At 30.5% G+C, this 286,117-nt stretch overlaps 11 protein-coding genes across 30 annotated transcripts; 7 read left to right on the forward strand and 4 right to left on the reverse strand.

Moving 5' to 3' along the window:
• Positions 1-18,116: 18,116 nt before the first annotated feature.
• On the forward strand, positions 18,117-53,756 carry LOC148234428 (uncharacterized). 5 transcript variants are annotated; one of them, XM_088188154.1, is made up of 8 exons: positions 18,117-18,750; positions 45,402-45,570; positions 49,131-49,337; positions 49,422-49,610; positions 50,428-50,658; positions 50,726-50,947; positions 51,175-51,373; positions 53,106-53,756. In XM_088188154.1, the coding sequence occupies exons 1-8, from the start codon at positions 18,446-18,448 to the stop codon at positions 53,423-53,425; spliced, it is 1,842 nt and encodes a 613-aa protein (XP_088044280.1). In that variant the 5' UTR covers positions 18,117-18,445; the 3' UTR covers positions 53,426-53,756. The 5 variants fall into 5 exon arrangements, 3 of the variants coding, with proteins under 3 accessions (XP_088044280.1, XP_088044281.1, XP_088044282.1); XM_088188155.1 differs by having other exon boundaries at positions 50,744-50,947; positions 53,106-53,560; XR_015810104.1 differs by lacking the exons at positions 51,175-51,373; positions 53,106-53,756 and having other exon boundaries at positions 49,131-49,341; positions 50,726-50,904.
• Positions 53,757-55,322: 1,566 nt separating this feature from the next.
• On the forward strand, positions 55,323-61,765 carry LOC148234429 (prostamide/prostaglandin F synthase-like). Of its 2 annotated transcripts, none has more exons than XR_015810011.1 (6): positions 55,323-55,446; positions 59,112-59,207; positions 59,280-59,388; positions 59,544-59,845; positions 61,099-61,472; positions 61,547-61,765. XR_015810011.1 is itself a non-coding variant. In XM_088187843.1 (6 exons), exons 1-6 carry the CDS (start codon positions 55,393-55,395, stop codon positions 61,622-61,624), a joined length of 600 nt encoding a protein of 199 aa, XP_088043969.1. In that variant the 5' UTR covers positions 55,323-55,392; the 3' UTR covers positions 61,625-61,765. The 2 variants fall into 2 exon arrangements, 1 of the variants encoding a protein (XP_088043969.1); XM_088187843.1 differs by having other exon boundaries at positions 59,544-59,672; positions 61,339-61,472.
• Positions 61,766-64,762: 2,997 nt separating this feature from the next.
• On the forward strand, positions 64,763-75,796 carry LOC148234430 (nucleobindin-like). Of its 4 annotated transcripts, none has more exons than XM_088188520.1 (9): positions 64,763-64,862; positions 69,562-69,691; positions 70,149-70,256; positions 70,325-70,606; positions 70,681-70,803; positions 71,016-71,118; positions 73,803-74,140; positions 74,211-74,255; positions 74,439-75,796. In XM_088188520.1, the coding sequence occupies exons 2-9, from the start codon at positions 69,569-69,571 to the stop codon at positions 75,018-75,020; spliced, it is 1,704 nt and encodes a 567-aa protein (XP_088044646.1). In that variant the 5' UTR covers positions 64,763-64,862; positions 69,562-69,568; the 3' UTR covers positions 75,021-75,796. The 4 variants fall into 4 exon arrangements, with proteins under 4 accessions (XP_088044646.1, XP_088044648.1, XP_088044647.1 ...); XM_088188522.1 differs by having other exon boundaries at positions 64,763-64,856; XM_088188521.1 differs by having other exon boundaries at positions 64,763-64,847.
• Positions 75,797-77,775: 1,979 nt separating this feature from the next.
• Positions 77,776-84,809, forward strand: LOC148234431 (TBC1 domain family member 13). The gene is made up of 9 exons (XM_088188524.1): positions 77,776-77,905; positions 79,466-79,539; positions 81,337-81,462; positions 82,067-82,245; positions 82,426-82,524; positions 82,780-82,981; positions 83,043-83,244; positions 83,301-83,423; positions 83,506-84,809. Exons 1-9 carry the CDS (start codon positions 77,886-77,888, stop codon positions 83,630-83,632), a joined length of 1,152 nt encoding a protein of 383 aa, XP_088044650.1. The 5' UTR covers positions 77,776-77,885; the 3' UTR covers positions 83,633-84,809.
• A 6,358-nt stretch (positions 84,810-91,167) lies between these two features.
• On the forward strand, positions 91,168-105,253 carry LOC148234432 (protein zer-1 homolog). 2 transcript variants are annotated; one of them, XM_088188176.1, is made up of 8 exons: positions 91,168-92,183; positions 99,980-100,179; positions 100,506-100,677; positions 100,742-100,903; positions 102,508-102,690; positions 102,749-102,895; positions 102,953-103,205; positions 104,014-105,253. In XM_088188176.1, the coding sequence occupies exons 1-8, from the start codon at positions 91,203-91,205 to the stop codon at positions 104,145-104,147; spliced, it is 2,232 nt and encodes a 743-aa protein (XP_088044302.1). In that variant the 5' UTR covers positions 91,168-91,202; the 3' UTR covers positions 104,148-105,253. The 2 variants fall into 2 exon arrangements, with proteins under 2 accessions (XP_088044302.1, XP_088044303.1); XM_088188177.1 differs by having other exon boundaries at positions 91,169-92,183; positions 102,508-102,669.
• A 22,405-nt stretch (positions 105,254-127,658) lies between these two features.
• On the forward strand, positions 127,659-151,713 carry LOC148234433 (sodium-coupled monocarboxylate transporter 2). Of its 2 annotated transcripts, XM_088187873.1 has the most exons (15): positions 127,669-127,805; positions 137,962-138,259; positions 141,467-141,632; positions 141,696-141,807; positions 142,996-143,063; positions 143,216-143,370; positions 144,047-144,187; positions 144,254-144,356; positions 144,430-144,545; positions 148,643-148,742; positions 148,869-149,021; positions 149,684-149,854; positions 149,916-150,085; positions 150,151-150,326; positions 150,991-151,168. In XM_088187873.1, the coding sequence occupies exons 2-15, from the start codon at positions 137,967-137,969 to the stop codon at positions 151,035-151,037; spliced, it is 1,971 nt and encodes a 656-aa protein (XP_088043999.1). In that variant the 5' UTR covers positions 127,669-127,805; positions 137,962-137,966; the 3' UTR covers positions 151,038-151,168. The 2 variants fall into 2 exon arrangements, with proteins under 2 accessions (XP_088044000.1, XP_088043999.1); XM_088187874.1 differs by lacking the exon at positions 148,869-149,021 and having other exon boundaries at positions 127,659-127,805; positions 150,991-151,713.
• Positions 151,714-154,153: 2,440 nt separating this feature from the next.
• On the reverse strand, positions 154,154-159,295 carry LOC148234434 (uncharacterized). Of its 5 annotated transcripts, none has more exons than XM_088187878.1 (7): positions 159,249-159,295; positions 159,033-159,112; positions 157,651-157,922; positions 156,385-156,562; positions 156,200-156,320; positions 154,726-155,475; positions 154,154-154,393 (listed from the first exon to the last, which is right to left on the reverse strand). In XM_088187878.1, exons 3-7 carry the CDS (start codon positions 157,896-157,898, stop codon positions 154,218-154,220), a joined length of 1,473 nt encoding a protein of 490 aa, XP_088044004.1. In that variant the 5' UTR covers positions 157,899-157,922; positions 159,033-159,112; positions 159,249-159,295; the 3' UTR covers positions 154,154-154,217. The 5 variants fall into 5 exon arrangements, with proteins under 5 accessions (XP_088044004.1, XP_088044006.1, XP_088044003.1 ...); XM_088187880.1 differs by having other exon boundaries at positions 159,023-159,112; XM_088187877.1 differs by having other exon boundaries at positions 159,175-159,295.
• A 5,820-nt stretch (positions 159,296-165,115) lies between these two features.
• On the reverse strand, positions 165,116-173,988 carry AsnS (asparagine synthetase). The gene is made up of 12 exons (XM_088187383.1): positions 173,893-173,988; positions 167,920-168,053; positions 167,733-167,858; positions 167,429-167,669; positions 167,097-167,273; positions 166,856-167,028; positions 166,606-166,783; positions 166,229-166,373; positions 166,107-166,169; positions 165,872-166,045; positions 165,573-165,716; positions 165,116-165,494 (listed from the first exon to the last, which is right to left on the reverse strand). The coding sequence occupies exons 2-12, from the start codon at positions 168,037-168,039 to the stop codon at positions 165,362-165,364; spliced, it is 1,674 nt and encodes a 557-aa protein (XP_088043509.1). The 5' UTR covers positions 168,040-168,053; positions 173,893-173,988; the 3' UTR covers positions 165,116-165,361.
• A 17,075-nt stretch (positions 173,989-191,063) lies between these two features.
• LOC148234436 (uncharacterized) lies at positions 191,064-203,131 on the forward strand. 2 transcript variants are annotated; one of them, XM_088188310.1, is made up of 4 exons: positions 191,064-191,159; positions 194,380-194,461; positions 201,222-201,333; positions 201,404-203,131. In XM_088188310.1, the coding sequence occupies exons 3-4, from the start codon at positions 201,242-201,244 to the stop codon at positions 202,734-202,736; spliced, it is 1,425 nt and encodes a 474-aa protein (XP_088044436.1). In that variant the 5' UTR covers positions 191,064-191,159; positions 194,380-194,461; positions 201,222-201,241; the 3' UTR covers positions 202,737-203,131. The 2 variants fall into 2 exon arrangements, with proteins under 2 accessions (XP_088044436.1, XP_088044435.1); XM_088188309.1 differs by having other exon boundaries at positions 191,115-191,189.
• A 7,974-nt stretch (positions 203,132-211,105) lies between these two features.
• Positions 211,106-223,299, reverse strand: LOC148234437 (LITAF domain-containing protein). 4 transcript variants are annotated; one of them, XM_088188033.1, is made up of 4 exons: positions 222,906-223,165; positions 215,712-215,860; positions 215,488-215,641; positions 211,106-212,665 (listed from the first exon to the last, which is right to left on the reverse strand). In XM_088188033.1, the coding sequence occupies exons 2-4, from the start codon at positions 215,851-215,853 to the stop codon at positions 212,560-212,562; spliced, it is 402 nt and encodes a 133-aa protein (XP_088044159.1). In that variant the 5' UTR covers positions 215,854-215,860; positions 222,906-223,165; the 3' UTR covers positions 211,106-212,559. The 4 variants fall into 4 exon arrangements, with proteins under 4 accessions (XP_088044159.1, XP_088044158.1, XP_088044157.1 ...); XM_088188032.1 differs by lacking the exon at positions 222,906-223,165 and adding an exon at positions 223,227-223,299 and having other exon boundaries at positions 212,122-212,665; positions 215,488-215,644; XM_088188031.1 differs by having other exon boundaries at positions 212,122-212,665; positions 215,488-215,644; positions 222,906-223,044.
• Positions 223,300-227,318: 4,019 nt separating this feature from the next.
• On the reverse strand, positions 227,319-250,004 carry sl (small wing phospholipase C gamma 1). 2 transcript variants are annotated; one of them, XM_088187974.1, is made up of 13 exons: positions 249,698-250,004; positions 239,695-240,095; positions 239,475-239,613; positions 235,968-236,130; positions 235,235-235,435; positions 235,048-235,163; positions 234,037-234,976; positions 233,788-233,969; positions 233,532-233,709; positions 233,398-233,463; positions 233,139-233,330; positions 229,248-230,067; positions 227,319-229,169 (listed from the first exon to the last, which is right to left on the reverse strand). In XM_088187974.1, exons 2-13 carry the CDS (start codon positions 240,077-240,079, stop codon positions 228,910-228,912), a joined length of 3,642 nt encoding a protein of 1,213 aa, XP_088044100.1. In that variant the 5' UTR covers positions 240,080-240,095; positions 249,698-250,004; the 3' UTR covers positions 227,319-228,909. The 2 variants fall into 2 exon arrangements, with proteins under 2 accessions (XP_088044100.1, XP_088044101.1); XM_088187975.1 differs by lacking the exon at positions 249,698-250,004 and adding an exon at positions 240,866-240,977 and having other exon boundaries at positions 228,560-229,169.
• Positions 250,005-286,117: the final 36,113 nt, after the last annotated feature.

Consider the following 286,117-nt stretch of genomic DNA (forward strand, 5'->3'; position numbering starts at 1 on the left):
GCGCTATCTGGCTTCTAAAACAATTTTCAGTATTTATGTACATATAATATATCACCAGATGATGCTTAAATATATGTTTAGCGAAAAGTCGTTGAAATTCATAAATATAAAAACGACACAAAAAAATTGAATATATTTACTTTATTTTTTTTGCATTTATATATACATGTATGTATGTCATTATCTGTGTTTGTTGCTGTTTAATTCAATAACTTTTAAAAAAATGGAAGGGCTTGTGTATTGCAGCTATTTTCTTTCTCACCTCTTTTTCCGACGTTTCGATCTTCGATGTTTAGAGTCGTTATCTTGGGCGTAGTCTTGATCCTACCTTAGCCTGGATATGAAAAGTCGGTTTATGTATCAGAAATAAAGGTAAAAGATACGATATTGAATTTTATACATTAATTCAAAAACATAAATAATGGCATACAGTCGTACGTTAATTTAATACAAATTACATATATTTGTAATTGTGTACATAATGCTCGGAACAGAGTCATGTCGTATCAATATAACGTTAATACAAAGTGACAACTTCAACATAATAAATAAATACGATAAATTGTCAATCAAATAATATGCTTATTTATAATTTTTAAATCCATAGCCTTAACGTTTATATATATCAACAAATATCTACAATAATTTTTGTGTGTCAAAGTAGCGAGTTTTTGCATTTTGAATTTAAAATATGCATCTGATTTATATAAATTTAAATACCATAATTTTTAATTGCAATTACATTTCGTATATTCTGCAAATCAATAGATTACGTATTTAAAACTGAAGCGGAATTTGTTATAGATAACAATAAGTATCGCTTTTAGCTGCCACACGATAAACACTTTTATGCACATGTGTTTAAATGCTATTATCGCGAAAAACAAGTATTATGCGGTCCGCATGTCCTTATCTCTCACTCACTCTCGTCACTTAACACGCGAGCGATCAAGAGGAAAAGTAACTCACCGCCCGCATTTGTATTAATATATATGTATTTATAGATGAAACATTTTTCAATACGATAATTATTTTATCGTATTATATATAAACGTAAAGCTGTAGGGTGGTTTAGGGTTACTGTCAGTATCGCCCCGATTTTCTACAGCGACTGCGTATTGGCGCAGTGACGTAAAACAACCCTTATATGTTCTCGCTGTTAGGAAATTTTATTTTGAATAAACAACGTAGCGAAATACAATTTGCTTGTATTTTTTCGCATGAATTAATTACTATACATGTAATTGTGATATGTATAAAATTAAACATATAAAATATGTATTATATATTATGAGTCAATATATTTATTATTTATACGTTATAAATTAAATATCAAATATCAAAATCTACATAAGAACATGTCACATGCTTATTTCTCGCATGCGAAGAATTTGTACTGTATAAAAAGTATTCATAATTAGATTTTATTTTAATTAAATATTAAATAAAAAAATATTTGTTAAAGTAATTTTTAGACCTAAAGTACATAATACTGTATATACTTTTAAGATTAATTAATTTATTTTATTGATACTGATAACATTTGTTAACTTATAATTAAGTTTAGGTAATTAGTTATAATGATAATTAATAGTTTATTCATCATATCTAAATTTCGTTCAAAAATAGATAAACCTACAATACAAAATAAAATAGATTTGTAAAAAATGTTTGCCAAAAAATATAAATCATATCTATTTAGTAATTTTAACCTGAAAATTACGTATTTATTAGTTAATAATAATTTTATTTCATAATATATTACAATATAAACATTTACTAATATTGATAATATAGTATATCAAATATTTTTTACTTTTAAATACTCTGACGATAAAAGTGAACATTTATTTTGGTTTGAAACTTTGCTAACTAAAAACAATTTTTTTTACAGAAGGTATATATTATTTATATAGATAATCAATATACACAAATATGTATATATAAGAATGCGTCAATATAGATAAAAATAGAATGTTTGTTTATATCACATGTATCAATAATTAAATAATTTAAAAATACCATGTTTTAAAAATATTTTACAATTATGTATATACATATATTAGTAATAATTTACATTAATATATATATAATACACTTTATTTCCTAATTTATATAATAGAGAAGAATATATCGCAATTAGAATTAAACGTACACTATATTTGACAATCATCTATGTTTAGAATTTTCGTGTGCGCAATTTTTGTTGAAAATCTATAGAAAATAAACTTTAATAAATAATATCTTGATGTAGGAAAAAATATGATTTCAGCTAAACTCACGTTTGTTTCAAGTCAGAATTAAAGTACTAAATAAAGTTCTTTAATCGGAAGTAAGTGTAGTATGCCATGCTCGCACATATTTAATTGGCAATTATTAAAGTTAAGATTATTTGGTATTTTTTATTAAATATCTAATTATAATTACCTTAATGTTTTAATAATCATATATTTTCTATACACTTTCAGTGCATTTATTTGAATTGCCACAGACTGTTTCTTTGTTTGGATTCATATGCTGAGGGGGCGGTGTTGACAATCCTTTGATGCTCGATGATTTTCATCTGCGAGCTATAATAGAGAGCAGATTTTTTAAATATATTTACAAATTTCGTATTAATTACAATGTTTTATAATATATTTTTTTCCAAACCAATATTTGGTGTGAGCGAAATGCAATTATTAAGGCATACTTTCAACTACAAAATATTCAGTTATAAGATCTTTTGTCCGACGATGACAAATAAACATTCGATAATTCTTAATTTTAATTGTTTATTATATTTTTAATCAAAATATGCGGTCCACAGTAACCGCAAATTGAAAAGTCTAAAACAGAGCATTTTTAAAAGCTCTTATTAAAATTGACGCACTGACCGTAAAAAGATAACGTCTAATGAATTAAAAATGTGAAATTATAGGTACACAACGCCCAAATCAGAAACTATTGTTTGAGACACACAACGAACCGCTTCCCTCTTCACGTCAACCCTAATCCAGCTCGACTTCCAGAATTTACGATCTTTTAAACGCAGACACGAATAAAATAACTTTGCTTATTATATACATGAATATAATTATAAATTTTACATGAACGTGGCTAAATTTTTTGCATGAATATTAAATAACTTATTGCATCAAAATAAAAACATACCTGACACATAATAATAAAAATAATAATAATAATAAAACAAAATTAAATGATACCCTCCAGCTCCTCATAGCTAACATTAAACAGTTCAATGTGTAATGCCAGCATATTAAGGAGCCGGATGGGAACAGCCATAGTCAAGTCGGAATGTGTGGACGTCCTAGTCCCAACGGTCATCAAAAGAGGACGCGATCGTGATTCATATGTGCGTATGTATCCCAATGTATATGATTTAGTATATATTGAATGTTGAATTTTTTCCTATAAATATAAACATAATATTGAAAAATACTTAATGATGATTCGAAATATTGAGTAGCTTTTCTCATAGTTCTAGTTAGTTAGTAAGTTTGAAAATTATTTAAATATTGTCTAAGTCAACTTTTTCTTTGCTTAAATACAGATAGTATATATAAATAATATATATATATAACTAATCATAAAGAAATAGTTTATACAGAAATAAAATAATATCGCCTATGTATAATACAAAATATTGAAAACGCCAGCGAAGAAAAGGTCTTTGAAACATGCAAGAATGCTTTTAGTGACACAAGGGAGAGGTCCCAAGAGAGAAACAAGAAATGACTAATATGTGTGAAGGTGTCATTCTAGCGACATATTCCAGAGCTTAAAGATGAAATTTGGCAGGAGGAGTAAAGGATAAAACCGCCACTACTTTGGGAAGATAAGATAGATAAAGGGTGATACTGGAAGTATTTAAAATAATTAGCTTGAAAAAAAGACAGAATAGTCATATTTTTTAAAGGATTATGTAATGATGTAAAATAAAAATAATATATATAAAAACTTAAAATAAAATATATACATATTTCACATTCTACGTCTATTTTATAAATAAGATGAGTTGATGCGTTGTTTTAAGATAGTTATGTAGTGTTTTTATTATTTTATGGTTCACTGGTCCATAAATAACAACTCGATATTGCAATATTTGTAAACATATCGCGCAAAGCTTCAACAAAGTTTATCTTTCTAATCAATCGGCGAATATTAAATGAGTATCAATTTTTCGCAGCTGATAAATTAATATTTATATTAAGCTAATATTTATATTAAGCTGTTTTTAGAATTGTATATAATTACATGTAAAGAATATGTTGAAAATATCATAATTGCGATGAAATTCGCATAATAACAAAAATATTTTTAGTATTTCACAGCTATACAAGAAATAGGTTAAATTAATGATGACGAAATACTGGTATTTTAGTATTAAAAGCATTATTTGTATGTGAAGAATCATAAACCAATACCTGATTTAAAAATAGTACAAGATTAAAAATATTATTATTTCATATTCCTTAGGCAATTTTAATACTAAGTAATAATAAATATTTTTTTATCTGATATTTCTTTTTGATAAACGTGAAAATATACGCTTTTAACAATCGACACTTTTTTATTATGCATCACTTAAATTTCAACTACACAGAGTAATGAAAATCTTGAGAAAGAAACTTTGTTTGTTTTTCAGACGTTAAATCTTTCGTTTTCTTTGTGCTCTACACCAAACTCATTTTGGCTCAGAAATACTATATATTTTTTAAAAGCTTATACGTTACGTCAACTCGGGAAGCAAACATATAAAACAGTCAGGTGACACGCCGGAATTTGTTATGATCGAAGTGATATAGCGAAGAATTTGGTCCGATGTGTATAAAATATCCCTAAGTTATTTAAAACGCTACGCAGGCGCCACTACAAGGAATTTAAGAAAACACTACAGAGATTCTTCAACTTCCAATAGTAATCAAAAAAATATCTGCAATAGTTTTATACTTTATTTTCACAGCAAAAATAAAAAAAATAATGAAGCCACTTGAAGCGAAAATTTAAATCGCGAAAAAAAAATTCCATCATTAAGATATGGTAAAACCCAAACTTAATAAGATTATTATCAATTTAATAGCAAATGGAATTAACCCAAGAATACTTAGATCGAACATACAGGAAAACGACAACCAAAATTCGCATGATTTTGTTTATGTAACTATGTTCTTATCTCTGCGCAGAATACTAGACACACTCAAATGATTTGCGATTAGTTCATTATTAAACGCAAATAATTTTCCATTGCGCTGTGCTTATCGTAGGGTTATCTATATTATTGAACACAGTAAAATTAAATAAAAACACATAATAATATTATTATATAACAAACAGTAATTCATATTCATTAACTAGACATTGATTATCGTGATATATAATACAAATGTGACGTTGATTGAAAAAACTCTAATTGCTTATAAAAAAATCTGTCAATTAATAGAGAAAAAAACATTTTAAATAGCATAATTACAAAATGAAAATATATGAAAATGCACATAAAAATCCATTTACTAATTTTGAAAAACTATTTTTATACAATACATTTAATTATGTACACAGTTATACTAAATCATTATAATATTTTAATTATACAGTATTTATTAATAAATCTACTCTAGCTTTCAAAACAACATAAAATAAAATATAATGAATCGTGCAGAAACCCCAGTATTGCATAAAAGCCACCACAATCATTAAAACTCAACCATTACAAGTTTCAAGACAATATGGAACCATTTTAAATTATCAGAATAAAGGCGACTGATTCTTAATTGTCCTAATATTATATTTGCCCAAGCATCCTTTAAGTACCTGTATAAAAACAAGTCAAGCACACGACATATATCGAATTTTTATCTTTTATGCTACCTTTAAAATGATCTTTGTGATGATAATTAATGTTTATGACCCCAAGTGCAAACATATTTTTCTCAGCTTATAATTAAATTAATTAAGCAAAATATGCACAAATAGAATCAAAACATGTTCGCCAATTAACCACAAATGTATTTACTAATGTGTAAAGGTTAAACATATTTTTAAAAAATTACATAAAAAACATAATCTCATACTTTCAAATTACATAAAAAACCAACTCATACGTTTAAAATATCATGTAAAAGACATAAATACAATTTTATAACTAAAAACGTATTGCAAAAATTGTATATTTTATAGCACATTAATATATTTAAACCGCGAAAATCAAGTGATTCGTTTATATATTGTAAATATTCTGCTGCAAAATTACAGGCGTTAGCCCAATGCATTACAATAAGGTCAAAACAATGTGCTAAGTACGAAGTGAGACACCAGAATAAAATCAAAGTTAATAAATCAGTATATTTTATTATTAAAAAATTATAAACAATTAGTGTTAATTTTTGAAAATTATTCTTTGAGAATTTCACAAGAAAAATGGTAAATCAAAACTTTTCATTTCTCAATAAATTTTACTAATTTTTCGAGAACATTCATAGAGCTTTTTTTGTTATAATTTCAATTTGTAGGATTATTTAAAAATATTTTACAGCAACAGCGTACAGCTGCATAAGAAAAAGTGGATCTGTGCCAGATGTTTTAAAATATGTTCGCTTTTTTAAAAGCTTCTATTAGAGGTCCGAAGAATTTTATTATAGCCGTCGGTCACTCACTGTCGCGAGGTACCGCAGCTAGTTATATTGTACATAAGTATTGTTATTTTATAAATGAATTACGTTATATATATTAATCGACTATATTGTTAGGTCATATTCTTACAGACTTGACGCCAGTAATCACGCAAAACTCACAATAAGCAAATTCCTCACCCAATGTCAAATCGATACGATCAATAATGTTTTAACAACTTATCGCAAAAACTGTCTATTAAAAATAAATAAAACCCTATTTTTCCACGATTTAATTTTTCATGGTTTCATTACCATTTATTTCTGGCATCTGCCAAAACGATGAAAAATAATTTAAAAAAGGGGTTTTCATATTATGCAACTTAATTTTTTGCGACAGTATTTTTTTAACCAATTATTTAAATAAAACTAGCTGTCGGTCACACACTGACGCGAGGTACCGCAGCTAATTATTGTTTTTTTTAAATTCAAATATCAATTGGTTGGAATTATATTATCAAAGAGTTGATCACAGTAATAACTTTATTTGATTTATATAAATTATAAACAATATTTATGTATAAAAATAGATTTCCATTTTTGTAATTTAAAGCCAAAATAAGGCGCAAATTTTTGTGTAATTCTAGCTTTTATTTATGTATATGTATATAAAAATGTAATTCACAGCATTAGTAATTACGATTGTATAAAATATATTACTGTTGCAGGATATTGTTCAAACAAATAGAAAGCTTAGGAATATAATTTTTTTTCTATTGATTTAAAAATCATTAAACGGGTTGTGTATCCCTGGCATTGACCCTAAATTAAATCTTGACCTGACATTATTTATGTCATAATTTAGTCACAAAATTGTTGTTTATATTTTTTATGCATAATAAAGGGACTGTTCTGTGCAGACATTATTCCTTTTGATACCTCTAGGACAATAAATTCTTTCGTAATTTTTTTTGAGGTAGTTTTGGCCTTAGGATTAATTTAATAAATATTGGGTCTGTTCTGTATAGATCGTAAATCGAATAAAGCACAACTTGTTTAGTACCACTGACGATTGCAAGTTAAAAAAATAATATTTTTGTAAATGTAGATAAAATATTGATGGATAAGAAATTATGATTTTTTTTATAAACCAAACGTTTTTTTATAGTAGCGAATTTGCCACTTGTGTTTTAATTTAAATATAATATAATTATGTATTTAATGCAAATATAAAAGCCGTTTTTAGAAAAAAAAATAACGGCTTAAATGTGTAATGCAAATTCAACTACGATAGCGTGATATGCACACAACCACTAGGCCACAGCGGGTAAAGCGAACCGGCCACAAAATGATTCTCTTTCATCTTTCCACACAATCAATTTCTCTTCTACCGTCCTGCTACACACGCGACAATGAAACTAGCGCCAAAAAGAAGAATCAATATATTAATAAATCTACACATAATTCCAGTATATTACCAAACAGTTTTTTCATTATGCTCTAACTAATCTTCTGTCATCCGAATTGAAGTAGGGAATTAAATAATATTTTTTTCGTTCCATTTTCAAATTCGATTTAATCCAAAAATAAATTAATATTTCATAAAATACTGGAACGATTTTTCAGTGCGTTACGCTTGAAAAAAAATCACTACCTATAACATTATATAATAATCATTAAATCCGATCTCCCATACACGATAGAGATATGTGTTTTGAACCCTAATTGTTCAGTTATTAGTCACCACCGATGCTGGTAAAACTATTAAATTATTTAAATTTATATTTAATGTTTCAGTTTAAGAAGTTTTAGCAGGGCTGATCTAGCTATCGTAAGGTCAAACAAATGTGGGATTTCGTGTGACGTCTATGCGACGATATATCGCTGTTTTCGCATTCCATTCCGAATGTTAAAATTCCTCATCTTTACGTGTGAGTAATGTCAACAGGGGCGGATTGTGGAATTTTGTATGTGTATATCGCTCCCGTTACCTCTACTTCACTCATCGCGACTTCAAAACGTAACGCCCTAACGATCGTTATTAACGGCCGTCCAAACAAGATCTGTGTTAAGAAATGTCGCATCATGGTATCGAATAAAAAATAGCATATTGAAAATATCAACTAATAAATTTGACAAATTTAGTTGTTGATATTGTGAAGAACTAAAATAAGAACCGGTAAGTTGCTTGATATTATCTTATTTAACTAGTTTTCAAGTTATAAAACTACAATATATACCTGCGGTATATTACTGATAATAATGTATGTTTTATATTTATTTAATGGCATTACTTAATCCATTAACTAATATTTATTTCATGCTGCAAGCTTCTTACGTAGATTAAATATATTTTAGAGCAAGAAAACAACTTAATTTTGATTATGTAATGGATAACTACGTGTTTTATTATACAGATATGTCATATTTTAAAGAACTACAGATTTCATCAGCATAAAAAAAATATTTTTTTACGCAGTATAAGATGTTGAGATTTATCTACTCAACTTATATCAATTTAGGAGCTCTATGGAATTGTATATCTTATATAATCACTTAGTGTGCAGTATCTTCGAACAACTTCTCTAGTCTAGTTGCCAAGTAATTCAATTCCTTACCCTTCCCTTCAACAATTGAACCAAACAACGGAGGCATTAAATCATCAGGTTTAGAAACGGACAAGAGTTTTTTAAAAAAAAAATTACAGGCGTGAGAATTCAAATAGTGTACTACTAAATCATAAACCTCTGCGACAAAACTAGTCGGCATGTGATATATAAAAGGGTTTCTTTTTTCAGAAAGGTATCCATCATAAGCGCCTTGAAAAATAATAACATGTGAATTCATAATTTCCATATAAACGGTATTTTTCAATCTATCCTAGAGACAAACGGCAACCTGTTTCGAATCTCGGCCGTTCCACCGAAAGGGATAAGAAATAAAATCTCTTATTGAACAGACAAAACTGTTTTTCTATTATTTTTTTAAATGTTTATAATTGTTTGTATAATGATTATTATGATGCATTTGGAAAACCTGTCAAATCAGATTTGTAATAAAAACATTTTTTTATTAAATCAGACAGACGTAAGTCCAGTGCGTTACAGCGGGCACAACTGTTTCAACTGAGTAAGTCAATCATACTTACTCAGATGAAACAAATGTTTAATTAACTTTTAAACAATTAAAAGGCATTTTTTTTCTAATTTAAAATAAGGTTATACCATGATAATAATCATGGTTATTACATATATCAAAATATTTTATTAATCAAAGTTATTATATAAAATGTGTTAATAAGCATAATTATTACATCAAAACAAATAACAAAAAAGCAAATCAAGTTCGATTGAATTTCAAGGTTCTGCAAATAGTTTTTTCTATTATAACAGCATATTTTAGTACAAATTTTTACTACCAAATCGCACGGTCTTTATTTTTTTAAATAAACTAGAAAGTAATGCAGGAAGTATAATACTTTAGTTTTAATTCAAAAAAACAACGAGAATTGTAGACCTTTTGGTCAAAAATAACAGCGTCGTGATGCCTGGAATATTACATTCACATATTATATAACCCATTGCTTTTTTCTTTATTTTTCAGATTAAGAAAATAATAAAAATACATTAACGAAATAAAGTCATATGTCACTATGCTAATAGTGCATTACAAAAATATAATATAATAATTGTATAATATATTTTCTTAGAATGGCAACACTTATTTTAAGTTTATTTTAAAATCATATTCATAAAAATTTGAAAAATAATATTTTGATTTTAAAAAAATACCGAAAACACAAATTTATTCATAAACTCAAGGGTGAATTTTAACTGAAATATTTTTGTAGAATTCCTTTAAAGCAAATATGATTATTACACCTAGGTTAAGGGTCAAAAAAAAATCTATTGGAAGCCTAATAAAAATCTAGAAAAAGCGCTAGACCATCATGCACGGATATAAACGTCCGCGGGGAAATTGGTTAATGCATGTTTTACGAATTAAAACGTTTGCATGGAGTAAATTGTTAAGTATTACTTGTAGTTAAAAATGTACATTTTCATTAATTATATATTTATAATTTATATATAGTCAGTCAGTTCATTTATATTTTTACTGGTAAAAATATATATCTACCGTTGAAACAATAATTCAACTCGACATAATAATAATAATTAAAAGGTCAAAAGGAGACTATTATAGTGAATTGCCTACCTTTTTTGAACAATAATATTACAGCATAATCGCGTTTGTGCGAAGTAGTAAGAACCGACGTATATATAAAAAAAACATGTTGTCGGAATGAACAAGGATTAATAATAGAAACCTCGTAAATATGGTGAAAATATGTTTGTATATTCTCGGTGAATTTGTGGGTGTATAAATATTCGCATGTACAGAAAATAGCATGCGAATGTCTAAACTTAGAAAATACTTTATTTCCACGTTCCTATTTGTGAATTGCGTTTCAAATATAATATCCTTATTTTTGGACTAAATTATAAATTCTTTACTCATACACGTGCTTTAAGAAATGTATTTTTAGTAGCTATAAGCTTTCGGCTGTATCATGGAGAATTTCTGAGTTATATTCATAGACATAACTGTATTTATTTTATTGAAAATAAAGTTTTAAAATGACTTTTTAATATTATATAATCCAGAAGTCATTATTTTTTTGACTGGTGAAATATTCTGTTTTTTTTTTAATATTTAATTAATGACAATGTCTATTTCTTGGGTTATATAATTTATATTTAATTGCTCGCTAAGATTATTTTAATTATAATCGTGAAAAATAATATAAAAAAAACCTTTTTGGATTATCGAAAAATAAAAATAGACTTACATTGTTTTGTATTCTGCCAATTCCCTGCGTAATTATTCTTATCGGAGCGTGTTCTTAGATCACCAAAGCAAAGATAAATCAGCCGGCCGGTTAGAGTACTATAAAATCGCAAAAAAATGTTAGTCATTCAAACACTTTCGATCTTCCGTGAAAGTACGCATATTTTCTGCATGTATCTTACCTTTCAAAAATAAAGCGAGCGCAAGTGTCAAAAATTTTTGGTCATTCCTAGATCCATATTACAACCTTCCAAGAAGTATACATATTATGCATGAACTGGCCCTTACTGTATGCAGCGTTATAAAAAAGGCAGTGATTGTAAACCTTTTTAAAAAATCGTACAAATTTTTATATAATAAAAAGTGCTTTACAAATTAGGAAAACAAATAAGAGATATATATACTTTTCATAACAGCCAGGTGATAGACACGGGGAAAAATGTGCAACGGGCCTTACAATTAATAAGCCTCAATGTATAATGGACAGGAATAAATATATGAGGTGTTAATCGATTAATACATAGTTACTTAATTTTTTGAAAAAAACAAGAGAATGAACAAAAACGGTTGTTTATTTTTTATTTCTATGCGCGTCTTCTAATTCGTTCCGTGTTAATCAAAATTTGAATTCTAACAGCAAAATTAAATTCAAAGATTTTATTTTGAGTACGGCTAAAGATGGATGCAGAATTCAGTGGAATACATGAATACATTTCACCAGCTTGCCGTGCCTGTGCTGTCGAACCACCAGAAAGACTTTCGGTTGAGCTGAAAAAACAACTGTCAATAAAAATAAAAAGTGTGAAGAAAAAAGTGAGAAGAAAATGTCGTGCTTGTTCTGCACAAGTGCGAAATTCCTCTTCATTTTGACGTATGTTTTTATACGTATCAAAAAATGTGATTAGTGTAAATAATAAAAATAAATATAAATTGTGATATAGTGTAGTTTTTAAGTGCAATGATAAAAATAAATGTGTCAGTGACAGTTGTAAGCAGAAAAAGAACGCCGAAAAATTTGGTGAGTGCAAATTATTTTATATTATAAACGGATATTTTTTACAAGTTGTTTGTAAAAAAAAATTATAGAAGCATTTAAACATACATATTATTAAATTATAAATAACTAGTTTTTACCCATTGCAACCATTTTAAATTTATACAAAATTTTAGGAATGAAAATACGTATTTATTCGTTCATGATTCTATTTTTTTTAAGTGCAATAATGTTATTATTTTTCTCAATTATTTTGCAATAAATTAATACGGCGATAGTTGTAGCTTTTTTCCCCTGGATTCTTAACGTGTGAATCATTGCGTGTTATATAATTTAACTACAAATACAATAACATACATAATTTTAGGTCGAAAAACTTTGTTAAATGATGTACTATCAACCGAGATGTTCCGATTTCTTTTGATTGGATTGGTTTTATCCTGAAATTTATTTCTGTTCAAGAAGTGTGACATCAAATATAATTTTTTATATGAAAATGATGGTCCATACATTTCATTAAAAAAAATTCAATGCAATAAGACGACTTTTGTACAAAAAATTTATGTAAAATATATTTTATTTTTTATTTGATAGTACGTATAAAAGTATACTACCATTTCTGATTATCATATATAGAAAAAAATGATGGTTTCCTAGTATTTTTTTAATAAGAGAAAACGCATGACGCAAACCTCATGCCTGGGTTAACGGCCACTAAACAATGTTCTTTCAAGACTCGTATACGAGTCCTCGGACTATAACCCTTTAGCGCGCAAAGGGCGAAAACGGTCGATATATCGACCGACGACATAACGGTCTATAATTCAATAGCTATTCATAATAAAATCTTCCTTAGCATCCCAATATGTCATCGAGGAAGCTCTTTCGTTGATATATCGACCATATGAAATTAAGTTGTTGCTATAGGCCAAAACACGATAAAATCAAAAATCAAAATAAAACATTACAAAACTATAAAAGAATTATTTTTTAACAATATTTCTTTATATGTGTATATGTAATATATTTCAAACAATAAATTATATTTGTGTGCCAATATTTGATCGTTCATTATATAATAAACATATTTTTAAAATATCACCCTAAGTGGTCAAAGGTCGATATATCAACCGAAAAAATTTTCGAAATTTCCAAAAAAAAAATTTTTTTTTTTAATTTTTTTTATTAAAATTACTTTTTATATATAATAAAAGTTCTAAAAAGTAATTTTTTAACCCTTAACTCCAAAATAATTAATTTGCGCGCTAAAGGGATAAGCTGTTAATAAAATATTTTTAAATTCCTCACTTTTGAATTTGTTGATGTATACCAGGGATTACCAACCTGTAATCTCATTTAAATCAAAACTGGTCTTGTGGATTCATCTGCAGATGAAGTCTTTCGTGCATTTCCCAAATGTCAGGTAGATATGAATTCAACGTGTCATTATTTCTTAATCACCTACAAAAAATGATTTCAGCAGTTTATTATCATCGAGACAATGATCTCCTTTTTTATCAATCATTTTACAATGAACTGCAATGGCAAAAATCACACTGACTTTGAGATTGATATTATAATTTTTATATAACGTTTATTTTGTATGTATCAGGCAACCATACATGCTTAACATTTTACAGAATATAAGCAAAAAAAATTATATTTTAAAATGATTTTCAATACTTGTTTAGAATGACGGCGCCACGCTCAAAAAGTATTTAGTACTCCCTACTGCGTCTCATTGCTGAGTTTGACAATAATTTGGCCCTAACGGCTACGAAAACGGGCAACAACGTTTTGCTACATTAATACGTTTTAAAGCGAGCGTTGGTAAAAACATTTAAGCCATTTATGTAAGGTACATCTTGTTGTCAATATATACAATACTCTTTTTAAATAGATTCGTTTCAGATATGGTATGTTCGCTTGCTGCCGCTCACGTTTGTAGCAAAACATTGTTGGCCGCTTTCGTAACCATTAGGACCAAACCAGCAATGTGACGCAGTGGAATTGCTTTTTGAGCTATTAGTGATCCAAGGACCACCGATTGGCGACCACTATCATAGAGGATGCGAATAACTGACGGTTCGTCAAAGTGAAATGCGTTTATCATAACGAAGCTTTATCACAGACGTCCTTTGCGTGTAAAATATACGCTTACGTATTAAATATATTAGTTTTTTCTTATTTTATTCAGAAAACCCTTTAAATAACTTATTTCAAGTATATCCCTTACTTAGATTCACACATATATTTTATTTATCTTTAGCAGTACTTTTTTTCTTTTTCTTATCTACCTTTAAATTATGTTTTAAATTTGTTTTATAGATTCTGTTTTGTAATTTTCTAACTTACACTTTGATTGTGTTTATATTAAGGCATTGTATTTACAATGTCCTTAATCCTTCAAATGGTTTGTAATCTTCATCAATCTTCATGTTTCATTCATACAATTTTCAATTTCATTTTTCGACGTCTCATACAAAATATTTTTTGACTGTCTTAGAACACACGCGTACTATTTTATTATTATTTTCTATGGACTCTTCTTCTTAAAACATCCGACAATCTTGTTTTGAATGAGATCCAAATTTATTTCTCTCCGTTGACCACATTCTTTTACACCATGGCAATCCGACTGTCATAATCTCAATCTGTTGCATTTTCTCACGTCCAGAAATGCGCTTTTGTTGTGTTCTTGTATTGTCCTTTACACGCGTACTTGGTGATTAAACGATATTTTTAACTAATAATTAATGAAACGATAAAATAGTTAGGCTAAAATAAAAATTAGGTTATTGATTTTATATACACTTAAAATACAGTTTGACAAAAAAGTAAATAAATATTTTTTTGCTATTCAATAAATATTTTTTTAATAATTTTATAAATAACGTCATATAAATACAAATCATCATTAAATTGTCTATTTAATGTCGTACTTGGCAATATACACAAATAGTTTGTTTCGGTTTAATTATAATTAGATTCCGCAAGTCCCAAGTTTGTATTTTGTGTTAATGATAGTTGTAAGTCCCTGGCATAGTTCCATCCAAACAATATAATCGTGGTGGGTCGTAACTTCCCATATTTTGTAGATAAATTGTATAAGATTTTTATTATTGTCTTATTACAAATATGATCATGATGCCACGATGGCCATTATACAAAAAAAGAAATAATACAATTTAATATTTAAGAAAATAATTAAAATAAAGTTATGGTTCACACTAGGGCTTGCAATACCGGTATTGGTGCAAAAATATTTTTTTTTGCCCAAAATTTTAAGCCCACTTTAATTTGAAATATATACAATCTGGCCCTTCATAAAATAAGTTTGTCGACCCCTGATATAGATTATATGGAACTTTATGACACTAAATGGCAGACGGTTGATGGAAGCTCATCTCCATAAAGAATTTAATTCGTATAGATATAAAGTGTCTGCAAAATATACTTTTCTTCTATAATATGTTTTATTTTCCATGCTTTCAAATTAGCACAACTTAATAATAAAAAGTATAGCTTTTAATTACGATGGATAAAAAAATGTGATGTTTTGTTTAGTATTATTATTATTATTGTCATAATTCTTAAACAATTTCTATCATCAGCTGTTAAAACAAATAACTTCCTTGAATATTTTATATGTATGTAAACATTGGAATTGAAGAAACATTAATTATCGTTATCGATATGCATATTAAACAGTAAAGTTGTAAACATTGAATTCCTCGGAATAAATTAAAAATGACGTATATAAATATTCTATTATAAAACCATATTGACTAGAAAATAGATGTTTTCATATTACAAAAAAATATTGTTTGTATTCATATACTGAAGGTTTAGAAATAAGTTTTATTGTGAAGTTCTTAGATTTATTTTGAAAATAGTAATTTTTATGTTGCGTGGTTTTAATGAGGTTTATTTAAATACCAAATCATCTAAATTTTATATTTTTTTTAAATTAAGAATATGTGATTATTTTCTTTCTTTTTTATGACATTAATCCATCTGTATTTTTTTTAAATTACTTATAAAAATTAAGAATATAAAAAAATAGCAATAAAGATTTTATTGCTTTTGACGTGAATTTTTGCCTTCTGAGAAGTGATAATTGTTTTTGCGCCCTCCTATTGACCAAAATTCTATTTGAATACTTTTTTATCATTGCTCTCATATTAAAAGTCTGTATTAATATTGGTAAGGATAGCTATCATCTTTTTTTTAAATAGTGTAATATCGAAGTGCAGACAGACTATTTATACTTCTTCTTTTGCTTAATTACCCCTGAGTTAGTCTTATTTGTATTTTGCACTTGACTAATTACAGTTTTAGAACTTCATTAGGTCATGTTAGATTTGGATAATTTGGGTAGGTTAGGTTTGTGTTTGAACAACAAAGGTCAAATTGAGTTACATAGAATTTAGTAATAAATATTTTAAGTGTATTTATTATATTTTTCTAAATGTATTTCTTACTCATGCAGAATTACGTAGGTTAGGTTTGGGTTTGAACAGCAAATGGACGTTTCGCAATTGTCAAATTGAGTTTCATAGACATTTTAGAGCAGCATATTATCAGTTAAATTACATTTTCGCTAGTAGAAATATATATCTACTGGTGAAAATGTAATTGGACTTTGCTAGTGAAAATATAACTTTACCAAAAAATACACATTCGCCGTAACATTTATACATCGTATGTAAATAAATATTGATAAGTATGTAAATATATATATAATATATAGAAATGTTGAAGTCATATATTTTACTAGCACCTGCTAGATAATTTATATTATCACTAGTAAAAATATATATCTACTTGTGAAAATGTGTTCCGATATGATTTCACTGAAACGACATATTTTAAAAAATATTTTCAGGATAGATTCGCGACTGTTTTTTTCTAGACTTTATTTTATGAATAAGCACATGAAATTGAATGTATTAATTATTTATTCTGCTGCATTAAGTCCAGTTGTTAAATTGTCGATAATATGATATATAAAAACATTAACTTTATATAATTCAGTTGATACTGTTGTTGATTTTTCGTTATTTCTTTGCTTCTTCTTTAGATTCGATCTGAAAAATTCAGATCGAATACCTAAATTTACTGCTTCTAATTTACATTCATTGAATATTCAATAAATTGCAAAGGAGCCGCGTCAAAAAACTACAATCTGTCCCTTTCAATAATAATGTTTATTGTGAAAGTACTACCTAGAAAGTGGGTGTTTTTGAAGGCAATGTTCCGCTCCTTTTATTTCTTGTATGATATGTATAAAAAAAGGGTAAAATATAAAATATAACTTCACTAATAAATACACATTCTTTGTAACATTTATACATCGCATATAAATAAGTTGAAATTAATTACTAGCACATGATTTCACCAAAATGACATATTTAAATAATTCAAAACTGTTTTTTTTTTAATTTTATGAAGGATAAATTGAGAATTTCTGGTTTAGAATCAGGAAAATCGTTTCAGTTTTTTAATGGGGGGGGGGGAGCAAAAGTTGCTTAGTCAATGGTCGTTTTTTTATATTTCGATTTCATTAAAATGTATAGTATTTCATTAAATGACATGCCCCACCGGTACCTTCCAAATGACGATTCTACAAAAATTTTGTATAAAAAACATAGTATTATTATATACAGTGCTTCACTCTTTGTCTATTTTAGGGTAGATCCATTTCAAGGATAATGTTGTTTAGTATGATTAAATATATTTGCCCCCACTGTGCGGCGCCCAGATGCCACTGCACGCACGATTAGTTTGCGTAATAAATAAATAAATATTTTTTAATTAAATCGGCGCGCATGCGCCGCGTTATTCACTCTATGGGAAGAACTGGCGGTTGCTGGTGGGGCGGCACAGTAAGCGCTCGGCGGCAGCGGCAGCAGCAACAGCAGCAGCAGCAGCAACAGCGGCAGCAGCGGCAACGGCAGTCGGTAGCAGTCGGTGTCGTGTAGTGGTCGCGATGCGCGCGCTGGTCGCGGCGCTGGCGGCGCTCTCGCTCGCAGCCGCCGCTGGCCTGCACTGCGCCCAGCGGCGAGAGATCTCTCCGTGCACGTGCCATCGAGATGAATCCGGCTTGAGCGTCATCTGCGAGAGGGTCGACTCTTATGCGAGGATCGCCCAGGCGCTGCAAGGCCGCTTCCCGAACGGCACTTCCGCCACCCTGGTCATCACGCACTCGAGCCTCTCCGATCTGGACACCCTGATACCCCTGGCCAGCCTGGGCCTCAACGTCACGCACCTCAAGCTCAACTACGACAACATCAGGCGAGTACATTGCACTACGCACTTTTTGGGATCAAGGCTGTCCTTTTCCAATTTTCGCGAGCGATAACGTTAAAGCTCCCAGAACATCTTAAAAGATAGCGTGTTCTCTTCTTTGTTTTCGAGAAGGGATGGACGCGCTCTGTACTCTACGGTAGTTCGTAGCGTCTACGAAACCCAAAAGTATTCATTATTATTAGAGAGGGTTCAGAAGATCACATATACATATAAATAGATTGGATAATTAGATACAAAGATGTTTTCTAAGATAGCTACGAGGTGCTTGTGCGATTTATGCGTGTTGTTAGTGTTTTTACGTATATTATTTGTTATATTATGTAATAACATAATATGATATATACTTGGAGATTTAGAAACGAATAATTTCACTAGTAGGTTTTCGATTTGTTTTGTTAATGCCGTTCAGCATTATTCTTGAGTAGCACTTTTTATGTAGTCACGCAATATTTAGGGATAGTTTGGTTTGTAAATAAATATATATATATATATATATATATATATATATATATATATATATATATATATATATATATATATATATATATATATATATATATATATATATATATATATATATATATATATATATATATAGAAGAAATCCACTTTTGGTTCAATTAGTCTATGCAATAAACAGATGCTCCAAAATTATTTATATATTTGTAGTGAAACATTAAGAAAATGATTTTAAAAATCAGTAATAAAAAATGTTGTGTATTATTTATATGCTTCGGGTGATTATTGTGCCAACGAAAATTGCGCACAGCGAAAATTTCTGATCATAAATTATCAATATACACATACATATATGTATGTTTATTTAAAAATACGTCAATGTATACATAAATATAAAAAATCATGTATATATATATATATATATAACAGGTGTAATTTAAAAATATTTTATAATTATATTAGTAATTTACATTTGTATGATACACTTACATTTCTTATAATCACACATTTTTTTTACTTTAATAGAGATAATTATAAAGCAATTGTTGTTAAAAATAAAATATATTTGATTAATCAAACAATCATCTATGTTCAGAATTTTCCTGTGCGCAATTTTCCGATCATCTATTTATATTCCACTCTTAGGTTTAATTAGTCTATTCAATACATTGATGCTCAAAAATCAATGAAGCATATTTTCTTATTTTTTCATATTTGCCGTTAAATATTTTTTTAATTTTTATTTATTAAATAGCTAATAAAAAACTTGTGAATTATTTTTATTGATTCTTTGGTTTAATCAGTTTATGCAATAAACATATGTTCCGAAATCAACAGTTATCTAAGCTAACGGCGTGAAGCATATTTACCGGTTTTTAACTATTCGTAATATACTCCTTCATATTTTCAGTTAAATATTTTTTAATTACAACATAATGTTGCATATTTGCAACATTATAAAATATAAAATTTAACATACATTGTTTTTATTATTTTGTTCCTTATTATATAGAGTAATATTTAACCTTATTCGACGATATAAAATCGCCAATAAAGCAGTTGTATATTATTCATATTCCTTTTTTGGTTATATTAGCTTATTCAATTGACAGTGATCCAAGTTATCTAAGCTAACGCCGTGTCGCATACTTTCCCATTTTTAACTATTCGAGAGATATTCATTCATATTTAAAGTGGAATATTTCAGAAAAAATTAAATTGTGTTACAGTTGTGTATTATTTATATTTCACTTTTTGGTTTAATTAGTCTATGCAAAAAACAGATGCTCAAAAATCAATAAGTGAAGCATATTTACCGGTTTTTAACTATTCGTAAAATATTACTTCATATTTCAAAGAAATATTTTATTAATGTTACTTTAAAAAATCGCTAATAAAATCATTTTTGTATTATTTCTATTTCACTTTTTAGTTTAATTAGGCTGTGCAATATGCAGATGCTAAAAATCAATAGGTTTATAAGCTAACGCCGTGAAGCATATTTGCTAATTTTTAACTATTCGTAAAATATTCCTTCATATTTTTAAAATTTTTAAATCACTAAAAAAGCTGTTGAATTTATTTCTATTTCACTTTTTGGTTTAATTTATCCATTCAATACACAGATGCTGGTTTATAAGCTATCGTCGTGAAGCATATTTGCTGGTTTTTTAACTATCCGTGAGATATTCCTTCATATCCATAGCGAAATATTTTGATTTTTTAATTTCCAAAATCACCAATAAAAACAGTTGTATATTATTAATATTTCACATTTTGGTTTAATTGGTCGATGTACTATACAGATACTCAAAAATCAACAGATTTATAAGCTAACGCTGTGAAACGTATTTGCTGATTTTTAACTATTCGTAAAAATATTCCTTTATATATACATAAAATATTTAATTTTAAAAATCAGTAATAATAAAATTTGTGTATTATTTATATTTCACTCTTTTTACTTTTATCAACTTATTCAATTGACAGATGATGTAAAATTAACAGTTATCTTAGCTAAAGCCGTGTCGTTTATTTACCCGTATTTTTAACTATTCGTGAGATATTTATTCATAAAATTTAAATTTTAAAAATTGCTAATAAATATAGTTGGTTCCAGAAAATGACACGAAAAAAATACCGTGATTTATGGTAACAAAGCAATAAATATATTTACGTAGATTCGGTCATCAGCAGGGTCATCACTTATTGTAATGAAAATTTTTAAATAAATAATCGCGTAAAAAAAGAAACGGTGCCATTTAAAAAGATCGCGTGTATTGTTTTTTATTAGATTATTTAATTTACAGATGCTCCAAAATCAATAGGATAAAATTGTTTTTTAACTATTCGATAAAATAAAATATTTAGAAAAAAATAATTTCTTTAATTACGAAACACCGATTAACTTTAAACACATATGTGTATTATTAACTTTTTTTTTGTGCTCTTTTTGTAAAAATAAATATATTTTTCTTTCTTTGTGTTATTAATAACAGCATTGAACATATCAAACAATAGCCGATAGATAAAATAATAAAGAGAAAATACTTTTTAATTAACAAAATTCCAGAAATTACTCATAATTTCGAGTTAATTTTGTGCAGCTGTGTACTTTATCAAATATAAGCTTGTGTATTATTACAGAAATAGCTTTTAAAATTAATAATAAATCTAAAAAATCTTTGATATTGACCTTATGATATATAATATCTATCTTATTTTTTTAATTATCATTTGCTGCTCGTTTATATCATACGTATTAATTTATTGACGAGATAAGATAAAACGACAATTCCTCAGCCATGTTTTGTTTTGTTCTGAATAAATATTTAGGATTTTCTGTATAAATAAGATTGCAAACATTAAATAAAAATATTTTGACCGTTAATCTATGTTAGTTGATATCTAATATCAAAATCCCATTGACGTAAATTATTGTCTCTCCTTCCATTACTAGGTATTTGGTACGGGTTATCAAAAGAGCAAAAGGCAAAATATTTTTTTTAATTAATTAAAACAATATATGGTCTCTAACTTACTTTTACTATTTTATTTCAGTACTTTATTCTACATAAATTGCTTTTTCATGTAATATTTTTAGATATTTGACGCATAAATTGCTGTTTAGCTAAATTTGTCTAAAACTGTAGTATATCTATATGGTAATATAATTTATTGTAATGTAAATAATAAACTAATACATATTTTACATTATTATTTTAATACTTTCAAACAAATTTTAATAGTTTCGCAAAAATTATGCTACTTGCTGATTCTTATGGTTTAATTAGTCTATTCAATAATCAAAGGCTCTGCAAATAAAAATTGTGTTCAGTATATATTTTTTTATAATTAAATCTAAAGTAATTTAAATAACAGAAAAAATACAATAAAATTAAATCTGAATATTCTACAGTTATCTTCATTATTTTTTTAATAAATTTATTTATAAAGAATATTGCAATATGATCAAATCATATATAAAAATTCTATTCTAAAGTCGATTTATTAAGAATTTTCGATAATGAACATACCAATTTAATTTCAAAAATTCCCATGATCCTGAAATTCCATGATATATTTTTAAATGTAAGTCAAAATTATTGTGTGTAAATTAATTGCGCATATTAAACAAATCTTTGAGAGATGACTATCCTATCACATAATGAGTATAAAACTATAATGATCACAAATATTATACCCTTGAAAAATGAGCAATTCAAGTATAAAATTAAGTTTTTATAACGCTATTTAAGTTGTTTAAAACATGAGAAATATTTAATATTTGTAATTAAAATATTTCAAAACACTGAGATTTATTTTATGGCCCCACATAATATTTCACATATTATATTTTTATATATACATTGAAATGTGCAGCATCCAACATAAATTGTTTTACCTGCCTTAGCCGAAAACTCGTGTCAGGGGAGCGTTATCGAGCGCTTAGAAGGAATAAGGGACGCGATCGCAACTCTCTCAGAAACTTAAATAAGTGCTTCATTTAATATAAGCTATAGACAAAATGCAATGAATTGTATCCCAACGCTCTAAATATGATCCGTACTTATATAGATATTTGATAAATTTCCTCTAAATTATTTTTAATAGATGTATAGCTATGATCCGTTCAAGATATGAACGCTCATCGTCACAGTATTGGTGAGAAAATATAATAGGGTGACCATGTGAAATTACAAGTGCCATTAATTTTTACTTTTTCAATTTAATTTGTTGAAGAAAGTGTAAAATATCACTTTCTTACTTATTTTACATATTTAACTCAAAAACATGAGAACAGTTTTGGTATCACTCTCCAGGTTGAATATCTGTTCAATATAATATTTTTTTAAATATCAATAGAATATTACAGGAATTGTTTTATTGATTACAAAATACCGCAACATTATTATAATTTATTATAAAAATATAACACATTATAATTTTTAATTAAATTTCCAACGTATGGTCCCTTGATTTAGTATTGATAACGTTCTCCTATCGGTGTTAACAAATTCGCGGAAAACTGATGAGCGCTAACTCTTGGATGGACTATACTTTGGTATACGTTGCGTGCTTTTGGACCTTACGAGTCCAACCCTATAGGCGGGCACCCAGCTTGTGACGTCCGAATGAGCGAAACCCACTCCCCGTAGTACTACATCTTTTATCGGAGCTTCATTAGTATTGCTCTCGTTGGCTGGCCTGCATTGCGTGGCACTGCGTTGCGTATCATCCTTGTCACAACACCACCGAGGGATGTATATGTTGCTTCAGTCGCAGCCTTGGCCCTCGGTTCTTTACATTAACGAGTAAAAAGCTTTTTCTGAATCTTGTGTTGCTCTTCTTAATAGCGAAACTTTACTACAGTAAAGATTTATATCGCTACTTATACAAAACATAGATTTTTCTATATAACTTATGAGTTAACTGACTCTTAATTAATAATCTTATAACTCGATTCATTGAGAGCATATCGCGCGTTGCACTCGCCGATAGTGATATCAACGCTCGTCACACTCTGCAAACAATTTCAATATGTTTTTATTGAAACTAAACTAAAACTAAGTATATTAAATAAATTAGCACAAGAAACTTATGTTGATATAATAATAAATTACGATTCATATTCATATTCATTATTCGTTCATATTCCAATGCGCATTGATTGTATAATGTACACAACAAACTGTGAGTTTTAGTTGTTAGAGATAGAGATAACAACAACCATTTCCATGAACGCGTATCTCATTCTAGCTGATAAATTCCGGCAATTTCGAGTAGTACATTGCTCTGATAAACCATCATCTAACCTACGAATTAATATTTAAAACGATACGAATGTTAAAGAAACGTTGCTAAATATTTATTAGCTGTCTGCGTTTCACTGACGCGAGTGACCGCAGATAAACGGCGGATACGGAACACGGACGCTATACTCTTCATTTTTATTTTAATATGGAAGGAAGCGTTACAATGTGCATTTCAGTAAAATAATTTTTAATAGTAAATTATGCAGATTTCCAACTTTACACTGAAGACAAAAAAACTGTGGATTCCATGCATTTACATTAATTGAAATCGAATAAAAGTAAGATTGAGATTTATTGATTCATGTATTAACACTTAATTTTATCCATAATATTGTTGAATACAAACAATATTTAATTGGCAAAAGAGTACGACTTGTTCATAAAAATGGTAGACATCTACTATTCAATAATTTCATCAGGCTAACAGCAAATCAAATACCACAGCGCTCTTATGCGGCTGTAATAAATATTCGCGACCTTTGCGATCCTTGAGTTTATAGACCCTGATGATCTATTAACACTCGATCGAATCGTCCATGTGAGAATACATTTGTCAAAAATTAATTGCATTAGACTTACGCGAGCTAACTAAACCCATCTTGACCTAATGAACTTATAAAACTGTAATTAGTCAAGTCCAAAATATAAACTAAACCAACTGAACTCTCAGGGGAAAATAAGCGAAAGAATAAGTATAAACAAACGTCGCGTATCACATATTGCACTATAGTCTGTCTGCACTTTTTTTTTTAAATATGTTAGCTATCCTTACCGTATTATTATACAATTATAATATTAAAATAATGATCAAAAAGTATTCAAAACGAATTTTGGTCAATAGGAGAGCGCAAAAACAATTATCCCTTCTCAGAAGTCAAAAATTCACGTCAAAAGCAATAAAATCGTGTCGACGCCATCGCAGTGGGAACGCTCGGTAACGAGCGTTCCCACTGCGACGGCGACGGCACGATTTTATTGCTTTTGACGTGGATTTTTGACTTCTGAGGAGGGATAATTGGTTTTTGCGCTCTCCTATTGGTCAAAATTTGGTTTTGATATGCTTCATTGGATTCTCACTCATTATAAATCGTAATATTGTTATAAAAAAGCACGATTTTATTGCTTTTCACGTGGATTTTTGACTTCTGAAAAATCGGTTTAGACTTTAGCTTTATTCGATTTCAACTTATTGCTAATCGTAATATTATTATAAAAAGTCCACTGTGACAGCACAATTTCATTGCTTTTGACGTGAATCTTTTTACTTCTGAGAAGGGATAATTATTTTTCGCGCTCTCCTATTGGTCAAAATTCGGTTTAGATATGCTTCATTTGATCCTCACTTATTGTAAGTCGTAACATTGTTATAATAAGTCTTTAAATGAACGCTTAATAACCGAGTGATTACACTGCGACGGCACTATTTTATTGCTTTTGACGTGGATTTTTTCTTTCTGAGAATGGATGCTTGTTTTTTGGACTTTTTAATTAGTCAAAATTCAGTTTAGATATGCTTCATTGGATTCTCACGTATTGTTATTCGTAATATTGTTATAAAAAGGCAGCATTTTATTGTTTTTCACGTGGATTTTTGACTTCTGGGAAAATTGTTTTTTGCGCTCTACTATTGGTGAAAATTCAATTTAGACATGTAATATTGTTATAAAAAGTCTTAAAATGTACGCTAAATAACCGAGTGTTTACACTGCGACGGCACGATTTTATTGCTTTTGACGTGGATTTTTGACTTCTGAGAAGGGATAATTTTTTTGCGTTTTCCTATTAGTCATAATTCGATATAGATATGTTTCATTCGATTCTCACTTATTTATTTATTTTAATAATATACTTAGCTAATATAGCTGATTTTTACACTAAACAAATTGTATCTAAGCATTTATATATAAAACATAAACATAAATTTAATTTTTATATTTATGTTTTATAATAAATTTAATTTTTATTGCACTGAGGAATTTATTTATTCCATTTAGGAAGCTCGCTGCAGATTTATTTTTTCAAATTATCCTAGAAATATATTTAAAAAATTGACACCTCCATACAGTAATTCCCCTGGCCGTACTCATTTTCTTATACCTTACTATAAATAAATTGTCTCTATTTATATTATTAAATCTATGCACATCTTTATGCATAATTATTTATATACTCTAGTAACATATTATTTTTTAACTTTTATATAAATACTAAAACATTCATCTTCAATATTTCTTGAACATTTAACCATTACAATCTATCAATCATACTTTTACAGCTAGTGAATCTATTTAAATTTAAGACTACTCTCACTGTACTATTTTATAATTTTTGCAACATTATTTCATCTAATTTATTAAACATATCTAATAGTTTGTATTTTTTGTGTTTTTACTTAACATATTTTTCATTTTGGATAATTTTTCAATATGTAATTACAATATTCCCTAAAATTTATTTTTTTATTTACAGTTTCTGTTAGATAGTTTATATTTTCAACTATTTGTATATTATTATCTAGCATATGTCGATAATAAATAAACATACATTTAGTTCATTATTTTTAACCCTATTTATATTATATAATACTTGATTCATTATTTAAATTATCTACAACTTCTTTAACATTATCACTTATGCAATATATTAATGTGTCATGCACAAACAGATGTACTTTACATTTTTTTATATTATTAATTATATCATTAATTTATAATATAAACAGCAATGACCCCAATGTAGACCCCTGTGGTACACCGTGAGATAATATTTTTTCTTTGGAACACGAATATTTTTTTTTATAATTAATAAACCATTTTATACCAATATTCGCTAATTTCTTAAACATAATTATTCTGTCTATTATTTCGAAAGCTCTCTTGAAATCCTAGAAAACTGCTCCAATGATTTTTTGATATCATCGCTTAACATCCAATCACTGCTTGTAATGCAGTCTTAGTGAAATGTTTTTCTCAGCATCCCCATTGTTGTTCAACTCTAACATCATATTAGTATTTCTTTAATGTGTACATACGTATGTATGTTCTTAATGACTGAGTGTGGCAATAATATGCAACATAAACATCGATAATTATGATAAGACTAGGAGCAAACAAAGCATGATTAGGCATAGGTATTACATCATGAATATATTATAAATAAAAACATTGAGAGTTGTAACTATGTATAATAAATTGATAATTTGTATTACAAATATTTCTTAAATCGAAATGCTAATGAAACTTAAAAAAAATAAGTACACTGTGCTTTTTAATCATTAAATCAGAATTAAGGTTTTATCAAAGTATCATCGAAAATATTTTTTATGACATGTTACAAAACATAAGTGCATGGTTATGATATTGAATTTAAGTATGCATTGTTATGACAAACGGTGCATGGTAATGACATTCAAATCATCGTTACGGAAGCGCCCTAAAGAGCCAAGAGCAAAATGCACGCCAAGTTCAATCGATTAAAAATGTTTTCTATAATGTTTAGAAGCATTACATATGGTCGATAAATAATATCACGCTTTTTGTGTGAAGCAATTTTTATATAAAAACCACAATTGTGGGCCAAAAAACTTTTGTAGAATCAGCTTTTTCTAAGATAATGTATACCATTAAATTATGCTATGACATATATTTACAGTGTAAATTCCTTTAGAAAGTATTTTTTCAATTATAAAATTATACTATTCAAAGCAGCTTAAATTAGAAACATCTGTTTCTTTTGCCTTTCTGGTGTGATCTAATCTGCAGAAGCAAAAAAAAAATCTGCGGCAACACGATGGTATTTTTTTGACAAAAATTTCACGCATGCGTTATCGTGGTGCAAAATCCAAGAGTTGTATGATCACAATTCTCACGCAAACAGTGTAAAACTGATATGTAATACCTAAAGTTTACTGTACGACATAGTTGTGAAAATTTGCAGTAGACCATATTATTTTAATAATAAAAAAATAATTTAAAACCTTGATATTTAATCGAACTTGACTTGCTTTTTATAGCTTGGCTTATCAAGACACTACAATTGAGTTATGTCGCATTAAAGCGATTTTTGCTCCTCAGCGACTTCCATTTTTTTTAATTTATAAGTTGTAAAAAATGTTTTTAATTGTTTGACCATAATTCTGATCGTTTTATTTTGAATGTCATGGAAACAGCATAAAACTGCATGTTGGTAACAATTCGTATTATATAATAACGTTTTAATCGGAAAAAAAAACAGTAAGAAGGACCTTGGCATTTAATCGAACTTGATGTACTTTTTTTATTTTTGCCTCTAGAAGTCATCATTGACTTAAATTAACAATTTTCAGTCAAATTCTTTACGATACTGTTTTTGTTATAAATGTAATTAGTCTTAAAATGTATTTATGATAATGGATCATACCATTATAATAATAAAAAAATAATGAAAAGCCTTCAAATTGACTCGAACTTGACGTACTTTTTACTTCTTTGCTTTTCAAGACAATACAATTTAGACAATTTGTCACATGTTATGTTACGTTGAAGTAATTTTTTGGTTCTCATTGACTCTAATTAACAATTGCAAAGCAATTTCTTCACCACGTTGTTTTTATTTCAAATTTAAATTTTTTAAAAACATTTGTTTTCAGTTGTTTGCCCATAATTCTGGTCATCTTATTTTGAATTCCTTATGAAAAAAGCGTAAAACTGCAAGTTAATTGATTTTATGATATATTAGTAACAATTCGTAGTATATCATAACGTTTTAATCGAGAAAAACTGTAAGATGTGCATTATCATTCAATCGAACTTGACGTACTTTTTTTGTTTTTGGCACTTCAAAACGCTACTATTGAGATGTCGCCTTAGAGCAAACTTTAATCATCAGCTACTTCAATGAACAATTTCTGAAAAAAAATCTTTACGACAGTTTTTGTTAAAAAATTATTTGCTTCTTAAAACACGTTTGATTTGAGTCTTTTTACTACAATTCTGGTCGTTTTATTCTGAATGCTGAAATTTAATTATAAATATATCTGAAAGATATATTTATAATTAAATATATGACATAATTGTAAAAATTCGTAAGGAATCATAGCGTTTTAATAATAAAAAAATAATGAAAGCTCTGAAATTTACTAAAACTTGACGTACTTTTTAAGACACTACAAATGAGACAATTTGACGCGTTAGAGTCATTTTAATTAAAAAATTCTTTATTAAAAAAAGAATTTTAGTCTTAGAACACATTACATTAGATTTGTTTGACCACAATTCTGATCGTTTTATTTTTAATGCCTTATGAAAACAGCGTAAAACTGCAGGTTAATTGACTGTATGATATATTAGTAACAATTCGTAAAATTTCATACCGCTTTAATAAAAAAGAAATAGTAAGATGAACATTGACATTCAATCGAACTTGCCGTACTTTTTTTATTTTTAGCTTTTCAAGACGCTACTATTGAGACGATTCGTTACATGTTATATCGTTTTGTAACAAGTTTTAGTTATCAGCTACTTTTAGTAAACAATTTACAGTGTTTGTTGATTTTAATTGCTTGACCAGATTTATGTTCGTTTCATTTTGAATGCCTCATGCTAACAGCGTGAAACTGAAAAGTAATACTTATAATTTACTATATGACATAATTTTAAAATATCGTAGTGGATCATACTGTTTTAATCGAAAAAAATAGTGCGAAGAATCTATAAATTGAATTGAACCTGACGTACTTTTTTGTTCTTATCTCATTAAAACGCAATGGTAAACAATACGTCACATATTATGTCACTTTAGAACAAAGATTGCTTTGCATTAACAGTATAAGATAATAGTAATTTAGCTATTGGCATCTTTGACAAATTTACGGTCCTCTGGAAATATTTGTACTACTATTATATAAAACCTTTCATTTGGACACAGAATTTTATTCTCGATAATTAAAATTATTTAATAAATTCAACTAATTAGAATATACTTTCTTAAAACACTATGATTTATTTTTGAACTTTGTCACCATAGACATCAATGAATTTGATGAACTTGAGGTACCAATAGCCTAATCTATCGGTTATCGTATGTATCAGTTTTGGACTCATATCAAAACATTTTTTTATTACTTTTTTTTCGTGCTACTTTTGATCCCTCGTATCATTTGCTCCTTAAAATGTGTTTAAAGGGATAATTTGACCACCAAATTTTTTTTATCACTGTAATTGAACGCGGTTAACGATCCAGGTGCGGTTAACGTTAACGACCATTACGTGACGGTTTACGTGGCGCTGTTGTTATCGTTCTTCTCGGCGCAACTGTCAATTGGGTTATTAATTAGTTTCGGTGGATGTATCCAAGACGATAAGGACGATTTCTGGGTACGTCAGGACGGCGTCTTGTCTGGCCAAGTAAACAAGCCATATCATCTAACCTAGTATCTAACCTTGACCTCCCTTACGCGTGATGTTTAAACATCACTATCGCGCGACACAAGTCACCCTCACTAGTTTTTTTGACCTCATAGTGTTATGGACCTAGAGTTATTATTGTTATAATAATTATCTACACAAAAACATTCCAGGGTCTCGATTATGCTCGTGTATATTATATCGAAACGTGTACATAATATTTTCACAGTACGTTATTTTTTTAATACGCGATGAAATTTATTGATTGTAGAAAACTGTATATTTCAGCAAATATTGATAAAATGTGTTTATAATTAGATTTATCATTAGCCACAATTTAAAAACAAGCAAATACAATTCCTAAGTAAGTAGATCATGCATTGGGTTGAATGCTCTTGAGTTGAAATTTTTTTAATATTCTCGCCACGCCACCAATTGATCCTTAAAGTTATAATTAAATACAATTTCAATGCAGAATTAAATATATAGTATAATACTTCTTTGCTATTGAAATACTAAACCTTGAATTCATTTCAAGGACACAGCAGTTAATTAGGTAAATATCATAAATTTATACAATAATTACTAACAAACATCAAATTATTTTTTAATTAATTAATTCAGAAATCAATGTCAATAGGCAGAATTTAATAAAAGCTTTCATCGGTCAATTTTTGCCCAGAAATCTCTTTATTATTTTTTTATTTTATAAAAGTCTGATAGATAATACTTACATGTAAGTTTTTATTATGTATAATTTTACAAGTTGGTACAGATTTACTCTATTGTAACGCATTGGGCTTATACCTTTTTTATTACTGTGCCTTAATATTTTGTATTGATAGTTTAAATGAAACTAACAATGAATATTGACTTTTAAACCATAAACCCTTTGAGTAGTGTGTTAATTTATAAACATTTGTTTATTTATTAGTATACAGCTGAGAGTATTTCCATAATTATTTCTGTTATTACTTATTTATTATTATTTAATATGGCATTTATAGTAAATAATAATAATCTTAGATTCTATTACTTTTATTGCTTTGATTTATTTTACTAGTTTTTTGTATTAGTACGTTTTAAAAAGTATTAAATTTTGTTAATTTATTTTACATATGATTCGACTTTTCTGGATTTTTTTATATCAATACAGAGGGTTTCAATATTTCTTATAAAATTAATATCAAATATTTTTTTGTATGTTAATTTATTTCGTGCTCTTTAATGTATCGATATTATTTTGTATAGAAATAATTTAAATTAAAAAAAATATTATATAATTATAATGTTTTTTATTTATTATTTCTTCAGTTATATATGTAATTATATTATATATAAATATTAAATATTGTATATAACTATTTGGCGTACCTAAAAAAATTGAAATATTGACCGCCGTACATGTACGGCGATGCTCCTCAAAGAGTTAAAATGCTGCATATTCAAGAAGAATTGTTCTTTAGAATACTGCCTTTAAATTTTTTTATATAATATTTATTTTTATATCTCTGATATACACCTAGTTCTGCTTTAATCTTCCAGTTTTTATTTTTTCTATGTAAGTTGGAGATATCAGATATAAGTTTTTGTTGGTAATAAATTCTGAATGGATGTGAATGATACGCTTGGTGTAACTGGATAAGGTTTTCTATAGATTTGTTAATTTTTTATTACAATATTTCGAATTTGAACAGATGGATATTTAGCACATTTTAAGCACATTCTACATGATACACTTGTCATTTTAATTCAATATCATTTATATTTATAAATGATAAATTTGTCAGATAAAAAATGCACTTTTTGGAATAATAGTGGCACTTGTCATCTAAAGAATCTAGTCGTTTACTATAATCGGGCTTCTTACATTGTAGCAACATTAGGGTTGACGTGAAGCAGGAAGCGACTTCTTGATTGGAATTTTAATTATCAAATTTCAATTCTTGATGAAAGAACTTATAAAAGTTGAATTTGTCAAAATAACAATGGCACTTGTAAGCGGGTTGTTGCATTTTATTGCGCTTTTAACGCGTATTGCGACAATTTTTTTCTAGATAGCATTCTTTTAGTATATATTTTTACTTTGCTTACTGCTTATTATATATTTATGTAGCACACTTTATTGCATTGCTTATTTTTGCGAGCGAATTTGCATGATCACATATCATTTCTTACACATATACAATGATAAATTGTTAGTATCGTAAATATGTATAATTGTAATCTAAAATTTAAGACAGCCACAACGACATAAAAGCCTATAGACGAATATTTATATTGTAATTGGCATATATGAATTTAGTAATGATATTTAAAGCATACTTGTTGCAAGAATAAGTGCTTTCTTTGATTAGTTTTAGTATATTATATAATGTGAATAATTTATATTCTTCAATGAATGTAATAAATTTATATAATTATTCAAATATTTCAATATATATATATATATATATACTTGCATATCGATAAAAAAAATCGTTAAAGAGAAATAATGTAGTAAATAATTATTAATTGAAAAAAATATTATGAACAAATAATAAATTATTTCATATCTGAGTTCTGTGCGTATTTAAAAATATACTAATTAAAGTATGATAATTATTGCATTAATTTTTTATTAATAAATATAAATAGCTTTAATTTAAAAGAGCTCTTATTCTTGTTTACTCGAAGTGATCAAAATGTTACTATGACGATTGTTGTTATCGTTTATAATTTTATTATATGAGCATGTTATTTTCATTATTATTTTATACACCCAAATATATTTTATTATTTCTGTCCTAGTTCATATGAATTAACTTTCGTGTACAAAATGGATTTCTAAGCCTGCCAATGTTGATATTCCTCAATTATAAATGCATTTCATAAACAATTTATTCTTCCAAACTTGATCTTCAAATCGATTAAGCAGGAAAAAACCACACTCTCTATATGTTTTACATGAGCAATTGTTTCAATAGCAATAAATCGTCTTGTGTTTTTTGCTATCAATAATGCAGAACTATTATAATATATATGTATTTTCCTCATCATCGAAGGTCATGATCTATTTTATCTCAAATGCCTATAACGCGAGATACTATAATGGAAAGCTTTCAGCATTTTTAATGGAATTGATTTATTTTCTCTATATCTATTTTATGCTTTCTACAATATTTTAAATATATATTCACTATAAATGGTGACTAAATAACCATAGATTCGACATTGTTTTTGAGCTGAAACTATACAATGATTGATTTTTGTACTTGTGTATGCTTTTCCAATCTGTGTCTATCTACTATCATGAATTTTGTTTTATAATTACATTACATTTTTAATATCAGAGACTTATTTATTAATGAACAAACAATCCATACTTTCCATATGTAATAAATAGTATAAAAAATGTAAGAAAGCATTTTTGTCACTCACTTTTTTAGAGTTGTTTTCAAATAAAAATTATTTTTTGAAACATTTTTGTGTTTAAAATTAAATTTGTATAAATATTTTTAAATGTTTTACAAGCACTGCATTTTTTATACCATTGCATAAAAAGAGTGGGTCCGTGCCAGATGTTTGAAATTATATGCTCTTAGTATTTTAATAACAAAAAATTGCTTAAGATTTTCTCAACTAGTTTAGTTGCCCTTATCATTGCTTTTGTAATCAAATAAGAAGAAACAGATCTGTGTGGGAATCGTCAGATTGAAAAAATATATATAAGCTTTCCACAGAAGTACCATATTATAAACCATTACTTTGTACTCCGTTCTCTATACTATATTTGCGTTAACACAGTCAGTTCAAAATCTACCCATTTCATAATTGAAAAAGAGATGGCAAGTTTGTGTTTACGCCCCTACTGTTAGCTATAAAACACACAATACTGATATATATTTTTATATATGTATCAATCAATCGGACGTATATCTGTATCGTGTGCTTTAGAGGTAATAGTAGGGGTGTAAACTCAAACTTGCAATCTCTTTCTCAATTATGAATAATGATTAAATAGATTTGACTGTGTTTGGAAATTTTAATGAGTAACTGCTTATGATATATATAGTAAGTCGCTTACTATCTGAAATAAAATTACTAGCAACATGAAAAGTTATATATTTCATTGTTGATATTTCATTGTTCAGAATTTAAGTGTTAACTGATTTATTTATACTTATTTTATAATTGCAAATATTTCCTTAATACTTTAGTAAACCCAGTAGGTGGCTATATAGTGTCTTCAAACAAATAAAAAAATTGCCAAATATAAAAATAACTCATATATATTATATATATCGTTTAGGACAAAAATATTCGTTTGAAGAAAACTTAACCGATAACTACTGACCTATCGGTTAAGAGCGGGAAATGTAGACGAAGCTTTTTTTGTAAAATATTTACTATTTAGAACAGGAATCTGTTTTATTACATCAACCGATATTTTTAACTTAAGAATAATCGAATAACTCAAATATAGTTATTAAATGTCATGTTTTTATTTAAGAATGTTTTGAATTCATGACTAAAAGTGTTATGTTAATTAAATTGTAGACGATTCGAATAGCGTAGTCCGTAACGTCTCAGACTAGTAACTCTGAAGTTGCGGGTTCGAGCCCCGGCAGCGACACTCGAATTTTTATTTATAAAAGTGCGCTAATATTAAAAATTTGGCTCCAGCTGCAATGACATCTATTGGTTATAAATTAAATTAAACATAAAAAAGTATAATTATTAATAAAGATGTCACCGATTCTCAGACTTTCAGGTTAGTGGTTAATACTTACTTGTAAGAATTCATTATATCTGATTGACTTACTCGGTTGGTACAGATTTACCCCGTTAAAACGCATTGGGTTTACGCCTGTTAGGCTTTTTAAATTTAAAAAAAAAAAAAAAAATTTTGTTTCGAATTGTTTTGAAAATTGATAGTTTTTAATGATTATTTAATTAGGTACTCAATTTTTTGTGTATAGCTATTTATATTTGTTTTTCATTTAAGTTTTATTAAACTTTATTTTTTCATTATAAAATTATTTTATTTCTTATTATTTCTTACAATGCGATTTTTTATTTAAGATAATTTCTTAATTGTGTCAAAATTAATGTTGCGGTCTTCACCAAAAGTTTTCATTGCCATCTTTCTAACTATAGTTCTAGCTTTTTAAATAATATCTATATTGTCTCAATTGCCACAGGATATACGATTAACTCTTCAGTATGCATTATAAATTTTATTTTTGATTGAATGCATCGTGCAAATGTATAATTCCATTGAATTATTATTTATTTTTTCTATAACTCTTCAACAAGATTAGGTTCCTGACTTAATTTTAAAAGGTTGAATTATAATCAGTCACTACCACTAAGCATTTCTTGAACGGTACTACTGAATGGTGCTAAAGACAATTCCAGTTGTAGTTCCGAAACGAAAGTCACGAGCGCATCCTCTTATGTTGCCCATTAGAGACAGGGAATCCAAATCGTCAATGACTGTCGCCATCTAGCTCCTTAGTACGTTACATTTCAAATTTATATATTTAATATCAACTATTAATAATATTTTTATTTTGCGCTTCATGACTTATTTGCACTTAAATAGCACTTATTTGTCATCGCACGATATGTTATGCTAAAAAACATTTAATAAGTTTTTTTCATATACAAAAAAAAAACAGTTATATTGCACACCTTATATAGATGAGCACCAGCCCACATATATTTTTTCAGCTCCTTGTAGCTATTGCCAAAAACCTTGTATTTTCGCAAACTTATTGAGAAGCTTAAATGGCTCTCGCAAGAGAAGGGTCCTGGCCGCAACGGGCAAGAATAAGGGACGAAATCGCAACTCTTTAACGCACTCTAAAACTCGCACCGATAGTCACCGAACATTAACCCGAAAATGCAATGAATTGTATTCTAAAGCTCAAATACAAATATAGGTACTATACGTACCCGTAGAGGTATCTCAGAAATTTTCTCTTGTAGAGATATACTGTAACGATAAAAACTAGCGAGTTAAAACACAATGGAAACTGATATACATTATAAATAAATTTTTAATAACGCGTAAAACAAATCAATAACTGTTACATCAATCAACGAAACTAATAAATTCATGTTATGCACGCAATAAAGTGAGATAAAAAATATTTTCTTTATTGATAATATTTCTTCATACAATTACAATTGAATTTAAGTTAAAATATTAACATCATTCTATAAATAATACTACTCAAACATAAAAAAAAAATCTTTTCCCATGAATCAACAAATCATTGTTTTATATTAGCTAGAAAACTTTTCATATTTATTTATATTTTCTATTTATTATTATTATTATTATATTTTATAGTTTTATTTTTTCATCTTTATGTACATTTATATACTTTGTCATAATTATTATTTATTTTAAATAATAATTATGACAAAGTATAATTATTATTTAAAATAATCTTAATTTTATAAATTATCATTATTTATTTTTTTATTTGCAACGTGACAGGTTTTAGACCAATGTGTCACAACGGAATACTTAGTAAGGACGGAACAGCGTAATCCGTAACGACTCAGACTAGTAACTCTGAGGTTGCGGTTTCGAGCCCCGGCAGCGATACTCGAATTTTTATTTATAATAAAAAATGCGCTGCAGTGACATCTTTTGGTTATAAATTGTATTATAATTATTTTAAATGTTACCCGTTGTAACGCATTAGGCTTACGCCTGTTTATTTTGTTTATATTTGAATAATAAGACCGCGCCTAGCGTGTTCACAATCACATAGTAGCACTGCTGTTATGAGAAAAATTAATTTGTTCAAATGATAAAACGTATGTGAATTTACTTATACCTCACTTGCCGTAACTTTGACTTTGAACGCTACAAACGTATCTCTTTTTATTAAATTAGCAGTGAATGTCTTAAAAATATTTGAACGAAATAAAACACGATGTTTATTTACTTCGCTTACTTTTTTTCTTTGATTGTTTTGCTTTTTTGGTCTTAAAATTTGCTAAATTAATGTCTTTTTCCGTAATTTGTGTGTTTTCATCACATCGGTGTTCACCAGTTTCGGTATATTTTTCAAGCATATTGCTGAAAACCAGCTATTTTATTACTTCCTGTCACCTTTTTCTGAAAGCGAAACTTATCTCATTCACGAAACATTTTAGATTTTCCCGCTATTTGCGTGTTTCCATCATGTCTGTCTGTCACCACTTTTGAAATATTATGTGGATTCGCCTAGAGATACGCAATTCAGCGGTTGAAATTTGGAACGCATTTTATTGATTAAGCTAAAATACATAAGAATATATATAATATATAAACAAAAAGTATTACAAATCGATATCAAGCTTAGTGTTTATCTAGATCTAGAAAAACATAATCTATAATGTTCGACCAAAATTATAATTACTAATTCTAATCTAACAGAAAACAATTGAAAAACACTAGGGTTCATATACGATTGGAATAATAGGTATTTGAGGTATTATTCAGCGATGATACTGGTGGTTTATAAGTGTAAATCTATGTTTATTATTAATTAAAATATGTTAGTACAAAGAGTGCTACTTTAAATTTTTATACATTTTAATAATAAGACCGCGCCTAGCGCGTTCATACTCACATGCTAGAACTGCGAACAACGCGCTAGGCGCGTTGTGTTTAAATAATAAAACTCTGAAATGTATTTAATTAATTTAGAAATCACAATCAATAGATCGTGCGTCTTAATCGTTAATATTCATACGCAATCAGTTACAAGCATATAATTAAAGACACATTAGTTATGCTTAAAATTATTAACAATCAGAATATATTTATTTGTAAATATATATTTACATATAATTAAGCTCTAGGTTAAATTTATGCAAAATTTTAAAATACTATTTTTTGATCACACAATATATACATTTTTAATTATTAAATATTTATAGTCATTATTATTTCATACAAACTACATTTTGGGTTTAAAAAATAATAGTTATTGCATTTTAACCTTTTTTAAAAATAAAGACAGCAGTAAAAAATACACTAAAAAACAATGCATTGATCGATTAAAAGAATCAGTATTCTTAAACATATGTACATCCTTTTAGTATTTTAGTAAAACGGTGTAATGTTGAATCGTTTATGACGGACATATTCGACGGAAGCAGACCAATTTTATTAAATGCTTTAGTAAATGCCGTCTTCTGACTGTGATTTCTAATTAAAAATTATACAAACTACATGCAAGATGTGGGTTAAAACACAATTACATTATTGCGTTTCACAATTAAAAACTTTACATAAAGTTTAAAAGAGTAATTTTAAAAAACAATTTAGTCATATGATATTTTGTAAAAATACAGCCAAATAACAGACATATAGTAAACAAAAAATTGCCTATTACATACATAACTTAAATTAATAAATATTGTTTGAAAAATTATCTTCTAAAGAATAATATTTTTTTATTATCATATTAGAATCATAAAAAAAAATATTTAAAAGCTTTTGGGGGTTAAATTTGATGTCTGATTTGTTCATGATGATTTGTTTTAGTTTTTTATGAAAGTTAAATTAAAACTTTTTTTTAATTAATTAAGTTATTATCTCAACCAAGTTTGTTAGCCAGCCAGATCCGGATTCTAGTTTCAAAATGATAAAAAATTGTAAATCTTTTAAATTTAATTTGCATTAATATTAAATAAAATACAGTAGCGCCCTAGACCAGTATATATTATATATGTAGATATAATAAATTTAAAAAAATACATACATAGTATAAATTAATTATTTTTAAAACTTTTCATGTTAAATTTAAAAAGCCGCTGTTATTCAAAGCAATAACTTAAAATAAATTAATCATGTTTTTAATATATATTTTTTATAATTTAATTTAAAATATTATGTAAAAAAAAAGTAAACCGTATTATTATATAAAAACCCTTTTTTTTAATTTTACTATTTTTATTTTGCCACTATTTTTTATTTTTGTTAAATTTCTGAAACTAAAAAATTCGATAATAAATCTGGGGTTTGTATTTAAGTAATGAGTCTATTAAGGTCATACGATGTAAATAATGTTATTGCTATTAAAAATAGTCCCAAATAAACTATTATTTTTATTATTATTATTATTATTATATGTGTAGAGAAGAAGAAAAATGGAGCAATTAAATAATGAGTCGCTCGTTGTTGAAGATGTTCGAGTCAAATGACGGAAACGGCCAATGAGAATTACAGACAATATTTAGATGACGACTTATCTGTAACGTCAGAAAACCCTGATGCACTCCCACGCGCCGTCACTGACTAAAACAGCCAATATCAACCTTTTTCACACCGCGTCTTGATCGACAAGTACGCCTTTGTGTTTCGCAAATTGCTAAATTAACGAACCCGTTGCAGTGTTTCTCGATCTTTGTCCTTAAACGAAAGTTTTCTAAAATATATTACAAATATTTTAGTTAAGCTTTTTTTACATGTTAATAAGATTTATGCTTTCGTAAGTGTAAACTGTTCTTTACAATGGAATAATAAAACCTTTGCACAAATTAAAATAAATTAAAGATAAAAATATATTAAAATTTTATTAAAATATAATTATATTACTATAATGAATCTTATGTGTTACGTATTAACTTCAGAATGAATATTATTTATATTTGTTTAAGTCTTTTTCTTTACCCTACTGTGTGAAAGATTGCACTAATTTTAAATGAATTGCAAACCTTATAAAAAAATACTATATGAAGCATTCTTGATATTAGATCACAATCTAATTACATTTAACAATATTACAAATCACATATCTCTTTATCAAAACATATAGTTATTAGTTAATCAACATTTATTTAAGGTATGTCAAATAGCAGATAAATAAAATACTGATTTTTTAAATCCAACCGTAGATTAACTACCACTGAAAGTCAGTAATGAGTTATATTTACTGATCAACTATAAAAAATTCAGTCCCTTCAATTACCAGAAAAAATACAGCAATGCATATAATGAAAGAAACCCTGTCATTAGGACAAATAAAAATAAAGTGTGCTGTCCTCGCTGCTTTGCTTGACGACCCAAGATTCACTCTCTGGCGTGGCTCACGACCACTTCTATCCCTGGCGTCTGTTCAAAGGGAAAAACTTATAGTAAACACTCGCAACCGTGTGATAAAACAACGATTTCTATTTCTTAGAAAAGTCTTATTACGCTTTCTTATTCAATAATTCAATACCATTCAATACCATTGCCGTAGATTACTTTATCTTACCTTGCATGATAAGGTGTAAGATTCTGTAGATCTACATTTATAAGTCATCTAATCGCTTTATTGTCTCCTCTTTGAGTCCACGCTTTCACTTTATGTAGAAGGGTTTTAATTTATTTAATTCATTAGAGTCAACCTTGTCTTGCCATTTTCTATCTGACTATGTAGTGTTTAAAAAAATATGTTTAATAGCGTTTATTTAACTTTCTATATGCTATGAACATGCTATCATATCGTTGTGATTAAAGTTAGCCGCTTTGCAGACTTCAAAGCGTTCAAGCAAGAAAGATGTCCGGCCCACTTAAATCATAGTAATGTGTTATATTTAACAAGTTTTATCCCTATGTCTGTTCAGAAATGCTTTGTCAAATTCTAAATATAATAGGCAATAAAATAAACTTTGTCCCACTCCTTGCTGTATTTCTATATCATCTGATCTTTAGTCAAAAACAATTGCATATAACCTCTAATCTCGATCCCTCTAATTGCCATTCTACTTTACCATTTACATTTGCACCTATAACTCTTTTACTTATGCTTTAACCTCTGAGCATAATAGAAATTACATCCTTTGTAGACTTCAACGCGCCCATGCAAGAAAAATGTCCGGCTCACTTATTTTATTATATCTTACGTGAGACTCATCACAAATTTTTTGGAACAATTTTTGTCCCTTCGTCTACTCAGAAATGCTTTGTCGAAATTCTAAATATTTGTCCCACTCTGAATTTCCATATCATCTGGTGTTTTATCGCTTGTTTGTTGCCAGTATATATCTATAAAACAAAGTTAATTACATTAAATCACTATTCTCAATCTCTCTAATTGCTTTTCTAATTTTATCATTGTTTCGGGATTTTCTCTTTCCTTCGTGCTTATTAAAAGTCAGCCGCTTTGCAGTCTTCGAGGCGTCAATGCGGCACAGATGTCCGGCATATTTGAAGCATCGTTTTCTTTATTATTTGTTCAATCATTTGGAATCGACGAATGCAGGATGTAAATCTGAGTGGCAGCGATCAAAGGTCTGCACGGTCACATGCACATTAGGGTACAAGGTTACTTGCTTGTCTAGACTTAACCATAAGCATCTCTTTCTCGTAAAAATATTGATAATATTACCGGTAAATACCAAAGTCTGATTTTGTTTATCGTTTACTTCAGAGTAGTAATTTATGTAAATTAACAACAAGAATAATACATTGTTATGGTTGCTTATTTTCATAACAAAGATAATTGATAAAAAGTACCCGTTACTAGATATGAACCGACTTTTTTGGTATTTTATCATTTCACGTACACAAGAGTCTAGTGTGATATTTCGGGTGTTTTTTTTGTTGTTGCTCTATATCGTGAATGAATGAGCAAGGGGCCACACGCTATTGAACTCTATAATTTGTTCAAATAAATTTAATATCCCTTCTGCTTCAATTAATCATCGAAATGCCAGAAGGTTAAACGTGTAATTGAATTTTATTTTGAATGTACAGCATTTTTAATCTTATTAATATTAACTTTGATTGTGAATATTATATAATACATATATATTTTTATTTAACGTAAGGTTAGATAAAAAAATATATAACCGATTTTCTCTACTTTGATTTTTTTATATATACAAACGTTTCACCAAAAACGTTATTTAGCATCGTCTGGTGGTGTCTTAGTGTGTAGCACTTTTTCATAAATATATATATTTTTTTTTTGTAATTACATGAAATATTACAAAAAATATATATGCCATTAAATTTATTCTGATAAACCAACGCTTTCTATATTTCTTAAAAAGCAGTTTACAGTTTGGTTCTAAAAAACGTCGTTATCTCATTGGGCGTAATCACGGTCGCTATTGATATTTAAACGATTACGGTATATATAAATGTATAAAGAACGAAAACAATATGTTTAACATAATAAACTGAACGAAATAGTAGCGCTAATATTATTTTTAAATAAACATATTTTTATATAAAAAACTATAAGCCATAGAAATAAATTTGATGCCATTATTTTTCTTGATAGGTTTGCTACACTTTTTTTAAGACATGTATTTACGTCTAATAATATATTAATTTATATTCCTGCATTTATAGATATTAAAAAAAATATTCAATAAGAATTGATTCAGGTACACAATAGAGTCATTAGCTTTACTAAGATTTGCATAATTTATTACATAAGTATAAATTCCATACAAACAATTTAATATTTTAATAATATAATTTAAATTCCATTCGATCAAAACATATTGGGTTTTCCTAGATTATCCTAATCTCACGGATGAATAATTAAAATAAAATTAAGCTAAGTCTTACATAGCTTTAATAATAGTTTTTAATCTAATTATAAACTATTAAGCTCGAAAAAGATTCGGACCCTTGCAGCAGACTAAAATGTTTATTTATAAAAATGCGCTCTTTTTAAAAATAAATTATATTACATTATATTGATGTGTATGCTCTTTTTGCACTAACGTTTCCTAATTTATTTTGTAAACATTGATCTTCACTTATACATCCTGCATATAAAGTAATAGTTTCGTCTGTGATTAATACCTCATAGACCTAAGGCTCAAATTCCTTTAATTTATTTTGCGACTGAGATTAAAATTAGTGATTATTATATAATTATTATTCTTATCAATCATCACAGATTAGGTTTTCCTAGATTTTACTGATCTCGCGGATGAATATCGTGATGAATAATTAAAATAAAATTGAGCCATTTCGTGCACAGTAACATAAAATGCTTTAACCTGTAATAATTTCAGTCTGGTGTTTCACTCCTCGGTTTTGTGTTAATCATGTTTAATTCGTTTTTAACCATTGGGCTAATGACTGTTGAATTACAATAAAGATACAAACGTACATTTTGTTAATACATGCATGTAATTAAAATTGAGTTATAACATTGTGCTTGATGATGCTTAAAAACATCACTTGATGATGCTTAAAAACATTTTGCCGAAACGTCTTGATAATAAAAGAAAAAAATTAAATTAATTTAAATATTGAGAATCTGAAGTTGGATTATTATTATCTATTGAAAACAATATTTTTAATAATCGCCGAAAGAAAAAATATATAATTAAGTGGTGTCACTTTTTCGACGAATCGAATATCTCTCTATACTACGAATAAGATGGATGATAAATGATTTTTTTCACAAAACTTAAAAACCCTAAGTGAAACTCCTAACAATTATGTACTCTTGTGTATTTTATACTATGTTTATTGCATATTGTTGTTCCTTAATTATGTTATAATTTAATAATGCTAATAAAAAAAATACATAACATACGATAATATAATACGATTTGACTCTTATTAATGAAGATGATTTGATACGATTTGACACTTGTTAAAATGTGATAGGCCTGTCAGATATGGTTTCATTAATCAAAAGTTAGTTAATTAACTCAAAACGAGAAAATCTTAATTGCTTGTTTGTTGTTTATTTGCATTATGTCTATTAAACATTTCTTTCGAGATAACCAAGCTAGCATCGCGTATGTTTTTCTTTTTGTCAGTTCATTTTGTCAGTCAATCGGAATATAAACCTTATGATATGAGTCGCTGGTAATTTTATTGTTATTATTATAATGTACAATACAAAAATAAAATCGTTACAACGGTTCGTCGGGGTTATCTACGTATGTTTTATGTGGCGACTAAATGGCGTCGTCGAATCGTAGTAGTAATTCTAAATTATTGAATTGAAAATTCCCGAATTTAACCAATAAAAAAATTGCTGAAAAATAATCAGAGTAAATGCACTTAAAAATATCTTTGGTCTATTTTTTTATACGAAATTTTGAGAAACACTGATTCAAAAATTTATTCCTCAATATTTTTTTAATAAACTTTATTATATTTATTATATAGCGCAAAATTTATTTAAAATTTCTGTAATTATCAAAATAAAAAATTAGCCGAGCGTGAACAAACTACGCGCGCAATATCATTTATACGGATTAATCGCCTTGATTAAAAGTTTATTAGTCAATAAATATGACTCGAATATTACAAAGCTAAAAAATAGTAGAAAAGCTGGACACTTGAATTATTTATTTTTTAATTCCCAATATATTATTAAATCCATAAGCTTAATTGGACTTTAATGATATATATCAATATTTTTATTGTATCATATATTTTGAATTAAAATATATTTTATTAACTAGTGACATATTAAATATATTAAATTTGTTTTTTAACATAACTTTTTTTTTACAGTGAATTAAGAGACGAAGCTTTCGTTGGATTAAAGAAGACAGAATATTTAAGTTTAGCTGATAATGAATTATCATCAGTACCTCGTCATGTTCTACAACAAATGCCTAGCGTACGAACGCTGGATCTTGGCAGGAGTAAAATTAAAATTTTATACACTTCTGATCTGCAGGTACGTACGTACAAAAATCTTCTTCTTCATCTTTCACATCACTGAATACGTGACTCGTCTTCCACTATATTATTATAAAAGTCGAACAAATTTTTAAAATTTTTTTTTTTCATTATTTTACCATATTAAAATGCCAACCGCGTAAACACAATCAACAACTACAATAAATGACATACATTTTGAATATTATATACTATTCATTTAGCTCAAAATCGATTTTATTTTAATTATTGCTCAAAATATTCCTCCGTGAGATTAGAAAAATCTAGGAAAACTTATTTTGTGACATCTAAATGAAATTTTAATTATATAAAAAAAAACATTATTGTGACAGTCATTGCAATATATATATATTACCTATTTCTTGGCCTTTTTTAAGTACTTCATGAATCTTTAATAATGTAGTGACACCGCAATAACTAAGTATTGAATATTATTATTTATATTTTATTGAATATGCATTATCATCGAACAGAGCTTATGCCTTAGAATCTATTGATTTTTTTAAAAGTTCCACATGTTTATTTTACTGTTTCAACATAATTTTGCTTCATTTTATACATATATAATTTTAAATAGCTCATTATCAATATAGAAATCACAGTAAATAGAGCACTATCATTGAAATTCAAAGCAATATATGGGTTACAAGCATAAGTCAAGACACAAAGAAACATCACTCTTATTAAATTTTAATTAAAATTAATATGGCAAAATAGTGGAAATTAAAAAAACAGGTATATATAATAAATTATTATGCCTAATCAATTAATGAGCTTTAATATAAAAGAGCATAGTGAAACTACTTACTTATAAAATCTGATGACTATCATTGTAAAAGTGCAGAGATTAGTGAAATATTTTATTATCATTGCGTAGATAATATAAAATAAATACAAAAATACATTTTACCACTTTAAGAGCTAAAACTATTTTTAAATATACACAGAATATAATACTTCCAGTTATCTATGGTCACTGTTTCATACAAAGAATTTACAATAAAGTGTGATAAAAAATCTTATATAAAAAAATACATGACAATAAAAATTATTTAATCACTCTTTTAAAACAGCTTATCAATACACGTATTTCCAGTTGTAAATTATGAAAAATTAATTTATATTGCATATCAACTTCTTAATTGCATTAAACAAGACCTGAAACAATATATTGATTAGTCAAAATAATTTCTCTTCTCAAGGATGCACCTTTTTATAAATATATAAACGTCAATATGAACTAATTATGGTAACCAAAAAAAATATAAACTAGTAATTTGTAACCAAAAAATTTTTAGAAAGAAAATCGATTATAAATATATTAAATCTAAATTCAGAAAACAGGTGCACAATTATGAAATTTGATCTGCCTACACATCCTTCCAGCATTTTCTGTGAAGTTTGGCACTAATACTTTAAAATATATTGCATTTAAATCTTGAAGAATTCATTCAAATTAACTAGGAATAATTGCAAAGAAATTAAAATATTTTTTTTAATGAATTAATGCAACTTTAATCAAATAAAATTAAGTCCATAAATAATAAATTTTACTTTTATTTTACTGTAATTCTTATTTTTTTATATTTTAAGTGTATTTATTATATTTTCCTATATGTATACATTTATAATTTTATTATATCCAATTACAACCGCAGAATAAGTTATTCTTTACTAATACAAAATTACGTAAATAAATTCTTGAACAAAAATAAATATTTTTGGTAAATGCTGCCTATTGACTCTGATTTCTTAACTAAATATTGAGTATTTAAATATTGAGAAAATCAAGGATTTCATTTTTATCTTAATTTATTAGCTTAGATAAACAAATTTATTGTCAATAACAAATTTTATTTTATGTACAAATAAAATATACTTTTTTATATCACCAATATTTACGCTAATATGAACAATACGTCTCGTATTATAAATATAAAAAATCTATTAAATCAATAGCTATTTTAACAATTATGATGGTTTATGACACATGCTTTATTTTATTTATGTATTGTATATAAACTATTTTATTTACATTGTTTGCTTATTTCCTATGACCAATTGTGATGCAAATCTTAATTGAATTACTAGAATACCATAAGAAAAGCTATTTAGAATATATCATTAATTTATACATTCAATTTTAAGTGTAGTCTTTTTTTTATTGTTAACAATGATTTAAATATATATTAAAAAATTAATCGATTAATCAACTATTAAAAAGTATAATGATTGTTTGTGATATGTTGTATTTTTAATTTAATTAAAGCTGGCTTTAGATTATAAATATAGATTTTTTAAATCAATATTACTATTATACGTAATTTTTTTATTAATTTATTTAATTAAAATAGCTTATTTTTACACTAAACACTAATTATACATAAAAATACATACTATAACCATAAACAGAAATTAAAAGAAGACTTAATATTATAATTTATTTCATAATGCACGAAGGTGTTGTGTGAATATGAAGGTGTTTTATAATAGATTTTTTAAATCAATATAAGTATTATAAGTTATGTATATAATTTATTTAATTTACCATGTTTTCCTGATTATATTAATGTTTTGTAATATTTTCTAAGACCAATTGTGATACAAATCTCAATTGATTTACTAAATATATATTTAAAGAGCTATTTAAAATATCTCAATAACTTATATATTCAGTTTAAAGTTTAGTTTTTTTATTGTTAACAATGATTTTATTAAATGACAATTTTAATAGCACTGCATAACAACTATATAAATGATGAAATCTTCTATTACAAAAAATATACATAGCAAAATAAAATTATTGCCTAATCGGTAAAATATTATGTATCAAAAGACCAACATGAGACATTTAAAATAAATCATAAAAAGTGTATTTAATTTTTAAAGCACTTTTATGTATTATACTTTTATATGAGTCTAAAAACGGGACAAATAAAAATTTAATACAAATAAAATCTTTTTACATAGTGTAATCATGCAATATTCTGATTCTTAACTTTTTTAAGATTTGGCTATGAACGCTGTGTCATCTGCATAGCACAGATTGGCTATTTTATGTACTACGACAAAACTACACATTGTGCAGTGACAGATTTCTGTTATAAATGATTCACCTTTCATCACACATTACAATGGATCGTTTCTATTGCCTAAAAAACTGTATAATGGCTATGTTTGTTTTTCATTTAGTTCATGCGGCACCCGTTTGTCAGACTATTTTTATTTTTTATTCGTTTTTTGTATGGTACAAAGCAATTGTATTATTAACGCCTAACTTTTGCAAAAGCTCTCGCATTGTTATGCGTGGTTTTGATTAAACTAAGGCGTTCAATTAGTCGTTAGTAACTAAGGATATTTTTTGCACCACCATACATTACCTACTCAAAATGTTTTTTAGTTTAAGAGTAGTTTCTGCTGCATTACCACCCTTTTTTTAACTCATACAAAAAATGTTCTAATTTTTTTTTTCATTTTCTCCATTAAACACTTTTTGGTAATAGCTTTAAAAAAATACGTTTTGTTTATCATTATTTCTCAACCAATATATTTTTCTAGGTTTTACCAAACATCAATTACCTGATGTTAGCCGAGAACGGCATAGTGGCGCTGGAGAAGAACTCGCTGCCTCTGCAAATCAAACAGCTACACCTGGGCATAAACCACTTGACCACCCTGAACGGCACCATCAGGAACCTAGACCAGCTGGAGTGGTTGATGATACACTCGAACAAGTTGACGACGATCGAAAACGAAATTCCGATGGTTGGTTAGTTCGCTAAGTGATCATCCATCATATAGTTACTCGCGCCCGCCGCACCGTTGTGTTCACTCTTTACCCGCTTTCAGAACGCCAACAAGCTGAAGATGATACACGTAGGCCACAATCGCTTAGAAGCCATACCCAGAGAGATACGACACATGCCCCTCATAAACGCGCTCTTCTTCTACAACAACAATATCAAGTCACTCAACGGCGCCTTACAGAAGTGCAAGAAACTGGAGAGACTCAACCTATCGTTCAACAAAATCAAACACGTTAGTATTGTGCTCTTATGTTATATACACAGTGATGCTGGATTGTCGCGACAGCTCAGGTAGGAGGTTTGAGTAATGTAATAAGGTTATGGCTCCAAAATCCATCGATGGATTAACGATCTCACGACGAATTTTAGTAATATAACAATTCCAGATAAAATGGTTAAGAATTAATAAATATTTTTACTGTATTCTCAAATATTTTTTCATTACTTAACCGGGCACCCGTTTCAGTTCCGAGTAGTATTTGTCCACTATTATATTTATTTTTTGTATTATTTATTTTTATTAAATCTTCCGTTGTAACCTGACAGGCGTAAGCCCAATGCGTTACAACGGGGTAAATCTGTACCAACTGAGAAAGTCAATCAGATATAATAAATACCTACACGTAAGGGCTGATTTACAAGCTGCCAGTTGGACGTAAACTGGCGGGTCAACGTCCTACTGGCATGTTATAATCAAATAATTTATTCTGGGTAATTGATATCAAAATTGCATTGGAGTATTAAAAAAATATTTATTCACATCTATTGCTAGAGAGTTATCCATCAAACGATGAATAACGGTATATAATAACAATATACTTAAATGCCGTTTTTTATACAACCGTCCCCCGAGTATATTGTGTGTATTTCAAGCAAATACGTCTATTTATTTATTTTTTGTTATACGGCAAATGTTTGTGGATCCTGAAATAAAATGTGTCATAAAACTTACATTATGAAACAATACTATCGGATTCTTAAAAATGTTTAAATACTTAGTGGTATAGGTGTTTCATATCATATTAACAGAATATATAAACTGTTTTTAGTTATCTTACGACGACTTCGCGGAGGCAAAGAACTTGATGGACTTGGATCTTGGTCACAACCAAATACATTCCTTGAACGGATCCCTGCGCAACCTTTCTCTATTGACTTACTTGAACTTGACTCACAACGAACTGTCTGAATTCTCCATGGAGGAGCTGAGAGGTATCAAGAGGCTGCTGGTCGTCGATTTGTCCTTCAACAAAATCACTCAAATCCAGGGACAAATCGAGGTACGTTTTAACGGCCCGTTCGCTCAAACAAAGTCTCGGCGTTTGTGAATTTTGTTCAACATTTCAGAATACGGTTGACTTTAAGGGTGAAGTTTTAGAGTTGCGGCTTAACTACAATAAACTTAAAACCCTCAACGAAGCGCTGGTAGGACTGCAGGGGCTGTACAAGCTGAATGTGAGCAACAACCAGCTGGAGATGATCACTCCGATGGACCTAATGGGATTGCATCAACTGCGCGTTTTGGACATATCTCACAACCACATTACAACTTTAGATAATGCGTTTATGGTGAGTATCTCATTATTCAAATTTCATCAGAATTACCCCCCAAAGCATCACAAAGTGTATTGCAGTAAAGCATAGATTTTATAATATAATTATTTTTAATTTACATTATTATTGAAACATAATCACATCTGTATGAACTCTGATAAAAAGCTCATTTTTAAAATATGTATATTATAAGTGCTTTGAATATACCTAACATATATTAAACAAATCAAATCTCTTTCTAGTCGTACCTTCCAGCGCTGGAGGAGCTGCATGCCTCGTACAACAAAATCACAATTCTCAATAAAGATTTTCATGGTTTGCCTGTGCTATGCCATGCTGACATGTCGTACAACAGTATAAAAGCAATAAACATTCAGTTAGTAACTAAAACCCAATGTTTAATACACGGAGTACCGGGAACGTTGAAAATTCAATTGTATGGTAGGTATCATAAAAAAATACGGTGGGTTCTTGTCTATTATATCGACGCAAGCCTAGCGATTTTGGCTTTATATTAGTTTGTACCTTTATAATGGACAAGTACGATGTAACAGCGCTGAATCAATTCATCAAAATATATTATAAGCGAATAAAATATATGTAGATGGCGAGCGCAAAGCGCAATATTATGAGCGCATAAGCATCTAGTGCATAATTATATAGATACATATTAATGTATGTGCGATATTTATAGTATGTTTTGCATTGCAATTTATGATATATTTATAAACATAACTGAGTTTCATTTGTTAGAATATAATTAAACTCATTAACTAATACATATAATCATATTACTGTTTTTTTTTTAAATATTATCAGATATTTGCGTACAAAAATATATGCCAAGAGATAAAATATTATATTTCATGAATCATAAATTATATGCTATAAGACCAAAGTACTATTGTAAAGGACACGGCAGCCGTAAACGGTTTTGATACACAAAGTAATTTATTTTAATAAGAATAATTTAGAATATAAATACAATTACATGACATTCTTTAAAACATTGTCACAATTAACAAACATTATTGGGTATTGAAAATCAGGTCTAGAATCAGTGACATATTTTATTTAACTTTTAATTTCTATTTACTTTATAATCGATGCCTTTAATGGTTCTTTTTTAACGGTTGTCTTGCCTATTGCAATGATTCTATGATCTTTATCCTGTATATATGTTTTTTTAAATTTGATATGCGTTGAAGTATTAATTTTATGTTCATTTTAATTATTGCAATAAATTTTGCTATAATTTATATGTTGTATATAATATATGTATATTGCTACGAATCAATGTGAATTTTTCAGTAAATGTTTTCACAATAATTGCTAATACATTTTTATATAAATATAAACATCGTATTATAAATAAGATGTATTAGAGATCCAGAGCAAAGATTTATATGTTATTCACATTTATTTTGTAACAATATTTACCCCTCGTACTGTATTTATATATTCAATGAATATCGCAAATCATCGTTGATCTTTTAAAACTTTCACTGTTACATTATTATCAAAAAAAAATTTAAAAGCACAGTAAGATTTTTAATACATTATATATCATACAAATAATATTAACCTTCTTTCTTGATTTAAAGCTCTTATATTTAAATAGACATATTTTTAAATCAAATTAAAGATTACAGATCCACTAATCCTTTACAATCAATTTTTTATATACAGAAATTTATCTAATTCTTGCGGCCTTTTTTTAATTTTCCTGTATCAAATTTGTGTAAATATAGTTTTTATTCAGAGTCAAATCCTAAACCATTAGCTATTGGAGTATCTCAATGTACAATTCTAGCGTCACTATTATTCACTGAGTTTACAAGTCAAAACCTTAGATAAATGTTTTCACATAACTTTATGTTTTAAAAACAATAATCCACATTGTGCCACTTAACTTAAAAATAAAGTAAAATCAATCAAAAAGTTGTTTAATAAATGCTTAGTTACAGCAAATCCAGACTTTGAAAATACAGAAAAATATGTTGGAATTAACTTTTATAGTTCTAAACTTTCATGGAAATCGCACAATATTGATTTTGTTACATGGAAGCTTTAACAAGTCAGCGAAGATATGTAATTTATGATGCTCCTTCATCGGTCAATGACGACATTACGCCGGCATAACATTATTTACATATCGTTTTATCGTTTTCAGGTAACCCTGTGTTGTGCAGCGACGACTACCCAGACATAAACGGGTTCATAAACAAATTCCACGTCCGATTCTATGGAGAGTGCTCCCACCATAAGATCTTCACGCCGACGGTGGTCTCAAAGTCTCAGTTGAATGACATCGTGCCGATAAGGGGCGGAATTCTATTGGCCACTAATGTGGTTTCGCTGGACGGTCACATGGACAAGAACACAAAAATCATCGGAATGGGCAACAAGCTTGTGCACATCATCACAGGCAGAAACGGAGACATACTCGTGTACCCTCCAATAACACTGCCCTCGATACCCAACACGGCTTGAGCGAAACAATCTTATGTGTTAACTGATCGTCGAGTCAAAATTTTGTTATGAACATTTTATATAATTACATATATATTGAAAAGATAACAAAATTACATTATTTATAAATTTTAAGCAATCTATAGATATGTATTTATGTTATTATATACAAATGTGAACGCTTTAAGTGTAAAAACGTATATTGTTGTACACCAAACACTTATTGATTTAATATGGTATATAAAAAAACATGTTGTTATTCAAAATTTAAGTAAATATGTATGATTTTTTTAAATTAACGTGTTTTTTTATGTTGTTTAAATTTGTAACGGAATTCAACATGCTACTTGCATATCTCGTCTTTTCTTTCTCGCATTTCTCCTGCCAACGTTTCGACTTCTGATGTTGGGGGCATCGTCTAGAAACATCGTATTGAATTCCGTTACAAATTTAAACAACAATATATATATATATATATATATATATATATATATATATATATATATATATATATATATATATATATATATATATATATATATATATATTTATGTACGTATTATATACAGAGTTTACAAAGGCTGCCTACTCCAACTGAGGTGTCTCTGCATATAGGTACTGTAGGAAATGTGTTGTTGATTATATAATATTAAATAAAAAATAAGTTGTACATAAATTTTATTACCCTAAAATAAATAAATAATATTATAATATTAGTGTTTGATTATTTCGTGAGATTTTTTTTATTTTAGTGTCTTTCCGTTATCTCAAATATTAGTATAATTTTTACTAAATTTATTTTGCTTACTATTGGCCTAAATAAGAAGATAGTGCTACCTCAGACCAAGGTCTCAAGGTCAAAAAATATAATAAAAATGCAATATTTTTTTCGTTTATTCATATAAAAATAATCTGCACAATAAATAATTTCCTAAAAATACTGGTGTTAGGTTTTGTTAAGTGTTGAAATCTAGTCGGGGGTCGCCATTTCAAGGCTTAGTAACCGTAAGAGGTGTGACTTCGCAGATGGAAATTGGAGATAATTTATCCGTTAAAATTACATGTATTGCGAGTTACTATAATGGACGTGATCGTTTTCTCCGTGCGGTGGTGGAGAAGCCGGCAGAAGGATGATGTCAGTGGAAGGTAGGTGAGGCGGCCTTGTAGGTGAGGCAGCGACGGTGTAGTGGAGGTTGCTCCCTCTGTTGCAGTGGTGTCTGGTGAAGTCCCTCTCTGATGATGGCGGTACATGACCGTATAATCCTCGTCTACGGGCCGTATCTTGATTCTGTTGTTTCCCTGTTTTTTTTCGATACAAGCTCTCACTACCTGGACTGAATGTAGCTGTGAATTCAGCGGACTCTTTGGAAGCACCGAATATCGTTGCTGGGAAGGTTCAGTTAATCTCTAAATGGGTTTTGCGAAATAGAAGAATATCTAGAAAATTTTCCATTTTGAAAAATTGTGCGAGATATATATTTCATATACAAAAATCAAATATTATATGGAAATTCAAATGACCAGATAAAAATAACAGTTTTCAGTTCCTTAAAAATCGTACGGTTCCGTACAATTTTTAAGTATACCCCCCAATAACACGGTAAATTAGGGACGTGCTATTTGGATGCTAAATAAATTATTAAAATAATAATTAGTTTTTAAAAACTAAACCATAGTAAATTCATTATTTCTAAATGTCATTGTTGAAACTCCCACAAAAAACAATAACTGAAGCTAAAAATCTTGATAGCCTTTAGTTAAGTTGTAAAAAATATTTAAAACCTTAATTCTAATTATAGAATTGATTTCCTTCCTTTTAATTATTTTTTAGTTTACCTTCCTATTGTATTTTTATATCTGGTAGCCCTAGCCGTAGCTGACAATTGAGATCAATATCACTTGGCGTACTGGCAACACTGTGGCGCATAACGTATATGTATAACAAGTACCGGTTTTGATCGCCTATCACGCGCAAACAACAAATCGAGATGGACTTAGCCAAGATTGCTTTGAAAAACATCAAGAGTGCCATAAGTGGAGAGGTGAGATAGTATAAATTACTTATTTAAAAAAATACATATTTATATGTAGGTATATATACTTCGCTAATGATATTATAATCTCTTACAGTGACAAACAAACAATACAGTAATCTCAGTCACTCGACCTTTGAAATTAAAAATAAATTTAGATAAAAATGTAAAATTTGTAGGTTAACTGATTTCACCACTTTAGTTAGTTCGTTTCACATCTTTGCGTAATATTGAAAGCTATTGTTATGACAATACAAATTTTGTAAATGATGAAACTACGACACAATACGTTACATAATATCGATATGTTTTCATGTCAGACCCCAAATTTATAGGCTGATTTTAACGATTTAAATTAATTTATATTTAAAAAATTGTACACATAAATCACTGGTTATATGTCTATTTATTTATAAAAAATATTTAAACTACATATTTTACTCACTATACAATAATTAAAAATGGCGTATCAAAGTTGCGGACAAACTTAGCCGAGCTATTTTTAAAACAAGTTTAATGTCCATACTATGGTAATTATCGTGTCCTCAAATTTCTTTATATCCTGCATTGATAAATGACAAAAAGTTTTTAATTTTATTTTTTTAAATCCTTTTTGACCTCCTACTAAGATTTATTATAATGGAGTTATTAGGTTTTTATTAATTTTTAATAACCGCAATTTGAAACAAAAGCTGAGATAATAACAACGTCTATTTTTAGAATGAGTTCATGTTGATATGATTTGTACTAGGACAGTTATCGAGTTCATGCCATTTAATCCCACATTAATGATAAACAAAATATAAAAATAAAACATAACTATTGTACTTTCTGAAAGTAATATGAATGTTATAAAACTCACTTGATCTTAAGGCTCGGGCACACAGAGAGCGATCTGTCGCGGCGGGACGCGATATCTGACCGCGGCGACAGGCGATCTACTTGTATTATGCGATGTTGCATCAGTTCTATCAGACAGAACGCGGTCTACGGCGGTCTACCGCAGACCGCGTTCTGTCTGACAGAACTGATGCAACATCGCATAATACAACCAGATCGCCTGTCGCCGCGGTCAGATATCGCTTCCCGCCGCTACAGATCGCTCTCTGTGTGCCCGAGCCTTTAGTTGAAAATATTCCTTTCACAACACCGCTGTCATTTTTTATGAACTGAGAGTACATATAAAATGTGTCAGGGTGTTTTAAATAACATAAACTAGACCTATTAGTAATCAAAGGTTAAATAAACACAAACGAGTTAATAAATATTTAACCCTCATTTCAAGTTTTGTTTATTCTATAATAAAACTCATGTATAACAATCGTGAAAACATATAAAAAATATTTATTTAAACAATGCAATTGCAAAAAAATGTACTTAATTTTATTTACCCTTTGCACCCCTAATCGATTTTTTTACTAGGTAGGTAGCCAAATCAGGAAAAATTAAAAATGTTAAATTCTTATTAAAAAATTAAATTATATATTTAGAGCATAAATATTAATAAACTAATAGCAAACACGAAGAAATCAGAACAAATACTTACATTACATTTTAATTTTTTTAGGTTCTCTCAAGTACCATTGGTTGACAATCCATAATTATAAATTAACACAATAGGGTGATGACCCATTTTAAAATATTTATGGGACTGAAAAATGCTTAAAACATAAATAAATAAATATACACAAATAACAATTACATGCCGCTCAGTTTTAGATATACCTACCTGCGAACGAAGAAAGCAGAAAGAACGCAGAAATGAAAAATTGTACCGTTTTCCCACAATTAAAAATCCACAAGATATATCTATATTTATATAAACTAATGTTAGGTATATATTTAAAAACTAATATACGTCCCATCAAAGGTCAAACGAAACGTTGCAGTTAGTGTCATATTGTTTTATAAATTTCTTATTTAAAAATAGAGAAAACTTTTAATGAGTAGCTTTATGGTACATATTTGTTTGTAATTTTATATATTCAAGCTAATAATGCTTATATAGGATATTTTTATATAAAAATAAACAAAGTGATACACGAAAAAGGGCACCTCGTTTAATAATATGTGGGATGTTGATTTATTATAAATTAAAGAAACAAATATGGACAAATATTATTTTTTTATTTTTCTTAAATCCGCAAGTTCTATTATTATACCAACTCATCAGTGTAAAAGTTACTGTCATTACTAGTTATTATTCTCTAATTTTCTGATGTGGTGCGATTTGTTTGAGGTACCGTTTCTTCGTCACTGTTATTTAAATTACCTGTATTCCATCTTCGATTCACGGCAACAAGCACTTTCTTCCCTATCATCATTAGAAGATGAAAAATCAAACATGAAATCCTCCCCATCACTATCATTACAAAACATATCATCACAATCACTATATTTAGCCATAGCACTGTTTTTTTACAATAAAATTTAAAAAAAAATTTCACACTAAAATTTTAAAAAATGAAAAATATAAGTCATTTAAATAAAATTATCAATCGCTATATAGTTTCACTTAGACACAAATTACAGACTGTCGAAAACACAATAGGCAATAAAAACATCCCTGACGCATGTCTACCGAAGGACGATCGTCAAATATTGCCTTCGGGAGAAAGCTACGGCACATCTGCCTTTAAATTTAGTCATCAAAAAAACCCCGTCTTATCGTGATAAATGAGCTCTCCCCGGCTTGATTTAACTAAAAATTATATTTTTTTTATAAGATATGCTTCTTGAAACTTGTCTGCAACACTGCAAAAACGCCATTCAAAACATGCACAGGAAATACTCAAAAATTGACGTTATAATTCATTAATTGAAATGGTGCGCCTGACGCACCATCCGAGTAATATATAGCCAAGCGCTGGTGAGTCCTACACGCTTCATGAGTGCAAAGGGTTAACCTTACCATGACATTATTCCTTACAAATCCCATCAAAACGATTGCCATATTTTGATTTACAAATTCTTACTGCTTGTTGATGATTTAAGAGTATTCAGTTACATAGAATTTAATATTTTATGGAATATTAAATTGCCATTAACCCTTTCACCGCGACTGATATTTTTGCGCGCCATTTCGAAATTTGTTAATACGTGGGGAGCACCTATTCATGCCATATTTTTTTTAAATATTTTGCTTTAATAAATTCAAGTGATTTACAGCGTTAAATTATACTAAATAACCATATTATTAGACTCAAAAGTTTATGGCCACTTTAGGTGCCCGATGAGTACTAGCGATTTTCTTGATGACTTCTCTAGGAGCCATCTGCGGTGAAAGGGTTAATAATATCTGTACATTGATTAACAATTTTATATTTTGCTTTACATTTTTAACATCACAGATGTTGTATAATGAATTATACATACGCATATTATGTATAATTAAATGCATTTTTCCTTTTAATCTACTCAATAATTGTAATTGCCATTCCGCTGCTGATGTCACTTACAAGTAGCAATTAAATTATTGTCCTTCAAATGAATCGCATTGCTACAATGTAATTTATCTACTCGTCGCTTGCGTGCAATCATTATATTCAATATCAGCAGTTTCTTACTTGAATATAAACTGTAAATCTGCGATAAATATACATTTTTATTTAAAATTTGCTTGAATTATCAAATATTAAGGCAGCTTTATCTTCTTATTGTATCTTATTTTTCAGACTACAACTTTGGGAAGCGTATGGAAAGACAATCCAACTGTGGTCATATTCTTCAGAAGATGGGGCTGCATGTTTTGCCGTCTTTGGGCAAAAGAAGTATTAATATATACCGAAATAATTATAAATTTAAAAACAGATTACTACAATATTCATTTATATTACAAATAGCTATCTGAGATCGCGCCAATACTATCTAAAAACAACGTGAAGCTCGTCGGAGTTGGATATGAAGATCTGGGCAAAGAAGAATTTGTAGAAGGCAAATTTTTCGATGGAGGTATTTTTTATTTATTTAATAAATAAATATTATAAATCCAATGTATATCTGCAAATTTTTTATTCCTTGTTTATATAATATAAACCGGTTTTTCTATATTGTTCAAAGGTTGATGTGTTGGTATTCTAATAATTATTGCAATTGTATCATTACAGACTTGTACGTAATCAGTGAGAAGAAGACATATGAAGAATTGGGTTTTAACCGATTCAGCATGTTATCTGTCCTTGCCAGTCTACTTTGGAAAGAATCGAGGGAAGCAACTTCCAAAGGCCGAGCTATGAGTAATCATTCGACTTATATACAGCTATCACCACGAAAAACTATACACATGCATAATACTACTAAAGCCAACATTATATTGCATCTTTTACATTTTTTCCACAAACTTTTGTTATAAATATGCTCATTGAAGGGTGGCTTTCACTTAAAGCAAAAAAATAAAATATATTTCTCTGTCTATTAGTCCTGTCACAGCTGGCAACAATTGCTGATTTACGACTAGGGTATCTCATGTGAGAACTTTGAGATCTTTATCTTCCCCATATTTTAAATGGTTCTTAGGATTTGGGTTAACAACTATTATGCGATAAATAATATTAAAAAAAATAACATTTAATATTGTGTTACAACGCTTTACTTCAATGGACAAAAAATTATGGGAAAAGATTCATACAATGAATTTATTTCTTCTCCCATATTTCGTAATATTTTTTTTAATTCTACGACATTATTTAAAGTTTTTGTTTTTAAATGGCCCATAGATGTTCAATTGGATTTTGGTCGAAACTATTCCTGGGCCAAGGGAATTTTGTAATCTGGTGAAAGAATAGAACATTATGAAGAAAATATTGAAAGTTTGAATAAAAAAAATAAAAATTAGCATATTTTTCCGGCACGATGGTATATTCCTAAAAGAAAATCTAAAAAAAACCGTCTCGAATCTGTCCCAAAAATATCTTTTAAAATATGTCATTTCAGTAAAATCAAATCATAATACATTTTCACAAGTAGACATATATTTTTACCAGCGAAAATATAAATTATCTGACAGGTGCTAGTAAAATTATATGATTTCAACTTTTCTTTATGTATGTAATATATATATTTACATTCTTATCATTATTTATTTACATCCGATGTATAAATGTTACAGTGAATGCGTATTTTTTGGTAAAATTATATGTTCACTAGTAAAGTCCAAATAAATTTTTACCAGTAGATATATATTTCTACCAGCAAAAATATAATTTAACTGATAGGCGCTAATATGCTACTCTTAAATGTCTATGAAACTCAAATTGATAGTTGGGAAACGTCCATTTGCTGTTCAAACCCAAACCTAACCTAATTATAGTTTTAGAACTTTCAGTAGGTCATGTCCAAAATAAAAACTTAGCCAACTCATCTCTCAATGGAAAATAAGCAGAAGAATAAGTACAGACAGACATTGTATCTCACATATTGCACCATAGTTTTTCCACATTTTGATATTACACTATATTTTTAAAATATGATAGCTATCCTTACCGATATTACTATGCACTTCTAATATAAGAGAGCTAATCAAAGTATATTCAAACCGAATTTTGGTCAATAGGAGAGCGCAAAAACAATTATCATTTCTCAGAAGACAAAAGTTCACATTAAAAGCAATAAAATCGTGTCGACGATAAGATAACCTAGTCATAAATCATTAGTTGTTGCCAGCTGTGACAAGACAATAGATGGGCAAAAATTAATTTCGGTCCTTCACATGAAATGTATATTTTCTTTTTTTGATTTAACAACCCTTTACCAACTCTTCAATGAACATATTTATAACAAAAGTTTATGGAAAAAATGTGAAAGATGCAATTTAATCTTAGCTTTAGTAATATTATGTGTGTGTGTAGCTTTCGTAATTAATTACTAATAATAATTATTTTATGTGTTATGCTGATTTTTTAGAGGTCGGTGGGAATTTAAAAGGTGATGGATTGCAAAATGGTGGTGCTCTGATCATAGGTAAAGACGGAAAGATTTTAAACCACTTTATACAAAATGGTCCAGCTGAACACATGCCCAATGCTGCTATATTACAGGTATTGAATAATTAACTTATTATTACAGAACAATAAGATTATATTTTATTTATTATATATGTAAATTATTTTAGATACTAGGATTGGAAGATCAATGGAAAGCATCAAATGAACCGGAAACAAAAAATTTTGAAGGAACATGCATGACATAATTATTATTTACTTATCTCTAATTGTGTTTTTTATATGAATATCAAATGTGATTGTGTAATTTTTTGTATACCTATATGTAATATGTATATCCAAAATATGTAATATGTATATCCAAATAATATAATAATCTTGCTGTATAACTTATTTTTTTATATGTCCTTTAGAATTTTGAGCTACTGGCTAGGTATATTTATAGGAGGGAAACCAAAATAATGTAATTATACTCAAATTAAATTCCAATATCTGAATTTATACATAACGGTTTAAATTTTAACATTCAGTCTTTAGAGTAAAACTTTACCGATAAATTAGTCCTGTCTGTTTCTAATGTAACATATTAAGAATCTAAGAGAATCTTCATACATCCCACCGATGATACCGGAGTCCAAATGGATACCATCTTTAGGATTTTGAAATAGCTTTTTTTTAGATAAGTTTACCATTGCATTTTACACTGAAAATTCTCGAACCTAAAATTTCCTGATAACCTAATTTGAACTGTTGATAATCCTGTGGCGGCGTTTTGACAGTTTTCAGTGCTGCCACACCACAAAACTAGATGCTCTACATAGCTTCGTATTCTGGAAGAGACATCCTAGAGCAGGGATGGCGAATCTTTTTACGTTTGGGTGCCAAATTTATTTATTTATTAAAATTATGACCATCGTGACCCGACAGATTAACTTAATGCATCACGACTGGCAAAAGTATAAAATATATTACAATTTTAAAATACATTCATATGTATATAGGTATGCATACATATAAATTCATACACGCACACACATACACATATAAGTAAAAACACGAAAACAAGATAAAAGAACTGACAAAAATCACCTCAACAGGTGTGCATTGTCCCACAAGAATTGAACCAAACCCCCATATGTGCACAATAAAATGTCAATATCTCTATGAACAGTATTGAGCAGACGAATGGCCTTTGACAGAGAAGAGTTGGAAAGTGCTTCAGTTCTAGACTTTACAGCAGGGGTAGCCAACCCCCTTGAACATTTTCCCAGCCCGCGAGATTCATCACACTATTACAAAATATATATATTTTATAATGGCAAATACACTTTCGTCATCATAAAAATAAATTCATAATCCATATCAGTTATTTATAAATTAGATTTTTGCTGTTGTACATTCAATACCAAATGCTTTTTTAGGAGTGGTGGTGGTGACGGGTGGCAATGAGACACAGATTGAGCCGCTGCAGTAGTATGTTTATTTAAGGTTACGGTTTACATTACAAGAATGGGGCGGACGCGCGACGGCACGCGTCCGAACCCTTACAAGCTTGCCGGAAGAGAGAGAGCCGTCACAACACCGCTATTTCTGCGCCGACCAGTTTTGGCCATAACAAATCTATATTGGCCCCCATACGGCTCCGGCCCTAGCAATTTACAATTGCGAACTATAACCAGGGGGAGGTATGGGGGCCTTGGCGCTGCTGTTGATTAAATGCTGGCGGCGCAAAAGTAGCAAAGTCGTGACGTATGGTGTGGCGGCGCGGCCTCCAGTGACGCGCGGCGTGCTTCGCTCCAAGCCGAGTGGAACACGTGTAGACCCGGGCGGCGCGTAGGGCTCCAGGGGGCGCGAGAAGAACGGGCATGTCCGGGAGCACCTTTCGGGGCCCTGTGGTGCGTCGGTGCAGCTACACAGGGCGCGCGCGTGACGGGCCCCGAACATGCGGTTCGAGCTCGGAGTCGCGGGGGCGTAGCCCTACGGGTGCGTGACGGGTCACGCGTGGTCCACTCGAGCCTGGTCTACGGCAGCACTTCGGTGGCTTCTCGCTGGAGGCGCGTGGTGGCGCCGGATGCTTCCTGGGTCACGTGGTCGGCGGCGGCGGCGGCTGACGATGGCGGCTCATGGTCGGAGGCGCAGGCCCATCGTCTTGGTGGTCCGCCAGCTCGAGTCCGGATCCAGGGAAGCTCCGGCGGGGTGGCAGCAAGTGGGTTTGCAGCGGCTCGGCTTTTTGTACTGCAGCGGCGTCTGTGTCTGCCATTTTTCGTCTGACTCCATATGTGTGCTCAGGATCACGTCGGGGTCACCAGTTTAGGAGTGGTGGTGGTGACGGGTGGCAATGAGACACAGATTGAGCCGCTGCAGTAGTATGTTTATTTAAGGTTACGGTTTACATTACAAGAATGGGGCGGACGCGCGACGGCACGCGTCCGAACCCTTACAAGCTTGCCGGAAGAGAGAGAGCCGTCACAACACCGCTATTTCTGCGCCGACCAGTTTTGGCCATAACAAATCTATATTGGCCCCCATACTTTGTATCCTGTTCACATGTTGTCACTTTTATTTATATGCACACCAAACTGGTTTCACCGGTCAATCTATTTCGATATTCTATTACATTTTAGAAAATTACTTAAAACTTACAAGCATATGTAGAAAATAAAATTGCTAATATCACATAACAGCTAAAGATTTCTGAAGTTGTGTTCCAAGTTCTAATTATTTTTTCTTCTGCATTCCTTTAAATTATATTTAATAATCGATCATTTCAATTATTTCTCAAATCACTAAACTTTTTCATCTATATTGAATGATTGCTTTTCTATATCTTCAAGATTACGCCTCTCAAAAATCTTAAAATTAAAAGTATCTGCCGATACAACATCTGGATATAAAATAAATTTTCACTAGTTTTCGGGCACTTATAGTTAATAATTATCAACGCATTTTGTCAAGCTCGGCCATTTATTTGTTTTTAAAATGACGGAACAAAGAATTTGTATAAAATTTTGCGTTGAAAATGAGATTAAATGCAATTTATTGGTACAAATGTTTGATACAAACAAAAGAAGCAAAAAAACCTTTGTAATTTAAAATATGCTGTATAAATAAACTGTAGCAGTTTTAATATAGATTTTCATATCACTTGTTTAAAAATTGCCTTAGTATATATCTCTTATACTTTTTTTAGCCAGCTTAATTCTTTTTTTGTCCTTCACGTCCATCCCACTCGACGAAGTGAACACATCTGGCTGGGGAAATTAGCTGCTCAAAATCTTGGCTGTGACAACCTAGCTGTGGCAGCCATTTTGCCTAGTGCATAGTCAGCCTTGGAGTATTGATTTTCTCGTTACATCGAGTGGTCGTTTTTCGCAACTGGCAACACTAAGCGCTCGACAGGTATCCTTGTACTGTCGGGCCTGGCGATCCCCACGTCATTCTCTGGTCAGTTATCCTCAACGACAGCTTCAGGTAACACCGGTACAGGTATTTTCATTTTCAAACATGATACTCTGTTTTCCAAAGCATCGCTCGCCATCCGCTTTATTGCTCGCTGCTGTGAAAATTGCCACAGTATTTTTTTTATTTGGGTGGCGTCGTATTTTACAGATGGTTGCATACTTATCTGTAGCGTTTTAATGAATACATAGCGATGCTTTCCCGACCATATTCCTTTAACTTGACGTGTGCTGGATTGGAGAAATTTTGGGAATATGTGATTTTGTAGGGATACAGCTATGGAAATACAGAGGATATACCATTTTTCTTTGTTTTTCGTGCAGCCGCTCGAGTCGAAAACGCTCATGTAACGCAGTGCCGCACTTAATGAAAAAAATATTGATCAATAATTAAATAGCTTATCTCAACAAATGAATTGCTCATAGTTTCCCGAAAAAATGGCGATCTATGTGTAGGTCAATTGACAAAGTAGTATTTAAAACCTAAACATTTTATACAATGTATGCTTAATTATATTGTTACAAAATATGTTATATTTGTGTCAATTATAGCTGTAGATTCCTTGCACCTAAAATATTGTGGCCTACATCTTCTCATTGTTAGATAGCTACACAATCATATAATATCCAACCATCGCTTCAACTACATTATAATGTTCTTTATGTAGAATAAATTCTTGTTGAACTCTCAAAAAACAGATAAAATTTTGTAATTATTTAGTAGATTTTGATCATTGGTACAATGCAGATTTTTTTATAAATGGTCGAATCTACTAGGAGTAAATAATTTTGATACCAAATCATTAATTTAGTAGCAAACTTTTATCTTAGATAGAATTTTGATTAAAAACTACATTTTTTTGGAAGCATATTTGTCCCATTGTCAAATTAATTGTTGATATATATAAAGAAACTTTTGACTTGTTTTTTTACAGACAACATTCTTCTCTATTATTTAAAATTTGGCTCTACTTATATCAACTTTTTCTATTCAACCACTTTCAGTAGCTTTCAATAGAAATACAGAAGGTCTCATCTGCCATATTGTTTCCAAAAGGCTGGCTATTTATAGACTAAACTGCGTAAAACCGCTTAAAAAACTCCTAATACAAAATGTGTAATGAAAATTGAAATAAAATATATTTTTTTTATTTTTATATCATATATAAATTTCTCTTATAGCCATAAGTTGATCCGCCATCTTGTTTCAAATAGACAGCCATTACAATGTAGGGAGATCAAAAGATTTTTAAATCATCATAGTCAATTAATAACTGACAATAGTTGTAAATTTTTATAAATAAGTTTGCTATCCAACCTGATCCGCCATCTTGTTTAATAATGGCAATGCAAAAAAAGTAATTACTTACTTATTAATTGGGAGTACAAAAATATTTAGCTAGCCTGATCCGCCATCTTGTTTCATAATGGCAACTATTCAAAATAATAATTCCGGTAAAAAATATTCAGGCTCCTAAAAATGAAATAAGCCAAAAATGCACTAAAATAGAAATTAGGATAAAATTTAAATTAAAAAACTGTTTTTATATAGTCAAACTTATATATTGTACGTATAATATTGCGCTTGAATTAAGCTTGACAAAAAATGTATTGACGCAAAATGTACTTATTTTCTTCATATATATGTAAAGTTATGCTGAATTATATTGATTTTAGCATATGTAGATTTTTTGTTACTAACAATTTAAAGTAAAAATGTATTTGCAATCAGCGTATAATTTTACAAATCAATTTATTTGTTCTCTATAGCAAACAATTCCTAATAGTCAAAATCAGATCTCTATAATACCTTATAAATATCCCAAACTCATTAACCTGCTTGATCCGCCATCATGTTTCAAAATGGCGGCTATTAAAAATAAATATAAATCGTAACGTAAATTAAATGGGAAAAAAAGCGTTTTATGATTGAAATTTATATATCTACAATTACTTTTTTGTGTTTTTTTGATAATGTATGTACAGTAGACCCCTCAATAAATTAAGATGTGCGTATAGTTTGGGTACTGGAACTCATACAATTTTTTGCAATATGTACATACGAATCAGGCTCATATGATGAGATATCCTCCTAAACTTGCCGTGTTGTTGGGGGGTCTAATGTATATGGAATATAAGGGTTTTTGAGGACACGATAAATGCCTTTTCTGAAGAATAGACTATTGTTTCAAAATGGCAACCATTTAAAAAAACGCCCTAGGAATATAAGTATTTTTAGAAAAAATAATTATATATAGAATGTTTCTAACTTAGAGGCATTATATTGATTGTAATCTCATCCTATTCATTTAACATGTATTCTACTATTTTGTGTTACTTCATTGCCCTTAAAAAAAAAGCATAAGGAAAAGAATAGGTAAAAGGTCTGTTTTCACTGACATAGCAATGTTTGAAATCAATTTACAACAATAATAAAATATTACTTATAGTTTATTTTTTCAATAAATAAACTCAGTGTGAACGAATCAACCTCGACAATTTCAACACGAATAAAGTAGTACAACTCGAACAGACGATAAGCAGCACAAAACTGATTAGAACTCTTTATTGTATCTATATGATTGATTTTTAGACTCTTCTAAAGAGATTGCTTATAAAGTAATACAATTGCCATAATTAACAAACAGTAGCACGATATTAGTGTCTGTTCAAAAACGACAATAAATAAGCATATTATAAAGGGCTTAAAACACTTTTACCTTCATGTTCAAAATATATTCTAGTATGTTATAATCACATGACACATTTTTAGATTTTAGAGGTAGTCAATTTTAATAAATATATTCACCTTATGAAATCATTACATTTTTATAGCTAATTGCTATGACGTAAGATTATTATTAAAATATTACATTACATTGGCAGATAATTAACAAGACAGTCAATACTATATTTATTTTTTATTAAGGTTTATTATTCTGTACCCAACAGTGAAACATTTTATTTTATTTTCTCACTTCAAAGGTCGGGAGCAATTCATATGATTTTTATCAAAATTGTAAAAATTATTTTTATGTGTACAGTGGTGTGACAAAATAATTTAACCAGACATTATTGTTCATGTTTTTGTAGTTTCTCTACACATTTTTATATAATTTATAAAAGTAAAAATAATATGTTATCACTGAACTTGGATATTTTATGACTCGATACATTCTTCCTTGTACTTCTTCGAAGGTCGCCTATGAACATAATTTCATTGTTCGGTCAACGTACGCATGATTATGTCGTCAGAGAAACAAACAAACAAAAAATTAATGTAAACATTTATAGCGTGATGGAAAAAAATTTAAAAAAAAACATTTTAAAACATAATTTAAAGACATACTTTTTTCCAATCATTAGCAGACTAATTTCGGTTTTGCTCTTGGCCCATTTTTCATTGTTTATATTAGTCGTAGCTTTTTTACTGTGGGACTGCTTATAACATCCACTTCTCTTGATTGACATGGTAAAGTTCTCTTAGATATTTCGATTCCTTCATCATTTAAAATAACTGTTACATCTTCATTTGCAACCCACGTGTATGTCGTTGTGACGTATAGGGTGTATGTCCACGTGCTACCTTTTTTTTAAGCTCATCATATTCATGAGACACGTTGATGTTTTTGAGTTATTTCTCGATAAGTATGAGCTTCTTCAAAAATAGCAATTTTCACTTCAACAGAAATATTTTTTCTTTGTACCACTTGATAAAAATCACTGTTTTACACAAAAAAAATGTATTAAGTACTATCGAATTAATCCACAAATTGCCATTTACGAACAATTATGTTGTAAGTGATAGTTTAGAGAGATTAGAAAATAAAACGTAATTTTTTTATCCGAATATTTTCATATAACCACAAATTGCTGAAAACAGTCTCTTTGTTCAATATGTAACTGTAATATATTCCCAACTTTTTGGATGTACATATATTCATTATTTTTTTGTTAAAAATCATCACCTATTAACAAGCTTCAAATCTTTTAATGCACGATATTTATTTCCTACATTAGTTGCTTGTAAAATATGTGAAATGTTAGAGTGGTCCAATTATTTTGTCATACCAATGTATAATAAAATATATACTATAATTTAATGAAATAAAAAAAATAGATTTTTTTAAACAACATAATACTAGCAAATTGCATAAGGCACACGTCACACTTAGCCTAAAAAAATGATAAAACTGACAATAACAATTTTGCATATGCCAGTAAAAAAATTACAAAAATGGCAAAATGATGTTAAAGAAATTTATTCCAATAATTTTATATTCATAAATACAATCGATATCCCAAATCTCACATTTAAATTAATTTTATTAATTTAATTAATCAAAATCGGTTGGGGTACAATAAAATATAATTTTTTAATTTATGTTTGGTATTATGTGTTTTGTATGCTTTACTAGAAATTGTTTAGTTTTTCGTATAGGATGCAAAAGAATTTGCATTTATATTATATACTGTTGTTGCTGAGGAGCGAAGGTTAAATCTGTATTTATTACACGGCACTCAGCTTGAATATTAATACCCATGGTCGTACACTGCTTGCGTACGAATACATGCGATGCATTCGACACTATTAGACATCCAAAAGAGTAACCTTGCAACTTTTAAATTAGATATAATCTTGTAAATGTTACCTTTATCTTGTTGTTTTTATTTTTACTAATGATTATAATCTTCATAAATATATCTATATCTTTTTATTGTTGCAGATAAACGATGAAGCGGTTTTGCATCTTTATATTTGTTTGCGTTTTAACGCTTGCTACGGCGCCACCTGTGACTGAGAAAAAGGCTAAAGAAAAGGAAACTCAAGATGATAGCGAAATCAAAGAGAATTTGGTAAGCACATAATACATTATCAGGGCTGTTCCAAAACTTGATGTTTACATCAATAGTTTCGCAATTTAATACCTTCTGAAATTAAGACCAAAAAAATCGACACACCCTGCTTTCATTCCAGCTGGTATGCTTAAAAAAATGCAGAACTTTATTGCACATCTGCTGTTATTTATTTTCAAATTTTTACATGTTGTATGGAAAATTACATAATAATAAAGTAACTCAATTGATCAATGTGTATTGAGGTCAGTAGCAACGAATCTGCTCTGTGATAAGCTTTTTGTCATGTTTGTCATGATTTTTTGAATTGTCAATATGTTCAATATGCCTACGCAAATCGTCGAAAAATATTGTCACATCAATAATTCCTCAAGATTATTCTGAACTTTCTATGTAGATATGATTCATCATATTTTATTATAATATAAAGTCTGATTTCAAACGTTGTACTTTATAGGCAGATTATATGGAATATCACCGTTATCTGAAAGAAGTAGTAGCCGCTTTGGAGAGCGATCCTGAGTTTCGCGACAAGTTAGAGAAAGCCGATTATGTCGATATCAGAGTGAGTACCATTTATTTTTCTAATTCCAATTGTGTTCAATTCACATGTATGCTTATGTTTGTATTTAGACCGGCAAGATAGCGCATGAGCTCGACTTTGTCAACCACAATGTTCGTACAAAGCTAGACGAGATCAAACGTAACGAGCTGGAGCGATTGAGACACCTCGCTATGAAGCAAAACGAGCTAAAGAACAACATTGATATGGCGCACATCAAGGTCTCCACCCAAGTCGAGCATTTGGACCACAGCAATGTGCATACTTTCGAAATAAACGACTTGAAGAAGTTGATTCTGAAGACCACCAAAGATTTGGAAGAGGCCGATAAAAAAAGGAAGGAAGACTTCAAAGTGATATAAATAACCATAATATATAATATTATGCTACGTTTCACTCGGACTATAATTTATCTATATGATTTCAGGAATATGAGATGCAAAAAGAATTTGAGAAGCAGCAAAAATTACACAATACGGATGATGAACATCGTATACAGTTAGAAAAGGAGTATCAGGAGCGTGAAGATAAGCATAAGAAGCATGAGCCGGTATGTTATAATAATGAAATATTTGAGATGGAACAGTGTGAAAATTCACTTTCTTCAAATTTTATGTTGTAATAGAAAATGACTAAAAAATATATTAATATAGTTTTTCATAATAGATAACTAGAATTAATTGTGTACAAATTTACTTTACATCATATAATATTATATATCATACAAGGTTTCTTTGCTAATTGAATTTATAATTTATTCAGCTCCATCATCCTGGGAGTCGTCGACAACTTGAAGAAGTTTGGGAGAAACAAGACCATATGGAAAGCCAAGAATTTAATCCCAAAGTGTTCTTTATGCTACACGGTATGAAATATTGTTTTATACTATATATTTAACCAGATCAATGCCGCGCTAGCTTTTTGTCACTAAATGCGAGAACGACGCTACTGCCGAAAAAATATTACAATCCGAGTTGGGTATATAGAGTAATTTATGAAGAAGACGTTTTATTTCTTCTTGTTCATTGGATATTTTTCAAAATCGTCTAAAGATTCAGCGGTGTCGAATGAAGATGATGATAATTCAAGTATAGATTGATCAAAGCTGCCTGATGTCGTCTCGTTTCTCACTCGAAGGCCTTTCATATGAATGGTTAATTCAAACAGCGTTCTTAGCTCTATTTATTTGTTCTTCCGTCAATATGGATCGAACCATTGTTCAACATAAATCTCAGCCAATAGAATATCATTATCCAGTAAAAGTTTTTCTCTGCATAGCATGGCGTTTTTTATTCCATCAGCAATAGTATTACTCTGAATTTTAGACAAACGAAAAATAATGCTCTTCCACTACTTGAAAAATTCACCAGGAGTCATGTCTTCTGCTTGCAACACTTGTGTAACGATATAAGAATAGCGAAACAAGACTTCAAGTTCCTCTACTTCTTTCCATTGCATTTCATGTGTTATAATTTATTTTTGATCATCAACGAATTGAACATTAACCCAGATATGCCCAGCAAATTTTGTTCTCTTAAAATTTTATTTTGATCAATGAATTTGCTTTATATATATATAAAATCAATATAAAAAATAAAAAAAAAAATTAATCGCCATTAGTTTTCCGGAAAAGTGCCATCCTACCTGTAGGTCAGTGGGCAATGGGGTATTAAAAAATAATAAAAAAATTAAGATATTTCATATATTACAACACATTTAATAGTTGTTAATATGTAAATTGTCACAAAATTATCAATAATAAATTTTAACATATAAAAATATTTAAAAAAATTAAAAATTTGCTTTATGGTAATCGATAAAACATTTGGTGTGCAATCCAACATCACATTTTCTACACCTTGTCATACATTTACAGTGGCAATGTGCACATTTGGTTTGTTTTTGATGAATTATAATTAGATGGTCCATTCTATCGTATCGTATGTCAATATTTTTTTTTGCAGATACTCGTCCTTTTACATGTTGTGAATTTTGTCCATATCCTTCTAATATGTTGGTCACAATTCGCCTACAGAAATTCAAATTATCTGATCTTTCGCCCGTTGTTTTATAAATTTGCCATGCATTTTGTTCTGCAGTATCAAGAATATGTGTAATAATGGGAAAATATCATTTTTTCTTCTTATAGATGTTTTATATAAACTTACGTTCTGATCAACACGATCTATTCCACCCATAAATTCATTGTATCGATTGAAGTCATTTGGCTAGGATACCTTTATAAATTTACGGTCTTTTTGAGAATACCTAGTATAAAATCATTGACAAATAATTTAATTATGAGACCATCAATAAATAAGACAAAAATATCCATCGGACTTGGATTATTATTTACAAAGTACATATTTGGCCATTTTTCATATGTAGGTTCTAATATCAGCTAATTTCTATTCTACTATTTTTTTCTTCTTTCTTGCTAATTTGGTTTTCTCTTTAGAAATAATGGAAAAAGGAACGTTAAAATCACTATCACTATCACTAAAATTGTTTCTCATCACTTGTTCACCTTCAGACAATAGTTGGCCGGTAGGAAGACTGTTTATTGAGTTTTCATCTTTATTTCCATTATCTTCATCAGTTAAATTTCCATCATCTTCGTCAGTTATATCTTCACAACTATTTATCGGAGGCAGTATATTAATTATACTTTTATCCTGGTTTGCATTTCTCAAATATTCTACGATCTTGTGTAATTTCATATTCCTAAAAAATAAAAATAAAAAAGCCGCTTCCCACTGTCCCATGTGTAGGACAACGATGTTTGGTACCAATTTACTACAATAACCGATGTATCAATAAACAAAATACTTTCAGAAACTATTTGCTTAGACTAATATTAAACTGAAAACATTTATTTTATAAAAATATAATAAAAAGAAACTCACTTTGGACGACTCATTATCAATAATTTCGACGCGAAAAAAACAGCATAACTTCAACAGACGACAAACAACACTATACTTAACAATATTCCGGATTTTATTGTTTAGGATTTATTATAAGACCCTTTTTATGAGTTCATTCACGTTTAGACTCGTGTAAAAGTAATAAAAACGTCATAATTATAAAAAACAGTGACACAAGTTTAGTGTCCTACCCATGGGACAGTGGGCATATCTGGGTTAATGCCTTAGTAATTTACCCGATGACGTGTGCATGTGTCCATTTTTAAATAAATTAACTTAGGTTTTTTAGTTCATTTTTCTGTGTTTTAGCATCCTCTGCTTCTTTCTAAAGATATCTCGACTTTACGAGCCATTTCCCCGTTCAATTTTTAAACACCATTTCCCTGATGCAGTTCTTAAATTTGTCGGCCGTCATAGACATTGTAACATTTTCACTTGTAAAATAGTTAGTTACTAGAACTTTACGATTCGGATTAACACTTGGTTTTAAACTAGCGTTGTCTTTCTCACAAATGATCCTAATTGATATAAATTAGGGTGAAGGCGTTGAATATGACACTTCTGTATATGAATATACAAAAAGCTGAGTTTGCTATGAGCATTTTTTTTGTTTATGTTTTAGATGTTGATGGAAACGGAGTGTGGGATCAGAACGAGGTTAAAGCCCTATTCCTTAAGGAGCTCGACAAAATGTATGAAAACGGCGCCCCTGAAGATGACATGAGGGAGCGTCAAGAGGAAATGGAGCGAATGAGAGAGCATGTGTTTTACGAATCTGACACAAACCGAGACGGATTGATCAGCTACGACGAGTTCTTAGTCCAGACGAGAAGGAACGAGTTCGAAAAGGATCCCGGATGGAAGGCGTTGGACGAACAAGAGATCTACTCGCCGCAAGAGTATCAAGAGTTTGAGAGACAGCGGCTGGAAGAGGTACAAAGACTTATTCAGCAAGGAGTGGTAATTATTTTCTTTTCAGTTTGTGTTTTGTTTTGTTTTGTCCTTTTATGATTTTATGATTTATTTTTAGCTTCCACCGCAACCAATTTATCCGGGAATGCAACCATTACAGCATGTATGTATAAAAGAAAATTACTTTTATTTCATCGTTATTTCAAATCATTAGTTCTCCTGGCATATATATATTAATTTTGCTTTATTTAGTGCCAATTTTATTAGATTTGCAATTTTTACAGTTTTTTTTGACAGAGTACTTTAAAATTAAGTAAACCATCTGATTATGATAAAAATATTTCAGAATCAAGTGCAACACCCTGATTATCAACAGCAGTATCATCCCAATGCCATACCACAAGGTCAACCTCAATACCATCAGCAGCAACAACAACAACATCACCCCAATGCAATCCCGCAACAGCAATATCATCCTAATGCTGTGCCTCAAATGCAACAACAGTATCATCCAAATGCCCCGCCTCAAGGACACCAGCCGCAATATGCTCCTCAAATGCAGCAACAGTACCATCCGCAGCAAGCTCAACAACCGCATCCCAATGCTGTGCCCCAACAAGCTCAACAACCACATCCCAACGCTGTGCCCCAACAAGCTCAACAACCGCATCCCAACGCTGTGCCCAAACAAGCACAACAACCCCAATTCAACCAAAACGCTCAACAAAATCATCCCCAATACAATCAGAACGCCCAGCAGAACCAGAACGTGATCCCATCTCAACCGAAAGAGACCCAACAGGTGCAACCAGCCCAACAACCTAAGGTGGAAGCTCCTCATGATAATATTGCTTCTATGAAACAAGCTCTTTCCCAAGATAAAAATGCTTTCGATAATACTGGTGCTATTAGTGAGAACTCCTTGTAATATAAAAGGATCTGTACGTTCTTTTTTTGGCTTATAAATATTGTTCTGTATTTATCATTCGTTTTGATCAAGTGCTGGTTTCTCCGCGCAAACCCGACAGAACAAGATGAGCCAAATTATGACGAGTATTTTAAATTGGTGTGAAATCAATAAGGACTTTTCAAAACTTTTGGATAATCTTATGAATAATCATATAATTATATTAAAAAATCAATATACTAATCTTCAATTCAACTAGTACATATAATCAAAAAAATAACGTAACATAAACATAACATAATCAGTGCATGATAATTAATAGGTTTTAGCTATAATTTATTGATGTTAAAATTATTAAGAATCTATAACTTCGGTCAATGTTTATGCTTTATGTATGTGAGAGGTAATTATATATTGTATTGTCTTTATAAAAGACGAGTGCTATTTCTTTTATATTAGTTTTCAATTTTTATTCCGAGATTAATGGCATTTATTACAAGCAATCTATTTCATTAAGAATTAAGTATTATTTTCTTAAAAATGCATTCCCTATTTTTATTCAGTGATAATATGCTGTCACAAACTTGTCACAAATTTATTTTTGTCTTTTACATTACAAATATATCATAAGAAAAAATATATTTAAAATATACAGACTATTTAGATATCTGGAAAAACTAGGATAACTGTATGGAAATCAAATCCATAATTATGTATTGATGTTACATGAATAAATTCTTGATATTCTAGTTTTTCCGAGTTTAAACTACTTATTCAATAAATGTATGTCAGATTCATTATGTTGTTTTTAATATATCCTTATTACCATTTATCCATGTATTTTTTTCCTTAGTTAATAAATATTATTTAGAAGAAAGGTTTGCATAATGCTACCATTATTGGTTACCACTCTCGTTCAGTTTCATAAGCTAATGATCAGCGTACGCGGCCTTCAATTTTTTACACACAAATTCACACGTGCTAGGGCTAAGTCAATGCCACGAAAATACGATTGTGTGATAACGGTTGTTATTGGGAAAACTGCAGCGTATTGGTATACTTAAGCGAGTTTATGAAGAGGTCAATAATGTTACACATGATATATTAGTTATAAAAATATAATCAAAAACATTTAAAAAATTAATACAATATTTGTATACACATATTGTTGGAGCCAAGATTTGTTATGGCCAAAACTTGGCGGCATTTGAGTAGCACTGACGTGACGGTTATTCTCTCCACTGGCAATCTTCCGGGCGTTCGGACGCGTCGTCTCGCGTCCGCTTTTTAACAATGTAAACAACTCATATCATCAGTAAAACATTACTGCAGCAGCTCAATATGTGATAATTGCCACCCGTCTCCAAAATATAATAGATATAAATTTACATACATATTTAAAAATTCAAAAAAAAATTACGGTTAAGTTGGAAGTAAAAATACTGGTTTTTCAAGTAATATATTAAACAAACAATAAATTTCCTTTTGTACAGAATCAATCAATATTCTCTTCACACATCAGATACATTATTTTATCATGAATAACTAGTTCGTCAATCCTAGGCATAATTGTAGATGATGCAATTCGAAGAGATGTTTCTAATTTAATGGGATTTCTATTTTTGGTTTTTATTGACATAATTTTCCAGAATGTTTGTTCACAAAGATTGATTGTTTGGAATGTCAGCAATCTTTTAACATCTCTGTTTATATATATTTATTTATTATGGCCAAAACTTGGCGGCCCTCTGGTAGCACTGGCGCAACAGACCATTTCTTTTTGCAAACTTTAGTAGGCTATGTCTAATTGCCAACACGTGGAATAAATTTAATGTGTGAGAGCTCATGGATTCATTATTCAAAATGGCTGACAGACACACATGCCGCTGCAGTAAATAGAGCCAGAGTGGGAACGCTCGGTAACGAGCGATCCCACTGCAACGGCGCCGACATGATTTTATTACTTTGAACGTGGATTTTTGACTTCTGAGAAGGAAAAATTGTTTTTTGCGCTCTTCTATTGGTCAAAATTCGGTTTAGATATGCCTCATTCTATTCTCACTTATTTTAATTCGTAATTTTGTTATAAGCTTTAATATGAACGCTAGATAACCGTGCGTTTTCTCTGCATGATTTAACTGCTTTTGATTTGGATTCTAAACAGGGACCTCCTTGAATTTGGCCAGAAAAATGGATGTCATTTAATAAAATACTATGAAACTTGGAAAAATGGAAATATTAAAAAAAAAATGACCACACGTCCTTTTAAATAAGTACCTGTTAAAACGTACCTATTAATAATAAATTAATTTACGATAGTTAAAAATACATGAAATGCTTTTTTGTCATATCAATATTTTCCCAGGGTCCGGGTTCGCTTTCGGTGACCCTGCATAAAACATATGTTATTATGTTGATTATATAGATTCTAAAGGTAATAGAATTTGTCCTAACTTCAATTTTCGTATGGGTGTTTGTAATAGAACTCTTTCGCCATATACACTGAGTGTTATTGTTTATAAATAATTATATGCTTAAAATCTATTTTTTGTTAATATGTTTTAATAATGTAACTTATATCGAGTTTTTTGCGTGATTAAAAACCGTAAATTGTTCTCGTCAGATTGAGAAAGCAAAATATATTAAACTTATATTTTATTACAACGAAATTTAAAATATTACGTAATAAACATTAAAACCATCACGTTTTTGAATAAGGTAAAATTGTGAATGATCGATAGGGATAAAAGAATAAAAAAAGTTTGTTTAGACCACAAAAAAAAAATATAAATATTTTCGAGTGGCAGCACTAAGATGTCTGAATGGCTCGGTGTCAATGGTCTGTCTAATTGACGTATTGTTAAAGTTAGATCTGCCGCTTCTAAGATGACTCTCAATATAGCAAGGTAATTTTATCGTTGCTTTCATGACATTTCGCATAAATCTATTGTGACGCCAGCTTTTAGTGAAGATTATCACTTTGAAAATTCATTGTATAAACAAAATTCGCCATTCGACTAATCAAACTATCGCAAGTCTTGTAGTATTTAGAACAATATCTAAGATGCAATTATGAGTAAAATTAGGATTAAATAATTCGTACTGATTATTAATGGATATAACTAGAGCCGAACCGAGCTTCTTGGGTGTGTTCACTCACAATTCAGGATGACCCATCGTGTGATTAGATTAAATATTTCTAGAATTATATAAATCTACTGTAGCGTATTTCAAAACTAGTATTATGTATATAGTGTCCAAATTATTTGTGAGAAAAAACAAAAATTTTATCAAACAATTTTTTTTTAAATGTTATGTTAAAGTTGCACGTTTTCAATGGTCTACGTGTTAACTGGTTAAATTGATTTGTGCACTCTAATTATCTTCTTTAATAATTTTCAAAGATTTTCAATAAGGTTCAAATCGGGGCTGTTCCATGGCTAGTCCAACGATTTAATTCCGCATTTTTATTTATAATCTGAAATCTTTTATTAAATATTTCATTTTATTTTAAGAAGATAGGGTGCAGAATCATCCAGGAAGATTCAGTCCAAATTTGAGCCCAGGTGCTCTTCCATCGAAGGGATTAAAAAAAACTTAAAACGATTTTGAAATTCGCCGTCCTTACTGTTCCGTTGATAAAGTGTATACTTCCCACTCCGAAATGCGAAAAGCATCCTTTGATCACTTAGCTTCCTGGATTTCGCACAGTTCATGTTCAAAAGCATGGAATTTTTCACTTTTTCGACGACGAATGTAAGCGCTCAATCTGACCCGAATAATTTTTTTTTTCTTTATCAGATAGAAATCCTATTTTTATGCCGATTGGCTCATTCTATGCGTTTGGGTCAATAGCGGCTTTTTAGTAGGTATACGACCGAAGAGTTGTGTCGACGCTTATTTGTTTGTTTTTTGTATCATTGAACTCGCTGGTAATATCTACCGCTGTTTTATGCCAATCGCGTAAGTCGATCTTCACCAGATGAGGTGATTTTTATATGCCCACTACACTTAACTCGATTTGTTGAACATGTTCCGATGTTTTTTTTAAAAGTCTTCGAACTGTTGATTAGTTACAACCAACAGACTTGTCATTACCGAGTACACAATGATTTTCTTTTTGATTTTCACTTAAATGCGAGCGATTCGGCATTATAACTTCTAAAAATATTTTCTCCGCGAAAGCTGTCAGTCAACTGACTAGGTAACTACTATAAAACAATGGAGACTTACCCCTAAATGAACACAAAAAATCCGAGATTCCAGCTAGCGACGACGGAAATATCTTATTTTTTACAATTTCAAAAAGTGATGCGTATTTTTGCACGTTACTGTATATGCTAGGAATCAGTTTAATGTTTGTACGGTTACATTATTTAAATTATGTGTATAGATAAATAAGATAATTACATTCAACAAATTTAGATATAACTAAAAAAATGTTTATATTGCTTATTTTTTTTCAGAATCAAGGAATTTGAGGATGTGTTACGTTGCGATGAGATTAAATTAGATATAATACAAAAATTGTGCTTCAATGGTGAGTTGCTTATCAAGAGTTATCAACCTAAATATATTATTGTTTTATATGCAGAACAATCTGTTCATGTGAACCAACAATCTATAGCCATATTTATTTATATAGCAGTTTTTGTTGCGATAAACTGTTTATCACACTTTAATACTGCTTACAAAATTGTTTTTCATAATTTTAATTAAGTTTGAGATAATATATTTATCTATATTTTATTATAATAACAAAAACACTGCAAGTGATAATTGTTTTAATGCTACAGTCGCAACGATCAAGGTTCATAAGAGCCTTGTTATTAAGAATATTTACAGTGATTATAGATTGCTTTAAAAAGAGATTTAAAACAAAATTAAATTAAAAGCTACAAATTCACTGCAAAATCCATTAAAAGCGTCACATTAATATTGTACATAATTCTGAAAAATTGCCCCTGTAAATATCTTAACTAAATTCATAAATCAGTCTGATCCGCAATCTTTTTTCAAAACTCAGTTAAAAAATCTTAAAAGAAAAACATTCTAAAATAAAAATTGAAATACAATTTTTTATCTGTTATTGTGGATTATAATAAAATGTTAGGACACAATAACTTAATTACTGCTGCGGTTTTTATAATATATACACTGCCGGTCAACGTTTTAAAAACAAACTATTTTTATGGTTCTTTTAATATGCATTAAATAAATAAATAACAACGACATTAAACATATATTTTTCATTAAAACTCAAAATTAAAAATTTAAAAAATAGCTGTTAAAAATGATCAAACTATCATTTCCACATTTTTTTACGTAATACAGCTTTTATTATTCTTGGCATCCTATTAACTAAATGTATTAACGTTTTGGTTAACATGTTAATCCACTCGTTCTGTAGACATTCCCACAAATTCTTTTAGGAGCTTAGTAAGTGTTGACGAATATTCCGATCCGGGTTATCCCATAAAAGTTCAATTGGGTTCAAATCTAGCAAATAGGGTGGCCAAATCATATTTTTTAATAATCCTTTGTAAAAACGCTTTGCATAATTTAGAAGCATGCTTGGTATCGTTGTCCTGTTGGAATACAAAACCTGGTCCAATCAAATATCTGCCCATAGGTAAAACTTGCTATTCTGAAATATTGTTTCTTAAAAATACCGTCCATTTTTACCAGGTTTCCAACTCCTGTTGTCATCAGACCATAGCACTTTGCATCAATCTGCAATTGTCCAATTATTATGTTTTATGGCCAAGTCATGCATTTTCTTTTTATTTCCTCGGCAAAGCAAAGGTTTATTGGTAATCAATGTTGTACGGTTGATAACAGTCATGCACATATGGAATTTTGGTTCAATTGAGGTGATTTGTGTCTGTTCTTTTATCTTGTTTTCGTGTTTTTTACTTATATGTGTATGTGTGTGGGCATATGAATTTGTATGATGTATTTTAAAATTATATTTTATACTTTTGGCAATCGTGACGCGTTAGGTTAACCTGTCAGGTCACGATGGTCATAATTTTAATAAATAAAAAAATGATAAATTTGGAAGAGGCAAGCGTGGTTTGCCATTTTTAATTATCTTCAATTTAATCTCATAACTTCATTTTGAAAATGGAGTATTTAAAATATCTTCAACACTATTTGTCATTATTGGGTTAAAATAAAATCTAGAAAATAAAATATAAATAATAATAATAAATAAGAAAATAAACTATTTTTATGCCAAAATAAAAAAAAGAGTGACTTGTTGCTTCAAACATTTTTATACATGCAGAAATCCACAATTCTTCAAATCTTATTTATGTACAAATAATCTTTTCAGGGATTCCAGACGAGAAAGGACTACGAGCAACATGCTGGAAAATTCTCTTATCGTATTTACCACTAAAAGCGAATTCAAGAGCATCAATTCTGAATGAAAAGCGAGAATCATATAAGCAGTTCATAGGTTTGCAGTTCATATTTTATTTTATTTTAGTCTTTAAAATAATCCATTAAATATAAAATATTGATAAATCCATAATAATAATCTAAATATTTTTTTTGACATGACTCAAATTTATAAAACATGTCATATTCTACAGTAGTAAAGTAAAAATGTATATATATGTGTATATATAAACGATTTTAAATAGATGGATGTAAATATTATGTTAAGCGGTATTTAAAACATTCCTAAATATATACAATATTTATATCAGAAAAAAAAAACAGTGTAAGCTCTCAATTTGCTCCTACCATATTGTTATTTTCTTACTAAGATTTCAGCTAATGAATTTTTTACTCGTATACTCATCCTTTTATTTGACGCTAGAAACAATTTTTCATTTATAAATTGAAACTTTGGGTCATTTAAATGATGTTCTAATCACTCTTCCGTAAATTTTATATTTCATCTGCTTGAAAATCAGATTTTTAAATTTAAGTTTTCTTGAATGTCTTTGATTTTGCTGCTTTTTTATTATCAAAAGTTTAATTTTATAAGTTCCAGATGCTACTGTACTTATTGTTTGAATCGATAATAAACCATTTTTATTATTTAATTTTTTCAGATATGATAATCGTTTCTCCGGGCGGTGAAGATGATCATCCATTGAACGCGAGTCCCAATAGTTCGTGGTCAAATTACTTTAAAGACAATGAAGTTTTGCTTCAGATTGATAAAGACGTACGGAGGCTTTGTCCCGACATATCGTTTTTTCAAAAAGCCACAGAGTTTCCGTGCGAGCAGGTATTCTTTACTACATTCACTTAATTATGTTGCTGAGCGATGAAACTGTGAATCTATATGTTTGGTTTTATACATATAAAACCATATTTATATATGTATTTGTACATACATACATTGTATATTATATGAAATACTCTTAGCAATCGACGTTTATTAATATCTTAATATTTTATCTTGCAGGTTGTTAACAGTTCCGGTACGAAGCGGCTACATCAACGAGTAGAAAATACTGCACTGTCATATGGAGACGTCGAAAGAAAAGGATTGGGCCCTTTTAAGGTAGTTATTAAATCTTCGGTTACCGAGCCTTTTGGGCGTATTATCTAAAAAAAACAAATATTTGTTCAGAAAAAATGTTATTTTACCCTGAAGTATCTCATTAAAAATGTATCCGATTCTTTGTAAAAGTTGATATATCGAATTTCGGCAATTAAATAGTACTATTATTGTACATAAATATAATGAATTTGATTTCATTACCAAACTAGTTTTATAAATGTAAATATTGTTAAAAGATAGTTTTTGGTGTTTTAGATAATCAACAGCAATCGCAAGGGATACTCTTCCGATTACGACTCTATGAACGAAGGGTGCGAAGCTCATTGGGAGGTTGTGGAGCGTATTCTTTTCGTTTATGCAAAGTTAAATCCCGGACAAGGGTACGTGCAGGGAATGAACGAAATCATTGGTCCAATCTATCATACATTTGCGAGTGATCCAGACATTTCAAATAGAGGTAATCGTTATTATCAATAATTAGTAGTTTACGTTTTATAATTACATTTATTGTTTTATAGAATTTGCAGAAGCTGACTGCTTTTTCTGTTTCACGAATCTCATGAGTGAAATCAGAGATTTTTTCATCAAAAGCTTAGATGAGGCCGAAGGAGGAATAAATCATTTGATGAACAAATTTGATCGTGCCATACAAACATACGATTCGACCGTGTGGAAACGATTGCACGACCAAGAATTGAGACCGCAATACTATGGATTTCGGTGAGTGAATAAAAACTCATTCAATCGAAAGAGTAGTGATGTCATATTTATTTTAGGTGGTTGACGTTATTATTGTCGCAAGAATTTCCGCTGCCTGATGTCGAACGAATATGGGATTCACTGTTTGCTGATAAGAACAGATTTAGTTTTTTGATTGACGTTTGTTGTGCTATGGTTATGTAAGTATATTTGTACCGTTGTGTGTACTTTTATATCAAAAATATCTTAGAAAAGGTAGACTTACTCAATTTTTTCGAACAGATTGCTCAAAGACCAGTTAATGGAAGGTGATTTTGCCTCTAATATGAAGCTGCTGCAAAGTTTTCCACCTATAGAAGTTTCGTATATTTTAACGACGGCTGTGAAGATATCGAAAAACTTACACTAAATATATTTACCATCAGTAACTCAAATCAACTGCCATGAATAAACATGTTTATACTGACAATATTGTAATCATATATACTGAAACATATCAACTTTTTATATACATTTTGCTGGCCATAGTAATATATTATATATATATATATTTTTTGTACTTATATACATAATATTCATATGTGAAATTCATAACCAACACACTTTTAAGTTCGCAAAAAAACATGAACAGGGTTCCTTTTGCATTTGCCAAATTATTTCAATTTTAAAATAATTATTAAAATCTGTGGTGCTTTAGATGTTTAATGCTTTAAATTGTAATTTTTATTTATTGAAAATGCATTCCAAAATAACCCTCGAAAATATATTTTTAGTTATAAAAACAATTTAAATTAATATATTATTTTATTGTTAGTTTATAAAGAAATGTGGCCTTGAATCTGCCATGACATGACATTAAACTACTTATGAGCAAAGTGAAAATAATTTCAATTGTACGTATTTTATAATTTTTTTATATGTGAGAAATACACGAATATCTATCAATTAGTTCTAGTTTTATAAATTAATAAAATTATATCATTTAATAAGTTTTTAATTATTATTTGATCTGATCTATTATCTGAATTTTTAATTATTATTTAATAAAACGTGTACTATAAAAAAATACTTAAATTATATTAATATGCCATTTAAATGTATGTATACCTTTTATGCATGATAAAATAATATGTAAATTATAAATATGAACATTAAAAAAGCCATAAATGAAATTATTAAGTCAGTAGTGTGTAAGTAGACGTCATTAACAAACTATTTGCGATAGTTTCTTTAAATGAAATATGAGTTAATAATTGTATTATCTTAAATAAAAAAATCTTTTTGGTTTCTATATTTGAAGACGCCTAAAGTCTAAATTTTTGTGAATCGAGAATTTAATGCAAATAATCATATTTTATCTTTTACAAGAAAAGGAGTCGTAAATATAATTTTACTTACGTCCTGCATCTTATTGTATAATATTTTATCAACTTTTTATGGTTTTGTTGTAATGAATTTTTACACGAATACATATTTTTGTACATTATTCAATTGAATACAACATATTTGTAATATAAATATATGATATCTTTTATGTATCCAATAATAATTTGTACAAAAAATATATCAATATAAAACAAATATAATCTAATTTTTTTTATTGATACAAAAATCTTTTGTATATGTACAATACATCAATTCAGAGGAAGCGCTCGTTACCGAGTGTTCCCACTGCAACGGCGCTGACACGATTCTATTGATTTTGACAAGTGATAATTGTTTTTGCGCCCTCCTATTGACCAAAAACCAGCACTCTTATATCAGTAGTTCGTAGTAATATCGGTTAGTATATTTATAATATTTTTAAAACATAGTGTAATATCGAAATGCAGATAAACTATGGGGCAATATGCGAGATGCGACGTCTGTCTGTTTTTCTAGCAATTAGACATAGATTGGGTCACTGCATTAGTAGTTTATTGAAATATATGTATATACCAAGCACGGGCGGTGAGATACTTTCCCTCTCGATCGCTCGCGTGTTACATGACGCATGCTCTTATCTCTCACACACTCTTGTCACGTAACACGCGAGCGATCGAGATGGAAAGTATCTCACCGCGAGCGCCTGGTATATACATATATAATAGCTACATAGTTATTGAATGTTATGAATTTATCAGTGTACCACCACAGGGCTCATGGTAAACCAAATAAAATGGCCCCCATAATGTGTTATAATGCTATTTGATATTTTGTTAATGTTAACATACGATCAAAAAAATATAATAGGCTACCAAAATATGGTTTGGGTTCGCTTTTTATTTGGCCTGCGAAAGATTTATTCACATCTTTACAAAGTCCATTGAATCTCTGGAATGTTTCAGTGAGAATATTATCTCATCCGGCTTCTTACAGTTAAAGTTTAGGGACTTTTGCCCTAAAAATAGCATTATTTTATTGTTTAATGTTATTGAAATTTCATGGCCGCTCAATGCACATATTATTTTAGGTTTACGGATCATATAAGAATTATCCCAATTAATTCAGGTAAATTTCTTACTAGCACTGTGAGTTGCACTATCCGCCATGTATGGTAAGCAATGGAGTCGAAGAAATGGAACTTTAGTAAAATTACTTCGAAATTCTGCTTCTACACATAGGTAACAAGAAGACGCACTTATGCGTCTTATGCGTATTTATCTGTGTAGATACTCTCTGAAGGTATCATATTCAGTCAAAAACTGGATCGTAGTCAGATCGCATTTATTTATGTCCCATTATTAATGTTGCTTAATGGTGACTGTAGCCATGCACATATTGATTTACTCCTCACATCCAGTCCATCCAGTCCTTCACGATATGAGCCTTAACGATGCCCGGTAGTAAAGTGATAGAATCCATCCCAAACCAAGAAATTAGGTTATTTTAATTATATACAAGTGACACGTTAACTTAAATACACAAATATACAAATGAAGGATGTCAAAAATAAAATAAAAACTACAAATTGTCGAAGAAATGAAGCATTCGTAAAAATAATATCAAAATATCGCTTCTGTATTGTGGTGCCTAAAAAACGCACTTATGCGTAGCCCGATGTGAATGTGATAAGGTAATATCTAGTCAAAATCTGCATCGTAGACAGATCGCACTTCATACATTTATTTTCGCTATGTCTCATTATTTATGCGGCTTAACCCACTTCCTGGTGGCCGTAGCCATGCACATATTATTGATTTACTCCAGGTGCTTGCAGGCGATTAGTCCGTTCAGTCCTCCACAATTTAAGCCGAACGATGCCCGGTAGTAAAAGGAAAGAATGCATCACAAGTCACGCTATGTTATTTTGCTTAAAATTAGGTCACATTGTCATGAAAATAGGGTTGCCAAAAATAAAAAAAATGTTTTGAAAGAAAATTGCAGTCGAAGAAATGGAACATTCGTGAAATTAGCCTTTTTAAATAATTAATTTCCTGAAATTAAATATCTTGCTTTTACATATGGGTAACAAAGATGCACTTTTGCGTAACTGCAAATATTCTTTGAAAGTATCGCGTTCAGTCTAAAAGTGCATCGTAGTGTATTTTCGCTACATTCTATTATTTCTGCCGCTCGGTGGTGACCTTGGCCTTACCATTATTGATTGATCCTGATGCTTGCATGCGATTGGTCCGTTTAGCCAGTCTCGTCTATCTTGGCCGCCCGTTTGCAAACATCACAGTAAATCGTCAAAATAACTTTTGCCTTAAATTTCGTGAACTTTAACTTCTTAGTGTCTATGGCCGAACTAATATTTTTTTAATTATTTTCATCAAATAATTAATTTAGTAATGCATATTAATACAATATTACGTTTGATAACATATACTACATACATTTAAAATATTATTAATAAAACAAAAAATATACTATATGTTTTTCATTTCTTGAGAAAATTTATTTTTCATTTTCTCAAGACATTTTGATAAACAAAAAATAAATATAATATATAAAGATGATCCATTTTATTGGTAATTTACTTATTTTATATTTGGAATAAAATAAAGATGAACTTCTTTCGATTTTTTATAAAACTATATTTTAGTTCGCCAACAGGCAAATTGTATATTGTTACTCTGTGGAAAGTCTTCATATATTTTTGCAATCTGATGATTCGCACGCGGAGCGGTTTTTTTATTATCTGATTATTAATATAGTTTTTAGTTTAACAAAAAAAATAAGGCCAGCTGGAATAGTTGAGAAATTAGTAAACAATTTTTTGCTATTCAAATACGTCCGACCGCTATTAAAGGCTTCTAAGAAAGCGTGTATATTTTTAAGCATCTGGCACTGGCGCGCTCTTTCTTATGCAGCAGAATACAAAATAACAGTGGTAATGTTCGTATAAATTCAATTTTTTACAGAAAAGGCCCTATGAAAATTCTTGAAAAATGAGAATTCTTGCTTCGCCGTTTTCTCGAGAAATTATTGAAAAATAATTTTCGAGTAAAAATTGTATTTTTAGTGCTGGACCATCTACGCCTCACTTGTTCCTGACTTTCGCAATACCAGCGCCCCTTGAAGGGCGGGCGCAAAAGTAGTGACTCCCGACGTAATTTGAAAAAAGACCAAGACGTTGCAAAAAATTCTAATAAAATATTTCGTTTGACTTAATATAGAAAAAATAATAACAATTTATAGTTAATGCATTCATTAGGTAGTTTAATATGTGTTACATTTAGTCGTAAAGAATGATATAAATGACTTAATATTTTTTTTAATTTTCCCCACTTGGCTCCTCCATCAACCACCAAATTTCCTCTGGCACTTGCTAACTTGCTTACGATTAATTTGGTTTATTGTGGTTGTAAATTATCAGTATTTAGGTATCGTACATTTTAGTTTAGGATTATTTTTCGAATTGTTTATTTCAGATTATTTTTATGAAATCAAGGGTAAGTAAAATTATCGCGATGCTTTCGAATTTCAGATGACAGGTCATAATATCAACGACGTATTATATTTGTATATAGCTAATAACCACACAGTTTACTGTGTATACTTTGTGGGTATTAGCCACATAGAAATATAATACAGTGTATCATCGTATATACGATGTACACGTGGATAATGATAAGCTGAAAGCTATAATAAAAGCGATAACATTGTAAACATCTCAAGTTTACAAGAATATTGTAGATAGTAAAATAAAAAGACAATGTAAGCTTAGAACAGATATCGATTCAACCCAAAACCGTGGTTAATGATGGTGTTAAACATGCTTTAAAGAAACGAGATGAATCGAGAATAATTGCAATTAGATAATGTTTATTGTATCAGTCTATTTGATAATTGCGTATTTTTAAATAATAAATTAATAAAAAAAGTCAATTTTTTATTTATTTTTTTAATTATGTACCAATAATCGTATGTGCGATTAAGAAAATCTAGGTAAACCTAATCTTTGACTATGATTTCAATAATAATTATATAATAATCACTACATCCGATCTCCCCTGCCACGATAGAAATAAAAAAAAACAAACGGTCCATATGGGATTCGAACCCAGACCTTTCAGGTCAATAGTAAGAAACTTATATGATTCATATATATCGTGCCAGTTGGTATCGAAAGATTCAGTTGGATGATTTAATAAATAAAATATTAATTTATTCGATAGTATTTAAAAATGTATTATCTACAGTCCACGGCATCAACAGCGTGAAATATTATATTTTTTCAGATGACTAATCCAGCAATTGAATACGTATTTAATAATTTTAAATTATTTATAATTTAATTTCAATTAAATAATGTTTATTGTATCACTATATAAGCTAATTGCGTATTTTTAAGTAATAAATTTAAAAAATATAAAATGGGCGTCGTTTTAAAGCTTTAGGTATGAGTTATTCTAGTTATAAAGTAGTTAACTGGTTGCTTGAAGAAGCATACATATGTAAGTAAGTCGTGAGTTTACCTTCGAAAAGGACTCACTTGTACATTCAGCCATTATATGACAGAATGTAACACAGTATACGAATTGGAAATTCATATAACACCGACGACGCCCGGTAAGTTTATTATGTTGGAAGTTCTATATATACCCAATTTGAAGTTTAATCCTGCTTGCGAAAACGTCATTGGCGAGCGAAAACACTAGCTCCACCTAGTATCTCATTGTGCAATTATTAGAAATAAAATAATGAGAATGACCTAACCGTTGATTATTAATTTAAATAATAATTATATAATAATTACTAAATCCGATCTCTCAAGCCACGATAGAAATAAAAAAAAAGCAATTAGGTTCATATGGGATTCGAACCCAGACCTTTCAGGTCAATAGTAAGAAACTTATATTATTCATCTATCGTGCCAGTTGGTATCGAAATAAATATAATATTAATTTATTCGATAGTATTTAAAAATGTATTATCTACTGTCCACGGAATCAACAGCGGGAAATAAATCATTATTTCAGACGACTAATCCAGCAATTGAATACGTATTAAATAATTTAAAATTATTTATTGTTTAATTGCAATTCGATATTGTTTATTGTATCACTCTACATATTTGCAAATTGCGTATTTTTAAATAATATATTTAAAAATAAAATAAAAGAATGGGCGTTGTTTTAAAGCATTAGGTACTACTATGGTATGAGTTATAGTAGTTATCTGGGTGCTTGAAGCAAACATAAGTCGTGAGTTTACCTTCGAAACGGACTCACTTGTACATTCAGCCATTATATGACAGAATATAACACTGTATATGAATTGGATATGCATATAACACCGACGACCCCCGGTAAGTTTACTATGTTGGAAGTTCTATATATACCCAATTTGAAGTTTAATCCTGCTTGTGAAAACGTCATTTGCGAGCAAAAACACTAGCTCTACCTAGTATCGCATTATGCAATTATTAGAAATAAAATAATGAGAATGACCTAACCGTTGGTTATTAATTTAAATAATAATTAAATAATATTCACTAAATTCGATCTCCCAGCCACGATAGAAATAAAAAAAAAACAATTAGGTTCATATGGGATTCGAACCCAGACCTTTCAGGTCAATAGTAAGAAACTTATATTATTCATCTATTGTGCCCATAGAGTAAAGAATGTATTACTATATGATATTCCTTACTCTATGATCGTGCCAGTTGTTATCAAAAGGTTCAGTTGAATGATTTAATAAATATAATATTAATTTATTCGATAATACTTAAAAATCTATGATCTACAGTCCACGGCATCAACAGCGTGAAATATAATATTATTTCAGACGACTAATCCAGAAATTGAATACGTATTTTTAAATTACAAATTAAAAAAATAATAAAAAATGGGCGTTGTCTTAAAGTATTAGGGGTACTAATTATAGATTAATAAAGTAATTCACTGTATGAGGTGCTTGGAGCATTAATAAATCGTGAATTTACCTTCGAAAGGGATTCACTAGTCCATTCATTCATTATATGACAGAAGGTAAGACAGTATATGAATTGGAAATTTATATAGCACAGACGACGCCCAGTGAGTTTGTTATGTTGAAAATTATGTATGTACCGATTGCGAATGTAAGCATTTGCGAGCGAAAACACTAGCTATTATCACACTGCAATTAAATCATAAAATTCTGACATTTTCTACGTACAAACTTGTGGCGTGTGGTGGCGGCAAGCATTTGTCCATGCTTGTACAAAAAGATTGATCATACCTGCTTATCAAGTTTGCAGTTATGTGTTTCCCCTCCTTTACACAGTACAATAACACGCGAATTTATTTGGCACAGTAAGAGAAAGGTTAAAGCTACTAAATAAATATGTATATTTTCTAAACATATTATAGAACAATTCAGAATATATGCAATTTAAAATTTTTTGATCGACTTTAAATCGAAACAATAAAAAATATTCGCTGCTCATTTGTTCGTTTTATAATATGGAATACTAATACATGTATGATTCTATGTAACGAGCGTTCGATACACAAAGCTCGTTACACTGAATTCTTTCGCAGTGACGTTTCCCCAGCTGGGCAGCGATGGCGGACGTCGACATGGAAGAGACGCTCGCGGCGCCTAGCAGCGAAGCGATGATGGCTGGTCTGGATCCGTCGTCTCTGTTCGACGCATGCCTCGATTATTTGGTGGGGGAGTTGCACATGTTGTGTGTGGTGCGCGATTCAAAATTGACGCTGCGCGACGAGGTGCTTCTGCCTAGCGAGATCTGCGACAGGTTCGTGACTGCGTACCAGCGCGTGGATACCACTGGCGAAATCGGCGACGACTTCGCCGGCATCTTCAGGGACACGCGCAGGACTCGCGTACGGCGGCTCAAACTGCGCAACTCGCTCATATCGGACGCGGGCCTGGAGCTTTTTCTCGCCCACCGACCTAGTGAGATCGACCTGGAGTCATGCCGTAATCTCACTCAAGCGGCCGTCGACCGCATCGGCGACAGCCTGTCCGACACACATGTCCTTCGTCTTGCCAATCTCGCTAACGGCGTTGAAATTCGCGACTTGCCCTCAGCGCTGCGGCTCAAGCGTCTCATCTATCACGAGACGGGCCTCACCGACCTGCGGAACTACATGCACCGCCTGCAGACGCTCACGCACCTCGAGGTCACAGGCTGCACTATGCAGCTGGACCCCTCCTGCACTCTGTCCAACCTCGTTTCTCTGGTCCTCTACAATAATTGGTGCAACGACCGCTGGATCGACTGGGTTTGCAGCCTCAAAAACCTGCAGCACTTAGATCTGTCGCAACACGGCAGCAACCTTTGCAACTTTCAAGACGCTAACCAAGTGCTGGATCTGATCGTCACCTCGTTGCCAGCTCTAACGTCCCTCGACATATCCGGAACCAACTTGGCCGGTACTGGCGCAATGATGCCAAACAACAACAACATATTGTGCGACATACCCGGACTATCGTCTAGGATCGCCAATCCGCTCAACTTTCTAGGATTGTACGGAACCACCAACAACGCTTGCTGGAGGCATGACATCCCTGCACTAAGAGTATGTATTACACTTCATTTTGTATATTTTATTTTTCACACAAGACATAATTATAATTATGAAATTGAGAATATCTAGAAACCAGGGCCGCTGAGAGCGAACCCGAGCCCTAGGAAAACAATGATTTCAGGCCTCATGACAAAAATGGCATTTTATATATTTTTAACATCGTAATATAATTTCTTGAATAAATAATAATAGGTACAAGTTAACCCTTTCTATGCTACAAATAAATATAAAAATTAGCCACTTATAAATATAAAAATGAATGCAATGTGTTTAATTATTACATGTGAAATATGTTTTTTTTAACTTCCGCTATAATTCGTAACTACCCTATACCTATATTTCTTACGCGCATATTGTTGTATTTGCAATGTTCAAATACGTAAGTAAATAAAGAATCTTCCCAAATTTATAAATAAATAAACAACAAAGCAAACATTTCAAGATATCGCTAAGAAAAAAAATATTGTAAAGATATATTAAATTAATCTATAAAAAAAAATTATCTATAGACATATATAATCCAAAATAGCTGATATCAAAATATCAATATATAACCATCTTATTTATCGCTATTATAATCATGAATTAATTTAATCCTACATATTGAGATTTAAGATAATATTCAATATTAACAGCTTAACGTATATTTGCCGAACTTTGGCCGAGCGATTTTGTGAAAAATAGCAAACAATTATCTTTTTTTAGTAAATTCCATACAACTTTTAAACCAATTAAGTTATATTATTGAAATTTAATATGTAGCTTCCTTATGATTTTTTGCATAAACACATTGTCAAGTACATCATTTAATCAATGATTCTAAATCTGTGGGTCGCATAATTAGTAATATAATGAAAAAAATACTTGTATAAAGTCGCGTGCAAAAATAACGTATCACCTACAAAATCATATTTCATATGAAATTAAAAACGTATTATAGTTTAAATAAATTAATAATTTTTTCCAACTATTTAACCCTTTGCCCTCGTAATCGTTTTTGTACTAGGTAGATAGCCAACTCGGGAAAAATGAAAAATATTTCATTTTTATTAAAAATTTAAATTATATATGTATGTAGAGATTGTGTATGTTTGGTTTATTTTTAAAAACTAAAATACGTTCCATTGAAGGTCAAACGAAACGCTGCAGTTAGTGTCATATTATTTTATATATTTCTTAATTAAAAATAGAGAAAACATTTAAGGAGTGGCTATATGCTACATATTTGTTTGTAATTTTATATATTCATTTTCCTTATAATCTGAAATCTTTTATTAAATAATTAGTTTTATTTTAATTTTTAACTCATTTTAAGACATCGATAGAATGGAATTAAAAAAAATATAAGTGACTATTTTCGCCCAAAAATAGGGTGCAAAATCATCCATGAAGATTCAGTCCTAATTTGAGCCCAGGTGCTCTTCCTTCGGCGGGATTAAAAATTCAGGAAGATTTTGTAATCTACCGTCTTTACCGTTCCGTTGATAAAGTGTATACTTCCCACTCTGAAATACGAAAAGCATCCCCAGATCATTTGGCTTTCTGAATTTCGTACAATTGGCTGGATACAATAATCATGGTATTTTTCACCCCTTCAACGACGAACGTATGAATTAACCCGAATGAATTAATTTTGTTCTCATCTGAGAACATTACCCTTCTCTAATTTTTATGTCGATTGGCCCATTCCGCGCGTTTCTGTCGCATTGTTTTGATAAATAACGACTTTTTAGTAGGTATATGGTCGAAGAGACCTTCATTCCTTAGACGCCTACGAGTTGTATCCTCATTTGTTTGTGTTTTGTATCATTGAACTCGCTGGTTTTACGCTGACCGCGTAAGCAGCCGATACGCTCACTACCCTTAACTCGATTTGTTGCACCTGTTTCGATGTTTTTTTTAAAAGTCTGATCTGTTAATTGGTTACATTCAGACTGCAAAATGTTTCTTGTTAGGAACCCCATTGACGAATACGCAATGATTGGCTTTTTGCTTTTCACTTAATTGCGAGCGATTCGGCATTATAACATTTAAACATATTTTTTTCACAAAAGCTGTCAGTCAACTCACTAGGTAACTACTATAAAACAATGGAGACTTACCCCTAAATGAACACAAAAATTTCCAGTAAACAATAACGGAAATATCTTACTTTTTTACGATTTCAAAAAGTGATGCGTTTTTTTGCATGTGACTGTATAAATATAATACTATATATATAATATATATTACTTATTTATTAAAATTAAGACTATCGTGACCTGACAGGTTAATCTAATGCGTCACGATGGCCAAAAATATAAAATATATTAAAATTAAAAAATACATATACACACACACACATATAACTAAAAGCACGAAAACAAGATAAAAGGACGGATACATATCACCACAACAGGTGTTCACACGAATTGAACCAAAACTCGAAACTCATTATGTGCACGAAAAAATATCAATATCTTGATACATAATATTGGGCGAATTGATGGCCTTTGCCAGAAAAGAGTTGGCAAGTGCTCCAGTAAATTTGAAAAATTCGTCAGCCCCTCGTGAATGTCTCAATAATTTGTACGCAATGAACTTGTATTGAAATTAAATAACTTTCCTTAAAAAAATATTTTGCCTTGTGAGAAATCACCTTGAGAGCGATCGATTTGTGGCCAATTTTTCGTGTGAGAAATTGCCTTGTGAGCAATAGTCCATGTGAGCAATCTTCCTGTGACCAATGTTCGTGTGATTGGTTGCTATGTGAATAATAGTTCCTCGTCCTTGTCTATACATATAGTGCCGATATGATATGTTTGCTCACAAAGGTTTAATTAATGCATAATAAAATCTTAGATTTGTAAAAAAACGATCAAACTACTAGAGGACATATTCACCTAACAGGTCTGAGGCTCACTCCGAATGGTATTCATTAAAACTCAAAATTTATTGCTTTTCTCGAATCATCTTCTATAAATATCACATGACTTGAGATTACAATTCAAATGGAGTCTTTGTCTATCTAAAATATTTCGGTTTAGTTCTGCTTTTAACTGCGCAATATCAATTGCTAGTAAATAAAATTATTTTATAAAGTATTTACTGAGAATAAAATCATAAATCAAAATAATATTTAAAATGCCAAGTACCCTTTGTGATTCTATAAAACCGAAATTAATCGTTAACTTACAACATAACTAGTAGTGTTCGATTAAAAATATATCAGAAAACCTTAACACATTACCTACCAATTTTTTTTATGTGATATATGTATGTGTTCCTTTTTGCTGAAAAAGTTCGGTAAAATATTTTAACAAAAAAACACTTAGCCGCTTTAAAAAATATTTTTTTATAAATGTTCCCAATCGGAGATCAAGGCATATGATCTGTAAAATAAAAATATATTTACCAGTACAATTTATTTATGCCGTTCTTTCATACAATCAACATGCAATCTTATATTACACTACATTTTTCGCACATGGCACATCTTTATTTACCATCAATCGTTCTTTCTATGCAATGTCCATTCGAATAACTTCTTAGTTCTTTAGGGTGCGAATGTCTTCCTGCATTTTTCGTATCAGATATTGATGATAATCGTAAATATGTTCTCGCAATACTCCTAAATTCAAGCAGGGGCATAGTTTCGTTAGAAAGACATACAGGGCATATGCGTTTACTACCGTTAAATCAATAACATTTGTAAAAATTGGAAAATACCACTTTTTCCCCCACGAATTTTTATCCTATATTTAGTTATGAAGGTTCTAAAATAGCTTCGAAGAAGAATATGGAATCTACTGACGATGACGATTCTGAAACTAAAAACGTTTGGATCCACATAATAATGACATTCTATAATTGGATCGAGAGCCGTTCAATAATACAAATGTGTATTGTCGATGAATCTGGCATCAATTTTTAATATTATGTATTTGAAAATGGTCTGAAGTCTACGGTGTAAAACTCAGTGACTCTTTTCATCTTCGAAGTTTATTGATAACTTTTTGACATGGCATAAAATTATAGCTGCGTCTCGGATGAATATCGATATTATAATCTGTGACTCCTGACCCCCGTGAATGTCGCGACTCACCATTTGGAAATTCGTTCTTTGCACCTGTGAACACTGCAATCACACTTGAAATAAGATTCAGCCGAATGACAAAAGTTCTTTGTGATATAGACCTGATACAGATGCATGATCTGAATCAGATGTGACGTCATGGATTAAGAAAGATCAAGCATTAATGCAAACAATATAAATGTAAAAAGCACTCATTTCGGTCACGTGATGTGTCATTCTGAAACGTAACACTTCTTGCATGTTGTCATCTGAGACAATACAAGAAAGAAGAAGCGATGAAATTTATGTATTGAATGCATCAAATCGCTAATATGTTTCTTCAAATAGATATCACGTAGTTTGATTTTATAAACATGATATTTTAAGTGCATATGACGAAATAATAAATATTGAAATTTCTTTAAACGATACTCTTGAAAACATGGATGACTTCTAAGATGATTGTGATAGTGCTGACCTTTTTGTTAGATAATGTTGACATTGCTCTAAATTATTCAGTGTTAAATAATACGATTCAGTCAGAGGAAGTGATATCCAACCTTGTTAACAAAATGCGCTATGCGTATACTAAAAATGATTAGTGATACGAATAAATCGACAATATGATTTCAATATTCTGTAAATTGTTTTGGTTTATTCTCTTTATACAGACGAGGGGTCGTTTATATATGACATCACAGTCTAATGCCGAAGGGGGAAGGTGATATAATCTGACAATGAGAATAGAAAATTGACGTCACAAACCTTTATCTAAGAATATAACTTGTTTTGGATTCATTTCAAATAATACATATTACATTAGTGAGCTAAAACAGCTCACGACAATTTTACATATGAATCATCTTCAGGTGCACTTTCATTTGTATGAAAGAGAATCTTCAAGTGATTCATTTAAGACAGATGCAACCATTTTGAGCGGATTTTGGGCAGGTTGCGTGATTGCTCCGTACTATTTTGAAAACAACGCCGGAAATGCAGTTAATGTTAATGGCTTGTGTCACGGCAACATGATGATGGAATTCTTGTAGCTTCAATTGGAACATATGGACCTAGACACGTATGGTTCCAGCAGGACGTCAGAATTTGCCACACTGCATGAAACAATTGCTTTATTTTAAAATCTATGTCAATAATCCACAAACATATTGACCTCGAAGCCGTGTAATTAATTAGATAACAAGGAGGTCATTTGAATTAATGTGACATAATATTGTTCAAAGATTTTATGACGAAGTAGGGCAATAGAGAGAGTGGGTTAAAATTCACAAAATAATTAAAAAACCGGATTACCTATAAAAGAAAACAATACAACTCACTCCTGTTATTAAATTTTGATATAATTTTTGGAATTCCGCAATGAAATTGAAATTTTTTTGGAAATGAAATATGTCAAAGCAAAAGTAACATTGTAATGATTTAATAAAAATTCTGCGCAACTCGGTGCTAAAAACAAAATAATAAAGTTGGTATTCTTGCCAGAACATTTTGTTGTAAAAAACATGTTTGCGGCTTTTTTTTGTCTCTGCCGGTCCATCTTTTTGTATGGTTTGATACTACAGATCTATACAAAGATATTTATATAGTTCTTAAGATGCACATAAGTAGTACTGTATATAACTACTACATATTTAATGATATAACAATGTTGTTTTCTCGCTTTTAAGCTTGCAAAGTTATTTTTATTCTTCGATACGTGTAGTTTTTGGGCTGTATCATTTTTTATTGATAAAATTGCTAAAGAATTTAAACATTCATTCGATAAAGATGATCGAAGATACGTCTTAAAAGTTTGAGTTTGCTAAAACTACGTTCACATGAAGCAACTGTTGTTGTAATAGTTAATAAAATTCTCAATGCTATTCGCATGTTAGGCAAGACGTTTTGTAATTCACTCATATTTAATAGTTATTTAAGATAATATAAAATGCCAATGGAGTAATAAATTTGTATTGAAAGGTAGAAAGTTGAATTATCCAATCATAATGTATTATATATTGTGTATAGAAATCCTGAAAACAATTCGCATTGAAGTTTCTGACAGTAATGCTAATTGCGCATGTAAAAATGTTTCATAGCTCAAAATATTAATAATCAAACCATATGCATTTTAAGGAACTCTTTAATTAATTGTTTAAAAAAAATTAAAACCTCTATTGGAGTGCTTTTATCTTCAGAAATCAATGCACTTAACATTTTAATTTGCCGTTTATATCAGTATTATCTTTTATTCTAAATTTTTACATTTTATTATTTTTTTTTCGGAATTATTTTTAAAATTAAACAAAAAGCTTTCCTGAAAATTATTGATTTTCTGAAAACATTTTTCGGGTGTGACTACGCAGCCAGTAAGACACAGGTGGAAACTAGTGAGAATTTTATTAGTTAAATTTAACTATGATTGGCGAGATTGCTATTTTCTGGCGGAGGGATGAAGTCAGTGGAAGATCCTTAGAGTTCTGATCGGTGTGGCATCGACAGTTTAGTGGAGGTTGATCCTTCTCTGCTGCGGTGCTTGTATTGTGGAGTCCATGACCGTATGTCTGCTGGTGTCTGCTTGGACCTCATTGGAGACCAGCCTTATATGTTCAGGACTGCAAAGCTCAATCATGCAGCGATCTTAGAAAGTGACATTTGCTTGACGGACATATTTAAGGTTGAATTGTGCAACAGGAATGTTGTGGCCTTACCGTGCTTCTTGTCTTCCGGTGATATATTGTTTACTGTGACGTTTCGTAACAAAGAAATATTCATTCAATGCATCAGAGAATCCTTGCGTGTTATTTATGGGAAACCGTTTTTTTCTAGTCCTAATATAAACTTTTCTCTCAAGTTCATTTTATATTCAAAATGTTTTTAAAGTTTGATGATAAATGGGATATTTTTAAAAACCCATATATCGGCTCTATAAATGTAGGAGTGAGATTACATTCTAAATTTAATAAGATATTTTATCAAATACACTTACATTTTTTAAATTTATCACAAACTGATTTTCGTTTGTTTTATTTATTTTAAAAAATAAATTTGGACAATGATATTATTTCATTCTTTATATTTAAAAAAGTTATATTAGACTAAATTTTTGACTGCGCGTTATATTCCAACATCTATTTGAGCTGCCACTGTATGAAGCGATAACATACTTCTGTTATCAAAATTTAAACCTTCTACGTATGATGTGTTCTTTGTAGCACGGCTTCGGTTTTGAAATATAAAATAACCAATGAAAGCAATAGATTATATACAAGATATATTTACAAGTTCATGGCTCTTTTCACTTTGTTTAGATAAAGAAAATTCTTTGGCTAAATCATTAGTTTTTTGACCTCAGAAATATTTTTTTTATTGGCTGCAGTGTTTGATCGAATACTGTACTCTGCATTTTGAAATTGGTGGATTAAATAGTGCCTGGTTTAAAAACAGCCTGCAAACATTAATTTATTTGTGATTTATCCTTCATCTTCCACGGCTTTGAAATTATCACAACTTTGCTGAAGTATTTATAGCGAACGACTGAAGCACATTAAGTGACGGATGTCCCTAATCAACAATGAGCTTGTAAAGACTTGTTCACACAATCTGTTTCATGTGCGGATGCATATAAATTGGCAGAACATGATACTTGGAACTTTATACACATCACTACGATACTACAAAAACATTATTTTAACCCTGGCAAAAATGTTAATTTTTACTTATGTATATGATTTAGGTTGCGGGGCAGGCGAACATTGAGCAGATATTGACTGCAGCTACAGTTTACGTCAACAGGCCGGACTTTATGACTCGTGTCATGAACGATCTCTACCACTATTTCCGCCATGAATCGAAGAACGTTGACAGGGCATTGATGATTGTATTAAAAGCGATGGACACACATTTCGACGATAGACAAATACAGATTTGTGGAAGGTATGTGATTATTTTTTTTTTGAATTTTACTTTTGGCCACAATAACAATCCAACTGGTGTTACCTATTAAAACTTGTTTTATTTTAAAATTATAATTATAAATAAATTATGCAAAAGATTTTTTTGTTTTATAATATAATTGTGGTTAAGTATAAACATACATGCAACGTTGATAAATCGTATTAAATGACGCTAGTGTCTTGACATTGGTCATTAACATAAGAGTAACAAATGACACATAAAGGATTCAGTGGCTTCACAATGCATAAATACATCAGCGGTCTTGTCGATTAATATTTATCTAATACTATATAATTTTTTTGCAGTGCTATCTTATTTTACATAACAAGAGAGAGATCTGAGGAAATGATGGGGGTTAAGATCAAACGACATATAATCAAGACCCTTCTCAACAGCATGGAGAACAATCTTGATGATCAAACAGTGATGAGAAACGGATGCTTGGCTCTATGCCAATTTAGAATACCCACCGACGTGGTTCGTAAACTTGACATTGATAACAAAACATGCGACATTGTTACATTTTCGATCTATATTTCAGGTGTTCGACTACGAGAGAGTGGTCAGTATTCTACTGACGGGCGTTTCTAATATTAACCAAGAGGTGTTTGTTCAGAAAGTGGAGATTTACTTACTAAACTCACTCGCCTGTCAAGTAAACGCCCACCAGAAAAGGTTTTTGGGCGACAGTGGCGTGATATCGGTAATATTTCTATCTGTCTTATGCCTTTAACCTTTTCCAATCGAACTTTATTATCATTTTTTATAATTTAAATTCGATGTGTATGTATTGCGTAACAACTTCAATAACAATGTATCTATACCAAAGTTTATATATATTTACTTATATATACATATGAAGGCAACATTGAATTAAATTGCAATTGCGATGATGAATCATGTAACTCAATGGTACATTATTCACATCATTTATATAATAAATTAGAATGTTTTTCTTTTATGTTGAATATTATTGATTTTATTTCAATAAATTACTTGCGATAGTGTATCGATATATGTATTCAGATAGATATTATAATTGTACATATCACTATTATTTTACTAATCTTGCATACAGTATCATATATATTATTTATACACTATCTTTCGTCCAAAATGAACAATACGTCTTTGTGTTTGTTGATTTTTATTATTCTGATGCTATATTTATCCTCTTTATGGTTCAATGCAATAAAATATTGTTTACAGTAGTTATATACATATTTTGCGATCAATAAAAGTGTTATCTATAATTTGTGTATAAATGTAACTATGACTTTTTTCCAGTTCAACAATCTGTAATCAGAGAGAATGCTTTTGTTTATTCTAACTATTTTTGAATTGGTATTTTCCTTGTAGATTAAGTTGTTGCCGATACAATTATGCATAATTTGTATGCGTTGCAAATGCCGCGTTTATTCACCAAGCATTATAGTACTGTTTTCATAATAAAACGCACTATCTATGTTTTCATAAGATGCTTAATTTCAAGTGACTCGACTACATTGTACGACAAGATATTTTTATATACTATGATATATTTTAAATATTGAATTCGATTAACGCTCGAGTATAAGACTAGAATATAATTGTAATTTTTTAAAGTAGAAAAATGTAAATTTCTTGTATAAGTGAGTCAAATCAAAACATTATATATTGCATTCTACATGCATCACCATTAGTCATTCCGAGGTTAAACACTTATTTGCCTAGACTACATATTATACTTTCATTTGTCGATGAATTTCAATCGGTTTCACCCGTTTGTACTCAATAACGAATGACAGCGCTGTTCCACTTTGATGCATAATGAAAGTGTGACAACCATTTTAAGCTACTACTCTTTTTTGTGTTGCATGCCTGATTCGTACTAACACATGTCAGTTACTTTATTTAAACTATATATAATATTTTTACTGATAAAGAATCTAATGCTGGAATATATAAAACTTTTTAAAGATTATTACATGAACTGATAATATTTTTTAAAACATGTTTCAATAAGCCGCACTGGATTATTATATAGAGATTCAATATTAGATTATAATGTATAAATTATCAATTATCAATTGAGATGGTTGAATCTTTGTCGCAAAAAATATTCATTGAAATTGATACTATAAAATAAAAATATAATTTCAGCATTATTTTTTTTGAAATATAATTGTAATAATAAAGCTACTTATATTTATGAGTGTAATGTTTTAGTGTTATTATATTAATTAAAACATTATTGTTGCGCCGTTATAAACAAACTAAGCAAACTAGTTTGAAGTTTGCTTCATGTGCATATATTGCTTGTTATAGATCATGTTGAAGCTAATCATGGACCGTTTAAAGAGGAGGTTGTGTGATGACATCCTGGAAGTGGCCTGGAGCACTATGTGGAACGTCACCGATGAAACGCCGATAAATTGCAAGAGATTTTTGAAAGATAACGGCCTGACGCTATTCCTTAGCTGCTTGAGGGTGATTGACTTAGCAGAAAGTGTATGTGCGAATCCAAAGCTAGTATATTTCAAGTTGAAATCGTTTCGATATATTTCAGAATTTCACCAAAGCCGAGTTGCTGCGGAACATGATGGGACTACTGGGCAACGTGGCCGAGGTCTCCGAGCTGCGCCCGATCTTCATGGTCGACTATCTCATCGAAGAATTCGTTGTATTGCTAGAGTCGAGCAGTGACGGAATTGAGGTTAGCGTTTACTTATTCACGCCCAATTTATTTTGTCTTACTACCACTAATTTATAGGTAAGCTACAACGCAGCTGGAGTTTTGGCTCACTTGGCATTCGACGGCGTTGACTCCTGGTCTATTGTGAAGCCTGCCCGCCACGAAGTATTAGGCAAAATGGTTCTCGCTATCGAGAGTTGGGACATCAAGTCCAACAGGAATATCAATTATCGCAGTTTTGAGCCACTGATGGCACTGCTGAGGGCTTGGCACACACCTGAATGTCAACACTGGGCGATATGGGCTTTGGCGAACCTAACTACAGTCTACCGTGAGTTTTAATTTTTAATACCTATTTTAGATTAATTCGCGGCAAGTAACGGTTCCATGATTTTTTAAGAATTTTTATATAGCGTTATCCCATAAACGAATGTGCGCTTCTCACTCTGCGCTATATCTCAAAAACCGTTAATCAAACAAAGAATTGAATTTCACCAAACTTATAGAAAATGATATTTATGTGCGTACCGTTTTATCACAAAAGCGATTCTCTTAACGACCCGTGCTGTGTGGTCAAAAGAAATCCCTCTTGTGCCATGATGTTTGTCTCATTGTTACTGAATGAACGTTTTTGGTCACGGTCATTAACAATGAGACAATCGCCTTTTTAAATGTGCCTATATGTGTGGTCGCCACATAGTATTTTATTCAAAAAGGACATTTTTATATACAATACACTTCTTTTCGGAATACACTTCCACCAGATACTTCCGATTTGGGATACATGAGAGTTTAGCCGAACTCGTACCAACTTATCTACTAATCATCGGTGGGTTATAACAGTTAATGTAGTCAAAAATTATCTTATATTGAAATTGATTAGTAAAATCTTTAATGACTGCTGCAGAAGAAACTGAAAAACAAGAACCCGACGGACAAGTCGAGTCTTATATAAAAATTATTAAGTGGAAACTGCCAATCTCAAAAAAGCATTGAAATTTGCAAGGAAAAGAACTAAAATTCGATATGTTTTTTAAAATGATCATTTAAGATGAACGTTTAATTTTATTTGTATTATTAAATAAACTAACATATAATTAAAACATATTTGTATAATGACCATATTCTATTTTTTTCAGCCGAAAAATACTGCTCACTAGTGAAAGCTGAAGATGGTATTGAGCTATTGGAAAGCATAATGAAAGATCCTAGACCATACGTACGCATCAAGATGCTTGCTAAAACCGTATTGGAGAACTGCCTGACTAACTAGACTTCTGACATAATGCAACAGTTCCTTGATATTTTTTTTTATTTTCATAAATCTAGTCTTTTTATTTACGTATATTTTTTAACAATATTTGTTTCTCCTATTATTTTTTTTCATTTTTTATAATAAAATAATTGAGATCCTTCGACGGATTAGATCAACTCAAACAATTCAAGGTTTAACTAATTGTGATGTCATATTTTGGAACAGACTGCAATGGTTCGGCATGATGTTTATGGGAAGTAGTCTCATCGGTCGATCAATTATCGTTAATCATTAACAAGGTTATTATAAATTAAAAAATGTACATAATAACAGAACTTTAAATTTATCAACAACTAGCAGAATAAGTTTGCTGGTTCATATATTCGTATTTGTAAGTGGTAATTTCGCGGATCAAAATTATTGCTTTTGAAGGTTATTTATTTGTATATTTTTATTACGTACATACAATCGAAAGTTATGAAATATCAAATTTTTATTATTGATCTTCGTAATCCCAAATCTAGTCATATGTTTGAAATGTCTCAAGAACGTTTGATAGAATCCTCGTTGTACCGCTTTATATATAAAAAAATGTTTAACTTCAGAGTATCAGTAAAAATCTAATATTTCATACGAGTAGATGTAATATATACTTTATTTTATACTTAAAAAATAAATCGTGCGATCTGAGCTTGCAGATTTTTCTATCGATTGAAAACTGGCGCATTTTCATAACATTTGTATCGATGGTATATGGATGGTTGAGGATAAAATGAGACCGGTTTTACTATATGGAAATCTCTAGATTATAACCCATTCCTGTATTTGAGTAGCAAGTGCCATTTAATGATTGATTACAATTAAAAATGAAAATGATAGTACGAAACAATTGTTCAAAACCGATCATACGTATCAAATATATTGCAATACAAGCTGTTTTATTTTATATAGATTTATATGACGCGTTAAAAAAATGAAATATAACATTCAATGTTTATAAACCTAGAAACACATATATAAATATATATCAAAAAATATTATTATACCATCAAAAGCAATTATGTTTCATAATCAATAAGCCTTATTAATGTAATAATAATAAAAAAAGTAAAAGCACAAAAACACACTCATGTAAAAAAATGTAACATTCAGTATTTATAGAAGATTCAATTAGAACTTTATATATTACATGTAGTAAATATATAAACGTGAAATGACACTTGCACATTCCTGTGATTCTGTAAAACTTGTAATGCAAACAAAGTCTCATCAGATTTGTTTGCGTTGCTTGTCCTTTGATTGCCGATGATTACTTAATTGACGTCGAATCTGATAATTTTCGGACTAGCCGATGTATCGGACTTTGGCAATTAAAGGATTAAATATTACGAAAGCACAGGAGAATCAATTCTCGTATAAATATATTAAAGGTATTTACAGTAAGGTGTGTACGGTTAATAATATGAATCGTTTTGCAACATCGATTAGCTAATTAGTGATATTGCAGAGATTGTATATTTTTTATCACTGTTGAAATTGAATTATATTTTTGAATGTTTATGGAAGTGAAACAATGTTAAATGGACAGCGCTGCTTTTTTATGACGTAGCTGTGCGTGTTTCATATGCAATATTCGAAACCATAGTTCAATTTATCTACCTAACAAGATAAGATATATTTATATATAATATATACAGGTGTCCAAAAAAAAATGTTTCAGTGCTTCCCGTGCAGGAAAATATATATTTATTTAAAAAATGTTTACAATCTACTTAATATATAAATAATTAATGAATGCTTTTAAAACATAACCTGTTGTAAATATAATAATATTTCCTCTGGCAATTCGCTGGAATGTCTCAGATGATTCATCTGAATGTTTTTGATTAGAATCTTTGGATTATTTCGATGTTGAAATTTTTGTGATTGAGAATGAAAATATCTCAGTCTAAGTAATATAATAATAAACTTATAGATTTTTAATAGTTCTTTCAGAACTGTTCCAGTAATTAGATCATAGCCAGAGGCTTTATTCGTATTTGATAATTGATAATTCATTAGAAAAAGTCGTAATTGATTATTCAAAATTTCGTGCATGAGATAAATTTTTGTAACATTTTCAAGAACTGTTTTTTGGACTATCCTGCTAAATATTTTTATACCGCACTCACCAGGATCTTACTTACAAAATTGTCGAATGAAAGTTTGAAGGACAGATCTCTCCAAACAGATATCAGATCATTTTTAATCAAATCTATTTGCAGTATAAAAATCTACATTTGCTAAAATATCATTATTAAATTCACGTGATTTTTAAATTCATTGTACAAGCTGTTGCCTTAATTTATAACAAATATTTATAAGCCAAACGAACGCAAGCATTAGTGGATTTTGCAAGGATTCAATTCCAACTAGAATACAAAGATCATAATAAATAAAGTATATAATATTTTTTATATAAAAAATAAAATCAATTTATATCAAAACAAAATTTACATTGGTAATTGCATCCTTGTTAAAATAAAACAGCAGCTCTTAAATTTGTACACATGTCACAAATTGGTTGTAATATACAATAATAATAATAATAACTTGATACAATTTGAGAAACGCTGGACTATGCTAATGATGTGTCAAGATTAGGGATTGCAATTCTAGAAATAATTTTCCATCCAGGGATAAATTTATAACGTTACTAAAAAAATGAGATTATGCCATTTCTAAGAATCGGATTAAAATTGCTTTCCAAGAGATTCTATTTAAAATAATGTCACAATTTCAAGATCAGAAAATTTTCGGATATTGCAATTCCTTATAAAGATATATATTCATATAAAAGTATTTAATAATAGTAATTTGATGATATGACAGTGAATCTATTTATATAAAATTTTTGTCACTTTACGGCCTGTATACACATAGTTCATGTTCCTAATCACACAATAGCCTAGTATTGCCACATTTTGCTATATATATATAGATGAAATAATTACATACTTTTATTCAACAGTACAATAACTCATAAATGAAAGCTTAGATATAGATTTTTGCTATCGTAGTACAAATTGGAAAGCCTCGTTAAATATAGTGTTGATATTTTGCGATTCTATAGAACATCCTCGAGATCATTAAAATCATTACCTCGACATAAACATAGTGCAGATAAAAAAAATGCAATGAGTGTGTGATTGTTTGGTTTGATGTAAATATAATCAGATTATAAGATGTTTAACAGATACGCAAATCAGTTACCAAAAAAATGGAACATTTATATATACACCTATACCTTGATTTGTGCGATTCAAATTTTTCCTGAATTATGCAGTTTAAATCTAATGCACTTTTCAAGCCCTGTGCGGATTTCATAGATATTTTAATAGTAGGATGGGTGTATATGTTTTTTATATATATATATTTTCACACCCACTTATATATTAGTGAGTGAAAATCGTTGAGGAAAATGTAGAGGAATTCAATGTCATACTATCACTGTAGTTTATACTATTCCTCTTGTTTTCTGATGTGATAGTGATAATATTAATGATATTAACGAAGAGCCAAAATATGTTACATACACTCTAAAGTGAATAAAATAATACTTATAAATTCGTTATGTTTGTTATTTTATTAATTATTGGTAAAATATATACTTTGGCTCACTTATGCATGAGTAGTTTTGTAACATTAATGGTGTTATTAATTCTTAAGTTTGGCATTATTATATTATATAGATATCATAAAATTTTCATTGTAAACTCGCATTATTTTCGAATATTTATGTTGTAAATTGTAAGGCGTATGTAAATTGAACCTACGTTTACTTGTGACTCAACATTGACATACAAAATGAAATGTTATGTTATAATAAATAAAAATATTTTAATGTGTATACTTTGCATGTTTGACTGTTATTTCCCTTGTTTATATATTGGTAACATTTTAGAAGTAGAGCATCATAAAATGTTATGTAAAGAGGGGTAAAAGGTTCAAAAGCTTAGAAAGTGCACGCATAGGTACCTCTAGAAAAAAGTCCTGGCGTAACCACTTGTTGCTCTTCACATTATTTATTAATAACATAAATTACAGTTACAAATTTAAGTTTTCTTCTGTATGCAGCCGTGAAGAAAATCACTTTAAAAATTCGTTGATTATAGATGGAGTTCAACTTTTTTATTAATGAGAAATAATCTGTTAATGGACGTCAAATGTTTTTCAAAATTAACGCTTAACCTTTACTGGACAAAAACTTTTTTCTTATTGAATCCACTGCGGTGCAATTTATTTAATCACAAAAATAAAGCTTCTTATTTATCATTTATTTACCCGTATTTTTTAACAATTATAAATTCAAAAACGTATAAAAAATGCATCAAAGTTGCTAAAATAATCAAAATTCGTATAAGAACCGGCATGTCAACTTTCAATTGGCTACAGCTGTACATATTTATATATGTACTTGATGTTTGGTTATTTTTGTCCATCGTATGATATTTATCGAAACAATCTTCTATATGAAAATATGATTTTGAATTACGTTTTTAAACATTTCTTTGTTTTTCTTTCATTTGTTTGTTTTACATAATATAAGAATTTACTATATGGGAATAGTATATATTTGATAAGCCACACCCTGTGACTCTTCATCGTGACGATTTTTTTGTCCTTCCAGGCAAATACTATATTGTTATTCATTCGTAAATTGGCCATTATAGAGTAATCGAGTTTCCTATGTTGGCAGTACTGTAAATCAAACAGTAGTCAATAATCACGCGTGTTGAAAGTGTCAAATGCAGGGACGTCACTTCAAGTTTTTCAAAGGGGAGAGGCAAAAATTGGTAAGTCAGTAGTCGTTTTCTTTTATTTTTTGGCGACGGGTGGCAATTAAACACAGACTGCGCCGCTGCAGTAGTATTTATATTTGAATTTACATGTTATTTATATACAGAGAAAACGGGGAGCGGACCTGCCGTTTAAGTGTTCGTTACGCCAGCGTTATCAGAGTGCCGCTAAGCTTTGGCCATAATAAACCTAAATAAATACATATAAATAGGTCCTCTACATTTTAATTTTATTCATATTCATAGCGTTTCTTTCAAAAACAATAAAATCGTGTCGGTGCCATCGCAGTGGGACGCTCGTTACTGAGCGCTCCCACTGCGCCGACACAATTTCATTGCTTTTGACGTGAATTTTTGCCTTCTGAGTAGTGATAATTGTTTTTGCGCCCTCCTATTGGTCAAAATTTGGATTGACAATACTCTGATAAGCCCTCTTATATTATATTAGAAGTCCAAATTAATATTGGTAAGGTTGGTAGCATATGTTTAAAACATTTCTATGCTAAAAATAAATATATAAAAATTACCCACCGTTGCGATATATTTTCTGAAATCATATTTTATGCGAAATATTACAATTAGGCATTAAAAATATCTACTCATAATATTTTGTAAAGGCGTAAGGCATTTCCTAGTGCGGTGGCGTTATCCGAAAAGTGTAAAAATTATATTATTTGGAGGAACTGATTTCGGCTCGTCGTTTTAAGAATCCCGGAGACGATCAATCGTACGTGATTGACGGTTTCGAATGATGCGAGATTGATGCTGCGTCAATCGCTATGACTCATTCGGGGTGTTGCGCCGTCTAAGCAAGTCGTATCCAGTCTGTCAAATTTTTTTGATGCAATCCCAGGGTATATACGGGACGGTTGATAATACCTGCCGATCTGTCAAGATGATTTCAGACGCAGATATGGCATTTCTTGCAATTACTCTCGCGGTTTCTACTCAGAAAAAAAATTGAAATGAATCAGACGTTGGTACAAATTGGGCCCGATGATTATAAAAATACTATTGCTGCACAATAATAAATAAATAATAAGTTAGTAATTGGTATGAATTTGCTCCTCGTACCTTGAAAATGATAATAATGGAAACGTGTGAGGCTATATTCTAAAAAATAAAAGATAATATTGCTTTTATTAATTTATTTAGCTAATTGTATATAAACAAAACATACACATAAAACATAAACATAACATAAAAATATACCTTAATATTATAATTTATTTGTTAATGCACGAAGGTGTTTCTTTACTCTATTGAAGAAATACGCTACATTTTTATTTTTTGCTGATTGTCGTAGGAATAATATTACACAAATTCACCGGTTTATAAATCCATAATATGTGTAAAATCCAATGCAATGGTTGACTTTCCATAATACAGGAAAATCTCTATAGAACATTGTAAGAAACAATACAAAATCGCGTTCTGTCATATCGCATTCGGCCATGACCACCGCTCGCGCTCGAGACTAAAAACGATTACAATGCGCAGGCGCACAATTTACGTGATTGACGAAAATGATAAAAATTTTGATTGACAGTGGTCCAAACAGTCCAAATTAGGACCATTGCTGTTTATAATATATATTAATGATGTAATAAATAAAAGTTTGCAGACGACAATTTAATTTATTTAGTGTTTAGTGTATAAACAATTAGTTATATAAGCTAAATAAATTAATAAAAGCAATGTTCTCTTTTAATTTTTAGAATATAGCCTCACGCGTTTCCATTATTATCCTTTCCAAGGTACGAGGAGCAAATTCATACCAATTACTAACTTATTATTTATTTATTATTCTGCAACAATAGTATTTTTATAATCATCGGGCCCAATTTGTACCAAAGTCTGATTCTTTTCATTTTTTTTCTGAGTAGAAACTGCGAGAATAATTGCAAGAAATGCCATATCTGCGTCCGAGATCATCTTGACAGATCGGCAGGTTATTAACCGTCCCGGATATACCCTGGGATTGCATCAAAAAATTTTGACAGATTGAATACGACTTGCTTAGACGGCGCAACAAGCCGAATGAGTCATAGCGATTGACGCAGCATCAATCTCGCATCATTCGAAACCGTTAATCACGTACAATTGATCAATCGTAATTGATCGTCTCCGGGATCCTTTAGACAATATGAGGGTTTCGATAACTGGGTAACCGGTAAATTGATCAATAATCACCAATTCGTCCTTTTCTCACAATGCTCATTAGAATAAGCAATCCAAACTGTTTTCTTAATACCGATACAGTTAAATCGACCCATTGTTTTGCTCATTTCACAATTTTATTGCGCGTGATCTATGTTCAGTAGCGATTATTAAAAAAAATGATCTCCAAGAAATATACTCGTTACCTCTGGTATGCTTTCCACATTTTCAGGTACGATTTTTACTCCTGCAACGCCTTCAAATGGCTCATTATTTCTAGGTTGATCAATTTCCGACTAATCGAGATCTCTATCTTCAAATTCATCTTGCAAGTCCGTTGTTCAAAAACGTGGGTGAGGTATTGATTAATTATCACTATTACTTTTGGAATCTAAAACGCAGTTTTCACAATCACTTGGTGGCTCCGACAAACATCTGCAAAATTTTCCTCCATAAACGTGTCTTTCCTTTGACCAGCCATTTAAAAAATTACTAAACAGAATCAAACAGCACAAACAACTGAAAAATTGGAAGATCTCTGTGGCCAAATTCAAGGAGGAGAAAATTCTGGGGTAATTTCTGGATTACTTGTTTAAATCACGCTGGTATTGTTAATAATACACATTTATCATCAATTTGAATATTTTATTAAAGTATAATAGTCTTTACTTTCATCTAAAATTAGTACCCCTAATACTTTAACCCTTTACGTGCGGAATTAAATTTCATAAAAAGTCAACGCCCATTTTTTATTATTTTTTTAAATTTGTTATTTAAAAATACGTATTCAATTGCTGGATTAGTCGTCTGAAATAATATTATATTTCACGCTGTTGATGACGTGGACTGTAGATAATACATTTTTAAATATTATCGAATAAATTAATATTACATTTATTAAATCATCCTACTGAACCTTTCGATACCAACTGGAACGATATATATGAATCATATAAGTTTCTTACTATTAACCTGAAAGGTCTGGGTTCGAATCCCATATGGACCTAATTATTTTTTTTAATTTCTATCGTGGCTTGGAAAATCGGATTTAGTGATTATTATATAATTATTATTTAAATTAATAATAAACGGTTAGGGCATTTCTCATTATTTTATTTCTAATAGTTGCACAATGAGATACTAGGTGGAGCTAGTGTTTTTGCTCGCAAATGACGTTTTCGCAAGCAGAATTAAACTTCGAATTGGGTATATATAGAACTTCCAACATAGCAAGCTTACCGGGCGTCGTCGGTGTTATATGAATTTCCAATTCGTATACTGTGTTACATTCTGTCATATAATTGCTGAATGTACAAGTGAGTCCTTTTCGAAGGTAAACTCACGACTTACTACATATGTATGCTTCTTCAAGCACCCAGTTAACTACTTTATAACTACAACTCATACCTAATGCTTTAAAACGACGCCCATTTTATATTTTTTTTAAATTTATTACTTAAAAATTCGCAATTAGCATATATATATTAGTAATACAATAAACATTATTTAATTGAAATTAAAGTATAAATAATTTAAAATTATTAAATACGTATTCAATTGCTGGATTAATCGTCTGAAAAAATACAATATTTCACGCTTTTGATGCCGTGAACAGTAGATAATACGTTTTTAAATACTATCGAATAAATTAATATTATATTTATTTCAATATCAACTGACACGATAGATGAATAATATAAGTTTCTTATTATTGACCTGTAAGGTCTGGGTTCGAATCCCATATGGACCTAATTGTTTTTTTTTTATTTCTATCGTGGCTTGGGAGATCGGATTTAGTAATTATTATATAATTATAATTTAAATTAATAATCAACGGTTAGGTCATTTTCATTATTTTATTTCTAATAATTGCAGAATGCGATACTAGGTGGAGCTAGTGTTTTTGCTCGCAAATGACGTTTTCGCAAGCAGGATTAAACTTCAAATTGGGTATATATAGAACTTGTAACATAGTTAAGCTACCGGGCGTCGTCGGTGTTATATGAATTTCCAATTCATATACAGTGTTATATTCTGTCATATAATGGCTGAATGTACAAGTGAGTCCTTTTCGAAGGAAACTCACGACTTACTATGTATGCTTCAAGCATCCAGTGAACTAATCACAGTATTAACATATGCTTTAAAACGACGCCCATTTTTTTTTAAATTTATTATTTAAAAATAGGCAATTAACAAATATAGTGATACAATAAACATTATCGAGTTAATTAATATTATATTTATTAAATCACCCAACTGAACCTTTCAATACAAATCGGCTCGATAGACTGATACTATAAGTTTCTAACTATTGACATGAAGGGTCTGGGTTCGAATCCCATGTGAACCTAATTGTTTTTTTCATTTCTATCGTGGCTGAGAGATCAGATTTAATGATTAGTATATAATTATAATTTAAATCGATAATCAAAGATTAGGTTTACTTAAAGTTTACTAATCTCACAGATGAATATTTCAAGTTTAAGAACTCCCATCCCCCATTTTACTTATATATTTTATTGAACCCCCGCTTTTTGTTTCCCAGATGTAATTCTAAATTTATCTGTATTTTCTAAAGAAAATTAATTCAAATCAACATGCAACAATTCTTTCTGATTTATTTAATTTTTAACTAATTTTTCTGCTGCAAACAATTTTTATCAAAAATAAGTTCTATGAAATATGAAATACTATAATATATGCATTCATATTTTTTAAATATTACTTTTAGAAAAAAATGACAGCAATGATAAATTACTTTTTTAATAAATTTGCCTATAAAATTAAAAAAATCTTATGTATGTAATGCAATGTATAATGTTTTTTGCTTTTTTATATTTATCATTATATATTGTGTGTACATGAATATTTCGATTAAATTAAATATTAAAAAGTATGCATCGGTTTTAATTTTCTATTCAAACCTTTTTTTTATTTTTTTAATTGAATATTATTTAAGCAAAATATGAAAAACAAATATTTTAATTTATAATATACTTACATAATATAAATTATATCTTTGTGTCAGTATATAATAGTGGACAAAAATTATCGTGACCGAACGGCCCGGTTAAGTAATGGAAAAATATCCGAGAACCGGGTATTTGGATGGCCTATTAATAAGTCTGAGAATCGGTGATATTTATATAATTAATTATAAGATGCGTATTAAATTGTATAATTGTCAGTCTGCTACCGTAGTTCGAACCCGCGGCTTCTGATTTACCGGTCTAGACCTTACGTACTGCCCTATTTCAATCAAATTACTATAATATACTATATTATTCGGTTTTGAAATACTATTTACTGGAAACTATCATTGATACTAAAACATCTGGATGGATGAGAGGTCAATCTACATTAATAAATCAAGAAGCAATAAAATTTTGGTCGGATCAACGAGACAATGGAGAGAGAAAGATACTATTTTAAAATAGTTATTGCTAACTGCCTATTTGTAAAGAAACCGAAATTTCAAACTCGGATCTAGGCGACTGATTCAGGATCTAGAACGGATTTATTCGGATCAATCTTGATATTTTAATCGTTCGGCGAGCGCTTTGTCAACAAACAATCATAAACGCTTTAGTGTGCCTAATTATCTTTTAAGACGATTATGATGGTGCGTCATAATATCATTAGTATGTTTTTTTTTGTTTGCATTTTCAATAGAAGAGAGATATATAAGGGAAGGGGGAAGGAGGGCGATTCAATAAAATAAAAATAAATAAATAATTCAATCATATTCTGTGATTGTTTTGAAATAAAATAAAAATAAAAAAGGTGTGAAGTAACTCTACAGATTCCCCGAGTATGTTATATATATATAATTAAATTTGTGTTTTAATTTATATTTAAGTCATATAACCGCTTCTTAGTGATTGCCGCCTTATTTGCCGCACAAATTTCTTTGTCCGATTATTTTCGTACAAATGTCATTTAAAAATATGTTTTGACTTTCCGGTTAATTTTTGCTGCAATATTCATTACCGGCAACCAATGGAATCTATTTTGAAACTAGATTATATTAGTTAGAAATCGATCCGTGGGTGCCATGGCGCCCGCGGGCACAGGGTTGTTGGTAATCCCACTGTGCTAGTGTCCAAACGCATCGCTTTATCTCTTCTCTATATTGGCACGGTAATCAATACATCACAGACTGTGCGATGTATGTATTAATTACCATGTACACAAATGTCTGGCTTTAGAGCAGCACTACATGGGTGTGTTGTTTCAAAGGTATTTTTAAATTATAAATTCAATACCCACAATGGCAGGATTGTCTTCAAAACACAAATGAAAATAGTGTTTCAAGCCCATGAAAATGTTATATTAAAAAAATATATAACTTTTCGTCGCCATACCACGAAACACATATCATTTAATGATACTTATCCTTTAAGACGTGAACTTTTATTTAAGAAATCATTGCACCTACAAAAAAATATTGTGTCAGTGGCGATATCACAAGGTGTAGGGGGCAAAAGCATCATATGAAATTTGTTACATAGTCATAAGCAGTCATTTACTAACGCAAAGATTGGGAAGGAATATTTTATTAATTGAATTTTTTTTACCCAAATTATGAGCCTCTGGAATTTTGTTTATCGATTTTTTTAAATTATTTTAGTTAATATAATATTAGTAACATCTTTGGGTAGAGCACTAAATGAATACGATACGTAGATTAACGTGTAATTTTGTTACATGAAGTTGAAATGACGATAAGCACAAATTTGTGCACACATTATATTTTTTCTGGATTTATACGTTATTTATTTTATTATAATTTTTGTGTCTTGTCTGTATATCTGTCTTTATTAAAATCTTATCATGTCACTGTATGTAAAATCAGTGACGACGGTGAAACCTTGTCTCATTCGCGAGATCGCAAAACACCGTACTGATGTGTGCGTGCGACTGAGAAAGCGTTTCACCAGCCGCCACTGTGTATAAGCATATTATGCTAAGTTGGTAAAAAAATTAATCGTTTTGCCCTAGCTCCACATGTTTCTATTGTCACCAGCTGCCACTGGATACAACTGATATGAAATCCTATTAAAATCAATATAATACAAGTATATCCTCTTACATGTGATAAAGACAAAGACGAAATTGAAAAATTCTATCGAGAAATCAATGAATTAATAAAATATAATAATAAAGTTACAGGTTATTTCAATACCAACGTTGGAAATATAGAAACTCTGGAAATAACAAGAAGCTTCGGACTAGACGATCGAAGTGAAAGGGGAGCGGCTAATTAAATTTAACCAAGAGGAAGATTTGGTTATCTCTAATACATCGATAATACCCGATGAAACAGCATTAAGAATTTCAACAACAAAATTTACAACAAACATCCAAAAAAGTATGAATGATGTTAAAGAGTTTCACTTTAGCCATTAAATTTATATAAATATAAAAGTTGTATGTTTTGATAAAATATTTTATTTAAAATTCTCCTCGATAGATTTAGTTTTATATAAGATTCGTGTATCGATAAGAAATTAAATATTTTTTAAGATTCTTTTTAATTTAAAAAAAAATGTTTTTATTATAAATCCAATTCACGTCTATATATTTTATGTGAATTTAAATCTTATTTGCATACACGTTACAAAATTTGAATACAATTTTTTAAACGATTATTATTTCTTTTGTTTTAAATGTTATTAACCTCATTATGTATCGCACAATATAATAATTGTATCTAGGTACATACGAAAAAATGGAGTACTATATTAGGTAATTCTAGTATTTTTTTGGTTTAATGCAAAATAATGTAAATATCCTTTTTCTTATTAACAATTGTATGTGTTGTGTAACGATTAATATGTATATTAATATTTTTTCTATCTTTTATGTTGACCATAGTACATTTAAAAACAATAATGTTCTTTAAAATTTAATTTTCGTCATTTTTTGGTTTATTGAAAAATTAAACTTATTGAAAACTCAAAGTTATTTATGTTTATATATATGTAAATATTATTCTTTCAATTATTAATATCTGATAATAATGTTAATTTTTTTCATATTATTTTTTTACAATAAATACAAGTTTTGGTTTAAAAAATTATAAAAAAACACTTTAAAATAGGCAATTTTTAAATGTGACATTTCATCGACATTTCCAAAGTATAATTTTATTTTATTATTAATTTATATACGTAATTCTTCATGAGTAAAAAAATAATCAAATTGCGGTTATAATTTAATTAATTAAAATTATATATTAAATACGTATACTTTAAGAAAATATAATAAATACACTTAAAATATTCATTAATAAATTTTAAAAGAACAATTCAGAAAAAAAGTATAATGTTAAATGGAAAAAATATCAATTATATAGTGATATGATATATGTATTATTTATTAACTAAATTTTATTGTAAGTCTTTAAATAATTTAAATGCAATATTTGTGCGAAATTTCACAGAAAATGCTTGAGGGATGTGTAAATCAACGCCAGATCTATTTTCTTAATTTTCAATTAAATATTTATAATCGATTTTCTCTCTAGCATTTTTTTGGTTACAATTATTAGTTCATATTTTGGAAGAATAGTTATAGTCTTTTGTGTGAGCATCGAAAGGCAAATTTAACAAATTTTTATAGCACTATTTTGAATCACCTGAAGTGATTTTAATACTTTTACTTTTAGTATTATACAATCAGTATGGTTATACAATTTGAAACTTTATCCAAAGGTAGACCTAAGAATTTTATATTATCACTCTTTGTAATTAGAGGATTATTTACAGTAATTCTAATATCAAATTTAGCAGGTTTTTTTTTTCATCCAATGTTAATTTGTTTGATCTCATCCATTTACTAATATGGATCAAATCGCTCTGCATGTTTGTATTATATGTTAGTTATATATTAGGACATCAGCATACAGTTGAATCCTTCCTGCAAGTTTACATAGGGTTAAATCATTCGTGTAAAAAAAGATCCCAAAATAGAACCATGTGTAATTCCACACTTCACTACCTCACGTTCGCTTTATATACCATTTATTACAACTACATGTAGTGTATTATTTAAAGCTTTTTATTAAATTTAGCATTGATCCTACCATTCTAATACGTTTTAATTTCTCTAATAATATATTATGGACTAGAGTGTCAAAAGCTTTTATTTTATGTTTTCTCTGCTGCTCAGTGTTGCCATATAGTGAATTTCCAGTCCAGGTCAAAAGCAATAAAATCGTGCCATCGCGGTGAAAACGCTCGATTATTAAGCGTTTATATTAAGACTTTTTATAACAATATCTAAACCGAACTTCGATGAATATATAATATATGAAGAAGTAAAAAATCCACGTCAAAAGCAATAAAATCGTGCCATCGCCATCGCAGAGGGAACGCTCGTTACCGGCGCCGACACGATTTTATTACTTTTGACGTGAATTTTTGTCTTCTGAGAAGTAATACTTTTTTTTGCGTTATCCTATTGACCAAAATTCGGTTTGAATATACTTTGATTAGTCCTCTTATATTAAAAATCCATAATAATATCCGTAAGAATAGCTATCATATTTTTAAAACTTTTTTTTAACCAAAAAAAAATTTTTGGCCATAACAAATCTAAATCGGCCTCCATACTACGCTACAAATAAATATAAAATTTAGCCACCGTTGCTTCATATTTACTGAAATCAAATTTTATGAGAAATATTTTAATTAGGCAATAAAAATTATTATTCATAATATTTCTTTGATAATTAGTCGCATTTTCTTTGCTGCTTAGTGTTGCCATATAGCGAATTTTTTAGTCCAAGTCAAAAGCAATAAAATCGTGCCTTTGTGGTGAAGACTTTTTATAACAATTTTACGAGTGAGAATTGAATCTAAACCGAATTTTGACCAATAGGAGAGCGCAAAAAATAATTATCCCTTCTCAGAAGTCAAAAATCCACGTCAAAAGCAATAAAATCGTGCCGTTGCCGTCGCAGTGGGAACGCTCGTTACCGAGCGTTCCCACTGCGACGGCACCGACACGATTTTATTGCTTTTGACGTGAATTTTTGTCTTCTGAGAAGTGATAATTTTTTGCGCTCTCCTATTGACCAAAATTCGGTTTGAATATACTTTGATCATCCTCTTATATTAAAAATCCATATTAATATCCGTAAGAATAGCTATCATATTTTTAAAACATAGTGTAATATTGAAATGCAGACAAACTATGGAGCAATATGTGAGATGCGATGTGTCTGTATTTATTCTTCCGCTTATTTTCCCTTAAGAGATAAATTGGCTTAGTTTGTATTTTGGAATTGACCTAATAAAAGTTCTAAAAATATAATTAGTTTTAGAACTTTCCTTGGGTTAGGTTTGGGTTTGAACAGCAAATGGACGTTTCGCAACTATCAAATTAAGTTTCATATACATTTTAGAGCAGCATATTAGCTAGCCTATCAATTAAATTACATTTTCGGTAATATAAATATATATCTACTGGTGAAAATGTATTCGGACTTTACTAGTAAAAATATAACTTTACCAAAAAATACACATTCACTGTAATATTTATACATTGGATGTAAATAAATAATTATAAGTATGCAAATATATATATATTGCTACATATAGAAAAGTTGAAATCATATAATTGTACTAGCATCTACCAGATAATTTATATTTTCACTGGTGAAAATGTATTCCGATATGATTTTATTTTAAAAATATTTTTGGGATAGATTCTAGACTTTTTTCTAGATTTTTTTTACGAATAAGCACATGCCACTGAATGTATTATTTATTTATTTTGCTGATCTGAATTTTCAGAACGAATATCAAAATTTACTGCTACTGATTTACATTCGTTGAATATTTCTTCTCATGTCTAATATTTTTTAAGCGTTCAACAATAATTTGCAAAAAATTTTTAATACAAATGGAGTCGCGTCAAAAAACTAAAATCTGTCCCTTCGAATAATAATGTTTATTGTGAAAGTACTACCTAGAAATTGTGTGCTTATGAAGGCAATGTTCCGATACTTTTATTTATTGTATGTATAAAAAGGGCCAAATTATATATAGTTACATCTCAAACAACTGTAGTTTAGTTCAGATTCATTATTTGTGGTAGTTTTTTACTTTTTATATATATATATTTTTGCTATGATTTTTTCAGAATCGGGCCCCTCAAGGAGAACCTGCTCCGGGAATTTGTCCCCTCTCCCTCCGTCTCAGCAGGCCAGTGCATATCTTCAATTTGTTTTTAATGCTACATACATTGAGGTATGTAATACTCTGTTATATCGCTCAACTTACAATCCTTGTTATATAGTATATATACCACCCCATCAGAATACAAATCTCTCTCTAGACACTTAAAAACCATAATCGATGGGGTTTATATGATTTTATACTATTAATTGAACATTCAGCTTGATATGATAATTGTATTATGATATCTATGATATCACTATCCATGTCCTTTTTGAAACAATTCACACATATTTGTGGAGAGTTCATTCGAGGGCACTTCCAATGTGTCCCTGTTTTGTTCAATGGTGGCCTGTCGATAGCTCTTACTTAAAATATTTGGCTGAACGTCCATATCCTCAGCACTTTGAGCATATTATCACTCCAATGAAATCATTGACACGGCAAGAAGTCCACTCCATGTGGAATTTCTCTAAAATCGAACGGAAAGGATATACTCAAAATTGCAATAAAAAAATTACATTTAATTCGAAATTGTTATATGCGGAATATGTACTTATGTTATTATATGTACTTAAAAATTACGACCACAATTATATGCAATAAATTAGTGCAAATTAAACAATTTGGACAATTACCTGAATTACCACTCTATTATTAATATGTTATGTAATATAAATTAAAAAATGTGTGTATTGAAATTAAAATATTTTATTTTATCAATATGATACTGAACAAATAAAATACATTTTTATATGTTTTGTATGTAATATTGATAAACAAAAAGCTATTTCCCTGATGTTTTGGTTATTTTCAGTTTTGTGAATCAAACTACGAAATGTTCCTATTTAGAAATTTGATTGACCCCATTTGATTATTCGAACTGTAGTCACTTCACTGGCGCACATAATGAAAAGTGTTTTTTATTGCTACGGTTGCATTATTGCCTTACCGAAATTCGTATAGAAAACAATGACGTATGTAAATGCATATTATCAACGGACATTTCGAAAGGACTCTTTATTGTTCGTTGGTCAGATCAAAACCGCATATAAAGTAGAATGGAAGTATCATTCATATAATATAATAATTATTTTTGATTCATTTAATAATTAGGATTTTTTTAAGACGATGTGAATAATTGTATTCTATCTGATTCGTGTTTTTTTAATTTCCTACGATCGCTCATTAGTTCTAATATTTCCACTGTCATCCATTGTTGCTTCTTAGTACCGAGGAACTTTTTTCCACTCATATTTACACATCTAAATTTTTTTTTCTTCCCTTATCATTGCAGTTTTGTTTAAAAAAATATTAATATGCAAATTCAAGTTGTATTTTTTCGTCCTTTAGATGTTGTAGATCTAATTATATTTTAGTTGGGATTTTAACCCTCATTTGTATATCGGTAAAAAATCAGAAGCCGCATCTACACTAGGACGGATTTTTTGCTGATTTAATAATAATTTTAAATATTTTAAAAATTAATATAAAATCAATATGGTTACGTATTATATTAGCCTTGCAATTTAACGATGACTTCCGTGTATATAGCAGGCGCGTATAGTGAGATACTTTCTCTTTCGCTCGCTCGCGTGTTAAGGGACGAGAGTGAGTGAGAGATAATACTGAATTTTTAAAACATATTTTTTTTATGAAACAAGTGCCACTATGTTATTATTTTTATTTATTAAATCTACCGTTGTAATCTGACATGCGTAAGCCCACTGGGTTATAACGGTGTAAATCTGTACCAACTGAGTAAGTAAATCAAATATACTGAATACGCCACAGCTTCCAATTTTTACACACATTCATTTGCGTGTGCTAGAACCGAGTCACAAGAAAGTCGTATACGTCGCACGAAAATACGATTGTGTGTAGTTTTTTTTCTGCCTGCGTTGCAATAACGGTTATTATCGGGAAACTGCAGCGTATTATATTATTTAAAAATGCAATGAAAAACATTTCAAAAATTATTGAAATATTTTTTTTATATAGTGATACAAATTAGATATAATACATATAAATATATTTACATTGAAAATATACATATTTTAAAATACAGTATTTACGTTTAAAAAATAAAAATTGTTCAGTTGGTAGTAAAATAATATTTTTTTAAGTCATATATTTATGAAAATCTACAATAAAATATTAAACTTTGTGGTTGTGGATAGTAGTTTCGATGTTTTCGGTTGTGTTAATTGATGATTAGTGGAGGACGTTTGTACAGCGAATTGTACAATGTGACCCTTATGTATATCTCCTTCTGGAAGGCGTCAGTGCTTGTCCTAGAGCGCGTGTACTGGAGATGATTGCTCGTACAGTTATTTATTTATTTGAAATATTTCATGCTCTGGCACCTAGCATAAAAACTTAAGAGGCGTCAAAAATCTTATCATCATTTTTTTAATATAGATAGACAATCCCCAGTTTAAATGCGTTCAATGACGTATGAGTTGAGTTTCAACATTTTTAAAATAAAATTAATATTAAAATAACAATCTTATTTTAATAATCATTTAAGCGCTAATTAATTGTACTTAATTATATATTTACTACATTTTTAACGCAGATTTTTTTTATTCCAAATCTTACGTAAAAACAAACCGTTGGCGATCTTTCGTTCTAGCTTTAAATTATCTTCGGCATAAATATGTAAATTTTATACTCGAGCGCATTGCTCTGAAATCAAAGTCATGTAGGACTTGAGACCGTCCATATCAAATATATTTTACAAAAGCTATAGAATATTGCTAAATATTTTAGAATAATTATATGCTTTAAAAAAAAATATAGTCTCCAATTATCTTCTTTGAAGATTGTGTTATATTTTTAGATTTCAGACTTCGTAGCCAGGCCAGGATTGACTTAAAGTGGAAAGTGTTCTTTTAAGTCTTAACATATTGTGAAACTCACGATAAAATAGCTTGCTACCAATGCGACCTTAAGACCAACATTTAACACTAGAAGTGCATTATTAGGAAAAAATAAAATTTCATCATCTAAACCGTTAATTTGACCGGTAATATCAAAAGTTCCACCAGTGATATTTTTTTATAAATTTCAAGTCATTAAATATAATATATAATATACTAGCATTAGATTTTAATACCATCAGTTAAGAAACAATGCTATAAATATACTAAAAATATTGCAAGATTATCCCACTAATTTCTAGCATCAGGATTACGACAAGATCACATTTCAATTTAACCATATTTATTTAGTTATTTAAATTAAATTAGGACCATCGTGACTTAACAGGTTTCCCCAATGCGTCACGAATGTCAATTATATATATAAATACCGTCATTGCCACTTTATATTTTTTTTTATTTTTATAATGAATATATGCAAAATATTGATTTTAGTTGTCCGTGAGGTCCGAAAGGAGAGTCGCGATCGCGTCCTTTATTCTTCTGTCGCGGCCATGATATCTAGCGCTCATTCAATTTATCAATGAGCTTGTTTTTACATCAAATTGTTTGTTTTGAGGAGCTGGAACGATTTATGGGTGTACATAACTTTTAGATGTGCGCCACAATATTTTAAGATTTATTACAAATATGCACTTGAATAAAATAAAACTAATAATAGTAATGAAAATAAAATATTTTTTGATAAATAAACAATAGATTATCTATTTATATTTATTTATTCAAGTATCAATTTAGAAAGATTTGGTCACTTCTATAGTTTGTTTTAAATATATTTTTTTTAATTATCAGTTTTGAGAGTATATAATATTATTAAAACATAGTGATTTACGGAATATTAAAAATATAGCTCTAGAATGATTGCAAGTTATTACTAAAATTATCCTATAATATATAATTTTAAATACAATGAATCTTTAATGTATTGTATTTATTTTAATTAATGGCTCATTTCAAAAAAATCTGATGAAACTTTTATTTTGATATTTATAGCAATATGATTTTTATTATAAGTTATTAATTTTAAGTGAATAAAATTGTCTGATACTTTATTTGGTAGAGAATTCTGCTTACTTATTTAACCTCTCTCTAAATATTCTTTCGATTTAACTAGTCTTAGCAGATAATTGTTCAGAAAATTCCGGTTTTTACGGAAGAAGACCTGATCGGTCGCATTTAAACCGAAATAAAAAACGTCCTCCAATTTTTTCAATGCGTGAAAATCACCACACCAGCTTCTGCTGAATAAATGTTTGTCTTTCCATCCATCTCTTTTTAGTGGTTCTCGTGAAGCGTATCAAATCAAAACTTGCGTCGTGCATCACATGTTTAGTTATTACAGATAATACTACGGATGTATAAGTTTTATTTTACGTTTTTTCATCACATAAAAGAAATAAAGAATCAGATAAATAATACAAAAACAATCAAATGCTAATGAATATAATTTTTTTAGATATATTTAATATTTTGCTGATTCATTTTTACTTTATTTTTTAATGACAATGAATATTTTTTAAGCAAATATGATCTTAATAAAAGTAAGGATCTATGAGGTTTAGGTAACGTTGACGTGTAAAATATATGGATAAATTTAAACATATTGTTTAGTAGATGAGTGTGACCATCTTCTTTGCTTTTCCATTACATCCTTCTATATAGCGTCATTAAAAATATACATAAAAGTTATGTTTTCATTTAGATACGGCATATGTTTGAAATTCGTTACATATTTCTTACATAAAGAGGTCTATAAAAAGGTAGTAAATTATCTATCGAGTTACGAAGTTTTAACACATTTATGTCAACTTCAAAATCAAAGTTATTGTCCATTGATGTCTCTGATTTAATTTTGCTTTGCATTTCTTCCAGGGGCTTAATTTTACACCCTGCATTGTCTGTATATTTATATATTTAACAGCACGATAGACCAGTAATAAATTCAGTGACTAATACCTGAAAGACCCTAATATTTTTTTAAATTTTAATCGTGTCTGGAAGATTAGAATTAGCGAATATTAATTTATTATAATATCGACCAATTATCACATATGTTTTTATAGATTTTCCTAATCCTTCAGATGAGGTCGTACATGATTTAAATTTACCTATTCTAGTGATGGTGTTAAAGTGATCTTTAAATTTAACCTGCGGGTAAATACAAGAGCCACGCACTTTATATAAAGATGAAGTCAATATCGGCTGAATAAGATAACGTTTCAGTCTAATGAACCTAATTTATAGACAAAAATATTGGTATGCTTTTCAAAGACGATAAAGCAGTGAAATCTGAATTGCGAGGACTATCCGACTGAAAGATACAAACGAAATAATATGTATGTTATTTAATATTTCAGGTCACTACGCAAAAAAATGCAGCGACACTACAATTACAAATATTACCCGCGATGGAAGGAACGCCTTCAGCTGATCAAGAAGAAACTTCCTGCCCTCCTTTTAACACAATGGATAAAACATTCAAAGCAGCGTGCATCTGAATACTTCAGGTAAGTGTGACAGCAAAATAGAGATTGCCCTAATGCTAGCTTAATACCTTCATGTCATAGTTTAATAACAATATGAATACACTGTCAATAGCTAGTCAATACAAAATTGCCTTTGCCATAGTCGCTGAAACGTATCTTAAGCCCCAAGTAAAAATATATGTTCCAAAATTATTTTTGTCTCACTTAGCAATAGAAAAAATAATAAATGAGAGCCGAGATTCTTTGGAGCGATTTTGATGCCGTGTTTGGACTTGGAAGCTACCGACTTATCAATGTACGCTAACGACACAGCCGTCTTAATCATTCTTACGAAGCAGTTAAGATAAAAAAAATTGCAAAAAATATTTTAATAAAAGGAAAAGAGCGAGGATATATAGGAACAAATATTTAATTATTTGTATACTATATAAACAGGTAGTAATAATTCTTTGCTGGGTGTGGAGTAACACCAGTAATATAAATATTAATTTAAATCAATCCGATAAATTAATACATTGCGCACCTTTTTATATTTACCTTTAAATACTTAAAAATATACTTTTAACTTTTTGAGTAGAGATCTAATTTACATACGTATTTTTATATATGTATTTCTGTTCATATTTATTGATTATTATTTTATATTGCATTTATGTGAATTATAGAAAAAAAACAAAGATTCTTCGCGATTGATTGATTTGATTTATTGTACTACTTGTCTGTATTAGTATGTTTTAATAATTTTTAACACTTTTCTGTTATTTAATTTCGTTTATTTATTTCACATATTTTTTTATATATTATTCAGCTTTTGTATATTTTTTTATATCAATTCAGTGGCTATCAATATTTCCATAAAATTAATAAGAAATAATTTTTTCATGTTTATTTATTTGGTAATCTTTAATTAAATTTAAAAATAATATTGTATTAATATAATGTTTTTATATTTATTATATCTTCAGTTAAATATATCGCGTAATTCAGAAATAGAAAGTTCGCTGCCACTGCGCGCTTAAATTAATATTTAACAAAAGACGAGCATTTAAAAAATTATAAACAGCTAAGTTTACAGGTAACATACTATTGCTCGGTGTAGAGTTGCATTTTTTTTAAATTTCGTAGCGCTTAATTATTCAAAATAATGCGATAAAAATTATATATTACATACGTTTTTATATTTTATATTTACCTTTAAAAACTTCTAAATAGATTTTTAATAACATTAATCTTACGCGAGACGATATTAACAAAACTTTAAATTAATTATAAATAAATAATATTATTTTTTTTAATTATACGCATCTTACTTTAGGGGTACAATTTTTTTTCATAGCTCCATGTTAAGTAATTAGCTTAAAAAAATATTAGCCCCTATAGATATTTTAAATAATCAATTTATGTATTTAATGTTTTTCTTGTTGCTTGTTGTTGTAATTATCTTATATTCTTATAACTATAAGTCTTATAGAACAGTGTTAATTTTTAAGTGTGTATTTTCTTGTCTTTTTAATTGTATAATAAACATAAACCTGGGTTTGCATACGAATCTTAATTTAGAAATTAGATCGCATGATCTTTTTCTCGGAAAAGTAACTGAAAAAAATTCTCTGAATATGTTTCATCAATTATACATAGTTGAATAATATTGTTCAAGTGATTTTATATCGATAATAAGTAGTATTGTTCACGTATTTTTTAATTAATAAAAAAGTTACATTGTTCACGAAATTTGATATCGCGTATAATTATTTATTACATATAAAACATTAATAAAAATATGCTTTTATTGTGCTTTTAATTAACGTGTAATTTGACCTAGTAACGCTATTCAATTTACGTAGTTTACATAGAACTCTACCTCAACCAAATGCAACGCTGGTATTTAATATAGTAAACCTCGCGCCAATAATTCATTCCGGTGACGAACGTCCACCGGATAACACTGCTCTCGTGCACACAGTATCATTCTGCTTCATCACACACTCGAATTGTATATTCTGTTAGTGCTTATTAGTGCGACTCCTGAAAGGACCATCGAACATATCTACACCTAATAAGGGTTAGTCACATTTTGTTTTACTAATGAATAATCTTTATTCGTAATTTAAAACTCTAATTTCTTCACTTATAATATATATAAATTATTTATTATTATTAAACAGTATATTTATAATATATATTATTTATTTAATAACCAAGAAAACTCTTGGTTAAGAAAAGATTATTTTTTTATGTTAATGATTGTGTTTTTATTTTGAACAGATATTTATATATAATTTATTTTGATCTAATATTGTTAGTTTAATTGTGGATGCTAGTACATTGCTAAATAATAAATGAGATGATTTAAAATTGTATATGAAATATGCTGTATGTAGTATTAAACTATAGAATAATAACTTACTGACTTATGATAAAGAAACTGTTCAATTCAAAAGTTAGAGACCAATATTTGTTAATATGTATAGTTATTATAATAATTATTAGTAAAAACATATTGAAAAATAATAGAATATAGAAAATAGTAAGCATTTACAAATATATTCATATAAAAATGAATAAATACTAAATTATATTTTTAATCAATACTATTTTACATAATTTAAAATTAAATATTATTGTAAAAAATTAGAATCTTTCCCGAATAGTAACGATAAGTAGTCTTGATAAAAATACAGAGCAACCCTTAATTTTTTTTTGTACAGCGCCCAATTGATTAAATTGATGGATACCGTTATACACTTATGATAAAAATATCGTTACTTTCAAAAGCAATACATATACATTTGAGGTTTGTTTCTATATAAAGTCGCGTATGTTTGTGCCGGTAACGATGTTTAGCCGATACTGAAAAATACTAGATTCTGTCGTACTAATGAGTGTACAAAGTAAATGATTGAGTATTAAAACTTAAATTTTTCCATAGAATAAAAATTAGATTATTAATAAAATAATACCTGTATTTTCGTCAAGACAATACCGGTATTAAAAAAACTCTGAAAATATTTGCGTGCACTTTTTAAAAAGTAATGACTTACAAGCAAATTGACCCGTGTCATTTTGGTTAATATTTATATTCCTTCATCTGAGAAAACTTTCTAGATAATTTAATTCATAATTTATTGCAATTGATCGCTTGAAATAGCACAAATAAATATTTACCAACTTTTATGAATTTTTTTGGAAAATTAAAATTGATTATTTTTATTTTAATATTATTTTAATGTAAATGAAATTATATATATATAAAAAAAATATTTAAAAAATTGGGTTTACTCCCTACGTTAGCTAGCTTCTTGAAATGTGAGATCAGGGGTAGCCAAACTTTTAATCACTATGGGCGATCTGCTTTTTAAATTATTGGCGGGGATCTACTAACATCATTGAGTGATTTCCGATAACCATTTGAAAAGTATGATTCAAAAAAATAATTTAAAGGGAAAACTCAAGAAAGATTAGGGCATGACAAATTGTATTAAAAGCATTTTAAAAATCAGTGTAGATAAAATATAACTCACATCAAATTTTTTCGTCACATTATTAGAAAGACAGAGTTTTTTGAAACAATCGATCGTATTTTTCGATATAGTTTGAATGACTTAATTATTATTATCAATAAATAGAAGGAATATTAATGCCCCAAAATTATAAGCTTGAGGAAAGTTATAAAATGTTGACGAGATGCTTGCAATATTTTTTATCGTATAGTCGCGCATTATCGTGCAATAGAATCGGACCTTTTCGATTGCGCAGTACGGGGAACAGATGCCGCTGTTATATGTGCATATTTTTAATTTATCGACAGTGACTCGCATTTGTATTATACCGAACATGATTATATTTACTATGAACCCTTTGAGGCTTAATATTATATCCAAATATTGCGTAGAGAGCTTTATGCTGCCGTATATGATTCACTTTTCATCGCACGTTACAATACGAAAAATTGCTCGTATTTAAAATATTCGTGCGACACCAATTTAGCAAGCATTTTTGATTTTATTAGCTGTTTAAAATGATCCATAATTGTTGGATTACTAATGCAATCTTTCGAGTCGTCATGTGTAGTTAAGATTCATCTAACGCCTTCTAATAAACAGAGAAATTGATATGAGCTCTAGACATGACAAAAACTAATACATTCTGCACGTCAGGATGCTCTCGATCCTCAAAAGTGAGGGAGCGATTTAAAGAAGAAATAACAATCTGTGATTTGAATTTTATTTGAATAAACATCAGCATTGACGCGTTTGCAAAGGAAAATTAGCCCATTGTCTGTCGCGGTACGGTTGCCGATTTTGGCAAATGTGCAAATTATCCACACCACCTAAACGTACATTCTCTCCTCCGTGTCACTCACGCGCTCGGTGTCGTTGTGAAAAAGTATCTTATGATAATTTTAATGCACAATTTCGCGCTGCATTATTTATTTTCGAACAGCGTGAAGATTTAACATGCGGATTGAAAACCGATACACGACTAGCCGCGAATTCTATACACAATGCTCGTTACACTACGAACAAATTAATTTTCCCTGCTTGCGTTCGTTTAAAGGGGATTTGGTTACACCGTTGATTCATATGAAGGTTCCGCGAAAAATCACAAAAGAACGCCTAAATAGCACAATAGCATACTAGGGATTGCAATAATACCGGCATTACCGAGAGAAAACTCAGTCAGTATTATAATTATTATTTTAATTAATTGACCGAAAAATTAATCTGGGTCTGCTCCCATTATTCAGAATGTTTATTGATTAACAAAACCAGAGCATTTGAATACCCCGGCAATTATTGCTTCAATATATTAAATAGTTTATTAAAAAAATATTTTAATTAAAACTTCGACAAAATATCATATTTGATCGAGCGCTTTTGGGTGCTTCCTAATTTTTTATACCAAGCACCACTCGCCAATTTATGTCAAAAAAATATATAACCAATTATTATATATGACAATTACGATTATCCGAAATAATCTTATGATTGTAAATCTGTTTGTTTCAAATGCAACATTTAAAAAAATTATATAATTGATGATTGTGATATTTTTCGAATTGAGGTATGATTTATTTATATTATTTTATTTTAATTATTGCACATTTAATATTAATTTTAGAATCTCGCAATAATTTTTATTTTCAAAAGGTTTATCTCTTCTATACTTATTTATTTCTAATTATGTTAAAAGTAACATGAATTTAATGTTTATGTAAATATTATAGACATTTTAGTCCCAGATAATTTAGCTTAACATATGCGAAATTATTTTTTGAAAAAATATTTTTTTTATATGTGTTTTAAAATTTTTAAACCTTTTTCTGTATTCCTAATGATGTAAGGTAATAAAAAAAATATTTACTTCTTACAACAATAAATAACTATCATATTTATTTACTTGAAAAAATAAAGTCGCTTAGTACAAATTATGATTAATTTATGACATGGAATTATTTTTTTTTTTTATAAAAATATACATCTCACACAATTTTTTCAAATTTTAGTGAAGTATAATGAAATGTACAAATAATAGAAAGAATTTCGTGTATTAATACCGGTTTTTGTTTTCACTTCGCCAGCCATCCCTATCATAAAAAGCGCGATCATTTCTGTTACTAAACAGTATTACTGTAAACTGATAGGTACCGTTAGATTCATCTGAAATGTATTAGAAAAATATCGATTATGTTAAATTATTTATTTTAAAAATGCGCTGAAATTTCAGCTGGTATGGGACGATATTTCGGTCCTATTGGACTAAAAGTGACTATATTATTAAACTTTGCTATCACCAATGCAATTTTTGACCGAATTATGCTGCTCTAAATATTTAAAATCTATATTATATATTATATTATATACTATATTAAATTGGTTATTATTAAGCTCTTATTATTCGTGAATTTATATATGTTTTTGTGCATTCATACATCGCGAATATGCCGCCCCCAAGCAAGTTCCGCCCGGGGCGGTCCGCCCCCACCACGCCACTGATCATAATTAATCAAAAAATATAAAAACGTAAGCGTACTTTTTCGTCATATTGCGTTTCTATTTTGTGAGCGTGCGTTCCGCTCGCCCTTATCTCTCACTCACTTTCAACACAGCGAAAGAAAAGTTATTTTACTATACGCGCCTGATAAAATAGCAATTTTCTATATATATATATATACAATTTTCTCGATATACAGTTAAATATAAAAATGAGTAAAAATGTAAATGAATACATAATGAAAGTTATTTATTGTAGTTTTATGGGAATGTTTTTTTTTGTGAATTTTCCCACTAAATGAGAACCGTTGGGGATGATTTCATTGCGAGAGAGAACTCGGGGTATCTATACTTGACCGGATTCTCGGAATACGTAACAAAGACCGAGTTGCTACTATTGAAACTCAATCGCAGCCGACGAAGCGGCGAGAATTGTAGACCCTGTTAATTAATATATTGCCTTATGTCTGAACGACGAAAATTTTACATGTATTTTGAACCATCATTAAATTATTCGTCAATTAGTTTTACCTAGCGAGAGATTATTACTCTACAACGATGATTTTTTAAATGCAAAAATAACAATACTTGATGTGAGGTGATTAGGCCGAAGCAAGCTTTTGCAAAGGTACATTTCCTTGTGGAAAGGGGCTTTAAACTGATTTCACAGTAAAACTATAAATGCAAAAGGAAAAGTTATTTGATTAGTAGTATATTTACTTTTTAAAACGAGGGTTAGCTATGATCCAAAAGATCAGGTACCATTAAAAAGTTTTACGTGCAATGCTTTTAATATCGAACAATACGTGTCTTGACATTCAAAACGTTCTACCACATTTAATGATTTTAGAAAAATTAGGTCCTTTTACAATTTATTACAATTAATTTACACATGGATATTAAATAAGCTGTAAGCCATTTTATGCTGTGATGAAATCCATTATAAATATAGTGAATTATATCTGAGCATTAGAACTAAACCACAGAAGTCTTTTGAAAGAAATGGACAGTAATGTTATTTTACATAATTCGGTGCGATAGTTAAACAGAGAGAATTGTCTGGAACGATACGGCAAGAAATTATTTTGTTTTTACAAGAGAACAATAAAATTTACTGAGAACTGAAGAATGATGGATGGTGGTGTCTTTTAGCCTTTCTGTGTGACATCACAAAAAAACTTGGCGACCTCAATCGTAGTTCACAGAGCGAAAATAAAATCATTTCGCAAATGGCCAATGAATTATTTACATTTGAAGAGAAAATACACATGCATCGTTGAAAATACAAAACCGTATGCTGCGTAATTATCCAACCCTAATAAAAGCTATGCAATATAGTATAGACATTTCTCTGAAAAACTATATTATAATTAAAAAGTAATTAAATACAGAGTTTTATTATGCAATAATATATTCTGTTGCTTATAGAAAACTCCTGACACTTTGAAATATAAAATATTGAACATTGAGATTCGAGCTTAAAAACAATACGTATCTGAAAGCATTTTTTTGAAAAAGTGGGAGACAGAGGAGTAAGCTGAATTTTTAAGCTAATACCAGAAAAATTAAAATTAAAATTAAATATAAACTTTATAACGTAGTTATACATCAAAACATTATTGATCGCTTTCATGTAAGGGCTAAACGCAGCGGAGAGTTCATTATAGGGCATCCAAATACCCGGCCAAATTCATGACCCGGTTCTCGAATGTATTTCCATTATCCGGGTAATTTTTGTCCACTATTATATACTCACACAGAGATATAATTTATATTATATACGTATATTATAAATTAATATATGTATTTGATTTCAGAATTTTGAATAAATGCTATTTAATTAAAAAATTAAAATATGTTTAATTATAAAATTAAAACCGATGTATTGATTTAATATATATTTAATTTAATTGAAATATTCATGTACTCACAATACATAAAAACGAAAAACATTATACATGTATACTTTACTACGTACATTGCAAATTTATTATCATTGCAAATTTTTTTTTCTAAATGTAATATTTTTAAAATATTAATACATCTAGTATTTCATATTTAATAGAACTTTTGATAAAAATTTGTTTGCAACAAAAAAAATATTATTAAATTTAATATATGATTAATATTAATTACCTAATCAAAGACCTATTTATGAGTAATTTTTATCAACAACGTATGTATGTATATATTATATTGTTCATACACATATGATTTAATCATTAAAATTAATTATAGTACATATTTTATGAAATTTAATTATGGCTGAAGAAACTGAAATGAAAAATAAATATGATTTTATGATTTAAATTAAATACTACTAAATATTAGATTTAAAAGCTAAAACATTAAAGATGTATGGGTGTATAGTTAAGTAAAAAAACTTTGAATTTTACTGTTTATGTTATTTGCAAGTTGATAGTAAAAATATTTTATAATAATAAATATTATATTTGCAAGTTGATAGTAATGATATATATAAATATATTATCTTAATTCTTGATTTAAATTAATTTTATTTAGGGCATACAGATAAATTTAGAATTTCATCTGGTAAGAGGGGGGGGGGGATTCCTAATTTCAACTGTCAAAAAAAATTGATTAAAATTAGTATTTCAAAATTAATTACAACGGGAGATAAAAATATTGTTTGGTACAAAACTATTATGGTTGATGAATATATCAGTTTTAAAATATTCGTAGAATAACAGATAAAAAAATTGATATCTTATATTAAACTAATATAATTTTTATAAAATTGCACTTGGGAAAGATTTCATTTTTGTCAAAATATATAAATTTTAAAATCCACAGACAATATTCAATCTTATGAAATTATAGTGAGATGGATAAAAATGGCAAAGAAAATTTTAGAACCACTCTTGTTTTGCTTTTGTCTATGAGCGTGGGATAATTTTAATATATGAATTTACTTATCATAAAAACACGTGAAATGGCTCACTCGTCCCAATTTATAGTTGACAGAAAAAATGTGTTTCTACTATGAATCAAAAGATTAATAGAAACATTATGAAGTGCCAATCGCGGATTATAAACTTGAGAGCATCAAAAAATTTGAATGAAAATTTTATAATCTTCTATTTATTGAAAATTTTATAATCTTCTATTTAAAAGTAAATAATAAATATGTTTTGTTACTTCTGAAATTTAGAATTTAATCGATAATAAATATTAATTACCTAATCAAATAATTTATTTTGTGTAATTAATATCAAATATTAAAAAAAAAATTCACATCTCTTGCTAGAGGGCTAATCATCAACCGATGGATAACGAGCGAGCAAGACTAACGATCATAAATCACTGTCGATAAATAATAACAATATATTTAATTTTTTGTGTACAACCGTCCCCCGAGTATGCCATGCGTATTTTAAGCAAAAATTTGCATTTTTATTATTTGCTAAAATGCAAATGTTTGAGAATGCCAAAAGGAAATGTGTCATAAAATTTACTTTGTGTAACAATACTAATTGTTAAATAGGGATTTCCTATTCCTTTTTGATACACCAGATTTTTAAAAATAGAAGAATAGCCGGAGAATTTTGCATCTTTAAAATTGTGTGAGATATGTATTTCATATGGAGAAATGTTGAAATTAAAATAACCTAAATATTAGGGTATTCTGTTCTTTTTTAAAGTCGCGGGTAACCGGGTACTCGGTTTCGGTTTTATCGGAAGCCTTATTTACTGTTAATTCTATTGGTTTCTAAGTATGGCGCCGACATTCTTAACAAGTATATATTTTTAGTTTTTTAATTGATATCGATTTGGTATATAAGTGTGAGCTGCACATGTGTATGTGTGTGTGAAATAAATTATTACATTATGCTGCGGTTTGTGTAACATAGTAAATATCTGTATTTGGCCCGGAGGAAAAATGTGTCGAGTAAAACTGCCCTAGACTATTACAATTGTGATGTTTCATTAAACCCTCATACAAACGATAGACAAAAATGAAATTGAATTGTTAATTTAAACAATAAAAGGATCGAAATAAATATAGTATAATAATTATATTAGTAGTAATAATAATAATAATATTATTGACATCAAATTTTATTGTTAAACAATGTCAGTCATGATTACTAGATTACATGAATTTATTAAAACTAAAAATAATTATGCAATAACAAACCTTTATATTTTATTCGAATTGGTAAAAAATTGCGAAAAAATAAAATTTTAAGTTTAATGTAAAAAAACATATCTTAGAAATAAAGAAGAATATGATGTAATAAAAATCAATGTTTGTTTACAAATAAAAAAGCTTCAATTAATAAATTAAATTAGACCTGACAAAAAAAAAACCCTTTTCTGTATATTTTTTCATATAGAAACAATCCAAGGGTTAATCTAAATTTATTTGTCTAAGTTTGTCGCTTTCATTGCACAAAATGCTGAGTGTAGACAACCTTACCTAGAATATTGTGCCCTATAATTCATTTTTAATCCTTTTAAGTCTTAAAAACACCTTTCTCTTGAACAGTTAGTGACCATTAAGCTAATAAACAGCCACAAGATTTTTGTCTGATTTTTTTTCTTTTATCTATATGAGACCAGGGGGGCGGAGGGGGGGCCGCCCCGGGCGATTCGCGATGGGATCGTCTAGTGTGGTTCTTAAATTGTTTTTTCTTAAAAAAAATCTAGCATTAAATTTCTGAAAATTACCATATGTGGGATATAGTGCAATTTTATGACACGATAACTGATGTAGTGCCGGAAATTTTTAATGTCGACATGAAAAATATATATTGTCGCCAAGACTATTCCGGCCGGCCTTAAATATATAAAAATAAATAATAAAAATGAGCACGCTAGGACTAAACATTTTTTTAAATAATAGTGTTTACATAAAAAATAATATGAGGGTAAATCACTGTGGGGGGTTGATTTAGTCACAAAGCTAGACGGCACTTTTGTAACACGGCGAGCGGCAATAATTAATATAATAAATTTATTGTCAGCTTCACGGACTAACTAATTTGAGATACATTCGCTTTCGCTCGCTCGCGTGTTATGTGACGAGAGTGAATGAGAAATAAGGGCGCGCGTCACATGCGTTCCGTACGTCCACTTCTCACTCACTCTCGTCACTTTATACGCGAGCGAGCGAAAGAGAACGTATCTAACCGTACCAGTCTGCTGCATACTCATTATGCGCTCCTGCTATCTCGAGGTGAGAATTTAAGACATGGTCTTCGTTAAGAGCCACCTTAAGAAGTGGTTCAGGTCTTAAGGTGCCTCTTCTGGTTCTCTCGTCCCATTCCTTGATCACGAACCTGAATCTTTCATCATGGATGATACCAAGCCCTTCGGTGAGATATGTTCTTCGCCGAGAGTATCTCTTATGTTGCTTATTTTCTCTGTCCATGCTGGGGAGTTGAAGAGTGAGTGGACGGCGTCGTCGGGTTCTTCTTTGAAGCAGTGGTGACACATGCGGGTCACTATCTTGCCTATTATATGCAAGTAAGTTCCGAAACAACCATGTCCAGCGAGTGCCTTTGCGAGGTGGTAATTCAACCACCGTGTTTTCTTTGGCTCTAAGTCTCTATGTCCACGATGAGAGTTTCCGTCCACCGCCCTTTGGTGGAAGCATTCCACCGCTTGCGCCACTTTGTCATGGTCAGCTTTCTGGCTTATTCCTTGCTTCGCGCTCTATATATTTCCTGTGCGAGCAGGTCGATGGGCGGAATTCCGAATATAGCCAAGATAGCATCCTCCGAAACCATTCTGTATGCCGAGGCGACACTCAACGCACTTCGTCGTTGAACTCGAGCCAACATGAGCCTCGTCCTTTCCATCCGCATGAAGTATGCCCACACGGAGGCCCTGTATAAGAGAAATAATAATGCGTACTGCTCACTCATTATGTGCTCCTGCTATCTCGAGGCTCAAAAACGCGCATTAAACACCTTTCTTGTATCTAGGTGGTGTTGATTAAACCGGTTAGTGTTCGTATGGGAGGGCGGAGGGGGCGGAGATTTCACTGCTGCGTACTGAGACGTAAAACAATATGTGTATATGTGAATCTTTTTGAATATATGTAGTAAAAAATAATATTTTTTAATACGTATGTACTTATTAATTATGCGTTTTCAAATATGCTTATAATAATAATTGTTATTAACAGCTGTAGTATATATGTATATGAACTTTCAATAAAAATAATATATTTTATCATGTGCTATTTTTTTGTTGCAGTTAAAATGACGTTTCTATCTGTTGCTATTGCACCTTTGCTAATATTCGGAAATGCGGTAGATGGTGAAACGGTGGAAAAGCTATCTCAAGTAGAGAACTCGACATGTGACGACGGACTATCTTCAAACTTCTCCTACATTGACTACATAGTGCTCGTCTGGATGCTTCTTGTGTCTTGCGGAGTGGGTCTAATCTTCAAGTGTCTTAATAGGAATCAGGAAAAAAGCAACAGCGACGACTTTCTGCTCGGAGGCTCTAACAATAAGACGTTTCCAGTTGCCATCAGTTTAGCTACAAGGTAATTTATTTTAATAAACTAAACCTTTAGCGAGTAATTAAAATATGAGGCATTATTCGTGTCCTCCATGAGAGAGGGTTAAAATATCTATCAAATTTCCGAAATAAATATATTTGTAGCATATTATAGCCCTCTGATAATAGAGAGGGGGTAGAAATAAATTTATAGTAAAATCGAAAACACTTTTATTATGAGAAACAGCATTGAAATATTAATTCCTTACTATGTAGTATTTTTTATATTTTACTAATATAATGTATTGTTTTTTACCAACGCCGCACAAAGTCCCAATGGTCTCAATTTAATTTAAATAAATAAATAAATATTATTTTGATAATTTTTCCACATTGGTTACAGCAATATGTATTATTATTTTGGTGGTAGTGTTTTTTGCGCGCCATTGTAACACTATAAATCATTATATTATAGTGGGAATGTTACAATGATATTCGTTGAACTGTCGATAGACTGTCCTGCCTAATGTTTTTTTTCACGGATTAACGAATTCCGTTATGTGCTCATATCCGAGATGAAAACTAGAAAAAACTGGTGATATAAATCCGAGATAAACCAGTATCGTTTTAAAACACCGATCTTACTATGGTTAGTTAAAATTCTAAGGATTAACTTCAATTGTGCGCTAATTATTTAATCGATCCTTTAAATCAACAATCATATATTAATTAACTTATTAGCTAAGCGAGGAATAGATTGTACATATGATCCTTGAATTCTTTAAAAAAATATATTTGTACTAACATAGCAAATAAAATTGTTTTACTCGGAATTAATTTTCTTACTCTAATACAATCAGGGCACTGGGAAAACAATGATTCCGGGCCTCTTTATATGTTTTTTAACATTATAATATAATTTCTAGAATAAATAATAATAGATACGAGTTAAAATAAATATAAAAATCAGTCACCGTTGCGACATATTTTCTAAAATCATATTTTATGCCAAATATTTTAATTAGAAATAATTAAAAACATCTACTAATAATAATTACCTTGTAATTAGTCGTGTTTTCTTTTCTGCTCAGTGTTGCCATATAGTAAATATAGATAAAATCGCGGTGAAAACCGCGATTGCACGATTTTGTATTACAATATTACGAGTGAGAATAGAATAAATCACATTTAAACCGAATTTTGCCTAATAGGAGAACACAAAAAACAATTATCACGTCTCAGAAGTCAAAAGTCCACGTCAAAAGCAATAAAATCGTGCCGTCGGTAACGAGCGTTCCCACTGCACCGACACGATTTTATTGCTTTTAGCGTGAATTTTTGGCTTCTAAGAAGTGATAATTGTTTTTGCGCTCTCCTCTTGAGAAAAATTCGGTTTGAATATACTTTGATCAGTCCTTTTATATTGAAAGTCCATAGTAATATCGGTAAGAGTGCCTACCATATTTTTAACCCTTTGCGCTCGTAAGTTGACAATGTATCGACATTGTATTCCAAGCATTGCACTCGAACGTCGACAATATGTCGACAAAACTTTGAATCCATTTATTGGCTTTGTGTTCAAGCAAATTTTGCCAATTTAAATTTATTAATGGTAAAAAAACTTCTGGTAAACACATTTTAGTAATATTGAATTTTTAACTTATGCAAATAACTCAATAATCTTATTATATTTATTGTAAAATTTTTCATCGGAACATGGACATCACATGCGGTGTTAAGACTGCATTGCGCGTACTTGACAGTTTTACGGTATCAATTATTGATATTAAACTGATTTTTTTCCTTTAAAGGGTATGTATATTTTTATGATATGGGATGAAACGGGATTATATGCTCTAATTGTGCATAATTGTTACTTTATATTGTGTGTCTGTTACGAAATAAAAAGATTCTAAAATTTAGTAAGACGAAAAAAAAGAGCGAGATGCCGTTAGGCAAATAGAGCTCGCTATTTCGCTCGCACTTGACAACTATCGACTTGGGTATGGACATTTTCAGCGGCAACTCAAATAATATTAGTCTCTACACATTTGATGTATTTTCGAGCTAGTAAATCACTAAATTATGTAAAACAGTATTAGTAATCTGTGTTTTAATTATTTATAAATATGTACATATATTAATTTACTTTTAGAAATTATCCATATAATTAAGAATGACGATATAATAATGGATGTTCAAGGAAGTGACGATGAATTTGATATTAACCGTGATATTATTACTGTGACAGTAATAGTAAGAATGATATCTAACCACTTAAAAAAATATGGATTATGCCAATATTTGATACAAATAATGAATACAATCTTTAATAATATGACAATTCATAATAGTTTATTATTATTATTTATAAGCTAATAAAAACATTGTTTCTAAAATAAGTATATGGTCCCCTTTTAAAATTGTAAGTCCTACATTTTTTTAAATATAATTTTAATTTTAATTTTTTAATTTGATTTATTTTATACACTTTCTGGATTGATAGTGCAGTAAGGGCATTTAGTACATCATAGGAAATCAAATTTCTCATATGCGATTCAACGACCTGAACTAACGTTCAACATCAGTTTTAGAAACGTTCGTGCAAAGATTATTTCTACCAATTTAAAATCTAAAGTTTTAGATTTTAAATTAAATCAGGAGATGTAAAGAGAGAAACGGCAGCTTTTTGATTCTCTAAAGTTGAGTCAGCCTCTTCTTGTTGTTTGGATGGCATTCCTAAATGCACGCGTTATTCTTTAAAGACATTTATAACTGATAATTTTAATCTTTATGATTCATGACGGGTTTAAACTTAAGTCCTAAAAAAAAATTCTCACGGTGGTGTCTCATTTTAACTAAGAAAACGATTAAATCTTGAAACTGGGGTTAATTATTTAAAAGATTTCAATTTAATCCCTCTATTGTGTAGTTAAATTTTAAATTGAAGGATGGTTTAATTTACAAATATGTCTGATTGTCCTAGTACGAAAATTTAATCAAAAAATATTACAACTGATTTTATAGAAGAGTTTTAAATATAAATATATTAATAATCATACTATATGTCATATTATCACAATAAAAAAAACAGTTTCAATGACCTATTGGGTAAATGTGTTTTCTAGAAGTGTAAATAAAATAATTTGCAGCTAGTTACAACTAGAAGTGTACATAACAAATCTATTATCACAGATTTTTTTATAACTGATTTCAATTATAGTATTTAATTGTGTATATTTTTATTTTTCAGCTTTGTTACTGCAATTGAAATACTAGGAAATCCAGCTGAAATGTATAATTACGGTTCTCAATTCTGGATGATTTGTGTGTCGTTCATTATTATAGTACCGATCACGAGCCAACTCTATCTACCCGTCTTCATGAAGCACCGATTCACTTCTTGTTTTGAATACTTGGTATGCTTATTTAAAATAAGACATTTCTTGTAACGATAATTTCCATTCATTTTTAATTAACAGGAAAAGAGATTCTCCAAGCATGTGAGATATTTGGCCAGCTCCTTATATATTCTTCAAATGGTCTTCTATACAGCTGTTTCAGTATATGCTCCAGCACTAGCTTTGAGTAAATGTATGTATTATTTTTAATTAATAATATTTTATGTTATATAAGATGTGATTTGTATTTAATGAATTTAATTCATGGTTTGTTTTGATTTGAAATCGTATTTTATCAGGCGCGTACGGTGAGTTAATTCCATTTCGCTCGCTCGCGTGTTAATTGACGAGGGTGAGTGAGAAGAAGTGGACGTGCGGAACGCATGTAACGCACGCCCTTATCTCTCACTCACTTTCGTCACTTAACACGCGAGCGAGCGAAAGGCAGTGCATTTCATCGTACGCGCCTGATTTTATACCCTTTATAATATTATTATTAGATCACAACAAAAAAGTTAATTTAAATAGACAATTACTACTTTGGACTAATTTTTTATTCAGGATCATTTAAAAAAATTAAAAACATAAATAAACCAAGTGCTACAGTAATTTGCGATTTACTTAAACCATTAAGAAGATTGTACACATGGAACTCTCTACAAGATTGCCATCATAATATTGTGAGCAAGCAAATAGACTACAAATTGATTCGGGAAAGATACGGAAATGCGTTAAAAGAAACACAGGTGCAGAAAAAGCTTTCAACAAAGTTTAACATTTCAAAACTTCTACAAATGCTTAAGGATAAAGGAATAGACTAGTTAAAAACCTGTGTTTAAATTAAGCAACCAATGTTAAAGTTGAGAATAAGTTCAAATTAGACGCGGTGTTCGACAATGATTCATCGCATCACCTTTGCTATTAATCATGTACTTCGAATTGATATTTCAAGGAGCTCTAGATGAGAGCGTGGTGCAGAACATCAAAATCTTCAATATATTGGTCATATTATGAAAATACCAAGAAACAAACTAAAGCAGATCATCATTTAGAAGAAAATAAGCAAAACATAAGTATAGCCAAACGTAAAAAAAATATTTTATGGCTTCGCAATTTAATAAAATGATTTGGTTGCTGTTCTAATAAAATATTTAAACAAAATTTTTATTTTGTATAAACTTGATAAGCTGACTTTTGAGGTCGGTCGACGAGAAGATTTTCCTAAATTCAGCCGACCATCGTATAGGTCTCGATCCAAATTTCTACAACAACTATGAGAAAAACATTCTTTTTTTACTTAAATCACTTTTACATGTATTTATATATAATGCTAAATAAAATTTAATGTATAATGTGTTATTGAAAAAATATTTTATTTCAGTTACTGGCCTTAATACATATCTGTCAGTTACTCTGGTGTATTTGGTATGCATATTCTATTCTTCTCAGGTAAGCAATATTACGCTATAATTAATAGTATATAAATATTATATAACATTAAATAATTTGTGTACACGGTTTTTAATCTTATTTATAACATTTTTAATAAATATATAATTTATTAAAGTTGACAATTGCATAACATTTTTTTATATTTTCAGGGTGGTATGAAAGCTGTGATTATTACTGATCTCTTTCAAGCCACTGTTTTGATAACATCCTTATTGGTAGTTCTGCATTATGGAGAAATAATGGTCGGTGGATATGGTGTTGTCTTTTCAGAGTCATTCAAGACCGACAGACTGGAAATATTCATGTACATATAATATATATACTTTTTAAAAAATGCAATATTTTAAAATTTAATAATATTTATTGCCTGCGTTATTATGTACATATAGTCATATAAAAATAGTGCATAAACATTAATATAGTATTAAATTTAGCGGTTTATTAATTGCGCTATATTGTATTTCATATATGTATGTATCGCGCTATTCTACAAAAGATCTTGGGTTTCATTATTAAAATATAATAATTAAAATTCAAATAGAATAATTTTGGCTTAGTAAATTGTGGGCGCAGTATCCGTGGGATACTGGAAATGGGGCATCTGGGGGGGCTTTAATGCCATTAGATTTTTGGGGAGCGTAAGCGCTGTAGTCTTTAGGGTAAAATTAGTCCTTCTACGCTATTTTAACATTGATATATGTATCATTAAATTCATTAGTGATAATAGAGACCACTAATAGTTTTGCGTCGGTTTATCTGACTGCGTGTAAAACCCAGTGTGTCCAGGGATTTGTGACTCCAAGGGCAGAGCCCCGACGTTAGGCCTAACTCCCACGCTCGAATTGCCAGTTTGTTATATGTTATTAGGGATTAATGTAATTATTATTTTTTTATTAGAATTAACAATATAAAAAAATAATGAAATGGAATCATATTGGTAATGACTTTTTTATATCATTGTATTTTTTAATTTGAAATAGAATGGACTTTTCGCCTACAATCAGACACAGCTTTTGGTCAGTAGTCGTCGGAGGGAGTTTCTACTGGACCAGCATGTTCTGCGGAAATCAAGCATCTATCCAAAAATATCTTTCTGTAAAAGAAATATCTCAAGTCAGGACGTAAGTATTATGATTTAATTTATAATATTTATATTTATGTGAGTTTTAATTTTACGTTTTTATTAGGGCTTTGTGGTGCTCTTGTGTATTTTTGATCGTAGTCTATTCGTTGACCTTCTATCTCGGAATGATAATGGTATCGTACTTCCATACGTGCGATCCTATAATGGTATTTATATTTTATTATTTATTTATATAATATAATGCTGCAAAAGGTAACCATATCGTATTGATTCATCCAGAATAATGTCATATCGTCATCTGATCAACTGCTACCGTATTTCGTCATCAAAGTTTTGGGCGATCACATGGCCATTCCAGGAATCTTCGTTTCCGGAATATTCGCCGCCAGTTTGGGGTAAGTGAATAAATGTGTAGCTAACTTTCTTTACGGCACTAGATCGGCTGATCTGATCTGGGCAATACGATGCTTCCTTGTCTAATATCTAATTAGAAATTATATCTGGGGAACACTTGTCAACACATTCCATCGCATTATGCACCGACCATTCGGCTTTATTTAAGTAATCTCGTTCATTTTAAAAAATGCTATTTAGCCCCTCCCCCTTATTTTTATTTTTTCACAATTTTTAAACTTTGTTTTATTATGTATTTTTTTTAAGTAATTGACATAAATATTCGCGGCAGTAAAAATCGAATATATTTTAAGGTTTTGTAACCCTAAGGGGTATAAGACGCAGGTAGAAACTAGTGAGAATTTTATTAGATTATATTACCTATGATGGATGAGATGTTTTTCCGAGCAGTGGTGTAGAAGCTGGCGCAAGGATGATGTCCGTGGAAGATCCTTAGAGTTCTGATTGATGTGGCAGCGACAGTATATCGTAAGCGTTACTTATTTTTATTGGAGCGGGTTCTTAGATCACCAAAGCAAAGATAAACCACCGGCCGGTTAGAGTAATAGAAAATTGCAAAAAAATGTAATTCATTCAAATACTTTCGATATTCGAAGAAAGTATGCATATTTTCAAACATCTGGCACGAACACCTTCGGAAGGTTTCGTATCTGAGTGTATTATTTAATTACTTAAAATTTAAGGCCCTCGTAGTGGGAACGCATGTTACCGAGCGTTCCCACTGCGACGGCACCGACTTTTGACGTGAATTTTTGACTTCTGAGCCTATTGACCAAAATTCGGTTTGAATATACTTTCATCAGCCTTTTTATATTAGAAGACCATAGAAATATCGGTAAGGATAGCTATCATATTTTTAAAACATAGTGTAATATTGAAATGCAGACAAACTATGGAGAAATATATGAGATGCGATGTAGGCTTAGTTTGTATTTTGGACTTGATCTAATGAAAGTTCTAAAACTATAATTAGTTTTAGAACTTTCATTAGGTTTGGTTGGATTTCAACAGCGAGTAAACGTTTCGCAACTGTCAAATTGAGTTTGATAGATATTTTAGAGCAGCATATTAGCGCCTATCAATTAAATTAATTTTTTTGTTAGTAGAAATATCTAATGATGCAAATGTATTTGGACTTATATAACTAGTGAAAAAAAAATACACATTCACAGTAACATTTATACATCGTATGTAAATAAATAATGATAAGCATGTAAATATATTTATATATTACTACAATACATATAGAAAAGTTGAAATCATATAATTTTACTAGCACCTGCCAGAAAAATTGTATTTTCACTGATAAAAATATATATCTACTGGTGAAAATGTATTCCAAAATAATTTTACTGAAATGATATATTTTAAAAAATATTTTCGGAATAGATTCGAGACTGTTTTTTCTAGATTTTTTAGGAATAAGCACACGAAACCAGGGCCGGCCCGAGGAGCAGGCAGTACAGGCGATCGCCTGGGGCGCTAGACTTGTGGGGCGCCGTGATACCAAATAAAGACGTAGTATTCACTTCAAATTTTCAAACAATATTGTTAAATAATATAATCTGATATTATGTGTCGCGCTGATACACTGACCTAAGCGATTCACAGTAAAGTAATAAAAACATGCATACACTATTTTTATTTGATGCGAATTCAAGAGGGTGGAAGCCGCGAAGTCGGGATGTTGAAAGATTAACAATATGGTTATGAAACGACTAAACTTAATATATAACGGTCATTGATTGGCTAGGTACACTGTTCCATATTTTTTAACTTTATATAAATCGAGCATCATCAACCGTTCACCGCTTAAGTTAGGTTTGCTATCCCGTCCAAGAGTGTAAGTTAGGTTTGCTAATCAATCCCAAGAGTGTATCCACCTTTATCAGGTGGATACAGTTTCTTCGTAAGTCGGTAAGTCGGCCCTGGTAAGTGTTTAGCTCTCTCAGAATTGGTCTGATCAGCGTTTTGTAAAGCAATATTTTTGTACGACGAGATAGTGTCCGCGATTTGATTTATTTTATTAGGCTGAAATAGTATTTATTTGCTGACACTACTCGTCTCTTGATCTCCTTGCTAACATAATATGAATTATACATATAGTGACAAATCATAATAAGGTTTTAATAAAGGCAGATACTGAAAAACAGAGATTCAGACAAGTCTAAGAGAATAAATGATGTATAAATCCAGAAATAAATACAAAATACAGTTAAAGTAAATAATAATAATAATAATAATAAAATACTATGAGATATTTCTGAGAAACGATACCATTTATAATTTGATTAAAGACATTTTATTATTTTTAAACTCACTACTTTTTTTATGCAATAATGTAAATTAAAAATAATAGACATAAAAAATGTTTTAGACCACTAAAACACTGCTCGTGATAGATCCAAACTCATTATGTATTTACTATAATTGCCCTTATTCATCCTGTTATTACAAATTTATTTTTTTACAATATTTTTAGTCTCTTTTCTTCACCTATTGAGGTAGTAGCACGTTGCTGTTTAACTTAACTTTCAACTTAAAATATTACTTTTAGGTTAAATTGATTTTATGACAAATTAAATATTTTATTGTATTTATTCATTATGCCAAAAATTAGGTGGCACTCTGGTAACACTGATGTGACGGCAGTGAATTGCAACACGTTACTTAGCTGATCTCTCATTAGTCGGTCAGTGAAGCAGACAATTAATTTATTGTAAAAAATGTTTTTTCTTAATTACTGCAATCACAAAAGTAGCGTCGAAGCATATGCTAAAAAAATATCGCCTCAAACTACGATTTTGTACGGGTTTTTTGTCAAAATCTACCAGGAGTGCATATGAGTGAGAAGGTAGCTGACAATTAATTTATTATTTTAATTATTGGGAAAACTATTTTTTTTCAATTTCTGCAAATTATGCCTAGATAAAAATTATGCACCTCAAAGCATATTCAGAAAGAAAAAACGCTTCAAACTACCGTTTTTGTACGGGTTTTTTGTCATAATCTACCAGGAGTATAGAATAGGTGAGGAGGTAGTGGAGCTAATAATTTATTTATTATTATATATTATATATTTTGTTCGCTTTTGTTTCTTTTGTTAAAATCTCGTTGTACGCTATGAAATAATAGTATCTATTTACATATACATAAAGCCTATAATTGTATAACCATAGTTCTCAATAGGTTCGACCAATCAGAAAAAAGTATTTAATTATTTTAAATTTCCTTGGAGACGCATGATCTTATAAAATGGTTACTATGTACATAAATAAACAAAATACACATGGCTCATTATCGAATGCGTATATTATGTTATTTTTTTTTTAATTTAAGAGCTTACAATGAGTAATCATAAAATATAATTGAAATAATTCATATACAATAAAAAAAGATGGTCGATAACGCAATGACATCTGTTGAAAGGAGTATTTTCCATTGATTTACCGATTTATTGTAAGTATTCGAATTGCAAATAAAGTATTATGTACTAGGATTGAAAGTTAATGTGGATCAAACTACCTAAACGCCAATAAAAGGTATTTTTTATCTTGTGATATTCCGGGATTTGTCATGGCGAAAATTTTAACGCAAACGGAGCCCCGGCAAAAAACTACAATCTGTCCGTTTGAATAATAATGTTTATTGTGATAGTACTACCTAGAAAGTGTGTGCTTTTGAAGGCAATGTTCCGTTCCTTTTATATAATGTGTGTATAAAAATGGCTGATGTAACTTATTCCTGAAATACATCAGTATATAAAACTTCTTTTACTATTTTCAGTACCATTATTTTGTATTTTTTATATTCAACTTATTTTCTTTCATATTAGAGTTATAACACTTGTTTGTTTAATATAAGAGTTGTATTCATAGTGTTTTTCATGTATTTTTTTGTTGTTTTGAATATAGTTTGGTAATATTTGATATATGTAGTTACATCCTACAAGGCCATCATACAAACGAGTATTTTCTCTTGTCCCCGCTACGTCACAGTGTGCTAATAAAATTAATCAGCCCCCCACAATATAATATTGTCTTATTTTTGTTATATTATATCATTTTTATATTTATAGAACTGTCGCCGTTGCTCTGACTTCAATATCTGCCGCTGTATTTCAAGATTTCGCATTAAAGTTCATGAGTGTTCCACCGACGCCTGAAAAAGGAGCAATGGTAATACATATATTTTACTAATACTTACAATCATGTTGCTAGAGTGCAAAATGAGCTTGTATTCGATAATAAATAAAATTATCTTCATTATTTTTGTATCATGAGTGTGTTATATTATTCGTATAGAGCCGTTTGAAAATGTTCTACAATAGTAACTTGCCGGTAACTTACGCGAGTGATATTCGTATGGTGTCATTCGCATCCGAAGATGACGATTGGCTGATGCTGTTGACGATCGATAGTCGCAAAAGTCAGAATGGAGACAAGTTGATCGAGAATGTAAGTCCATAGACATGCCTTTTGCCAGTTAGAAATACCAGTACGACCTAGTGGTAAGAATTCGACATAAACTACACTAAAACAATACTAATAACTTTGCTATACGATCGAACTTGACGTGGTTTTTGTTTTGTTATTGAGAAGATTGCATCTTTGCTTTCATGTAATAGTCTTTCTCCCGTGATTCGTTAGCTGTTATTACGCGTTGAAGAAATTCTAGGTCGTTAGCGGACTCATTCAACAATTACAAAGCATTTACGATCAATAGTTTTGGCTACTTCTCGATGAATACCCTAAATGCAGTGATTAATACACTGTCTTTATTTTTTCACATTTTCATCGGTAGTTGCAGTATTATTATCTTAAATTATTTAAAATATTTGTACTATTCATAAGCCATTCGTTTAGACATATACACTTCGCTAAAAGCCTTCCCAAAAATTTGCACCATTTCACTGCATTTTATTTAATGGAAAATCCTTTGTTCCGTTATTTTCAAAATAAAGAAATGACCGAGCGTAACAAAATGCATCGTCAAATACAAACTACGCATCCAATATGGCTGACAATTGATGTGAAAAAAAATAGCTCATTCATCACGAAACGCCTTGGCAAACTTCTTTAGATATTTTAAAATATAATACATATTATCAATGTTTTAGATTGCCAAGTATACGTCTATTGTGGCAGGACTCGTGTCTTTTACATTGATCTTCATCGTGGAACACCTAGGCTCGGTTCTGCAAGTCGCTTTAAGCTTCAACGGTATGGTCGGAGGCGTGACTCTTGGACTCTTCACTTTAGGAATGTTTTTGCCGTGGGCTAATCACAAGGTAAACAAATATACTATAACACTCATCTATAATAATATAATTAAATCATCGATTCCTTTAGGGTGCACTATCAGGTGCGCTGATATCCTTGGCTCTCGTGTCTTGGCTTTGCTTTGGATCTCAAGTGGCGATTAGCAGCGGTAACGTAGTAGAAGAAACCAAGTTCAAAACCATTTCAAACTGTACTTGCTACAACGATACTATGTTAGCCGTGCAAGATGACGACGAGATGTGAGTTAAATAATGATAAACCAACATAATTTGAGCATTTGATTGAATGATTGACTGTTTTTCAGAGTCGAGAGTGTGTGGCCGATTTACAAAATATCTTATCTTTGGTATTCTGGAATCGGTTGCGTTTGCACCGTTGTTTTGGGAACCATAATCTCATTTTTGACAACACCTACGAAATTTGTCGATGTACCGGTAGATCTACTGTCTCCTCCTCTTTACTCGTTCTATACTTACATAGGTAAGTGGATTACTTACTACGTTCTACAAAACAACTTTGATAAATGTAAAAGATTACTCAACTTACACTGTAATTTATTGAGCATGACCAACACAAAGTTGTGCTTGAAAAAAAAAACTTTTGGTCAGTATATCCAGACACTCAAAGTGCAATTCTTGAGTCGTTACACCCATTGAATGTTGTTTAATGTGTGCACATGTACTCATAAATCTACATCACTTTAATTTGAAGATGATTCTTAAAGATTTATCGTTCCTACTGGAAATGTAATGCACCAAAATTATCCTTCGTTCCTCTCAAAAGAGTACAGAATTTCTTTGGTTCAGAAGTAAGAAGCCATCCTCTGCTTCACAATGCCTTCAATTGCTGCAAAGGACATTATAATCCACTAGTACATTTGCAAGAGCGATAGACGGTTTCAGGTTTGCATGCAATCCAATTCGATTTGCTACCTGCAGTCACATTTAAAATTATATATAATATTGTTTCTGTGGCAATCAAGCAGTGCTTTCTGTAAAAAAAAATAAAAAAATAATTGATGATACCTACAAAATTAATACCTATAAAAATAAGTCGAGTTATCTTATCTTCCATTAGTAAATAGCGTTTACAAAAAAATGATATATTTTTATAAATAAAGAATAACACCCTATTATTATTTCAGGAAAATTGATGCAAAGCGATATTTTACCTGAAAATATCAACGTGTAAGTTCCATTAAGATTAGTATCGACTGAACTATGACAAAGTTAGTGATAATTCCAAAATGGGTTGTGGAAGAACAGAATGGATCAAGTCAAATAAAACATATTTATCGAAGCATATCTTTAAGTTATGTAAGAATTTTAATAGTATAATTCAATCAAGTATCTCAAATAATTCAATAACAATATAGAAATATTATAACTAAAAAGTCTTGCAAAACAGAAAATGTGAAAGCTGCTGAGTGATTTAGTCAAAATTTTAATGTATACAGTTAATATAGTGATTTGATTATTCAACACTAGTAGTTATTATATTAAAAATTAGTTCCGAATCACTAGGATATTTTATCAAAATTTTAATGTATGTACACACTTAAGAATAATCATATGCACCTAATAAAAGTTAAATAATATATTGAGAAGTGCCAGTACTTTGTATAAGTTAATTAGTATTTAAGCATATTAAATATATCGGTCGAGTGTTAATATATTAAAGAATAATTATTGTTGTATTATGATAAAATATCTTAAATATCTAGTTATGTCTTTTCGAAAAAGTCAAATCAAATATATATGGTATTAATTCGAATTATGTACTTACAATACGTTAAAATTAGTCTAATTTTAAAATATATATGTATAGATAAAACTTGTGAATTAAAGAACATTAAACGTATATAATATATACATGCATTTAACATTTATTTGTTTGGTTATACATTTAGATCAGTGGTCGGCAAACTTATTGGCCGAAGAGCCAAATATGTACATTACAATGATTTAAAATAGTTATGAGAGCCAAATCAGTTTTTTAATTTTTTAAACCTTTATTATAATTTTAGTTGATAAACAATAATATGAAAGTAAGGTATCCATAAATTTAAATCATGACAATGACTGACAAACACTTAATGCGAACAATGTCCTTGGATCTCCTTGGAAAGTTTCAGTAAGTCAGGTTTATATGTTGTTGTTTTTAATTTTAGGCATGATTCCAGGTTTTCGTCAATAAGAAGACTTCTCAGTTTACTCTTGATGAAGTTCATGCTTGAAAAGGATTGTTCGCATGAATATGTAGAACCAAAAAGGGAAAGAACAGCAAACGCAAGTTTTTTCAGCTGATCGTAAGAGTCAGGAATACTATTCCAGACGTTGAAAATGATCATGTTTTCATTCTCCAGGTCTTTCAAAGCAGACCACTTGTGTTGTGAACTAAGATCACATTCGTTCTTCTCCAATATTTCCAAATCAATACAAAGACGTTGAAATTTAGAGCTCCATATTTCCTTGTTTTTTAAGTCCTGCGATTATATTTCAAAGTTACCAATGTCAATGCCAAAAGGAGAAAATTTCAACTCAGTTATTGTAACATTAAGAGGATTTTTGACGAATGCTAAGGTCGCTTTGCTGTTTTTAAACATCTGAAACCTGCTGAGAAATGCTTCTCTCGTATTTAAAATTGTTGTTATGAAATGGTGTTTGTCAGTAGAGGAATTATTTTCTTGGCGATGCTTCAGCAGGCTCGGAAAGTGAAACAATGTTTCCCTTTCAAAATCTTGAGCAAAAAGGGATAATTTGTTTTCGAATGAAATGACTTTTTCTAGCATCCAAAAAATTGTGTTTCCTTTCCCCTGTAGTTTACGGTTAAGCTGATTTAGATGAGACGTAACGTCTACCATGAAATGAAAGTTTTGGATCCTGATTGTCTGTAAGTTCTGGATAGTAAACAGCCTTCTCAAGGAGAAATGCTTCAATTTCTGGCAATAGCTGAATGATATGAAGCAGAAGATCAGGACATAAGGACACTCAACCAGAATTAGCGCCCGGGCCCGTGGATATTTGTGCCAGAGCCGCAATCAAGGAGCCAAAGAGCCGCATGCGGCTCCGGAGCCGCACTTTGCCGACCCCTGATTTAGATTAATGAAATAATATTCATATTTTATTAAATATAATAATTAGGGCAGAATGATTATATTAGGTACTATATATATTAGTTGGAACAAGTGTGCGAGTACAATTGTCAGCGATGCTATTTATTCGAGCGGTGGCACAAAAAGAGATTAGATAAGAGATGACTCATCTGAAGTTGAGAGAGTAAATAAAGCTTTGCAGTCAAAAACTATTATTATAATTAAAGCTTTACATTTAGTACAAGAATTATCTTATTCCTTGAAACAAATAAGAGACACCGTATGGGAAAATATATTTTTAAAACTGAGAAATTGTCGTAAAAAGAAAAAGAAAACTTTTTATAACAATATTAAGACTGACGATAAGTGAGAATTTAATAAAACATGTCTAAACCGAATTTTGACCAATATGAGAGCGCAAAAAACAATTACCCTTACTCAAAAGTTAAAAATTCACATCAAAAGTAACAAAATCATGCCGTCGCAGTGGGAAACGCTTGATTATCTAGTGATTATTCATACTTTCCCGAAGAAAATCGCATCATTAATAACTATTAAAAAAGTAAAATAGTGATATTTACAAAATGCTTAAAGCTCGTTCGCAGACATAAGCCAACTTATTATAATTTGTAGAAATATGAAATGAATTAATTTTAACATTTATTCTCATTGTTTCGCTGGTCCTTCGAATCTTCAGTAAACGTTACCGTTTTTAAATAATATAATTAGCAATAAGTCTATTTTTTTTTCAAATTTGTGTAATATCCTATTTTTTCTTAATATTATACTTATTGAAAATAAAAAAGCTACATAAGAGCGCAAACGTGTCCTTTTGCCTCAGGTGACAAAATGTCTAGTCCCGGCCCTGATATATAAATGTATATATATAATCTAATGTAAGGTGACCAGATTTTGAAAATATTAAGAAGACAGTAAAAATAAAAAGGCTGCTGCAAGAGCAAAATAAAAAAAATAGTCATTTCGGAAATTTTTGTTCAAAGACAAAATTTTTGAGCTGGACAATCCTACCCAAAGAAGATGTCTGGTCACCTTATCGAATGTAACTTAATAAAAAAAAATGTATTTAAAATCATTCTTAAGCCCGATTAAGTGTTGACATCAACACAAATAATCAAACCGAACGAGTGATAAATAAAAATTTTTTATACCATTTGTCCCAACTAATTTACAAAGTATAGTACAAATACATATGTATAAGAAAGACTATTTTAATGATGTCTCTTCTTATGTATAAACAGTATAAACTACACAGTGCATTAATCATTCAAGTGTGTCTTCATGTGTCCTTTAAGGGTACACTTCTGAATGAAAGATTTTCCACATTTCTCGCAAACGTGCTCTCTGAGATTCGCATGGATCTTCAGATGTTCTTTCAGAGTCTTTTTCCTGCCATAACATTTGCCGCAATGCTCGCATTTAAAGTCTCTGACTCCTGAAATTAAAATGAAATACATTTTAGATTAATTTGACTCAATCAGTGGCATTGGTAATTAGGTGACATAAAAAACTGAATCTTAAGGTTGTTTTGCACAACCTGATTGTAGTTTGAAGAAGTCTATATTAGGTATACATATAGATTCATATAAATTTATGGAGAATTCTTTATCATAAAGGAGTTAGATGTATTATTTTAAAATTATTTACATGTTGATACGATGCAGTGCTGAATTAGGAATTGACTTGAGAGAAATATGTCTATGCAGACGAAACCGCAAACTTATTAATAATTATGCCACTGATTAATATATTTTAATGCATAATTACCAGTGTGCGTCAACATATGGCGTTCCAGATCCTTTGAAGAAAAGAATCCTCTGTCGCATTCAGTGCATTTATTATCTCTCAATTGCAAATGCGATCTTTTAATGTGCGTGGAGAGCTGAGACGAATTCTTAAACAGCTTCTCGCAGATGTTACAATTGTACACTCTCGCTGGCCGATTGTGCACATTTTCAAGATGAGTGTTTCTAGTGTAGTATTCCAAAAATCGCATAGGACACTCGGGACAGCCGTACTTTAATATCTTATACTTGTGCGCAGTGTGTATGTGCTGCTTGATACTCCACTTGTTCGCATATTGCCTTTTGCATATCTTGCACGAAAACTTCTTCTGTTTATGATTTCGCGATATATGTTGCAGATAAGACTGCTTCCTTAGAAATTTCACGTTGCAAAGGTTGCAAGAGTACATCTTGAAGTGAGTCGAGTAGTGAGCTGTCAAGTCACTGTGTTCCGGGAACTCCATAGAGCACAATGGACAAGTTGTGTCCGTCGGTTTCAACTTTGGCATATCGTCATAGTATTTGAGCATTAATCCGTCCGTTTCTACAGTTTCTATTTCTACGACCGGTGCGTCAATAGCTTCATTCTCAGGCACAGGTTCGTGTTCTTCGCTGCTGTTATCGTCGTTATGATCATCGACTTCAGCTAAAGTTTCAATATTTTCATCGACGTGCTTTAATTCCTCGTCATAGTCAAGATCTACTTCTGACGTAAGATCTTCAATCTTTATTACTGAAAATAATACAATATATTATTTAATAAGAATAAAAATGACTATCAAAACAATGAACCAATCTAATTCTAGTTGTGTATTTACATCCTAATTAGGGATTGCAATAATACCGGTAATACCGAGAGAAAAACAGGTAACAAAATAGACCGAAAAAATAACGTCCATCCATTCAAAGTCGAACTGAATACTTTATTGCTAAGTTTATGTTGTACTATAATGTTGAATGTTGATACATGCTTGCAAATTTTGCAAAAAAAAAAAAACAAGAATTCAAGAGTTGAATCACTTTCTTTGAAGATATTGAATAAAGATGTAATAACTATTGCCGTTTTCATATTTTTTTTGGGTAATGTAATAAAAAAGCATGACAAATTTCGACTTAAAATTATGAAAATAATATATGAAGACTCAACTGATATTTTGTCATAAATAATTTATAATTGAAAAATATTGTGTTGGCATTAACCCCTTCACCGTGGATGGCTTCTATAGAAGTCATCAAGAAAATCACCACTACTCATTGGGCACTTAAAGGTGCCATAAACTTTTGAACCTAATAATATGGTTATTTAGTATAATTTAAGGCTATAAATCATTTGAATTAATTGAACCATAATATTTAAAAAAAATATGGCATGAACATATTAACAAATTTCGAAATGGCGCGCAAAAAAATCAGCCACGGTGAAAGGGTCAAGAGTTGTAGTACAACCTAATATTTACCTGATTTCGCCAGATTGTTTTTTAGCTCTAGTTGCCTCACAAAACAGTTAGACCTTTTAATAAGATCTACACAATTTAAGCATATATCTAAATCATTGACATCACAATCATCACATACAATCTAAAATATAACAGAATATAAATAATGAAAAATACAATACAAAAATATATAATATAATAATCACCTTTACGTTGTAGCAATAGAGTACCATTTCGGAGAAATTTTCATTATACTCGTAACTATCGCCAGAATGCATTTTGATTAAATTATTGACACTACCGCACACAAAGCAAGAACCCTGTTCTGAATTATTCATCGACAACTCCTTCGGGAAGCGTCCAGCAAAATTTGTTTGACATTGTCTGTAAATAATAGAGAAAATAATATTAATATAAATAATATATCAAAACAATTGAATCGCCAGCGAAATATTTATTTAAAACATAATGAAATGATCAGATAAAGGATGATGTACGAATGTTGATAATTTTTAAAACACATAGGATAAGTATAGAATAATTATATCATAAGCTAAAATCTTCAATTTGGGTTGAGAATGCAATTAAACAATTTAGGTTTACTTAAATTCATGAAAAAGCATTAATAATAAGAATATTTTAGATTTTAAAGAAAAATAATGTTACATACTTATTGTAAGTTAATAAATTAATGTCAATTAAAAAATAATTTATAAAAATAAAAATAGTAAAAAAAATATTTTAATATATTAGGTACTTCATTATTTTGGCTAATTAATAAGCAAAGTATTTTTTTTAAGTCTTCTGTTGTAACCTGAAAGGCGTAATATTTACCCCATTGTAACGCCCAATGTGTTACAATGGGGTAAATCTGTACCAACTGGGTAAGTCAGTCAGACATAATGAATACCTAAATGTAAGTATTAACCATGACCACTGAAAGTCTAAGAATTGGTGACATCAATATTATTATTTGAAATATAATTTATAATCAATAAATGTCACTGCAGCTGTGGCTGTTTTTTTTTATAAATAAAAATTCGAGTGTCGCTGTCGGGTCTCGAACTCGCAACCCCAGAGTAACTAGTCTGAGATGTTACGGACTGCGCTATGTCCTTTAATTGGTTGCAAAAACTCATAGCATTTTTTTAGGGCTGCATCGAGACTCGCGTGCCAGGAGTTAGATACTCCATGTTATAATCTATCGTAAAAACTCATTTAAACGTCAAATTACATATAAAATATTAAAATAAATATGTCATTTTAAAGAGACGATATAGCAACGAAATAAGAAAGAACTTATGGACGATTTTGAATCAGTAAGCATGTTTGAGTAAATGACAATATTCGTGTATCATCCTTCATCAAGATTGCTTTATACTATAATCGCATTTTGCAAAAATAAGTACAAAATTGCTGAAGTCTGAATACCTATAAAAAAAATATATGTATATAAAACTTGAAATACTAACGAATCAGTGAGCATTTTCAAATTTAAATGTTTACTGTCTGCGCCAATCATCGTTAAATACTTTTGCATTATTTTGGTCATATCGATTTGAGCCATTAGTTTCTGTCTGGAAGGCAGCATCGCAAGGGAAGGAATCAACGACATCAAAAACATAGCGCTCGAGTTGCGGACGTTCGACGGGTGTTCTTGTTTCTTTGCCGTGGGCTTTGAAGTTTTCATTTTAGAATGTTTACTGTTTGGTTTGTACATTGTAAACTTTGAAATTTATTAAACCTGAAATATAAAAACATACATTAATGACATAATTCATATAATTTTCATTACCTGTTTCGACTTATAAATAAATATGTTGGACTGCATGTATAAATTGTAGATTTTATAAGTGTTTTAAAATTCCATAATAAAAGATGGTGTTCAACAATGTTTCACATAAATAAGATAACTTAATATTGCATAAAGCATTTAAGATGTATATAAGCATTAGATAAGTCATTAAACGTTTCGAGGAATGAGACAAAATAATTGTAAGCATGGTGTGTTTTCAATTGAATACACGACTAGAATAAAGTTGTAAGTCTGAATTGCGATTTTGATTGAATATTGTTATACGAATTTCAACCAACTTCTTCAAAATATAAAAAAAAAGTTTGTAAAATATCTACCGTCAAATGAAAAATTATTTAATATTAAAAAATGTAAAGTTTTTAATTTTTAATTCCTTGTTTTCTAAAAATTTTATTTTATTTTTAAATATTTTTTGTCAATTTAATTTAGTAAATATAATAGTGGTAACAGACGATTTCGGGGAGAACCGCAAAATAATAAAAGCCTTTCAGAAAGGACGTCTGCCAATTAATTAATGTTCTATGTTTGTTTCTTTCTTTGTCTTCATCAAACAAAAATGTCCAAGATGATCTTTTTTTATTGTCCTTTTTTGATATTTTAAAAATCTGGTTACCTTATATAAGTATTGTTCAATTTAGAAAAATCATCCAGTGCTATTTACACATTCGACACTCTTAGGCTGGTTTCACACGTGCCGGATGGATTCGCCCGGCACCGGGGTGGTGTTGTATGGACTAATACTGACCATTTCAGACGTGCCGGACGAATCCATCCGGCGCCAGCCCGACGCAGCCCATACAACATCACCCCCACTACAAGACGCCGGCCCGGTGCCGGGTGAATCCATCCGGCACGTGTGAAACTGGCCTTAGTCATGATATTATAAATAATAGTAAGAAGAGGAATACTAGACATTTTTTAAAAAAGCTGATGTGAATGAAAATATGTTCCATAGCTCTAAACGTCAAACGCGATATATTATTCGCGCATGGAAAGAATTAGAAGGGAGATAGCAAGAACTGTCTAACCCATACTTACGTGATGAAGCGCATATGGGCCGAGAGGAGCACCGAAAGAATCGCACAGAGCGGCTACCACTGGCACTTTATTATAAGGTCCTAATACAATAAAAACAGTTAATAAAAAATATGAGCAGTCAATATAGAAAAATATATAAAACCTAATAAGTATATTTTTTCAATAACGTTTTTGACAAAACATATGATTGGTTGTAAGCTATTATTAAATACTGACAAAAAGAAGGTTTGCTAATTCTCGACAACAGACTGTCAATTGACTGTGGCCATAACACACATGTTTGCGACCATATTAAAAATGATGAATACTATAAACATACTAGCAAGAATTAAATATAAAAAGTAAATATGCTATTAATAATTATTTCTAATATTTTTCTCAGAACAAAAACTATCACAAGCACTATGTTTATTTTTCCAAATCAAAATTCACCCCACCTCCCACATAATATAGATTGTAAAAAAATGTAATCAATATAAATTAATTTATTCATCTAATATGATTATTAAATAAAATATTTATTGTTTTTGACTTCAGTGTGTTTTAAAAGTAAAGGATGATCCATTTTTAACCCCTCAAATTTAAGGATATTAACGGATTTTTTTTAATAATCGAACATTTGATGTATTTCGTTCATTCATTTACAAAAAAATCCAACGACGTTTAATCGCATGATTTTGGTGACCAGTTCACTTCACCAAAACGTGAAATAATGCGACTTGGGAATTTTTCACACAAAACAAACGTTGTACCCAATATATGACAAGTTGCACCATCTTGATGGAACCACATCAAATTCTTCTATTCAGTGTCAAATAAAATCGGTTATCATGCGCATAAAGCGCTCACCATTGATTGTTACAGTCTGATCTTCATCGTTTACAAAATAGTACGGTCCAATAACGCCGCCTGCCCACAATGCGTACCAAACAGTCACCTTCTGGGCATGTAATGGACTCTCGTGAATCACTCGAGGATATTCATTGCAACATATAAAGCAATTACGCTTATTAACATACTCAGAGAGCAGAGACATCATTTGAGAGGGTGAAAGGGGGCAGATGAAGGCATTTCCCTCTCGTTGAATTTAGCAATAAAAGTGCTTGTCGTTTAATTAAATACTATATTATTAAATTACGTATTTTATTATATGGCGACGGATGGTAACGGGTGAAAATTCAACACAGATTGAGCAGCAACAGTAGTATTTTATTAAAAAGTATATGGTTTACATAGTTATTGCAATATATAGATGCATGAGGCAGCACCGGCCGTTGTGAGTCCGCCAAAGTTCACTAATAGAATCTGCCACGTTACGTCAGAGTGCCACCAAATTTTGACCATAATTAAACCTAAATAAATACATATTTAAATGCCCTCCACAATTATAAAAAAGTAACTTTTTTTATTTAAGTGTTGCTTTTGATATCATAACATTTTTTTCCTCTGGAAAAATCTGAAATGACGTCACTGTAAAAAAGAGATAAAATGTTATGGAAGGACAGAAACTAAAATTTATAGATAAATCCCAAAAGTACACAAAAGTGCAAAACCGCGTGTCATGCGTTTATCAGTCTCAAAAAAAAATATCCCCGATGCGACATTGGATTGGTCAGAATATGACCCTGAATATGACAGGAAGCTTAAACAATTTTAAAGGTGTGCCAGTTCATTAATGATGATTCGTTTCAGGCAATATCAGAGGAGACAAATCGATATCAGGAGAAAAATCACCGTTAATACGTAACTACGATTCACTCATGAAAATGGATAAATGTTATAGTCACGGAATTAAAAAAAAATTGCTAGCTTTACTATTAATTATGGCAATATTTGAAAAAATACTAATCCTAGAATGAAAACTACGTATTTTAGAAAAATAGTGAATCCATACCACACAAACATAAATATTAAATTTAAAATTTCATTCATATAAAAGTATCCCAATAAGAGCGCCTTTTTTAAATTTTGCATCATTTTATTCTAAAGTAGCCTATTCAAAAAAATAAATATATTTTTCATTTGTCAGCCTTACGATTAGTAAATATTAAACGTTTTAATTACAACGCGTTGTTATTGTTAAAAACCATTACAAAAATGTAGAAATTTTTATTGAAACATTTCGTAAACTTCATGGAACTTTCGTGCGAAATAATGTTCCAATTAGAAGATTTATTAAAAATGTTGAGGAAACTGAGGACAATTATCATCCGTGTGTCATGATAGCAGGCGTTCTCTCGAAAACATAGCCGCAGTGAGAGAAAGTGATACTGAAAACCCAAGGACATCAATTCGTCATCGTTCTTAAGAGCTGGACATTTCATGAAGCACCTTACAGCGAATTTTCGTGAAAGATCTGAAGCTGCATGCCTACAAGATCCAATTGACTTTTCAATTGTATTTCTAATGGAGGTGAGTGTACGTTTTTCATTGTATTTGTTAGTAATTGAAAGAAATCTGATTGTCTATTACATTGTGCAAATATCAAGTTGCAAAATGATTTAATTATTACGAATATATTATATATACGCTTCTAAATAATCTTTAAAATAATATGCGCAAAGCAGGTGCACAGTAGCAAGGCTCGCATTTTTTGTCAAAATTTTAATATGTTTGTGGTCAGAATTTATACTGCATGGTTCAGAATACATCGGTCAGAATAAATATTAGATGGTCAGAATTTATATTTTTGGTCAGAATTTATATTAAATGGTTAGAATTTAAATTGGATTAAATTGGCAGTAAAAAAATAGTTTTATACAGGAATTGTAAATTTACAATCTTAACCTCAATATACCAATAAAACATACGTGTTTACTAGATCGTCGTCTCAACACAAACTGATTGTGGAAATACACGTCGTATAATTTTAATTACTTTTCGATCCATCTATATATTCCAGTCCACCTTTCCGAGTTATTATTTATGGAAAAAAATATACTTATTATTAAGCAAAAGAAAATTATCTTTAAATACTACAATAAAAAGAAAAAATATATTTATTTTTAATGTATGTACATGATTCTACATTATTAGTATCGTTCTCACATCGGTATAAGCAAATTCGCTGAAAACTGTGTATGTGTGCATGCATGCGTACACGTACTCATATTTCCAACACAGACTATACGTAATAATTTAAATCGACGCCCATTTTTTCTTAATTTTTTAAATTTATTATTTAAAAATACTCAATTAGAAAATAAAATGTTACAATAAACAATATATAATTGCAATTATACTATAAATAATTTTAAATCATTAAATACGTATTCAATTGATGGATTAGTCGTCTGAAATAATACTATATCTCACGCTGTAGATGCCGTGGACTGTAGATAATACATTTTTAAATACTATCGAATAAATTAATATTATATTTATTTCGATACCAACTAGCACGATAGATGAATAATATAAGTTAAGAATAACTCATACCTAATGCTTTAAAACGACGCCCATTTTATATTTTTTTAAATTTATTACTTAAAAATTAGCTTATATAGTGATACAATAAACATTATTTAATTGAAATTAAATTATAAATAATTTAAAATTATTAAATACGTATTCAATTGCTGGATTAGTCGTCTGAAAAAATATAATATTTCACGCTGTTGATGACGTGGACTGTAGATAATACATTTTTAAATACTATCGAATAAATTAATATTTATTTATTAAATCATCCAACTGAACCTTTCGATACCAACTGTCACGATATATATGAATCATATAAGTTTCTTACTATTAACCTGAAAGGTCTGGGTTCGAATCCCATATGGACCTAATTATTTTTTTTTAATTTCTATCGTGGCTTGGGAAATCGGATTTAGTGATTATTATATAATTATTATTTAAATTAATAATAAACGGTTAGGGCATTTCTCATTATTTTATTTCTAATAGTTGCACAATGAGATACTAGGTGGAGCTAGTGTTTTCGCTCGCAAATGACGTTTTCGCAAGCAGGATTAAACTTTAAATTGGGTATATATAGAACTTCTAGTTTGAAGATCTTATTGGGCGTCGTCGGTGTTATGTGAATTTCCAATTCATATACAGTGTTATGTTCTGTCATATAATGGCTGAATGTACAAGTGGGTCCTTTTCGAAGCTAAACTCACGACTTATGTATGCTTCAAGCACCCAGTGAAGTGACTTCCTTATAAACCCTCTTTAGTACCTAATGCTTTAAAACGACGCCCATTTTTTATTTATTTTTAAAATTTATTATTTAAAAATAGGCAATTAATAAATATAGTGATACAATAAACTTATCTAATTGCAATTATATTATAAATAATTTAAAATAATTAAACACGTATTTAATTGCTGGATTAGTCGTTTGAAATAATATTATATTTCACGCTGTTGATGCCGTGTACTGTAGATAATACATTTTAAAATAGGTACTATCGAATTAATTAATAGTATATTTATTAAATCACCCAACTGAACCTTTCAATACAAACCGGCACGATAGACAAATAATATAAGTTTCTGATTATTGACCTGAAAGGTCTGGGTTCGAATCCGGTAATATTTTTTTCATACAATGGTAGAATAGTGTAGTCCGTAATGTCTCAGACTAGTAACTCTTAAGTTGCGGGCTCGAGCTCCGGCAGCGGCACTCGAATTTTTATTTGTATATAGTTATTGAGCATAGGTAAACGCGTATTTTTTATTTTTAGGATATTGTTCGTATACAATATAAAGAGGAACGTCCCGAGTAAACTTCCCTGAGAAACTCCAGCTGGAATCCTACTTCAGATCGAGTGTTCATTATTCAGTGAAACAACATAGCTTCTAATTTTCAGGTTAGATTGGATTAAGCGTAGCAGATAATCAGAGGCTCTGTTTTTGTATAAACTATTATTCAAACCGTTATGCCATACCGTGTCGAAAGCTCTTTTAAAACCAAATTTTTAATTAAATATTATATTTTAATTATTATTATTAGTTTTTTATATTATTATGTGTTTATCGTACTTTTTTGAAACCGAGTTCTAAAATAGATATAGTATTTCTTGGTTATTAGTTTCTAATTAAAAGTATATAGTTTTCTTAGGATTAATAAATGTTTCCCCAAGCGGGAAATCATACAAAATTCTAGGTTTTACTGTAAATGATGGAATAGAATTTAGTCTTTATTATTTTAATTTGTTTCTCAAATTTGCTGTTTATTATACATTTCAATTTAAGCTAATTAGTCAACGTCAAAAAAATATATATTTGCAAACAAAAATTCACTTAATTAATACAATTTTTAAAAATAAAATATTCTTTATTAATCAAGTATTACAATTTAATATTGTTTCTAATATTTTGAATTACAACTTATCAAAATCAGTTGAAAACTGATCTATTAAAAAGTCAGTTGTGTTCTGTATATATTGATTACATCATATGGCCGAAATATTAGCTGTCATATAATAAGTCATAACAGTTAATAAATCGGCCATAGACAAAATCAATTAAAAATTCCACTGTACTTTTAACAAATATTGCAAGTGAATCAAATATGTAATTAACTATGCTTGCATCAAAATCAATATTGAATCAACGTTCAATTTATCATCAAATTTATACTTTAAGTTTAGGAGAAACACCCCTTTAAAGTTTCTACAATTTAAGATGTATCCATTCTTATGTATTGGGTAGGCGACTTCCAGTATGTCTCTGTCCATCAGATTAACATTTTTTAATTCAATAGAGCAATCCCAAACACTGCTATTCCTAATTTTGGTATATAATAATTCCTGTATAATGCAGCAGTTTCCTATATGTTCAATAATTTATTTCATTAAACTTTTATTTTCATTATTTATATAATTTGTAAGCCCGGTTGTTTATAATATAAATAGTATTTTCACTGCTACTTTGATATTTTTTTAAAAAGCTCTTTAATATATATTTTTGTAGTGATTTATATGTAGTGTAGTTCCTCTTAATTCTTAAAGACTTCACCCTGAGTTTTGATTGCACCTTTTAATATCTTTAAATATAAAGGCAATTATGTAGTAATTATCGCTAGCAATTTGCTTACCGTTATAATATTATACTAAAGAAATATATCGCAATAGCATAAATATTAATTCTTATATAATATTTCAACACAAATGGGATATGAAATTCACATGAAATTAAACACGCATATATTTTTTAAGACATTAAATATTATTCGCAAAATATTTCCACATTATCAAATTACATAATGCGTATACATTTATGTATATACTAATTATATACTCAAAACACACGAAACACAACACACAGAATATTTAAATACATGAAATACAGGATATAGTAAGATTAAGAACTAACGTTCATTCCTTTTTCTTCTCGGCATAATGCTTGATGTATCTGGCCGACGGGTCGGTCACATCAGCGTTCCACTTTGGCATCCAAAAGTATGGAATGAAATGCTCAAATGCTGGGAAGTTCTTATCAAAACATTTGCTAAAAATATGTATATATCTTAATATTGATTATAAATGTTTTTATGGAGATGAATGTGTGTATTTCATGATTACGTACCGGAAATAATAGACTTCTTTAGTCTTAGGGGTGCAATGAGCGTATTTCTTGGCGTTATATTCAAACTCGTCATCGCCCACCTTTTCATTGATCAACTCTTGGATGATAGTAAACAATGATCTTGTTTTATCAGCAACTCCATCGCTAAAAATGTTGTATATGTTAAGCAATAAATCAAAAAAAGTAGACAATTATAAAACAACCGTGTAACGCTTGTAGTTAGTCGTGAGTAAGATCATAAATATTTAGTGATTTTATAAATTGGAAATGGGTACAATACAAATATGAAGGTTGTATACCTGAACGCTTCCTTCGGTCTCCACAAAATGCTATCAGGTAACAGATTCTGACCGGCAAAAGAACTCCTTAACAGATGCTTCTCGATACCGTTCTTCGGACGAATCATTTCCTTGTCCAACGCCAAACAGTATCGAGTAAAATCAATGTCCAAGAAAGGACAGCGCACTTCCAAGCTAAAATATAATTATTGTTTTAATATAATTTGATAAAAGCATGATATTATTTTACAAATACCTGAAAGCACTAGTCATCCGATCAGTTCTGAGACCGTCAAACAGATGAATGTCAGACAGTAAGCTGAAAGTAGATGTATATTAATATATTTATATCATCATATATTTATAAATTTTTATTACCGTTTGCTTTCTTCATGAGCTGCTTCAGTATCGGGAGCATCCCGGAAGTAAATGTATCCCTGATGCAATTCATCGGCTCCTTCGCCACTGAACAACACCACTGTATCTGTATTTTTTTGGATGTACTTGCACAATAGATACATACCTGAATCGTTAATATAATAACATATTAATATTGTTTTGCCGTAAGATAATACAACTTAATTTTTTAAATATAAAATTATGTACTACTTCGAAAATTTTTTTTTTTAGAAAAACTATGTTAATAAGTATAAGAAAATAAAATAGGACCCTATTGTAAATATACTTCAAAATAATGATACAATTTATGGTTATTTTCTCATTATTTTTGTGACAAATATGTCTCTTATACGTACCGATGCTAGCCCTGATAGTTGTTATATCGAAACTCTCCAAATGATAGATAACTTTCTCCAAACACTCGGCAATATCTTTCTCGCCAAACTTCACCTCGTGATGCTCAGATCCGATAAATTTGGCCACTTTCTTAGCGGCGAGCAAATCGGGCGAGCCTTCCATACCGATAGCAAATGTCTATGAGAAAATTTGTCAAACATCAACAAACATACTTCAATGTTATTATTAAGTATAAGTTGTTGTGTTTACTTGAATCTTGTATGGCAGTTTGTTCTCCTTGGCTAACTTGACCACAATGGATGCCACCAGAGACGAATCCAAACCGCCGGACAACAAGCAACCGATGCGTCTATCAGACATGAGACGCTTACGGCAGGCTTCGGTCAGCAAAGTTACGATGCCATGGTGAGCCCCCGTGATTTCTATAAATCAAATTGGAACTTATTAATAAATACGTGTCCATATGAAGATTGAATAATTACAAGCCTACCATGAGTATGAGGCACCAAGTTGAAATACTTAATGTCCTCGTTCATGGAGAAGTGGGGAGTGCGGTTGACTAGAAACACTTTTCCATCCTCATTGTAAGAGTATTCTTCGTACGTGCCAGGAGGTAGTTGCTCCAGCTGCTTGATCTCGTTGAACATGTTAGCGAAGTTTGTAATAGCTGATAAACGTACGTAAAGATGAGAATAGGCACACAAACCAATAAATATAGTAATAAAGAGTGAGTCAAATTATTATTGATATAAATTAACAACACATAACGTGGAAAAATCTTTATGATTTTTCATTTAACTCACCCTCGTGTACTGTACATACCTTTTGCTTCAGAAGCAAGAGCCAGAATGTTATGCTCGTGGCTATAAAAACGGAACATGGGGCGAACTCCGTAAGGATCCCGAGCAATGAAAATCTTCTTCTTTGCCATATCTATTAGGCAAAAGGCATACACTCCATCTAGGGCTTTGACTGCCTTATCAAAACCGAATCTTTCGTATAAATGCAAAATGCATTCTACATCACAACTCGTCTCATATGCGAAAATATGTTCCTCCCTCAACTAAACCAAAGCAAAAGATTAAATTAATAGCACAAATAATATAATGCGTTTTACTAATATTACCGTCTTGTAGTTGTACAACTCTCCGTTGCAGATCAATGTGCATTCTGGTTGTTGATGCACCTTCATCGGCTGCATGCCGTGCAACCCGTCAACGATAGCCAAACGGTGAAAGCCTAGGCATCCATCCTGTGAATGAGTTGGTACGTTAGATACGCTTTGTTGTTGAATTCAAATGACGAATTCACACCTTAATCCTATTGTCCAACTCCATACGCCAGGCATCTGGCCCACGATGTTGTATCTTGTTGAACTCCGTTATAAAGCAGTCCGCACTGGTAACTCCGAAGAGTGCCCATATTCCACACATATTGACTTTGAAATCTAGAAATAAATTAATTTTTTTAACACATTAGAAAAATAAAATTCTATAAATGTGTTCAAAATATTAACCGGATCAATGATAAGTATATCGAACGTATACTTTAGAGATAATAGTAGGGGCATAAAACCAAACTTCCAATCTCTTTTTAAATTATTAATAATAATGAAATCGATAGCTCTCGAACTGACTGTGTTAACGCAAATATAGCGTAGAAGGATCAATGCTTTGAGCAATAGCGCCATGAATACCGTTCAACGACAGGCAATATTAATATTAGAGACAAAGGCGAGCATGTACTGTAGCTTGATCCAGTGGCGTAGCTAGGGTTTGTGCCGCCCGGGGCGATCCTTAATATAATTATCTAATACAAAATCTGACCTTCCTAAAAATGAATATGTCAAAGCTCTCCAGGATAGGCTGTCTATTTTTACCCCCCCCCCTTCCTCCTCAGTTACGCTACATACCCTTCACATATTATATTCATATAAAAAAAATGTGCAAAATAATTTTCAAGTTAGCGTTTATCAGGCATTTCAATATTTTAGCACGTACTCGAGCAAACATCTGGTGTAACTTTTACAGAAACTTGCCGGTCAAAAATATGTTTATCTATAGGGGTCGTAAAATCAGCATTTGTTAAACTGTTGTTTATTGTTTTTTCGTACTCTACTTAGCTCTTAGTTATTCGTGGATAAATATTTTTTAGCGCATTCAGTTTAAGAATCATATTACACGAACGGTCTTTCCATAGCGATAATGCCGCCCCCAAGCAAGAGCCGTCCGAGGCGGCCCACCCCTCAGCTTCATTACTGCATTACTGGTTTGATCATACAATATAATGAACTGTAAGGGGTAGCTGCTGGGTGTTTAATTAACTTTTCAGCCTAGAAAATAATATAATATCCGGTTCATGTTTCCAATCCTTTTTTTATTTTAACGCATTTTCACGTTGCGAAGGGCTGATAAATTCAATAGAACATTCATTAATTGACAGACGTCCTTTCTGATTTTCGATGGGTTCAACAGCGAAACATTTTCTAACAAGTGGGAGATTGTTTGTCTCGCCGCGCTAAAATTTCATAAGCACACTAATTTAATATGGCGGAGCACCAGACTGAAAGGCTTTTATCATTTTGCGATTCTCCTTGAAATCGTCTGTTGCCATGGATTCAGGTGGGTGAGCTATGTATCTAAATATATATATTGTACCTCATGAAAAACCTACGCTATTTCTAATACAAAATACATATTTGATTTTCATGTTTATTATACTTTTACTCATAGAAAATATTTTCCAGTAACTTGAAAAATCACGCAAATGCGTGAAGCATTTAAAGTAGTAATATTACATATTACTAAGTACATAGTATCATATTATATATCTTTCATAATGTTTATGAAATAAAGCTACCAGCTGTATAATATGTTTTTTTTGTAATAAGGTTTAATTGTTTTATTTTATTTGTTTAGCCGTTTGATTTTTTTCAACAAACACATTTTCTTTGACAAAATATACAAAAAAACAATTTTAATTACATTTTTACGATTCGTTATGATTAACAATGTGACATTGTACACATTTAATTAATTTAGAACTTTTTAGGCTTTATGTTTTAATCATTGATCATTAAAATAATGAAAGTAAATTTTCTGAATATTAAGTTAATAAAACACATTTTTTCATTGTTTCATTATTTCATGCTTTGATATATAATTGTTTTTTTAACCGATTGTGATCAAGCTTAATATTATTAAAATTAATACTATAGCAAACTAATACTGAGCTTATATTATATCTTTAAATTGGCTAAAATTATACAATCATAAAAACGCAATTAAATATGATTTGTTAGTGCTTTGTCAAAGCAAAAGTTTTGCAATAAATTATCAAAACTAAAATATGATATTATTGAAAAAATCTGATACAGATAAAATCAGCATGTAATTCTACAATAGAGCTATTTTATTTTGTAGCAAAAATCGACTGTGATATATATTTTTTTTAATTGAAAAGCTAACGAAACAATTTTTAATTAAAGTAGCTTTGACTATTGAATTAATACTATCGTTAATCGTAACTATTGGTAAAATCCATATTTTTGTATGTATATGTATATTAAAAATAGCTGAAAATCTCTATAAATCGCATTTTGTACATATATGTAAGTTTATATACAAGTCATGCCTTCTTAGATAATAAAGGTCCTGACAAGATTATCGCACGTGCAAGGGACTGATGCGAGAACCTTTTTTATTAATTCTAGATTGTTTCGAGCTTAACTTAAAATTCAGTACGGTACCTACAAATTACATTTAAAGGATAACTTACGTATACTCTATTTGCGTTAATGCAGTCAGCTTAAGAGCTATCCATTTCATCATTATTCATAATTGAGAAAGAGTTAACGCCCCTATTAGTTCTAAAACACACGATATACTTCATTATAAAATTATGACTTACAATAAGTGAGAATCGAATGAAGCATATCTAAACCGAATTTTGACCAATAAAAGAGCGAAAAAAACAATTATCACTTCTCAGAAGTCAAAAATTCACGTCAAAAGCAATAAAATCGTGTCGGCGCCGTCGCAGTGGGAACGCTCGTTACCGAGCGTTCCCACTGCGACGGCCCCGACACGATTTTATTGCTTTTGACGTGAATTTTTGACTTCTGAGAAGTGATAATTGTTTTTTGCGCCTTACTATTGACCAAAATTCGATTTGAATATACTTTGATCAACACTATTATATAATGTATTAATATTGTAAATATTTTTTTTAATCTGTCTTGCTTTTTTAATAAATCATATAAGTCGCCCAAAGAGGGCGAAATCAAATCACTCTTTTTAAAAAAAATTAAGGTATGCCCCAAAATAGGTTATGTTTCTATAATCTACATCGATAGTTTCAGGAACTTTTTATTAATGATTTTTTAGCATTGTTTGCATAGTTAACTTCTGCTAATTAATCGTCTATTTAGTGAGCATGATCGCGTAATTTAATTCGGCGTTAATATTGATTAGACTATATTTTAGATGAGATACCAAGCTTAGTATTTCGACAAGATAAGTAAAATTTAAATGAAACATAGATGATATTTTAATTGAAATCTATATATTTTATCTTATTATTATTCAGTCTAATCTTTCTTAATAAAATGTAATTTTAAAAAAACATAGTATCTGCCATCATTTTTTATTTTAAAATTAGTTGTTAGGAGAGTATTTACTAGTTTTTCAGATTGCGTTATGTTGCTATTTCGATTTCAAAAATACGTTTTTGTTTTGGCATAAGTTAGCAAATTTTTAAGAATATATATAATTTTTTTATATGCTATTTTTTTTAAATTTCAGTTTGAAATTAAATTATTGAATTCTAAATATTTTATCTGTCTTTCCTAATAAATCGTACTTATAAAAAACATAGTACTACTATATGCTTTATATTTTTATTTAAAACTTAGTTGCTACGTGAGTCTTTGCTATTTTTTCATATTGTTTTATGTTGTTTTTTCGGTTGCAAAAACTATATTTTTGCTTTTGGCATAAATTAGCAAAATTTTTAGAATATAAAATTTACAATTGTATAATTCATATACATTTAAACATTTTTACTAACACCATAATAGTATGTTATTTGGGATATTTTTCATTTTAATTGCTATTAAATATTTTATTTTATTTAAATTCTGTCTTAAGTCTTTCTTAATAAAATGTTCTTTATAGAAACATAGTATTATATCTGCCATACTTTTTTTATTTAAAACTTAGTTGCTGTTTTTTTCAGATTGATTTATGTATGTTGCTCTTTCGATTCCAAAAACTTCGTAATTGCTTTTTTTTAAGTATTCGTGGGATATTAGCAACATTTTAGGAATATAAAATATACATATTTTTAAACTTTAAAATTACTTTTAATCTGTTTCATAAAGTTTTTTTTTAGTTGTTTTACGTGATATTTTTTATTTTAATTGAAGTCTAAATATTTTTTATTAATTAATGATTTTTAAACTATTCATAGAATATTAGCAACATTTTAAGAATATTAAATATACAATCGTATAATTCATACACATTTAATTATTTTTTACTAACACCATTTTTTCGTACTTATGATGATTTTTTAAAGTTGCAAAGTTCAAAATAAAATCAATAAAGCTTACTACAAATAAAAATTAGCAATGCATTTTTTAAACTTCAAAATTTCTTTCAATCTGTTTTATACAGTTTTTTTTTCTTTGTTGTTTGAGTTATTTTAAGTGATATTTTTATATTATGCTAATTTTTTTAAATTTCAGTTTAAAATAAAATTATTGATCTCTAAATATATTTTTTTTATTATTGCACGTATTACTATTTTTAATTATTCATGGGACATTAGCAAAATTTTAACGATATAAAATATACATTTAATTATTTTTAACTAACACCATTTATGATGATTTTTTTTAATTTGCAGTTAAAAATAAAAATATTGTACTCGAAATATATTTCTTTTTAATTTACCGTCCTGGGTCTTTCCTAATAAAATGTACTTTAAAAAAAGCATAGTACCATCTGCCATATATTTTTATTTAAATCTAAGTTGCTATGTGAGTCTTAACTATTTTTTCAGATTTATTTATGTTACTCGTTCGATTCCAAAAACTACGTTTTTTAACTATTCATGTTATATTAGCAAAATTTTAAGAACATAAAATCGTATACATAATTCATTATATTTAACTAACATCATAATAGTACTTATAATAATTTTTTAAAGTTGCAAAGTTCAACATAAAATCAATAAAACATATTTTTTAACTTCAAAATCACTTTTATACAGTTTTTTTCTTTGTTGTTTGCGATGTTTTAAGTGATATTTTTAATTTTATTTCAACTCTAAATATGTTTAAGTCTTTCTTAATAAAATGTACTCATTTTTATTTAAAATTTAATTAAAATTTAATTCAAGCATAAATTTCAAGGAAAAGTTTTAAGCAAAATTTTAAGGTTTTAATATGTGTAATCTTATACACATAAAATCCTTATCTTACGTACATTTTTGTAACCACATAGTCGCTCAATTTATTTTATGTTATCTACCTCGTCACAAATTTTGCCTGGTGGATTTTTCGAGCTCTCAATTTACACATTACCCGACATTTAAAAAATATTATAATCAGCGAAAAAAAAACAATAACTTATGTGATTAAAAAGATTCATCGGAAATGATTGTATTTTTTGTGAAATTGTTGTCATACATCAGTACATGATATTCGTTGAAATTTGATAGAAATATTAAGATCCGCGACTACCAAAAGCTTATAGGATATAAGACAGATTTCTATTAATCGTACTACAAATTTCCGTCGAAACCGGTCAGGTATTTTTTTTCGAAAGCACGAACACATTTTTTATGATATACATACTTACACACAAAGAGTGTGCTTCGCATATTTTGTTTCAAGGAGTTTCACGCGGCATTTTCAAACATCGTAAGTCAGTTTCGCGTAGAATCGAATTAACGTAAATAAACCGGCACGAGTTAAAATAAGCATAGCGTCAAACCGGCGCGTGGCAAAAAAAAAAGCACCAAGATAAAAAATACAATTTAACGCATGTAACATACTACCAAAGTCAATGTCACACGATAAATATGTACATATATACAAAACTAGTAAAGGAAAAAAAATAGAATTCTGTATTGTGTATATGTATCTTAGATGCATATGCTATGTTATATATGTGCATATGTTTCTTAGATACATTTGCTATGCTTGATAAAAAAAATAAAAGTATTTTGAAGTAAATGTAGTGTTGTGTTGAAGTAAAGTCAATTACAAAATTTCCACTTACTGCTTTACTGCTATCGATCTGTATGTGCCGAAAACACGTGGTGGTAGTGACAGTCACGCAGGCACAACCGCTCGTCGCCGGGTTCTGGCTACCAATGGCCCGCGCTCCGACTGCGAAGCACTACCACGGTTAGCGACAGGGCTGCCCCTTGTGACCTTTTTATAAAATATTTTCTTTGTCTGGACCATACTTTAAAGGCGTACGAATATATTATTCTAATAGGAAAATACAATAGCGTTACAACTTATTTTCAGTACCTATTCAAAAATATGTGTATAGAAAACTGATTCAATACTCTCATATATAAAAGACGAAGACTAAACAATGTCTCATTTAAATATTGGACTAGCTATATTGAAGATTCAGTGATGAAATGTTGCATCATATTTGTGGTACACACCTTGTTTTTTTTTTTGCAAATTTATCAGCGATTTCTTTACTAGAACTTATAAATATTCTTAAATTTCATATTGCTTGACTTAAATCTGATTACACAGAGCTTTTCCCTTAAGTTTTTTCTTCAAGAAGCATAGATGTGCTTGGCTTTTATATAAATCATTTATTTTTAATGAAAGCTTCTATCATTTATATTTAGTCTAGTGCACAAATGTATTTTTCAATATAATTTAACTTGAACATATTTTTTATTGATTTTGGCTTATTAACAAGCATTAAGTTCGGGGTAGGGCAATAAGTCCTTAGAAAATCTAAAATCTTATTTCTAAAAAGAGCTGCTGCCAAATTGTCATCCATTTCCAGCGCGTCTTTTTATTTTTACAATCGATTGAAGCAAACAACCTTTGTAACAATGCAAAAAACGAGCTTCGTGTAGTTATTAAACACTGTCATGTGCAAGGCAAAACACAGAAATAAATCAAAACCAGCGTTTAAAACTGTTTACAGTTAAGCGAATGAGTTTAAATGTGCTGATGAACATGCTTCGGGATGTCCACTTGCGGTGACTACGCCAGAAATGATCGACCAAGATCAACGCGATTTTTTTGAGGCCACAGGCATGTCACATGCATCAGTTATTAAATTTAAATTATGATGCAGTTCAAACATCAAGACGCTGATTAAAAAGTAATATTATCACTTTAAAATCGGGCGGTGATGCCGCTTTTTTTAGTTCTTAGCAATGAATTATTCGAACTATTCGCTTGATTTTTAAGTATATGAATATTTGACATATTGATCGAATATTTGTTTATACAATCTCGAATAAAATATTAGAGTGAAACAATACACTTGAGCAATCGTTTTTTCTCTCAATATACCCAAGTGGCTAGTGCCGCCCAAAATTTACGCTCTTTTATTTTGTTTTGAAATGCGAGCCAATGATACGCTTCTTTTCAACAAATAAAATGCTTTTACGCCTTAATAAAATCATTTATAAATAATATATTTATCGGCCGTATCTACTATGACCAAAATTCGCAGAATTCGTTATTATCGTTTAACACTTATCTCAAAAACAGGTGTGCGTCGCAATTTTTTGCGAAGTTCGTGTTCGTGTACATGTTCAATAATTCGATCACGATTAGTTTATTTTTATAATATAAATATGTACACAAAAAACATATATCAAATTCATTCCAAACTTTATTAGCTATTGTATACACAATAAATTCGATAAAATGCTGTATTTAAAATGTTCCATAATTTTTTCTGAATTAATTTAATCGCAGCTGATACTAATTATGGTAATAAAAACTCAAGTATGTAAGCTTGCCAAAAATATAGATGTTTTCATCGATAGCTATGAGGAGCTAAATAATATTTGCGACGATTTTTTTATTTGTTTAATTGTATTATTATTGTTTGTATAGTTGCCATTATGATGATCAAATTTGTAATAAAAAAATTGGCGAGTGACAACCCTGATTCACGTTCGCTCATAAAATCTGACGCAATTCCCGGGTACGTTGGGTGGCCAACACCCCACTACCATGGCAATGTTGTGATGGACACGTTATAGTATAGTGAGAAGGTAGAAGTCTGCCCTTCAATCGATACTTGCAGCTACCATGCAGCGTTCAGCTCTCCCATTGGTGCAAACCTGCAAAGCTGTGTAGCCGTATAACATCCCCGGAATTCAACAGGTTAAAGCTTCCCCAATGGAGCTTTAATTTATAACGTATGGGAAACTTTTCGAGAAAACTTTCCCAAGACTCTAATAAGATTCTTACACATAATTTTTACAAATATTTTGGACAGGCCATGTAAAAAAATTACTGATCTTTTCTTCATATCAACATCTCTTTAATGAACTATTTATTTATTTAATAGTATTTTTTTTACAGTAGCAATGCTAATGTTTACATTATTTTTAATTCAACTTCCAGTGACTAATGTAAAGGAACGACTTTTTTAGTGGTGTACAAGATAAAAAGCATAAAAAACAATGAAAAACCAATAAATTTGTACATGTTTTTAATGTTTAATATATGTTTTTTCATGAATAATACAGAATCGAATAAAATTTCGTACTGTACATATTATATTGTTATCAAATCCTGAAATAATGTCAGAAAAAACGTTATTATTCGGGGAGATCATTGGGGGGGGGCAGGTAAGGTCATCACCCCCCCCCCCCTCCCAGTTGAATTTATCTAGAAAAATGTATGAAATACTATCAAGCTTAATCAAATCGTAATAATATAAAAACAAACACTGACTGGGCAATTTTTGCCCTCCCCCCTCTCTCCCGGGAAAAAGCTGAAATGATGTTTCTGATTCTAAGCCATAAATTCTTTAGTAATGCATCAAAGAAAATCTGATAAAAATAGTCTCGAATCAAACCAGAAAATATTTTTTTAAATATGTTATTTCAGTAAAATCATATCGGAATACATTTTCACCGGTAGATATATATTTTAACAGTTAAAATATAAGTTACAGTAAATGTCTATTTTTCGGTGTAGTTATATTTTTACTAGTGAAGTGCAAATAATTTTTCACAAGTAAATATATACATATATTTTTAGTAGCGAAAATATAATTTACCTGATAGGCGCTAGTGAAAATATATGCTGTTATGCTAAAATGTCTATGAAACTCAATTTGCCATTCGCGAAACGTACATTTTCTGTTCAAACCCAAACCTATCCTACACAAATTAACCAAACCAAACCTGACTTAATGAAAGTTCTAAACCTAAGTATTGTAAGATACAAACTCATCTCTCAGGGAAAATAAACGAAAAAAGTACAGACAGACGTTGCATTTCGCATATTGCTGTTTTAAAAATATAACAGATATCCTTATCGATATTAATACGGACTTATGATTTGAGAGTATTGGTCAATGTGAATTCAAATCGAATTTCGGTCAATAGGAGGGCGCAAAAAACAATTATCACTTCTCAGAAGGCAAAAATTCACGTCAAAAGTAATAAAATCGTTCCCACTGCGACGGCGACGGCACGATTTTATTGCTTTTGACGTGGATTTTTGACTTCTGAGAAGGGATGATTGTTTTTTGCGCTCTCCTATTGATCAAAATTCGGTTTAGATATGCTTCATTCGATTCATAGTTATTGTAAGTCGCAATATCTTATTAAAAGTCTCAACCTATGAGTAGTGAGAAATTTTACGTGTTTTTCCATAATTATTAAATGAAATAAAATATACAATTGATTATCCCAAATAGGAGTAGCATTCCAGAAATTAATAAATAAATAATAATAATTTAATTATAAGTTTTATGGACTCGCCAATGCGACCTGCTTACTCAGTATGCGCGTTTCTGCGATTTTATTGCATTTTGCGAAATGATTCATTCGATTCTCACTTATTGTAAGTCGTAATATTGTTATAAAAATTACTATTTTACTGCTTTTAACATGGATTTTTAACTTCTGAGAAGTGATAATTGTATTTTGCGCTTTTCTATTGGTCAAAATTCGGTTTAGATATGCTCCATTCGATTCTCAATTATTGTATTATAAATCGTAATATTGTTATAAAAAGTCTTAATAATTCGTCTCTCACCTGTTTGATTGAACTCGTTCAACAGGTTGATCGTTATTGAAATGATTAATCGTGGGAATGATCTAAAATACATTTTTTAACAAACATTATTAATTATAGTGTAACATGCTTGATTAATTTGTGTATTTCAACCAATTGATAATTTTATGTTTATTCATACATTTATGTTAGATAAAAGTTACTTATAATTAGCGCATTATCAAATTGTACCATGCAAAAGCAGGTAATTAATATAAAATAAATAAAAAAAATACACTGATAAATTTAATCACTAAGCTACAAAAACTTTAAAAAAATGATAATGAGAAATTGTATACAGAATCAACATTATATAAACACAAAATAATAAAATGATATTTTTATTTATTAGAAAGTAGTTCTGTTCTAGCTCTCGTTTCAATTACAGTCATTTTTAGAAATTGTATTCTGTTCTTATAAGCAAATCTAAGCAATAATTATTTTTATAGCCATTTATTACATAAAAAAAACGCATTTCTTTTTTAGATACTTCATAAAATATATTTAGATAGTTCGGTTTGTGTCAGTATATTTTTAACCGCTCGACGACAATTCAATATATAACTACAATTCTTAAACGTGGACTTTTAAAATAAAAATAAATTGAATCTTCAGAAATATATGTACATATAATCACTGCCTTTGTATATATTGTAATATACTTCAATATAACTATGTTCATCTATGGATGTGACATTGAAACGTAAAATTGAATATGAGATAAGTATTTATCTCATATACAAAATAAACGTTATTAAAAATTTTAATATTAATCTTAAAGTAAGTGTGATTTTTGCCATTGCAGTTCATTGATAAAAAAATCATATCATCTATTCTCAAATTTTCAGTAAAACATATTTTTTGATAACCTTAGGTATAAATTAAAAATAATATTTCTTAAAAAACTACACTAGAACGTATTGCAAAAAAATGATCATACAATACTTATTATATTAATTATCTGAAAACTTTACCTGTGTTTTATAATTAATAAGAACGCTTATTCTAAATTATATTATACGATGGAGAAATTATGAAATTTAACGATACACGTATGCATGTATAGATTTGAATGTCTGAAAGCTTTAGGGGAACACATGTCTCGACCAGATATTTGAGCAGTAGGGAAGCAGCCCCTTTTCAGACTAAATACCCGCTGGTTTGAACACAAACATGTACTGAGTACAATCTATATAATACATCAATTTTGCATCGCAGCAAATGATAATGAACGTGCTTTCATCCTTAAGCCTCAGGATTAATTGTTAATTTAATCCCTGGGCCCTTAAATGATATTATGTATTTTATGCACTTATATGTATTAAAGAGGGTATCTTTAAAACTAGTCTGGTGTTAAACTTAAATATAAGCATATGTAATAGAATGACATGCTTAAATAAAATATATGTATCTTGAGTCTGGGTTTTAAACACCAAATAGAAACTTATATGTACCTAATAGTTAGTAAATCCACATTTCGAAGGCTTCTAAACGCTTAATCAACTTATAAGAAAGCGTTTACGCTTCTATTAAATTTTGAACAGGACAGATAAATAGCACATTAACATTAAAAGTCAATTTGCGCCCACAAATAACCTTCTTTGATCAGGTATATATTATCCTGGCTTTCATGATCCGTTTTCGGTCTTGTAGCAGTGGCGTAGCTATGGTATGTGCCGCCCAGGCGATCCTTAAAATTGCCGCCCCCCCCCCATACAATTTTTGCAGGGTCATAAAATCAGCATTTCTTAAAATAATAATTTGGTTATTATTAAGCTCTTGTTATTCGTGGATTTATATATGTTTTATTGCATTCAGAGTTAAGAACCACACTAGACTATCCCATCGCGAATATGCCGCCCCCAAGCAAGTGCCGCCCGGGGCGGCCCGCTCCCTCCGCCCCACAATAGCTACGCTACTGTCTTGTAGTAAAGGCATATCTTTTAAAATATAAGTTGCCACTCAAAGCTTTGTTGGTCTTCTACTTCAAGACCTTGAGGACGACTTACTAGAGAAATTCGGATTTTTTTATAAGGATCAAGCTTTTTTCTTTTAACATCACTTATGGATCAGCAAATCATTTCGAACGTAAAAAAGTTTTACACCAAATCCCTTTTTCACAAGTGAGCTACCTCAAGATCATCAATATAGCATGTTATTAATAGAACCAGAACTTTTCTAGAACGAATTATGCTTTTAAGCAGAGTTTTTACTTTATATACTCCTAATTATATTTGATATTATGCAACACAAAATTATTTTTGCTTTAATTTTTATTACTTTTAAGTGAAAAAATCTCTTTTGATGTAAGAAAGTCCTGTTTTTGCCGCTATTAGCGAATGTAAAGAAGTGCTCGTGTGCTTAGTGAAAAAAGAATCAGTTCGCTTTGCCCGCTGCAGCCTAGTGGTTGTATGTTTCACTGTCGCAGTTAAATTTGTATGACGCATTTTAACATTTATAGTGATTTTTATCAACTAGTTTTATATAGCAAAAAAGTATACACCAGATAATTGATTTCCTTGCAGATAGAGCAGAATATCATTTATGCTTGCTGGACAAAAATTTTCTTTCACATGAGAACTAAGTGTGCTCAAATATAAAAAAATAACACATTCGCTTATTTAATTAGTTGTATTCCTGCATTAAAATAAAGGGTTATTTGTGATCCAGCTTAAACGTACTTAAAATATAATATATGTCAAAAATTCAGAACGTTCAATAAGATTTTGATAAGAGATTAATGATTTTAATGTTCAGTTCTAGTCACAATACAATTATTGATTCAATCCATTTAAGAATAACGTAAATATTATATCAGCTGCAAGCGAATTTTCGGCACTATTTCATTTTGACAGTTTAGCTCTTGTAAATGTAATTATTACTTTGGGTTGTTATATTTCTTTAAAAGTCTGAACTTTAATTAAAGTGTGATTGCAATGATAGATATTAAAAATTAATGAGATAAGCTCTCAGTTTTTGTTATGAATATAAATATGATAGCAATAATTCATAGATCCTTAACTTATATTTCCGTTGCTTTAAAATAAATCATAATTCTCTCATAGACTTCTCAAAGTGTTTGAAATATAAGTAAAGTTGTTTAGTAAAAAACTGCAGAAACAAAACTATGTATTTCGGTGGTCAATTTTCTGGTATATGTATTTTGAAAGGAATATCTTTAACACATGGCTCATTTAGCTTATCATTGAAATATTTTTGGCACTGTGACATCATTGGCAACAAATTGCATTGAACAACTTAAGACTCGAAACTAAATTATTTTATATACTTTAATTATTTCATTATGAATTGTATGTAGATTTTTTGTTATAAGGTTTAGAATGATCTTTTGCGAAATGGTCCTAATTTAAACAGCTGGAGATTTTGCAATGCTGTTACTAATTTTAAAATTTGAAATATAAATAGCTGCTAGTTTTATTCCACTGACATGTATTTGTATGAATACCGGCTGAACTTTACTTAGGTCCGTTTGCAAGTGGCCATAATCCGTATTAATCTCTGATTGACATATATAACGTCGGCGTAATGAATAAACTTGTTCTGCAAGTCGCGAAAAAATTTAGTAATTATTTTATAATTATTAAAAATTTGAGTTTATGCTACCACTAACTTTATTGCAATCAGTGCATCAGCTTTTAAATTATTCATGTCATAGTTGTTAAAATTTTATTAATTTCTTCTCTTATCACTTATTTTATCTTGACGTGAAGTTTATTTTTTACATTGATTTTTTATATTATTATATTAAATAATAATATTTTTTTAATTATTATAAATCTTTCGTTAAAATATCAAAGGCGTTACAGCGGAATAAACAATCAATCAATAACTTATAATTAAGTAGTAAGATAACAGACTGAAATCAAAGTCTGTAAATCAGTGATATATATTTTATTAATTATAAATGCACAACTTAGATATTTTTCCGTGAGATTAGGAAAATCTATAAAAATTAAATAAACATTGTTTTACACATACTTTATCACTATCGGACAATCGCCTGTAAATAAACACCTGGAATTTACGCTTTCAGAAGGTGGAGCCAAACAATATTGCTATTGCTTCTTAATTAGCATTCTCTCCCAAGGATCAGTTTAAAGGTCTTGATATTTTGACACATCACGACTTTTTCACTTTCAGATTCACTTAACAAAGACTCTCGAAAATAGCAAGACTTATTAACGGGATTCAACTGACCATAAGGAATCAAAAACTTTAAGGCTTTACTTACATATAAAGTGTTTGGAAATCTGTGAATTGGAAAGTATAAATTATTATCACAGCTTACAATCAATGTATAAGATTTAAATTTAATTACACATCCGTGAGATTGGGAATATTTAAAAAAACCTAATCTAATAAAATTTACGGATTTTTTGCTATTACCGGTATTTCATTTTGTAATACCGGTAGTATCGAAGGTCGATTTTTACGCAAAAAACGGTATTACACACGTCAACTTTATCACGTGTTGATTTTCCGGTAGTCGCTAAGAGACCGGGAGAGTACGCAATTTGCATCGCGTCGCTTGGCGCTTACGAATATTGTATTAATTTTGATAATATAATTTTATTTGGCTATTTTACTGGTAATCGATTCTAGTTAAATAATTTTTGTCAAATAAATTTCTTAGAACTTCGCAACACAAAAACATTTCTTCTGCCCCCGAGGGATTGGAACCCATGGCTTGCGTACCACTTGTTTAGATATACATATGACTTTGAAGTTCTGGTATTCTATACTTAAAATCAGTAATATTGAATCGATGTGTAAAGTATATAATAGTAATACTCTTTAAATTTAAAATATTAATAATGACATCGTATTATAAATTTAGGTACAAATATTAATTTGCCCTTGAATGTATACGACGATAGAGGGGCCGATAGAAAGTATTTGTAGCTAATTGTGGAGGCACTGCTAAAAGCTTATAATACCTTTGAGTACAGGCAAACAAAATCACTTTCAGTCTGGTTCTATATGTATTGTATATTATAGGTACGTATTGGCGGATCAAAATGGCGGACTCCCCGTAATAGGAGAGAGTGAGGGTGGCTATTTATAAACATAAAAACATCGTAATAATTATCGATTGATTACGTAAACTAAGAAAATTCTACTGCCTAACTCTAGCACAGCTTGTCGAGGCATAATTTAAGATTACTCAAATATTTATGGATATTAACAAAAAAAATATAATAATTTTATTCCAAATTTTCTTAAATTAATATGACATTTTCTCTATAGAAAATAATAGTTTGTTAGGAAATACCGTTATTTTAAAAATGACGTATGCTTTCGAATTTTTATTAAGATTATGAAAGATTTATTTTTAAAGTGAAATAATAATTTATTATTTATTTTAATATTTTATTACAAATCTGACCATTATGATTTGACAATTTTCACCAACGCGTCATAATCACACCGAGAGGGAACTCGGGCCGTGGGAAAACAATGATTCCGGGCCTCATCACAAAAATGGCATTTTATATATTTTTTAACATTGTGATATAATTTCTACTTTAGGGACAGTGATGGTGACGGGTAGCAATTATACACAGATTTAGGCACTGTAGTAGTATTTTATTGATGATTTATGAAGTTTACATGGATATAAGACGGACGCGATACGACGCGTTCGAATGCGCGGAAGATTGCCACTCAAGTTTTGGCCATAACAAATCTAAATCGGCCCCCATACAACGCTACAAATAAATATAAAAATTAGCCACCGTTGCGACATATTTTCTGAAATCGAATTTTATGCGAAATATTTTAATTAGGCATTAAAAAATATTATTCATAATATTTATCTGATAATTAGTCGCGTTTTATTTGCTGCTTAGTGTTGCTGTATAGTGAATTTTTAATCTTCGTGGTGAAGATGCTCGATTATCAAGCCTTTTTATAACAATATTACGAGTGAGAATTGAATAAAGCACATCTAAACCGAATTTTGACCAATAGGAGAGCGCAAAAAACAATTATCCCTTCTCAGAAGTCAAAAATCCACGTCAAAAGCAATAAAATCGTGCCGTCGCCGTCGCACTGCGACGGCGCCGACACGATTTTATTGCTTTTGACGTGGATTTTTGACTTCTGAGAAGTGATAATTGTTTTTTGCGCTCTCCTATTGACCAAAATTCGGTTTGAAAATACTTCGATCAGCCCTCTTATATTAAAAGTCCATAGTAATATCGATAAGTATAGCAATCATATTTTTAAAACATAGTTTAATATCGAAATGCAGACAAACTATGGAGCAATATGTGAGATGTGATGTCTGTCTGTACTTATTTTTCCACTTATTTTCTCCTAAGTTTGTATTTTGGACTTGACTAATGAAAGTTCTAAAATTATAATTAGTCTTATAACGTTCATTAAGTTAGGTTTGGGTTTGAACAGCAAATGGACGTTTCGCAACTGTCAAATTGATCAACGTTTCGCAACTGTTAGCGCCTATCAGTTAAATTATATTTTTTGTTAGTAGAAATATCTATGTAAATAGTATGTTAGTTTATCTTTCACCTATTTTTATACTTGTATATTATATTATATATGTAAATCAAGTTATATCAATAAAAATAAAATTGCTCTAGGTCGTGCATATTAAATCTTATTGAGTATAAGCTGTAATAATAATTTATAATTAAATATTAAATATTATAATTAATGTTTTCAGTTTGATGTCTCACTAGTCACTTAATAGTTGCTGATTGTGTTTACACAGTTGTTAACGCATTAGGCTAACGCATGTTATATTGCAGTGCTATTAACTTTTTTTATTGTTTTATCAAACATTTTTCGCCAATAATTAATAATTATAAATATTTTTTAATACTTGAAAATTATTTAAAAAATGTTTTTCTACTGATTTCATAAAAAACATTCAGTATTACTTTGTCTTAAATTACTGTACAAATTTCACACTGATTTCATCAGTTTTACTTTAGCATTTTTTTTAAATAAATTCATGCATTAGAACCAAAATATTAAGGAATGATAAGAAAATAATTTATTTTTAAATCAATCTCATTATATTAAAAATAAATTATATAAATATTGAGAAATCGATTCCATTTTCAGTTTATATATATTTTGATTTCATTAATTAAATATTGCTGTAAAACTAAGAACCAGTGGTAATTTAACGGTAAAGGGTCCAGTGAATATGGAGGGAGTCTCGTCAAAGTCCAGTCGCTTTCTGAAAAAAAATTCTATAGCTCGACAGCTTAGCCCTAAACACGTTTTGAGTTGTATACAGCTGCCCATTATCGCAGCTTGTGTTTCTGATTTCTCAACGTTTCAGATGTCTGATGATTTAATTTGATTTATTATGTAATTAACATCGTAATTATTTTTTAAATCATTTTGTTGCAAATAAAAACAACAACTATGTTATTTTTGTATGGACAATACAAATGAACAAGTCCTACAAATTATGAAGCTTTTCAATGCTTAGATATGTGATTCGGCGATTCTTAAAAATACAGTATGAATTACATAATTTCTCACATTCTGTAGGTACATATATATGCTCGTTTTAATATGTATTATTAATTACTATTATTTTTTTCAATCCATTAGATTTTGAGAAACTTAAGTAATTTTATCTACCCTTAAATTTTCTATCGAAAGGAAAGTATTGTATGTATTATATATGCTGTAATTTCATTTAGCAGTAGCAGATGGTGGCATTATTAAAATGTTAATCTTTACTTTGCTCATATAGCTTTCATCGTTGCAGTTGCCTTTTTGTATAATTTGATATAATGTACAACCCTTCTGTAACTCAATCCTGTAAACTCTGAAACAACTTTTACAAAATAATCATTCATCTCAATGAAACATTCTGCTTTTGTACTTTTTTCTTATTCATGTATTATTTTTAATTTAAACGTTAACAAAAATAAATCTTTACTCAGGCCTAAATTTCTGTTTCTCAATTTACTCTTATATACCAAGATATTTTAAGAAGCACCATCTGGTTACCACTTCCAATTTTAAAGCCCAAGTGTTCGTTATATGTGTGAATTGTTAACTTATTTCAAACATGAAATAAATATATATCAGACTAAATATTTATTCTATAATACTATTGATTATTGTAAAATATGTTTCATAAATTTTGAATATTTTATTTCAGAATGTTCGCCACTCACTTAACTACGACGTTTAAAAGCAGTAGTATCAAAAAAAATTTTGATCTCATTTTTTATAATGATATCTAATAAATATCGATATCATTTAAGATAACGTACAGAATAAATTGTGGGGAATTAACATAAGTAGCTTTTTTGAGGCAGGATATCAAAGTAAAATGATATTATATCGCAGCGGCCTGCAGGTCTCTTTTTTGATAGGGCTGGCTGGCGAAGTGTACATTTTTATCTCCATTCAGACATATTTCACACAAATAGTAACTAAACATAGATGATAAATATTAGCTATAAGTAAGTCTTAATTATTATATTTAAATAAAAAAAGTATTTGAAAAAATTGCGTGAAATCTGTATTTAAAAAAAAGTTAAACTGTGTAACATTTCTTTACAGTGAAAGGCAATTGGTTTAGCAAGACCACTTCCATAAAGAAGTGAGATCCTCATATACTAATGCTTTGTAAAATTTCCAATGAAATACGATCAAAACAATATCGTAATAACACATATTGCAAATCAATGTGAATATTTTTTTGTTGTGTAAATTGAAACCATAAACTGTCACTAAAAGTGTGTAGGTGTTTCAGCTTCGATTTCTTAGACAATTTTATCTTCAAAAAATATGTTTTAAATATAGAGATGTTGCTCTTATAAATTATAAATACAATATATAAAAATCGATTCATAAACCTTGGAAATATATGATTGATTGTGTTACAATTGATTCAATGAGCCTAATGTATAATTTGTGGGGAAATTTTGGCAAATGTTTCATTAAAGCCTGCAAAAATAATTTGTCAATGTTTAATAAGCTTATTTAATATTTTGAAAGAGCAATAAACGCAACGAAAGAGCAATAAACGCATAGAGAATTTCCTTACAAAACAAAGTTAAAGATATTCCATTTTCAGCGATAAAGTAAAACAAGGAATATATTTGTTAGCTACAGCAAAATGGAATACATAACAATGGTTTGCAATTCAAACGGATGAATCAACATATGTATCATGGAATTATATGTTAAATTTAGCGATTATTTAACAATACAACTGCTCAATGTATATTTAATGCTTTGAAAAAGCACATTATGGAAAAGAGGTTAAAATGGAATCGTTGTATTAGCGTAACGTGTATTAAAAAAATCTTTCATCCTAACAACTCGCTTCTAAGAAAGTAGCGCTAGATTTTTATAAAGTATTGATTCAAGTAGTGAAAATTGTGATTTATAATCAAGTCAAATGCGATAAATTCACGACTTTTCACAGTTATATGTAAAGAAATGTATTCCTGTCACATTTCAATTCTTTGCTGGCTTTCAAAAGAGAGATAAAAGTTGAGGTTTAAATGTTTCTGAAAGGAAAGCAATTAACTTTTGAGGAGACTAATTGGGTGGCGAAACTCACTTATTTGAACGATATATTTTTTATTCTGAAAAATCTCAATCTATCTTAACGAAGTCCATGAAACAACGTATTTTTAATGAACGATAAAATTAATACTATCGAGGGAAAAAATTCTGATATAAACTGATAGGCTATTAAAATACAAGTACCCAAAATACACTGAATTTTTAAACATATAAATAAAATAATATAAATAAAACATCTGTAAAAAATCTTAAACACTAAAATTGCTTTAATTTAAAATTGCTTTAATTTAATTTTAATAAAGGATTTAATTCGCAAAATTAACTCACAGGAAATTTTAATTGTCAGTTAATATTTTGGATACTTCCCAACCACTAAAATTCATGCAATAAAAAAGTCCGATAATGATCGTTAAAATATACCGGAATTATTTTATAAGTATCGTAAAACCATTAACTATTTTTTTTGTAATACCGGTATTGATATTTACAATATCGGTTATTTTGAATAATATATTGGTACAAGAACTACTAAACAGAATTATGATATATTATACATATCGAAATGTATGATTGCGAATCATTAAATAACGATGTAAAAAATAGTTCAATAGAAATCTCAAATTAAAAAAAACGTGAAATATGCAAACATTTTAATTGCTATGAAAATGCGACTGTCTACTGGTCGATCCATTGATTCTTTATCAAATAAATTGTACTTGAGTAAAGTAGAACATTGGAACGAGTTACTTAAGAGAATCATTTCAATTATTTTAACCATGACCTCAAAAATATCACATTTAGAGGGTCTTTAGATAAATTATTTAACAAAAATACAGATCAATTTCTGAAAATATTTGAGCTGTTTTCAAAATATGATAATCGTGTATGTGTATCGCTTCTTAAAACTGCAAAATGGGTGTACCCATTTAGAATGTGACGTTCGCTTGATGAGCGTTGTCCAAGGTCGTATTCATTTGTGAATCCGGTGATTTATAAGAACACTTACGTGATATTACGTGATAAAGTAAGAACACTTGCGTGATATTTTTTCTGGTTGTAACGAGGGCTTTTGTGTGGTCCATCCGTTACGCTATGATGATCATTTTGGTCACAGTAAATTAACGCAAATTTTGAGACTTTCAAACGTGGTCATCTGTGTGTGGTTGCTACAAAGCATTTTAGTTTAAAAATCAGATGGTGTTAGTATTTCAAAAAATGGAGCTCTTGTGCTCAATTAAAATCTGTAAAAAAAAAAGATCGCACGATAATGCTGAAAAATTGCAAAATTCTTAACTGCAGTCCATAGAAAAAGTCGTTGATGTTATGAATGACTCGTATATAAAGTTTTTGGAACAGCGTATTATATAGCAAAACACAATTAGCCATATTACTTATAAAGAATTAAACTCTTCATGTTTTGCGTTCACGTTTTAATGTAACAAAGTTGGTCAAAGTATAAAATCTCAGGTATGCCAAAAAATATTGAATTAAATGGTAAAATATCTGTTCTTATCTATGAATCTACTTAACTTAATAAAAATACGTTATTGATAGTATATTTAAAATGCTAAGCAGACTTTTTGAGCGATCCTCATTTTATGTTTTTAGATTTGATCAATTTACCTGATTAAACAGCGACTACTTTTAATTTAATATTTGCAGACTTTTCTTTGTAAACTTGCATTTGATAATAACTATCTTTTAAGGAATCTTGTTGCATTTCCGAAGTGCACGGAACAAATCAGTTTCTGATTTTTATGGATTAATTATACTCTCTATCTAGTCATTCACCGAAAACTTAAAAATATACTTAAGAATGTGTCGAAGAACTTGGACCAAAAATCACGTGTTTTAGGTATAGTTTGGAAAAAATATTCATCATTTTTAATCAGCAAGTACTTACAATAAGTACTTCGAACCAAATCTGATCAATGTATGTTTAATGGACTTTTGAAACACATTTCCTCGAAACAATTTTTAACGATACTCTCCCTTATGCATAATGTTTTATTAGAACTTTCACTACTTTCTACATATCTTCATTATTGTCGTGCGAGCTGAAAAATCGATTCGCCGAACGATTCAATTCATATAATCGATTAAGGATCGAATGGGGAAGTAAATATTGGAAGCTTACAATGCAGTCAGAATAATGAAATTTCAATCAATAAAGTAAATAGATTTTTTAAAAATAGTATCAATTAATCTAGATCAGCCACCAATAATCAAACATGAATATATGAAAAAAAAGACGTCACTGAAGATAAAATCTGGAATATATATCTAAATTTGTAATGTAAATTATTTTTTTATTTAATAGTAATTTTCTTGAAATATTATTATTTTTTATTTTTTTATCTAAATATGTACATTATCTAGGAATTAATGATTGCATATTTCCGTGTATGTTTTTTTTTATTTTCATAAGATTCCAGCGTTCAAATTAAGTTCCCTTTGCCATTCACATCTCTCGTGATCCTTACCGAACAATACTCCTGTGTGAGATATTGTTCTTGAAACTCGTGTTAATGACTGTAACCAAAAATGATCATTCATCAACAATTGAGAGAAACAAGACAATATAGTGTAAAGAATATGACCATATAAATAACACGCAATTATTCTCCGGTGCATTGACAGAATATTTATTTTTGCGAAACGGTACAGGAAACAATATATCACTGGTAGACAAAAAGCACCGTAAAGCTACAATCCACAATATTACCGTTGCACAATTCAACTTTTAGAAACCCTTAAGCTACTAATCATTTTTCAATTTAACAGTAAATTATAATTTAATTTTCGAAGAAAGTTCAACGTTTTAATTATCATTATTAATAGTACTGACAAAGAGGAGCTTTTCTGCTATTTATATAAACGTTGAAAATGTAATATTTGAATAGCTGTATCGAAAAAACAATCAAAATGAGATTTTATTCTAAATAAATGTTTTTTAAATTATAATAATTAATTATATATCATACAAAACAAATGAAATATGACAATTATAAAAAAAAGTCATCAGTGAAAATAATTTTCATATATACAGTGATACTTTTCTGCTTTTACCTGCAGCAAAATTATCGATGATGATATCAAAATTGAATTGTGAGATCATCTTCTATAAAAATAATCGAAAGATTTTGCAAATTATGTATATTTTTAAGAACTGAGAATGATCGTTCGACAGTTGCATTACATATTGATATGTTAAAAAACATTTTCAATACTTAAGAATGTTGACTAAGTCATAAATTTTTGTTTTGTACATTTCAAAAGTACTTGTAGTATTACTAAATCCTTTTATTTTTTTGTGATTCGAATCGCTAAAACACTATGAACACTGTACATTGTGCTAAGTACAACATAAATTTATCACTATAATGTAACGCAGAATTATAAATGTAATCCTAATATAAAAATATAATTTTATTTTATATACTATGTATAAAATGTTAAAATCTTTCATAATAATAATATATTAAAAAAACTAACGCCATCTCTTGACATACTTCATAATATATTTCCCAAGCGGCTAATAAAAAAAACAATCGATCGGAATGCCATCTCGTATTGAAAATTCGCAGTTTCCACCTCAATAGCTGGATCACACCTTTCTGTTTGTGGTTGCGCCAGCGCTTCTCAAGGATAGATGACATCATCGTTTGTTATGCTAGATCGCCATTGCCAGTAGTGAGCTCATCGGTAAGAGACCTCATGCGCGACGTTACATCGGTTCGTACCATCAGATTTTCAAATCTGATTTACACACATTCCATAATCCAGAAACTATTTTAACTATTTTCAATTGAAAAATGTTTCATTTTTGTGTTATATGTTAGTTTGAACTTGTAAAAGATACATACACACTATTCATACACACATTTACATGTATATTGTACACTTATTACCTTATTTGAGTATTTATAATGTTGCGCGCATATTACCTCAACAATTTGTATTTTGTATTATGTTTGCGTTCATAGATTATTTGTATTATTATTTTTGCTTTCAACAACACTTCTATGTTGTTTATTGATAGTTAAAAAGTAACTTTGTTGTATATAAATGCTTAGTTTCTTCATAAATGCCAATTATTTTATTATATCTTCAAATGCCATAGTTATAATAATGTAGATACAACAAAAACTATATAGATATAACATATAATTTATAAAAAATATAAGTAATAACTATTTTTTATTAATAATATAATTGAGATTTAAAATATATATAAAAGCCTAGATCAAGTATGACAAGCATATTTATATGTGTGTGCCAAAAATAATATTTATCGAATTTCTAGCGTGTAGTTTTTAAGCGAAACCAAAATATTCCAGAGTCGAATTTAAATACAACTATTCACAAATAAACTCATACCATATCTTGAATATATATATAAACCAATTATTTATCAGTAATATTTTTGCTGTTCATATTTCTATAAATGCATTGCACGTATATTTAACATTTTCTCATCTACATTATTTTTAAGCATTCATAATTTTTAATTACATTATACACATTTGGGGGGGGCTTAGATATGAACGTTTGCCCCCCCCCCTTTTGAATTTGGCATAAAAGTGCATGTTCTTAATGAAAGCAAAATATTTTTAAAAAATACCGTTAAATGGCAAATTTTACCCCCCCCCTCCCTCCCCCCAATAAAAAAATGCCTTCCCTGATTAAAAATCAGAAATTCTCGAGTTATTCCTCAAGGTAAATCTAAAAAAAATTGGATTTACCTGGTACAAAACTTTTGCACATTAACGTCATTTGAGGGCGGGGCAGTGAAGGGAATTTTACTTTCTTTGGATTTGGCCAGAAAAATGCATGTCATTTAATTAAATACTATGAATTTTAATTAAATAGAAATATTAAAAAAGGAGAAATAATGTCCCTGTTTCTAATCAAGAAATTCTCGGGTTATCTTTCAAGGAAAATCAAATAAAATATCATTTTCACCGGTGGATATATACTTTACAAGTAAAAATATAATTTATCTAGCAGGTGCAAGTAAAATTATATGATTTCAACTTTTCCATACGTAGTACAAAATATATACATTTACATACTATTCATTATTTATTTACATGCGATGTATGAATGTTACAGTGAATGTGTATTTTTCAGTGAATTTATATTATTATTATTTTAAGTCCAAATATATTTTCACCAGTAGATATATGTATATTTCTACTAGCAAAATTAAATTTCACTCGCTAGTGAGATTCTATGCTGCTTTAAAATGACAGTTGCGAAACGTCCATATGCTGTTCAAACCCAAACCTAACCTAATGAAGTTTATTTTTTTTTCATTAGCTCAAGTCCAAAATACAAACTAATTCAATTCATCTGTCAAGTGAAAATAAGATTTAGTGAAGTGAGTTGGATTTTATGCTATGTTTTAAAAATATGATAGATATCCTTAACTTTCAATATAAAAGGACTGGTCAAAGAATATTCAAACCGAATTTTGGTCAATAGAAGAGCGTAAAATTAATTATCTCTACTCAAAAGTCAAAAATTCACGTCAAAAGCAATAAAATCGTGACAGCGTCGCCCCCCCCCCCCCCCGAAAAAAGTTAAAATGATGCTTTTATTCGATTCTCAATTATTGTATTTTTTTGCTTTTGACATGGATTCTAAACAGGGACATCCCCTTGAATTTGCCTAAAAATGTCATTTAATGAAAAATACTATGAACCGAAATATTTAAAAATGATCATTAACTAGCCAACTTTTTCTCCCCTCTGGAAAAAGCTGAAATTACACCCCTGGTCCTTCGAACCATGTCAACGTAGTCAATACTGACCTTCAAAACCATTTTCTTTAAAAATTAAGTAATTTAGACTTTATTTCACTCATTCTGAAGTACCGCATTGGGGTAATATTAATTTAAATAAATAAATAATAATGACTAGTTCTGATCTCCCTGACATTGTTTATGTATTAAACCTAGATATTTTAATTCATTTTTTTTTAATTAATTTAAATATTATTTGCAAAATTGGTTACAAATTTTATTTGCAAAAAATATATTAAAATGCAACTAAATATTAACGTCACAGCAAAAAATTCAACTATTTTTGACAGAATCGTGATTTTTCTCAATTTGCGTTTCATCGCAAAAAGTCACGTTATCATTAATATGAAAATTTAGCATTTCAAAGTTCAACGTTCGATGAAGCAACGTTAGAATATATAATATTTTAATATAATATAAAATACAAAATAAATTATTTTAAATACTAACATTATAATGTAAAGTACACCGGAAACGTTTCCGGAACAATGAGAATCGAGAGTTCTAATCTCAAATACTCATTTCTGTTATATTCTAACGTTTTGAGATCCGAATGGTATTTATTTTAATTAAAGTAGCGATTGATTCTCTAAGATCTAAGATAAATAACATTCGCCAGTTATCTATAATACAACATACAATATTCTCAACGAATCGCATTATTTATTAACTTTTCTCTATTGTTTTGCAGTTAACAATAAGCATATGATTTCTAACTAATCGTTAAAAATATTAATTAGTTTATTGTACACCTATTTTTTATAGCGTATATTTTACATTTAATATACTTATTTTTCAATTTCAAGCATTTACACAATTTCAAGCAAATTCTCAGTTTTGCCATTTATCTTTATTACATTATTCATTGCATTGTAATAATAAATTATCATTCGTTGATTCATTTGCAACGCAAACTATTAAATAAATATTATTTTATTAATATAATTAAACATAAACATAGCAAAGCTTATTGTATGATTTGCGGTTTTATTGATAATTATTACTCATATATTACTGGTTTATTTGCGACTGTATGATTATAATATGCGATTATTTTTTGTTGAATTGCTTGTACGATATTTTTTTAACTTTCTGAGATGATTCAACCATTTTTTGTAGGAGTTTTCATTGACCTGTGATGGTGACGGAGAAAGGCAGATCTAAGGAGTATACGAGAAGAAAACGAGAAATCTAGCCACAGGTAAAATATATATAAACTATTTTTATTCAATAGAAGATAAATCTAAAAATGTGCAGCACAATCGAAATTATATATTTATGATTCTAATGGATCATTCTTAATTTTCCTAATCTTGCGGATGAATATTCTACGAATAATTTAAATATTATATAAAATATATATAACTGACTTACATAATTTGATTTGAGTCTAATGTCTTGTGTTTTTATTAATTTAATCAAATATATGTGATTATCAGTTTCTAAAAATCAATCATACCAATTTTATCTCACAGTTTTTATATTATATAAAAAAGTGGTACAGCAGACAGTAACGGTAAATGATTCCTATTTAATTTTATTTTATATGTGTATTATGATAATACAGCATTCGCAAAACTTTTTCAGATATCAGACCGGTTTTATTTTGCGGCCTACTTTATTTAATATATAAAACCAATGCTAATAAAATTGTCATAATCTAATTATCTGATAATCAACTTTATTGTATAAAACTATTTTATCAATAATTAAAATGTATTACAATTAATAACACAAAATGTATTGGGATTATTAATCGTTGATTATCTGCAGTTAAACATGGATCGATTAAGTCAATAAAACCTGAATTATATTATTAACATAAAATATATGTAAATATTAGAGGTTTCAAATTTATAAATCCTAAAAAAATAATTATCCTACTGCTAAATATACGGAATTATAAATAATGTATCACTTAACTTTTCAACGAGTCAGTTTAAAGTTGAGTAAAAATTAAGGTCATGAGATTGATATTGACAACTATTCTAATAAAGCAGTATTTTTTTCTAAACACCTTAACGCATCTGTTCACTTCTATAATGATACGGATAAAATTTTTTTTACAAATGTATTTTAATACATGTTCTAAATATAAAAAGAAGTGATGACTGTAAATTATTGAGTTGTAACACAAAGATCGTCATCTCTTTCCTACTTATGAATATTGACAGGTACATTTTTTGCGCTTATAATATACGTGTCAATAATGTTTTAAAATATTTTTTTTATAAAATAATGTCGAGACCACTCGTAATGGTTGTGACGAAATTAGTCGCATGGAATAAGTGTTTCATTTCCGACTATCTATCATATGTAAAAAATCAAAACTAGCGGTTAGTATAAAATTATAATTCCCATCGATTTTCTTAGATTTTCTTAATCTCACGGTTGAATATCGCTATGAATAATTAACAAAAAAAATCAAGCTAGGTTGTGCATAATATTTTTAATTCAGTCTGACGTCTCACTAATTACTTAGTAGTTGTTGATTGTTTTTACTTCGTTGTAATTGGGGTTTTCAATCAAACATCCCGATATTCGATTATTCGAATTATTATATATTATTCGAATATTCGTTTATACTATCTCGAATTAAATTTGTAAAAATCTTAGAATATTTTATTTCGAATTGCAAGACAATGAAACGCATTCTAAACAAAAAATGCTTTTATGCCTTTTAAAAACATTTGTGAATATAATATTTTTCGGCTGTGTAAACTATGGTCGAAATTTGCAGAAATCGTTGAATGAAACAAAATGTTAGAAACGCCCACCCTTTATTATCGTTTAACGCTTATCTCAAAAACAGGTGTGCGTCGAAAATTAATGTGAAGTTCGTTTTACGTTTTTGTATATTTTGTATGAGTTCAATAATTTGATCGCTGTGTTTATAGTTATTTAATTTAAATGCGAATCCGCACAAAAATACATTTTTGATTCATTTTTCGAATAGTTGCAAACTACAAATAATTCAGAACTTAAGTTGTAATGCATTAGTTGCGACGGAATTAGTCGCATGGATTTGGCAAAAGCTTATTTATTTATTTATTTATTTATTAAAATTATAACCATCGTGACCTGACAGGCAAACCTAATGCGTCACGATAGTCAAAATAATTATAAAAATAATTGCTTAATTTGCGACTTTCTATTGTGTTTGTGAGATAAAAACTAATAATTAGTATATAATTATAATAACCATCGATCATCATTATGTTTTCTTAGATCTTCCTAGTCTCACGGATGAATTGTTATAAATAATCAAAAATAAAATCAAGATAGGTCGTGCATAGTGACCATAATCTGCAGTATAGTATTATGTCAAATTATGTGAATTCAGTCTGATGTTTTACCACTTAATTAGTAGTTGTTGATTGTGTTTACTCTCAGTGGTCGTTTTTTTATAATATTTATATTTTATATTTAGCTTTTATATAATAGTAATACGATTTACAATAAGTTAAAATCAAATGAAGCATATATAAACCGAATTTTGACCAATAGAAAAGCGAAAAAATAATTATCTTTTCTCAGAAGTCAAAACTTCACGTCAAAAGAAATAAAATCGTGCAGTCATCGATAATTTATTTCCCTCCCCTGCTCCCCCCCTAAATGTCGTTCCTATCTAAAAGCTTAAAAGCACTTAAAATGACGCAATCAAAGGCCAAACAGTAAGGAATTCGTTGCATACCTATGACACGAATATTTATTTTTGAACTGCTATTACATCTAACAAGATTTTTAGCAGACAATAACAAAAAAAACTGAATTATTGAGATTGGCTAGAAAGAGACATCAGGAATATATATGTATATATATAAAGATGGCCATTAGAAGACCAAAAAAAAATTCCACTTCGACTAGACCCAGCTAATCAATCACTTAAATCAAAAGTCACAAGAGTACAACACGATCTTCGTGACGACTTGGGAACTATTTGAAATAGGATTTTGGCAATATATTTTTTTTTGCATATTTTTGCACATGCTTCTTAAACCAACTTAAATTGCGGACACTTGACCTAGTTTTTTTAGGGTTTTTATTCGGTAGTTTTTGATACTCTTACAGTATTATGTGATATGGAAATGATTTTTGCTCTACAATTACCATTTTTCGGTCATTTGAATGTCGCAAATAGGTCACCGGGTGTTTGTCATTCGTTAGAGCCACAAGCGCTCGTACGAAGAGTTCGAAATGATGTAATGATCAACGCCTCCGAAAAAGTGGTCACCTTGTATGTCGAAATGCATATTATTTTTTACATATTATACACATATATGCACACCTATATTTAAAGACAACCGGAATATTATTCTTAATGGTGTTAGTCATAAGTTAACATACATTTAGTATATATTAATAATATACGAAATATAAAACAAATGCAAATAATAAATTAAACTTAATAATAATTATTATTAATATTTTATTATTCAAGACGCACTTGATATGTTCGATTCGTTAATTTTCAATGTCAGATGCCAAGGTCAACTATCTCAGTTGACCTAAAACTCATGCTAGTGAAATCACTAGTAAATATAAATTACCTGTTTCATAGCAGAAGGGCGATTGCAAGGTTATTTACCAAAAATAAAACTTCGCTTCTCTTGTAGCCCATAATTTAACTATATCATAAGATCTTTTGCCATACAAAAATCCACGATGAATGAATGAAAAATGTCTTGCTGATACCCAATTATAAAATAAAGTTTACGCACTGACAATAAAAGCAGCTTTGATTAATAAATTGAGAACCATAGATCGAATGTCTTCATACCTGAATCGTTATTTTTAATACATTAATACGAGGCTTTTGTAAAATTCGGGCAGATGTGATCAGTTCAATTCTCAATGTTCGCAACATTTTATTAATACGTTGAAAATGAGTATTATTTGAATACGTAATGCATTTTTTAAAACATTTATGGATAACATATGTTTATATTTTCTAATAATTCACTTTCTCTTTCGACTCAGTGGCTCTGTAGATCAGTTGAAGATTTTACGGTCCATTAAAACAATGTCCAGATCTATATTTTCAAAGGGGTTCTATAGCGAGGTTTATAAGTATATTTAAAGACCTACGCTTTTCTTCGCCGATTGTTTACTAGAGCTAAAATGTTTTTATTGAACTCACGTAGACTAATAAAACAATCGTAAACGTAGCTGTAAGCCGGGATAAATATCTTAGAACGTTTGCCAATGCAAATAAATACCACAATAGCGTTTCAAAACCTAATATCATTCATTGCCTTGCTCTCCTAGAACTCTAGTTCAAGGGCATAGATATACCTTTAAGCAACTATTGGTTCATCATCATGATAATAATCATTCAAATACATATGATAATTTCTGCCATGTCTGCCGAGAGGAGACAAATTCCCGGGGCCCGTTCTCCTCGAGGAGTCCAACTGTGGAAAAATCATAGCAAAAATATATTTATAAAAAAATACTGATGTATTTCAGGCATAAGTTCCTTTAGCTCTTTTTTATTCATATTACATGAATAAAAGGAGAGGAACATTGCCTTCAAAAGCACCCACTTTCTAGGTAGTACTTACACAATAAACATTATTATTCAAATACTTATAAGAAAATGAAGTATGATGATTATATCGACTGTAAATTATAATAAATTTTACCTTTATAAATAATTTTATTTCGCTTACAGTTTTTCAAAAACGATTTTCCTGAATTATGTATATAATATGTTATTGTTAATAAATATGAATCTATGCTAAATAGACGCTAAAATTTATCTGCAAAATATTACTTATGTTATTACATAATAAAAAAAATGTAATTTTATTTTATATTACTGCCTCTTATTAGCTAATTCGCTAAAAATATTTAATACGCATTAAGACGATCATCTCAGCGTTGTATGTTGACAATCGCGAAAACCAGTTTGAGAGATGAACGTTCATAAAATTCGTAAGAAAAAACCGTAAAAACTTTAACCTAGACCGCTGAGGAATGCTAGTACCATATGATGTTTCATGGGCTACTTTAAAATGCGCTGTTTAGTATGCTACAATCTTTATATGCATAAAATTTCTAATTTCATGAATAATAAATGACATATTTTTGTATCTATAACACAATAGAACAGTTTCTCAACTTTTATCTTGTCCGAGAAATCGTGATTAATGATTATTATAAAAATATACTTCTAATCGATCATCACAGATTAGATTTTCCTATATTTTTATAATCTCACAAATGAAAAAAATAAAATATGAATAGTGACATTCATATGTCACTGATTTCAGTCTGGTGTCTCATTACTTACTTAGTAGTTGTTGATCATGTATTAACGGAAAGATTTATAATAAATATAAAAGCCTGGATTACGAATAGTTCGTAAAAGCCTTTTATGCTGTTTGTTCTTGTCGAGTGTAAGTTAGGCTTTAAAATATTATCCAATGTCACACAAGTCACACGCAACAAGTAATGTACACAGATTTACAACATACGCGACACTTGTGGTTCGAAAGTACATTAAAATCTGTTTAACACTTCGCAGTCACATGTCAATAATTCTGAACTAATTGAGGAAGCACGCGAGAGCAACGTTGAAAATGTGCTTTCGTGTGTTGTTTGACATTCGAAATATGATAATGTATACTATAAACACAATGCGTTGGAGACGAGCTCGTTTTCAGAGGCTCTCGTCTATGAAATTGATGCTCGTTGGAAAGCCACCGGTGACCTTTGGAAATTGAGATTGGCTTGACACAATTACCTTGTGATATAATCGATGTGAAGAATCCATTCAGTCAGTTTTTCCAGGGGGGGAGGCAAAAGTTAGTCAGTGAACTTTTTTTAATATATCCATTTCATTCAGATTCATAGAATTTCATTAAATTACATGCTTTGTTTTTGGACAAATTCAGAAAAGGCACACTCAAAAATTAGTCGGATTTTCCAAAAGCTTATTAAAATAATTGCTTCATTTGTGACTTTCTATCGTGTCTGGGAGATCAAAACTAGTGATTAGTATACAATTATAATTCCTATCGACCATCATTATGTTTTCCTAGTCTCACCATTGAGAATCACCAAAACATTGATAATCACTGATTTCTGTAATGTAATATAAAATATTAATAAATAAATTTTGTGTACAAATTTATTAACATGATAAGTAAATACATTTTGTGTATAAATGTTTAGTACGCGTTTTTGAGTAACGCGGTTGCAAGAGCGCGCATACTGAGTGAGCAGGTCGCATTGGCCATTCCGTAAAACTGACAATTAATTTTTTATTTGCTACTCCCTTTTGTAGTAATCAATATAATTTCAGTTTATATAAACTCGGAGACGAATATCCTTTAAAAATGACCTATCAGTGATTTTTTACTATAGTTTACTATAAATGCAATATTCAAGGGGGGGGCAAAAGCTTGCCAGTAAATGGTCTATTTTACTTCAATTTTATTTAGATTCATGGTATTTCAATAAATAGTTTCTGTTAAGAATCCACGTCAAAAGCAATAAAATCGTGCCGTCACAGTGGAAACACTCGGTTATTTAGAGTTCATATATATCAATAAGTGAGAAACGAATGAAGCATATCTAAACCGAATTTTGACCAGTAGAAGAGCGCAAAAAACAATTATTCTTCGCGGCAAAAGCAATAAAATCGTGACCCGATTTTATTGCTTTTGACGTGAATTTTTAACTTCTGAGAAGTAATAATTGTTTTTGCGCTCTCTAATTGACCAAAATTCGGGTTGAATATTATTTAACCAATACTCGAAGTGCAAACTTTGAAATTTACTATAATTTATTTGATTCAAGGGGGGGCAAATGCCCTCACCTTCCCCCTCTCTCCAAATGACTTCCCTGGTAGAATTGTATCAATTATATTTCAGTCCACTCAGTATTATATATATATAATAAGTAATATAATACATATTTAATAGCCGCTAATGATTTCGAATTATATTTTTTAGGTACCTGAGCTCAGATCGACATGGGTGGCTTCTTAGGAAAGTGCAAGAATGAGACGAAACCTATCAACGAAGTGACGGCGCCGACTAGATCTAAAAAATTGGCAAATTCACTGTAAATAAAAAAAAGCTTAGTGCTAGTTTTATTTAATGAATGATGATGTATATTTTATTTTTATTTCCAGAGATCGACAGACAGAAAACGGTGAAAGCAAGAAAACGGAATGGACCGAAGCTCATCTTATGGTGCCAGAAGCGCTTCTGGAAATCGACGATCAGATCATAACCGATCCTCCAGTTCCACCGCCGAGAAGACACAAGTTCAAGAAAGAAGTCAAGATCAAAGTAGTAAAATTGGAGAGCGATATCATGGTGGGGGCAGCTCCGGAACCTTATAAAAATTTGGTGCCCATCGAGGAACCGATAATTGTGCCTAAAAAGGAGCCTGTCCACATATGCGACGGAACTCATAATCATGCTATAAATTATTGTCACAACGGAGGCATCCTTCATAAGCCTAAAGAATCAAACGTAGGTCTTTTGACTCAAGAAAAGAACCAGAGTCTTCTCATGAAGCCTAAAACCAAGAATCATTCCACTGTGTCTCTCCCGAACGTCGATGAGCTCAAAAACAACATGAAAGCCAGCAAGGTCGACGCAAAACCGGAGAAAAAACCCACTAGAAACATATCGGTGATATCACTACCCACAGAAACTAAAGTGACATTATCAGACGAGACAGCCGCTAGGGTTGAAAACTACATGTCTTGCTGTAAGTCTTTCACTGATCTAGCACCGAAAGAACTGTTGGAAAAGCTTCAAAACGCGGATCAACAGAGCGATAGCGAAGAATCTTGGGACGGAATCAACGAATGGGAGATTGAATCGGTGGGCAAGTCTTTGAAATCGCCGTTTCAACCCAAATCTAGACTGGAAACTCCTAGGGTTCTGATGAAGCCGCAGGCGGTCGCGGAAGAACCTCAGACGGCACACGCTAAAGAAGCTTTCAAAGGCAGGATGGAGAGAAGAGAGAGCATCGACGACTTCTTCGATTCTAGAGCGAACGTCCCGTATGTTGATTCGGGAGAAGAGGAAACGGAAGCGGAACCCGAACCCAAGATTTATTTGGGCAGAAGGGGCTCGGACAGCTTCTTCAACGAGACTTATAAACCAGAACACAACACTCACAAGTCGAACGTATTCTTTTCTAATGCCCTGCTAGAAAGCGAATCGATCACTTACGCGCCTATCAAAGTTATAAGTCCAAAGGTCGAAGCGGAAGAACCCAAAGAGACGCTGAAAACTTTGGAAGGGTTTTTCGATAAGAAAAAAGAGGAGCACAAGAACGACGTGACACATTCCAATCTGCTCAAGATCATTCAAGAGAACAGCGTTCAAGAGAAAGACGAGGAATGCGACAAGTACAAAATACCAGAACCGCTCCGGTCGGCCTTGCTGGACGTGAACGAGAGAATAAGCGAGATAGACCAAGCTAAAAAATCGGAAGCTGATCATTAAGTATTGTGGTTGTTCAACGAGAGTGCACATATAGGCCCTGCAGTTTTGATTAATAATATTTTAAATGGCACTGCAATGTTCGGAATTTGTGACAAATTTAGGCCCTTTAAAAGTTGTGCCATAAGATTCGTCGCATCGCAGCCCCGTGACAAAAGTGACAACTAAAAAATCGAATTGAAAATTCGCATTCACTAATTAAGTGTCGTGTGTTAAACGTAAAACATTTTTTGATCTACTTTTAAAGCAATTTAACCCAAATTATACACATAAAAAACATTGTTCGTTTGTCAAAGTACAATTGAACAAAATTTGCTCAGTTGTACTCAAAGACACTATTGCATTGCATTATTATTAGTCTTATATAACTTATATTTGTCTACTCTTTCTAAAAAAAATGTAAATATAACAAGAATGGCTCTCTCACTCTAATCACTGGTTTATTTGTATTCAATAGATTTATAACCAACGTATAATTTGACATACGCTCAGAAAGTATTGTATGCTTACATGAACCACTCATTCAGATCAGTGGACGTGATATATAATTTTACTATTTACAAAGTAACATGTGTTTTGTGTGATAATTTCGCTACTATATCGTTTGCATGTCAACAATAAGTCACTTTTGTCGTGGGAGTACGACATATATTTAAAAACAATAAAATATATAATAATAATATATTTGATGTATATATGATAGATGTTACAGTGTATATTTTATTAGAAATTAAATAGCGTTAAAAATCATTTCATTTTATTGTTCTGTTCCTATTTTTATTTATTTTTTAGAGCACTTTAATCATAAGATAATGTGCGTGTACTGCGCTGTTTGGATAATGATAAATATAGACAAAGCAAAACACACTATGTGTTATCTTACTGGACTGAGGATAATGCTAATTTGTAAACATACTATCTATGTATAAATTTAACAGTTAACCGTATTGATTAAAGAATTTATAATTACTCGTTAAAAGCATAATGTAATTAAATATTTGCTTTGGAGCAGTTTTCTTAGATTTCAAGAGAGCTTTCAAAGCAATATATAGAAGTACACCCATACCTCGCTATACGGCCTAGATACGTTCCACGAAACTTGGCCGTTAAGCGAAAAGCCGTATAACGAATCAATTATCCTAATACAAATTCATACAAATTCAATGGGATCGGTTCCAAATTTGTTAAATATGGAACATGGTTTATCATTTAAAATGCATTTTATCTTTTTATTTCATTTAAATCTAAAATACATACATAACAAGTACATACATTTGTACATAAAATAATAACAGACTCCAAAAACCAGCAATATTCCATAAACAAAAATGAAACAAATTCATGTTACATAAAATATGTGTATGAATACATACATATTTTTTTTTAAAATGGCTTTAATCTAAAGACGATGAAGAAATGGTAACCTACAGATCACTGTCGTTCTCATTTTTCGCTGGTAAGGATGGGCCTGGCTTAAAAAAATTGTCCAACGTTGTTTGTCTTGCCTTTTTGTCTCTTTCGTTCTTCAATGATTAATAACAGCTAATGGCTGAGTTAATTCCTCGAGAAACTTTAGCGCTACGTTCGACGTCAGGATCGTTTTAAGGAAGATGTTTATTCCTTGTTCGAAATAGGAAAAAGCTTTTGACAATTTTTTTGATGTTAGCTGTTTGAATACAACAGACTCTCTTCATCAAATGCCGGTTCTGCTTGCAACTGAATGAGTTCCTTATATGAAAGGGGTTCCCTATCAGCTTCAAGTAGATCAAGCACATCACGTTCGTTCAAACCTTCAAAGCCGAGATCATGTGCTAGATCCAAAATGTTTTGCCTAATTTCAGGAAGGCAATTAACTTCTGCATCAGTACTTTTTACACATTCTGGCCATATTTTTTCCAAACATGGTTCATTGTTGTTAGTTTTAATTCCTTCCATGATTCACTGATGCTGTCAACAGCATCCTTGATGTTATAGTTTTTCCAAAATGTTTTAATTGAAGATTTACCATCGGTTTCCCTTATAAGTTGTCGGAAAGTTCGGCGTAGGTAATATGCCTTAAAAGTGGCTATTACACCCTGATCCATTGGTTGGATCAGAGCTGTTGTATTTTTCGGAAGGTACTCAATCATGACATCTTCAGATAGTTCGGATAAATTAGTAGGATGCCCTGGTGCATTATCCAAAATTAGCAAAGCCTTGTTGCTTAAGTTATTGTCTCGCAAATATTTTTTCACTTCTGTGCAAAAGTGATTTTTGAACCAATCCTCTAAAGTAGCTTTAGTCATCCAAACTTTCTTGTTGGATCTCCATATGACGGGTAATTGATTTTTATTTAGTCCTTTAAGAGACCTTGGATTTTCGGACAAATATATTAAAAGTGGTTTTAGCTTAAAATCACCCGCGGCATTTGCACCAAGTAGCAAAGTTAATCGTTCTTTAGACACCTTATAACCAGGCGCAGATTTTTCGGTTTTTGAAATGTACGTGTAATCAGGCATTCGCTTCCAATAAAGCCCTGTTTCGTCTACGTTAAACACTTGTTCAGGTTTATAACCACCTCTTTCAATAATTCCCTTTAAAATGTTGGGATATTCCTTAGATGCGGCCTCATCGGCGCTAGCTGCTTCACCTTTCATTTTAAAATTATGCAAATTAAATATATTTTTAAATTTTTAAAAAAATCGACATCGAAAAAAAGTTTTTTTGCCGTTTAAGCGAAACATTTTAGGCCGTTAATCGAAAACGTGCCTTAATTGAAGAGGGCCGTTATAGCGAAAGGCCGTATAAAGAGCGGCCGTATAGCGAGGTATGGGTGTACTACATATAATGTTAAAGAAATTAGAGATTATAGGTAAGAGTGATATAGTGTTATGATGGTTTGTTAATTATTTAAAAAAGAGAAAGCAAAAAATTTAAATTAATCTCATGGTGTACCACAGGGGTTCAAATTATGACCACTGTTACTTCTATTACATATTAATGATGAGATAAAGTAAAATACATTTTAATTTATTGCATAGGTGATCATATTTATTGCTAGTTATAAATAAACAAATTAAGTATAATATAAAGATGATTAAAAATATGATTATCAATCATAAACATATCTTAGATTTATTTTACTCTATTATAGAAATAGTTAATAATATAAAAGATTTATGAGTAACTGTAGATAAAAAACTTTAATAAAATAGTTGCAAAATAGGTATATTATCTAGGATGAGAAATATGATAATAAATACAAAAAAATATATATTGCACCACTTTAATTATTGTGCAACAATATTATATATCAGTGAACGTCACAGATTCCACTTTGTATCCAAAACACTCGGACGCTGAACTAACACAATCATACATAAAGAGTTGACACTAAGTTACTATGATATTACATAGTATATAATATTTTCTATATATGTTGTGCGAAAAGAGCCGAAATATTTATTTTATAGCCGGATGTAACACCGACAAAACACCATGAAATGAGCATTACCGCTTCAACAAGAACAAGCGAGACAACGAATATTTTTACGTGCATATATCGCTTCTCCATCGCATACGTCTGTAAACGTAAACAATGCATTCACAAAAAGAATGCCGATGCACTATTGCAGTACGAATTTTTAATGTATCAGTTGATTTCATTTGTTTGTTTAATATTTATTTGTAGATTTTCATAAACATATGACTTAAAAAGGTAGTATTTTTACTTCCAACTTAACAATGAAATAAATGAACATTTTTGTACATTAAGAAATAAATTATAATATGAAAATATTTTTGGCGACGAGAGGTGACGAATCACAATTAGACACAGATTGAGCCACTGCAGTAGTATTTTTATTGATTATTATAATTACAAGTTAAAACTTAAGTGTGTGAGCGGACAGTGAGCGAGGCCCGCACCGGCCGTACGAGCCCGCCAAATGTGTCCGTTACCCGAGTGCCGCCAAATTTTGGCCATAATAAACCTAAATAAATACATATATAAATAGGCCCCCTACATCTTATTTTTTATTATGTTCATGTTATATTTTATATCTATGTTTTGTTTGTATTTTATTTAGTGAATATATAAAATAATAATAATTTTTAACTTGCAGATCTAGTTTATTCGTCACGCCGACGCTGAAAAGCGCACGAGATGATCAGTTGAAAATTCACAAATAGACAGTGTTTGTCTCTAAAAATAAAAAGGGAGCAATACAAAAGAAAGCAACCACTTGCGTGAAAATTCGGAAGCATTTTTTTTACTGCAGTAGTTTATATAACATCATCCCTTAAACGGATGCGCGCCTTCCGCTCTATATCTCAAAAACCGTTAATCATACGAATAATTTAATTTCAACAAACTTGTAGAGAATTATATACTCTATAAGTATTGTGAAACATCTAATGACATGTGACATATAGGAAGCGAAATATTTGCAAAAATACGATTTTCGTGACGTTTGATATCTTGAATAGCGAACAGTCGATCTTATGTGATTTATCAGCCAGTCTTTAAAACGTCAAAACAAAGGTTTATGTAAAAGTTCAGCCTTCTATCTTTCATTCCGAGATTCAGCTTTATTTGTCTGGACTACAAAGAGAGGATGGGACGAAAGAGGTTCAGCAAAGCAAAAGATTTTTTTCTAAAATTGTATTGAACATCGGTTTGACTATCTTATGTTTATCTTTTTTATATCATTAGGGTTCATTTTTGGTTGCAGAGTTGAGATGTACGAATAAATATTATTGACCACTGAAACAAATCCCTACATCCCATTAAAAATGTATCCAACTCTATTCAATGATTACTTATGGATCCCCTAATAGTCATCAAAGTAAAAAAGTCAATATACAGGCGGCCCTCGACTTTCGCACAATTCGCTATTTCGCACATTTTAAAAAACATTTTTAACGGAAAAACTTCAGTGTTGATACGAACAAAAAGAAATCAAGGACTCATAAACTTCACACGATTCGAGACAAAGATGGAAATTATTAGACGCTCTGATAGCGGTGAATCTATTGCTTCAATCGGACGTTCGTATGATACAAACAGGTCTATGATATGTTCAATTTTGCAAAATAAAAATATAATTAAGGAATACGTTCAAAATTGTGGAAATTAAAGATATATTTCCACAATCTTTAGATATGTTTTCAAAAAAACATGGATGAAATGGAAAAATCTGTCATTATGGATCAATGACCAACATCAAAAAGATGTCCCCCTGAGTATTTCAATTATTCAAGCAAAAGCTCTTAGTTTGCACAAAGATTGGAAGGATAGATTAAAAAAAGAATTTAACACGGTTTTTCAAGCAAGTAACGGTTGGTTTTACAATTTTAAAATGAGGTATTCTTTTCATAATATTAAATTTACTGGAGAATCGGCTGATGCGGGTAAAGATGCTGCAAAACAAGTTATTTCCTAATTATCCAAAATTATTGACGATGGAGAATATTCCTCTAACCAAATATTTAATGTAGATGAGACAGGTTTATTTTGGAAAACTCTTTAACAATGAAAAATATGAATGAAGCCTTCACGCATCTTGACAAATTTTTTAATATTATAGAAGATTGTGATCCCAATGGAGAACGCATATCTCAAGTGCGTAGGGCAGTGGTTCTTAACCGGTGCACCGCCAGCTTATTGCAAGTACACCGCGAGAAAATTGGTAAAAACAAATTCCGCAAAATATTAAAATCTTAATGTTTCAATCAATTTATATATTATTATAGTCGTGATACCCCACAATGGATAAATTTATTACCAAACGAAATTGTGATTCAGACCAAAACATTAATGACACTGGGAGTACAAGTGGAAGAAGTAGTGACGATGTTACTAGACATCATACGTCTCATACAAAAGAAAATATATCCAGTAAAATAAAAAAAAATAATGGACAGTATTCTGAAGAATATTTACGTTTCAGTTTTACTAGCATCAATGAGGAAGGATATCACATTCCACTATGTGTTGTATGTGGAGAAAAACTGTCCAATAGCGCGATGTATACTGACAAGTTAAATCGCCACTTCACTACGAAGCACGCCGATCTTGCATCAAAAAGTAAAGATTACTTTAAAAGATTGTTAAGCATGCAAAATAAACAAGCGAAATATTTTGAAAAAACTGTTAAAATTTCCGATAAGGCACAACTGGATTCATACAAGATTGCTGAATTGATTGCTGTACAATTAAAACCACATACTATAGCAGAGTCTCTAATTTTACCTGCATATTGTGAAATAGGAAAAATTATGTTTGGTGATAAAGCAAAAAGGAAATTATGAAAATTCCTCTTTCAAACGATACAATAAAAAAAAAATTAAATATGTCAGATGATATTGAGAAAACAGTTAACAATAAACTTTCCAAGCGATATTTTGTTTTACAAGTCGACGAATCTACTGACATTAGCGGTAAGGCACAAATACTAAGATTCGTTCGTTTCATAAATGAAAACAAAATAGTGAATCAATATCAATGCTGCAAAGAACTTACCGAGCATACGACAGGACAAGATGTTTTTGATCTTATTTATTCATATTTAGAACAATTTAAAATATCATGGGAGTTATGTGTAGGAATTTGTATGGATGGTGCTCCTTCAATGGTAGGCTCATTTAAAGGATTTGTAACCCTTGCAAAGACAAGAAAACCTAATATTATATCTACGCCCTGTTTTTTACATAGAGAATCTTTAGTTTCGAAAACATTACAAGCAGCACTAAAACCTGTACTAGATCAAGTTGTAAATATAGTGAATTTCATAAAATCAACACGCATGTTAAAAAACGATGTTCGAGTGCTGCTTTTTTACACTGAAGTCAGGTGGTTATCTAAGGGTAAAGTTTTATGCCGATTCATAGAACTTAAGAATGAATTGTTAATCTTTTTTCGAAATGAAGGTATGGATAATTTTGTAAAATGTCTTCAGAATAATGATTAGCATGCTAAAGTTACATATTTAGCAGATATTTTTAATTACTTAAATAACGTTAACACAAGTATTCAAGGAAAAATTCATGAAATCCATTGACAAATTGACAGGATTTCGGAAAAAAATAACTCTTTGGAAAAATCGAATAATAAAAAAGTAGATATGTTTTCTTCACTTAACGAAAACATTCCCGAGGGAGTTATTTCCGCAATAATAGAACATTTAACTTTATTGGAAGAAAAGATTGCACATTCTTTTTTATTCTTAAATATAGAAAATTATGACCGGATACGAAATCATCAAATTAGTATCCTTGTCGACTGATCGTACTCTAAAAATTAAATTTTCCGAAATAACTATGAAGAATTGTTGGTTTACTGTCCAAGAGGATCATTCAGTTCTTTACACGAAGACACTGAAAATTTTGTTACAGTTTTCAACATCATATTTGTGTGAGCTTGGCTTCTCAACAACAACTAATATGAAAACTAAAAACCGAGAAAAACAGAAAAAAATTTAAACGAAGAATTCAGGGTAACTATATAAAATATTCGACCTAATATTTCTAATATCTGCAAAAGCTCAGGCATCACATTAATCAATTTTTGATCGATCATATAAATTCCAATATTTTAAGCAGGAACGTCATTTTGGGTAAACAAAGGGGGGAAAATGCACCACTGAGATTTGCCATCCAAAGAGCACCTTTAAATATTAATACAAATATTTTTAATAAAACACGTAATTAAAAATTGGTTCTAGGGCAAAATTAATAACTAAATTTATTTTCAATACTAAACGCTTTTTATATAATTTAATTTAAAAAAATATGTAAAAAATTTGTATGTAAAATTTTGTATGTAACTATTATTATTTTTAAATATGTAATAAAAATTATGTCCACATATTTTTTTCAACCTCTTAATTCTGGTGCACCGTCACTTTTTCCCATGATCAAAAGTGCACCGTGACTTTGAAAAGGTTAAGAACCACTGGCGTAGGGCGATCAATAAAGACATAGCATGTTATAAAATACTATATGAAGAAAAGAAAAAGAATAGTGGAAAACAGTTAACTCTTGATAACTTTTCAAAGGAAACACCCGCAAACACCACTTAAACATATCTCTTAAACGCCACTTAAGCATCTTATATTTACTTGATAAATAAATATTTTAAAATACACACAATTTCAAATTTTTTTTACTTCCCTCTACTTTCGAACATTCAATATTCGCACACATTTTCAGGAACCAATTATGTGCGAAAGTCGAGGGCCATCTGTATCAGATATTGGCAACTAAATGTTTAATTTACTTACATATGTATAATAATTATCTCCTTGAAAATCTACAAAGAAGTGATATAGATGATACTACGACTTGTAATAATCTAAAATTAAAATAGGTTAATATTTTAAATAAAACAAGACTTATTACATTAAAAATTTATTTTGAAATAAGTATTCTTAAAATACAAAATTTATAAATGTGCAGATTAATAAACACATAAATAAAATTGACATTAGATCAAGTTAAAATGTTGTCAATATATCTCGATAATGTAATACATTTGTAAATTCCTGTTGACATTTAATATTAGCGGCTTAATTTTTCACTTAAAATTTAAATAAAACAATTATCGATTGTTAGTATAGTATTAACTTTAAATAACTAGAGTTTAAAATGCAATTATAAAAGTAAGATCGAAAGGAAGCACTACTTGAGAAAAAAAATATGATGATTAAAATACCTCTTTATACTTAGTATTCAAGAGATAATTATAATATTATTATAAGTATATATTATAATAATTAAAAATTCTATTCAAAAAAAGTAGAATTACCTTTTATATATTGTAATAATTAAAATTGTTATATTATATCATATTATCATATTAACACATAGGCACTCAAATGCGTACGTACATATATGTATATAGTACGTACAAATCTCACGATTCCATCAATACGTACATATTTCTCCCCCTCTTCCATAGAGCAGCAATTTTATATTTATTGCCATATGACACACGTTTGTAAAAAAAACATATACATACATGATTTTAAAAATTCTAAATTGAGAATAGTTAGTATAAATGTATAAACATATAGACACGATTGAACACATACGTATAATGTAACCTGGCGACTGAATCAAACTTTTACTGACTGCCGATCGCCGATCACAATCTTAGAAGCAATCCCAAGTTACTTAATATATTGCATATTTTACTTAACTAGTACTGCATCTATTTAAAAAAGATTCTATTACAAATGTCATAGCAAAACAAAACCATCTTCGCCAGGTGTTCGATTAGAAAGAGATATAACTTAGAACATAAAATGCAATTATTCATAAATTTTAATTTTAATTTATGAAACAAACCAATCAAATTGAAAATTTATATAAGAGTAAATAGTTTGAGTGATATTGATTACAAATTATAGTAGTTTAAATTTCTATATTTAAAAGACCACAAGTGATTGAGGTTACGTACGAAAATAAGCGAGTACAAGAGCGCCGCATAAGTTTCATATTGCCAATATTTATCATAAAAAAACTCGCATAGTACAAATTTACAAACAGCAACAGCAAATACACAGCGAATCGTTACAATGTAAATTGTAATGAAACTGTTTTACATATAAATACATGGTTGCATATACATATAAATATATACCGCAAGCCATTATTTAATAGATTCATAAAGCGACACAATATGGGTATAAACCGATCACCGGCCTAAATAAAACAATAGTTTAAAATTTACACTTAAAAATTATTACATTCAAAGATAATATTTTAGTTAAAATCTTTTAGACCGGTAAAAGGTTGCGGCGCGGAAAACGTTTTTTTGTTGTCGAATATATATTGCTCGATCGTTTTATCGGCGGAATCTTCCCAGATAGCCTTTGCAGTTGGGACACGAGTGGTGGACGTCCATGCACTCGTCGATACAGCAAGGAATCAAACAGCATCCGAACCAGCAACTGAAAAGATAATATAATGAGTTACGTTGCGTTTCTGGACAATCTGATGATTTAAATTTAATGGCTATTTAAAGAAAAAAAAACAACCCTTCAAAGTTATTTTAATTATTGATAATACCATCGTCCATTAATAAAATATCTAAATGAGCAATTTATAAAAATATTTTATTCCATAAAACTAATTGTTTATGCATTACAATAATAAGAAATGAGCATTAAATAAATGCATAGACTGGGCAACATTTTATTTGTAGTGTGCATTAAAATATATAAACTGCGCATTAGCGTTTCATTAGTGTAGCGAACGACCGATGTTAAGCAGCATTGGGCGTGGTCATACTTGAATAAATGACCGCTTTGTATGCTTTGAAATAATGTTTAATTTGAGTTTATTATAATAAAATAAAGTACAATTTAAATGAGCAATATATAAAATAAAATACGCATTTATTGTAATTTAATAAAAAAAAGGTATTAACTGTTAGTCAGGTTAGGTGCAAGCGAGCGTTAGTTAGAAGAGTGAACACCCCATAAATAACCTCTATATATTAACACTTCAAGTGCCGGAATCTGATTAACACGCTTTTTGGGGACTAGATTGTACAGCCAGACGCATGAAACTCGACTCTTTGCATATTTTAGGGCACCAAAATGTATTAATTATATTTTAGACAGTATATTCTTTTAACAGATGTCGTTATTATAATTATTTTCACACAAATTTAAATAATTAAAAAATAACTAGTGGATCAAGATTTTGTTAAAAAAAATCTTTTTAAATATCCTTATATATTATCCTAAAACACACCATAACGAATTCTCATTTAGAATCGATGCTGACAAATTTTAGGATAGTCACACATGTGGTGTTCGTATGCTGAAGTATCATTTTATGCCTTATGAAATTTCGACAAAGATTTTGTATAAATTGAATATTTACGATCGAAAAGTTCTCATTGATTTTTTATAATTAACAGTAGCGTAGTTTTAGATCGCACGCAAATATGCCAGCTGTACGTGTGTTTTTTCGCGCAAAAGTGAGGCGCATTATGTGTTAAAAGAATTATTAACTATAACGAGCTTTTCATTTAACTGCTGAATATGTTAGGTGCAAGCGAGCGGCAGCGAGTGAGGGTTGGTCAGAACAGTGAATACCCCATGAATAACTTTCTGCATTATATATATTTTTTCCATCCAATCCGAATTTTAACAATTATCGTAAAATGCTAAAAACATGTGTTTCTAACAATTTACCATCCAAGCAGAAACAAACTGATTAACTCTTTTATTATTTTAGTCATTGAAAAAAGCAACTTTTAATAATTATATTATTATTGTATTTCGAATAAATGCATTAATATGAGTATAAGTATTACCACACCCAATGCTGCTTAAATTCGGTCGTTCGCTACACTAACGAAACGCTAATGCGCAGATTATATATTTTAATGTACATTATAAATAAAATGTTGCTCAATCTATGCATTTATTTAAGGCTCTCATTTTTCGGGTCAGAATTTTAATATACTTATATTGCATGGGTCAGAATTTATATTAAAAGGTCAGAATACTAGCGGTCAGAATTTATAATTATTGGTTAGAATTTATATTAAATGGTAAGATTTATGTAAACACATGGTCAGATTAAACTTTTTCGACCTCCACCAGCGGCTAAACAGATACCGATTGGGATGAAAAGACAAAGATGGAGGTCAAAGTTGGCAACTAAGGCGCTTATAATTGATTAAAAAAATGCATCTTTCTTAATTAATAAAAATGTATTTCGATTAATTAATAAAAATATAATATTTTTTTAATACTACTTAATTTCATTAAACAATTACTTTATTATGACCATGTGTTATTTTTATTCTGACCGTTTATTATTTTTATTGTGACCGTTTTTAATTTTTATTCTGACCATGGTGCTAATAAAATTCTGACCCAAAATGAATTTAAATTCTGACCATTTAATTTTATGCGTTTATTTAATGCTCGTTTCTTATTATTGTAATGCATAAACAATTAGTTTTATGGAACAAAGTATTTATTTAAATGCTAAACCTTTTAAAATAATTCCCTGTCAAATAACACTCGTATTTTTTCACCATTAATCTTGTATGCTAATTGTGTGGAAATTAGCAAAAACGTTAAAAGATAACATCGACATTGAGCAAACAGAACGTAAAAAATAATTCAGTTTATATAGCTATGATAAAGTATATTTTTCCGTCACATTTTTATTCAACTACAGGATCATTACAATAATTTAAGCGAGATAAAGCATCGTGTTATATGGGTCGGATAAAAATAATTGAATTATATTGTGCATCTTATGAAAATATTGAACACTACCACAATCATTCACTAGTCATTATTATCTTAAAAATCATAAAAATTTTAGAGTAAATAAAGTGTAAACACACAAAAAGCAACCTTCCTAGTAGTACGTATTATTAGGAACACTACCACAAATTTATATCACTATAACTTAGAACAGAGCTAGTTGACAAATATGTATTATTCAGATGCAAAATGTTCCCTAGAATTACATCTAGTAACTGTTCCTACTTAATTATAATGGTTTAACTTAAAACTAAAGGAAACAAGAAACAAAGCAAGATTTGTTTCAATTTGATATGCACTTAGAAACGAGATTTGTGTTGTGAGTTTATATGGAGAAAACATATAGTGTTAAAGAAAACGGTGATATATAAATCGTACAGACTATGTTTTTTTTTCATTGAGATTAAAAAAAATATTTTATTGACATTAAAAAATGGTCATGCACTACATGGATTATTTTAAATAAAAATATTCACCCAAGCAGTGCTATCACAATTCCAGACACATAAGCAATCATGCCCGGCTCAGTTTTGGTCTTGGAGTTTATCTCAGCGTGGCAGCTAGGGCATATCATGTGCGTTGGCTGAGGCCCCACAGGTACAACGGTCGTAACGATGGAATGCTCCACTTCTGCTGAAAAAAATATAAATTTAGCAACAGAAATTATATAACGGACAGGTGATAACACACAAATATTTACCATTGCTTGCATATGGTGGGACGTAGGGGCTAGACGGGGCCACTCCGCCGACGGCTTGCGCATAACTCGGCGGCGGCGGTACGTTGAAACCGTAGACCGGAGCCGTTGGCTGATGGGCATTGTATGATTGTTTGTTGTTCATTTTTATTCTGAAAATAAAGTTGTTAAAGGTCAGTTTTTAATATAATTATTGCGTAAAAAATAGAGATGTGTAATATTTATATAATTTGCAGCTTGATAATTATAAATGTTAAAATTTTATATGCTACTGGAATAGATTGCAGCCTGGAACTAAAGCGATACGGTCTTTTGTGACAACTGGGCATATTTAGTCGCATCAGATTCAGCTTCTGTGGAGTTGAGGTGGTAAAAGAATAATTCAGGACAGATCCTCTGCTACATGGCCATGAATAAGGCGCCAAATTAAACGTCACTCTGAATTGAGTGAGTAAATAAATGTGTTTCATTAGCAGCTGAGTAAAATATGCTAATTTGCTTCATTATCACGTATATTTCATATTCAACTTGAGTGATATAAAATATTAATAAGTACAGCAAAGGTCATTCAGATAAGTAAAACAAAAAATATTAAAAATTCTGATACTGGGCATATTTGTAAGGAGAGTGGCCTATGAACCAATAGAGATGAGTTTTGCTGGGGGACCATAGCTCTATATTCATAGAAAGGCGCATCAAAATATGCACCGAGGATTTTGAGAAAATCATATTTCTTTTTACCATAAGGCATATCGGGTTGATAAATAGGTTAATAAATAAAACGATTATTATTTTTACGTGCCCGTGAGGGCAATGGAAAAGTCGGTGAAATGGCAAAGCTCAAGTTATCAATAGATAGGTAATCGAAAAATGTATAAAAGCGCACAATAGTTCACGATAAGCAATGAAAGATAGCGCAGACGCATGTCACTACATGCAACTTGCGACAGAATAAATATCACTCCGTCCCATTATGTTATGTAATTTTTAATTTCTGTAGGTAATATTTTGATGGGATCAAAATAAAAAAATTTGGTCTTGATTAGTTCTTTTAAATGGTATATAGTTCACTTACATTGGTCCATAGGCCACTTTTGCCTAGTATCTTTTAACGATAACTTTCTAACAGAGACGGATTAACCCTTACATGCGGTTATGTTTTTTTAATTTTTACTTAAAAAAGACAAAAAAGAATTTCGAAATTAAATAATAGGTAGGATATGAAACTATTTTTTAGGAAAGCAAAATCGTAAATATGTAAGTTGTGTCAATGCATTTTATAAAAAAAAAATACAGTAAAATTTACATTCATATTGATCTTCAACTATCTGCATATGTAATAGAAACAATAAAAAAAAAATGTTTAAGTCTATCAGTTATTACGAACCACTAAATCATCACAAAAAGAAATCGTTCTGTTTATACAGAACAAAGAAAAAATATATGATTATAATATATATAGCAATTATAAAATAAGAGAACTGAGGCGGTGTGACCAGAGGGAAAAAAACATAGTTTTACGCCATAAAATGTTCTTAGTAGTGACCGCGGCTCTTCAGTATAGGTCCTTCCTGTGGTTTAATGGTTAAGTTGAGTACATCGACCTATATTTTAGATCTATAATTGTTCAATATGAAATTATATGAATAGTAAGTCATAAAGATTAAAAAAATATATTTGATTATCATAAGAAACACTAAAATCTATGTGTAATGCATGAATTTAGTCACAAATACTGAATTAATATAAACATATTTTATTAATGGTTTCATACTTGGACCTCTCTTACAACTGATTAATTGAAATAATACATTGATTTATTTTTTGTGCAAAAAAAAGAAAGCAATAGTTAAATATATTTTTATTTTACACATCATACGCCATGATTCCCAATTGGGAACATTTATAAAAATCTATTTTTTAAAGTGTTATTTTTCGGTAAAAAAGAACACTTGTATCACAAAAAAAAATCAGGCAGGTAATGGGTTAAGTATAGAATTGCTCAATTAAAATACGCAACAATACCACCACAGTCCAACAAAATTATAAACTATGTCAATAGCTAAAGAGTACATTTCCGTTCGTAAGTACTCATGTGCTAATTCATCCAATGAATTCATATACACTTTGTTGAATTGCACAACACGTCTAGTTAATTTTTCTATTCATCCACAGTAATATCAGTAATGCCATAAATACGTGCCGTTTTTACACATTGTTTTAAAAATCATATCAAAAAAACTAAAGGGGAAAATTTCATATTTTTTGCTATGCATTTTGAAACATTCATCGTTATTTTATTTAGACATTTCTTAGCGTCCGCAAGTATAAATTTCGAGAGAAAATAGTAGTCAATATGGAAGTAAATCTAACCCATATTTAGCATGTTTTTTTAATTAAAAAAAATTCGCGATTTGTACAGAGATGACTGTGTGACGGAACGAAAGTTTAGAAAGCGATTTGATAAATTTCGTTCCAGTAATTCTTCATTTGCGAACAAATCAGTGGGTAAAACAAGGCTTGAAATGCTGGATAACACAGCTCTATGAGATTTTGTGATTGGTCCTAGCCTACATGTTTGCGAGATACTCAGAATCAACGCAATCGACGATCTATCAACATTTGTTGGCGATAAGGTAAGTGCCTAAATTGAACCGATGGGAATCACACAATCTAACGCCAATGAAATGAATGCAGGGTATCAATGTGTGCCTTTCTTATCTGATGAAATAAAATAAAAACCAACCTTTTTGAAGAATATTAGCTAAGCACACACAGATCTGTCTGCTGGACACCCGGACAGATTTATCCGAGCTTTGCCACACATAACATAAGTCTTATCGGACATCAGATTTACGTATTTTCAGGTGATTCTGCACTTCAAATAAACAAGCATATTGTTAAGCCCAATTCCTACAGTACTAGAAGAGTAACTAATGGTGTTAGCGTCAAAACAATAATAAATGACATGGTTTACAATAATTTTTAGCACACGAATTTCGTTTAGTAAATATCTCATCGTCTTTGATAAAAAAAATGTTAAAAAATACATTTTCAATGGTAATAATATTGAGTGACAGATGGGTCATAAATGAATAAAACCTTTTTTAGATCTTTTAGACAATATACCTACAGATGGCGGCAACTTTGGCACAAATGAATAAAGCCGAGCGGAAATAGCCCAGGTCATAAAATCACTTAGGGGTTAAATTTTAACAAAAAAACACTGTAAACCGTCGTTTTCACGGGCGCATTCGGATGCTCGGATCTGAGTATCCGTGTTCGTTTTGAGCACGGACAGCGGACAGACATATCTGTGGTTTTTCACACCACACACGATCGGATTTGTCTGCCGGACATCCATCTCGGACAAATCCATGCATGTGTGGCCAGCTATTATTATTGGAAATTAGAAACGAAGCATTTTTTGGCACCAATAAACGCCATAGGCAATGTATAGACAAAGGCAATCCATCAGAAAGTCAAACTTGGGGCGGATTGCATCCAAAAATGTGATCTTATATGTGTGGTGGTATATTAAATTAGTGATCCATTTTAAATTGCTACAAATAATGAATCAGTTACATCGGACATTTGGAGTCCTTTGTCTACACATATTAGACATCTGTGTTTTACTAGCAGCTCCATGTCCATAACATCTGGACGTTTTTCTCAAGTTATTTAAAATTAATAATAATAAAAGTAAAATAAATAAATAAAGGCTCGCATTTTTTAGGTCAGAATTTTAATATGGATTTAAAAAAATAACTCAAACTAACTGTTGCGTTTGATTCCCCTGGCACTCGCAAAATCAAGGAGATTCTTCGCGCGCGTGTCACAATAAGAACATAGGGCACGTGCTCTAATTTACAAACTAATTACAAAGTCATTTAATACATAAAAATGGGAAAATAAGTTTGATTTGTTAATTTCGTAAAATTCACAAAATATAGTCGAAAGAACCTAACCTCAAATTTTGCATCCCTAATCCTCCCTAAAACGTAGTATTCCTATAGAGAAGTTCTAATCTCTACGCTATAGGGGGGTCGACTGTAATTAATTATTAATAACGGTTTTTATTTTTTTAAAACTACTTAATGTCATCAAACAATTGTTCAAAAGACAAAGACACATATAGTATGTATGAGTACCACGATTGTAATGAGATGAATGATTCAAATGATTTAAATTCTGTTTATTTAATTTAACGTGATAAATAACACCTAGACTTAACCTAGAATAAATAAAAATCGACTTTTCTTTTTTTGTCTCAAAACCAAAATAATTCAATAATTATTTAATTATAAAGTTAGTAATAATATGGCAAATACTGCTAAATTTAGATAGTGAATACATAATTGATTAAAATTATGTTGTTTTTTTTTCTTGCATCTGATTGATAAATGAAAAAACGGCAACTATTTATTGCACTACGGATAATATTATGGGTAGTGAATAAAAATACACAATTTTCTGAAAAAATTTGAAGAGTCCTTAGATCAATTTTTATTTAACACAACTTGTAGTGGAATAAATCTTATATTTTAGCAACGATGAAACATTTGCACAGCACATTATACTATACAAAGGTCACTGTTTATCAAATAACAATTTTGAATCGCTAAAAAAGAAATGTGACGTCATACTTTAAAACATGTTTACCAAATGAAACCAATATGTTAAGTCTGACTTTAAAGAAATAATGCAAACAATAAATTATTTGTCATATGAGTCGTTTTTTTAAAGTGGTATACATCCACTTTTGGAAAAAAATTAGTTATTGATAGTTTTAGTCAGATAATAATATCCTTTTTCTATATTTATAATCACAGTCAATGTTGTACAATATCCTCATAAATTAATCAAAAGAAGTAGAACTGTAAAATGTTAACGCAGGAATATTTTTGTTGAAAATAATAATCGATGTGTTTTCTGCCTTTCATATCTCATATTCACCATAATTACTTCACTAAGTGTAAAAGATAAATAAGTTAGTTATTATCAGTTATCTTAAGCAATTTCTCGTCATACTTATTCATTTATAAATTTATTATAATATTAATGCAATTATTTCCTTATAAACTCTCATTTAAATTATTATTATTTTACATTAAAATATGCATTTTAGAAAAGCCAGCTTTAATTAAAACATAAATTTTAAATTTCTATTGTTTATATTTTTCATAATTTATTATTATTGAAAGTGGTATACAAGTCCATTTGAAGCTAAAAAATCGTTAATTTTCTTAAACATTTTTATTAATTATTATTGTAATATAAAATTGAACAAGTCTATAGTTTTATAAACATTGCCTGAATTGATAAACGTTTAACTGAAATTTGTTACTGTCGTATTTATGTCATTAATGATAGGCCTCATATATTAATATTCTTTCGGTTACAAAATGTATACAATCGCTCAAATAACTCAAGGATAATACAGTTAGATCTTCAGTGACAAACATTGTCGAAAGCTTTTTCAATATAAATATCACAGATCAATATTTTCTGAAAAAAACATTCAAATTGTGGAAAAAAAAAATGTTGTGTTAGAAGTGCAATTAATGCTTATAAAATAATGATCAATGTATAATATAGAAAATACGATAAGCAAAAACAAAAATCCATGCAAAACGCACAGTTTTTGAGAATACTCATTAATCAGTATTTATCTCAAAAAATACGTCTTATAGACGATGTTCATAAACAATAACGTATGTATGGGCAATTCCATCAATTTATTCAATTAAATAATGAAAACGCAGTGATTGGGTTGTATGTTTTTAACACTAAATATGTGCGATAGTGACACTGTATCTGGTGTTTTACACGCAAAAACTTAGATAATAATAATAGCATGTAGTGGAAAAAACAAAAAATATACATATGTCTGTTTTAAATATTTAATAAGTCCCTTTACTTTTTTATATATTGTCAATAATGCATCCAGTGGTTATTTAATATTTTAGGGGGTCAAAAGCGATAAAATCGTGCCGTTGCAGTAAAAACGTTCGGTTATCTAGCGTTCTATTTTTTATAAATTCCAAATATATGATCACCAGATACGATAGGAATTGAAAATATAACAGGGATCTACAACTATATAAAAATTGGAGTAAAAAATCTATTCAAAAAAAAAATTTTAATTTATTGTATCTTATATAAATTAAAAAGTGTTATTTTAATAATAAAAAAAAAACAATATCGCAATTTCTTATACTGATTTCACTTAAAAATACATTTTGATATTTTCTGCCTTTTCGTTATCACATATTTTAATAGGTTGAATCACTAAACTACTCACGTTTTCTTAATAACAAAAAAAAAATTATTCCACTTTCCAGAATATGAAACATTTAATTAGAAACATATTTTTCGACCGCTAATGGGACATAACAAAGTGAATTATAATTGCATACGAATGAGTAAGCACATATGTCTACAATTGTAGACGTGTCCCATGCGAACTCAAATGAGCATCTGCAATCGTAGAAGTGTACGCAAATGTGTTAATACAAAACATTCGGGGCTCAGAGCATCTAATCATGAATTAGTTAAAAACCACCAAATGTGCACATTTTTATAGTTAATGTTATATTTGATTTTTTTGTTAATTTTAAAACGATTTAGATATTTATATTAAATAAATATGTTATAAAATGCTAAATGTGTAAATATATTTATTAATTAAAATACCCCATTACCCATTGACCTTTGTTGAAATAATGTTTTCTAATGATAAAATTCTGTCGGCATGTCTGAATTGATTGTGATTTAATTGAGACTTAATATTAGATCTGATACTTCGTTTAGTCTTAGAAAAATTACAAAAATATAGTATATATCATATATAAGATCATGGGCAACATAAGCAAATCAATTAATAAGTTTTAAAATGTACATTAATTAATGACGCACAGATAGATTCAAAAAAAAAATGCGTCATGTTCCAAATTTGTAAATAAGTCCTAGTACGCGCGCATGCGCTGAAGATATCAAGGACGCGCCGTCAGACACGCGAACATATTTTCGTGTTATTTTATTTCACCTACGCTAATATTCGAATTAATTACACGAGTATAGTTTGTAAAACCAATGATGCCGCTTGCGAAATCGCGGACGTATTTTTAGCGATGACCTCGATATAGGAGACGAAAGCAAAACCGACTACACCTAGAAAAATCACGGATAACTCACCGATCAGAAAATCAGATGCGGCTCTACAGAGATGTTTCGGAATGTCGGAAAGGCGCGTCGAAGCGCACGGCTATCTCGAAGTTCGACTGCCGATTGGTAACTTTGACGATTGGCGGCACTGAGTTGTGACAATTCATCAACAACTCCGAACACAAAATGGTTGCGGATACGCGCGCGTACCGAAAGGATTCTAACACGCATGCGCTATATTTCAAATACTCTTTTTGATGTTTTGGCCATAAATATCGTAGCTAAGCATTAACATTACGGCGTCGGTTTGTTGAAATCTCCGTTATAACACAAATATTTTACGGTACTTACTAAGAATCGGCTTCACGCTCAGAAACCAATAGTTACAAACATTTTCTCTGCGTTTGGCCCTAACGGCTACGATAACAGCCAGGAACGTTTTGCTACATAGACATGTTTTAAAATTTTTAGCTTAGTTTTTTATCGTCGTGCGCGTGTTTATTTCCCAAACATCGGTTAAAAATCCCTTTTTTTTATTTATCTGTGTCGTCGTGTGTTATTTGGTATATTTTAAATATTTACTTCTAGGCAAAATTACCGGTAAGAAATAAATCGTTTTGTAATAGACATTTAGCTAAAGGAATATATGTGATAATATTTATCTTGATACCATTATATTTTGCTGTCATGACCTAGACGTCTCTCATCCCTTGCTTGATTTATCTTTTATTATTAATCATTCCCTGCGAAATAATATAGGCTTGTCATATTTTTGTATCATAACAAAATGTTGTTATCATACTTACATTTGACGGATTTTCCGTGTTTTCGTTACACTCCGATGAATCTAGCATATTTTATATGAACTATTATAGGGGCCAATTTATATGTATTTATTTAGGTTTATTATGCCCAAAACTTGGCGGTACTTTAGTACCACTGGCGTAACGGACACTCTTCTCTTGTCGACGCTGACGGGCCTACGTATATAAACATGTAACTATAATCGTAAAATAAAATACTACTGCAGCGGCTCAACCTGTATCTAATTACCACCCAACCCAACCTAACCTCCCGTCGCCACCAAATAATGATGCTGGAGACCATCAGTAACTAAATCGCGATGGTCTACCTGTCCAGGTCTTCTCTTGTGACGACCTAGGAAGGAGGCCTGATCTAGCGCCTGTATACGCAGTATGCATGTGCGAAAGCCAGGCTAGGTAAATCCGGTCGCTCAAAATGGCAGACACAGATGCTGCTGCAGTAGGGCATAAGCTGAGTCGCTGCAGAGCCGCTTGCCGCCACCCCACCGGTGCTTTCCTGGATCTGGACTTGAACTAATGGTCCACTGAGACTATGGGCCTACGCCCCCCTCCCTACCATGTGCCCCAGTCGACAGTCGCCGTCGTCGTCGACCACCTGACCCAGGAAGTACCCAGCGCCGCCACGTGTCTCTAGCAAGAAGCCAGCAAACCAAGCTCGACTGCACCACGTGTGACCAGACACGCATCCGTAGGACTGTGCCCCCGTGACTCGGAGCCTCTAACCGTGTTGGGCCCCGGACATGCGTTAGAGTTAGAGTCTAACGCATGTCTGCACCGAGCACCCCCAATGTGCTCCTGGACATGCGCGTTCTTATCGCGCCGTCTGGAGCTTTACGTATCTCCCGGATCTACATTGGTTCTATGCCACTTGTAGCGAAGTACGCCACGCGCCGCTGGAGGCTGCGCCCTCGCGCCTCATGGAGCCCTAAGCACGCTTCCATAAACAGCGCCATTGGAGCCCTACAAGCAGACAATTGAGCACGCGCGCGGCAAGCTGCCGCATAATCGACACCTGCGTTACCGCAACAATACCCGCGCCACACCACACGTCACGACTTTGTTACCTTTGTGCCGCCAGCATTTAATTATTTTTCAAACCAGCTCTGACCTCACCGTGTGTAGAGCAGCAACGCCAAGGCCCTCCTTCTCTCCTAGTTGAATTTCGCAATTGTAAGTTGCTAGGGGGGGAGTGATGGAGGGGCTTATTTATAAGTATTTATTTAGGTTTATTATGCCCAAGACTTGGCAGCACTCTGGTAACACTAGCGTAGCGCATACTCCTTTCGTGGCAACTGCCGCGCCCCGTTCACCTGTAAAACGCCATGTAACTTCAAATTTCAATAAAAATACTACTGCAGCGGCTTAATCTGTGTCTAATTGCCATTTGTTACCTCCTGTCGTTAAACGATGCAACTTGAATTTCATGAAACCCTACATCATCTTTTTTTTCTATTGTAACATGACAGACCTTAGGCCAATGCGTTACAATAGTGTAAACACAAACAACTAAGTAGTGAGACACCAGACTGAAATCAGTGACATTCATTTTATTAATTATAAACTATGAAGGACAGTATAGCATAGTCCAAAAGCGGCACTTGAATTTTTTTATGCGCTATTATTATAAAACCGTCCCCAGCTGCAGTGACATCTATTTGTTATAAATTAATATTACACATAATAATTTATAATTATTATTAACATAGATGTCACCGACTCCCAGACTTTCACTCTGGTGGTTAATATTTACTTGTAGGTATGCATTATATCCGATTAACTTACTCAGTTGGTACAGATTTACCCCGCTGTAATGCATTGGGCTTACGTCTGTCAGGATTCAGCGAAAGATTTAATATTAATAAAAAAAATTACAGTTTAAAATAGTTTAATTTTATTCTATCATCACAATATTTATCAGTGAGATTATAAAAATCTGAAAAAAACACCAAGGTCCAAATGGGATTCGAACTCTGGTCTTTCAGGTAATAGTTTATCGTGTTGGTTATATCAACTTGTCTCAAAACTATGTTTGTCAGTTAATATGTTCTTTCTTAAATAAAATAATAAAATAATAAGTTAAAGGGAGTTGTAACAATAGTTTTTTTTTTATTATTTATTTAAGCAACATCAATTACAATACACATATGTATTTGTTTAATGATATAATACTATAACACATTAAAGTGTTCTACAAATACAAATTGTTGAATAATATTATTTTCAATACGAATATTCAACTATTACACTTTATAAGAGTTAAGACTCATTTAAAATGCGTGATTGAACTCCAACTCACATTTCAATCACGAGAGGCTTAATATCAAAAGTAATACTTTGTTCAGTTTACATAAACCAGCAGTTCTTTAAAGTACCCTGTAACCGTATCATAGTCATCTCTTTTATAATAACCTCAACGATAAACACAATGGAATGTTTTCAAATGTGCATTCATTCGTGGAGCCGATTTCTAAAAAAACCTTGCATTCGAATTCCATAAAACAAAGTATCACTTTTGAACTGATATCTGTCTAATAAATTAATACATGTGTGTTTATGTGTAACATCATTGATAATTAGAATGTTGGTAATTCATTGATTAAATAACTAAATTAAATAAACTAATCTAAAGATTATATAATATTAAACATAGAGAACATTTATAATTCATACAAAATTAAATATATAGTGCCATATAATATATGTATATAAAATATGAAGTGAGCACAAAAATCGCAAAAAATAATATATTTAAATAACAATATTTTTTGCGATGCTATTTGTGCTCAATTTTAGATGTACGTATATAAAAACAATTTACTCAATCGTTTATATAAAATATATATTTATATATAAAATTTTGATCGACCATCACATCGAACGTTCTTTCAAAATATAATATGTATTTTTAAATATCTCGTGATTTTGATAATATATTATTATGGAAGATGAATAAGGAAGGCATATATTTTTCTCTATGAGACTATATTTGTGCATTAGATGTTGATATGAATATCTAGGCTAGAAAGTATTTAATTTCAATATATTATAAAATTCGATTCTGAATTTTTAATGAGTTATAATTTTTTTATCAATATTGGCTACAGATGCCATCGCAATTGCATATTGATAAATATATATATATGTATGTATATATTGTAGACAGGAAAATATTGTTTTTAAATTCGGATTTGGCAAACGGGGGATTGAATATTATAGTTAAAGTTGGACGACGGCACCGAACATGACTAGAGTGACCGTCGTCACTGTTGTTTAGCAGCCTTTCACACAATATACATTTATATTAGATATTATCAAAAGTTAGACACTTACACTATAACAATGAATGAATATAAATGTACTAAATATACTATTGATCGGCAATGTTCAACAATGGTGAGTCAAATGTAACTAATCAGATCATTGAAAATATCTATTTTGTTGTAAACCAAAATATGTCGACAGGTTACGTTCTGACCGTTCTGGATTGCCGATCAATACACTAGATTCTATTACAGTTAATAAACATTTATATGTGTATACATATATATTATATAAATATATAAAAAATACATTTACATTATAATTATTTATAAGCAATCATAAGCAAAAATTAATTTCCTTTTTTTTGTTACTTAAATAATTCATACATATATAGAAAATAAAATGTACATATGGGTATACGTTAGCATTAAAAATGCATAGTAAAGTATTTCAATTCTGATATTCAGTTTATCAAGACTAGAAATTGTTATGTTTTGCGAGATAAAGTAAAATTTCAACAGCACAACCTTTATATTAAAAAAAATATTCACTGAGATCCTAATATGTGTTTCAAATCAAAGTATACATAAAGTAACAAATCAATAATTAAAAAATCGATATATACATACATTAATTAACAATATACTAATTAACTATTTCTAAATATACATGGATTAACAAAGAAAAAAACATTTAACTAACATATATTTTTTGCAATGCAAAAAAATCAAAATGTGTGTGGATGATTAGACTAGATATTGTGTGATGTAATGAAGTTTTGTAATAAATAGTATGTGTATGTGTATAAAGTAATGAACATGCAAATTAAAAACTATTCACACAACCCTTTTGTATAATAAAAATTAACAGGTATTTATAACAATTTCAACAAGCTTATAAAACAATTAACATTGAAATGATTTGAGATCGCTGACTGTGCATGTGTTCAATTTTTATATCATAAAATTATGCTATTCAGTGTCATATGTTTATTTAAAAAAAATATAATCTAAGTTAAATTGAGCTAAAAAGATAATACTTAACTTCACAAAATTCTGCAGGAAGCTGTGTTATACTTTTGGAGCTAACAACGGTAAAATTCGTTAATTTTAAGAAAACTAAAATTCATACAACAAAATTGTGGCTCAACAAAGTCCAATAAATTCATACTAATTAGATATTATTGAATGACATTATAAAGATTAATGCTTCTTTTAAATAAAATAAAAACATATATATACATATTATCTTTGTTATTCTCAGTCCTTTAAATCAAGTAGAAAAAAATAAATAAATAAATTTCAATTTAGTTTCAGTCATTTTTTTATACTGTGTTTTAAAATTTGCACCATTTATACAAATAAATAATAGCACTAAGCTAATACACTATTTACTAAGCCGGATTAAAATAAAACAAGGAATTGAAATATATGTATTAATCCGGATTCATATGGATTTGCAATCAAATCGAAAAAATAGCATACGAAAAAGAAAGAATGTACAACATTCATATAAATTACCATTAGGTGAAATATTACTAAAATAAGAATATAAGTTTTAATTTAATATATTCCACCGATATAAATTTTAATTTAATAATTTTTATACAACTCCATCAGAGATGTATTTTATTCATCAAAAAGTGAATGAATTTCTCATCTCGGTTTTTAAATAAATAATTTCATATAATTTGATTATGTAAGGTCACTCACAATAATATTACCCGAACCTTACATATACATATATAAAAATGTATTACAAAATTCATTTTGGGTGCATCATAAGCAAAAATAAATTAATATTAAATAAAAACCAAATAGTAAATAAATACATGTCTAGTAGCAGCAACGCTTGCGTTCGTTTCTCCTGAATCTACCGATACCCCAGGAGCAGGTGTTACAGAAACATTTTTCTGATGTTTGTGACGTAGATTGCCACGAATCCGAGCGCTACAATGACACCGACGGATCGGAGATCGACATGTACACGAGCAGCGAGGACAGCTCCAGTTCTTCGGAGTAGTTGTTGGTGAGTGGCACGCTCCTGTAGCCGGTTCTGAGGCAATTGATCGGGAAAGTGGCTTGTCCGATGAAGTTCGGCTCGCCAAACATGTCTTCGTCTTCCACCACGAATCTGAGTAAAGCGAAATCGGGATTGGACACTTCGAATTCGCAAAAGTCGTTCCAAATCGGATTGAATCCGTTATCGGCTAAAAGTAATTTGAAACGTTATAATCTCGTGCTACGTCAATCGAATCGAATATATATTATACAATAAAACAACTTACCGACAGTTTTGGTGACTAATTTAATTCCAGAGTCGTAATCTGCGCCTAGCATTTCAACCACAACGGACGGGCTGGCTGTGCCCCTTCCGGACTTACTCAAATGCCTAGCGCCGATTATTCTCATTTGGATTTTTATCGGTTGTACGTCTACAATTGATTTCCTATCGTACGGATTATAGTCGTCTTGGAACATGAATTCTGGTTTGAGTACATATCCGCATCCTCCGTTCTGTTTGAAGAGCGCTGCGTTTATCTGCATCGGCTTATCTGGAGTTTGATAATTCAGAGCGACCATCTGCGAGCCAGAGTTCCACATCGGGATCGGATTATAATTGGAAGAGTCGATCCTTTGACCCTTAGGATATACGCGACTGAATTGATATTTGTGGTACTTCGTAAAGAACGGAATCTCCAGCTGGCAGATCAGCTTCTCGGCTTTGGTCTCAGGGAACGAAGACATTTCAAAATAGACGAAGCCCTTGCCTTTGGCGCGGTCCAAGTTGAAAGCGACCGATCTGCAATAGATGATCAAGTCGGACATATTTTTGGCGATGCGCCATGTACGTTCCATCTCGCGGTGCTGCATGGAGCGAGCACTGGCCGATTCCGCGGTTCCTCTGATTGCATCGTGCCATTCGAGCGCATCTTCCCTGGAAACGGCGACGATCTCCAATGGTGTGCACATGGATGGATTCTGCACACGTACTACCCACTGAGCTTGACTTCCACCTTCATTTCCAACGACCAAATCGACTACAGCACCAATTATATCTATGCTGCCTTTTTGCAGTGCACCCAGAGCAATACTAGCATCAATACCCTAAAAAAATATTTTTTCCATATATTGTTTTATTTTATAAAAACAGCCTGTTTAAAAATAGTGTTTCTTCTCGAGAAATTTTATATAATAAAAAAGCATTTTTAATTATATACAACAAAACGTTACGTGTAGAGCAATGAAGACGATGCTGAACCCTTTTTACGAATTAATCAATAAGTTAAAAATACACTAAGTGACTTAAATTTCAGTGTAGACTTTACAGCCAATAAAGATCGCTGACAGTCGAAGGGTCTTAAAATATTTATTAAAACATTAATTAAATATTTACACATTTTTATCTGTGTGAATTCCCGAATTCGGGGATTCTACAAAGATAAAAAAATGTCAGTAATGCTACGGCGGTCAGATATCGCTTCCCGCCGCGACAGACCGCTCTCTGTGTGGCCGAGCCTTTAGTCTCTCTAAACTATCTGTCGAAACTTACCGCGAAATTTGCTCTTCTCTCTGTGATAGTGATTTTGATATAAAATGTTTATTTTCAATCACCGTAAAATGGACGAAAGAAATGAAACCTTTTTGGAAAATTTCGAAGACGCGTTGTCCAACGCCCCCAGTGATTGTGAACATAGTGATATGTGCGAAAGTGATTATAATTCAAGTGTACGCGAACATAGACCGTGTGTGACGAATTTACATCCAGGTCATCCTTTTATAATGACAAATGTTTTTATACATATCACTCAAAAAAATATATTGAAATAGATAAGAAAGAAGTATATAATAAAATTAAAACTGAATAAGTATATAGTGTAGTTTATAAGTGTAATTATGAAAATAAATGTGTTCGTGACAGTTGCACGCAGAAAGTGGACGCCGAAAAATTTAGTGAGTGCAAATTTTATTATATTATAAATGGATATTTTTTTATAAATCGTTTATACAAAAAATTATAGAAGCATTTAAACATACATATTATTAATTTATAAGGTACTGGTTTGCAACCATTTTCAAATTTTTTCAATTTTAAAATTTGCATATTTGTTTGTTTTAGCAACAATTTTAATTATCAATGAATTTGGAAAGAATAGCTAAATATAGTCGGCGATATTCGGCCCAACTATTCTATTTCCAATATAAAAATTGTTTTTTGTTGTAAAATGTCTTTTGATAAAAATTATCAATTTTTTGTCAAACAGTAAGTGTTGGGTTGATTGTTGTTGAAGGTCTTATATTTTGCGAAATCAACAAATTTTCATCATCTTTGCTGGAATATGCATATCTCCTTCTTTCGGGCGGCGGGATGACGTCACTTCTACTGTCTGTCACTACAATTATTCTCGGTAATTTCGAGTAAATTATCACTAAACACACTACCCCAAAAATATTAGAATATAACAAACTAAAATGCCCCAAATAGGCGACGACTCATTGCATTACGATGCAATGGGATAAGACGACTCTTTTTACGAAAAATTAAAGTAAAATATAATTTATTTTATATTATGTAGAAATAGTATACTACATTATAATATAAGGGCAAACTTTATTGTAACCCAGTGTATTTTTAATAAAAGAAGACGCAGGAATCACGGACGAATCCTCGGCCGCTACAGAATGTTCTCTCAAGACTCCTGGGTGAGCCCACGGTCGTTAAGCTGTTTAGATTATTTTTAATATTTAGTAGGCTCACCCTTAGCTTTAATTACAGCATACTGGCATACTGTCAACTAATGACTTGCAGGTGGACTGAGACAATTTTCTCCATTCTATCTGCAATTTTTCTCGCAGCTCAATTTTGGATTTGCAATTGTGTTAGACAACCTTTCCTTTTAATTTTGCCCATAAATGCTGATTTTTCGCGAAGTATTGCACGGAGGTACATGGAAATATTTTCTTGTAGGAATCCATTAAAGTGGATTTCAACATTGAAATATAAATGTCACTATTCACACTACCCCCCGCAAGTGTACAAGTTTCCTATTCCTGCTGCTGTCGTGCAACTCCAGACCATACCGTTTCCGCCACTGTATTTGATTTTTGGTACTATGCAATCAATTAGATATTCTTTTCCGATTTTTCTACGCACGTAAACACAAAGGGGTCCCAAAACTCCAAAAAAAATATTGAAAAAAGTATGATTATATTAAAAAAATATTGCTTTATAAATTTTAGGTTAAATTAAGTTTTTAATATTTTTTATATTAACCAATATTAGTTTAAAATTACCTCTAAGTTGGATTCATCGGACCGAAAGTCTTTCGCCCAATCTTCAGATGTTCAATCTCGGGTTTTTCGAACCCACTCTAACCTTCGAGTTTTATTTATTTAGAGCTTTACAACCTCTGGGTCCACTTCGTTGAGCCTTCTTCTTATCGTCCGCGAATAAATGGATGGCCATTCATTTGCAGACTTCAGTAGCCAGCTTTGAAGACGTTTTTCGACGATTTTTAAAGGATTCACGAACCAAGATTTGATCTTCCTGGGCAGTTTTCTTCCAGTTTTTGGCTTTGATTTGTGAGGACCATATTCGTTGAACCGTTTCAAAGCATTTTTGACAGCGTGTCGTGAACAATTAATGTGTTTACCAATTTCCGACATATTCAATCAATAATAAGCAATATGCGAACGCAATAAAATTATATTCGCTATGTTTGCTTCACTTAATTCGCGTTTTTTAAAAATTTACATAATATTCATAATAAATTAATAAATAAAAACGACAAATAAAAGCCAAAATGACGCAACTGCACACAAAGGTCACTTAAGTGAGACTGAACAATAAGACATGTAATCCGTTTTTAAAACTCAAGTGGGCCATTAAAAATGACAAGTTCCCTTATATAGTTCTCAGAATTACGGTTAAAACTACTTGCTAAAATATTTTGGTCAGGCTATGCACTTGTAAAGAGTTACACACAATTTTAAGGGGTGCCCTATTATTATGGCCAAGGCTGTATTACATACATTTTTTCATTCATCAAAATTTCTCGAGAAATTCGAGAAGTGAAGTCGGGAATATTAATTTTGAGAAATCAGAATGCCTATTTAAAACCATCTGTGGGAAAGATTATGCCGACTCTTTTGTTGTATTATAAAGTTATAAAACTTACATTTATATCTCCACTCGGCGATTCCATCTCTTGTACATAGTTTGCCGGGAACCATTGGTGGCGTTTTCCGCCGTAGTCGCCACGCCACCATCCGGCATCAGGTTTGAGAACGTTGGTTATTATCGAGTGTTTACAGAAAGACAATTCGTCTTCTTGGCCGGCTTTATAATCGTATAAAGCTTTAACGGTGATCTACATCAAGTCGAATCAATGACAAAATGAACATGCCGACATTCAAACGTCGTAAAATAAAGTATACCTTAGACGTGAACGAAGCAGGATCCATGTATCCTGGAGTTCCCTGGACAGACGAGTCGTCAGACGTCTGTAAAATTTACGTGAGTTTATTTTAATTTCTATTTAATTATCATAGTGTTAAATATTTTAAATTACACTGGCGATGTTCTTGATTATCTCTTCGTTGACAGGGTACCACAGTTTGATCTTTTTGTAAAGAGGATTCTTTTCGTAGTACGTGACAAGATCGACGAGGCTCTCGAATTTAACCGTTCCTATTGTGTAAAGACGGCCTTCAAGTTTTATTCTGCAGTGCTTTATTGTTTTATCGGCCCTAAAAGTATTATTGAAATGTGTAATAAATTAGTCTGACAATTTAAAAATAATTATTATTATAAAAAAAATGCAATACCTGAATGATATTGCGAATGAACTATTCTTTTTCTCGCTGGGCCGCACGATAAAAGCTCCATCTGTAGGGACTTTTCTGAGCATTTCTTCAGTGGTCGATCTAGTCGCGTTCGGGTGGTACCATTCTTTACCTTCGTGCTTATTCGGCTGCGGCACTGGATCTTTGAGAGTAATCAGAAACTCCTTAAACAAAACAGATTGACAGAAACGACAATCGGTGACTTAATATATTTAATTGCCAAACCATTACTTGACTCTTCAACGGGTGTTGCCTGTAATGCGTGATCAGATTGTAGAGACTGTCGAAGAATATAGTTTCGATCAAATAATACTTGGTTACGCCCTTGTCTTGCTTCAGCCGAATTCGGCAATGATTGACTCTGCCTTGACGCCAGAAAGACAAGCAATAGTCTCCGATGAAGGTTACGCTCTCTCTGACCAAAAACGTACCGTCTCCCAAATGCGAATAAGAATGCAATAAACTCTCGGCTTCTTGTCTGTTTCCAGTCAGCTTTCCATGGAACCAACACTCGCCGTAATGCAGCTCGTCTTGCGGAACATCTTTACTCACAGTACGCTCTCTATCGGTTTCTCCGTCGCTGTCCCCTTCGTTATCGTCTTGAGCGCAATAATTATCCATATAAAACAAACAGTTCTCGGTCAAGACGAACAGATGAGGAACCCATTCTTTATCGACGGGATCTTCCAAGAACAACATGCCGTTCTTGATCGATTGACGCAAGTCCAGCTCCATTCCTTCCTCGGCGCGTAGGGCAAACGAGCTCTCGTCGGCGCCTTCCGGCAACTTCTTATGCTTCAAGATGATCCTGTTCCTCAAATGTTGCGGAGCCGGAAGACAAGTCTCGTTCTTCTCGTACGGTTGCGTTACTAACATGTCTCCGAAAACTTCTTGGAGCAGTGTTGCCATTTTGCGCTGTTGAGGCAACGAGCAATTATCTTCTATTGACAATATCAGAGGATAATCGGATTTGACGAACGCGTGTTCTTTTATAGTGCGCAATACGTCCATCAGCTTAATTTTGGTGGTCAAGGTGTGACCGTGGTAAATCAAAGGCGTTCCGTCTGGACCGTCCCAGCAGTCTAATTCGATGCAGCGACAACCGGCTCTCAAGCATCTAGCGTACGCTTCTACGGAAGACTCGCTTGAAAATTGATCGCCAGTCAAATATCTGCAATGATTATATCAATTATAAAGATAACTTATTCATATTAAACGAAAGTTTTTATAATCAATACTTACGTGTTGTGAGATGAAGCGATCCAATAATGTGCCATCGGCCTCGTCATGTCTTGATTCACGTGATCGTTACTATTGTTCCAAATGGAGTTTTGCTTTGAATATAAAAATTCGATGAACTGAAATTTGAATATGATTTTATGCCTCATGTAAATATGTAAGATATTAATTAATTAATGATTATAATTACTTCGAATGAAGTAAAGTACGGCTCTTGAACGTCACGTTGAGGATCACGCAAATAGTCTCTGATGAAAGCCGAAGCATCAGTTTCACTGTTACCCAAGGGATCGCTCTGCTCTTGCAGAAGAAAATTTTGAAACTCAAGCAGGGTAACAACACTACCGTTGGCACAGTATAAATTGTGTTTATCGAATACGTCGTGAACGCTCTAAAAACATGATAAGGAATACCTCCAATAATCAATTGTATTTCATTTTTAAGTTTTGTTTCAAATAGTACAAAAGTGACATTAATTAAATAGCTCAGAATCAGACTTGCCATTCAAAAATGTCCATCAAACATCTTGAGCTGAAAACTACATTACGTATAGTAGCATGCAAAAATACCATACAATATATTCGTAATCCTTAATTGGATTTCTCGAAACTTACTATCACTCTTTTAGGATCATCTCTATATTTATGAGTGGTTACTTAGTCAATTGACCGTCAGCTTTTGTGGTACAAAATAAATATGATAAAAATAACTACACTTGGTGAAGATAGAATGATACTATAAATGCAATTATGTGTTAAACGTAAAATCACCGTGTATATTACAAGTGAGTATTTTCGAAACATTTGACATATATATACATATACACGAAATATGTTTTTTTGCACGCTACTATATATAGAATCAATGACAATGTTAAATAGGCAAGTATAATCCTACGCCATCATATATAATGAAATACTAACATTCTCATCGAAAATTAACTTGTGGTAAAATGACACAAAGTCGTCAAAACCAATCTCGCCCCTCTTACGTGTGTCTATCTCTTGAAAAAAGTCGCGAAGTTTATTCGTCGATATCTTGCAGTTGATTTTCGGTAAAAAGCTCTTCAAATCCTTCAATGATATCCTGAAAATAATTTTATCATAAAAATACTAATCCGAACTATATAATATAAATTATGGACTAAAAAAAGTAGTACAAATTAATTGAAAGATTTCTATATCCTTAAAATTATAAAGTGTAAATCTAATCGTAAATGTTTATGAAATATTTGAAAATATTATTTTAATTTATAAAAACAGACAGTGCGATTTAATAATTGCGATAAAATAGTTCATTTATCTAAAAAATATTATTAAATAAAATATGTATTATTTGCAACTTCAATTGTTTTAAAACTTTTTGAGAAAAAATACACATTTTATGTATTTCATTTATTATGATAAATAATATCAATTAAATGGCCGCCTCTGTCAGGGATGACAGATGGGGACATTTCTCCCCTCCTTGAATTTGGCCAAAAAATGTCATTCAATGAAATACTATGAATTTTAATGAATGACTGGCCAACTTTTACCCCCCCCCCGCTCCCCTGTTGGAAAAAGCTAAAATGACGTTCTTGAGTCTAAACTAAAAATTTTCAGGTTATCCATAAAAATGGTCCCTCCCTTGAATTTGGCTAGATAATATCATTTAGTAAAATACTATGAATTTTAATGAAATCAATATATTAAAAAACCAACCACTGACTGGTCAACTTTTGCCCCCCCCCCCCTCCTGAAAAAACCTAAAATGACGTTCTTAATTCTAAACTAAAATTTTTCTGGTTATCCATAAAATAAGGTGTAAAAACAGTCTCGTATCTATCCCTAAAATATTTTTTTAAATATGTCATTTCTGTGAAATCATATCGGAATACATTTTGCTCCGTAGATATATGTTTTTACAGTGAAAATGTAATATCGTAGATGCTAGTAAAATTACATGATTTTTTATACGTAGTAATATATACATTTACATACAATGTATAAATGTTACAGTGATGTGTATTTTTCAGTGAAGTTATATTTTCACTAGTGAAGTTCAAATACATTTTCACCAATAGATATATATATATAACTGATAGGATAAAATTAAATGCTGCTTTAAAATGTCCATGAAACTTATCTGACAGTTGCAAAACGTCAATTTGCTGTCAAACCCAAACCTAACCTACTCGAATTAATCAAACCCAAATTGAAAAACTAGTTAGTTTTAAACTTTCATTAGATTAAGTCCAAAATACAAACTAAGCAAACTCAACTCTCAGGGGAAAATAAGAAGTACAGACAGATGACACATCTTGCATATTGCTCTATAGTTCAACTGCACTTTGATATCACTGTTTTAAAAATATTACTACCCTTGCCGATTTTATTATGGACTTCTGATATAAGAGTATGGGTTAAAGTATATTCAAATCGAATTTTGGTCAATAGGAGGGCGCAAAAACAATAAGCACTTCGATTTTGACTTCCGAGAAAGGATAATAATTGTTTATTGCGCTCTCCTATTGGTCAAAATTCGGTTTAGAATTGCTTCATTCGATTTTTACTTATTTTAAATCATAATATTGCTATAAAAAGTGTTGATATGAACACTGGATAACAAAACTTTTCTACTGCAACAGCAATATTAGCCGCCAGTTAACTTTACCTATACGTGAAACAATGCTACTTGGACTTTACACGTAACTTTTCACGCAAAACATCCAAAGTTGCACCCGACGTGCGTCAAATTGTGCCGTCTTGTTGGAACCAAATGTCTTCCACATCAGTATCTTCGATTTTGTGGCAAAAATAATCGGTTATCATACGTCTATAGCAATCACCGTTAACTGTTACAATCTGAGCTTCAACATTTTCAAAAAAGTAAGGCCTGACAATGCGCACTTTTTGAGTCACATGTAATGGTCTCTCGTGAATCACATGAGGATTTTCTTCGCCCCATATGCGGCAATTTTGATTATTAAGTTACCCATAGAGGTGAAAATGTGTCTCATTAGAGAAAAAAATTCTTTGAAAAATCAGCATCAACTTCCTGCTGCTCTAACACCCAATCTGCGTAAATTCTTCAGTCTTCAGTTCTTGTCATCTGAATTTTAAACGGATGTAGGTGCAAGTCCAGATGCCAAATGGAGCCATAAGAAAAGCTCAAAAGCTGCGAACGCCGACAAATCGACAATTGCAGGTCTTCGGCTATATTGGATAAAGTTGTTAAAACTCATCCACTTAATTAAAGTTTTTATAAGGTTTTAAAGTTTTGTGCGAAGATATGCAAAGTCAACATCTATTATTACACGTACATTGGTTGTTACGTGGAAAAGTACTCAATTGCTTTTTTGAACTTCGTGATGAAAAAGATTATTTTGAATGAACTGAACGGTTGTGTTAACGATCTTTTTTGGTTAGCTAAGGTTACTTACTTGACTGATATTTTTACTTATTTTAATGAACTGAATTTGAGTCTCCAAGGTGCAGCTGTAATATATTTAAAGTTGAAGATAAAATAGAAGCGATTATAAAAAAATCAACTGTGTGTATGAGTCTTTTCAAACACTCGATGATTTTATAGAAACTTCCAATAAAAAGAAAATGAAACACGGCAGATTTTTGTTGAACATTTAATGGTTCTAAAAAGCAGCTTTTTAAGCAGAATTATTTTACCTGTCCTGATTTTGGCAATAACTGGATTAAAATCCATTTGGAAGTTTCTAATGCTATCTGTATTTGAATAAAATATTTTCGTGGAATTGTCATGCGATACTACAATTCAACAAAACTTAACTCACCAATTATTAGTTACTTCTCAGATCTGCTTACCCTGCACTTGCAAATAAAGCACTCCAACATTTGATTCCGTTCTGCACAACATATTTACGTAAACAGGCTTTTTCAATATTGTTATGTATTAAATCAAAGCATAGAAACAGACTCAACGTAGAAGCGGTCCTCAGAATAAAGCTTTTCAACATCGAGCCCGACATTGCGGTTATGGTTTCAAGGAAACAACTATATCCATCTCAATAAGTAAAAATTATTTACAGAAAACATATTTTAATAAGAATTATATCAAACATAAAATGTTTTATATGAGTTTAATATATTATAATTTATAGCTCTTTTAATTTTTTATATCTGTATTCAATTTATATATATATATAATTTACTTAAATAATGAGATACATTTTTACCAATATTTATTAAATGTAGTGAGCCAGAAAAATCTCAAGAACGACGTAAAACGGTTAGGGTTGGGTTCGCAAAATAAAATATTCAAGAAAGGGTCCATGGACTACATACGTTTAAGAACCGCTGCTGTATATCAATATTTCTTTATATTAAATATTTTACAATTAAGTAAAAAATAAATTTCTAAACTTAATTTTACAGCGAAAGATTTACAATATAATAATAATAAAGAAATATTACATATCGCGTCCATTTTCCATCAAATAAAACTCTCGTCGTAGCCACCGGTCAATCTGTAGAGGAAAAGAGGAGTGGAGTCCATCGTCGACGAGATATTTTAATCCTCGGTACCAGATGTTGCACTCGTGTTCTGACAAAGCTATTTAAAGAGAAAATCCATAAAATAAAATTAAAAACCTTTTCAAATTATAGTTATATAGTATCAAAACAGATCACTAACCTGCGACGGACAGTGTCCTCAGCTTGAACTCAGAACCATAAATTATTACAAAGCATTTATGTGACTCTATCTTCTTGGCTTCTTCGGGCCAACGCTCAAAGTCCTTGGAGATCTTCCCGATTCTGATCTCCTTGATTTCCCTCAACTCCAAGCAGCCTTCGTAATTGTTATTCGCCGGCTGCAAATTCCTAGACCACATAATTTGGTAAGTCTCACGTCTCAATAGTAGGGTTTTCCGCTCGGGTCTCTTGCGGTGATAAAACTTGGTGATTATTGTGCCTCTCTCCAGCTGGGCAATTAGTTGCTCCATCTCGCGTATCAGACCGCCGCTAGTCGACGCTTTTGCGTTATCCACTGTCACTTCCGACGTCGTCGCTGTCGCCATGTTACGTTATCAACCCCTGAAAGAATATACAAAAAAGTGCATCTATAATATCTTACCTACTGAACGCTCGGTACACTCGGCATTAACGCATGAAATTCATATTTAAACTGAGCTAATCGAATCGCCAGATATAGGTGCGCTCTGACTGACATAGCCGAGATCAAACACGAGCTAATGAAATACAATTTGTAACATTCGGACACAGGTAAATGTACACATACATAAATCGTAGAGTTGGCATGAGACATGATGAGATTATAAACAAGGATATGAACAATTATACAACATGTCTTAGAACACAATGTTTATATCTCCGGAAATGTTTCTCAAAATAGCATCTTTAACATTTGCAATCAATCAATCAATGCTGGCATATTGTGGAATACAAAGCTATTGACAAGCATATTTGCAGTATCCTGTTCTTGCCGAATCATATCCAGCATGTATTTTGATTTTTGAAAATTTTCTACCCTATAGCACATTTTAGAAACCTCAGAAACGTGAACGTCTCACCTTTGCGCTTTTTAGTTGTGATATATACTATAGGTTGTGACATCAATGATAAATCATTATAATATAATTGCTCAGTTTAAAATCTGAAACATATGCTAACAAATCATAGCATGAGACTTTTTTCCCATGAATAATAGATTGTATGCTACTCACTTTTTTTAACTATAATTCACAAAAATGTTGACCACTATCATAAAATTATAAACATAGTATATCTAACATATACACATTCGTAAATAATAAATTATAGATTAATTATATAAGATTATTAACCTTTGCCACTGGAATACAATTATAAAATATCGAGAATTATCTGTCCATATTGTGTTAAAAAACATTGATTAGGAACGGCTCAAAATATGTTCCGTTCAAGATGGGGTCTGAATGAGAACTGACACTGTTTGAGTAAACAAGGTTAGCATTCTTTCATAAAATAAGTGACCTTAATTTTCCTAATGTATGAAATACAATTTTATAATGCAATTTACTTTTATATTTAAATAAAGAGTGAAAGGAGAAATATTTCCTGAATATAAATTCGCAGAACTGCACAAAAATACATAAAATTATTAGAAACCGATATTTATGAAGAAGAATAAACTAATACAAAAAAACCCTACTAAATCTTGATGATTTTATAATTATATCAACATGAATATGTTCATCAATATACATATATAAAGTGATATCAAGATAGCTATAAATTTTCATAAAACTAATTTATTTATTGTATATCTTCCGTTGTAACTTGACAGACGTTAGTTCAATACATTACAATGGGATAAACACAACCAACGCCTTTAAGAAAGTAGTGAGACACTAGACTGAAATCAGTCTATAAAGATGTGACAAACATTTTTCTAAATATTAACTATTATTACACAGTTCCGTTTTATTTTGTTTATTCATCCGTTAGATAAGAAAAATCTAGGAAAATCAAATCTGATTGGAAGTGTAATTATATAATAATCAATAATTCCGATCTCCCAGACACAATAGAAAATCGACAATTCGGGCGTGGTCCTTAACCCTTTGAGTAGTAATAATTAATTTTACGTATTTTTCCAAAATAATATCTGTTATTTTTTAATTATTATTTTATATTGTATTAATAATAAATTATAGAAAAACATCAGTGATTCCCAACGTTTAATTTATCTTACTACTTTTTTGTATTAGTATGTTTTAATAATTTATTTAAACATTTTTCCATTATTAAATTTCGAATATTTATTTTATATATTATTCGGCTTATGTGTATTTTTTTGTCAATTCAGAGGCTTTCAATATATTTTTTAAAAATATTTTTTGGTATGTTCATTTATTTGGTACTTTATAATTGATTGTCATGATTATTTCTTCAGTTATACATATGTAAATATATAACTATCTGAGGTACATCAAAACAGTAAAAGTTCGACCGCCGTACATGTACGGTGATACCGCCCAAAGGGTTAAAAGACGGTAATTTAGATTGTTAAAAATTAATGGAATTATCACACAAACTAATGGTGCAGCGTGATAAGGGACGACTCATCAATAAGTCATTAAAATCTCTGAAATTATTTTTTTTTAATTTAAAACTTGTCAAGTGGCACAAAAGGAATAACTTCAAAATATGAGTCTACACCCCCATCGGACTCGCCACTGGGGATTTGCTTTGAAAGCGTACTCGGCATGCCTACACACATAGAGCCGCACCTCTGAGCCTATATATAATTAATTACATTAAAGTCCAGCTTACAGCATCCACTATTTATTTACGAAACCCTAATAAATAAAATGATTACAGGCAATTGAAATACATACTACATAAATTAATGATAAAGTTTATTTTTAAGTTACGCAATAAATTATTTTGCTCGTATCTCGAAAAACTCGTAAGTTGAGATTTCACTGTACATCGATATTTTTATTTAATTATTTAAATTAAATTAATATCAACGTGACCTAAAAGGTTAACCTAATGCGTCACGATGGGCAAAAAACAATACATAGTATTACAGTGGTACCTCGGTTTGCGTTGACTTCGGTTATCGTCGGTTTCGGTGAATTTTTCTGCGAAAAAATTGTTTCGGTTTTCGTCGGTTGCCTCGGATTTCGTCGTTTTTTACTGATTGCGAGTGTTAATACATATTATAATTATTACATGCATTGTAATGTTAATACATACTACAAATAATTGCTTTGGTTTTGGATTTAAACGATTGTTTTCGGACGGATTAAAGACGAAAACCAAGGTACCACTGTATATCAATACACAAAAAAAATATATAAAAAGAATCATAAAATATTAAAATTAAATGATACGAAGCGTACCAGCTCCTCGTGGCTGACATTAAACAGATCCAGCTTATTAAGAAGCCGGATGTCGACAGCCATATATAATAAACAAATATCCTCTTATAAAGGTATATTAAGAAGTAGTGTCTTAGAGCCGCGGTCGCCAATCTTTCGGTCTTCATGGACCACTTAACTCGCAGAGCACAACCATAATTTTTTCATAAAAGCAACATTCTAAATATGAAATGGTATTTTTTTCCATGAGGGAGACTTAGTGCTCGCCCAGGGCCAGCCCGAGGGGCAGGCAGTACAGGCGATCGCCTGGGGCGCTTGATCTTGTGGGGCGCCGTGATACCAAATAAAGGCGCAATATTTACTTAAAATTATCAAACAATATTGTTAAAAAATATAATCTGATATTATTTTTTTGTATACACTACTGTGCACTCTTTAGATTATTTCACGCGTAAAAAATCGCGACGAAAATAAAACTACAAATTCTTAAAATACCCACAATCGCAAAAAAAATATGGTGTCAAATATAATATTAAATTACTTTAATTTGAATTATTTTTGCGCTCATGTAATGAGTTAATAAAGTATTAATATGGGGGGGGGGCGCAAATTTCGTTTTTGCCTGCGGCGCACAATAACCTAGGGCCGGCCCTGTGCTCGCCCACTTATTACTGCCACGACCAGTTACGACGATCCGGGGATATAATTGGATGTTTTTTACTGGACTTTCATGACCGATGGGATAGTTTTTTAGAACAAGCTGCAACCTATAATTTGTATACGTGTGAGGTCTGGCACTTTTACTTGATAGTTGCATCACTTATACTGGATATTGGTCTGAGCCATTAATTACCGCACGGTCTTTTGAGGCGAAAGTCGAATCAGAATATAATAACACATTTTAATAAACTAATTTCAAGTATATTTAAATTACTTCGCGGACCACCACAATTCCGGTTGGCGACCGTTTTCTTAGAAGAGGCGTATAATATATTTATTTTATACAATATTATTTTATTTTACATGATATTCATCCGTGAGATTAAGAAAATCTAGATAAACCTAATCTGTGATGATATCCCAGACGCGATAGAAATAAGATTCGAATCCAGGTTTTTCGGGTAAATAGTCAAAAGTCCTATACCATTCGTCTATCTTATATCCCAAAAGGTTTTAACTGGAAACATTAATAAATCATTAAAGGAACAATAAATTACAGTGAATTGAGACCCATTAATACGTTGCATTTAATGAAGCGGATATTCGAAGAAGTTGCTTGTGTGAAATTTAAATAATTGTGCAGAATTTTTAGATCTTGGAATGGTATTTGAAAAAATAAATAGAGCTATATAATAATGGGTGTATCAAGTGAAGACTTGAGCGGATAAAAATTTACTTATTATTATTAGTAAAAAACGTAATTATTAGAAAGTGCCTCAGTGTTCTAAATTAGTATCGATAGTATTTAAATTATATACGATTGACATAAAGTGATACTTGTAGGAAACATTTATTTGCTGACATATAAATAGGATGGTGGGCATTGAACGATAACTTGAGTGACATTGAAAATATATTGAAGGTAAAAGTAATGATTATAAACCATGAATACGTAAGTGATATATATTGTTTATAGATTTATACATACATCTGTAATTATTTATAATAATAGAAATATAGCATTATAAAATGTATATTAAGTATTGAAAATATGAAAATTATATAATGTAGTTCTGCGTCATTTCTCTTGTGCAACCGCTTCATTTTAAGTAAATAAGTTTACAGTTCTATTTTAAAAGCTCATAATAGAGGAATGAATGCAGCTCTAAATCAAATAAATACACAAGAATAATAAGCCTGAAGTAAATTACGGTTTAATTGTTAAGTAAATATGGGGTATGAGAGTATTATTTTATGCATAATTTCGAAAGCAAATTAGTATATAATTTTGATAAATACATTGTATAAAACAGTAATATAACACTAAAAAGATAGTACATAATCACCAATGTTATAACAATTAAACATTAATATTTTTAACAAAGTAATGATTTCATTTATACGAATTTTTGTCACTTAAATACGCAAAAAATGTATGTAATTACTAAAAATAATAAAAATCACTCATAAAAAATGGTATAAAGAAAGGACAAAATCTATAGCATATGGAACAGCTTTTAGCCAAATTAATGAAAATTTGAAAATATGTATTATGAAAGTTTATATGTGTAGATTCAAAAGCTGTCAAGTCCTTTAATATGAATTTAGAAGCGGTGTTCAAATTGTAGTCCAAAGTGCCGGTTAAATGTATGGCATATGTAACAACTTTTAGCCAAATTAATAATGCAATTCAAATATTTAAAATATGGACGCTAAAGATAATATGTATAGATGCAAAAGCTCGATAGATGGTCCAAAGTAACAATGAAATGTATGGCATATGGAACAGCTTTTAGTCGAATTAATGATGCAATTCAAAAATATGGACACTGAAGGTAAGCTTCCAAGTCCAAAATCCAGCAAGTATAATAAGGAAATTAACGAAAAGAAACAACAAACCAGTCAAATAAGATTCGTATTTATTATTTATTCGTATTTTATATGAAAAGTATATTAATTATTTGTGAATGAGAAGTTGCAATATTTTATTTATAAATGAAAAAGGAAATATCGCATCCTGTTTTATAAATAATTTTGCACCCTACGGATGTTAGCAGATAGTGGAGGTGGGGGAAGGGGAAGTCAAGGGCAATTATTGTCTATAATACATCCGGTCAGTCCCATTTTCTACCTGATGGATTAATTAACACTAGTTTATTATTAACTAGGACTGATCGTTTTTCTAATAATTCCGCTTTTAATCTCTCTAATTAAGTACAATAAAGTTCGACTGTGATAGTCTGACTAGGTTTTAATAATTCATAATGAATAACACCCGAAATATTCCACCAGACACAAAACTGTGTTGAAACTGATTGGTTTATTTATGTGAATTGCTATAAATGCTTTATTTTTCGCCTCCAGTAACAAATTGTATCAGAAATGAATCGGTTTAATACCGCCTTAGTATTGATTTTTCTTATCAAAATAAAAGCGTATTGAAATCAAGCGATTGCCATATGTTTGTAAAAAATTACCTCCATATGTTACATCTTTAATTCAATTCTTAGATTGGGGAGTTATTTCATCAATTAAACGGTAATAACATACCGGTCTTCTTAAAATGTTTGTTAACAAAGAGAAATTACACAATTCTGTACAAATAAGTAAAGCCTAAATTTAAACTATACTATGTTTGCGTTAAGTCAGTTTGAGTATTATATCTGTACTGTGTGCTTTAGAGCTAAAAACCCAAATTTGCCATATCTTTCTCAATTATAAATAATGATGAAATGGATAGCAATCGAACTGACTGTATTAACACAAATAAAGTTATTTATGCTTGAAATATTTTTAAAAGTTGTTAAAAACCCTATATTATTTTCTTTTCTCTTTTGTTAGGGAAATTATAAATATACAACAGAAATATAACATTTTTTTTTTAGAACATTTACTCGAAAAACACGTTTTTTATTAGACAATTTAAATAAGCAATATATAAAATAATTGTTCTATAAAAACGAATTGTTTATGGCATACTGTTGGAGAGATTAGGTGTGAACATTAGTGTAACAGTATGAATAGCATGAATAACTCTACAGTGAATCATTTTCCGAAGAAATACCTTACATAAATGCACAAAAAATTCGTTTTATGGAACACAGTATTTATTTAAATGCACTTATCTCTTAAAATAATTCATTCTTTCAATATCATAATAATAAAATTGAGCAATAAAAATATATTGTTTTGAATTCTGAGATATAAAAAATAAAATATAGTATTATCATAATATGTTCAATCCCGAGACTCACCCCGACCCGAAGCTTCTCAAAATTGAATAATTCACGAGATACTCATCAAAAAATTCAAAGAATTATACATCCCAAAAAGTAATGTAATAATTGATGAGAGCTTACTGTACAGGGGAAGACTTGGATGGAGGCAATGTATTTTGACTTCAAAAAAATTGGCATAAAATATTTTATGCGTTGCGAATCAGAAAGTGGTTACATGTGAAATAACATTATATACAGGCTTGCTGAGAACGGACAAATTCCCGGGGGCCGTTCTCCTTGAGGGGCCCAACCGTGGAATATCATAGCAAGAATATATTTATAAAAAAAGTAAAAACCGACCTCAAATAATGAATCTGAACTAAACTACAGTTGTTTGAGATGTACATATATACTGATATATTTCAGGTATAAGTTCCTTTAGCCCTTTATTATACATATTATACAAGAAATAAAAGGAGCGGACCATTGCCTTCAAAAGTACGCACTTTCTAAGTAGTACTTTCACAATAAACATTATTATTCAAAGGGACAGGTTGTAGTTTTTTGACATGGCTCCGTTTGTGTTAAAATTTGTGTGCAAATTATTGTTGACTTTAATGCTTTTTGAACTTTTAAAAAATATTAGAAATGAGAGGAAATATTCAACGAATGTAAATTAGTAGCAGTAAATTTAGGTATTTGATCTGAAAATTCAGATCGCAGTGGGAACGGTCGGTAACGAGCGTTCCTACTGAAATAAAATATTTCAGCCATGAAGTGGTTAATTAAGAAAGTTATTTAGTGGATTCTGATTAACCTGGGGTATGGAAAATATCTAAAATATGCATATGGAAAATTTGAAGGACTCAATTATCGATAAAGAAAGAAATGAGGAGTGATTCAAATGATCTATGGTAATCATTGTAAGCATAAAAAAGTATACACACAATCAGGAATAAAAGCTTGAAATTCGACCTACGATGGAGACACAAAGGTAATAATAATTAAACTGTAATTACATCACCTAAACTTCAATTTATTCCACTGCTATATATCAATACTATTGAGTTTTTGTAATGAAACGTAATTTAAACAACATGAAAAAGATGTGTGATAAACATATGCGTAAAATAGGAAACTGTAATAAGTAAAATTGATTTGATTTTTTTGTAAGTGAAAACTGTAAAATTGGTTTATAGAAACAGTTAATGATGTAGTTATATATATATATACACTACAGGTCAAAAGTGTTGATATTTTTAATATAAATTAGATAAATTATAAAAAAAAAACATTACATTGTATTTTGGCAGCAAAAAATAAAAAAATGATTTAATTGCCATTTCATTAAAAATCTACCCCTATTGAATAACAAGGCTTTAACTATCCATGGCATTTTTTAAATTAAATTTTTCTATGTAGTGGTTGATATGTTAGCCCGCTTACTCTGTATCATTCCATAAAGCTTTTTGGGAATTTAACGAGTGCTAGCGAATTTTTTAATCAAGCTCATCCCCAAAAAACTCAATTAGATTTAAATCTAGGGATTGGTGTAGCCAAATCATATTTTTATAATATTCTTTCTTCTTTTATTGGTAGAAAAAAAGCACAATTTAGAAGTGTTTGGGAGCATTGGAAAATAAAACCTGGCCTGTTTAAATGTCTGCCCATAGGTAGTTCAATTTTTTTTAATTGTCTATTTTTATGAGGTTTTCAACTCCCATTGCTGAGAAACAACCCCAAACCATAACTCAGCCTAATAGTTGGCACAATACAGTTACTGTTCATCCAACAAATACTCTTTGATTTGACCCAGTCATACCTCTTCTTTTCATTTTATCGTCGTAACAAAGGCTTTTTGTCAACAATATGTTCTCTAAATTTCGCTACTGCTAATCATAATTTATAATTAATAGTAGCAAGAGATTTTTATTTTTAATGTCAATGAACAGTCCAATAATAATAAGTTCAATTAGACGAAATTAAAAAAATCCAGATTGTGATTGTAGTTTTGAATGGACATAAATGAACGTTGAATAGAAAAAAATTAAAGAGTCGTTAAATGCGACATTGCATATTTAACAGCTGGACTGGATTATACCACATGTCTCTCAATATAATAAGAAAGGGCGAGTCTAAATAGAAACATATGCTATAATATTATTATGGAAAATAGAGAAAATAGTATAATTTTAATTGGGTAACAATATTTTTAATAATTAAAATAAATAGGGTGGATTCATGACTATGAACATCATTGCAGGTTTTGTTCTTAAGCTTTTGAAGTAGTGTATATATATTTAAAAGACAAAGAATCTAAAAACTATCAGTTATTTTCAATATTCATGGATATGGAATTTAAAAATTGATTAATTAAGTGGTTGAAATATTTAAAATTATACATTTCATGTTACGTTTAAAAGAATTTGCCCCTTATTTTCCATATTTATAGAAGAATTTTCATTTTGTTACTCTTCAAGGTTTGCGAAATATAGCTATGAAATAATAAAAAAATGTTACAGCTATTATGAAAGTGTAGGTAATACATAAAAAAAGGACAATGGGCTTAAAGGCGTCTAGACGTACCGCTACAAGATATAAATAAATCGGCATTGAACAGCCCAGACATAAAAATTGATTTGCTCATATATAATAGTTGATACGCACTTTATACATAATATATGCGCACGCAAAGTTAAATGTATCGATTGCGCACACATACGAATCAAATGGCGCTGCGAATGTCCATATGTGTACGAACAAAAAGCTCATGAATTGAAAAATACGTCCGAAACACGACCGAAGGGCTGTTATAGCGCATGACGTATGTCAGTTTAGCGAGTAATGTATGTTTAATTGAAGTTTTCGATGGCAAACGTGCGATGGCATCGGCGACATACGCCAGCGCGAAAGAGCAATTTTAACTTACAGTTCAGTCCGCGAAGATCATTTGGGCGGCCAGAAGGGTCAGTCTGCGGCTATTCGACGAGCCGACCAGCCGAAGGGCTGAGCGTAAAGGCGACTCTTCGGTTGACGTATGGATAAGAAAGCTCAGCCCGCGGCTCGGCTTAAAGCGCGCATGTCCGCTTCAGAGCGAGGCCTAGGTCGATCTGGAGTCGAACTAGGCCTAGACATTTAATTTCAAAGACTTAAACTCCTTCTGACCGCCGCGAGAGAAGAGGGCTGGTTACACCCTGTCACCGAGCGGAGGCGAGCGCTCGTTCTTATTCTACTATATGTGGCCTTAACAACGCGAACGCTGGCCAGTGTTTTATCTAGCTACACTACAAAAATAAAATGTTAATAAAATTAAACAGCTCACAAAATACAAACATTTTCGAAAATAGTACACTACAAAAAATATATATATAATAAATAGAAGAGGGGATATACAAATAAATCTGTACATAATTAATAAAAAAAATTAAATTGTAGCAGTAAATAATTAATATAACTTCAATTATAATAAGCAAAAATATACAGTTTTCATAAAAAATAGCTAATTTATAATATAATTCTAAACCCTTTCGCCACCAACATATTTTTTCTTGAGCACATGCTTACATGATACTTATTTAAAATTTGCATCCGTCGTGTTCTGATCTGTCATCGTGCTTAATCAGCTCGTGACGCGTGTGGTTGAGTGGAGTTTTCAGGCTCCGATGCTGAAAAATACACACTCTTCAACTGCCCAGCATGGACAACGGAAAGAAGCAACATAAGAGAAGCTTTCGGTGAAGAACATATTTCCCATCCATGCTGAAAGATGCAGGTTCATGGCCAAGGAACGGGACGAGAGAATCAGAAGAGGCACCTAAAGTCCTGAACAAAATCCTGAATTAAATCCTGAAACCGATAGCAGGATCGCATAATGAGTGAGCAGCAAGCGAGTACGGTTAGATACCTTCCCTTTCGCTCGCTCGCGTATTAAGTGACGAGAGTGAATGAGAAGTGAACATGCGGAACGAATGTAACGCGCGCTCTTATATCTCATTCACTCTCGTCACTTAACACGCAAACGAGCGAAAGGGAATGTATCTCACCTTTGTAAGTACGTGAAGCTGACAATAAATTTATTATAATAATTATTAGGACAGTTGAATTTTTTTTCTTAATTCCTGCAAATTATTTTTGGATTCAAAATCAAGAGCATCGCTTCAAACAACCATTTTGTTCAAAAATTTATTAACACGAATCGGTTTAGAGCGCGTTTTTAGTGATATAGTAACAGAAGCGTGATGTAGTTTTAATAAAAGAAGTACCAGAACGCTACTCACTTTTAGTATAATCATTGAGATTTTAGTTTATGTGAGCTCGGATACAAATATCCTGTTTTTTTATTTTCAGCGTTGTAGTTGCGTTGTTTAAAAATGTGCTGTCGGTGACTATTCAATTAAGCTCAAATAATTTTTACCAGATCACGTAACCAGTCATATCCGAACGCGTTACGGTCATGGAAAAAGTACCAAAACAACGTTCCGGCCTGACTACACCACTGGTTGTTGAAATTATTTAATACGAGAGATCGGCGGACGAGGCGCCACCGGTCGACGTCTTCCCGTCGAGGTCCACCAAATAATTTTACCCTCACCGCCGTCACGTTAGTATTACCAGAGTACTGCCTAGCTTTGTGGCTAAATATATCAGCCCCGACCTCAATAATTTAGCTCCCCTCTTATTGTTTGTGCAAATAATATTATTAAAAAAATGTTTTGTCCTAGCGTGTTTATTTTTATATATTCGAGGCCATAATAATCTTAGCGACAACGCACTGGCCACCCAATGAGTTGTATTGTATCTAAATAATAGACAGATTCGCGGACGTAATTATATGACGTCACAACATAATAAGGGTGGATGGTTTGATATAAGCGGGATAGGAAGTTCTAGAACATGCTACGTCATAAACTATTAAATATAAACTCATCTCTATTTAGGAATAAAAGTTTTTTTATTTACTTAATATTGTAGGGCCTGTTTATATTTATATTCATATATAGATTTTTATTATGGTCAAAACTTGGCGGCTTTAATATTCTTAAAATCTCAGAGAATGTCGAGATTCAGCTTACCTAGTAGAAGTACTTCATTCACAAAGTACGAGCGCATTGACTTGTAGCTATAAAGCTGTCTTGGACGGAAATAAATATATTATCACAGAATATACATAAAAGGCACTTCAGACACTCGTACCGAGGCACCAGCTTTCATAAACCCTCGCTAGGAATACTAATTACTTATTATATATAAGAGTTTGAATATATTATACAAGTGAACAATATGAAAATGATTTATATGTGTGATGTCATGCTGAATAATATATTATAATTTAATTATTCAGCATTTTTGGCCTTATTACTTTTTTCTCAATGATTTTTTGAAACAAGATAGTTAATTAATATTGCTAACGAACTAAATCAAGTTAATTAGATATAACTAAAACTCTACCAGTTGTCGTGTCTTAAAAAAAACTGTGATATTTCACACAGAAAAAAAAATAAAAAAATGTTTTTTCCTTTATTTTTTTTATTTGAATTTCTAATATATGTATTAATAATATTGACATTGTTGCTTTTTCAACTATTTTGTTTAATGGAGCAACGAATATTTTTTTTAATCGCAGCTGTTTTGAAACAAGATTGGGGTCTGGCTGGGTAACGAATTCACAATATATATTTTTCACATCGACGTTAATAATTTCTGGTACTACGGCAGTTGCCGTGTCATAAAATTGCACTATATCCCACATATGTATTTATAAAAAGGTGTTTTTTTAAAGGAATAAAAATTTGAATTGAAATAAAACACATAAAAAACGTGGTAATGGCTATGGTATTAGCTTTATTTGAAAGATAATTAGTAGTGGGAACGCTGTCATACTTAGCAAATTATGATTTCTAAGAGGTACATATAAACCGAATTTTGCCCTATAGGAGAACACAAAAAACAATTATCACGTCTCAGAAGTCAAAAATCCGAGTAAAATCACAATAAAATCATGCCGTCGCCGTCACAGTTGGTTGGAACCCTCGATCCAACCGAGCCGAGCGTTCTCACTGCATCGGCGCAGACATGAACCGGCTTAATTCGCGTTTTTGAGCCTCGAGATAGCAGGAGCGCATAATGAGTGAGCAGTGCGCATTATTATTTCTATTATACGGGGCCCCCGTGTGGGCAGATTCCATGCGGATGGAAAGGACGAGGTTCATGTTGGCTCGAGTTCAATGACGAAGTGCGTTGAGTGTTACCTCGGTATACAGAATGGTTTCGGAGAATGCTATCTTGGCTATATCTGGAATTCAGTCTATCAACCCTGCTCGCATAGGAAATATATAGAGCATGAAGTAAAGAAGAAACCAGAAAGCTGACTATGACATAGTGGCGCGAGAGGTGGAATGCTTCCACCAAATAGCAGTGCACGGAAACTCGCATCGTGGACCTAGAGACTTGGAGCCAAATTGAACATGGTGGTTGAATTTCCACTTCGCACAAGCATTTACTGAACATGGTTGCTCCGAACTTTTCTACATAAAATATATAAGAAAGCGACCAACGTGTGTCACCACTGCTTCAAAGGCGAACCCGACGACGACGCCCACACGCTCTTCAACTCCCCAGCATAGACAGAGGAAATAAGCAACATGAGAGATACTCTCGGCGAAGAACATATCTCGCCGAAGGGCTTGATCCCACCCATGCTGAAAAATGCAGGTCCGTGGTTAAGGAACGGAACGAGAGAACCAGAAGAGGCACCTTAAGACCTGAGCAAAAGTCTTAAGGTGGCTCTTAACGAAGACCATGTCTTAAATTCTCACCTCGAGATAGCAGGGGCGCATATTGAGTATGCAGCAAGCTCGTACGGTTACATACATTCCGTTTCGCTCGCTCGCGTGTAAAGTGATGAGAATGAGTGAGAAATGAACGTGCGGAATGCATGTGACGCACGCTCTTATTTCTCATTCAAATTTAAAAAATGTTCTGTCCTAGCATGTTTATTTTTACTATTTCTTTTTTATATATTCGAAGCCGGAATAGTATTGACGACAACGCACTGTATTACAAAATATATTTTTCATATTCACATTAATAATTTCCGGCACTACGACAGTTATCGTCTCATCATTGTGCTACATCCCACATATATATTTATATAAAGGTGTTTTTTAAAGGTATAAAACTTTAAAATAAAATGAAGCACATAAAATGGCCAATGGTAATGGGCATGGTATTGGCTTTATTGGAAAGATATTTAGTAGTGGGAACTCTCTTACACTACGACGGCGACGATAGCAAAATATGATTTGTAAGAGGTACATATAAACTGAATTTTGCCCAATAGAAGAACACAAAAAACAATTATCACTTCTCAGAAGTCAAAAATCCGCGTAAAATCACAATAAAATCGTGCCGTCGCGGTCACAGTTGGTTGGAACCCTCGTTCCAACCGAGCCGAGCGTTCTCACTGCATCGGCGCAGACATGAACCGGCTTAATTCGCGTTTTTGAGCCTCGAGATAGCAGGAGCGCATAATGAGTGAGTAGTGCGCATTATTATTTCTCTTATACGGGGCCCCCGTGTGGGCAGACTCCATGCGGATGGAAAGGACGAGGCCCATGTTGGCTCGAGTTCAACGACGAAGTGCGTTGTGTGTCGCCTCAGCATACAGAATGGTTTCGGAGGATGCTATCTTGGCTATATCCGGAATTCCGCCCATCGACCTGCTCGCACAGGAAATATATAGAGCGCGAAGCAACGAAGAAACCAGAGAGCTGACCATGACAAAGTGGCGCGAGAGGTGGAATGCTTCCACCAAAGGGCGGTGGATGGAAACTCTCATCGTGGACCTAGAGACGTGGAGCCAAAGAAAACACGGTAGTTAAATTACCACCTCGCAAAGGCACTCGCTGGACACGGTTGCTTCGGAACTTACCTGCATATAATAGGCAAGAAAGCGACCAGCATGTGTCACCATTGCTTCAAAGACGAACCCGACGACGCTGTCCACTCACTCTTCAGCTCCCCAGCATAGACAGAGGAAAAAAGCAACATAAGAGAAGCTCTCGGCGAAGAACATATTTCGCCGAAAGGCTTGGTCCCATCCATGCTGAAAGATGCAGGTTCGTGGTCAAGGAAGGGGACGAGAGAACCAGAAGAGACACCTTAAGACCTGAACAAAAGTCTTAAGGTGGCTCTTAACGAAGACCATGTCTTAAATTCTCACCTCGAGGTAGCAGGGGCGCATAATGAGTATGCAGCAATCTCGTACGGTTAGATACGTTCCCTTTCGCTCGCTCGCGTGTAAAGTGACGAGAGTGAGTGAGAACTGGACGTGCGGAACGCATGTGACGCACGCCCTTATTTCTCATTCACTCTCGTCACATAACACGCGAGCAAGCGAAAGGGAATGTATCTCAAATTAGTTAGTCCGTGAAGCTGACAATAAATTTATTATATTAATTATTGCCGCTCGCCGTGTTACAAAAGTGCCGCCTAGATTGTGGTTAAATCAGCCCCCACAGAGACTTACCCCCCATCTTATTTTTATGTTAATACTATTATTTAAAAAATGTTCTGTCCTAGCGTGTTCATTTTTATTATTTATTTTTATATATTTGAATAGTCTTGGCGACAATATATATTTTTCATGTCGACATTAATAATTTCCGGCACTACATTAGTTATCGTGTCATAAAATTGCGTTATATCCCACATATACTAATTTTTAGAATTTTTTTAACAATTTAATGTTGGGCCTTTATGCTTTAGGCACATATTTTTATAATATATAAAATAAAATAAAAATAATGATAAATGCAAGTATGTTTTTTACTTAAACCGAAATGCCACTTTTATAGATTATTGTAAAAAATACATAATTATATATTTAATAATTGATTTATTTGTTTTATTTAATATAAATAATAATCTTAATCTCCTACACATAAAGTGTGTTTTTTTTAGATGTATAAAACTTTAATATGAAATAAAACACATAAAAATCGTGGTGATAGCCATGATATTGGCTTTATTAGAAAGATAATTTTATGCCATTAGTGTTTAAATATGATTTTGAAATCTGGATGTTCAATTTTCGACCACTTTTTCAAGCAACTGGGGCCATATACCATCAATAACGCGGCGAATGATGGCTTCCATGTCATCCGTTGTCCCTGGTTCATCGGCGTAGACTAGCGACTTCACATATTCCTACAGAAAATAATCTAAAGGTGTTAAATCACACGATCTTGGAGGCCAATAAACAGGTCCATTACGCGAAATTCGAAAATCGAATGTTTCCTTCAATAAATTTATTTTATCGTGCGCTGCGTGGCATGTTGCGCCGTCTTCTTGAAAGCAAAGTTCTTTTACATTAATGCCATTCAATTATGGAACGAAAAAGTCAGTAATCATGGATCTATAGCACTCTTCATTGACTGTAACGTTCTAGCAGGCATTATTTTTGAAGAAATATGGACCAATAATTTCACCCCCATATAGCACACCAAACAGTGACTTTTTGTGGATGTTTTAATAAGCGGCTTCAATTCTTGCACGAGCTGGATCTTGTAAGCTTGTAAACCAGATCTTTCTTCAAATCTTCCATAAAGTGGATGGACACAGCTCCAATTGCTGTGTCCATCCACTGGTTCTCTTTGGTTCTCTTCAATACTACGCTCCACAGCAGAAACAACTTTTTCGGTGCACACTGTACGACGTTTCTGCGGGTGCGTATTAGCAATTAGAGTATGCGTTGTGTGAAAACGATCCATGATTATTTGGATATACGTTCGATTACAAACTTCGATTGAAACTTCGATTCCACGAGCTTATGTTATAACTTGAAGAGACATGGCTTCAAGATAGCTCTGCTGAAATAAATACACCAGACACAGCAAGCACACAAGTTTCACCCTTCACTGTTATCACGATGCTGATCCCCAGTATTGATCCCAACGAAAGATTGTTTGGCTTTTAAAAGTTCACGAATTAGTAAAAAAAAACTAATATATTAGTAAGGCACAATTGCCGAGTCTGTGCAAAACTTAAAGTTCACAGACAGTGTATAATTCTACTTCATGTTGGTAAATATGTTTTCATGCTTAGCACACAAAATATTAATGTTAAAAATATAAAATGTATAAATAATAATTTAATAAGTGTGTAAATACAACTATATGGAGTGCATCAATAATAACACATACAAGTATTCAATAACATTGGTTTTTCGAGTGTGTATCTTTATTGGAGATGATTGTGCATTTTTCACTTTATGTGGTTGAAAAAAATCTGTTTGTCCGTTACGTTGTGGAAATATTGAACAAAATGGCAAAGTTGCACGGTTAGGTGCCGTGCGAATATCACCACGTATATTGACTGTAAATTGTTGAAAAAATTAAAAACATTTTTATTTCATTCGTACGCGATTCAAAATTTGATGGTAATAAATAATATGTGAGATATATTCATATAAAAAAATGTTTGTGTATGTAATGTTTGTGTATGGAATTTGGGATACCAATTTTTTTTAAACCATTTTAATTAATATGACATTAATACCATCTGTGACTAAAGCGCTAAATATATACGTTACGGTATATACCCAGTTTTACGTGTGCTTTTGTTATATGATGTTTAAATAACGATTCGCACAAATTCGTGCACAAGGACGCACAACGCAGTTTCTGAAACGCTCAAATTTGTGTTCATGGTATTCAAAATGTTAGAAAGACTTTCGCGCATGCGCACAACTGTATGTGTGCATCACGGGGTGGCGGTGATGAAATCGATTCGTACCTATTTCAAATTATTAAACATAACCATGAAATACTAGTTTTCAAAAAAGTTATGTAAAAATATTAAAATATAAAAAATATTAAAAATATTAAAATATTTAGTAATTTTATATAGAGTGATTTTATAAATTTACCTATATTTTCGTGCAGTTTTGATCAGAATAAATTTTATTTAGCTTAATTTAAAAAATCTTATAGGTGTATAACTTTAATAATAAAATAATTTTATACGGTTTACAGCTTGGATAAATATTAATTTGTTACTCCAGCAATAGATGTGGGTAGTAAATTCACCAATAATTATATTTTAACTTTTTAAAAATTTGTAAATCGCCATTATTTTTTCGATAATTATATCATAATAATTAAGATATCTTCTATTTAACATTAAAATATTTTTCGTTAGATTCTATTCTCGCGTTTTAATAGGACTTGGGGATTTTTCTTGAACTACAAGTCAAGTCCCCACGGGCCGAATAGCAGCTTGGGTACCCCCACCCTAAGCTTATTTTCTCACACCCCACCACACGACTTACCCCCACCACCGGCCGTCGTGGCCCGCCCACCGCTCCTATGCTTGCAATTGCTCGCGTTCTCATCGAATGAAAGTTTCGTAGCGCAGAAGGGACATTTGAGAGCCAACAGAATTCGAGTGCCTTCACTCCCCCACGCAATTTGTCCTTGGGCCGCACTTTTATCATTTCGCGTCGTGCGGCCCACAACCAATAGCTAAACAATGCGGCCAATTGACTCGCGCACGCGCCTATTATTATTAATATCTCAAACACTCACTTATCGCATGATTGATTAGATAGCCTCAGATAGGCATCGTGGCGCAATATCTATATTTAAAAAACAATATTCATGTATTTATAACTATTAGCCTGGTTACCGAGAAGTTCATTTGTTTCTTATTTAAATTTATTTTTATCGAATATTATTATATTGATATACAATCAGTATTTAGTGAAGTGCGTGAAGAGGCTGGACTTGATTAAATTTAGTTTTAATTTTATCAAACGATGAAACAACTTGTACAGTAAGTCCTCAAATTTTTCGCACAATTCAAACAATCTTCTATTAATTACAAATTTAAATAGTCAGCATTATTGGAATTGATGCTATTCAGCAGAAAGCTGGTTGCTGATAACATTGTTCCTTTTATTCATATTTTTTTAAATTGTGTATTGAAAACTATATGCGTAGTCATCCGATAATTGAGGTGACCAGACGTTCTCATAAAAAAATCGCCCTCGTTTGTCCTCCTTTTGCCCTTCCTTGACCTTCTTAAGCAAAAATTTCCAAAAATACATTTTTTTAACTCCAGTAGAAATTTTCGAAATGATTTTTTTAGCTCCCGCAAAAATCTGTCCTCCTAGGATAAAAAATTCCATGATAGCTTTTTTTATTTTTAGTGTCCTTTAATATTTACAAAATCTGGTCAGCTTGCATTAATAGATATAGCGTCAAAAATGTTTTTCCATGACCAATCTTAAAACAAAAACAACAATTAGTTTTAATTATGAAATTGATAACAACCAACGTTATTTATAGATCTTTTCCAAAAATCTGAAATGATGCTGGTTGGTTAAAAGTTGGCCAGTCAGTAGTCGTTTCTTCATTATTTCGGCTTATAGTATTTAACAAGGACGTCATTTCAGATTTTTCCAGGGGGGGGGGGGTAAAAGCTAAGCAGTTAGTGGTCATTATTTTAATATTTCCATTTCATTTTCATAGTATTTCAATAAATGACAGATTCATAGTATTGCAATAAATGACCAATACCAAGGGGATCCCAGTGTAAAATCAATAAAATCGTACCGTCACACTGTGAGGTATTTGAACGATAAGTGTTCTTAATCAAATATATAGTATTATTAGAGTTAAAAAATACATTACAGAAAAAAACAACTTTTTATTTTATTTAAAAAAATATTATATTTTTCATGCAATATTTCATGCATTATTATTTTTAAAAAGTATGTTAAGTATTTCTTAAATTATTAGCCCGATGAAGAGAAATTCCATGGTTCCTCGTCTAACGATTGTCCATTTGTATTTAGATGAGGTTCAGCTGAAAGCAACGTGGCTGCCGTATTTTTTAAAAGGAGTTTAACAAAGTGATATGTACTGGTCACATTCCCGTTATGACAGGATCTGAACTTAATAATAGTCTGTATAGCACATCCATATTACAAGATACTCTTGAGAACTTTCGGCCAAAATTTTACCGATATAAATGGAAATGCTTGTTACGGGCTTCAGCGGCCTCTTCTTTCAAAAGCAACGCTTTTTCTATTACCACGGGCCCATGCATTAATATTTTATGCATTGTAAGTATTATTAGATGCCACGGATACAGCTGAACATAAAGTTTTGCAGTTTGCTTAGAATAAGCAGAAAAACTTCTAATTGTACTTTATGCTCACTTGATAATACTTCTAAAATAACTTTTAGACTAAATATAAAATTTACTTCAATTTTGGTAATTTGTACGCCTAATTCGTGATCTTCAAAAAATCTTCCACGGGTGTTGCCATCCATTTGTATTGTCGTAAGCCGGTTTGAGTACATCAGAACTCCTCTTGTATTTGTATCTTTTACTTTACTAATACTATTTTTTCACATTTTTTAACATATAATTTATAAAACTAATTAACTTTTTCCTGATTTTTAAACTGTTAAGTAAAAGTAAAAATAAACTATTAAGTCCCTGGGAGTTATACCACTGACATTTTATTATAGAAGTTATATTGCTGGCAGCACTGTACACCTTTCCATCATACATGGTGAGCATCATTATGTGCCTTACCGGTGTTCAACGGTCGTACGAATTTAGCCGCGTAGTGTTAAAAAAATTGTGAAGTCACAAAGATATTTGCTGTTTATTTTTATTAGGAATAAGTATTTGCCCATCATTTTATCCATACTCTGTATTGTTTTTATTTTTTAAATGTGTATATTTGATGATTCTAAGCTCATTTTTATTTTATTTTATTGGTATGCGATCCGCAATTTTATGTTTACTGATTTTATCACGGTGAACATATTATTAAAATATCACAATCCTTACAAAACTGTATTTTTAATTTGACGTCAACACGTTAACTAATTAAGAAGTAATAATTGCTTAAAATGTTTAGGCCCTAATTTTCGCGACTAAGCCCAATATACAATGTGTTAAAAATGGAAAAATCGCAGTCAATTTTATATGCATCATAAAGATAAAGACATGAGCTTCATATTGTATTTTTATTCTATCACCTTTTCTATACAAGACAACATGTTATTTGGTCTCATTTCCTCGACCTTTTTACAATTTTTTATTTTAGGTATATGTATATTAGTAGCAATCTTCAATTATCATATATTTCTCCTTTAGAAAGTGCTTTATTTACTAAATAATGTAATTTAGTTCCAATACTTCCCAAGTTTCTTTAATTATATTTATATCTAATTCATCAGTACGGTTCCTTTTTTTAATTTACAAATTATATTGTGAATTTCTTCTAAAGATAATGATTTAAATTCACTAAATTTTACATTCAGTGTTTCATTACTGTATTGTAGTAAATTATTAAACTGAGGTATTGAATTTACAATCTCTTCTAAACTTTCAATGTAGTATGTATTCATTTTTTATGCTATTATATGAGATCTTAATATATATTTCCATCAATCTCGTTATTTATTATGTCGTTTCTCTGAGTAGGATTATTTTTTTTTATATTGTTATCCACATCTTATTTGGGTAATTTTTATTTCATCTATCGACTTTTCATACCATTTTTTTAGCTATTCTTAATGCTTTGACTGCCATATTTCTACATTGTTGATATATTTTCCATTTTTCATTTAAAACGTTTTGTTTTTATTATATGAAATATTTTATATGATTTGTCTCTTCTCTTTAAAAAATTTTGGGTTGTATGGATATTGTTCTAAAATTATATTGACCTTTTATTTTACAATATTCTTATAAATATTGTTCCATTTTGTGGTATTGTCGCTCCGGCGACACCGACCGCTTCCGTCCTTCGTCGCGCGTAATCTCCGATCCTAAGCCCCCCCGTTGGCCCGAAGCGCACTCTCGTCAGCCCTGTTCTCACACGCCCTCCTGATCTAAAGATCATGGAGGACGTAGTCCTTGAGCCTCTCTGGTCGTCTAGTGGCTCGTCGGGGTCGCTCAGGAGGCCGAGACTGTGCAATTCAGGTTGAGCGTCAAGCTGCTCACTTTGATCACCTCTGCTCAATCCAGGGAACGCCCTCAGGTCAAGAACGTGCCTGCGAGATGATTGCTGTGACTGGCCCCGTGCGCCACTCGCTCGTACAGCTGACTGGACTCGGTTTCACTAATACCCGGTCTCCAGGATGGAATCTAGACGCTCGGTCCGCTTCCGCTCTGTGTGCTGGACGTAAATATGCGCCGACGCCGCCGGAGACCCCGTCTCTGCGTTTTTTGCCGCTCGGTTGTACCAGAACACGGCCATCAGCGGGGAGATCTCACTCCTTGTTCGCCGTTTCCGCTTGGTCGATACGCGGCCCAGGATCTTCTTCCCATCTTTCAGCGCTCGCAGAGCTCTTCTAACTGTCGCGAGCGAAAAGCAGTGCCATTGTCCATTAGCAGCTCTTCTGGCGGGCCGCGCTCTCTGAAGATCTTTTCGAGGTTTTTTTTATTGATCTCACGGCCATCTTCAGTCGAAATCTCTCGCCATACTGCGTATATAACTTTATCGAAGCGACCAGGGCCACAATCCACTACCGTGAGATAGTGTTTTCCTTTGTAGTGCATGACGTATGCGGCTAATCTTCGCCAAACTTCTTCCACGCTGATGCTGCCGACTTCATGGGTGACCGGGGCCGGATCAATCGAGGTGCACCTAATGCACGACCTGACGCACTCCTCCGCCTCTCTTCGCTCGGTGTCCGGATTGAGCATTTTCGCCAAGTGTAGAGTGCGGTCCACTTCGAAATGGCTCACATCGTGCAGCTCGGCCAGCGTGACCCCGCAGGCTTCGGTGGGCTCTTCCGTCGTCCTCTTTAGCCAGTGCTTCTCGACCCTCGTCAGCACGTCCGCCCTGTTCTTGCTCGGCTCGCCAAACGCGATGGAAGCAATCGCCCCGTACTCGTTCATCACCTCCCGTAGAAGCGATAAGCGCCTTCTCACCGCACTTCCAGCATTGGAGCGGACTCGCCAACGGTGCCTTGCAGTGTCGCGCCATATGCGGCCCGCCGGTCCCGTTGCTGCTACTGCGGCAGTCTCGTGGATGTCGCACTCGATCAGCATCGTCGCCTTCGCGACTAGCTCCGACAGGTCAGACGATGTCTCCAGGCGCATCTGTTTCGACACACTTGACGACAGCCCCAGCACGAACAAATGGCAAAGCAGGTGATCCTGCACCCAGCCGCCTCAGGTCCATGAGAAAGACTTCCGGTCTTTCTCCGCTCCGGCACTTCCTCGTCATAAGCTCTTCGAACGCACGGATCGGTGTAAGCCCGTGCTATCCCCTCAGCGCCGCCTTTATACTTTTAGCGTCGGTCTTCTCTTCGGCGCTCAGTTCGGCTCAGTTGCCGTCGACTCCTCGAGGATGTCAACCAACCTAATGTCCGCCATCGCGCCAAAATAGCTTGTGGTATTGTCGCTCCGGCGACACCAACCGCTTCCGTCCTTCGTCGTAATCTCCGGTCCTAAGCCCCCCGTTGGCGTCCCGCTCCGTTGGCCCAAAGCGCACTCTCGTCAGCCCTGTCATCACACATTTCAAATTAACATCCATGTTATCTACATTCCAGTCAATTTTTTGCAAATTTAATCATAATTTAGTAAAAAAAATAATTATATCATTATTTTTTACTGTCTTTTACTATTGATAAAAATTAAATCTATTGTCCTTGTATTTTCATTAACACATTGTCGTAAACCAAATATATGTAACCATTTTTTTATTTTTTAAGTATAAAAATCCTCACATTTGTTGCAATTAAAATTTGTCTCCAATTATAACGGTATCCATAATTTTATCAGAACGCCATTTTGCAATAGTATTTATGAATTCCAAGAATGAGTTTGGATCACTATATGTGAAACATAATAATATGGATTTTTTTTCTTGAAAATATTTACCTTGGTGGACCAGTATGTATGTCTTATCTTTATTATTTTTATTTATGTCTGATTGCATGGAAAAAACACATTTAATTAAATAAAATTGTGTTAATTGCAACCGATGAAGCATAAAGTATGACAAGTTTTTAAAAAAGGATTTGTCTCAATTTTAAAAGATCCAAAGATTGAATGATCTACCAAGAAGCGCTTTGTTCACATACATTTTCATGAGAAATTGTAAGACAAGCATTGTGGCAAAAGCGTTCCAAAAGAGTTTTTAATTGAAATATATATCAAGACGTTTACTTCCGCAACAAAGTGCATTAGCTTTTAATAGGTAAAATTTTAAACCGTTTTGCTTCTTATTCTATTCATCGAAACAAATAATGATCGATATTCAGATCAGTGGTTTCAGAAAATATATTTCGTGGTAAATATCACATTACAAATAAATTTATTCAATCATAAATTACATGGAAAAGAAACACAAACAAGTATGAAACAGAAACTGCTAGGGCTTTTTGCAAATCAAATGTAAGAGCAAAGTAGTTTACTGTGTTTTTTGAGGCTTTTCTAGATAGTTCGGCATCTTTTAAATGGAGTTCATGTTTCATCAGTTTTTTCTTTAATATTGCGTGACGCTTTAATTTGCATATTGATCGAATTGCACTTTTAGCACGTGCCTTTACGTCAGCGGTTTCCAACCTTTTTGTTACTACGCCTCCCCAAAAAAAAAAATTTTCCGCGCCTCCCTTACCTTTTATTTTTTTAATAGATTAAATAATATAGACACGTTTTAAATAATAAAAACTTTATTACAAAAATAAACTGAAAACCACAATTAACAGAATAATAACAAGGTTTAGTTATAACATACACATACGTGTATATTTATTTTTATATATAAGTTTTTTTAAACAATTAAACCAACTACATCTATCGCATAAAAATTTAATGCGACGGTTGTTGTTGTTTATTAGCACAAAGCTTATCAAATCTTGGGGGCAATGTGGAGAGTGCCACTCGTATCTCTTTTTCGACTACTAACCTGTTGCGATATTTAGTTTTCATTGCAGCCAGTGCCGAAAAGCCCGTTTCGCATAAATACGACGTTACAAACGGTAGAAGCACTTGCATTGCTTTGCAATACAAGTGCTTCTACATACTCTCCTTTAAGATTCATCCAAAATTGAATTAAGGTTTCATTTTGAAACTTTTGTTTTAGTAGGCTATCGCATGATAATTCTATAAGTTTTTCCTTTTCAATGGTTGTCAGCTCAAATTTGTCGTTTTCATCGTCGATTAATGGATTCTGTACCCACAAAAACTTTGAGAAATCAAGGTCTTTAAAATAATTTGAAAAATGCAGCACTAGACCATCCAAGTGTTCAATAAAAAGATTCTTGCTTGTTTCAATATTGGCTGTGGCCCAGAAATCTTTTGACAGTGAAAACATGTCCAACTCATTCTTTTGTAAATTTGACTTCCATAACTTCAACTTTTTAATGAAAGCTTTTACTTTGTCTTTTTGAACAAGTGGATGCATTTGTGATCCCTGCATTGATTTATTCAAACTGCTCAATTTTCCAAAAATTTCAACTAAATAGGCAAGTTTAACAAGGAAATTATCGTTCGTCCACAAATGTGCCTCTTCGTGGTGATTTTCTTCGAGAAAGGCTGTTATTTCTTCTTTGAGTTCAAATACCCTTTGAATCGCTTTTGCACGAGATAGCCAGCGAACTTCACAATAATACAGAAGTGAGGTATAATTAGCTTCCATATCTACACACAACTTTGCAAACAGCCTAGATCTCAAAGGACTGTTCTTAATGTAGTTTATAATTTTTATAATTTTTGTAAAAATGTTGTTAAGTTCCTCGCTCATATTTTTTGACACTAGAGCTGCTCTGTGAAGCATACAGTGCGTCCAGATAGCATGTGGTGCTTTCTTTTTAACTAATGCTTGAAGACCTGCTTTGTGTCCGGACATTGAGTGAGCTCCGTCAGTACACAGTCCAATACAATTACTCCACGTTATGTCGTTTTCTTTAAAAAAACTGTCCATTATATTAAAAATTTCAATGGATGTGGTCTTTCCAGGAATGGGTTTGCAAAATAATATATCTTCTAATATATTATTTTCCACAACATATCGAACATATGCAATTAAATGGGCATCTTTAGCTATATCAGTTGCCTCATCTACTTGTATGGCGAATTTCGAAGTACGCAGCCGAGAAACTAATTGATCGCAAATATCTTCAGATATATCATTGATTCTTCTTCCGACTGTATTATCAGCAAGCGGAATTTGTTGCAACTGTTTTGCATATGATTCGCCGAACATTATTCGAACCATATCAATAGCTGCTGGTAAAATTAGAGTTTCTCCTATTGTATGTGGTTTCTTACATTTTGCGATTCGGTAAGAGACATGGTACGAAGCCAATAATGCATTTGGTGATACAGAAAGAATATTTTTGAACGTTTGCTATTGATTATTAAGCTCATCCAATTTTCTTTCAAAATATTCTATGGACTTATCAACGTATTCAGAATGTAGAGTTTCATGGTGCCCATGGCCGGCCCGAGGGGCAGGCAGTACAGGCGATCGCCTGGGGCGCTAGATCTTGTGGGGCGCCGTGATACCAAATAAAGGCGTAATATTCACTTAAAATTATCAAACAATATTGTTAAAGAATATAATTTGATAATATTTTTTGTATACACTACTGTACACTCTTTAGATTATTTCACGCGTAAAAAATCGCGACGAAAATAAAACTACAAATTCTTAAATACCCACAATCGCAAAAAAGAATATGGTGTCAAATATAATATGAAATTACTTTAATTTGAATTATATTTTTGCGCTCATGTAATGAGTTATTAAAGTATTAATGGGGGGGGGGGGGGTGTGCAAATTTAGTTTTTGCCTGGGGCGCCAAATAACGTAGGGCCGGCCCTGATGGTGCCGTTTTAATTTGACTGGTCTCATACTATCTGAAGCCAAAACTTTCGAACACAACTAACACATTGGTTTTACCAAGCCATCTATAATGACACTAGTGAATCCTAATGATAAATAGGATGAACTGTATTGTCTTTTCTTGGGAGCTTTACTTCCTTGTACTTTTTTGATTTTATTCCCACTAGTATCAGCATCAGTATCTTCATTATTGTTGACTTTTCTCTTGTAACCACCCAAAAATTTATCCATTCGTCTAAAAAATATTTTATTGATATAAATTAAAATCAATGATAGTTTAAATAAAAAAAAATGAAGTTTAAAATATACTAACGATTATTTTCAAGAAGAAATCACGTCAGAAACAATTAAAAAAACAATATCACGCCCTGCCGACACGCTTCAGTTGACACGAGTGACATTTAAATTTGAGGTTATTGTTTTATGCAACTAGCGGTCGTTTTGTGTATTACCGAAACAGAGCGTTTGCAAACGCGCCATTTTTAAATTTCTCCGCTCCAGATATTTTTTTTAATAGGAATTAAATATATGTAAATGTAAAAAAATGAACATTCATGCACTGAATTTTCACTGTTACGTTAATATATCAAGTTTTATTCATTTGTAGATATTATGGTATAAAAAATAATTCATTAAAAAATGTTGGCGCCTCCCCTGGCAATAGTCCGCGCCTCCCAGGTTGGAAACCGCTGCTTTACGTGGATGACGAAAGTGCAAATTAAATTTTTCGTTAAAATTATTCCCATAAATTTTCTCCTTCACATAACTTGTGTTATTTTCCTTACATTTTTCAACGTATAAATTGTACATTTTTATTATATTCCATTCAAAGTTTAAATACTTTCTATTTGGATTGTGAGACCTTGTATAATGGTATTCTAATTGAGGAAAACTCTCAATGTGTTTCAATTATTGTTTTGTATATTTCAAAAGCACTTGTAGTATCACTAAGTCCTTTATATTGTTGTGTAATCGCTAAAACTATTAATCAGTAGATACCATCGATGTGGATGAAGACAAAAACATGAATATTTTGAACTAGTTTAATTTTAGCTACATGGATCAATTAAACAAACATTAAAAACTAAAATCTTTCCTCCTACATTTCATGTTCACCAAGTCTTCAATTGAATCCTTAGTTTTCATTCATTCTCAGGTTCGTCATTTAATGGGTAGGTGGGGACATTTGCCCCTCTTGAATTTAAGCAGAAAAATGCATGTCATTTAATTAAATACTATTAATATTAATGAAATAAAAATATTAAATGACATCCCTGACGAAGAAACTTGACTTTAGTTACAGCTAAATTTTCATTGGTTTATTTTCTCGAAAAAAATACGTTGTGATAAAAATACTTTTCTGCAATTTGTGAAAGTCGTGTCGAGTGCTCATTCTGGTAATGACGATGTACATATATTGTAATGTTAATACCGATATTTCAAGTTCAGTCTTTTTTCTGGCTTGGACAGTGCCACGAAGAATATTCATGGGCTTTAAAATAAGAACAAAATATCGCAAAAAGCGTAACATCATTTAGAGGGGGGGGGGCAAGTGGTTGAATTTGCCCCCCCCCTCTAAATGATTAGATAAATGCATGTCATTTAATAAAATATTTTAAAAACTACCATTAACTGTCTAAATTTTGCCCCCCCCCCCAGAAATTCTTGGGCTATCCCTAAAAAAAAATCAAAAAACAGTCTTAACTCTATTCCGAAAATATTTTTAAGAATATGCCATTTCAGTGAAATCATATTACATACTTATTATTTATTACATGCAATGTATAAATACTACAGTGAATATGTATTTTTTAGTTATATTGTCACTAGTCCATTGTTATATTGTCACTAGTATATTATACTAGCAAATATTTATATATACTAGCATATATTTATACTAACAAAAATATAATTTAACTAGTGAAATTATATGCTGCATAAAAAAGCTCAATGTCTATCCTCATTTTAAACGACGGTTCGGGAATGTTTTCTGATGATAAAGATCAGACTATCAGACAAAACCTTTATTTGTCCTGTGTGTAAGGTATTGAATAATACTAAATGTTATTTACTCGAGTACTTTTTAAATTGTTTAAACTTTATTATACTTACTATATTTATTACTCATAATTTTGTTATTTTAAATACATTTAATAAACTTTATATCACTGTACATTTTGTCGGATATCTATCTATCTATTGTATGTATATAGGGCTAGGGCCGGCGTTGCGCGCATCGCTCCTTTGAACAATGTAGGGCGCTAGCTCCTGTCTGGCCCTTTAACCGAGATTATCCGATTACGGCCCATTTGTCGAGTTTCCCTTGATGTTTTCTATAAATAGACACAATAGCGCACCTATTTCGACATTAATACATAACCTCGAGCAAGGAAAAAATCTATACCGCTCTGTGTTAGTAGTAGTCTCGGAAATAAAATAAAAAACAATTTTAAATTTGTAAATAGCTGTGTAAATATAAATAATGGAACTGTCATTAACCCTTTCACTGTGACTGATATTTTTGCGCGCCATTTTAAAATTTGTTAATATTTGAGGGACATCTATTCACGCCATATTTTTTTAAAATATTATGGTTCAATAAATTCAAGTGATTTGCAGCATTAAATTATACTAAATAAACATATTATTAAGCTCAAAGGTGTATGGCACATTTAGGTGCGCAATAAGTACTAGTGATTTTCTTGATGATCTATAAAGTCATCTGCGGTGAAAGGGTTAAAGCGACGTATGAAATCGTAATACGATGGTTGTGTGGTTGCGAAATTAGGAATGCTCTCTTTTGCTTTCCTTGCTCATTTTTTTGCATTGAATCTGTGTGGATTTACAAATATAAGCAATAAACTAAACTAAAAGAAAAATAATAGAAAACATGGAAAATGTGGTTTCCTTATCATTTTTGGGACAAGTTAATATTTCTGAACAACTTAGTGAGGGTTATAGAACAGCAAAATTGAAACACAATAAACATGAAATTGATCACCCAGACGTATGATGGAGCTAATCTTATGAAGGGTGAGCAGGGACGTGTACAACATACGGTACAACAGATTCTTAAAAATGCACATTATGTTCATTGTAATGCACGCCAATTAAACCTTATTATGAAACATGTTTTTGCATCTACTAAATCTGCATGATTATTTTTCGCTCATCTATTTGGAATAGCAACATTATTTTCAAAATTCAAAATCATCGAATATTTATTGAAATTTTAATATAAGAACAGTTAATACTGTTTTTGAAAGTCTTATAAAATGTTTTGAAGATATGCAGTTCTTAAAATTATATAAGATTCGACAAAAAAAATTCATAAAGTTATGCCGAATGTCGAAATATTATACAACCAAATCGAGAAATGGTGATGCTTGTAGAATTCAGAAAGAATAAATTAATTTTATACCGTAATTTTATAAATCCGTAATTCAACCCTTTGTAAATCTGCTAGCATGAGTTAAATTATTGAGAATAAAAAGTATGTGTCTGTATTTGTATAGAACAAAACAAATATTTGCTTACACAAATCCAGTGGCGGATTAAGCACTTGGGAGGCCCAGGCTCAACATAATTGTAGAGGGTCTCCCTCTTTTTCGAATGATGAAAATGAGCCACAATTTTTTTAAAGATTTAATTTTACCTATTTATATAAAAAATGTCTCTATTTGAAATTTCTTCTAATCACAAATATCTCGTTATTAATGTTAAAGGCGTTTCAATAAAAGCATTATTTAAAAAATAGACTAAATGGGAACTTTTCTCGCTTTTAACTTAAAGAATATATAAATTATACGTTCATAATCTAACGTTTGAACAACGTCATTTTTGATAAACATCATCCATTAATTATTTAAATGTAATTGACTTTTTTAACTGTCAAATGTAATTGACTGTTCAACACTTGCATTGCAAATAGTCAAAAAGATCTTCACTATGGTTTCTATATTCAGAAATGTAGACTTCAAATCTGAAATAAAATCTCAACAAGATTGGTGGTGTGTTCCCCTTTTACAAATGCAATATAATGAACAACCTCATCTTATAAATATCTAATATCAATGTCTTTTTTATGTTTTGTGCCTAGTTTATCGACAAATTGAAATCAATGTCACTGGTTTTAAATAAAAAAAATAAAAATCCTTCATAACAGCATTATGACACTTTTTTTTAGATATTTTGGATATGAGTGCATCACAATAAACCATATAAACGTTTATTATTAAATTTTGATTAGCAGAAAAACATATTTCATTTTGTGTTGTTTCTCTAAATCTAATTTCCTTTTTTTATTTTTAGTTTCATTGTAGTTTATATTTTAAAACTAGCAAAAAAGTTTTTTTAAGCTGCCCCTCATCTGAAAAAAGATTATTCTTCAAAGAAAATCTAAAAAATATAGTCTCAAATATATCCTAAAAACATTTTGTATATACAGGGACGTCATTTAAGGGGGAAAGGTTGGCGCATCCCCCCCCCCTCCTTGAATTTGGCCAGAAAAATACATGTGATTTCAAGAAATACTATGAACATTAATGAAATCGAAATATTATCAAAACGACCACTGACTGATGACATTTTTGATTTTAAACCAGAAATTCTCTGGTTGTCCTTCAAAGAAAATCTAAAATTATTATAAATAAAAACAATTTCCAAATGTGTTTTTTTTACGCTAGTTGAATTCAAGCCACGAGCCGCCACTGATTGTCACTCTTTTTTAACCTATGTTTTTTAACCTATAACGCCTCATTCCGACATGACTTTCTAAGTTTGGATATGTCATCTGTTGATCATTTCACGAGTGTGTTATTTAAGCGCAAAAATCTGTGAAGAATTTTGTGAATTTCATTTTTTATACTCCATAATAATTTTCGAATAATGTTACCATAGTTAAGGTAGAAAGTAGCACCCATTCTGATAAAAATTTATTAAAATAATAATATATAATATGATACATATGTTATCATTACAATACTTCGTTTTATTTAACAGAGTCACTTTTTTTACACATTATATTTTAAATAGTTAAACTTATGATTTTTAATTTAACCTCCTCAGACCCTTATCTTAATGATTGATCTTAAATACCTGAATAGACGGTACTCGTAGTATTAGCTTTATTACTTGATTCAAACTCATTTTATTATATATTAATCATAATTAATTTTATCCTACTATTATTATAAATCTATTTATATACAATATTTGTAGTCTCTTATCTTCACGTATTGCAGTAGCACGTAGTCAGTCGTCAGCACGTCGCTGTTCAGTTTCTTCAGCGGTTTAATCGCCACGTATTGCAGTTGTTCAGCCCAACTTTTAACTTAAAGTTGAAATTATCACAGTTGACCTAGAAATGTTAGCTAGAATAACATAAGCAAATCTGTTCACCGTTTGGAAGGGACAGACAAATAGACAAACACGTTTAATATCTGTTTTATACTATAGATAAACAAACACATTTCTGGGTGTTTCAGAATCACACTTACCTCGCTTAAATGCAATCTTATTTATAAAGAGTTCAGATAAAGATTTTAAAAGATAATTTTATAGAAATAAAATATTTCCACTGTTGTTGATTAAAAAATATTTATTTATCTTGCTGATGCTTGTTTATCTTTTTTTTTTTAGAATAAAAAAATTAATAAATTATACTTTATTATTAATTATATAATAATCACTAACTTCATTTTAGTCGTCTTCATTAATATTTAAAAAGATTAAAATAATCAATAAAAAAAATTCTCATATTTTGTGTAAATATAAATAATTTCGTACAAATGTTTTATATTTCTCATTTTTATTTAATGCAAGTTGGTCACAGATGCAAGAGTGAAATTAAGTAAAAAATAAAATGTGAGGATATATTATATGTATGTATAATATAATAATACACCCATACCTCGCTTTACGGCCTAGATACGTTCCACGAAACGAAACGAATCAATTATTCTAATACAAATTCATACAAATTCAATGTGATCGGTTCCAAATTTGTTAAATATGTAACATGGTTTATAATTTAAAATGCATTTTATCTTTTTATTTCATTTAAATCAAAAATACATACATAACAAGTACATAAATTTGTACATAAAATAATAACAGACTCCAAAAACCAGCAATAATCCATAAACAAAAATGAAACAACTTCATGTTACATAAAATATGTGTATGAATACATACATATTTTTTTTTTTAAATGGCTTTAATCTGAAGACGATGAAGAAATGGTAACCTGCAGATCACTGTCGTCATCATTTTTCGCTGGTAAGAATATGCCTGGCTTAAAAAAATTGTCCAACGTTGTTTGTCTTGCCTTCTTATCTATTTCGTTTTTCAGTGATTTATAACAGCTAATGGCTGAGTTAATTCATCGAGAAACTTTAGCGCTACGTTCGACGTCAGGATCGTTTTCAAGGAAGATGTTTATTCCTTGTTCGAAATAGGAAAAAGCTTTTGACAATTTTTTTGATGTTAGCTGTTTGAATACAACAGGCTCTGTATCTTCATCAAATGCCGGTTCTGCTTGCAACTGAATGAGTTCCTTATATGAAAGGGGTTCCCTATCAGCTTCAAGTAGATCAAGCACATCACGTTCGTTCAAACCTTCAAAGCCGAGACCATGTGCTAGATCCAAAATGTTTTGCCTAATTTCAGGAAGGCAATTAACTTCTGCATCAGTACTTTTTACACATTCTGGCCATATTTTTTTCCAAACATGGTTCATTGTTGTTAATTTTAATTCCTTCCATGATTCACTGATGCTGTCAACAGCATCCTTGATGTTATAGTTTTTCCAAAATGTTTTAATTGGAGATTTACCATCGGTTTCCCTTATAAGTTGTCGGAAAGTCTGGCGTAGTTAATATGCCTTAAAAGTGGCTATTGCACCCTGATCCATTGGTTGGATCAGAGCTGTTGTATTTTTCGGAAGGTACTCAATCATGACATCTTCAGATAGTTCGGATAAATTAGTAGGATGCCCTAGTGCATTATCCAAAATAAGCAAGGCCTTATTGCTTAAGTTATTGTCTCACAAATATTTTTTCACTTCTGTGCAAAAGTGATTTTTGAACCAATCCTCTAAAGTAGCTTTAGTCATCCAAGCTTTCTTGTTGGATCTCCATATGACGGGAAATTGATTTTTATTTAGTCCTTTAAGAGGCCTTGGATTTTCGGACAAATATATTAAAAGTGGTGTTAGCTTAAAATCACCCGCGGCATTTGCACCAAGAAGCAAAGTTAATCGTTCTTTAGACACCTTATAACCAGGCGCAGCTTTTTCGGTTTTTGAAATGTACGTGCAATCAGGCATTCGCTTCCAATAAAGCCCTGTTTCGTCTACGTTAAACACTTGTTCAGGTTTATGACCACCTCTTTCAATAATTCCCTTTAAAATGTTGGGATATTCCTTAGATGCGGCCTCATCGGTGCTAGCTGCTTCACCTTTCATTTTAAAATTATGCAAATTAAATCTATTTTTAAATTTTTTTAAAAATCGACATCAAAAAAAAGTTTTTTTGCCGTTATTGCGAAACATTTTAGGCCGTTAATCGAAAACGTGCCTTAAAACCCAGATATGCCCAGCAAATTTTGTTCTCTTAAAATTATATTTTGATCAATGAATTTGCTTTATATATATATAAAATCAATATAAAAAATAAAAAAATAAATTAATCGCCATTAGTTTTCCGGAAAAGTGCCATCCTACCTGTAGGTCAGTGGGCAATGGGGTATTAAAAAATAATAAAAAAATTAAGATATTTCATATATAACAACACATTTAATAGTTGTTAATATGTAAATTGTCACAAAATTATCAATAATAAATTTTAACATATAAAAATATTTAAAAAAATTAAAAATTTGCTTTATGGTAATCGATAAAACATTTGGTGTGCAATCCAACATCACATTTTCTACACCTTGTCATACATTTACAGTGGCAATGTGCACATTTGGTTTGTTTTTGATGAATTATAATTAGATGGTCCATTCTATCGTATCGTATGTCAATATTTTTTTTTGCAGATACTCGTCCTTTTACATGTTGTGAATTTTGTCCGTATCCTTCTAATATGTTGGTCACAATTCGCCTACAGAAATTCAAATTATCTGATCTTTCGCCCGTTTTTTTATAAATTTGCCATGCGTTTTGTTCTGCAGTATCAAGAATATGTGTAATAATGGGAAAATATCATTTTTTCCTCTTATAGATGTTTTATATAAACTTACGTTCTGATCAACACGATCTATTCCACCCATAAATTCATTGTATCAATTGAAGTCATTTGGCTAGGATACCTTTATAAATTTACGGTCTTTTTGAGAATACCTAGTATAAAATCATTGACAAATAATTTAATTATGAGACCATCAATAAATAAGACAAAAATATCCATCGGACTTGGATTATTATTTACAAAGTGCATATTTGACCATTTTTCATATGTAGGTTCTAATATCAGCTAATTTCTATTCTACTATTTTTTTCTTCTTTCTTGCTAATTTGGTTTTCTCTTTAGAAATAATGGAAAAAGGAACGTTAAAATCACTATCACTATCACTAAAATTGTTTCTCATCACTTGTTCACCTTCAGACAATAGTTGGCCGGTAGAAAGACTGTTTATTGAGTTTTCATCTTTATTTCCATTATCTTCATCAGTTAAATTTCCATCATCTTCGTCAGTTATATCTTCACAACTATTTATCGGAGGCAGTATATTAATTATACTTTTATCCTGGTTTGCATTTCTCAAATATTCTACGATCTTGTGTAATTTCATATTCCTAAAAATAAAAATAAAAAAGCCGCTTCCCACTGTCCCATGTGTAGGACAACGATGTTTGGTACCAATTTACTACAATAACCGATGTATCAATAAACAAAATACTTTCAGAAACTATTTGCTTAGACTAATATTAAACTGAAAACATTTATTTTATAAAAATATAATAAAAAGAAACTCACTTTGGACGACTCATTATCAATAATTTCGACGCGAAAAAAACAGCATAACTTCAACAGACGACAAACAACACTATACTTAACAATATTCCGGATTTTATTGTTTAGGATTTATTATTAGACCCTTTTTATGAGTTCATTCACGTTTTGACTCGTGTAAAAGTAATAAAAACGTCATAATTATAAAAAACAGTGACACAAGTTTAGTGTCCTACCCATGGGACAGTGGGCATATCTGGGTTAATTGAAGAGGGCCGTTATAGCGAAAGGCCGGATAAAGAGCGGCCGTATAGCGAGGTATGGGTGTACTAGAAACAATTAACCCTTAGCCACTTTTTTTTTACATAGAGGTATAATTTATTTTACATATTTATTATATACTATTGGGCTTTTGTGGATTTTTTTTATATCAATAGAGAGCCTTTCAATATTTTTAATAAAATTAATATAAAATATTTTTTGATATATTAATTTATTTCGTACTCTTTAATTGATAGTAATTTTGCTCCAAATAAATCATTTACATATATTAAATCAAATCTAAAAAATGTTATATAAATATAATGTTTTTTTTTTATCATTTCTTCAGTTGTATATGTAAATATATAACTATCTGAGGTAAATATATAACAGTTAAAGATGTACATGTACGGCGATACTCCTTAAAAGGTTAAAAAAATAAGGTTTATCGGAAAAACAACTATTGTAAAAAAAATGCCCGTTAAACAACCAATGTCCAAGTTAGCTTTTTTGTGTGTATTATTTTATTTCTCATATAAATTATGTTTATATTTAAAACGTATTAAATAGAGTATTTCTTTGTAATAAAAAAACAATTAGTTTTTACTCTCTCCTGTGAAAAAATATTTTTGTAACAAAGGATGTTTTTCAAATAAAGTCTTCAATTTATGTTTTGTGATATGTATTTATATTTGACAGCATCTATGTGAAAATACATTTTCAAAGATGAAGTACATAAAATCACAATTATAGCCAAAATTAAAAAATGACCATTTGCAATAATTTTTGATGATAGAAAGTGACGATTTTCGAACCTAAGTTTGATGAAATTTTATCTCAAAAAAAAACCATTTTCCGTTTTTTTTTTTATAAGTAAAACTTATTACTAGAGACTCGTAGTTGTTCAATTTGCAATATTTGCCAAAATTCATAATATTTTTGAATAGATAAAACTTGTAAATAGATGCTAAAATTGATTTTTTAGAGAAAATTGTTTTTTTTGCAATCTATGCATGCCGAGCTTAAAATATTTTTTCATAAAAAGTTTGCTAATATTTTAACACATCAATTGAGATCTTGAATTTTGTCATCATAAGCCATTAAAAGTGGCTGAATCCTTGGTTGATTATGAATTGAAAAGTCATAAGATCGATACATAGAAAATCAATAAACATTGGCATCAATTAGTGAAATGGATTAAGAAACGCTTTCCTAAAAAAAACTATATTATTCTGAAAATAAATATAAATTATATCTATGACTGTTGTACATAAGGATACAGATTTTTTATATACATACCTATTAATTATTAGGTATATATTGAATATAAGTAAACTCCCACACGAATAGAATATCCCGTAATCTTGTCTCGACGAAGGTCAGCAAACTGGTTTGCAAAATCTTCAGATAAAATGATTGTCCTTAATCAAATGTAGTCTAACCGGTTTAGTACTGCGAATCATTTATGAGATATCACGAACTATAACTATCATCTGACCAATGACAAGAATTTTAGCCGCCATCTTTTGAATATAAATCATATCTAGTAGTTAGAGAAAAAACTGTAGTTGTAATGGACACGTTTTACACATAATTAAATCCACTCTTGTTTGCATACTGTTTTGAAGTAGGGTAAATATATAATATATAAATAGGGGTTGTAGGGTGATTATCAATCTGGGGATTGAATTCATTTGGTTGACCAGCGCACTCCCCTTTCACCCCTCTTTTTTGCCCTAATTTACAAACGGCGGGGAGTATTTCAAGAAGTCCAATTATGAAATCCTCCCACTCCCCTTCCCCTTACATATTTATAATGATACGTTTATTACAATGAGGTAAAAACATATAAAAACATAATTTTGAATAAAATATTTGTAACTCGCTTCCAATCATATTAAATTTACTATTGTTTTTTAATACAATATACAATAAACTAAATACATAAACCAAAGGAAGAAAACAACTTAAAAATTATTAAGTTCTTCCTTCCGTACTTGTAGATAATATTTTTCAGTGTGAAAATAACAAAGAGTATATGTTTCTCATAGTTATTTTTAAGATTGGTATAAAAAGGTATATTATAAATTATTTTTATGACTTTTAGTTAAGAAAAAATAGTGTTACTGGTATTGCAGTGTAAAATAGGCCTAAATAATTGTTTGAATACTGTTTCTATAAAACATCGGCCCAGAGGCCGCAATGGCGGCAAGCCTTTGGGGTTAAAATTGGGACCATTGCTATTGATATAACTAATAATATAAAAAAGTGAAATACTTCTGTTTGCGGATGAGACTTTATTATATTGCATAAGCAATAATGTTAAATAAGTTGTAAATAATATATTCATGAGATCCGGAAAGTTGGCGACCGCTGATCTAGCCCGGTAGAACTTATGCTATCGTAGATAATTTGTTGATCCTAATAAAAGAAAACATAATTTTGGACACGGACGACTTTTCAGCTTTTCCAGGGAGGGCAAAAGTTATCTAGTCAGTGATCATTTTTTTTAATATTTCGATTTTATTAAAATTTATAATATTTCAAATTCACCTACCTGCCCCTACCCCTTTTAAATTACGTCTCTGTTTAAAATCCACGCCAAAAGCAATAAAGTCGTACCGTCGCAGTGGAAACGCTCGGTTATCTAGCGTTCATAAAAAACTTTATATAACAATAATAGGACGGAATAACGTAGTCCGTAACGCTTCAGACTAGTAACTCTAAAGTTGCGGGTTCGAGTCCCGGCAGTGGAACTCGTATTTATATTTATAAAAAGCACAGGTTTCACGCTATATATGAAAGGGTAAAAGTTCACCAGAAAGTTTTAGATCAACTCTTGCTGAATTTCTTCCTGAAATAATGTCAGATTGACAAAAAAATAAAAACATTTTTGCAATATCATTGTACACAGCAGCTTTTCTTCTAAATTGGTTTCAAGGGTATCTACTAAAGGAGTAAATAATTTCATCCTAAAGTTATCTCTTAAATAGAATTCATCAAAATAGCAGACTAAATTGACAATTTTTTATAGCCCGTGAATGATATTATAAGCATTAAATTTGGCATAGTTAGATTTATCAGCGCTGATTTATATTTATAAATGGAAAACGTTAAAAAAACAGCAACATCTAAAACCCAATACAGTGCTTTTAAATTTTCAGGAATATTCTAACAAGTATAATGCGTCTAAATTAAATTACAGTATGTTTTCCATTAAATTATTATAAATGTTTTGATAATATTTATGGCAATAACAGTAATTTAAAATCGGTTATCTTCTTAATTTATCGAATCTTCTTTGAGCTCAACATAATATAAATATATATGTGTAATAAAAGCTATTCTAGAAGTTCTTTGATCTTCCGAAAACATCGAATGCTGTCAATCACAATGACGTGTTTCCATAGAATATCTATATTTTTATGACACGTTGGCAATATAAATTTAGACCACGAAAGATTGAATACCGAACGCTTTCGGACCCCATGCGGATTTTTTATAATCTTACCTGTTCATAAAGAGATTCTCAAAGTGTGAAGATAAATACATATGTATTTATATTTTAATAACCGTCTCCCTGCGTATTTATTATAATCTATTTATAAATCACAATCTTATATCACGTACAAAATATTTCTAAAAAATGTGGATGTTTGAGAATACCAATTCTTTTGATAGTTCAATGCAATGTTTTCATACATTTTTTATTTCTGCCTTTCTTTATAATTAACATTAATCTGTACTAAGCATAACTTATCACAAATAAAAACTGTAAATATTATGTGTACTGAATATATTTGAGAATAATGTTAGTTATTGATCTAATATTGCTTTATACAAATATGATTAATAAATCATATTCTAGTTTATGTGATACATATTTTTATTGTTTTTTAAGCAAAATTAAAAATATAAAATATTTCATACAAAACGTGGGCAAACGCAAATAGCGTCGCGGTCGACCGGTCGATTGCAATTGCCTCACTGCTCACCCCTTTTATAAACGAATTAATATTGTGCTAAATCAAATATTTAAAATATACAAAACACATATATAAATTAGGGTCATAATAAGTCAAGGATATGACAATGGAGTTTAATTAAATAACGACTGCTTACGAAATTTTAAACTTCAAAATAAAATGATTTAAGAACTGGTTCAAACGATATTTAGCTTTCAGAAAAAATGGAACTTTTTCAGAATTATTTCATGGTAATATTAGTCTCTTTTAAACATCAAATCTCTTGAGATTACAGATGAATATTAAGGGAAGTTAAAATAGTTATTGACAGATTTCAGAAGATCTGAAAAATTTAGATCATACGATCCCTTTTTTTATTAATCCATTTGAAATGTACTCTCTCTTAGCTCTGAACTAATTGGGGAAAAATAAAAGGGTTAAATATATTTAACCCTTTTATTGCACGAGGACCGAAATCCTTTGCTAATGCACCACATCTAAGAAGAAAGAAAGATTCCATGAAATGGTATTTAAAAATTGGCGAGAGAATCCCCTCAAAATCCAGTTACCCCTGAATCTCTCCGATAATAAGAGAAGCATCACAATTTCAATTTCAACCTGCTGCTATCGTTTAGAAAGAATGAAAGCGAGTATTGTTTGGAAAGGGTTGAAACGCTTGATCAAGTTTAAATTAAAAAATATTGATTGGCAAGAGTAGGTCAATATGAGATGTTATTATGACTTAATTTATTTAGCTAATATAGCTAATTATTTATACACTAAATAAATTAAATCAAAACATATATACATATAAAACATAAATATAACATTAAAAAAATACTTTATTATTATAATTTATTTCTTAATGCAGGTAGGTGTTTCTTTATTCCATTAAAGAAACTCGCTACATTTTTATTTCTTCAGATTGTCCTAAAAATATTATTATACAAATTCACATCTCCGTAAAATATTCCCCTGGCCGTACTCATTTTTTTTATAGCTGTCTATCTGTAAATTATTTTTATTTCTAGTATTACATCTATGCACATCTTTGTTAATATAAAATAGTTATTAAAATACTCTAAAACATTCATTTTAAATATTTCCTGAATATCCAACCATTCCAATTTTTTAATCATACTTCTATAACTAGTAAATCTATTTTTATTTAAAACTACTCTCGTTTTATCTAATTCATTGAGCGTTTATAATATTTTATTATCTATTTTATCAAGCATTTATAATATGTATTTGTTTTACAATTATATTTTTAACTGAAATATTTTTGAAAGGACTGTATTTATAAGTGTTTTTTTATAGGTTTGTTTTTCTAATTGGTAACACTTTTTCCAGCGACAGCTAATTTGACAGCTGACAGCTGATTTGTGCTTTTTGGTTGCCATTTCACCATAAATAGATTTACGCCAGAACAACGCTTGCAAATTTATTTCAGTTCGCAAAACTTACCTTAACCAAATCTTCATTACCATCCGTTCTATTATTATATTGATTTATTTTCTGATTCATTTGTTATTTTTAACTTGTAATATTGCGCTGGAGATATTTGAAATTGTTTTTTTTTTTAATCTGCATAGCGTTCTGTTAAAGGAGAAAATTAATAAAATAAGTTTCCTGATCTTCTGCTAAATGTAAGTTTTTGTTCAGATTTTCCAAATTTTAATTTTTATCAGAAATTTTAAATCAGCAAAGCAAATTGCAATGTCATTAGTTTCAAGTACTTATACAGAGCTAGGTCTATTTAATTTTGTATGTGTTATATTTTATATATATGTATATTTTTTATATAATTTTTTTTATTTCTCCTTTCTTTTTTCAAATTTGTAAAAGGTTTTATGAATTTTTCTGGAATTTTACTACACTTACTTATTTTTTTTATTGCGTAATTTCACTAATTGTAAACAATATAAATGGTTATGAACCAGTATTGTGTATTTAATGTGAGTATGCTGTTGTACTTATGTATATCTTTAAAAAAACTTTTTTTTCTTAAAAAAATTAAAAACTTTTATATATAAATTAAACATACTCTGCTTTCGTAAGTAGGAAAATAATAATTTTTGTCGTATTTTAATTATTATTTATAAAAAATATATAATATATTTAGTATTTCTTAACTAAAAAGTTGCATATCCCTGACATATGTACATTATAAAGTGGAATTGAAGCAATATGCAAAACCATATTCTGAAAGTCCTTCATTGTGCAAAAAACAATGGTGTACAAATAGTATGGTCAGCTATTGAGATTTTTTTTAATTCATATGCCCCCCGCCGAGACGATGCGTCAAGTTTCCCATTGTCAAGAGATAACCGATTCAATGCGGAAGCTAAAAAAAAGCAACGAAAGAGATAAAGCTTTCGATCGACTGTGAGTGCGAGCGAGAATGGATGCTATTGTGCCGCACAGAGGGAGAAGGAAGTCACATGCGCGGCAGAACGTGATAGTTGATTGAAGAAGTGGGCAGGTCGAGACATTTGAAGAAAAATAAAAAAAACGATGAAGTCATCGCCTTATCGCGCAATGGCGGTTGATCCTTTTGCATTCCTATAATAACAAACACCGCCGCGCCTACCAAGCGAACTACGTAAAAAAATACTTTGACAATATATATGTGGCAGTCCCAAAAGTGGTAACGATGAAAAAGTCAAGACCCGTCTTATTCCATCTGAATAATTCGGTTGTTCCTAGCTTCTTTAAAATATAAAATAGTAGGGGACAAATTTCCGGGGCCGTTCTCCTTGAGGGGCCCAATTCTGGAAAAAATCATAGCAAAAATATATTTATAAAAAATGTAAAAACCGACCTCAAATAATGAATCTGAGCTAAACTACAGTTGTTTGAGATGTGCTTATATACTGATGTATTTTAGGCATAAGTTTCTTTAGTTATTTTTATGCCAATTATACAAGAAATAAAAAGAGTGGAACATTGCCTTCAAAATCACCCATTTCTAGGTAGTACTTTCACAATAAACATTTTTATTCAAAGGGACAGATTGTGGTTTATGACCCGGCACCGTTCGTGTTAAAATTTGTTTGCAAATTAGGGTTAACTTTATTGCTTTTTGAACGTTTAAAAAATATTAGACATGAGAGAAAAAACGAATGTAAATTAGTAGCAGTAAATTTAGGTATTCAATCTGAAAATTCAGATCGAATACCCAAGGAAGAAGTACAGAAACAACAAAAAATCAATAACAGCGCCATATGAATTATATAAATTTAATATTTTTATAGATTGTATTATCGGTAATTTGACAAACAGATTTAATACAGCAAAATAAATAAATAATACATTCAGTTTTACGTACTTATTCCTAAAAGAAAAACTATAAAAAACAGTCTCGAATCTAACCAGAAAATATTTCTTAAATTATGCCATTTCAGCAAAATCATATTGGAATACATTTTCACCGGTAGATATATATTTTTACCAGTTAAAATATAAATGATCTGCTAGGTGCTAGTAAAATTATATGATTTAAACTTTTCTATATGTAGTAATGTATACATTTACATAACTACCGATGTTTAAATATTACAGCGAATGTGTATTTTTTTGATAAAGTTATATTTTCACTTGTTAAGTCCAAATACATAATCACCAGTAGATATATATTTCTACTAGCAAAAATATAATTGGTGCAAATATGCTGCTCTAAAATGTCTATGAAACGCATTTTGACAGTTGCGAAACGTTCAGTTACTGTTCAAACCCAAACCTAACCTAAAGAAAGCTCTAAAACTAATTAAAGCTTTAGAACTTTCATTAGATTAAGTCCAAAATTCAAACTAAACTAACTCATCTCTAAGGGAAAAATAAGCGAAATAATATTTATAAACATACATCGTATCTCACATATTGCTCCACATTTTGTCTGCATTTCCATTTGACATTATGTTTTAAAAATATGATAGTTATCCTTACCGATATTACTATAGACTTCTAATATAAGAGGGCTGATCAAAGTATTTTCAAACCGAATTTTGCTCAATAGAAGAGCACAAAAACAATTATCACTTCTCAGAATTTAAAAATTCACATCAAAAGCAATAAAATCGTGACAGCGAAGGCACGATTTTATTGCTTTTGACGTAGATTTTTGACTTCTGAGAAGGGATAATTGTTTATTGCGCCCTCCTATTAGGAAAAATTCTGTTTAAATGTGCTTTATTCGATTCTCACTCGTAATATTGTTATAAAAAATCTTAATATGAACGATTTTATTGCTTATAGTTTTTTAGAAAATCCAAAGGATTCAAAAGAATCAATCGTATCAGATTCTTTTAACATGTACTTCGCGATTCATTTCCATGCAACGATTACAGGTGATCCCGACAATATAATTCTCTACTTTGTACGCATATTTCGAACAATTTCAAATGAAAAATATACAGAATTGATTGGTATTTTAAATAAAAGAATCATAATCTTTATTGTATACTACACTCCTGGTTTACAAGTGTCATATTTTTGATGATTCCATTTCAACAATTTCTATACAAATATACGAGAGGTAAAAATGGATCGGTTGAAATAAGAACATCTGTTTCCATTATCCTATATGTGTATGTGGGTAATATGTGATTGAAAGGAGAATACTTTCATCCAGTGGTGCATTCCAAGTGAAATAAAACAGATTTTCAACGAAATATTCATCAATAATTAAAAACTCTTTTTAAAGCCATTAATGAAAAATAATCCGATTTTCTCCTGAAGTTAAGTTTGTCGTAAAAGAAGCTCTATTTTTACTTGGGTTTTCATGTACACAGGGGACTGAAGGCTATTGGGTTTTAATAGAGGATTGAGGTCAATATTTACAAGAAAAGATCAGAATATGAGTAATTTTAATTTAATTTTTTTCAAGTACTTTTGTGGTAAGTTTTGCTTATTTTTTATAGTTTTTCTCTCAGAATTTACTCTTAATAAAATTGAGATAAAGAAACAGAAACAGTTTGTTGCATCCAAGAAAAAAAGTGTGCTAAAAAGAATTATGTTCAAATTTTCTTGAGCAGATATTGCTAAGTATAAGTTGTAAACTGCATCATGGTTCTAGAAAAAGGTAGTCGTTTTTACTTAATCGAGGGACTAGTGCAGCTCTAAAATTCATGATCCTTTATGTGTCTTTGTTTCGAAATGGGAGACAACGAGATGCTTCTTTTTAACAAAAAAATTCTTTTACGCCTTCGAAAAATATTAATGAATAGAATTTTTATCGGTGGTATATATTATGACTGAAATACGTAAAAAAGACAAAAATGAAAACATTAACAATTCAAATTTATTTGAATCGAAAATTCGTTGTACGTGTCTTTTAACTTTATAAGATTGCAATTTCCAGTCAGGCTTGCTCTCGCAATGATCATAAATATATCTCAAGGACAATTTGATGACGATAAATATGGTGTCACATTATTTTAACCATTATATTTTTCTCTACACAACATAACTAAAACTGTTCAATATCTTAGTTTTCAATTACAAGCAGAAATACACGGTATTTCAGCTTATATTTGGTGTTTTAAATAAATTAATTTATTAATTTTTAAATAAATTAATTTATTTAAAAGTTAATTTTGAGGATAAAATATCAGTATTAATTAAGAGGATTGAACTGTGGTAGCTAAAAATACGATTCATTCCCTTGACAAATCAGAAAAGAATTTTTTTATGAATTATTTGGGATATATTCAAAACATCAGTACAAATGTGGCAGTAGCATTTAAACTTTAAATGCTACTGCCACATTTGAATACAAGCCGTTTAAATACAAGCCTTTAAATTTTAAAGGCTTGTATTTAAACGGACTTATTTTAAAATCATAAACAATTTTTTTAATCGTTTTCACTAATAACAAATACACAGTACGAATAATAAATTATGTCATTTTGAAGAAATAGTATCAACTAAAAATTAATACATGCACTGAATGATCCAACTGATCTTTTACTACTGGTATACATTTCGTAATTAAATAAAATGTTGAGAACCTATGATCGGTTTTAAAAACTAAAACATTAGATAACAGATAAATATGTAGATACTATGTATATAAAAATGTCTAAGTGTCATTGGTCGTTTTTTAATATTTCAATTTCGATCAAATTCATAGTATTTCATTAAATGACGTGCATGTTATGGCCAAATTCAAAGTGGGGCATATATCCCCACCTGCCCTCCCTAAATGACGTCTTTGAAGATGTTGCTGCATAGTGTAAATAAATAAAATGTTCGGCTCGCGTTTGAATCGTTACGCC

The sequence above is a fragment of the Plectrocnemia conspersa genome, unplaced genomic scaffold, assembly GCF_051122295.1.
Source record: "Plectrocnemia conspersa isolate PC_06_02 unplaced genomic scaffold, ASM5112229v1 ptg000006l, whole genome shotgun sequence".
NCBI classification, from domain to species: Eukaryota; Metazoa; Arthropoda; class Insecta; order Trichoptera; family Polycentropodidae; genus Plectrocnemia; species Plectrocnemia conspersa.

Bases quoted from the DNA above. Each gene is read 5' to 3' on its own strand.
- LOC148234434 (XM_088187878.1), bottom strand. From the start codon at position 157,898: ATGTACAAACCAAACAGTAAACATTCTAAAATGAAAACTTCAAAGCCC. The intron at 156,563-157,650 runs GTTAGTATTTCA...TATTATTTACAG, and splicing joins TTGAAAATGCTCACTGATTC to ACAATGTCAAACAAATTTTG. The intron at 156,321-156,384 runs GTGATTATTATA...GTTATATTTTAG, and splicing joins TCTATTGCTACAACGTAAAG to ATTGTATGTGATGATTGTGA.
- LOC148234432 (XM_088188176.1), top strand. From the start codon at position 91,203: ATGGCGGACGTCGACATGGAAGAGACGCTCGCGGCGCCTAGCAGCGAA. The intron at 100,180-100,505 runs GTATGTGATTAT...ATTTTTTTGCAG, and splicing joins CAAATACAGATTTGTGGAAG to TGCTATCTTATTTTACATAA. The intron at 102,896-102,952 runs GTTAGCGTTTAC...ACTAATTTATAG, and splicing joins CGAGCAGTGACGGAATTGAG to GTAAGCTACAACGCAGCTGG.
- LOC148234430 (XM_088188520.1), top strand. From the start codon at position 69,569: ATGAAGCGGTTTTGCATCTTTATATTTGTTTGCGTTTTAACGCTTGCT. The intron at 70,607-70,680 runs GTGATATAAATA...ATATGATTTCAG, and splicing joins AAAGGAAGGAAGACTTCAAA to GAATATGAGATGCAAAAAGA. The intron at 70,804-71,015 runs GTATGTTATAAT...TAATTTATTCAG, and splicing joins AGCATAAGAAGCATGAGCCG to CTCCATCATCCTGGGAGTCG.
- AsnS (XM_088187383.1), bottom strand. From the start codon at position 168,039: ATGTGTGGAATATGGGCACTCTTCGGAGTTACCAGTGCGGACTGCTTT. The intron at 166,046-166,106 runs GTATTTGTAAAA...ATTATATTTTAG, and splicing joins CGGATGACTAGTGCTTTCAG to CTTGGAAGTGCGCTGTCCTT. The intron at 165,717-165,871 runs GTATACAACCTT...CAACATTTTTAG, and splicing joins AGACCGAAGGAAGCGTTCAG to CGATGGAGTTGCTGATAAAA.
- LOC148234428 (XM_088188154.1), top strand. From the start codon at position 18,446: ATGCGCGCGCTGGTCGCGGCGCTGGCGGCGCTCTCGCTCGCAGCCGCC. The intron at 50,659-50,725 runs GTACGTTTTAAC...TCAACATTTCAG, and splicing joins AAATCCAGGGACAAATCGAG to AATACGGTTGACTTTAAGGG. The intron at 51,374-53,105 runs GTAGGTATCATA...TATCGTTTTCAG, and splicing joins GTTGAAAATTCAATTGTATG to GTAACCCTGTGTTGTGCAGC.
- LOC148234433 (XM_088187873.1), top strand. From the start codon at position 137,967: ATGACGTTTCTATCTGTTGCTATTGCACCTTTGCTAATATTCGGAAAT. The intron at 143,064-143,215 runs GTAAGCAATATT...TTATATTTTCAG, and splicing joins GCATATTCTATTCTTCTCAG to GGTGGTATGAAAGCTGTGAT. The intron at 148,743-148,868 runs GTAATACATATA...TTATTCGTATAG, and splicing joins CGCCTGAAAAAGGAGCAATG to AGCCGTTTGAAAATGTTCTA.
- sl (XM_088187974.1), bottom strand. From the start codon at position 240,079: ATGGCGACAGCGACGACGTCGGAAGTGACAGTGGATAACGCAAAAGCG. The intron at 233,331-233,397 runs GTATACTTTATT...GACTTGATGTAG, and splicing joins CTGCTTCGTTCACGTCTAAG to ATCACCGTTAAAGCTTTATA. The intron at 229,170-229,247 runs GTAAGTTGTTTT...AATTACTTTTAG, and splicing joins ATTAGTCACCAAAACTGTCG to CCGATAACGGATTCAATCCG.
- LOC148234429 (XM_088187843.1), top strand. From the start codon at position 55,393: ATGGACTTAGCCAAGATTGCTTTGAAAAACATCAAGAGTGCCATAAGT. The intron at 55,447-59,111 runs GTGAGATAGTAT...CTTATTTTTCAG, and splicing joins AGAGTGCCATAAGTGGAGAG to ACTACAACTTTGGGAAGCGT. The intron at 59,389-59,543 runs GTATTTTTTATT...GTATCATTACAG, and splicing joins AGGCAAATTTTTCGATGGAG to ACTTGTACGTAATCAGTGAG.
- LOC148234436 (XM_088188310.1), top strand. From the start codon at position 201,242: ATGGGTGGCTTCTTAGGAAAGTGCAAGAATGAGACGAAACCTATCAAC. The intron at 201,334-201,403 runs GTAAATAAAAAA...TTTTATTTCCAG, and splicing joins AAAAAATTGGCAAATTCACT to AGATCGACAGACAGAAAACG.
- LOC148234437 (XM_088188032.1), bottom strand. From the start codon at position 215,853: ATGAACAACAAACAATCATACAATGCCCATCAGCCAACGGCTCCGGTC. The intron at 215,645-215,711 runs GTAAATATTTGT...TATTTTTTTCAG, and splicing joins CCCACCATATGCAAGCAATG to CAGAAGTGGAGCATTCCATC. The intron at 212,666-215,487 runs GTGAATATTTTT...TTATCTTTTCAG, and splicing joins ATTGTGATAGCACTGCTTGG to TTGCTGGTTCGGATGCTGTT.
- LOC148234431 (XM_088188524.1), top strand. From the start codon at position 77,886: ATGACTCTCAATATAGCAAG. The intron at 82,246-82,425 runs GTATTCTTTACT...TTTATCTTGCAG, and splicing joins CAGAGTTTCCGTGCGAGCAG to GTTGTTAACAGTTCCGGTAC. The intron at 82,525-82,779 runs GTAGTTATTAAA...TTGGTGTTTTAG, and splicing joins AAGGATTGGGCCCTTTTAAG to ATAATCAACAGCAATCGCAA.